Genomic DNA, 273,322 nt, shown 5'->3' on the forward strand with positions numbered 1-273,322 from the left:
TACTTGAAAGACATTTTCAGAAGAAAAGAGATTTTATATCCACTGGTTTACCTCCTGATAGCCACAATGAATGGGGCTTGATCAGACCATAGCCAGAAGCTTGGAGCTCCATCTGCTTGGGACTATCTGCTTTTCCTAGGAACAAGAGTAGGGAGCTTGATTGCAAATGGAGTAACCTTGACTCAAACCAGTCCTCATGGTGAATGCCATTGTCACAGGTGTCAGGTGTAACCCTGCGCCACAATGCCAGTCCCCTTAGTTTACGTAAGAATTAAATAATGAGGGCCAACATTGTGACATCGTAGATGCAGCTTCTGACTGATGCCAGAATTCTGTTTGGCATTAACTTGAGTCCTGGCAGTTCCTCTTTCCTTCCAGTTTTCTGCTAATGTCTTGGGAAAAAGCAGTGAAAGATAGCCCAAATAATGGCACCTGCCACCCCTGTAGGATACTCAAATGAAATGTGCGATTCTTGCTTAGCCTGGCCTTGCCCCTTGAAGTTGAGGCCAACTGGGGAGCGAACAGGAGGGTGGAAGATACTTATCTCTGAACTCTTTTAAATAAGTAAATAGATCTTTTAAAATGAAAAGAATTAAAGGTCACTGAGTATATGTTCATATGCTGTCACATGCATGTAGAGCATTTGCATTACATTTGTCATCCATTTGATGCTCTAATAGTTCTGTGAAGTAGATGCTATTTTTTCCCATTTTAATTATGAGGAGACTGAGACTAAGTAATTTGCTCAAGTCACAGGAAGCAGTAGAGTTGAGATTCAGTGGGAGTCTAGAATATGTATTTTTAACCTCTTTAGGGAACTGTCGACCATGTTGTTTACTTCTTTTTCAAGCTTTAATCCTTTGCATTTTTAGAATCTGCACTTGTTTTCACTCTGTTTTTACTGCTTATCTGCCTGCCTTTCTGTCTCTTTTTTCCTTTTTTTAAAAAAGATTAATTATTAATAAAGATTTATTTATTTATTGTAAAGTCAGATATACAGAGAGGAGGAGAGACAGAGAGGAAGATCTTTCGTCCGATGATTCACTCCCCAAATGACTGCAACAGCCGATGCTATGCTGATCCAAAGCCAGGATCCAGGAACTTCTTCTGGGTATCCCACTTCGGTGCAGGGTCCCAAAGCTTTGGGCCGTCCTCAACTGCTTTCCCAGGCCACAGGCAGGGAGCTGGAAGGGAAGTGGAGCTGCCAGGATTAGAACCGGTGCCCATATGGGATCCTGGGGCGTTCAAGGTGAGGACCTTAGCCGCCAGGCCACACTGCCGGGCCCTCTTTTTTTCCCTTTTTCAGTAAACAGGCATAGTACTGATAAGGGTAAATGAAGCTGATAGTGTGCGGATGCCTGAGGACATTTTAATTTTAGGTCTTGAAAGAAAAAAACTATTTATTATGTCAATTATCTGTTATTCAGATGAGGAATTTTTTCTTTTTGCCTGCTAATGAGACTTGACTGGCATTAGACAAAGAACAAAAATAATTTGAAAAATTTTTGTATACATAACAACTGTGAAGTTAAAGAGAAATATTTGGATATTCCTAAAAACATTCCAAAGCAACTACAAAGCAGGAAAACAAACAAAGCTAAGCTTTACATCACCAACTGTTTGTAAGTTCCAACTTTCCCGCTTTCCTTTTGAAGATGAATATTTTAAAGGATGCATGTCATACATTGGCATCGTACTAGATTATTGGAACACTGTATTAGTAATCTCTGTGTATACATTCATTTTTACTCCCCAGAAGGCCACAACAGCTAGGGCTGGTCAGGTCAGTCAAATTTAGCAGCTAGTAGCTTCATCTATGTCTCCCATGTGGGTGCAGAGGTGGGCCATCCTCCAGTGCTTTTCCAGGCACATTAAGAGGGAGCTGGGTCAGAAGTGAAGCAGGGGTCCAGCATGACAGCCTACAGCTAAAGTGCTCACCTTGAATGCACCAGGATCCCATATGGGCGCTGGTTCTCATCCTGATGGCCCTGCTTTCCATTCATGGGAAAGCAGTTGAGGACGGCCCAAAGCCTTGGGACCCTGTACCTGCGTGGGAGACCCAGAAGTAGCTCAAGGCTTAAGATTGACTCAAGCTCCAGCCGTTGCGGCCGCTTGGGGAATGAACCATTGGACTGAAGATCTTCCTCTCTGTCTCTCCTCCTCTCTGTATATCTGACTTTGTAATAAAAATAAATACATCTTAAAAAAAAAAAAAGAAATGAAGTATGTGGGACTCAGACTGGCCCCCAAGTGGGATGGCACTAGATTAATGTGCTGTGCCGCAGTTCTGGCAGCAATGTATTTTTTGTAAGGATTTATTTATTTTTACTTGAACAGATATGCAGATAGGAGAGACAGAAGATGATTTCCATCTACTGGTTCACTCCTCAAATGACCATGATAACTTGAGCTGAACTAATCTGAAGCCAGGAGCCAGGAGTCTTCTCATGGGTCTTCTTCGTGGGTAAAGAACCCAAGGACCAGGGTCATTCTCCATTACTTTCCCAGGCCATAAGCAGGGAGCTTGATTGAAGTGTTAAAAGGGCCAGGGAGCTAACTGGCACCCATTTAGGATGCCTGCACTTGGAGCTGGAGAATTGCCTGGTGAGCCACTGTGCCAGCTCTGTGGCAGTATAATTTTAACTGTCAGGCACATTCAGGAAAGTTTGAGACATACTTAATGTTTTATACGAAATGATTAAATGTTTTGAGTTCTATGTAAATTCTTTATCTTGTATGTACATATCGATTCTTCACATGTGTTGGTAAGCTTCAAGTGTCTTTTTGTGTTAATGTTCTCCAGAGTTTTCTATCTATGTTCTATTTTCTCACTCAGCTTCCATGGTTCTTCAACTTCGTGGGGTCATCGACCCCTTTGAATATTTATAAAATTTGTGGACCCTCCCTAGAAAATTGTACCTATATATAATGCACAAATATCTGCTTGCAATTTTCAGAGTTTCATCGCACACCTTCCCTCAGGCTCACTTGTAGATCCCGATCAGAGCACCCTCACCCAACTCTGTATGTGTGCGACCTGAATTCACTTTCGTTATTCCTGATGGATTGCTGAGCTCCCAGATTATGTGTTTGCTATGGGACTCCCTCTAGAGCAGTGGTAACATATGTATCTGGACGTACTGTTACACTACTCTGTGATTTTTAGTTAGTTTTCATATTTCTTAGTCTAATGACCTTATGTTTTTAGAAAATAATTTAAAAATATATTTAAAAAGAAATATTTCTTGCTAGAGTGAAGCCTGAATCCAATAATTCAATGAAGATCTCTGATGTGGGTTGCCGGGAGCCAACCACTGAGTTGTCACTTGCTATGCAGTAACCAGAAATGAAATTTGAGAACAGAAGCTGAGTCTCAAACCACATACCTCCCATGTGGGGTGGAGGTGACCCAAGTGATGGCAATACCATTAAGCCAAACACCTGGCCTCTTTTTTTTTTTTTTAAGATTTGTTTATTGATTTTTTTTTTTAAGAGAGGAGAAACAGATCATCTACTACTGGTTCACTCCCCAAATGACTACAGCTATTAGAGTTTGGCTGGTCAGAAGCTGGGTGCCAGAAGCTTCTTCTGGTTTCCCAAGTAAGCACATGGACCTAGGCCATCTTCTGCTGCTTTCCTGGGTACATTAGCAGGGAACTGGATCATAACTAGAGCAGCTAGGACTTGAACCTACACACATATGGGATGCCACCCCTACAGGCTGAGGTTTAGTGTTATACATGATGGTGCCAGCCCACCCTCCAAATGTTTTAAATTGAGTACATCTAAGTATCAGTACTATAATAGAAGCTGAAGATACAATGTACAGTTTGAAAACAGTAGTATAATTCCTAATTTACAGTCTGTTGTATGGAGGTGGGAGGAAGGGAAGAAACAAGACAATTATACGCATAAACCAAAAAAACTAGATGTGTGGTAAGTTCAAGGAGTACAGATTTATGGTCCTTGGAGAACATGCCCTGCCTAGAGTGGCCATAGATAGATTTGATGATTAAATGACATAGAGGGAAGTGAAAGAAGGTGAAGATGTTGAGAATAACTTGGATTTCTGATACAACCAACTGGTTTTAGATGGTTATGTGGGAAAGCCTTACTTGCTTATAATTTTATCATCCTAACTGGTGAGAAGTAATTTTTCACTTTCTCTGGTAATTTTTTAAAAAGATTTACTTTATTTTTATTGCAAAGTCAGATATACAGAGAGGAGGAGAGACAGAGAGGAAGATCTTCTGTCTGATGATTCATTCCCCAAGTGGCTGCAATGGCCAGTGCTGTGCCGATCTGAAGCCAGGATTCTTCCAGGTCTCCCACATGAGTGCAGGGTCCCAAGGCTTTGGGCCATTCTTGACTTTCCCAGGCCACAAGCAGGAGCTGGATGGGAAGTGGAGGTGCTGGGACACAAACCAGCATCCATATGGGATCCTGGCGCGTTCAAGGTGAGGACTTTAGCCGCTAGGCCACTGCATTGGGCCCTCTCTGTTAATTTTTTTGATGACCCTTATAATTTAGCTGCCTCTTCTTTGTGTTTGTACACCAGACAGAGTCAGTAGGTTCTTTATTATTTGCTGTTATCAGTAATTATTGGTTGTCTGATAGTGAGTTGTCTCATCGATTTCAAGTTACTGAGGGTGGGAATCCTATTTTATTTTCCAAGATGTGTAAATGGTAAATACTCAATAAATGATTGATTTGATGAATTGTTGAATACTGTATTTTTACATCATGCTTTTGTACATTCTATATCTTTTGCTTAAAATGACCTTCCCTCCGTTCTTTTGGGGTTGTCAACTTCTAGACATTCTTTAATGGTAAGGTTTAGTTAACACCTTAAAGAGAGTTCCTCCTTCGAGTGTTCTGCTTTTATTTTTAATTTTTTTTTCCCCATTCTGAGTCCGATTTTTTTTTTTTTCTATTTTTGACAATCTTTCCATAGTTAGTTAGGGTAAGAAGGTTCAGGAGCTATAGGGAAGTGGGTAAGACTATTATTTCCATATTATTTCCTTCATGTATCTGAGGTAATGCTTTTATTTTTAATTTATATGTTTTTATTGAGAATGCAGATATACAGAGAAAAGGAAATACAGAGAGAAAAATCTTCCATCCTCTGGTTCATTACCCAAATGTCAACAATGGCCAGAGCTGGGCTGATCCAAAGCCAGGAGCCAGGAACCTCTTCCAGGTCTCTCATGCGGGTGCAGGGTCTCAAGGTTTTCAGTCATCCTCTGCTGCTTTCCCGGGCCACAAGCAGGGAGCTGGATGGGAAGCAGGGCTGCTGGATTAGAACCAGTGCCCATATGGGATCCTGGTGCATGCAAGGCAAGGGCTCTAACACTAGGCTACTGCACTGTGCCCCCATTGTGCTTTTTTACAGTTTTTCTTTCCTTTGTTTTTAAAAAATTCTTTCCTTTGGTAATCTTTACATAGTTGATTTTTAAAATTCTTTCTTTTGGTAATCTTTACATAGTTGATTAGGGCACAAAGGGTTAAGGGCTACAGGAAAGTGGGTAAGACCATTGTTTCCACATTAATATTATTTTTTTTTTCTGTATCTGGAGTAAGGAAAGAGATAAATGGAAGATTTCCACCCAGTCTCCCATCAATCCCAGGTCTCCGATGTGGGGTATGTTCTGAGGGTAATGCTCATACAGTTTTGATAGTTCAATAGTTTTGAATTGCTGCCAATCTCACTTCTCCAAGCATGATGAAATCTCTTCAGAATTCACTGGCTGACATAGTCTCTTCATGGTTGGGGTTCTAAGATCAGCAGTTCAGTTGGAGGGATCACCAGAGAAATTTTGTTTGAGGTGATCCCAGACCTGATTCTTGTGTGTGCTTGCCAGTATAGGGTCTGGCACAGTCCGTTGCCCCAGTCAGCTTATGCACATGCTGATGGTTGCAATTGCTGGGTCAGTTCTGTTTCTAGCCCTGTCTTCCAAATGAACCAATGGGTGTTGCAGTCCAGCCTGATTCTGCTCAGCACACACTCCACCCTCACATAAACCAGTGGGAGCTATAGCCTAGTTGGAGCGACCCATAATAACCCCCACCAGGCCTGCCCCCTACCCTGATTCCCATGCTTGCCAGTATGTGTAGCAGACTAGTCCAGTCTGTCCCACATCCCATTCAGCTCTCATACATGTCAGTGGGCACTGAAGCCTAGTTCAACCCAACCAGCCCCACTATCCAGCCCACACACATACTGGTGGGTGCTGTTCTGTCTAGCCATCCCTGCCCCTGTCCTGGTTTTCATGCTCTCCAATGGGAGTGATAACTCAAGAGGGAGGTATCCACTATTTCCCTACTGGGCCACTCCCACTCCTGGATCATGGCACTTTCCAGGTGGTTCTGCAGTTTAAGTTGACAGAATTAGCCACCAGTGCCAGCCTCTGCCAGTTGATACTGTAGCAAAGCTCAACCAACCTGCACTCACTCTAATTTATGCTTGCACCAGTAGGAGGAACAGTCAGCCTAGCCTGGCTCTTCCCTGATCTGGCTCACATGAGGCCCACAGGTGTTGTAGCCTTGCCTGGTCTGGTCTGCCCCCATCCCAACTCAAGCTCTCCAGTGGGAGTGGCTGTCCAGCAGGGGAGCCCTCCATGTTCCCCCTAACAGCTTTACTACTTCCCTCCCTGGTTCTCACATGTGCCCCTTTGGGCGCTGCGGCCCAATCTGATATGGCCCACTTCATTCACCCTGGCATTTGCCAGTGGGTGTTGTAGCCTGGCTCAGCCCTGCCCTCCCCCAATTCCAGCTGATGCTGGTGAGTGTTATATCCTGGCCCAGCCCAGTGCAGTAGGCATCCAATCCCAGCCATAATGTGCACTAGTATGTGTTGGGACCATACCTGGCCCAACCCACACTCTGTTCTGGTGCTTGGATTCACCAGTGGGTGATGTGAACTGATTCAGCCTGGTCTGCCCCAACCTATGCCAAATGTATGCTGGTGGGTAGCTTTCCTTGGCCTAGTCTGGGCTGCTCTCTATCATGGCTCTTGCACTCACCTGTAGGTACTGTGTCTTGCTAGAGGAGTTGCCCAGGCTCCTCCATCAGAACCTCTCCCATTCCCAGATCTTGTGCATAACGGTGGGTCCATAAGTCAGCCCTACTTAGTCCACTTCCTGTGGCCTTTCCTGATTGGCTATCATTCCATTCTGGTTCTTTCTATTGGATGTTTCAGCTCATTCATACCCATGTTTCAAGGCTCGTTCATACCCAGACACGGCCCACACATGGCTCAGTAGGGGAAGAGACCTAGCCCAGAGACCTAGACCAGGGCTGCTGGGTTTAGAACCGATGTCCATATGGTATCCTGGCACATGAAGGCAAGGGCTATAACCACTAGGCTACTGGGCTGGGCCCCATTGTGCTTTTTATAGTTTTTCTTTTCTTTATCTTTTATAAAGATTTGATGGTAAAGACTAATGGTTTAAATGAATGAGTGAATGTATGTCTTGAGTATTATAGACTTGTATAGTAAGTGAATATTTCCCTATTATCCAAGCCCATTTCATAGGGAAGCTAGGTTACTTCCCAATGAAATAACCTGTTGCCCTTGATGTTGTGTTCATCTTTAATTTCACAATGGCAGCATTGTGTGCAAAATTCTTCAAATATTAAAATTATTCAGTTTACTGACTGAATAGCCACTGCCCACAGTATCCAACTCCTCTTATTTTTTTTTTTTAAGATTTATTTATTTTGGGCCCGGTGCGATGGTGCAGTGGTTAAGGTCCTCACCTTGCACGCCCGGGATCCCATATGGGTGCCGGTTCTAATACGGCAGTCCAGCTTCCCATCCAGCTCCCTGCTTGTGGCCTGGGAAAGCAGTAAAGGATGGCCCAAAATTTTGGGACCCTGCACCCATGTGGGAGACCCAGAAGAGGCTCCTGGCTTCGGATCGGCTCAGCTCCAGCCGTTGCGGCCGCCTGGGGAGTGAATCATTGGACAGAAAAAAAAGACATATGGGGAGGAGGAGAGACAGAGGAAGGAGGAAGAGCTTCCATTCTATGGTTCTTTCCCCAGGTGGCTACAATGGGTGTATCTCAGCCAATCTGAAGCCAGGAGCTTCCTCTAGGTGTCCCATGTGTGTACAGGGTCCCAAGGCTTTGGGCCGTCCTTTACTGCTTTTCCAGGCCACAAGCAGGGAACTGGATGGGAAGTGGGGCTGCCAAGATTAGAACTGGTGCCCATGTGGGATCCCGGTGTGTTTGAGGCAAGAACTTTAGCTGCTATGCTATCGCGTTGGCCCTTTCTATCTTATTTTTATTGCTGTCTTTCAGTCCTTTCTTTTTATAACCTTTCTAGATCTCCTAGGTACAGTGTAGTCCTATAGTGTTCCTAGAGGTTTCTTCCACATTGCTCACTATGGTTTTGCTGTAGACTTGTCCTGTCTTTTCATCTAGAACTTGAGCTCCATGAAAGCATGCATTTGTTTATTGGTTCCTGGTTTAGTGCCTAGCACAATGTTGGTGTTTAAGGATGCAACCAGTTAGCTATTTGTTATTTATTTTAGTTAATAAGGATAATTTAGAGGATATTGACAGATTATGATGAAAAATATTTGACCTGTATGATCTCTACAATTTAGACTGTATATGCAGTAATTTGCATTATGCGCTGCATTCAGATTGCTTGAATGATGTTTTTTTTATTAATAAAATTTATTTTGACATTCTTTACATAGTTAGTTAGAGTAAGAAGGTTCAAGGGCTACAGGAAAGTGGATAATACTAGTATGTTTTCCATAGTTACCTTCATGTTTAAAGGGGGGTATTAAGGGAGAAGGCCCACCCAATTTCCCACCCTCCCCAGGTCCCGGATGTAGGGCATGCTCTGAGGTTCTTGCTCAAGTGGTTTTGATATTGCCACAGTTATGAATCGCTGTCAATCTTGCCACTCCAAGCACTATGAGGTCTTTGAAAAATCCACTGATTGACATAGTCCATCATAGCTGAGATGGTTGGTTGACCCGTTCTGTCTTCTCTCTTTTCTTCGTTAGGGTTCTGAGTCCAGCATTTAGATTAGGAAGATCTCCAAAGAAACTTCTTGTATGTGCTAACAAGTACAGGGCCTGGCACCGTCCATCGCTCCAATCAGCTGGTGGTTGCAATTGCTGGGTTGGTTCTGTTTTCACTCCCGATTTCCACTGGAACCAATGGGTGTTGCAGTCCAGCCTGATTCTGCCCAGCACACATACTTGGCCTTCACACAAACCAGTGGGAGCTGCAGCCTAGTCAGAGTGACCCACAATAACCCCCACCAGGCCCGCCCCCTACCCTGGTTAGCCAGTATGTGTAGCAGTAATCCAGTCTGTCCCATTCCACCCCAGTTGCTGTCCTAGTTTTATGCCTTCCCGTGGAAGTGGTAACCCAAGAAGGATGAGCCCACTATTTCCTTCCCAGGCCTCTCCCACTCCCAGATTATGCACACTCCAGACAGTTCTGTGGTTTGACTTGACAGAACTAGCCCCCAGTGCCTGCTTCTGCCAGCTGATGCTGTGGCTAAGCCCAAACAACCCTCACCCAATCTAATTTTGTTTGCACCAGTAGGAATAATCAGCCCAGCCAGGCTTTTCCCTGATCTAGTCCACATGAGGCGCACAGGTGTTGTAGCCTTCCTAGTCTGGTCTGCTCCCATCCCAGCCCACACTCTCCTGTGGGAGTAGCTGTCCAGTAAAGGAACCCTCCCTTATTACCCTGCCGGCTCTGCCCCCTCCCTTCCTGGTCCTCACTCTTACTGGTTGGGCACTGCGGCCCCTTCCGGTATTGGCAACCTCACCTTGGCATTCTGTATTGTGCACTAGTCTTTGTTGTGACCAAACCTGGCTTGACCCACACTGTTCTGGTGCTTGGATTTGCCAGTGGATGATGTGGACAGATTCAGCCTGGTCTTCCCCCGACCCCTGCCAATTGTATGCCAGTGGGTAACTTTCCATGGCCTGCTCTGGACTGTTTCCTATCATATTTCTTGCGCTTACCTGCTGGGTCTGTATCCTGCCAGAGGAGTTGCCCAGGCTCTCCATCAGAACCTCTCCCAATGCCAGATTTTGCGCATACCAGTGGGTCCATGAGCCAGCCCTACTCAGTCCACCTCCTGTCCTAGCAGGAACAGTGGCTTTTCCTGACTGGCCTTCAACCCAAACTGGTTCTTGCTGTTGGATGTTTCAGCCCAGCCATGGTTTGTCCATACCCACATATGGCTCACACATGGCTCAGTAGGGGTTTGAGACCTAGCCTAGTCCATCGCACATCTATCCACGTCCTCCAGGACACCAGAGGGTGTTGGGGTCTGGCCCGGTTCGGTGCATCCAATCCCAGTCCACACTTGTGCCAAGGAAGACTACAACTGCGTCCCGTTCAGAACACAGCCCCTATTCCAGGTCACCTTCCCACTTGGTGGGAACCTCAACCCAGCTAGGGTTGTCCACTTAGCTCCCAACCGGGCCTGTTCCCAACCATAGATCATGTACATGCCAGTGGTTGCTCTGACTCAGCTTGGCACAGCCCCTCACCTGTCCTGACCTCTGCCTTAGACACTGTGGCTTAGTGTTCCTGGCTCACACAGACCAGTAGGTACAAGAGCCTAGCTTGGCATGACCTGTGCTCCGTCCTGGTCTCTAGTTTTGCTTGTGGGCTAAGGTTTGCTCAGTCCTGCCTGATCTACCCTGTTCCATTACCAATTGACACATTTGCCAGCTGTTGGAGCTACTTTTCCCAGCTTGTCCGACCCCAGGTCTGGACCACGTGTTCATCAGCGGGAGCTGTGACTCACCAGGGGGTTTCCCAAGTTCTTCCACTTAATCCACTCCCAGACCCAGTTCTCATACATGCCATTGGGTTTAGGCCAGTGCCCGGCGCAGTCTGGCCTTCCATTTGGCCTTGTATGAGCTGGTGAACGTTGCAGCCCGGCCCACCCCACACCCTAATCAGGATGCACAATCGGGTGCTGCTGCCCTGACCAGTCCAGAGTATTGGGGGTTCCTTTACCTGTGATTGATGGCAGGCTCCTTGGTCACACCTAGCTTAGTCCATCACCACCCCAACTCTTGAGATAACCAGTGGGGCTAGAATTTTCACAGGATGTGGCCCACACATCCCTCACAGAATTTACCCCCGGTTATGATTCTTGAGTGCTAGTTAATGTAATGGCTTGCTTAATGTGACCCTTCTCCTGATCCATCATCATGTCAGGTAACATGATATAATTCTGCAGGACAAGCCCCAAGCCATAGCTTTTGCATGGACTGGTATTTGGTGGTCAGCATTGTTCAGTGATTACAAGTTTTACAAAGGAAGAGTTACTGCCAATGGGAATCTTTACGAATGCTTCACGTCCTAGAAGCACAGTGGGTTCAACCTGGAGCTAACTAAGCAGCGACTCAAAGAACCAAAACCCCAGAGTTCCCAGCTGGGTGGCCAGCAGGCGGAGCCTGGCACCAAATGGTGCACTGGCTGCCCCGGGACAGCTCACCACATGCACATGGTGGCTGTCGTCTGGGATCCAGGCATGAGACGCCCCGTCCTGAGACCCACCAGCAGCCAGGAGGCTGCTGGAAGTTTAAACTCCCAGGCCCAAGGTCGTGCCCCTCCCCAATCCCATTCACTGCCCAATGAGGGCGGCGGGTGGGTCCCAGACCTGCCCAGTCACAGAGACCTCCCCCCTTGGTGTACTCACCCTGAAGGGAGCAGCCCCCAGAGCCCAGGCAGGCCCGGGGACAGCTCACCACATGCACATGGTGGCTGTCGTCTGGGATCCAGGCATGAGATGCCCTGTCCTGAGACTCACCTGGAATTTTAATTTTTAAGAGAGGTATTTTTTTTCTTTTATTCTTTTAAGATAGTTATATCTTCACAGAAATTAAAATGTGAAATTGGGATCTTAATGGATTGGATAGATTACATATTTTGGTAGATTCTATTATGACAGCTCTTTGGGGTTCTATTATAGATATCTGAACTATGATTTACTTCAATATTTTCCCTGAACTATGATTTACTTCAATATTTTCCCTGTCATCCCTGTCATTGAGTGCATAGGATGCACTCAAATATTTGTTGAGGCTCCGCCCTGCTGCTAAGATCTGGCGGCTGGGTGAGTTTGGGAGGGGTTTGGGCCTTGGGGCTGGGGGCAACTGCCGCTCCCTGCAGTGTGGCGACTGTGGGGGTGCCCCTGCCGGGTTGGACCCAATGCTGGGGACTCACGCCAAAGACACTGCCGCAAGGCAGTGAACGAGTCCTCAGCCTTGGGCGGCCAGTACACCAAATGGTGCCAGGGTTTGCTTGCTGGCCACCCGGCAGGGCGAACTCTGGGGTTTTCAAGATATGTAGTTGCTGCCTGGGGTCACTCATGACTAAGACTAGTTTGAGTGTAGGTGAGAAGTGAATTTTCGGGTATTCTCAGTGACAGGGTCATGAAAGATTTAAGCATGTGTGGGGACCAAGACCTGGTGGTTTGGAGGGAAGTATCCAGAAGATAATTTGAGTTAGACAGATGCAACAGCTCAATTATGAATACAGAGATGGGATATTAGTATAGAACATCACTGATCGCCACACACTAGCCCACACCAAAGCTATGGATGGGGGCCTCTTTGGCAGTGTTAGGTACCATTACCCGACTGAGTGGTGGAGTTGTGGAGTGGTCACATTTGGCAGGATCAAGACACTATCCAGCACGCAAGAGAACTTGGTCTGGGGGTAGACTCTGTGGGGTTGTGTGGGCCCAACCCTTTGGAATACAAGTCCCCCTGGTTAGCTCGCAAGCTGGGGTTGCAATGGTCTAAGCTAGGTGTGACCATGCCACCTGCCATCACTCATGGGTAAAGGAACCCACAACAGTCAGGGTAGGTCAAGGCAGCAGCACCCAAATGTGCATCTTTAAACAGGATGTGGGGTGGGCCGGGCTGCCACTGGAAGGGGGCAGAATGGGCAGGGCTGAACAAACCTTAACTCACAAGAAACAACAGAAATCAGGTTGGAGCACAGCTCATGCCATGTAGGTCCTTGCACATACTGATCTGCATGAGGCAGAGGCACTAAGCCACAGCATCCAAGGGGCCAGGACAAGTGAGGGGCTCTGCCAAGCGGAGACAGAACAACCACTGGCCTGCACCTGATCTATGGCTGGGAATAGGCCCGGTTGGGGAAATAATGGGACACCCTAGCTGGGTTGAGTTTCCCACCAAGGAGTGCATGGGCTGGAACTGAGGCTGCATTCTGATCAGGATACGATTGTAATCTCACTTGGCACAAGTGTGGACTGGGACTGGAAGCACCAAGCCAGGCCAGATTCCAACACCATCTGGTGCTCTGGAGGACCGGGGAGAGATGTGTGACAGACTAGGCTAGGTCTCAGCCCTTACTGAACCATGTGTGAGCTGTGTGGGGGTATGGAAGAGCCGTGGCTGGGTTGAAATATCCAACAACAAGAACCAGCTTGGGTCGAAGGCCAGTCAGGAAAAGCCACTGTTCCTCCTAGGACAGGAGGTGAACTGAGTAGTGCTGGCTCATGGACCCACTGGTATGCGCAAAATCTGGCATTGGGAGAGGTTCTGATAGAGGAGCCTGGGCAACTCCTCTGGCAGGACACAGTCCCCTGCAGGTAAGCACAAGAAGCACAATAGGGAACAACCCAGAACAGGCAATGGAAATTATCCCACTGGCATACACATGGCATGAGTTGGGGGCAGACCAGGCTGAACCTGTTCACATTACCTTCTGGTGAATCCGAGCACCAGAACAGAGTGTGGGTCGAGCCAGGTTCAGTTGCAACACATACCAGTACACAACAAGTAATGCCAAGGTGAGATGAGCCGTACCAGATGTGGTTGCAGCACACAACAGCACATGTGACAATCGGGGAGGAGGCAAAGCCGACAGGGGAACGTGGGCTCCCCTGCTGGATAACTACTTCCATTGGAAAGCGTGAATTGGGATGGGGGCAGTTCAGACTAGGCAGGGCTATAGCACCTGTGGGCCTCACGGTGAGCTGACTGTTCCGACTGGTGCAAGTAAAAATTAGAGTGGGTTGAGGGGTGTTTGGGCTTAGCCACAGCATTAGCTGGCAGAGGCTGGTACTGGGAGCTAATTCTGTCAAGTCAAATGCCAGAACCACCTGGAGACTGCATAATCTGGGAGTGGGTGTGGCCTAGTAGGGAAATAGTGGGCACCTCCCTCAGGGTTACCACCCTCACTGGACAGCACGAAAACCAGGATAGGGGCAGGGGTGGCTAGACAGAAAGGCACCTGCCAGTAGGTGTATGGGCTGGATAATAGGTTGGTTGGGTTGAACTAGGCTTCAATGTCCATTGACGTGTGCGAGAGCTAAATGGGATGCGAGAGCTAAATGGGATGCGAGAGCTAAATGGGATGCAAGAGCTAAATGGGATGTGGGACAGATTAGACAAGCCTGCGGTACATACTGGCAAGCATGGGAACCAGGGTAGGGGACAGAACTGGTAGGGGTTTTGGGGAGTCGCCCCAACTAGGCTGCAGCTCCAACTGGTTTGCATGAAGACCGAGTATGAAGTGGGTAGGATCGAGCTGGACTACAACACCCGTTGGTTCACGAGGAAGACGGGGCTGGAAACAGAATTGACCCAGCAATCACAACAACCAGCATGTGCATAAGCTGATTGGTGTGATGGATGGTGTTGGAGTCTGTACTAGCAAACTCACGCAAGAATCAGATCTGGGATCATCTCAGATGAAGTTTCTTTGGATATCCCTCCAACTGAACTGCTGATTTTGGAACCCCAACCATCAAGAGACTGTCAGCCAGTGGACTCTGAATAGGTTTCATTGCGGTTGGGACGGTGAGATTGGCAGCAATCCAGAACTGATGAACTATCAAAACTGTTTGAGCAGGACCCTTGGAGCGTGCCTCATGTTGGGGATCGGGGATGGGTGGGAGGTTGGGTGGGGCTTTTCCCTTTGTTACTCCCCTAACCCCAGATACAGGGAAAAAATGATTATATTAGTGTGGAAACAATGATATTACCCACTTTCACCCTGTAGCCCTTGACCCTTTGACCCAACTAAGATTCTTAAAATTAAAAAACAAACAAACAACCAAATATTTGTTGAATAGAAAAAAAGGCATGTAAGTGGTACAGTGCCTTTTTATAGAATGTCTAAGATCAAATTTTTATACATTGCATGTCAGATTGCTTGTACGTCTCACTGATGGCTTTTTCCTTCCCTTTGTTATGTGATAAAAATCTTCCTGAAAGTTCAAGGAAAATGAGGGTGAAGATTCTTGATGAGGGGGCAGTGTGTTGGTTCAACTGGCTCAATGCTCTACTTCCAAATTCATGCATTCCATATGGGCACCAGATCCTGTGCCCCCTACTCCACCTCCCTTCCAGCTCCCTGCTTATGTCCTGGGAAAGCAGTAGAGGACATCCCAAAAGCTTGGGACCCTGCGCCCGCATAGAATACTTGGAGGGAGCTCTTGGCTTGGGATTGGCTCAGCTCTGTCTGATGAAGCCATTTGGGGAGTGAGCCATTGGATTGAAGATATTTCTGTCTCTGCTTCTGTCAGTCTTCCTAATGAAAATTAAAAAAAAAAAAAAAAGATCTTTGTTAGGTTGGACTACCAATTAAATGTAATTCCAGTAGTAAGGTTAAATTTAGCCATTGCAGTTACTGTGGTAGTTTTTAAACCTTGATTTATATGAGCATGCATTTTTCTTGCATATTCAAAAAATACAAACAGGATTTCATTTTGAAAACTATTGTACCCATTAAAAGAATAATTAGTTACTTGAAAAAGTAAACAAAATTTAAAAAATGGTTAGTTGATACCAGCATGATAAAACTGGATCAATGAAATGTTTGCAGTGGTTTTTCTTTTTTTTAAAGATTTATTTTTATTGGAAAGTCAGATATACAGAGAGGAGAAGAGACAGAGAGGAAGATCTTCTGTGTGATGTTTCACTCCGCAAGTGGCCACAATGGCTGCAGTTGAGCCAGTCCAAAGCCAGGAGCCAGGAGCTTCCTTCAGGTCTCCCACGCTGGTGCAGGGTCCCAAAGCTGGGCTGTCCTCGACTGCTTTCCCAGGCCACAGGCAGTGAGCTGGATAGGAAGTGGGGCCACTGGGATTAGAACCAGCGCCCATATGGGATCTCAGCACATTCAAGGCGAGGACTTTAACAGCTATGCTATAGTGCCAGGCCCTGTAGTATTTTTAGATTGTCACATAAAAGCAATGCAAGTTCTCAGATGACCCTCAGAGAATACAGCCTTTTCAAGTTAGGCAAATTCTGCTTTGAGAAGTTTTTCCTACCAGATCTGGTGCTGAATGTTGAAATAAGCTTAGTGTTGCATTTCCTGTTTGCCTGGAGGGTGGGGGGTGCAGTGGGGAGAGGGCCAATAAGGAGTCTTAATAAGGAATCTTCTACCCTTTCATCCTCCTCAAAATTCTCAGAGATAGCACGCGGTTTAAATGGGCTCATTTGCGATGCATAATGGTAAACACTCATTCATACCTACGGTCTCATGTTTTAATGATAAATCAGCACAAATTAGAGTTCTGCAATGGAAAATTTTGTGTGAGGAAATCCCTAGAACCTTGACAAGAAAGCATTCTTGTTTGAGGTGGCATATTCTGAACAGGGCAGCTTCTAGGAAACAAGTTCTTGGGGTCGAGGAAGAGAAGAAAGGTGCTAAAGAAATTTGTCAGCTTTGCCTAGGATCATGAGTGTTCTTCCTGACAGTATGTGACCCAGAGGAATTTCAGAATCATTTGCAAGTCTATAAGTTTAATTTTAGCTTCACATTTTCTAGTCCAGATTATTCCAAGTTCTTTCCACTTTACAGCATATGTCCCTAGGAAGAGCTGAACGAGAAGAGAATCCTTGCTATGTGGAAGGCAGGTCTAATGTGCTGTTGGATAGCCTGCCCACTGCTTCTTCCCAGTCTCCTCATTCTCTCATTCTCCATCACTGTTTTTTTTTTTTTTTTTTATTAAGTCACTTGACGCCTAGTAGGTTCTCAGTATTTGCTACTTCTTCCAAGGGAGTGAACGAGAACAATTGTGGAATATTTAGCCACAATTTCTGCTTTCCTGGCCCCCACCCCACCCCGACATCGAAGCAGCATAAAAGAAGAGTTGGAAAGGAGAAAAATAGCAAGATTTTGATATCTGGTTTTCAGACATATTGTCCGTTGACTTGGTTCAGCAACTGCCGGACACATGGTAGATATTCTAGAATATTTTCTCTGTACATCAGATAAGTCTCTTGTAGAGACAAAAACTGAATAAACAGGATCAAGGCATTAAAGCTCAGATAATACTCTGGCGATCTTGTTACTCTTATCAAGACATCTCTGGTCTTTACGTCAGCTCTTGTTCGTCTGCAGTTCCGCAGGGAGGCTTTTGGTCTCCCTGTCTTCGTCGTGTCTGTGTCAAGCTCGAGCACGCATTCTCTGAAGCAAGGTCTCTGCTTCAAGGTTTCCTGAGGCTCAGGTGCCTTCTGGGGGAGGACGAGCTGGCTTCATCCGACGGGCTGTTTGTGCAGCGAGGGGGTCTGCGGGGCTGGCGGGGGTGGGGCCGGGCGCGGCCGGGGCGGGGCGGCGAGGACACTGCGGAGCAGGGCCCGGCGGGCAGCGCTGCCACGGTTTGCACGAAGGCTTCGAGGGCGAAGCTGAGGAAGCGGGGTCCCTCGCTCCCGCTCCGTCGTCCTCGGTTCTGGAAGCTTCCGCAGGCTGTCGTGCGTGGCGGGCCCCGGGAGGCCGGCCGCCTCGGCGCGGGGGCGGGTCCCAAGGGTCTCGCCGCGGCCGCCCGGCCGAGCGGCCTGCGGAGCGGGGGAGGGGCGAGGGAGGCGCCGCTCGCGCCTGCTTTTGCGCCTGCGCGGCGGGCTGCAAGCGGGTGGCAGCGCGTGCGCGGTGACGTGGACGTCCGGTGCGCGCGCAGGCTCTTCAGCTGGAGCGGACACACGGTGTGCGAACCGAACGGAATAACCCGCCCCCCGTTGGATGTGAAGGACTCGGGGTGAGGCCCGCCACGCCCCGCAAGGTAACGCAAGGGCCTGGGTGGAGGGCGTCGCTTTGGGGCCGGCCCGATTGGAGTTTTCCGAGTTGGAAGCTCGTGTTTGTGAGCCGCGTGAGCCGCGTTCCGCGCAGCGAGCTTCGCACGCCGGGCCGGGCCGGGCCTGGTGTTGGGCCGCCCCGGGCGCGCGCCCGCGGCCCCGAGCGAGGCCGCGCATGTCACCGGGCGCGCGCCCGCGGCCATGCGCCTGGCCACCTCGCGGCGAGCATCGACGCCGGCACGGACGGCCACGAGGCGGGCGGGCGACAAGCGCGGCCCTCGCGTGCGTGGGGCACCGCACCGCGTGCCCGCGGGACGCGCGGCCAGCCAGCGCCGGGCCCGGCTCCCAGCTACTGCCTGGAGGGCGCGCTTCGCATTTCAGAGCTTCGGTCTCGGGGTTTCAAAACTCCGAGGGAAGTGGTGCGGCGTCGCTTCTCTGAGGAGTCGGCTGCCGCGTTTTGACACCTGTACCCGCGTCTCTTTTTGCATGCAATTTCCAGTCTAACTGGGGCGGGCCCGCCAGCTTGGTGAAGCAGGGCTGGAGAGGGAGCTGATGGGAACTTTGTAAACAAAGGACCTGTGATCCTGAAGTGCTGAAGCGGGGCGGGGTAAACAGGTGGGAAGAACAGGTGTTATTTTTTCCCCTTTGTGAAGCAGCTTTTGGCTAATTCCCTGTTTATGAGGCTTCTTGTTTCTGTTGAATTGTGAAGGAACTTAAGCCTGCGACTTTAATGAGCACCAATACCCGAAGTTGAGTGTTTGTGCGCAGGTAGAAGTTAGGGTTTATTCCAGACTGGGTCCAGAGTGGAAAATGTAGTGTCCTGATTGGCGATTTTTTTTTTTTTTTGCCTTGCCTCTGGAACCCTGGTAACGGTGTTAAGAGCAAGCGGTGGAAGAGGTTAGAAGGGAGGGGCTACTGATGGCACAATCAGAGAAACCAAAGTGCGATCCCGCGCAAAGACCGCTGCTGGGACTCGCGTCTCCGGAGCGGACACGTGGATCGCGAATCGTCTCGAGCCCACCCGCGCGCTTCCGTGCGTGTTCTAGAATCTCCGCGGCCGGCTCTGTTCCTCCGGGGTGCGACGCCGTGGGCGCCTCGGGCAGAGTGCCGGCTGCCGGGAGGGACTGGAGGCCAGAGGGCCAGGGGGCCGGGCGGGGAGGGCAGGGAGGCCGGGCGGGGAGGGCAGGGAGGCGGGGAGGGCAGGGAGGCCGGCGGCTCCGCAGCCTCCATGGTGATCGCAGCGGCCGGGCGCACGTGACCTGTCCCCGGAAGAGCTTCCCTCGCGGCGTTTTTTCACGTGGTGTTGGCTAGCGGGCCTTCGCAGTCCAAAAGCCTCTGGCGTCGGCCCTTGGTTTTCGACGGCGATTGCTCTTCCCCGCGGTGAGCTGGGGATGCTTTCACTCCTAGCCTGTCATATCCCCAGATTCGTGAGCTCCCCTGCCCCAAGGGTTATAATTCCAGAGGTTGTGTGGTTTAGTGGATTGGAGTCCGCTTAAAAAAAAAGCCAAAGGCTTGAGTAAATTCAGTGCTTTGGTTATTTTGGCGAACTTACTACACATTTTAGTTTTCACACTCTACTTATGTAACTGTTAAAAGACGCTGCAACTTGCTTGCCCAGAGTTGTAGCTATCGGCTCATTTCTAGAAACAGGAAATGCCAGCAATAAAGACGCATGATATCTGCGAAGAGAGGAACAGTAGGCAAGTGCACTTCGGTGCTTGAAACCTGAAATGTTTCAGAAATTTTTAAATTTATTCTAACTTGGGACTAGGATGTTGACTGAAAAAAATGCTTGTTAAAATTTGCAAGTGTCATTCATTTACTTAACAGATTGAATAAGAAGGTTAATAGCTATTTTACTCTGCCACCATTTGTGTATTATTTTCTGATTGTTTATTTCCACTTTGTATTGTAGAATTTTAAATTTCTAGACTGTATATATTTGTAAAGACTGATATTCGAGATAACTTACTCTTTCAATATTCGAGTTCAAAATGTAATTTCTTGTAGTGAGGAAAACGTCGTTGTGACAATGCAGCACTATTTATCGTATGAGTTTATATTATATATGTTTGTAGTTATTTTTAGCAAATTGAGAAACAGTATGTTGACCAGCATTTGGATATTTGTGTTTTTAAAGTAGTGATGTTGATTTTGAGTTTTGATTTAGCACAGCTGATCCTTTTTTTTTTTACTGTTACAGTTTGTAGTTTATTTTGTGAGTTGGCTTAAGATCATCAATTTAGTTAGATTTCTGGAAAAGGAAGTCACTGGAGAAAACAATTGCAGTAGGGACTATGAAATTTAAACTGTGGGTCTTGACATGTTATTTGCTTTAAGATATTTTTCTGTGTCTGTTGTGATGTAACAATCACACATTTCCCAACTTTCCCTTTCGTAAACGTATTATCTCTGCTATTTATTATATTTTACTTAGAAAAATACTTGGTGTTATAAAGCTGGACTGAAATTTTTCAATGCTCACTTAAATATGTGCCAAACTGTGTTCCTCATTGAAGCTTTTAGACAGCCACACAGTATTTTTAGACTATTGCTGGAAGGAGATATATTTGAGACTACCCTTAATTTAAGTATATTTGCTTTTTCCTGTTGACTTAAAGTTATCTTAGATTTATAATGGTCTTTGTCTAAAATAGCTAAATAGTCTCAGTTAATTACTCTGAGTGTGAAGTCCAATGTAGAAACTCCAGAGCACAGGCATATGCTTCAAGTGAAGTGGAATCTGTGTTTGGATTGATGTGGAGTTAGAACAATTCCTTGTTCCTAACATTAGTAGCAATTGGGCCCGGCGCGGTGGCGCAGTGGTGTTAAGGTCCTCGCCTTGCATGCCTGGGATCCCATATGGGCGCCAGTTCTAATCCCGGTGGCCCCACTTTCCATCCAGCTCCCTGCCTGTGGCCTGGGAAAGCAATCCAGGACAGCCCAAAGCTTTGGGACCCTGCACCAGCGTGGGAGACCCAGAAGAAGGCTCCCGGCTTCGGATCAGCATAGCATCGGCCGTTGCACTCACTTGGGGAGTGAAGCATCGGACGGAAGATCTTCCTCTCTGTCTCTCCTCTCTGTATATCCGCCTTTCCAATAAAAATAAAATAAATCTTTAAGAAAAAAAGCAAAAAACAAGATTTTAATATTATAGGACATGGTGCTTTAAAATTACAAGTCTTTTCATATATTTTGTAGGTTTGGAAAAGCTAAAAGATATTTTCATGTAAAAGTTGATCACGATGAGGCCTGGCGCGATAGCCTAGTGCCTAAATCCTCGCCTTGCAATCACCAGGATCCCATATGGGCTCCAGTTTGTGTCCTGGCTGCTTCACTTCTAATCTGTCTCCCTGCTTGTGGGCTAGAAAAGCAGTAAAGGATGGCCCCATGGCTCATGGCCTTGGGACCCTTGGGACGTGTGTGGGATTCCTGGAGGAAACTCCTGGTTTGGGATGGGCCCAGCTCTGGACATCGTAGCCACTTGAGGAGTGAACCAGTGGATGGAAGATCTTCCTCTCAGCCTATGCTTTTCTGTGTAAACCTGCCTTTCCAATTAAAATAAAGAAGTCTTTTTATTTTTTTCAAAAAAAAGTTGCTTAATTGCTCTTAATTCAGTCTTAGTTATATTTAAGTGCCCTTAACAAGTGTTCTCTGTACTAGCTTTCAATAATAGATGGGGTTTTTAAAAAATATTTATTTCCTTCAAAGGTTGAGTGACAGCATCCATCTTCAGGTGCACTCCCCCAGTGGCTGCAGCAGCGAGGGCTGTGACATGCTGAAGACAGAAACCTGGAACTTTATCTAGATCTTTCACACTTGTGGGTAGCAGGGGTCTAAATATTCTGGTCATCGTCTGTTTCCTTCACAGGCTGTTAGCAGGGAGTTGGTTTGGAAGTGGAACAGCTGGAACTTGAACTTGTGTTCATTAGGAACATTGGCATTGCAGGCTTAGCCTACTGAGCCACAATGTTGGCCCTTAGTGGTGATTTGTAGCAAAACTTTGAACCTTAACTGAAAATTTTTGTCCTATTAAGTCACCTTATGTGTGACTTCTGAGTTTTTTCTTTAAGATTTATTTATTTATTGGAAAGTCAGATATACAGAGAGGAGGAGAGACAGAGAGAAAGATCTTCCGTCCAATGATTCACTCCCCAAGTGAGTGCAACGGCCGATGCTATGCCGATCCGAAGCCAGGAGCCAGGAACTTCTTCCGGGTATCCCACAGGTGCAGGTGCAGGGTCCCAAAGCTTTGGGCCGTCCTCGACTACTTTCCCAGGCCACAAGCGGGGAGCTGGATGGGAAGTAGATCTACTGGGATTAGAACCAGCACCCATATTGTATCCCGGCATGTTCAAGGCGAGGATTTTTAGCCACTAGACCACACCGCCGGGCCCAACTTCAGAGTTTTTACTTTGTCATTTTAACTTTGTTTTGTCAATCTCTGATACTTATTGCTTAAGGAAGTTTATTTTAGAAAATCAGTTAACTATATTGATAATTTTTGGAGGTAGCTTTGCAAACCATCACCTTGCATCTTACCTATCTCTTAAAAAGTCAACTCTAGATCAGAGATTTTTTTCTTTAATTTTTCTGGATACTAAGCCTAAAGTTAGGTTATTTATTTATTTTAAAAGTTTTATTTTTATTGGAAACATATTTTCAGAGAGAGGGTGAGACAAAATCTTGCATTTCCCCAGAGCTGAGCCCATCTGAAGCCAGGAGCCTCCTTCAGGTCTCCTACAAGGATACAGTGTCACAAAGCTCTGGGTCATCCTCCACTGCTTTTCCAGGTCATAAGTAGAGAGCTGGATTTCAAGTAAGTAGGTAAGACATGAGCTGGTGTCCATGTGGGATCCCAGTGCTTGCAAGGTGTGGATTTAGTTACTGAGCATTGTGCTAGGCTCAATTATGGCGTTTTTTACTCTTACCACTGGATTAGATGAAATCGTGGTTGACTTATACTCTGTTCATCATCTGTTAAGCTTTGGATTTCATCAGCCAAAATTTAAAAAATAGATTATTCCTGACTCATTTGTAAAAATTTTTTATTTATTAAATGGAAAGACACAGAGAGAAGGCATCTTCCCATCTGCTGGTTCACTTTGCAAATTCTGAGAATAACCAAGGCCGGGCAGGGCTGAAGCTGGGAGCTGGGAAATCAATCAACGTCTCCCATGTGGATGGCAGAGGCCTAAATATTTACACTATTACCCCTTACCCTCTTAGGGTCCTCATTGGCAATGTAGCTTGGACTTGAAGTCAGGTGCACCACTGTGCCAAACTTTGTAGGCTGGTTTTAAATTACATTTCTCTGGTTGTGAGATTGTGTTTGTTTTGACAATGATTTACTCTTTTTATGCTCTGCCTTTTTTTTCTGTTGATTTTTTTTAAACATTTATTTTTATCAGAGACACAGATATATGGAGAGGAGAGACAGAGAGGAAGATCTTCCATCTGCTGATTCACTCCTCAAGCGGCCACAACAGCTGGAACTGTTGAGCTGATCTGAAGGCAGGAGCCCAGAGTCTCTTTGGGTCTCCCACACAGGTGCAGGGTCCCAAAGTTTTGGGTCGTGCTCGACTGTTTTTCCAGGCCACAAGCAGGTAGCTGAATAGGAAGCGGGGCCATCAGGATTAGAACTGGTACCCATATGGGAGTCCCGTGCATGCAAGGCAAAGATTTCAGCGGCTAGGCTAATCCCTCTGCTGGTTATTTGACATTCACTTTTTCATAGGAACCCCTTCCAGGATATGCAAAGAGTCCTTTATGATATAAGTTGGGAGATTTTTCTGCTAGTTATTTGCTCTTTGGTTTTACTTGGTGTGTGTGTGTGTGTGTGTGTGTGTGTGTGTAAGATTTAAAAAATTTGCATGATATTGAATTTATCAAAAATTGTTGCTATCTTAACTGATCCAAAGTTTTGTGTTGTACCAAGCAACTTTTGTTTGGATATGCAGAGAAGGAGATACAGAGAAAAGGCTCTTCCAAGGGACTGCAGTGTCTGGAGCTGAGCCAATCTGAAGCCCGGAGCCAGGCGCTTCTTCCTAATCTCCCTGATGGGTGTAGGGTTCTGAGGCTGTGGGCCATCCTTTACTGCTTTCCCAGGCCACAAGCAAGGAACTGGAAGGGAAGTGGAGCAGCTACAGCATGAACCAGCACCTATATGGGATCCTGGTGGTTATAATGTGAGGATTTGGCCACTAGGTTGCTGTGCTTGGGCCCCCAGGATAGTTTTAAGAGTTAAGTGTATTAGATTTGGGACTGGTGCTGTGTTATCATAAATTAGACCTTCTGTGACACTGGATGCAGGATTATGTGTCAGATGCTTGCCTTCTGATCCAGCTCCCTGCTTATGGCTCAAGTCCTTAGGCTCCTGCACCAATGTGGGCGACCCAGAAGAAACTCTGGTTTCAGGCCACCCCAGCTCTGGCTGGTTTGGTAATTTGAGGAGTGAACCAGCAGATGGAAGATGTTTCTCTGCTCTTCTTCTCTGTGCTTTTCATATAAAAACAGTCTTTTGTTGTTGTTTTGTAAGATTTCTTTATTTTTATTCGAAATGCAGAATTACAGAGAGAGGGAGAGAAAGATCTTCCATCTGCTGATTCACTTCTCAGTGGCTGCAAAGGATAGAGCTGGACTGATCTGACGCCAGGAGCTTCCTCTAGGTTTCATACGTGGGTACGTGGGTGTAAGGTCCCAAGGCTTTGGGGGCATCTGTTGCTGTTTTCTCAGGCCACAAGCAGAGAGCTGTATATTAAGTGACACAGCTGGGGGACAAACTGGTGTCCACATGGGATGCCAGGACTTAAAGGGGGAAGATTAGGCAGTTTGAGTTATAGTGCCGACTCCAAAAGCAAATCTTAGAAAGAAAAGATTTGTCTTGAAAATACAAAATCTTTTTTTTCATTATGTTATAATGGGACAAATTTATACATATATACGTAATATATATATGTATATGCTTTGCTTATTTGTAAAACCATATAAATAGTTAATGTTTTACAGTCTCTGTTTGTAATAGCAATGAAAATTTAATATTTTCCATTTCAGAAGAATTTGCTTTAATTTGATAAATCAGTTTCTAAGGTGCTAGAATCCTTTTAAAATACAGTGTTACAATGTATTCCCTTAAGTCTTAGCATAATATATTTTTTAAGATTTATTTATTTTTATTGGAAAGGCAGATATACAGAGAGGAAGAGAGACAGAAAGGAAGATCCTTGTCCGATGGTTCACTCCCCAAGTGACCACAATGGCTGGAGCTGAGCCAATCTGAAGCCAGGAGCCAGGAGCCTCTTCCGGGTCTCCCACACAGGTGCAGGGTCCCAAGGTTTTGGGCCATCCTCGACTGCTTTCCCAGGCTGCAAATAGGGAGCGGGATGAGAAGTGGGGCTGCCGGGATTCGAACCAGCGACCATATGGGATCCTGGCACATGCAAGGCGAGGACTTAAACCCCTACACTATTGCACTGGGCCCAGTATACTTTTTTTTAAAGTTTTATTTATTTACATTGGGAACGGGGTGGACTGGGCAGGACTGAGCAAACCTTAGCCCACAAGCAAAATTAGAAATCAGGATGGAGCACAGGTCATGCCAAGCTAGGCTCTTGTACCTACTGGTCTGCGTGAGCCAGGGACACTAAGCCACAGTATGTAAGGCAAGGGCTGGGACAGGTGAGGGGCTGTGCCAAGCTGAGTCAGAGCAACCACTGGCATGTGCATGATCTGTGGCTGGGAACAGGCCTGATTGGGGAGCTAAGGGGACACCCTAGCTGGGTTGAGGTTCCCACCAAGGAGCACGGGGCTGGAATGGGGGCTGCGTTCTGATCAGGATACAGTTGTAGTCTTCCTTGGCACAAGTGTGGACTGGGACTGGATGCACCAAGCTGGGCTAGACTCCTCTGGTGCTCTGGAGGACCAGGATAGATGTGCAGTGGACTAGGCTAGGTCTCAGCCCCTACTGAGTCATGTGTGAGCCATATGTGGGTATGGACAAACCATGGCTGGGCTGAAACATCCAACAGCAAGAACCAGTTTGGGTTGAAGGCCAGTCAGGAAAAGCCACTGTTCCTGCTAGGACAGGAGGTGGACTGAATAGGGCTGGCTCATGGACCCACTGGTATGCGCAAAATCTGGCATTGGGAGAGGTTCTGATGGAAGAGCCTGGGCCACTCCTCTGGCAGGATACAGACACTGCAAGTATGCACAAGAAGCATGAAAGGAAACAGTCCAGAGCAGGCCATGGAAAGTTTCCCACTGGCATACAATTGGCATGGGTTGGGGGAAGACCAGGCTGAATCAGTTCACATCATCCACTGGCAAATCCAAGCACCAGAACAGAGTGTGGGTCGAGCCAGGTTCAGTCGCGACATAAAACCAGTGCACATTATGGAATGCCAAGGTGAGGTTGCCTGTACCGGATGTGACCACAGTGCCCAACCAGCACACATGAGAACCAGGAAGGGAGGGGCAGAGCTGACAGGGGGATTACGGGGGTGCTCCCTTGCTAGACAGCTACTCCCACTGGAGAGCTTGAGTTGGGATGGGTGCAGACAAGACTAGGCAGGGCTACAATATGTGTTGGCCTCATTTCAGCTATATCAAGGAAAAGCCAGGCTCGGCTGACTCTTCCTACTGGTGCAAACTTAAATCAGTGTGGGTGAGGGTTGTTTGGGCTTAGCCACAATATCACTGGCAGAGATTGGCACTGGTGGCTAATCCTGTCAACTTAAACTGCAGAACCACCTGGAGAGTGCATGATCCAGGAGTGGGAGCAGCCCAGTAGGGAAATAGTGGATACCTCCCTCTTGGGTTTCCACCCCCACTGGAGAGCATAAAAACCAGGACAGGGGCAGGGGTGGCTAGACAGAACGGCATCCAACAGCATGTGTGTGGGCTGGATAGTGGGACTGGTTGGGTTAAACTAGGCTTCAGTGTCCACTGACATGTATGAGAGCTGAATGTGATGTGGGACAGACTGGACTAGTCTGCTACACATACTGGCGAACCAGAATTGGGACAGGTCTGGTGGGGGTTTTTGTGGGTCGCTCTGACTAGGCTGCAGCTCCCATTGGTTTATGTGAAGGCCAAGTGTGTGTGCTGGGCAGAATCAGGCTGGACTGCAACACCCATTGATTTGTGTGGAAGACGGCGCTGGAACCAGGGCCAACCCAGCAATTGCGACCTCCCAGCTGATGGGGCGATGGACTGTGCCAGGTCCTGTACTTGCTAGTACATACAAGAATCTGGTCTGGGAACACCTCAAACAAGGTTTCTTTGGGAATCTCCCCAATCGAACTGCCAGACTCAGAACCCCAACCATGAAAAGACAGAGGATAGAACAGGTCAATCAACCACCTCAGCCATATGTTGGCAGTGAAAAACTGGGCAAATGGAGACTCTATGATGGGCTATGTCAATCAGTGGATTCTTCAATGACCTCATCATGCTTGGAGTGACGAGACTGGCAGCAGTTCATAACTGTTGAAATATCAAAACCACTTGAGCAGGACCCTTGGAGCCTGCTCCGCATCAGGGACCTGGGGTGGGTGGGAGACTGGGTGTGGCTTCTCCATTAAAATCCCCATTTACCTCAGATATATGAAGGAAACAATGTGGAAATAGTGGTCTTGCCCACTTTCCCGTAGTCCTTGAACCTTTTTACCCCGATTAACTATTTTCAAAAATATAGTAAAAAAAAAGAGGGGGGGGAAAGCAAATTAAAAAATAATTTTTATTTATTTGTATTAGAAAGTCAGATACACAGAGAGGAACATCTTCCATCTGTTGATTCACTCCCCAAGCAGCAGCAACAGTTGGAGCTATACTGATCTGAAGCCAGGTGCCTGGAGTGTCTTCCAGGTCTCCGACGTGGGTGCAGGGTCCCAAGGCTTTGGGCCGTCCTCAACTGCCTTCTCAGGCCACAAGCAAGGAGCTGGATGGGAAGTGGGCTGCAGGGATTAAAATTGATACCCATATGGGATCGCGGTGTGTGCAAGGAAGGACTTTAGTCGCAAGGCTACCGTGCTGGACTCAGCTTTAATAGACTTTCGTCTGCTTTTTTGAAGAGAATACTTTTTGTTTCTTTTGAGCAAGATATTTGGGTTTGTAGTGATTTTTTGCAATGTTTTGGCATGAATAATTCCAGCTAATTAAAATTAAATTAACATTTAAAAAAAACGATACTCCAGAGTTAATAGCTTTAAAGTGGTGAAAGGAAAGAGATAAGCAAATAAACAGTCTTAGAATAATTAAGTGATAATTTAGGGTTGACACAATCTTATTTCTTTACAAAATACTCATCTGATATAAATTTTGCTTGCTTGTTTTTTTAGGATGGCAAGGCCATTGTGACTGTGTTGACTGCAGTTACCTCACTACTGAGTTTCTCACTGGAGTCATGGAGGAGAAACAGCAGATCATATTGGCTAATCAAGATGGTGGGACAGTAGCAGGAACAGCACCTACCTTTTTCGTTATCCTGAAACAGCCAGGAAATGGCAGGACTGATCAAGGAATTCTGGTTACTAATCGGGATGCCTGTGCTTTGGCTAATAGGGTGTCACCACCAGGAAAATCTAAAGGAAAGATTTGCCTCCCGGCTGATTGTACTGTGGGAAAAATCACTGTTACGCTTGATAACAATACTATGTGGAATGAATTTCATCATCGAAGCACAGAGATGATTCTGACCAAGCAGGGAAGACGCATGTTTCCTTACTGTCGTTACTGGATTACAGGATTAGATTCAAATTTGAAGTATATTCTTGTCATGGATATATCTCCTGTGGATAATCATCGTTACAAATGGAATGGTCGTTGGTGGGAACCTAGTGGGAAGGCTGAACCCCACGTTTTGGGGAGGGTTTTTATTCACCCAGAATCTCCCTCTACAGGTCATTATTGGATGCATCAACCTGTATCTTTTTATAAATTGAAACTTACCAACAATACACTGGACCAAGAAGGGCATATTATCTTGCACTCTATGCATCGCTACTTGCCAAGACTTCACTTGGTGCCTGCAGAAAAGGCCACAGAGGTGATACAGTTAAATGGTCCTGGTGTCCACACATTCAGCTTCCCACAGACGGAATTCTTTGCGGTAACAGCTTATCAGAACATTCAGATTACCCAGTTGAAAATAGATTACAACCCATTTGCCAAAGGCTTTCGAGATGATGGGCTGAATAGTAAACCCCAAAGAGATGGGAAACAGAAGACCAGTTCTGACCAGGAGAGCAATAGTGTTTCCAGTTCTCCCGCTCCTCAAGTCTGTCTTACAGAAGGGGAGGGGCCAGAGATACAGCCCGGTGACTTGGATCCTTTATCAGGCAAGAGTTTGGAAAAGACTTCTCCTAATATAAAACAGGACTTGTTTGGTTTCATGGAAACTGATTCAGCACTTGAAGTTTCTCAATTGAAGCAAGAGGCTTCTGAAAGGTGGGGTAATGGTTTTTCTATTCTGAGGTATGAAGGGAAGATTGAGATGGACTGAGTTTGGCTTTAACACATTTGTTCTTTGGAGTGCTACACATACTGTAAATTTAAAAAATATTATTTAAAAACTTTTTAAAAAATTTAAATGAGACTTTCCATTTGCTGGTTCACACTGTAAATGCCTGCACAAGCTAGGTGTGGGCCAGGTTGAAGGTAGAAGCCTAGAACTCATTGTGAGTGTCAGGGACCCAAGTACTTAAGCCACGATTTTTTGCCTGGAAGATACATCAGAATTGGAACTGAGACTCAGACCCTGGTGCTCTGGAATAGGATGTGGGTGTCTGAGGTGGCATTCTAACAACTGCACCAGATGCCTGCCCCCTAGATTAGAGAGGTAGAGTGGAGTGTGGGGATGGGGGAAAGAGTGCACCCCCATTCATTGCTTCACAACCCACATTGCTATATAGTAGGTGGGATTAAAGCCTCAAAGCTGTGAACAGTCTGGGTCTCCCATGTAACTTGAGTCATTGACTGCTGCCTCCAGGGTTTGTGTTGGCAGTGAGGTAGGATTAGGACTTGGTGCTGCAGTTCACCAGATACTTCAGGGTGGGACCTGAGTGTTTCAGCTGCTGGGCTGAATACCTGCCATATGAGGATGCTTTATTTATATTTAAAATGTTTCTTGGTAACTTATATTGATCACTTGTGATTGATAGGGAAAGAGGAAAAAAAATCTCATAGTTGAAACAAAACTTACCCAAATGAGCCACAGATGGATTCAGAATAAACTTACACTCTTTAAGGGCCTGGTGCAATAGTTTAGTGGTTAAGTCCTTGCCTTGCATGCATCAGCATCCCATATGGGCACTGGTTTATGTCCCAGCTGCTCCACTAACCTTCCACCTCCCTGCTTGTGGCCTGGGAAAGCAGTAGGGGATGGCCCAAAGCCTCCGGACCGTGCACACCTGCGTGTGAGGCCTGAAAGAAGCTCCTGGCTCCTGGCTTCAGATCAGTTTAGCTCTGTCAGTTGCAACTATTTGGGGAGTGAACCAGCGGAAGGAAGATCATTCTCTCTGATTCTCTTCTCTGTAGGTCTGCCTTTCCAATGAAAATAAATAAATCTTTTTTTAAAAGTTTACTATTTGTGAAGTTACTACCCAGTTGGAAAAAAAGCTGAAGATTATTACATTTTTAAGAAGATTTATTTTTATTTAAAAGAGTTACAGAGAATAGAGAGACCGAGATTTTGCATCTGTTAGTTCACTCCCTGAATGGCTGAAATGTCCAGAGCTGGGTCTTTCTGGATCTAGGAGCTTCTTCTGAGTCTCCCACATGGATACAGGGTCCCATAGCTTTGGGCAGCCCTCTGCTGCCTTCTGAGGTCACAAGCAGGGAGACAGATAGGCCAGAACAGGATCTGCTGCCTGTATTGGATGCTGGCACTGGCAGACAGAGAATTAACATGTTGAGCCAACTCCAGTTTTTGTTTTGTTTTTTGCTTTTAAAGATTTTTTTTATTTGAGAGGCAGATTTTTACAGAGTGATCAGGAGATAAAGAAGGATCTTCATCCTCTGGTTTACTGCTTGAGTGACCACAATGGCCAGAGCTCAGTTGATCTGAAGCTGGGATCCAAGAGATTTCTTAGGTCTCCTACCTGGGTACAGGGTCCCAAGACCTTGGGTCATCCTCGCTGCTTTCCCAGGCTACAGCCAGGGAGCTGGATGGGAAGTGAAGTTGCCAAAGATTAGAGCCAGGCCTCATATGGAAACCCAGTATGTGCAAGGTGAGGACTTTAGCCATTTGGCTATCATGCTGGGCCCACTGGAGACTGTTTTTAAAGCTTAGTTTTGTCTGTTTTTGTAGTTCCAGATTCCTGGATCAAATTGATTCCTGGAGGTGTACCTAGTGTTTTTTTCCAACAGAATTTTTTATTACTTTAGATTTACTCCTCTGTATTAGCTGTCAGTCCTTTGAATTGCAATCTTCTACAGTTATTCTGGTTCTCTACAAATTCATTATTATCTCCTATTGATGTACATTTAAATTGTTGATTTTGATGATGACTAGTAGAACATTTTTTTAAAAAATTAAAATGTTTATTTGGAAAGTAGAATTACAGAAAGAGGGAGCAAGATGGAGAGATGTTCCATCCACTGGTTCATTCCCTAGTTGACTGTGATGGCTAGGATCTGGGTCTCCCACGTGGGTGTCAGAGTTGGTTCAAGTATGTGAACCATCATCATCTCCTTTTCTGGGCACTTTAGTAGGAAATGAGGATTGCAGTCAGGACTGAAGCCAGTGCTCATATATGGGATGCTGCTGTTTAGATGGTGGCTTAACTCTCTTTGATGCCACAACAGCAAACCCCAAATCAAGGTGTTACAAGTGTTCCTACACAGAATTTTTGGTTTGCATATGCAGTAATTTCTTTTTGTTAGATATCTGGTAGAATTACTCCATCATAGGGTACACATACTTTTAACTCAAAATTATACCATTTTATGCTTTCACAAACAGTATGATCATTTCTTTTGCTCCCACATTTTTGTCAACATCCATATTGACTTGTTTTTAACTGCTTTGGTATTATCTTTTGAGACAGTTCATTCTGTTGTATGATGATTTTATTTCTTGAAATTGAAAGTTTGTTATCTTAGCCTTCATTTTGTATATTTAACCTCCTTTTAAAATTTATTTTTCTTTTGAAAAAGTTTTGTGTGTGTGTTATTGAAAAAGGGTTCTTATCATTGATTTCCTCTAAACCCTACAGGGGCCAAGGCTCAGGTGATCTGGGTTGAGCTAAGACTGATCTAAATCTGTTACTAAATCTATTACTTCATATGGGGCTGTGGTAGTCAACCTAATTCTTTAGACCTATCATGTTCTGAAGGGGGTACCTCAGAACAGTTCTTATATTTTTTTGTGACTAGGGTAGTGTTGTTTGATAAATTATACACAGTCCATATGAGTCGTGTAACAACCGTACCCTTTTAATTTTGTGTTGTTGATTCTTTACATTGAAAATATGTGTTTCAACTTTAAAGTTGAAAAATCATCTGGCACCAGCTTTGTGAATATACTAAAAATTATTCAGTTGTATACTTTAAAATGAATAATACGTTACATTTTATGTAAGTTTTTATCTCAAACACACAAAAAAATTTGGCAGCTTGAAAGCAGTTTCTGATGCTTATTTTTCATTCCTCATTGTGATGGACATGTGTTTAATGCATTGGTAATTGTTAATCTTCCTGTAAAATTTTAGAGTATTTTAGGTCAGTACTGGCTGCCTTGCAAAACTGAGTTTATTTGAAAAATACTGAAATAGTGCATTTTGATTGAATGGTAAGAGGAACCTTTACTCTGTATTTTGTGTACTTTTAGATGAAAATTAACAAAATAAGAAACTGGTACTAATGAATTGCTTTTGAGAATCTTGCTAGATTATGTAGAATGTTTTTGAGAAATGATTTTTGAGTTTTGATGTGTTACTTGGTTTTAGAAAAACAGTTTTTCCCATCTTTATGTCTCATTTATGAATAGTTTTGTACTTTTTATCTTTCCCTTCCCATCTCTTCAGTCTTATTGCCAACAGTTTTGATGATGGCTCCCATGCTGCCTCACCGGTAGATCCAAATGGAAACTTCAATGTTGTCGTTAAAGAGGAGCCTCTAGATGATTATGACTATGAACTTGGGCAGTGCCCAGAAGGGGTCACTGTGAAACAGGAAGAGACAGATGAAGAAACAGATGTCTACTCAAACAGTGACGATGACCCAATACTAGAGAAACAGCTGAAGAGGCACAATAAAGTTGGTGACTTGGGAGCTGACCATTCCTCTTATAAATGGCTACCAAGTAGCCCATCAGGTGTTGCAAAAGCTAAAATGTTCAACTTAGATGCAGGGAAGATGCCAGTAGTCTATCTGGAGCCATGTGCTGTCACCAAAAACACAGTGAAGGTTTCTGAGCTGCCAGATAACATGCTTTCCATGTCTCGAAAGGATAAATCAGAATTAGATTATTTGCCTGCATACATTGAAAATTCTGGTGGTACTGGCTTCTGTTTAAGCAAGGAATCAGAAAATGATGTGCAACATTCACCAGATCCCAGATTGGTGCAAAAATATCCCTTACTTAAAGAGCCCAAGTGGGATTACCCTGATGTATTTGACAACATCAACACAGAAGTAGTATTGGAGAATTCAAAGGAATCAGCTCAGAACTTATTTTCAGTGAAAGGGGACTTGGGCAGAAAGAGAACAGCTATGCTTAAAATTACAACCAATCCAAAGGCTGTAAGTGCTCCTCAGAATGTCTCTCCAAATATCCCTGGAAAAAGAGGAAGGCCACGGAAATTGAAACTCTCTAAGACAGGGAAAACACCCAAAAACACAGGAAGGTCTTTAGGTTCTACAAAGAATATCCCAGTAGGCTCTGGAAATTCCTTTCCAGATGTAAAGCCTGATTTGGAAGATGTGGATGGTGTTCTGTTTGTTTCCTTTGAATCAAAGGTAAGATCTTAGTTCTTAGCAGTCTTTCTAAAAGTTGATGAGTCAATCTTAAATTGTATACTGAAAATAACTAGTTTAGAATATTGTCTCCAAGAGAGTTTGATTTGGTTGATAGTGACCATTTGAGATCGTTGTTTGAACATCATAAGAAATTATGTCTGTTTAGATCTCAGTTCCTGTTTGTACCTTACTTAGCTATGTGACTAAGTTTTTTTAAAAAGATTTATTTTATTTGAAAGGCAAATAAACAGAAGTAGAAACAGAAATAAGAGATCTGCTATCTACTGCTTCACTCCCCAAATGGCTCAACAGGTGAAGCTGAGCAGATCTGAAGCCAGGAGCCAGGAGTCTGTCTGTTCCAGGTCTCCCACGTGGGTGCAGGGTCCCAAGTACTTGGGCCATGCTCCACTGCTTTCCCAGGCCACAAGCAGGAGTTGAATGGGAAGTGGAGCAGCTGAAATATGAACCAACACCCATGTGGATGTTGGTACTGCAAGTTGGCAGATTAGCTTTTTGAGCAGCCGTATTGGCCCCTGAATCTCTTTTTATTTGAGGTAGTGAGACAGCTCCTATTAGTTGATTCATTCCCCAAGTGGCTAACGTGGCTGGAAGATGGAAATCTTGTCCAGCTGTCTCTCGTGGATGCCAGGAACCTGATTACTAGTCATTACTACTGCCCCTCAAGGTCTGCAATATCAGGAAAGTCGGAGCCAAGGCTGATAATGGAACCCAGGCATTCCTGTGTGTGGACATCCCAGTTAGAAGCTTAACTGTGAAGTCACATGCCCATTCATTTAGCTGTTTGATACCTTCCCTTTTTTTTTTTTTTTAAAGATTTTATTTTTATTTGAAAGGCAGAGTTAACAAAGACAAGACAGAAAAAGATATTCCACCTGCTGGGTTCACTCTCCAAATGGCTGCAGTGGCCAGAGCTTACCTCAACTGAAGCTAGGAGCCAGGAGTTTCTTCTGGGTCTCCTACATGGGTGCAGGGGCTCATGGACTTGAGCCATTCTGTGCTGTTTTCGCAGGCCATAAGCACAGAGCTGGATGGGAGGTGGAATAGCTGGGCACAAACTAGCCACCCATATAGGATGGCAGTGTCGTAGGTGGAAGCTTAGCCTACTATGCCATGGTGCCAGCTCCTACTTGGTTTTGTTTTTTAACTTTTGAGTCTTACTGGAAATTTCATCATAACAGGCTTTAAAAAGGAATAAAGATAGTTGGAAATTTACTAATTTTTGAGATACAGCAACCCTCATTCCCCGTGGTTTGAATCAGTAGTAGCAGCAGCTCTTTTCTCTCACATACTAATATAATTGCTTTGATTATCCTCTGTGGACTCTTCAGCTAATTTTTTTTTTCTTTCAGACTATTATGTTCTTAAATTGGCTACACAGATACAGGATGTTCTTTATTCTAAAGTGTTATTTTTTTCCTGCCTGTTCTTCAAAATTTTTCTTGGTTGCTCAGTAACTTATCTTTATGTAGGCTTTGAGAAATCTGCATGCAAACTGATATTAGTCTAGTTTGAGGTCTGTTAACTGAGTATGATATTATTTACTTTTGCTCTTTTTTCCTTTGTGATTATTACATTAATGCAAATATAGAACATTTAGAAAATAGAAAAAGTAAGACGCATTGCTCCTGTTGGTTGAATTTGCAGCCATCATTGTGAACATGGTGGTATTTTTCCTTCTGTTTTTTTTTAAACCCATTTTACATATAAAGTGATATGTGCTACACTCTTTCTTTAAAATATGTAGGAAGCACTAGACATTCACGCTGTTGATGGGACAGCAGAAGAACCCTGTAGTCTACAGGCATCAAGCACAAGTGACCCAGGTATTATGCCATTTAAAATGAGATGTATTTGAGGCTTGGCCTCTATTAGTAAAATATTTAGTGTTTGATGTTCTGTAGAATGTAATATCTTAATCATTGTCTGTCTGTGACTAGGTTGCAGAGCACGGATTTCTCAGTTAGAAAAGGATTTAATCGAAGATTTGAAGTCATTGAGGCACAAACAAGTGATACATCCTGGTCTTCAAGAGGGTAATTTTCTCTAAAAGAAACAAGCCAAGATTTTATTTCATTTTCTTCTCTCTCTCTCTCCTCTTCCTTAGCTTTTCCAGTTTTTCCTCCAACCTTCCCACCCTTGATTTATTTCCTTCAATATGTCTCCCTGCATTTTTCTTTTATAATTCCTTTAACTGAAAAATATGTTTAGATCTTTTCTTTTTAAGATTTATTTTTATTGAAAGGCGGATATACAGAGAGGAGGAGAGACAGAGAGGAAGATCTTCCGTCCAGTGGTTCACTCCCCAAGTGACTGCAATGGCTGGAGCTGAGCCAATCCAAAGCCAGGAGCCAGGAGCTCCTCCGGGTCTCCCACATGGGTGCAGGGTCCCAAGGCCTTGGGCCATACTCAACTGCTTTCCCAGGCCACAAGCAGGAAGCTGGATGGGGAAGTGGGGCTGCCAGGATTAGATTCAGCGACCATATGGGATCCTGGCATGCAAGGCAAGAACTTTAACCATTATGCTATTGCGCGGGGCCCTAGATATTTTTTTATCTTGATATCTTAAATATGGAAAAAATATTATTCAGAAAGTAGTGTTTTTTCTCTGTTGAGTCTCATAGCCCAGAATCACTCTTTTGCATTCTTAATTTTTTAAAAATCTTTTCATGTCTATCTTTTAGAATTTATTTAGCTTGAAAGAGTTACAGAGAGAGAGAAACACAGAGAATTCTATCTGATGGTTCATTCCCCAAATGGTTGCAGTGGATGAAACTGTCCTGATCCAAAGCTAGGAGCCAGGAGCTTCTTTTGGGTCTCTAATGTGGGCATAGTGGTCCAAAATCTCGGCCATTTTCCTCTGCTTTCCCAGACCAGGGAGCTGGATCAGAAGTGGAGCAGTTGGGCTGTCAAATTCGGATTCATTTGGGATGCCAGCACCAGGGTCAAAATACTGGCTTTCTGTACCACCACACTGGCCCCTCTTTCCCATGTTTTTACCTTTGGATTCTGTTGTGTGTTTTTAAGAACTTAAAAATGTACTTAGTATAGTTTTATGTGTAAATATATGTGTATTTCTTGTGTGGCTGAAGTAATGTACTTTATTTTACATATTCGATGTCCTGCCATGGATTTAGTTAAAATTTTTCATTTTAAAAAAAGTTATCTATTTTATTTATTTGAAATAGGATAAACAGAGGTCTTCCATTCATTGGTTAAGTCCCCAAGTGGCTGCAGTGGGTGGATCAGGGCCAGATTGAAGGCAAGAGCTGGGAACTTCTTCCAGGTCTCTTACATGCATTCAGGATTTCTCAAGAATTTGGATGATCACCTGCTGCTTTCCCAGACACATTAGCAATGAGTTGGATCAGAATTGGAGTAGCTAGGACTCATACTGGGGATTCCAGTGTTGCAGGCAGTTGCTTAACTTGCTGTGCCACAATGCTGCCCACTGTTTATTTTTCTTTCATTATAATGTATTAGCCTTTATTATGTTATTTATTGTCTTTCTTTCCTTTTTTTTGCAATAATAATATCTATAGCTATTACCATGAAAATAAATAATAAAATTCCTGTTTGTGTGTAAGATTGTGTTCTATAATTTTTAAAAGCTTTAATTTTTATTGTGCTCTGTGGAGTAATTTATAGAATTTTTAAGTCTAATGCAGGTTTCTTTTCAAAGAATTCTATAGCTTGCTTATTACAAAGCAGATAATTTAAGAGTTGAGAAATTGCAAGATATCAAACAGAAGTTTACTTTATAAAAAGTTTTTTTTTAAGTGTTTTCTTTGAAAGACGGTTGTCTCCCATCAGTTGTTTTATCCTCACAAAGCTTGAGACTTGGGAGTTGCCCAGGCCAGAGCCAGAGCTGAGAACCCAGTCTGAGTTTTCCATGTAGGTGGCAGAGAGCCAACCACTTGAGCAAATACCTGTTCCCAGGGTGGATAGTACCAGGAAGCTGGAACTGGGAATGAAGCTAGGATTCAAAACCAGGATCTCTAGTTTGGAGATACATGTCCCAAAACATGTCCCAGGCTTAACTGCTACATCAAATACCTGCCCCCAGTTTCATTTTGCTTGTGTTTTCCTTCCCTCCCCTCCCCATATTCTCCCCTTTTCTTCCCTTTCTTTCCTTTATCTTAAAGGTTATTTTATTTCTTTAAAAGGCAGAGATGCAGGGAGGGCAAAGGAGATGTCTTCTATCTGTCAGTTCATTCTGCAGATGGCTGTAATGGTCCCAGCTGAGCCAGGCCAGAGCCAGAAGCCTTTTCTGGGTCTCCCACATGGATGTACAGAACCAGGGCCACCCTCTCCTGCTTGTATAGGTCTGTTAGGCAGCTGGATTCCAAGTGGAGCAGCTGGGACTTCAACTAATGCCTATAATGGCATTGCAGGTGGTGGTTTTACCATTTAAGATGCTGCTGCTTCTTTCCCTCCCCCACGCCATTTTATAAAGTAAATGGTTTGATTGAACAACTTTTGACTTAATGAGATAGCCTTGTGTGAGCGAATGGTCTTCAAGTATATGGATCCCGGTCTTAGTCCAAGTGATATAGACTGGTTAATGTGAACTTTTAAAAAAGATTTATTTATTTGTATTTGAAAGTCAGATTTACAGAGAGAAGGGGATACCAAAAGAAAGATCTTCCCTCTACTGGTTCACTCCCCAAGTGGCTGCAACAGCTTGAGCTGAGCTAATCTGAAGCCAGGACCCAGGAGCTTTTTCTGAGTCTCCTATGTTGGCACAGTATCCCAAGTATTTGGGCTGTCCTCACAGCTTTCCCAGGCCACTAACAGGGAGCTAGAAGGGAAGTGGAGCTGCCAGTACACTAACTAGTGTCCATGTGGGATCCCAGTGCTTACAAAGGGAGAATTAGCCATTTGAGCCATTATACTGGGCCCAGAGAGACACCTCTTCTAAAAAGACAGTGAGTTGTTGTCAAATAAGGAAATAGGTCTGATGTTTTTAGGTCTTCCCATTTTCCTTTGAAGCTGGAGTTAGTTATGTGATATTTCCGTTGTCAAGTGATAGCAGTAAATACTAGGTTTGTGGGCTACGAACAGCTTTGAAACAAAGTCAAGAGCACAGGTTAACTCAGTGTTTAAGATGTCCGTGTGTGGTGTCAGATTGCCTTGATAGGATGTCCACCTCTTAGACACATGACTCCAGCTTTCAGCTAGTGCAGACCCTGAGTGTGGGCTCGGTGATTGAGTTCCACTGTAATTACTGGTAGGTGGCTTGCGTTACGTTTTTGGCTCCTGGCTTTAGCCTGGCCTAGTTCCAGCTTTTGTGAATATTTAGTGAGTGAAGTAGTGGATGCGTAAGAAGTTTATTAAAATAAACCCAAAGCTGTTTGTGAGCCATCACTTATTAAGATTGTAGTCAATCCAGGGGCCAGTATCATGGCTCAGTAGGCTAATCTGCCTGCAGCACTGGTGTCCCATAAAGGTTCTGGTTCACGTCCTGGTCACACTATTTCTTGTCCAGCTCATTGTTGGTGGTGCAGGAAAGTGGTAGAGGACGGCCCAAAATCTTGGAATCCTGCACACATGTGGCAGACCCACAGGAAGCTCCTAGCTCCCGGTTTCAGATAAGCTCAGCTCCATCCATTATAGCCATTTGGGGAATGATCCAGTGGATGGAGGATCTTTCTCATTGTTAATCTGCCTCTCCAGTAAAAATAAATAAATCTTTTTTAAAAAGGAGATTTCTGTCAAATTAATAATTCTCTTACAGTTCACAGGCATGTAGTTATTAAGATTGTAGTCACAGTCAGGGAGCTGTGTAGCCGGTTTTCTTAATGTAATTAATACTAAAATTGTTAAGGTATATTTATTTTTCATTTTTTTAAAGATTGGACTCAGCACAGTAGCCTAGTGGCTAAAGTTCTTGCCTTGCGCATGCTGGGATCCTGTATTGGCGCTGGTTTATGCACTGACTGCTCCGCTTCCCATCCAGCTCCCTGCCTGTGTGGCCTGGGAAAGCAGTTGCGATGACCCTTGAGACCTTGCCACCCACGTGGGTGACCTGGAGGAGGTTCCGTGCTCCTGGCTTTGGATTGGCTCAGCTCCAGCCATTGCGGCCACTTGGGGAGTGAACCATCAGATGGAAGATTTTCCTTTCTTTCTCCTCCTCTCTGTATATCTGACTTTCCAATAAGAGTAAATAAATCTTTTAAAAAAGATTGATTAGGGCCTGACGCGATGGCCTAGCTGCTGAAGTCCTCGCCTTGAATGCACCAGGATCGCATATGGGCATCGGTTCTAATCCAGGCAGCTCCACTTCCCATTCTTCTTCCTGCTTGTGGCCTGGGAGAGCAGTCAAGGACAGCCCAAATCCTTGGGACCCTGCAGCCACATGGGAGACCTGGAGGAAGTTCCTGGCTCCTGGCTTCGGATCAGCTTAGCACTGGCTGTTGCGGTCACTTGGGGAGTGAATCATCGGATGGAAGATCTTCCTCTCTGTCTCTCCTCCTCTGTATATGTCTGACTTTGCAATAAAAATAAATAAATCTTTTTAAATAAAAGATTGATTAAACCTGAAATGTTTTTGTTAGTGGTTTGGGGCTGCCCCGGGTTTTTCTGTTTTGTTTTGTTTTTAATGATTAATTTATTTTTTTCAGTTGAAAGAAAGTGTTAACAGTGGAGAGAGAAAAGGCTGAAGCCAGGAGCTTCTTCTGGGTTTCCCCTGTGATTGCAGGGACCCAAGGAGTTAGACTGCCTTCCACTGCTATCCCAGGCCATCAGTAGGGAGCTGGATCAGAAGTGGAGCTGCTAAGTCTTCAGCCTGTGCCGTAATACTTTGCTGGTGCCACTACACCATGATGCCACCCCCAAGCTGCTTGCTTTGCTTGCTTGTTTAAAGTTTGAACAGCAGAGAGAAAACTTTACCAGGCTTATTTATTCTTCAGATGTCCACAGCATTGGTCAGGCAAAGCCAAGAGCCAAAGGCTCTATTGGTGACAGGGACAAAAGAATTTAAGCCCTTGCTTGTTGTCTCCCAGGATGTGCTGTGCGTAAGCAGGAAACTGGGTTAGAAGTGAAGCTAGGTTAGAAGTGGGTTAGTAGTGATAGGTAAGGTATGGGGTGATAATTTCCCAAGTGGCAACTAAGCTGCTCTGTCTAAATGCTCACTCTGCTTACTTTTTCTGAATACCCTGCCAGAGATTAATAACATGAAAAGAGAGATCATTTGATTTGTGTTCCTTTTTTCTTATAGTGGGCTTAAAATTGAATTCAGTGGATCCAACAATGAGCATTGATCTTAAATACTTGGGAGTACAGCTGCCTTTGGCTCCAGCTACTAGCTTTCCATTTTGGAATCATACAGGAACCAACCCTGCCTCTCCTGGTGAGTGGATAGCATTTTTAAAGTCAACCATTGTTTATCTTATTTAAAGCTTGGGTTAATTTTTGTATAAATAAAAAAACTACCTTTGTTGAATAAATTTAGAATATTTTAAGGTAAATGTTCTGTCTACTGATGTAGTACTCATAAGTGATTTTTACATTTGCTTGGTAGAATTTTGGTCATTGATTTTATTTTTTCTTTGTAGATACTGGGTTTCCCTTTGTTTCTAGGACAGGGAAGACCAATGACTTTACCAAGATCAAAGGATGGCGAGGAAAGCTTCATAGTGCTTCGGCATCTAGGAGTGAAGGTAACTTATTTTCTAAAATTGTAGCTATCTTCTGAAAAATTTCACTACATTTTGGTTAAGAGTAAGTTTTCTCCATGGTTTAAAATGAACTAGAAATCATTGCCTTGCTGAGTTTTACTTGTTTCCTATTTTCTAATTTCAGGTATTTTGACTGTGTATGCTTTTGGACTCTTATTGCTTACTCTTCCTTCTCATTGCTTATTTAATGAGGCTCTTTTTTTTCATTAACATTGAATCTTTGTACAGTGTTATAACAGTGTGATGCTCATCTCTACCAATATTTGGTAGTAGCTTTCAAGTAAATGGAAATGGGCTTGGCATGGTGGCCTAGCGGCTAAAGTCCTCTCCTTGAAAGTGCCAGGATCCCATATGGGTGCTGGTTCTAATCCCGGTGGCCCCACTGCCCATCCAGCTCTCTGTCTGTGGCCTGGGAAGGCAGTCAAGGACAGCCCAAAGCCTTTGGACCCTGCACTCATGTGGGACACCTAGAAGAGGCTCCTGGCTCCTGGCTTCGGATTGGCTAAGCTCCGGCTGTTGCGGCTGCTTGGGGAGTGAATCATTGGATGGAAGATCTTCCTTTCTGTCTCTCTTCCTCTCTGACTCTCCAATAAAATAATTAAATCTTTTTTTTTTAAAAGATTAATTAAAACCAAGTAAATGGAAATAGGAGTTTGGCTAAGTATGAAGAATTGCTATACTGTATCAGAGTACATGGACTACATGCCTGGGTTTGGCTTCTGAATTTTTAACTGGCTGCTGCCACACACCCTGGGAGGCAGTGGTAATGGCTCAGGTCACTGGAATTCTGCCAGTTGTGTGGGAGAGTGGAACTGAATTCCCAGCTTTGACCCCTTGGTTTTTTTTTTTTTTTTTTTTATTGTTGTTTACATTGTATTATGTGGTACAGTTTTATAGGCGCTGGGGATTCCCCCCACCCCTCCCATACCCCTCCCCCCATGGTGGATTCCTCCACCTTGTTGCATAACCATAGTTCAAGTTCAGTTGAGATTCATTCCTTGCAAACACATGCCTAGCATGAAGTTCAGCGTGACCCCTTGGTTTTTGCAGATTTTGAGAGTGAGGCAATAAATGGGAGCTCTCTTTATCCGCCTCTGAAATAAGCAGGAAAAACAAACAGAAAGATCCTAGATGTTTACAGCAGGTGCTTAGCTTAGCAGTTTAGAACCCTGTTAAGTAATATAGTGGAGCATTTGGAATATGTTTCTGGATCCAGCTCCTGATTCTAACTGGATTTTTTTCCCGGTTCCCAGCTTTGGCCCATTGCTGTTATGGGCATTTGGGGAATGAACCAACAGATGAGAACTCTGTATCTGTGTGTCTGCCTTTTTGGCTTTATCTTGTTCCTAACATTTTATTTGAATTCTAGATCAGTTAGACTCTTAAATAATCCTTCCATGTTCTGTTGAGGTATTTTGATTTAATTCTGCTTTTTACAATTATAGTTTTACTTATTTGTGGTTTCTGTAGTTAAAAACTGTCAAAGGTTGATGTCTTATGTTAATGTTAGCTTCTTACAAAAGTCAAATTCAATAATTCATAATTATAGACTAATTTTAGAGGCTAAATTTTATTTATGAGATTCAAGTCATTTTACTTGATTTTATGTTTTCCCTTCTGTTTTGGTGAAGGGCTTTTTGAAAGGTTCAATAGCTTATACTTTAATCCTCCTGTCTTTTTTTGGTGTACTTTTCCAAAGACTTATAAACATGTATCCTGTATTGTTAGTATCTTGTGTCTCTTTTCTAGGTGGGAGTTCAGAAGGTTCACTGAAGAACCGTTCTGCTTTCTGCAGTGATAAGCTAGATGAATACTTAGAAAATGAAGGCAAACTGATGGAAACAAGCATGGGTTTCTCTTCCAATGCTCCCACATCTCCTGTAGTATACCAGCTTCCCACCAAGAGTACTTCTTATGTGCGAACACTTGACAGTGTGCTAAAGAAACAATCTACCATTTCCCCTTCTACCTCTTACTCTTTGAAACCTCATTCTGCTCCCCCTGCCTCTCGAAAGGCAAAATCTCAAAACAAACAGTCAGGATTCGGTGGCCGAACGAAGTCGTCTTACAAATCCATTTTACCATACCCTGTTTCACCAAGGCAGAAACACTCTCATGTGATTCCAGGAGATAAGATTGCCAAGAATTCTTCAAGCACTGTTTCAGAAAATCAGGTGAATAACTTTGTTGTGCCAACTTTAGATGAAAATATATTTCCAAAGCAAATTAGTTTGCGGCATGCACAACAACAGCAACAGCCACAGGGAACTCGTCCTACAGGCTTGTCTAAATCTCAGGTGAAGCTAATGGACCTGGAAGACTGTGCACTATGGGAAGGAAAACCAAGGACTTATATCACTGAAGAGCGAGCAGATGTGTCTCTAACAACTCTGCTTACTGCTCAAGTAAGTATCTGCTGTGTTTTTGTAAGCATATTTATGAGTACTTAGCTAAAATAAGGTTGATGCAGGTGAAGGAGAATGGGTTGACAGGGAGATTCTAAGCAGTTAATTAGCACACAGCTGAAGAGCTGTCTTCCCATTTGTTGTTCTTTATACCTAGACAGACACACAAATGTGGATTCCTCCTGTTAGCCAAGGGAGATACAACTTTCCTGTGTAAAGGCAGCTAGCCAGTGTAAAAATCCCAACATGTATATAAGTGCATTTGCTGATCTTGCTAAACAGCTTTGAAAATTCTGCTTAAAAGATACAAAATCTAAGAGGATCCAAGATTTTACAGTTACTTTTTTTTTTTTTTGATTAGTTAGTGCTGCGCCTGTCTTCGCAGCCTTTGTATGTGAAGTGATGGAAATGCATGTTGGTAATGAATTTCTGCGCCTTTCATTTTTAAATCTGGGACTGTATTCTAGAGCCAAAGGTCATCAAATGGACTACATGTGGATTATAGATAATAATATTATTATTTAAAGATTTATTTGTTTTAATGGTGGAATTAGAGAGAGGGGGAGATAGAGTTTTTGTCTGCTGATTTACTCCCTAAATGACCACAATGGCCATTGCTGGCCAGGCTGAAATTAGTAGCCTGAAATTCCATCCACATCTCCCACAAGGATGACTTGATCCATCTTTTGCTGCTCTCTCAGTTGCATTAACAGGGAGCTGAATGGGTAGTAGAGCAGCTGGGACACAAAAAGTGCTCATATGGGATGGCTACTTTGTAAATGAATGATCCAGGCTGTATACCAGTGATATTTTGTGAAACAGACTAGGTCTCACCCATGTTCCTGTCACATAGCATTAGATATAATTTTTATTGATAATGCATCTATTTTTTATCTTTTTGTTTATAATTAGTGAGAATTTTTGTTCTTTTGTTTGTGTTGAGCACTGAAATGGAGTTGTCCAGAGCCCTGGTTACATTCATGGTCTATGAATCTGTATTAATTTGTGGAATAGTACTCAAAGTCAGAAAAGAAGGTGGACTAATATGTTGTAAGCTTGTAGTGGTGGAGGGCGATGGTTAGTGGAATTGTAACGTTATGCTTTAACTTTAGGCGTCTCTCAAAACTAAGCCCATCCACACAATCATAAAGAAACGAGCTCCCCCGTGCAACAATGACTTCTGTCGACTGGGTTGTGTGTGTTCCAGTCTAGCTCTGGAGAAGCGCCAGCCTGCTCATTGCCGTCGACCAGACTGTATGTTTGGCTGTACTTGTTTGAAAAGAAAAGTTGTGCTTGTTAAAGGGGGATCCAAAACTAAATCTTTCCAAAGGAAAGCTACTCACCGAGATCCAGTATTTTATGATACTGTAGGAGAGGACATAAAGGAAGAAGAAGAAGGATTGAGGGAAGAGGAAGAGCCATTAAAAGAGAAAAAGAAAAGGAAGAAGCTTGAATACAGTGAGTATTGAGAATTAAAACAAGTATAGTCTTTCTTGTGGCTTAGCCTTGGTTGTAGATATATGGATGGATGATCTCTTGTTCTGTCTGTCAAAATAAAAGTAAATTAAAATGTGAAAGAAGTTTTTAGTAAAAATCTTTGCTTGTGGTTGAAGCCATTCACCAAGTAGTTTGAGATTTGGGGACAAAATAGGGGAAAACCAGAGCTGAGCATCTTTTTTTTTAAGATTTGCTTACTATTTTTACTGGAAAGTCAGATTTACAGAGAGAAAGACAGAGAGCAAGTTTTTCCATCCACTGATTTACTCCTCAAGTGGCTGCAATGACCAGAGCTGAACTGATCTGAAGCCAGGAGCCAGGAACTTCTTCCAAGTCTCTCATGCGGGTGCAGGGTCCCAAGGCTTTGGGCCATTCTCTGCTGCTTTCCCAGGCTATAGACAGGGAGCTGGATGGGTGATGGAGCAGCCAGGGTTAGGACTGGTGCCCATGTGGGGTCCTAGCATGTGCAAGACGAGGACATTAACCACTAGACCCCTGTGGCATTTTTTTTTTTTTAAAGATTCATGTATTTATTTGAAAGGAAAAATCAGAGAAAGGGAGAGACATCCAGAGAGAGATCTTTCATCAGCTGGTTGACAGTTGACATCCCAAATGGACACAATGACTGGAGGTTGGCCAGTCTAAATGAAGGACCAGACCTTCCTCCAGGTCTCCCACAGGGGGGGTGCAAGGGCCCACGTACATTTTTCTGTTCTGAAAAGCTTATTTTCTTTTTGGATAAAATATGACATAGATATAGACCCATGTTATATATTACTTCATCCTTTTGCTTTGTGTTTTATCTTTATATCTCATTCAGAGAGGCTGATTATGATTTCATTATGTAGAATATCTTTTTGTTTATAAGATAATTCCTTTTTTGGGGGCATGTCTGTTTATATGTCCTGTTGCTTACCATGAACTGAGGAGTTTTTGTGACTGTATTTTAAAGACTGATTTATTTATTTGAAAGACAAAATGGCAAAGAATGGAAGAAGACTAAAGAGGGGGAGGAAGAGAGTGTTTTCCGATCATTGGTTCCTTCCCACATTCTGAAACCAGGAATCAGAAATGCCACCTGAGTCCACCATGTGGGTAACAGGGACCCAAATAACATGGATCATCATCTGCTTCCTCCTAAAGCTGTTAGCACAAAGACAGCGTATGTGTATTTGTAAAGTGGTGAATTTGAACAATGTAGTTTTTCTTGTGTTTTAGAGTCTCTACATGCTATTTTCACTGTAGAACATCGCAGCTTCCCATTTGAAAAAATGTAGTTTAATGTGCAATACAGACTTGTGTGTAATTCCTCTTATGTGCACCACCTGTTTTACTTTCAGCCTTGTTTTGTCTTGTTCCAAAACAAAGTATTATTTAAAAGGCAGAGCAATGGAGAAGAAGGGGATGCATTCTTTCCACTGGGAATTCATTCCTCATTTGCCTGAAATAGCCCAGCATGCTCCAGGTCCATTTTAGTCTTCCACATGGGTTGCAGGGGCCCAAACTTTCAGACCCTCTTGCATTGCTTTTTCAGGCAAGGAGTTGAATCAGAAGCAAAGCAGCTGGGATTTAAACCACTGCTCTGTTATGGGATGCTAGCTTTGCAAACAATGGCTTAACCCACTGTACATTGCTGTTTTAATGAGTTCTTACCTGTTGTGAATGGCAGCGTACCAGTGCTAACTCTGAGTTACTGGAAGCACCTAAAAATCTATCCTCCTTTTTGTGAAGCTATATGTGAAACAGAGCCTGAACAGCCTGTTCGACATTACCCATTGTGGGTGAAAGTAGAAGGTGAAGTAGATCCAGAGCCGGTCTATATTCCCACGCCTTCTGTTATCGAACCTGTGAAACCATTGTTGTTGCCTCAGCCGGAAGTTTTACCTCCTGTGAAGGGCAAGCTGCTCACTGGAATTAAACCTGCACGGACATATACTCCCAAACCCAATCCTGTGGTAAGCCTGGCGTTTCATCTTTAAATGCAAGTTGAAAAAATTTATTGTAAAGATGATGAGCTTCAGGCACATTTTTGGTTGTTATTCTGTTAGATCATTCTGCCTTCAACAATATGTCTTTAAGAAATTAGCTTTCTTTCTGGTTTAATCAGTGTATTTGAAGGAAGTTTAAAAATGTTATTAAAGAAGAGGTGAATAGTATTGATTCTTAAAATAACCGAATCACTTTCAGAATGATAGAAAGGTGTTTTTACATGTAAAAAATTTATTAAGGATACTGTTATTTTCATGGTGTTAACATATTGAGTAATTAAAATGCTCAAGTGATTAACAGTGAAGCATTATTAAAATATTTTTTAAAACTTTTAATATAAAGTAGTAGCATTAAAGTTCAAAGTTTGAAATAACTTACTGTAAGACTTTGAAAACCGATAAGTGAAAGTAAAGCAATTCTGGTGATTGAATTCATTGCGCTTTTACTTGCTATTCCATTAACTTGAAGAATATTTTATGATAATGCAGCACAGTAGTCTGTAACATGCTGATTTAGAATTTTTTGTTTTTGATCTGTATTGAAAATGTAGAAAATGAGAAAAAAAATTTCTGCAGCAAAGTGATTAGCGTAATCTTGAGCTTCACTGTTATGTATTTTGTTTTTCTAGTTACTTAGTGTATTTTATCAGAGTATCAATCTGTGATGGACTGGTAATTCTGTTACCAGATGGATTTAAGAAGCATTGCTCTGATATGATCTGAAATTTCCTGTCAGAGAATCAGATGCTTTCTAGCTGCTCCAAGATTAATTTACTTGTGGACCATACATAGGAATTATCAGCAAAATTATCAACAAAAACTAAGCAAGATTTTCTTTCCTGTTTAGAAGACTTTTTATTCCCATTGTATGGAATGTTATATTGTATGAAATTTACAGATTCGGGAAGAGGACAAAGATCCAGTCTACTTGTACTTCGAAAGTATGATGACTTGTGCCCGAGTTCGAGTTTATGAGCGCAAAAAAGAGCAGAGACAGCCATCTCTGTCCCCATCCCCAACTCCATCGTTTCCTCAGCAGAGTTCGAGTCATGCTAGTCCTGAAAACCACAATGCAAAGGTGAACTGTTTGTTGTGTAATTTCTTTTTAACTTGCAGTTTTCTGTTGCTGATGTTAGCAGTTGTATATTATTATATTAGAACAGTATCCTCTACTTGTACGATAGAGATGGATTAAATAACATAAAATTAGTACAAAAATATCCATTTAATTCTGTTAGTACCTGTTCAGATGAGCTTTACATTATGATGATTGAAAATTTTACTCTGTATGACTCTGGAGCAATTTCTTAAATAATGTAAACACCCCTGTTTTGATTAAGTTGTTATCTGCAGTTACTGAAATTTGCATCTTTCTATGTTAGTTATTTAATTAGCTGAAATTTATCTTATAGATATTATATATTTTTCCTTTTTTTAATAGAATAAGGTTCTTTCTCTTTGTATTTGTATATGTGTGTATTTTTTTTTTTATGATTCAGTCATTATCATGGAGTGTTTTTGCCTAGAGTTGTGTATTGGAATAGCATACCTGAGTGTACAGATATGAAGTTACTGGTATTTTAAATCCTTGTGTTGATATCACTTCTGTGACAAACCTAATGTTTAATGTCCTGGTCTCTGTAGACAGTATTTTATGTCAAGTTGAAGTATTTGTGTGTTGTTCCCTTCTTTAGGAACCTGATTATGAACAGCAGAACTTAAAACAACTTTCTTGTGACATGGAAGAGGATTCTGATAAATCACAAGGTTAGAATGAGAATTCCTTCTTGTAATTTGATAGTAATTATAGAGGTCTGGATTACAGTAATTATGGAGGAGTACCCAAACCAGCAATGAAGACATGTCTGCCTGTCCTGTTTCTAACTTCTGCTAAAAAGAGAGACAAAAAGTTATTCTATACCCACTTGATGTATTTAACACTCCTATTCTTATTTTATCCTATTGCATATTGTTACTGGAGACATTTAGTGATATTTTCATTAACTTTTTAAAAGCTCAGCAATATTTTTAAGGATTTTTATTTATTTGTTTGAAAGGCAGAGTGATAGAGAGGAGGTGAGAAAAAGAGAGGGATCTTTCATCCACTCATTCTCTCTTCAAGAAAATGCAATAGCCAGGGTTGGACCAGGCATATTACCGGAAACTTCTTCCAGAACTCCCAAATGGATAGCAGGGACCCAAACACTTGGACCATCTTCTGATGTTCTTCCCAGGTATATTAGCAGAGCACTGGATTGGAAGTGGAGCTACCAGGACTTGAACTGACACCCATGTGTGATGCTAGTGTTGTAGGTGGTAGCATTACCCACTGCCCCACAATATAAGCCCTACCTGTAAGATCCTTTATAGTTATTATCATGGGGGAAATGCAAAGGGAGGAAGGAGGAACTACTACCAGGTTTTCTAGTAGTGGCTACCACTGTATTACTGTGTTGAGAGTTAGCAACTAGTGAGTTACTTACTGTTGTTGGTTCTTAAACATTTGACACGAAACATTGCTTTTTTAAATGTTGTGATACTCATAAAAATGATAATTTTATAGTGTATTGAGGTGAGTAAGGGAGGCTGCTTGCATAGAGAACTTGCCTGAGAGCATGAGTACCCTACCTCACCAGGACCTGCATCCTTGACATACATGTAATTATAACACATTGACTGTTGACTTATGCCATTGAATCCTGGGTGTCTAGTGAATTATACATTTAATCAACATGTTACCATAGATAGAAATACATTACAATACACTGGGAAGTTGCTCAGTCTGCACAGAGGAATCACATGAAAGCTCAGAAATAATTCAAAACTATTGCAGTAGAAACTAGAGACAGGTAGAATGCACTTTGTTGTTGTTAAAACCAGAATATTGTCTTCTTTACTATTCTTTAGCACTAACTTTCACAAGTTCGAAAGCATCTACATCTTGCTTACATAGATATGTCAGATAAGCTTCACTTTGATTGTAGGTAATGCTTTACAAGGGAACACTTTCTTACCTAATAGTTCCAGGTTTTTCAGAATAGAGCTTGGTCGTCAGGACAGTGAAAACTTTCCTGTAGTCAGACTCATTGGAATCTTTATTCTTTCTGGAAAATTCTTGAACTGTAAATTTTACATTCACAACCTAGATATTAAGTTAACACTAGGAGACACATAGGAGTGGGAGTGAGAAACACTGGCATTTCTTTCAAAATTCAGTGTAGAATGCTGTGATGCAGAAGTGTTCTTTTTCTTCTTCTCCTTTTTAATCAGAAAAGAGCTGGAAGTCTTCCTCCAATGAAGGGGAATCCTGTTCTACCTCTTATGTGCATCAGAGTTCACCTGGTGGGCCCACCAAATTGATAGAAATCATCTCAGATTGCAACTGGGAAGAGGATCGGAACAAGATTTTGAGCATCTTGTCCCAACACATCAATAGCAACATGCCACAGTCACTTAAGGTGGGCAGCTTCATCATTGAGTTGGCTTCTCAGCGAAAGAGCCGGGGTGAGAAGAACCCTCCTGTTTATTCTTCCCGTGTGAAAATCTCTATGCCATCATGTCAAGACCAAGATGATATGGCTGACAAATCTGGATCAGAGACTCCTGATGGTCCATTGTCCCCTGGGAAAATGGATGATCTCTCTTCTGTGCAGACAGATGCTCTGGATTCAGTGAGGGAGAGATTACATGGAGGCAAAGGCCTGCCTTTTTATGCAGGGCTTTCGCCTGCGGGGAAGCTTGTGGCTTATAAACGTAAACCCAGTTCAAGCACATCTGGGCTTATCCAGGTGAGAATTACCTTTAATCTGGGTACAGCACCTTTTATACTTAGGAGACATCCTGAATTTTCAGAGCCCTTAAGGCAACCCTTAATGTCATTGTCTTTACATTTCCTAGGATCTGGGATAAAGTATTACCCATTTTTGTAATAGGCCTCAGTTAAATAGATGCAAACCTAGAGTGTATTTTTGAAACACATGATTAAAAATGTAGAGGTTTGTATTAGCTTATAACTTGGTTCCTGGTCTTTCCATAAAGTTGCTTCTTTTGAACTATGTTGTCTAGATGGAGTGATAACTTTGACATACAAGGAGACGTAGTCAGGAAATCACTGTACCTCTGGGAATTTAATATTAGCAAGCAATTTTCAAAGCAAAACTGTGTTGGAAATGTTAGGGATAGTAAGAAGTTGAAATTGGCTTTGAGGTGAAAAGTATAATAATGTGCATTTTCTGCAAACTTATTGAAAACTCCTTGTCTGTGTTTAGAATCTTTAAAAAGTTTAATTTAGTAAGATGTTATTCAAATATGTAACATTTTTAAATTGAAGCTTTATTTTTTAATTCTTTAGAATTTTTGTCAATGTAATGATCATTGTTGGACAATACAAGTTTTATTGGTTAAAGTTATACTGACATACAAAAAGTGCTTTGGAAAGAGAAATTCTCAAGTGTACTTTATAGTCAAGGAGATATGATCTCCTTGCTAAGTGACATTAAATACACTTTTGAGTCAGTGTCAGAGCAGCAAATGTGTAGAGATGTGCAACATTACTGCCAGGTTACTTGATTTTTACTAGACTGACTACGTTCCTGGGTTAAGGACTTTTGCATTAATGATATGACAGATACTCTTAGTTAAAAGACTTCATTGCAGTTTTTTCTTGTTAGTGCTTTGTAATTGCTTCTATTGGTATTTCTTATATTTTTGAAAGATTTACTCATTTATCTGAAAAGTTAAGTCTCAGAATGGGAGAGACAGATATCTTTCATGAACTGATTTCATTCCCTAAATGGCCATAATGGTCAAGGGCTGTGCCAGGCTGAAGTTAGGAGCCAGTAGCCTGATTTTGTCGTTTGGGTCTCCAACATGGATGCAGGGGCCCGAGTGTTTGGGCCATCTTCTGCTGTCAGAGACACATTTACCAGGAAGCTGAGTCAGAATTGGAGCAGCCAGGAATCAAACTGACACCTACATGGGACGTCAGTTCTATTAACTAAAATTGTTTACTGAGATTGCTGGGTGTGTCTAATCAAAAAACTGAAATGCTTTACAATTTGAAACTCATATGAGCACTGACATGACAACTGAAAAATTCTGTACCTGGCCCTATTTAAGTATACCTAGGTGTGTTCTAAAGATATTATATAAAATTACCTGTAGATTCTTTATAAGGTATACTTAATATGTAATAATTTTTGTGTTAAGGCTTGGATTCTATCCCCCATATTTTGTCATTTAAATGCAGAGATTCTGAGCTCAAGGATTTCAGATCAGAGATATTCACCCTGCCATATTCTTAGGAGAAGCTACTGAGTAGTCGTTGAAGCCTCTCCCAAAAGAACAGGTGTGGGTAGCTCTGCGTGACTTTTTATGTAACTTTATATAACCAAAAATATATAGTAAGTTTATTTTTAGAGATCTCTGGGAATAATCATCATTTTACTTAAGTAGCAAAGAGTAATTTTGTTTTGTGTCTTTAAAGTGGAGTGTCTTGCTATAGCTATTCTCCTCACCAATTTGTTGTTAACTTAGAGAATAGAATACAGCTTTAATTCTTGAACAAGATTATCTGTTTGAGTCACCCAGCATATGACCTAGAGAAAGAACATGGGTAGAAACATGGTAGGGTTTTGTTTTATCAAAACCAAACCAGAAAGGAGCTAGTGTCCCAGAAGGGCAGTCTAATCAACCGAGACAGCATAGATATTTACTTCATTTGTTGGCTCACTTTTTCTGACATTTGAGTGACTGAAATTGTAGTGAGTTTTTTACTAGCAAAATTATGCCTGTATTCAAGATAAGGAGATAATAGTATTGAAGTTGAGTTTATTGAAAACTGAAAACTAATGAATTTGTGACTTTAACAATGTACAGTAGATTCACCATGTGTTTTTCAAACATGAAGGATGCTAAAAAGACCCCAGTTTCATTGTGCTGCCCCTCTGGTCTTGCTAATGGTTGTTAATAAGTTAACCAGAATTGCTTAATGACAATTGTATGATTGTTTAGACTTGACTATGTATTTTATATATAAATACATGAATGATGAATTTCTAAGATTGCTTCCAGACTACAAAATGAGGGGTATGAGGTTAGTTGAGAACATAAAATCAGAGCATTTTTTTTCGTGTTCTGATTACTTATTTTACCTTGAATAAAGTCCATCACTTTTTCCCCCTCCTAAATTTGAATAAATAGACTTTTAAAACCTTGTAAAAATAAAACCCCTGACAAGGGAGAGGAGTTAGCAAGAGAATTTTATCTTTACAAAATTTCTCTTTGCCACTTGTTTCAGGTTAATGGTAAGAGTTACCCGCAGGCTAAGTTGCTATTGGGACAGATGGGGGCATTGCATCCAGCCAATAGGCTAGCTGCTTATATCACAGGCAGGTTGCGACCCTCAGTCCTGGACCTCTCAACCCTCAGTACTGTCATCTCCAAGGTAGCATCCAATGCCAAGGTGGCTGCATCCAGGAAACCACGCACCCTGCTGCCTTCCACATCCAATTCCAAAATGACATCTTCTACCAGCACCACAACAAATCGCCCTGCGAAGAATCCAAAGGCATTTGTCCCAGCAAAAAGGCCAATTGGTAAGTTGGAGTTTACATAAAAATTTTGAGAGAGCCTGTGACTTGTCAGTTAATTTAGATACAGTGCTAAGTGAGTTAATTTAGATACAGAGTTTATAAAAATGAGAGAATCCCAGAATTTGGCATTATTCTGTTAAGTCTGTCATTTAAATGTTTTAGTTTTTGCAAGGAAGAGTCCTCTTGTAATGTGTTAAACAATAAGTTGAACTTTAGCTTTTTGAGGCTTTTAAACTTGTGGTATTAGTACAGAAAAAAAAACAGAGTTTAATTTTGTTTTTTGAGAAGGAAGAACATTTTAAAGTGTTAATTATTTTTTCCACAAAGACTGATGTTTTTGATAACAGTCATTATGTGTGTGCGTTGAGTTTAGGAAACTAAGAATCCAGCAAAAGCTGGCAGGGTGTATTAATATATAGGCTTAAAATAGAAGGCTCTTGTAAAACACGATTTTGAAAACATTGCATTATTCTATTCATCGCTGTTCTATGAATGACAAACTCTTTCTGTTGCCTAACATTTCAATGTTAGTATTTACCTTTGAAGCATTTCTGTTTTAGCTTTCAGTGTATCTACAAGTTGTTTAATGAATTCTTCTTTTTGTTGTTTCCAGTCTACTTAGGAATGTTAAGTGAACGTGTCAATTGTTATTCTTATTTCTCTAACAGGAATCTAAAATCTCTAGCTAAAGGCTGGAATTGTGTGAAGATAGAGGATGGGCATTATATGCATTAAAAAGAACCTATTTTACCGCTTTTAAAAAGCAGCTTTCATATGATTTTCCAAAAACAATCTCGTTCTGCTCTTTTTTTGAATAGTGTTTTGATGTATTTTACAAATACGTGATACTTGATTGCTTCATAAGAGGACAGCCATAAGGAGGTATAGGTGCTTGGATGGGGAAATGATGGAATCCAGTTTTAAAATTAGTGTTGAGGGAAGAATTCTATTTTTAAGAAATATTACTTATTTGTAAGGCAGAGAGAAAGAGAGGTAGTCCATCCAATAGTTAATTCCCCAAATGCCTGCAACAGCCACTCCTGGGCAGGGCCAGAGCCAGGAAAAGGAACTCCATGTTGGCCTCCCATGTGGTGGCAGGAACTCAAATATTTGAACAACTGCTCATTGCTTCCCAAGTGCATTAGCAGGGTTCGGGATCAGAAATGAAGTAGCTGGGACTCAAATCAGTACTCAGATAATGGATGTGTACTTCGCAAGGGGCAGTTTAATTAGTGCTATACTGTGACACCCACCCTTGTCTGGCCTTATTATCCATTTAGTTGAAATTGTTTAAAACTGCATTATCTCCTAAGTGGCTTGACATTTTGAATATGTTGCACAGCCAAAAAGAACTTTTGTAGGAACACTCAACTTTGTTCTTGTTAAAGTTATAAAGGCTTGATTTTTTGAGGGAAGTGTTTGATTTCTGTGGATGGACATTGGCATATGTAATGCAGGTAGGTAGTACCTATAGGAAATTGACTCACTGGTGCCCAGTAAATATTGAAAGCACGTCACTATGAAGATAAAATAAGAACTGAAGATTTTTGACCTGCAGATTTTTATTTGCAGCGGCTCGACCCTCTCCTGGTGGTGTGTTCACACAGTTTGTGATGAGTAAAGTTGGAGCCTTGCAGCAGAAGATACCTGGAGTTAGCACACCCCAACCCCTGACAGGCCCACAGAAGTTCAGTATCAGACCTTCTCCAGTAATGGTCGTCACACCTGTGGTTTCTTCTGAGGCAGCTCAGGTGTGCAGCCCCGTGACTGCTGCTGTCACTACTACCCCTCAAGTGTTTTTAGAAAACGTTACTGCTGTGACACCTATGACTGCTGTTTCTGACGTGGGAACTAAAGAAACAACTTACTCTTCTGGTGCCACCACTCCAGGGGTTGTTGAGGTCTCTGAAACTAATACCAACACCCCTGTAACATCTACCCTGTCTACAGCCACTGTGAACCTTACCAAAACTACTGGGATAACTACCCCTGTGGCTTCAGTTGCTTTTCCTAACTCTTTGGTTGCATCTCCTCCAACCATAACTCTTCCTGTTGCTTCCACTGCCTCCACCTCCATAGTCATGGTGACCACAGCTGCATCTTCCTCCATGGTGACCACACCAACTTCATCTCTGGGCTCTGTTCCTATTTTACTCTCGGGAATTAATGGGAGTCCACCAGTGAGCCAGAGACCAGGTAAGGCCTGCCTGTTACTAGTTGCTTTGCTCTATAGCTCTTTCCATAACTATAGTTGTGAGAATTATAAATATCTTAGGTATGGTAGATGTTTTCTGCCATCAAGTGGTGTGTATAAATCCTGAAAAATTTGGCATTCTGCACAACTAAACGTTGAAAGCAATAGAGCCTGTGGTCTATTTAATATGAGTTTAGGACACATCACTGAAAATCTATTTAAATTTGTAATAAGAACCCTAATAAAATAATCGACACCCTGGAAGGTAACTTTAACAGCTTTGACAGATAATTAGTGGTTGGAAATTATCTCAGGACATGCAAAAGATACTGTAACACAAATAGAAGTGCACCTGAGCAACAAGAGCTTTGAAAGGCAGAGGAAAAGGTTTTCCATCTGCCAATTCACTCCCCAACCACTTGCAGCTTCCAAGCTAGTAGTCTGTAGCCTAGTCTGGCTTTTTCATGTGGTAGCAGGCCTGATCATTTGAGCCATAACCTGGTGTCTCTCAGAGTTCACTTTAGCAGAAAGCCAGAATGGGAAGTAAAGAGGAGTTACACCTAGCCACTACTGTATGGGAAATGGAACATTCACAGGTAGTGTCTTTCCCTGTGTGTACAGCTTTGTAAGGGAAGATAACGAGACAGCAGAGAAGTCTACTTTATGCCTATGCTGCAGACAAGCTGAGGGCTCTTATTTTTTTAAAAATTTTATTTATGGGCCTGACACGGGTAGTTTAGTGGCTAAAGTCCTCGCCTTGTAAATGCTGAGATCCCATAGGGGTGCTGAATCTAATCCCAACAGCCCTGCTTCCCATCCAGCTCCCTGCTTGTGGACTGGGAAAGCAGTCAAAGACTGCCCAAAGCCTTGGGACCCTGCACCCACGTGGGAGACCTGGAGGAGGCTCCTGGCTTCGGATTGGCTCTGCTCCAGTCATTGAAGTCACTTAGAGTGAATCGTCGGACGGAAGATCTTCCTCTCTGTCTCTCCTCCTCTGTGTATCTGACTTTCCAATAAAAAAAATCTTTTTTTCTATCTTTTAAAAATGTATGTTTTATTTATTTATTTTTATTGGAATGTTAGATATACAGAAAGGAGAAGAGACAGAGAGGAAGATTTTCCATCTGTTGATTCACTCCCCAAGGGGCCGTGATGGCCGGAGTTGAGTTGATCCGAAGCCAGGAGCTAAGATCCTCTTCCAGGTCTCTCACGTGGGTGCAGGGTCCCTAGGCTTTGTGCCGTCCTTGACTGCTTTCCCAGGCCACAAGTAGGGAGCTGGATGGAAATGGGGCTGCAGGCATTAGAACCAGCACCCATATGGGATTCTGGCCCATGCTAGGCTGCCGCTCTGAGCCCTTTTTATGTTTTGTACTGAAGGTTAATATTTACTCCTGCTGTTCTAGTTCCTCTTGCCTCATAAAAATAATTTATAAATCAGCACTCATTTAGTTATTATGCATAAGCTAACAGACTTTTTCTTAGTTTCTAATTTTCATATTTATCAGTTAAAAAATTTTTTTTGTTTTGTAACTTAGAAACATCCTATACTTCCATAGTATTTTTGAGATTTGTTTATTTATTTGAAAGATACAGTTGGGGAGGGCGAAGGAGAGATAGAAACAGATTAATTGATCTTCCCAGCCCATGTTTCTATTGGCTTACTCCCCTGATGGCTGCAATAGCCAGGGCTTAAACCAGTCTGAAGGCAGGAGGCGGAGCTTCCATGTGGGAACTATTTTCTGCTACTTTCTCAGGCCTTGACTAGGGAACTGGATCAAAAGTAAAGAAGCCAGGACAGAAACTGATACCGTTATAGGAAACTGGCATTACAGGTAGCAGCTTTATCTACTGTGCCACAGTGATAATGACCCTGATACTTGGGTAACTTTAATATTCAGCTCTAACTAGTTGAAATAAGTGGGGTTTTTAAAGTATGCTTTGAGTACAAAGAAGAATTATTGTGCAAAAGTGAATTTGCAGGGCTTTAGAGAAAATAAATAGCCTCCAACAGTTCTTTGTTACTGATATTTTCTGATTAGTAATATTTGCAATTAGTTTGTGATTTGTAGTTTTATTAAAAGAATAATGGTGTTGAATTTGTCTTGTGTTTCTCCCCATCCAAAAAAACCCCCAAAAACCTGCAAGATAATGGTTAGTTTAACATATATGTAGTTTTGTGGGGAGGTAACTGATGGTGGTACTGTTTTCTACTGAATCTTAAGGTTCATGTTGTATATTTTAATATGTTTCTTTTTTTAAGTTTTTTTGTTTTTTGTTTTTGTTTTTGTTTGTTTGTTTTTTTAATTGGAAAATCAGATATAGAGAGAGGAGGAGAGAGAGAGAAAATCTTCCATTCACTGATTCACTTAGTGGTCCTAGTGACCGGAGCTGAGTCGATCCAAAGTCAGGAGCCAGGAGTTTCTTCCAGATCTCCCGCACAAGTGCTGGGTCCCAAGTTTTTGGGCTGTCCTTGGCTGCTTTTCCAGACCACAAGCAGGGAGCTGGATGGGAAGCGAGGCTGCTGGGATTAGAACTGGTGCCCATATGGGATTCTGACGTATTCAAGGAGAGGACTCTTAACTGCAAGGTTACCACGCTGGGCCCACATCATGCCTTCGAAATCATTGAGGAGTCCAGGCTTCTCTTTACTTTTAATGTCGTTAGACTGTTAAAAAGTTTAGTTTTTAGTTCCATTGTTTCTCAGACTTAAATTATTTAAGAAATATATCATTTTACTCCAAATCCTGTCAGTTACTGTAGTGTCATTTACTTTTTTTTTAATTAACATCAACTTTTTAAAAATTTAAATGCGTTTTAAAAACAATATTGGTTAGAAGCCTAAATTACTTGCTACACTACGGGTTTAACCACATATACTGGAAACAATAGTAATTGTATTAAATTCCATTTAGCCACATTCTTCACATGTGGCATGCTTTCTATTAATGAAAAACCGGGGAAAATGCTGGAATAATAATATGTAGCATCAAAGATTGATATTCTCTTTTCTATATAGTCAATAATTTGAAATTTGAAGGGAGGTTACCTTTCTGTGATATGATAGGATTTTATTCTATCTGTCACCTAAAATGTCATCCATAATACCTCCTAAAGGTATTTGAATGTTACTGGTTTTCTTATCTTTCTTTTGTAAGCAGAGTTCACTCAGATAAATACCACTTCTAGGGCCAGTGCATATGTTAGTTCTCAGTTCATAAAAACTTAGCAATTTGTGACTTTCCATTTGACTTTTTCCTGTTCCCACTTGCATATTGAAATAGACGTATTTAAGGCATTTGTTAAGATTGTTTTTATTCTCTGAATTGCTGAAATTTAGAATTTGAATCATTTTCTAAAATTTAAACAGAATTGAATAAGAATTTGTCAACCTTTGTTAGTCCGTCTAAGGTACATGTTTTTTGTTTAAATGGCACATTATTTTTATGAATAATTTGGTTTGTGTCATTTTATAAGAAGTCTTAAAGCTAGCTTATATGCATGTAATTATCATTGAAATATTATGGAATAATTGTGGCAGGTGTGTTGCGTTCTTGTCTAATAGAAAATTGCATTGTTAAGGTGAAATTTTTGATTTTTTATTCTTTTCCTGTTTAGTAGCAAAGCTATTAAAGTTTTATTTATTCATAATGTTAATAACTTTATCAAATTGGATGATAATGGTAGACGAGGTTCTTTTATATTCGTTGCTGTTCTTACCTTTTTATCCCTATCACCCAAAAAAATTTTCAATGGGTGATATTCATTATTTTTCCCTATCTTCAATATTTCTAAGTATCTTTCCTAAACTTTACAGTGCATCTTTAGTAGTAATGTTTTGAAATCTTTTAATTTAAATTTTCTGCATTAAATTTCTGTTTTTCTGTTTGTTTAAAACTGTGTTTTGCCTTTTTCTAACCAGGCTTTATTTCCCTGCTTCTTTGATGTCTCTTAATTTCATTCCATTTTGGGGGGGTATGTATTTTTTTTCCTTTTGAAAGAATTTTCACAAATTCTTCTGCTTTGTTTATTTGTTAGTGGATTTTAAGCCAAAAAAAGCTTTTTATATACCTTGTGGTTTTAGTTGTTGACTTACCTTCCTTGAGTATAAGCTGTGAAATGAAATCATAAGTATACTTTTACCAGCCTTCCTTTTTTTTTTTTTTTTAAGATTTATTTTTATTTGAAAGAATTAGAGAAGGAGAGACAGAGAGGTCTTTGCCAAAATGGCTGCAAATGGCCACAGCTAGGCCAATTTGACAAGAAGACCCAGGAGCTTCCTCCTAGTTTCTCAAATGAGTACGGGGGCTCAAGCTCTTGAGCCGTCCTCCACTGCTTTCCAGGCCATGAGCAGGGAGCTCGATGGGAAGTGGCACAACCAGGACTCCAACTGGTGCCCATATAGGATGGCAGTGCCATGGGTGGAGGCCTAGCCTATAACACCAGCTCCAGTCTGCTTTCATTGGAAAAGTTGAAGAGTTTTATCAGAAAGTATCTGGCTCTCATGAGAATCAAGCTTCAGAGGCCTGCTCATGTTTTTCATCACATAAAGGCATCACCTCTTTAGATACACATCTTGGTAATTGATGCTTTTTAGAACTATTTTAAATATGAATATGCACAGAGTGCAAAGCAATTTGTTCTTAGCATAAATAGATATTATAAAGACTGGGTTTTGCCAATTTTTATGATTCACATTAAAGTCATTTGTAGTATCATCTGATCCTATGTCATAGTAGATTTTTTTCCTATGGTTGTTAAAGGGAAATTCTGATACTAGGATTCCATTTCCTGTTTTTCAGAAAATACCCCTCAGATTCAAGTGACTAATCCACACGTGTCTCCTAACACAGTGAAACGAACTGGACCTCGACTCTTGCTGATTCCGGTGCAGCAGGGTTCTCCTCCTGTGAGACCTGCTGTTCCTAACACACAGCTTCAGGGACAGCGGATGGTCCTACAACCAGTTAGGAGTCCAAGTGGAATGAATCTTTTCAGGCACCCTAATGGGCAGATTGTCCAGCTCCTACCTTTACATCAGCTTCGGGGATCTAACATCCAGCCCAACTTGCAGCCTGTCATGTTTCGGAACCCAGGTACAAAGTTGAAATCTTTCTGATGAGATTTTCTTTGTAAAAATCAATTGGTCATATGCCATGTTAATACCCCTTGGTGATTATTCTTAGTGTCTTGGAGTAACCTTTTCAAAAAGAAAAGCATACCTTTGAAGTTTAGATGTGGGTAATAGTGATTTCAAATTTTCTTTTTTCTTACCAGGATCGGTGATGGGAATCCGATTACCTGCTCCTTCCAAACCTTCGGAGACTCCACCATCTTCTGCTTCATCCTCTACTTTCTCTGTTGTGAATCCTGTTATTCAGGCTGTTGGATCTTCCCCAGCAGTAAATGTTATCACTCAGGCACCATCAGTGCTTTCCTCTGGACCTAATTTTGTATCTCAGGCTGGCACATTGACCCTGAGAATTTCCCCTCCTGAACCACAAAGCTTTACAAATAAAACAGGATCAGAAACCAAAATAACCTATAGTTCAGGAGGGCAGCCTGTTGGTACAGCCAGTCTCATTCCTCTCCAGTCTGGTAGTTTTGCCTTGTTGCAGCTTCCAGGACAAAAGTCTGTTCCTAGTTCCATTCTTCAACATGTGGCTTCCCTTCAGATGAAGAAGGAACCCATGAATGCTGACCAAAAAGATGAAACACATTCTGTAAAAAGAGAGCCCGAAACTAAGAACATTCTACAGTATGAAGGAGAGGCTGTAGACTTTGAGGCTAATGAAATTAAGCAAAACTTAGGAGCTGCTGCTGCCTCAGAAGACACCCTGAATGACTCCTTGGAAGAAGGAGGTGCTCAAGTGGATGATGAAGTGTTAACGGAAGAAGGTCCTGCAACTATGAAGTCTTCTGAGTACTCGTGTAACACTGGGTCACACACAGAAGACTCTGAAGATATTACTGAATGTGGGACTAGGAATCATAGCAATTCCAAAGAAAAATCAAATCTTACGAGGCAGTTTCAAAAGCTTGGAGATGTGAAGGTGGAGCAGCAGAAAGAATTTAACAATTTGGAGGGAAAATTGGAAGAATTTCCAGTTGTCTCTAAGGAAGAAATTAAACGTGAATTATCAGGGAGCAGAGTTGTGGAACAAAGGTGTAATACACAGCCTGAGGCCAGTGAGAAGGGGTGTGGAAACTCTGTAGAGAAGGACAATAGTAAGGAGAGATGGAGGAGACACCCAAAGGGCTCCTTTATCTGGAAGAATGCTGAAACATCACAAGAATGTAAGAAAGAGGCAGAGGAACAGTTAATTGAAGCAAAGACGTGTCAAGAAAATTCAGATGTGTTTCAACAAGCAGAAGGCAACTCTGACTTACTTGCAAGAAATGCAACTGCTGAGAATGCCAGAGGTTTAAAAACTGAAGATGATTCTTGGACTAAGATTTCTAAGGCTGCAGCCTTCTCCATTGTTCCTCGGAGAGCTGCAAAAGGGAGCAGAGGGAATGGACGTGTCCAGGGTCACCCACAACTACGAGGAAAGCAAATACAACCAAAGCAAGCGAAGAAGGGTGGGAGAAGCAGTGCTGACTACCCTGTTTTGGATTTGCAAGAGGATGAGGAAGATGAAAATGAGAAAACCGATGATTCTATTGATGAAATTGTGGATGTTGTTTCTGGCTACCAGAGTGAGGAGGTTGATGATGTAGAAAAGGTGGTGAGCTTATTTTTGTTGTGACTGAAACCTCAAGGATTTAACTGGCTTGTTAGGGATAGTAGCTTTTTCAGAAGATCTTTAAGAGGCTCAATGCAATAGTGCAGTGGTTAAATCCTTGCCTTGCATCCACTGGGATCCCATATGGACGCCAATTTATATCCTGGCTCGTCCACTTCTTATCCAGCTCCCTGCTTACATCCCGGGAAAGCCTTGGACCTGTGTGGGAGACCTGGAGGAAGCTCCTGGTTCCTGACTTTTGGCTCAGCTCTAGCTGTTGTAGCCACTTGGGGAGTGAACCAACAGATGGAAGATCTTTCTATCTCTCCATCTCTCTGTAAATCTGCCTTTCCAAAAAGAAAAAATAAATCTTTAAAAAATAAGAAAGGAAAATAAAAAGACCTCTAGGACTTAATATATTCAGTTGGAGTGTGTAGTTAGGTTGTGATTAACATTTTAGTTTTAGGACTCTGTTTATCAGAAAGCATTTACTAAGCTTATGTTGCTCGCTGAGGCTTGTGTACCAGTTAAGGGAAGCCAAGATTGAGTCCTTACGGAATAAGTGTTGGAGAGTTTCTACCGTGTTGGATTTTTAAAAATCACCAACCCATTATTCCCATTTTATTTGTAAGTTCCTGTGACTTTCTACATGAATTGATTGTGGCTGACCTAATGGAATAAGAAACAGAGTGAAATAAGAAACAGAGATATGGAAAGCTCATCTGCCTGCATTTAGAGAAGTGTTTTTATTTCTGGAGAAAAACTAGGAAATTCTATGTATCTGACATTTTAACACAATATTGCCTTAAATTGATTTTTAAAATTATCATTGAATATGCATGTAGCATTTACATATGGGTACTTGGAAAGGTTTATAGAAAAATGAAATTTAAAAAAAGTTCACTTTGCAAAGAAGAACACCCAAAAAACTCATACATAGTTTTTGGATTTATTTTTACTTATTTGAAAGGCAGTTAGGGAGGTGATCTTCCATCCCTTAGTTTCTCTCTGAATGGCTGCAGTGGCTATAGGTGGGTCATGCTGAATCTGGAAGCTTCTTCCATGTCTGCCGCATGGTGCAGGGCCCAAGCACTGGAGCCACCATTTTCCGCTGTTTTTTTCCAGGCCTTTTGCAGGGAACTGGATTCGAAGTAGAGCAGTTGAAACACAAACCGGCACCCATGTAGGAGGTGAACATTGTAGGTAGCAGCTTTATCTGTTACAACAAATGCTGTCCCTGTTGTCTACATTTTAGAATCTTAATATTACAGAAGACCTTAGAAGATCTCTCTAGTGTTCTATCCTTCAAGTCTTTCTTTACTTCTGGGAGATAAATAATTAAGTCTTTGCTTGATCCTCTCTAGTAATGGGAAGGTTCACCACCAGTTATTATAAACAACAGATTTGTGCTTGCAACTTGATCCAAGTTTCCCATGCAGGTGGCAGGAGCCCAAGCACTTAGATCTTCATCTGCTGCTTTCCCAGACACATTAGTAAGGAGCTGGATCAGAAGTAGACCAGCAGGAACTTGACCTGGCCCTCATATCAGATGCCAAGACTGCAGGTGGTGTCTTAATCCACTATTCCACAGCATGGGTGCCCTCCATGAACTTTAGCAAGATGTCCCATCTGTGTAGACTTTGGGCATTATTCTGTGTAATATAATCTTTTGAATTTTTTCAATTTCTCCTTAAGTATTTCTTGCGGGATTTATAATTAAGATTGAATTGAATTAAGCGGCTGCATATTGTGAGAGCCAGTTAGAGAAACTTTTTCTGCAAAGGGCCAAATAATATTTTAGACTACATAGACTAGATGATTCAGTTACTCATAAGTGAATGAACATTGTTGAGTTCTAGAACAATTTGATTCATACAAAGTAATGCAGCCTGTTGTTTGTTGACCCATATTATATGTAAGATGTAACACATAAGGTGATCGCAGCCAGCTGATGGCCACATGGTGTCCCACTCCTTGAGTTGCGGTAGCAGTTGTGTGCATTGTGATGCAGCTGATCACTTTAGAATGTCAGTTCCTTAGGTTTCATTCAGCCTCTGTGTTAGCTGGTTATACAGATAAAAATGAAAAAATGAATATGTTCAAGCTTTGTTTATTTTTTTAAGATCTATTAATTTTTATTGGAAAGGCAGATATACAGAGAGGAGAGACACCGAGAAAGATCTTTCATCTGCTGGTTCACTCCCCCAAATGGCACAACAACTGGAGCTGAACTAGTCCAAAGCTAGAAGCCCTGTCCAAGTCCCCATCTGGCTTTCCCAGGCCACAGGCAGGGAGCTGGATAAGAAGAGGGGCAGTTGGGACACAAACCAGCACCTATATGGGCTGCCAGCACTTGCAGGCAAGAGATTAGCCAATTGAGCTATCCTGCTAGCCTCTGTTAGTTACCTCTATTTCAGTTGCTTGTAAGGATCTAGCTCTAAAAGTTAAATGATTCCATGTGTGTTTGCTTCATATACTCTGAGTAATGTCTTTCATGGACCAATATCTATAGGTAGCTAAGGAATCTAAATGAGCATGAGTATGGTAGTTAAATATTGAGAATTATTGTGTTCTTTGCAGAATCTCCCATTGTAAGTCAACCCAGAGAAATGTCAGTCAAAAGTAGCAATCCACTTTTAAAGCCAGTGAAGACTGCTTCTATGTAGAACGGACTTAATAAAACTTTAGAGTGTGGCATTGCTTATATTAAATTATTTCTAAAATTTAAATTCTACATTGCATTTGTGCACATTGACCCATACTCATGTTACAGAAAGTTGTGACTGGCTGTTTCAATGTGAATTTTGCATTGTGAAGGTTGTGTGATCTAATTTGTGAGGGTGCACTAGGCAGACCCTCATCAGTTGGTATTGTAGAGCATGAACTTACGTTATTGATTCTTTGGGTTCTTTTTTGTGGCTCCACATTGATTTTACTTTCCTAGAGTTAATTTTAATGTGTGCTTTAAACTTAATATACCTTGTTTAAAATATGCTTAAATTATAAGGGTGTGGAAACTAAATGTTAGTCTGTGTTTAGTGTCTGTTGGCCTTGTGGAGCCTATAATTTGGAGGTAAATAATTTTTCCAACAAATTTAAACATAGAGTTAGTAAGATGTTTGGGATTCTTTGTTTTTAGTTATGCCTCTTTGTGCTGTGCATACGGTGCAGTTATAGAAGATAGAACTCTAGTTTAGTTCTATCTGTAAAATTCTCTTGCTACATAAGTCAGCAGTTTTGAGTTTCTCAGAAGCTCTCATTCTGTGAGGCTGAAGGACTATCAAAGCCAACATAGAGACTGTTTTTATTTTTTCCTTGTGTATGTTTAATATGTGTATTCATTTCTAGGAATCCAAAACAGTGTTAGTCATGAAGCCCCCTTAAAACAGAGCCTGAATTTTTCCCTTTTGCCTTCTCCCTCACTGAATTTTTATTTACAGTCATGTGATCTTGAGGCTGTAAAGCTTTAGTACATTCAGTACCTATGTTTTGTGCTCTAAAAAACACTGAAGCAACCTTGCAGTGGGGCACTCTGTTTAATCTAATGATGAGTAATGTCTGTTTAAAGCATACCTAGGACTTAAGTGTTTTTGTAGATTGTTGCTACTAATTGTGTGTTGTCTTTCTAATTCCTTTTTAAATGAATAATAAGCATAGGATTTTGTCAGTACTGCTGGTGCTCAATGATTGGCACTACTTGTCTTTTATAAGGGGAACATGTAGTTGAACAGTTCAGGTATGCTCACCTCCCAGTTAATTACTTACTATTGCAATGATGTGTTTCAGAGTAACTCTGTAGAATGCATTGAGGAAGATGAGGAACAGGTGGACATTGAGACCATAGAAGAGCTTCCACAGGAAGTTACTGTTGTCCACAAGAAGACCACAGTTGCTCATCCACAGTCATCCAAACAGCCGTAAGTTTTACTGCTTTTAGAATTGTTTTTTGTTGCTTTGTAATCAGAAACAAAACTGTTCTGTTTAGGAGCTTGGGGTAACTGACTTAGTTCTTCTGTTAGTCTTTTTTTCTTGGCATGATCGTTCTCTTAGGCAGCATGTGAATATGAATAATATTCTGGAACCTGATACATTTATGTTAAATGGTGGATTTACTAGTTTGTAGATGTTTAACCTTGAGACGTTTTTACTCTGCATCTCTGATTCTTTACTGATGAAATAAGGAAAATATCTCCTTTGAAAATGTTCGATGATAAATCCAGCTTGCATAATTGACAGTCCAGTGATAAATCTAACTAGCATAACTGACATACTCTACTCAATAAAGGTTAATTCCTTTATCTTTTTCAAGTTTTTTATTTTCTTAAAGTTTTATTTGTTGTTTGTCTAAAGACTTATTTATCTTAATTGGAAAGGCAGACATAAAGAGATAAACAGAGGGATAGATGTTCTGTCTGCTGGTCCCCTCACCAAGTGGTCACAACAGTCAGGTCTGGGTTGGAACTGAGCAGGAGTCAGGAGCTGCTTCTGGGTCTCCCATGTTAGTACAGGGTCCTAACGCCTTGGACCACTATCCTCTGCTGCTTTCCTAGGCCACAAAGCAGGGAGCTGAAATGGGAAGTGGAGCAGATAGGACATGAATCAGCACCCATATAGGATCCCAGTGTTTGCAAGGCGAGAATTTAGCCACTGAACCATTGTACCAGGCCCCAGGTCAATCTTTTAAAAAGAGAAAGAAAGCTACTCGCAGCATCAGCTGGCAGATGCTGGCACTGGGGGCTGATTCTGTCAACTTAAGCTGCAAAACCACCTGGAGAGTGCCTAATCCGGGAGTGGGAATGACCTGGGAGAGAAATAGTGGGCTCCTCCCTCTTCGGTTACCACTCCCACGAGAGGGCACAAAAACTAGGGCAGGGGATGGAGTGGCTAGACAGAAAGGTACCCAACAACATCCATGAGGACTGGATAGTTGGGCTGGTTAGATGGAACTAGGCTTTAATACCCATTGACATGTATGAAAGCTGAATGGGATGTGGGACAGACTGGACTAGTCTGCTGCACATACTGGCAAACCAGGATAGGGGCGGGCCTGGTGGGGGTTATTGTGGGTCGCTCTGACTAGGCTGCAGCTCCCACTGGTTTATGTGAAGGCCAAGTGTGTGCTGGGCAGAATCAGGCTGGACTGCAACACCCATTGATTTGTGTGGAAGACAGGGCTGGAGACAGAACCAACCCAGCAATTGCAACCACCAGCTGATGGGGCGATGGACTGTGCCAGGTCCTGTACTTGCTAGTACATACAAGAATCTGGTCTGGGAACTCCTCAGACAAGGTTTCTCTGGGGATCACCGCAGTCAAGCTACTGGACTCAGAACCCTAACCATGAAAAGACAGAAGACAGAACAGGTCAATCAACCACCTCAGCTATATGTTGGCAGTGAAATACTGGGCAAATGGAGACACTATGATGGGCTATGTCAATCAGTGGATTCTTCAGCAACCTTATCGTGCTTAGAATGGCAAGATTGGCAGCAGTTTATGGCTGATGAACTATCAAAACCACTTGAGCAGGACCCTTGAAGCCTGCCCTACAACAGGGGCCTGGGGTGGGAGACTGGGTGGGGCTTCTCTGTTAAAATCCCCCTTTACCTCAGATATATGAAGGAAACAATATGGAACTAATAGTCTTACCCATTTTCCTGTAGCCCTTGAACCTTTTTACCCTAATTAACTATGTAAGGATTGTCAAAAATATAATTTTTTTAAAAAAGGGAAAAAAAATGGCTGTTCACTTCTGATTCAGCTTTCTGCTAATTAGCCTGATAAGACAGAGGAGACAATCCAAGTTCTTTAGGGCTGCCACACATGTGGGACATCAGGATAGAGTTCGTGACTTATGGCTTCTTCCTGGCTGAGCCCTGGCTGTTGTGGCCATTTGGGGAATGAACCAGCAGATAGAGAATTGCTTCTGTCTCCCCACCCTTTCTGTCTTTCAGATCTTTTTAAAGATAATTTATTTAAGTCTTTAGTTGCAATGTGTTCCTTTTATGATTTGTATTCTTTGTGTTTGCTTATTTCTATCAATGTGGCATTTTCTCCATTTATTGATTTCTCAGTCATTCAATACAGTTTTGTAAAGGATTTATTTTATTTCAGTTGCCAAGTTAGAGAGAGAGATCTTCCATTTGCTGGATCACTCCCCATATTGTCACAATGGCTAGAGCTGAACCGATCTGAAGCCAGAAACCAAGAGCTTCTTCCTGGCCTCCGATGTGGGAGCAGGTTCCTAAATACTTAGTCCAACCTCTGCTGCTTTCCCAGGCCACAGTCAGGGAACAGGATTGGAAGTGGAACACCTGGGTTTTGAACCAGTGCCCACGTGGGATGCCAGTGCTATAGGCAGAGGATTAGCACGCCATGCTACTATACTGGCCCCTCAGTACAATTTTATGAGAGCTGCAAAGCTTTCATTACACATATACCAGAGAGCTTTTTTTCCTGTTACTGTTATAAATGATGTTTCATATTACATTTTTTGTTTGTTGCTAAAGAACTCAGTTTTAGTAGACAAAACCCAATAAGTTCAGTAGTATTGCTGATGCCAATTCTGATTTGTTTCAGGGCTTTAAGTTCATCTAAGCTTAACTCGTAGGTAACCCAAGTAGCCTAAACATAATTTTGGACTGAAGAAAATGAATAGTCCTGCTCAGCAGCGATAATGATGCTTTCTCAGCTTTTGTTACTATTCTACTTCAGAGTTAATGAGGTAAAAGGGAAAGTACAATGTCTGTCACAAAAGAGGCAGTGTCTCCCTTTTCCTCAATGATACCAAGTCCTAAATAAATACAAGATTTACCAAAACAAGAAACATAAGCTTTGCCAAGTCTTCATGCCCTGCATCTTTTCGTTTTATGACAGGAAAATCTTTCCACCTGTACTTTGCTCAATTAGTAAACAGATAAAATTTAGAATACCTTACTCTTAAAGAAATTGGGACTGGTACCATGTAGTAGGCTAAATCTCCAAATGGAAGGCCAGCGTTCCATATTGATACTGATTCAAGTCTTGTCTGCTCTACTTCTGATCCAGCTTTTTGCCCATGTACCTGGAAAAGAAGCCAGAAGCCAGGAACTTCTTTTGGATCTTCCATGTGTATGCATAGTCCCAAGGCTTTGGGCCGTCGTCCACTGCTTCCCCAGTCCACAAGCAGGGAGCTGAATGGGAAGTGGAGCAGCCAGGACACAAAGCAGCACCCATATAGGATCCTGGTGCTTGCACGGCGATGATCTAACCATTAGGCTGTTGTACCAGGCCCAGCATATATTACTTACCAGTCTGTGTAGTACATACCCAGGTGTTCATAATATTTTTTTATGTCATTTTATACTTCTGAAATAGTTCCTAATTTGAAAAATACAGTTTAACAATTTTGATACTTTTCTTAGAGGAAGGAAGTACTGTTTTGAATAAATTATGGCTATATATTAAACCCAGATGATAAAGAATCTCATTATATACACATTTTCAAATATGTTCAAAGATAACTGAATTTCAGTAAGTTATTAAAAAGTACTGTGTTTATCTAGGTGCCGTACCACTATCTCTGCAGATGACAAACCTGGTGAACGGAGTCGAAAGGTATTTAGAATATATTTCATAATTATCCATTTAATAAACTTGAAAACATCTGTTGTAGGGTTAAAACAACATTGGGTGTATCAACATTCTCTACCCACGCAGTCTTCCTACCCCCCAATTCAGTGGTTTTTTTGTTTGTTTTCTCAATGAGTTAATGTAATCAACTGTTACCTTTTAGGAGATTATGCCTTAATGTGGTTTTTATCTTTTTTTTTTTTTTTAAAGATTTTAACTTATTTAAAAGACAGGTTTGCAGAGAGGAGAGACTTATTTTCTGTCTGCTGGTTCACTCCCCAAATGGCCACAGTGGCCAGAGCTGAGAAAATCAGAAGCCAGGAGCCAGGTATTCCTTTAGCTCTCCTACAAGGGTGCAGATCCCCAAAGCTTTGGTCCATATTTCTGCTACCTTTTAGGGTGTACATTGGCAGGAAACTGGAATTGGGAGCAAAGCAGGGACTTAAAACCGGTAATTCCCAATGTGGAATGCTGGTGTGGCTAGTGATATCTTAACCAATTGACCAAATTCCTGTCCTGTCTATGTACAGAAATTATTAACTTGCAGATGCTTGTGATGTTTTGCTGTATTTAAACTTCATACTGATTTTCTGTCCATTTTTTTTTTCATTCTGTCACTGTTATTGTACACAGCTTTTGAAAGATCAAGGCTTTATGTGAGAGTTTTTACATAGTATTAGGGTCATAATAAAGACAAAGACTGTCCAAAAAGTGACAATTGGAAATACAAGAGGAAAAAAAAATCACAAAACCAGTTTTAAAAGTTAGAAAAATTATTATTACTTTGTGTCATTAATTTTCAGAATGCATTATTGTATAACTACTATTAATGATTTTTAATAGCCTATGAATAAAATATAGATGAGTTAAATCTTTTTTTTTAAAGATTTATTTTTATTATTTTTTCATTGGAAAGGCGGATATACAGAGAGGAGAGACAGAGAGGAAGATCTTCCGTCCGATGATTCACTCCCCAAGTGAGTGCAACGGGCTGATACTATGCCGATCCGAAGCCAGGAGCCTCTTCCGGGTCTCCCACGCGGGTGCAGGATCCCAAAGCCTTGGGCCGTCCTCGACTGCTTTCCCAGGCCACAGGCAGGGAGCTGGAAGGGAAGCGGGTCTGCCGGGATTAGAACCGGCGCCCACATGGGATCCCGGGCGTGCAAGGCGAGGACCTTTAACCACTGAGCCACCGCGCCGGGCCCAGATGACTTAAATCTTGCAAAATGAGTAAATGCAAATGACAAAAGGTGAGAAGAAAGAATAAGTGATGCCTATGTTGACATCCTCATTTTGCAAATTTAAAAAGCCAGGTAAGGGCCCGGCGCAGTGGCTTAGTGGCTAAAGTCTTTGCCTTGAATGCGCTAGGATCCCGTATGGTCGCTAGTTCTGGTCCCAGCAGCCCTACTTCCCGTCCAGCTCCCTGCTTGTGGTCTGGGAAAAGCAGTCAAGGACGGCGCAATGGCTTGGGTTCCAGCATCCGTGTGGGAGACCCGGAGGAAGTTCCTGGCTCCTGGTTTTGGATCTGCTCAGCACCAGCCGTTGGGACCACTTGGGGAATGAATAATTGGACGGAAGATCTTCCCTCTGTCTCTCCTTATCTCTGTATATCTGACTTTATAATAAAAAATAAATCTTTTTTAAAAGGCAAGGTAAAATGTTAATGGAATGACCAATTAAGATAAAATGATATTCAGATTGCTAAGAGATAGTAGAACTAAATTGTTATTAGGTAGATGTGAACAATATACATTCTCCTCATAGCAAGAAGTCAATAGATAACTTTGAAATTGGAAAAGAATTAAAGAATTGGCTTACATTAGCACTTTTTATTTGTGTTATAGATTTAAGACCTGAAAGATAGTACTGAAAGAATCAAAAAGTGGTTGTTTCTGGGGTCTGGTTATAGGTTCAGGGTGTAGTTGGATTTCCTAAAACTCTTTGTATATTTTAAACTGTCAGCTGTGCATGTTTGGGGAAGCCTAAGGCATTTAAGAATAAGTTTCCTGGAAAAGTACAGAGTTTTAACTGCTTAGTCATAAATGCTATGGAGGATTGTGTAGAAGGAAAAAAGAGTAATTCAGATATAGGCAAAAACCTGTGTGTATTGTCAGGACGGTGTGGGGTTGCACAGTGTGTTTGGGAATTTCTGGCAGTTAGGAATGACTGAAAAGAGGAATGGTGTACAAAAATGTCGACCCTTTTCCGTAATTTGAGAGTGTTAACAGTATTGAAATTTTTCTTTATGATGTATGTGTTCCACTAAATAAGATTTTTTTTTCATGTAGTCTGTGTTGTGGAAACAAATTGTAGTAATAATAAATTATATGATAAGCTTTTCTAGATCTCCTAATACACCTTTTCTAGGTGCTCCTCTTCATAATCTTTCCCTCCTCCTTCTGTTGAAAACCACAAAATGTGATTTGGGAAATAATTTCAGTATATCAGCATGTATTGAGATTTCAAAGTTGGTATTATTGATATTTGGAGGAAGGATAGACTAGTAGTAAAATGACCATTGAGAGGCTCTTAAAACAGTCCAGAAGATGATGTGTGCCTGAGTTACAGGCAGTGGAGAAAGAGGATGGTTTATCTGAAATATATTTAGAAATCAATCTTTCTTGGACAGGCTCCATCAGCTCCTCTCAAACCGAAAGCTGATTACTGGAGTGAAAAACTACAGAAAGAAGCTGAAGCTTTTGCTTATTACCGCCGGACACACACTGCCAACGAGCGGCGGCGACGTGGAGAGATGAGGGAGCTCTTTGAGAAACTGAAGATGACATTAGGATTACTTCATTCTTCAAAGGTTTCGAAAAGTCTCATACTTACTCGGGTAAGTGTTTTATATAAGCTACTTTTCTAGTTTTCAGAGAATCTGACAGATACAGTAAGAAAAGAAATTGGTTGCCATAGAAAGGAGATGGGACTAGAGCTACGTGGACGTATAACAATTAAATGTGGAGTAGTGAATGCCTATTAATTGTCTCAGGAAAAATGACTGTGATGAGTCAGAGTAGCGTTTTGTTGAAAATCACATTGTTAGTAAAGATGATCTTCCTTCAAGTTGTCAGAATTCTCTTTAGCAGTGTGTACTATATCTCTGCATTTAAAAAGCAAAAAAAAGAGATTTATTTATTTATTTGAAAGTCAGAATCCACTGGTTCACTTTCCCAAGGACCTCAACAACCAAGGCTGGCCAGGCTGAAGCCAGGAGTCTGGAAACCCATCTCGGTCTCCCACATGGTTGGCAGAAACCCAAATGCCGGGCCCGGCGCGGTGGCGCAAGTGGTTAAAGGTCCTCGCCTTACACGCCCGGGATCCCATATGGGCGCCGGTTCTATCCCGGCTGCCCTGCTTCCCTTCCAGCTCCCTGCCTGTGGTCCGGGAAGGCAGTCGAGGACGGCCCAAAGCTTTGGGAACCTGCACCCGCGTGGGAGACCCGGAAGAGGCTCCTGGCTTCGGATCGGCATAGTATCGGCCCGTTGCGCTCACTTGAGGAGTGAATCATCGGACGGAAGATCTTCCTCTCTCTCTCTCCTCTGTGTATATCCGCCTTTCCAATTAAAAAATAATAAAAATAAATCTTTAAAAAAAAAAAAAAGAAACCCAAATGCCTGAGATGTCTTCTGCTTTCCTAGATATATTAGGAATTTGGATCCATAGTGACACAGTATGGATTTGTTTGATCTTTGTAAATGGGATGCTGGCATTGCACACTATGATACGTTGTTATTGTAAGCACTTAAAATAATTTATCACTATTCCTTTTTAAGATTTGTTTTTATTGGAAAGGCAGATTTACAGAGAAAGAAAGATCTTCCATTTGCTGCTTCATTCCCAAGATGGCCACAACGGCTGGAGTTGAGCCTATTTGAATTCAGGAGCCAGTAGTCTCCTCTGGGTCTCCAGTGTTGGTGCAGGTGTCCAATGACTTGGTCCATCCTCCACTGCTTTCCCAGGCCATTATCTGAAAGCTGGATCTGAGTAGAGTAGCCAGGACATGAACTGATGCCTGTATGGATGTTGGCACTTGTAGGAGGATTAGCCTGTTCTGCTGCCACATCACATCAGTCTCAGTTTATCACATTGTATAACAGAGCATGAGTGGTATTTTAACTTACTTGATAGTTGACAGGTTTTATTGTTATTAAGATTTGTTTATTTAAAAGAGAAGGAAAGTTAGAGTCCTTTCATCATTGACTCTTGCCCAGATGCCTGCAACAGCTAGATATAGACCTGACTAAAGCCAGAAGCTAGGACTTCCCTCCCAGTCTCCTATCTACGAAGTAGGGTTCTAAGTACTTGACTCTGTCTGCCTTTCATGGACATTAGCTGGATGCTGGAATGGAAGCAGTGTATTTAGCACTCTGCCCTGGGGTTCTGATGACAACTATCCATGGGACCAAAATAACAATTTCAATTGACAGTTATTACAAAAGAAGATCTGAGATACTCAGGCTGGCGAAGTTCTAACTGTATGCCTAAGTTCTTAGGGTAGTTTTATTTGAATTGCTTTTATTTAAGTAGGAGTTGGAGAAGCTTGGGTAAACATTCGTATCCCTTTAGAGCAAAGTTATGTCAACCAGATTTTACTTATACTAAGAGATGATTTTAAAGTTGCTTAAAATAAAACCTGTGTTTGAGTTTTGTAGCAAAAGTAATTTCTGAAACGTCAATATTGTTTTGAATAGTATTATGAAATTTTCTAAAAAAGTATTCCTTTTATTAAAGAAATCATGTAGACTTTTCCTATTTTTAGGAAAGAATACATTAATTGGACCTCATATTATTTCTGTTCTAGGCCTTCAGTGAAATTCAGGGACTAACCGATCAGGCAGACAAATTAATAGGACAGAAAAACCTCCTTACCCGAAAACGGAATATTCTGATACGGAAAGTATCGTCACTTTCAGGTGAGATATGTAAATTATCTATGCAAAAGAGCTTAATAGTTTTAGCCAGCAAAACTTCTAAGTAGTTACAGTTAGGATAAGACTGGAAATCCCAGAGTTTTCAGCAGTTACCTTTTGACTGGATGGGACATTTCCTTTAGACTATAATCACTCGTGCCTTCCATAGTTTTGGGAAATATAGTTAAGTCAACTGGACTTGAGTTGACTCTTATTTCTCATTGTTATGTGGAGTCATGCAAAGAGTGATCATTAATTTCTTATCTACCTGTAGGTAAGACAGAGGAAGTGGTCCTGAAGAAGCTAGAGTATATTTATGCAAAACAACAAGCACTAGAGACACAAAAGAGAAAAAAGAAGATGGGATCAGATGAGTTTGATGTGTCTCCCAGAATTAACAATCAGCAGGAAGGATCTTCTACATCTGTAGAACTTGGACAGATGTTTATAAATAACAAGAGGGGAAAACCTTTGATTCTTTCCAGAAAAAGAGACCAGGCCACAGGTAGGAGGGACATTCTTTGCTTTTCTTGATACAGGCAAACATCAGTTTAGTTTAGTGGATTGAACATCTCTTGGCCATAATTTTAGTTCTGATTAAATCAGAGATAAGTTGTAAGAAAACAATTTAACTATATATTGGTTTATTGCTATATACACTCAAGCAAATCCTGAGACATTACTAATCATGGTAACATATAAGTCCTATTTCTGATAGCATCCTAGGTCACATTTTTAGTATTTATTTAAGCTGCCATTTTTATTGCTTTGTATGTTTGATTTCCACATGCTTCTGCTGATTGAGGAAGTATGGGTGTAGCTAAGGCAAATAAATTGGAAATTTTAAAGAATAAGTAGTTTTGTTGAGTTAGGCTCTTCTTCATCAGATCACCTGTTGATATGTTTTTAAGGAGGCTATGTAATTTTATGTGACTTGCTTGTATTAGAGAAGCACATACCTGGTTTTTACTCTGTCTAGTGTATAAGTTTAAAAATCTGGTTTGTTATATGAAATTAAGATAAAGATGGGTACTAAAACATGAGTTAGTTTAAGATTTCAAAAAGCAAATTTTATTATTAACTAGTTAAATAGCCATCTGTTCTTTCAGCTCATTTCACAGGTGAGACCCCTGAAGCCTAGCAACTTAATTTGCTAGAGGTATGTAGATAGGAAAGGAAGCCTAGGGATAGAGTTCTGTATATGTCCATCTTCATTCACTAACAAGACTTCTAAAGGCTCTGTTGCTTGAAAAGTTAATTATCTTCCTTAGGAGAATCTGTACCTGGGTAACCATTACTTATTGAAACATTATTCAGACAAGTGAATTTTGTTCCCCTACTGAACTTGAAATTTACTTTTTTTCCTTTTTAAGTAAGAATGTGGTACTATGTACATTCCTGGACTGTTGGGTTCGACTCGGTTTTTATCTTTCTTTTAGAAAATGCCTCACCTTCTAACTCCCCACACTCCTCTGCAAACCTCGTGATGACTCCTCAAGGACAACTGCTCACATTGAAAGGCCCCATGTTCCCGGGACCAGTGGTAACTGTCTCTCCTGCTCTCTTGGAAGCTGAGCTAAAGCCTCAGCTTCCCAACAGTGGTATAGCTCAGTCAGGTATGTTGTGAAGTGTGGTCTTGGAGTCTCCCTGTGACAGAGAAGGCCTTTAAATCTGAGCTGTGACGATCCAGAGCTGCTAGGTTGGCATTTGCTTTGCAACAAATGAGCTGTTGTCTGGATTGGGATGTTTTACTTGGGATGGGAAACTGTTAGATCCTATTGTTCTTAATCTTGAGAAGAATCAAAAACAATGTCAAAATGAAAGGAAGATGTTGAGGAATCATTGGTTTATTTCTTGGTGTTGATAAATACTTACCAGTTCTCTGTTGTACTCTGAAATGGTAAACTCCACAGTTACCAGGATTCACTTTGAGTGAATCATTGTTTTGGGGGGGTAAAGTATAAAGTTAAAAAGGAAGTCTTTTTAGTGATTTAGATCCAGACCCCTAATTCTCTGTTAAGATGAAAAGAGTGTCCTTACTAATGTTAAGTCCCCCTTACTTTGTTGCTAGCCAAATAGTTCTTTGTCTTTGCTTGGTACTAGACCCTCGTTGGAGGACTTCTCTCTGGCCATTGACCTTTTATTTTCCACTCAGTGGGACACTGAATGGAGTAAAGAGAGTCAAGATGCATTTCTGCCTCAGCACAAGAATTAATTTAGGGAGAAGTAAAATGAGTTTAATATGGTGGAATAGCAAAGAATTTTGGTTGAATTTTTCTTAAGTATTGGTATTTTTTTCATCTTGATGAAAGTAGACTGGTGAAGATAGTCATTTGGTATGGTTATATAAAAATATATATATATACACACATATATATAAAGGTTCGGGTGTCCACCAATATGTATCTTAAGTGAGATTTTTCTGTAATTTTTATTTTTCAGAAAATGATGACTTATTTATGATGCCACGAATTGTTAATGTGACATCATTGGCCACAGAAGGAGATTTGGTAGATATGAATGGCTCTAAATGTCACCGTGAAGTTGCTGATAGCAAGCCACTCAACCACCTGAAAGATTCTGTCAGGAATGAAGATAACTCTTTAGATGATTTGAGTAGAATCTCTTCCAAAGGAAATCATAGAGATGGCAGAATGGTATTGAGTCCAACGCAGGTTTTTCTGACAAGTAAAGATTCTGGTTTTCCTCAAATAGTTGACATTTCCAGTGCGCAGGAAGTTCAGGAGTACTTACCTAAAAAGAATTCCAGTGACATAAGAGGAATTCACTGTAAGTGGAAAGAGAATGAATCAAGAGGAGAGAGACTAAAGTCAAAGGATTCTCCATTTCATAAGCTAAAGGTGAAAGAGCTAAAGGACTCCAACATAGAGATGGAGCTGAGGAAAGTAGCATCAGCCATAGAGGAGGCAGAACTGGATTCTGGTGAACTGCTCACAAACCTGGAAGATGAGGATGATACTGATGAGACGCTGACATCACTGCTCAATGAGATTGCCTACCTTAATCAGCAACTAAATGATGACTCTGTTGCTATGGCTGAATTGCCCAGCTCTGTGGATACGGAGTTCTCAGGGGATGCTCGGCGGGCTTTTGTCAGTAAATTTCCTGCAAACAGAGCAACTTTCCAGGTTGGCCACTTCGGACCTAGTTTGAAAGAGTTACCTGATGTACAAGGAGAGAGCGACTCCATAAGTCCTCTCCTCTTGCATTTGGAAGAGGATGACTTTTCTGAGAGTGAAAAACAACTTGCAGAACCAGCTTCTGAGCCAGATGTCCTGAAGATTGTTATTGACTCTGAAATAAAGGAATCCCTCCTTTCTCACAGGAAGGCCAGTGATGGAGGAAAGAATACTTCTGGCCTTGCTGCAGAGTCTGAGAGTATATCCTCACCCCCAATCCTGCATATGAAGGCCGGCCCGGAGAACAGCAGCAGTACAGACACTTTGTGGAGGCCTATGCCAAAGTTGGCCCCTTTAGGTTTAAAAGTAGCTAATCCTTCTAATGATGCAGATGGTCAAAGTCCAAAGGTGATGCCTTGTTTGGCACCTGTAGCTGCCAAAGTTGGGTCAGTTGCAAATAAAATGAACCTAACAGGGAGTGACCAGGAAGGCCGGGAGAGCAAGGTGATGCCAACATTGGCACCTGTTGTGACTAAATTGGGCAACTCTGGAGCCTCTCCAGCTTCTGCAGGGAAATGAGAGTGCTTATCTTCAAGCAGAAGCCAGGTTGTAAGGGAAAACTGAGTTTCACCTTTCTCTGCAGGCATCTGTTTGTCATAGAATAGTGATTCTTTCGTGATGCAGTGAATGACAGAGAGGGTAGGGTGCTGACCCTGGTATAAGAAATAAGAAGAAATTCAGATCGTATTGTTTGTGTTACCTCACTTGTGGTGCTGGGTCCCCTCATCCCAAGATCCATTATTGAGCTTGAGGTGCCCACTTGTCCAAGGAAGTCCTAACAAGATTCTGGCTCCATAGTGATTCCTATGATACCTGCTCCCCGGCCTTTCCCCTCTGCCCCGCCCCGCCCCGCCCCGCCCAAGGAAAAAAGCTGCTTGAGACTTTATTATTATGGGCTGAACTGTAGCTGATAGCTGTCATGTCAAGTCTGAAATCTAAGGAATGTAATGCACTTGTGTAAAAGGATCCAGAAGAGACCATTTTCAGGTGTTTCTCAAAAAGGCAAGAAAAAAAAATAGGACAAGAGAGGGTGATTATAATGGAATACCAAAGTGAAGAACTTTGTATCATTCAGCAAAAATTTTTCCTTTCATCTCTCAAGTAGCTTCCATTCCCTTACTTTTTCTATCAGAATTGTAAATTCAAGCTTTCTGATAAAGTAGGATTACTTTTAACTTTTATTACTAACTTTGGGATGTTAAAACAACATTCTCCCTGCTTTCTTGATGTAGGTTGAAAAGGTCATTTACCATACCAGGAATCTGTGCTGGATAATATGTATTTTGGAAGTAGGCATAGGAGGGGCCCTCTCTGCCTTTCACAAATCATGTTATTCAACAGACAGCTAAAATTAAAAAGTCTTTTCTCCCCAGACCAGACAGTGGCCAAAACAAACAAAAAAATTGTGGGGCTGGATTTTTCTTGAGTCAAACCAGTCTCCTGGTGCTTGAAGGTTTCATTCACTATTACCTGCACAGGATGCAAAGAAAAGTCACAGTCAGCACTCTTTACCAGGGAAATAAGGCAGTATTTGAATCACAAGATATATTTTTTATCTGCAACCATGGATTCAGTGAAATACAGAGATTTTTCATTCATTAGCTGTCACAGTGTGAAGGACTGACAGCCTGTAAAGATAAAAGATATTTATATTTTTGTATAGTTGTTTTCATAGATTTCTCAAAGGCTGACGTTTTCAACCTAGAAGATGAGATTTGTACTGAGTATAGAAATGTTTCCTATCTAGTTTGTAAATAATCATGGTGCACTTGAGGGGTCTCTTGGAAACTCCTAGGGACAAGAATCACTATTCTGAAAAATGTATGGACTGGGAGTTAGTTGCTGCATTTTGCCTTTCTTAAATAATTATATTTTGGAATGTAATCTCTGTTCTGTCTTCATTGACAGGATTTGCTTGTGTTGTAAAACACTAACACAAGAGCTTCCAGTGCCTGGGCTGTGCCTAGGTGATTGTGTTTCTTCTACATCCCTTGACTATATCCCAAATCCCACTCAACGTATCTTCAGACCTGGGTTGTGAGAGCACCTGAGAAGTGGATCTAACCAGTAAATTGTTATTTCCATGTTTGGTTTCCCTTCTGCTAACTGTGGTAATCAGCAGACTGTGAGGGTGTATGACATGTGCTAGTTACACATGAGTGAATTCTTCCCTTTCTAGACTCACTCTCAGTGCTTAACCTTTCCTCCACTGAAAGTCACTCAAGAAGCTTGGAGTAGGTGAAGAGTGCTCCTCAGCCTCTCGTCCCTTTTGTTCTTTACCCAGCAGATTGCTTTCAATGCCTTAGCCAAGGAATCTAGCACCTGTCTCCCTACTAATACTTGTCCTGGAGACGCTAGTACTTTAACCCAGGTAATCGCTGTTTTCCCACTGTTTTTCTTGCTTGTCTCTTCCCCACATTGTCTCCTGACTTCCCAAGGCTCCTGATGGCTTTTGAAGGTCAGCCAAAGAACAGGCAAGTAAATAATCCTCAGGAAAAGGACCATTTTGGCTTCTGAGCTTTCCTTTTTATAGAAGAAAATAAGAAAATCGATGATAATCTTGATGGGAGGGTGTTTGACTCTGTGTATGAACGGTGTGCAAACATGGAAATTGGGTTGAATCTGTGTTCAGGGAAGAATGCAGATGTCATATTGCAGATTCCCAAGGTAAAGTGCTCTCAAGACTTGTTAGAATTGCCAGAGCTAATTGGAGGAGGGCTTAGTCTTCAGAAAAATTTTGTAGGCTTGACAGAAATCTGTAATCTCCAAAAACTTTAATGTAACCCAGGAGAAACTGGTCAATGAAAATTACACATTTGGTTCTGAAAGATGAAGTTGAGTGAGAAGCGTTGAGGAACCGGAAAGACAGTGAGCTTTCACTCTCTTTTAAGAAGCATGATCTCACTAGATAAATAATTTGCCTTTTTATACACATCTGTAAATAAATGGAATGTTTTTAAGAATATAATTATGCCAGATTTAGCATTTCCTTTTATATATTAAATATATATATATATATATCTTTGCTTTTCTGCTTTTGAAAAGTGACTATTTTTTTAGAAATTGAACAGAATAAGTTTGGTGACTGAAAGGCAGAATTTAAATCTGAAGTAAATTAGCTGTACTAATTTAAAGCAAGACTTGGTGTTGGGAGATCTGTGCTGAGTTGGAAATAGAGAATTCTAATCCCCTGAGGTGTATTTGAGAGAGGTGCCACCTTATTTTATCACAGGAATTCCTTTCTGTTCTCAGAAGCTTCTGACATGCCATTTGGGGGAAGTTGTTGAAGTTTTGATCCTATAAGACTTTGGAATTTTGTACAGCTCAGTTACAGGTATTTGTTTCAGAAGTCATCCTACAGTAAAGAAAGGCTGATGTCATGGCACCAGCATGTGCAAGGCTGTTGTTATCTGTTACCTCGAAGAATGAGACATAAACAATCTTAGTGGCTAAGGACAGTAGATGTTCTTAAGATAATGTGAGGGCACTCCAAATAGTTTGTGGAAAATTAAATGAAGAGATGTTTATTTTGGTGCAGAAAAAGTTTGAAATGTATAGTTTTTTCATAATCTACATTTTTCCATGAACTTTTTTGGAGGACCCCCCCATATGTTTAACTATTTTCATAATTTACAAAGAGGTTTTATTAAAGCAGTCCTTTAGACATTGAGCTACTCTTTAATCTATTTAAGGTCACTAACAGATCAAGCCCAGTTATGTAAGTTTCATACAAATTGTACACTTTGTGTAATTTTATAGTTCATGAAGCTTTCTCAGAATTATGAATGAAATACCTGATATTAGGCTTTTCTGTAGCAAAGTTTGAAAGTGTTTTGAACACGGAAGAAAAGGAAACAATCCTTATGTTATTTTGGGCAGGGTTTAGCCATATACATTTTTTTTTCCAGCTGTACTGGTTAAGATGCTTGAATGGGGTGAAGTAAAATGAGAAACAAATGTAATTTGAAGACCGATGTAGAAAATAGTGATAATTCATGGTCCTCACTACCAGAAACCTTAGAAATGAACAAAAGCCAAAAATCATGTAGGCAGCACATTTCCAGGTATTAGTAGAGATGACTGATAACCAAGAATCAGAATATGTCTCTTGCGCATTGGTTTTTGAAGCAAGAGTTGTAAAGGTGTCAATACTTTGATGTCATTGTATTCTTGTTATTGAAGTTTTATAAGTAGCTGAGTGCTGAGAAAAAGCTGAAGAATTCAAACTCACTGCCTGCCAGGTGGGGGGGGAAAAGCAGTTAAAATGCATTTTTGGAGTGGAAGTAATTGACATGTACAACTTTTTAAACTGAGGTGTAACTGTAGAATATTAAATGTGAACTGCTCTACAAAAGCATCTAAGTGTTGAGTGATAGTGGTGGAGGTGTGTTGGAGGATGGGGAGGCTACACATGAGAACCTGAAAGAACAAATCTAGACTGTTAAATTCTATTGTAAACTCTGCTGGTAGGAGAGATTGTTAAATGGGAAAGCAGCCTTGGGAGTATTGTTTTAGACCCATCCTGTTTCCAGTTCCATTCACTGATCTCTGCTGTCTCACAGTGCCTTGCATGAAAAGGTGCTCAATAAATATTTGAATTGATGAGCAAATGTTTACCCTAGCCTATTAGCATCCAGGATCTTATAATTGCCTCTATTTGCATGTTAACCCTAGAGTGAATTTAAGAATTTGACTAAACAAACAACTGTATACCATCTTATTTTTCCCCCATCCCCTGACATCTGGAATTTCACAACCTGGCAAACACCATGTATGTATGTTTAGGACACACAAAGCAGAATAAAAAGTGAAATAGTATATGAATGATGACATACTTAGTTCAACTGCATTTGGAGGGTGGGATGGCAAGTATTTACTTTTAGTGGAGAAAAAAGGAGTTAATGCTTAGCCTATTCACATTGGACTCAGAACTTCTGTTCTCTGCTGAATTCATGAAGCATGAGAGCAGCATGTTCGATTGGCATCTCAAAGGCAGTGTAATAAACAAAAAGGTCTGACTGTAGTATGACCCTAGTTGCGAAGTATACATATTCCAGACCTAAAACCCCATATTACAGTGTTCTTAGCTGTTCATCTAGAAGGTAATAGACAAGGAAAGTGAGAGCTGGGACTTGCCTGTGCTTGGGGAATATTTTGGTTTTTTTAAATACACTTTTCAAAATATTTTTATTAGAAAGATATACAGAGAGGAGGAGACAGAGGAAGATCTGTCCGGTGATTCACTGCCCAAGTGACCTCAACGGCCGGAGCTGAGCTGATCCAAAGCCAGGAGCCAAGAATTTTTTCCAGGTCTCCCACACAGGTGCAGGGTCCCAAGGCCTTAGGCTGTCCTCAACTGCTTTCCCAGGCCACAGGAAGGGACTGGATGAGAAGCTGGGATGCCGGGATTAGAACCAGCGCCCATATGGGATCCCGGCCCGTTCCAGGCAAGGACTTTAGCGCTTGCTAGGCCGCTGGACCCGGGGAATATTTCTCAGGGACTAAACCAGAGTAATTTGGGATAGGAAATGTCCAGTGATACTTAGTAAACTTATTTGCCTTAGTGGTTAGGAAATAAACTAGATGAAGAAACTGTTACTGCACACACAAAATGACCTGGAGTACATTAAGGAGAATGGCGTGGACATCTTTGTTTTGTAGGTGGGATGGCAATCACTAGGGTGTGCAGCACACTGGTCACCAGGGGGCAGCATTTATTAGCATTCGGTTCTCCCAAGGTTCGTCAAATCTCCAGGAGTTGAAGGAAGCCATCTCTCATGCAGTTGTTCCTGTAGATTGACCTCGTGTCAAGGTTTGAGAAATAAATCTGAGAATCCTGTTTTTTGTTGTTGCATTACATCTGTAATGCGTGGTTGAAGCGGGAAGGAAGACTTGTTCCCTGGGTAGCAATTGCCAGTTGGTCTAGGGAACGACTCCCGTCATCTCTGTACCAAATCGTGAGCTTTTCAAATCTCCCATTTCACGAGTGGCTGCCATACACTACAAGTACATGCCTGCATTGTCATCTGACTGTACCAGGCCCGTCTACCGCAAAGTTAACTCTAGCCAACATGTCATCTTGGGATCCCAAAGGTTTGTGTAAGGGGACAGACTACTATGGTCTGAATGTCTCAGGTCCGAGTCTTCCAGGTTAGACTAATTTCTGATAAGATTTAGTTTCTTTAATAACTTTTGAGAGTCCAGGGGTTCCTAGAAAATAAATTGCAAAGTGGCAGTAAGATACCACTCCTCGCACAAGGTTGGGAAAACAATTTAGCGCCAGCAAGCTTGAGGGTGGCTTAAATAACAGTCCCAGGGTGAAGAATTCACAAATTTTGACGTAAGCGAGGAAGGCATCTGGAGTAACAAATCCTGTTTGACCGGATATGAGAACATGTGGAGGGATGCTGGTTGTCGACGAAACCGTGAAGCAAATAGATAGCGTAGGTGTGTTGGCTGTCTTTCCTGCAACTTGACGAGCACACCCCCACACCCCAGCCATTCCTTGTATTGGATGGATCAGGTAGCGAGTGCAAAACGCTGTTCCTCGCGTTTGGAGTGAGTGGGTCGACGGCGCGCTGAAAATATTGCAGATCTTGGAAGTACTCAAACGGTGCAGGGACGAGGGCAGAGCTTTTTGCCTCACCGCGACTTTATGTAATCCAACCAGAACTTAAGTTTGATCTGCGGTCCTCCGCGGCTGTGAAATGCCAACCTTGGCTCCCGGGAGGCGTGGCTAGCGTCCTGGGGCTTCGGGAGGCGCAGTTCCCTGGGACAACAGTCCTGGCAATACCATAAAAGGCTTGATTGCCTTATCCTGGAGCCAAGCTCCGTGGGCCACAATTCCTACAGACCATAATTGTGTGGAATCCTTGGTTCCCGAGTCCTAAGTCCTCTGCTTCCTTGCCTGTCCGATGACTCCGCCCTCCGATAGCCTGGCCTGTCCACCCTGGTAACGCCCACCTGGCTGTGGGCCGCCCCGTCTCGTGGGCTCCGCCCACCCAGCCCCTAGCTCGGCCCAGCCGGCAGTTCGCGTTTTGAGCCGCTCGTGCCACCATAGCTGCGGCTGCCGCTATCGCGGAGGAGGCGAAATCGCTGAGCGCGATGCCTGAGGGCGCAGTGAGCGGGGAGCCCCTCGCGCTCCGGGGCTGGTGAGGCTGGGCGCGAGCGGGGCTCTGGGAGTGCGCGGGGCGGCGGCCTTGTGAGTCGGGCGAGAGAGAAAGTCGAGGGCCGTCCTGGAGCGAGGGGGTGGAGGAGCGAGCGAGCTCCCGAGGGTCGGGGGTGGGGGAGGAGGCTCCCGGGGTTGGATCGGTTGTCGGGCCACTTGGAGACCCCGCGGCCGCCGGCACAGGTGCCCGGGCCCCCTACGAGACGCGCCGGGGGTCCTGGGCGGCTTCCTGGCTTGGCTCCCCAGTTGCCATGGGAACAGTTGGGCTTTAACGGGGAGCAGACCTGCACTGGCCCTGCTCGGGCCCATCCCATCTCTAATGTTAAACGCCTCTGGAGGGTGTGGGCCTGGCAGTTCTTTGGGGCTCAGGATTCCCCCGCCCCCCTTTTCATGGGGTTTCCTTTCCGGGCGTTGTGAGAAACCACTCAGGGCGTGAAGGTAGGGATAAAGGGGGAAAAAACGTGGAGGTCTGAGCCGTAAGTCGCCTCATGCGATGCTTAGGCGGCATCTGTCTCCTCAGGCAAGGGCTTATTGGAAGGTCCTGTGGAGTGAGAGGGCAGTGCCAATGTTGAGACACGACCAGAGGGCTCCTCACCGTGATGGCTGTGGAAGGATCGACCATTACCAGCCGGATCAAGAACCTGCTGCGCTCTCCCTCCATCAAACTGCGCAGGAGTAAGGCAGGAAACCGGCGGGAGGACCTCGGCTCCAAGGTGAGTCCTCGTCGCCGGGGCCGCTGCTTCCCAACCCTTGCCTCTCCTCAGGGTTCCTCTTTCTTGGGAAGCCCCTGTTGGCTCCAAACGATCAAACGTGCCCAGAGAACAGGCAGGGATCTGGCTTTAGTAAGGTTGAGGGGAAAAGCAGCAGGGGTGGGCGGACATGCTGAGGTTGGTTTGTGAAATGGTAAGTAAGAGGAAGGTAACACAGCTTCATTTGTGACCTCACTCTAAGTGTGGGCTTGGGGAAGCTGGTTGATATGCCGTGACTCAGTTTCCCTTCTTGGAAGCTGCTAGTGGAGCCGTATACCCTGTGAAAGACTGAAGTCATGACTAATGGAGCTACAGATGTAACTAAAACAGCTTGAGTTATATAAGATTGTAGTAGCAGAAAGAAAGACGCAAACACTTTGATGACTTGACTTGGTAATTGGTCTTGTGCGGATTCAAACAGATTTATTAGTGTGTTTAAGAGACCTAGGTTAAGTGGAACTTCCTGGTTTGTAACTTGCAAAGAGCCAGTATCTGATTTGCCCCTGAATGTTGCTTATCTGATGTACTGTATGCTGAGAGCCACATCCATCCTGGTTACGGAAATTCCTTGGAGGCAGAAACCCTTTTCATTTCCTTCACTTTGTCTAGGTTGGGGTCCTTATCCTTTGTCCAGTTCAGTTGAGTTGCAAAACTTGGGGAATGCAAAAATAGATAAACTAAATGTATTTAATCCCTTGAGGGAATCCAGGGCTTTGTTCGCACAGGATCCGATTAGATTTTGTGTCCTTCTAGGTGACCTATAAATACGGTAGCTGTGCTTGGTCCAGGCTGGCTTGCCACAGGCAGAGTCATTTCAGACAACAGCATTTTATTGCCTTGCCTGGGTCACTTCAGAGATGAGTAAACCCAGTGAGGAATGATTTAGAATGTTAACGTATAACATGGCAGGGTTCTGGGAGGACTTGGTTCAGATCCCTGTTCCTTAGAGGAACCTTAACTGAATTTGGCAAGAGGGTAAATAGCTTTCCTGTGAATCTAAATCTGCCACATGGTGCCATGGTAGTGGAGATAAGGACCCTTCCAAGGCCCCTTGTTCACCCTCCATGGCTCCCATGCCCTGCGAGCTGGAGCGTGAGTCTGACTGGGGGAAAACGTCTCTACTCCTTTCTTCTGCAAGTGCTCTTCACAAGTTCACGGAAAATGAGTATCATGAGCAAAATGTGCACGACTGTGCGATTTGTGTGTGTGCCAAAATAAACATGCCTTGATTCCGTTTTTCCATAAATGTCTTGAAGTGCCCTTGTATTCTTTTTTTTTTAAGTCAGATATACATAAAGGAGGAGAGACAGAGAGGAAGATCTTCTGTCTGTTGATTTACTCCCCAAGTGGCTGCAATGGCTAGGGCTGAGCTGACACAAAGCCAGGAGCCCGGAGTCTCATGCAAGCCTCCCACACGGGTGTAGGGTTCCAAGACTTTGGTACGTCCTTTCCCAGGCCACAAGCAGGGAGCTGGATGGAAAGTAGGGCTGCCAGGATTAAAACTGATGCCCATATGGGATCCCAGCATGTTCAAAGGCGAGGACTTTAGCCACTAGGCTATTGTGCAGGGCTCGCCCTTGTATTCCTAACAGGTGATTTGGTGCTGACGAGCATGTGAAAGCAGTCTCATCATCTTTGGCCCCTGTGTGTGTGTGTGTGTGTGTGTGTGTGTGTGTGTGTTTGTATGTGTGTGTGTGTGGCCAAGAACGGTATGTGCAATAGGAACATATAATGGAAGGTTAGTTTAAATTGTTGATACTCCCTGAAATTTTGGTCTGGGATCCACAGGATAGTCATTCAACACTAACACATTCAACAGATGTTTGTTGAATGTCTATTAGGTGTGGAATCAGTGATGAATAAAACATCATTCTTGCCATCAAGGAGCTTGTGGCTAGTCAGACATGTAAACAGATAATTACCAGTGTTATGGCGAGTGCTGGCTTGTAGGTGGTTCTTGGAAGCGTGCGGGGGGTGGGGAGGGCTCTCAGTCAGCTTAGGGGAAATTAGGAAAGACTTCACAGCCGAGGAGGCAAAGGGAGAAGAACTCTCCAGACAAACAGCGGAGGGGGTAATGGGTGTTCCTGGCATTGCCACCAAACCCCATTGTTTCCAATAGGAGTTCAGTGTTTCTATTAGCTGCCAGTGGCTTCATCCATCCCAAAGCTGGGTCGGAAGGGAACAAGCACTCAGCTGAATATAGTCTTACATAGTCTGTGGAGCCAGAGCAGTGAGGTAGACGTTTAGCCCCCAGTGTAGAAGCTGTCTGTGTGCGCAGGAACTTTGCTGGGGCCCATCTCCTTTTGTGACACTGAGTATCTGCCTGGTAGGAACAACCCGTGGGACCTGCACCACGGCTGTGGGCAGCCACTTTCAGGGAGCTTGTTTTTTTCCTTTATATCACACTGTTTAGAAACGTGTAGACAGCAGGTACTAAAGGAATACATGAGTTAGAACAGTTTCTTTACCTAAATCTTGTTGAGATAAACTTGGAAGTGCAGAAGAGCACAAAATGCTTAGAAGGATTCTGTGATTTTTTAGAAGAAAAATCAAAACTAGAAATAATAAAATGGAGAAAAAAGAGTTGAGATGTTTATCTGTGAAAGCCCTAAGAAGAGGTACACAGATGCAGAGTGATGCACATTAAGGACATTTAATACAGGAGAGATGTGGGTAAAAATATGATCAAGGGCCCAGCACAATAGCCTAGCTGCTAAAGTCCTCTCCTCACATGTGCCGGGATCCTCTATGGGCTCCAGTTCTAATCCTGGCAGCTTCACTTTCCATCCAGCTCCCTGCTTGAGGCCTGAGAAAGCAGTCAAGGATGGCCCAAAGCCTTGGGACTCTGCATGGGAGATCTGGAGGAGGTTCCTGGCTCCTGGCTTCAGATTGGTACAACTCCGGCCTTTGTGGCCACTTGGGGAGTAAATCAGTGGACGGAAGACTTTCCTCTCTGTCTCTGCTTTCTGTATATCTGACTTTCCAATTAAATAAATCTTTAAAACCATATATATATGTTTGAGGGGCCAGTGCCTGGCTCAACAAGTTAATTCTCCACCTTCAAACACCAGCGTGCCATAAGGGCACCAGCTCATGTCCCAGATGTTCCACTTCTCATCTAGCTCCCTGCTTTTGGCATGAGAAAGCAGTAGAGGATGGTCCAAAACCTTGGGACATTGTACCCATGTAGGAGACCCAGAAGAAGCTCCTGGCTTTGGATTGGCTAAGCTTCAGCCATTGTAGCCATTTGGGGAGAGAACCTCTCTCTGTGTGTCTCTCGTTTTCTGTGTGTAAAACAAGACTTTGAAATAAGTAAATTTTTATATGAATATATACATATGTATATGGTGAAAATAGACTTGGAAGCTGAAGTAAGAAAGCCAGAAGAGGTGGGAATTTATTAAACAATAAATGAGAATTGGGATCTTTGTTTTTTCAAAAGGAGAGGAGTGTCTACTGGAAGGAATAGAAAAAACAGCAACATTTTATGCCATATCTGCTGAGTCTTGTTGAAACCTAATTGTAAGTTTTCAGTTGTACATTTGTCAGTTTCTGCAGTTAGAGCTGTGTTTTCTTTAAGAAGCAAATGTGTATGTTCTTCTTAGCTCAATTTCCCTGTCCTAAAGTTTCTAAAAGATTTTTTTAACGATTTTTTTTAAATTATAGAGTCAGATATACAGAGAGGAGGAGAGACAGAGAGGAAGATCTTCCATCTATTAATTCACTCCCCAAGTGGCTGCAACTGGAGCTGAGTTGATCCAAAGCCGAGGCTAGGAGCTTCTTCCAGGTCTCCCACGTGGTTGCAGGATCCCAAGGCTTTGGGCCGTCCTTGACTGCTTTCCTAGGCCACAAGCAGAGAGGTGGATGGGAAGTGGGGCCACCGGGATTAGAACTAACGACCCTATGGAATCCTGGCACGTGCAAGGTGAGACCTTTAGCCATGATGCTACCGTGCTAGGCTCTCTCAAAGATTTTTATGAGGAAAGGAACTAGGTCACTTTTAACACAGGGCAGAAATGGACCAATGTGAGCAGGCAAGATTCAAATTAGAGATACAAAGGATTTCCTGTGCTAAAATTCTTAAATTGTGAAAAAGTTGGACTGGTACTGTGGCACAGTGGATTCCCATATGTGTGCTGGTTTGTGTCCCAGATATTTTACTTCCAATCCAGCTTCCTGCTGCTAATGCTCCTAGGAGGGCAGCAGAAGGTGGCCAGCTGCCGGGGTCCTTCCCACTCGTACACAAGGCTTGAAAGAAGCTTCTGGCTTCTGGGTAAGGCTTGGCCCAGCTGTGGGCATTGCAGCCATTTGGGAAATAAACCAGCAGATAGAAGATATCTTTTTCTCTCTTTCTCGCTGTTTTTCTCACTTTCCTGTCTCTCTCTCTATCTCTGCCTTTCAAATAAAAAATAAGTCTTAGCAGAATGTGGAAAAGTAAGTGAAAGTGGTTTTTGAAATCATCTCCCTCAGTATCTTTTCACCCAGTCTGGTTGTGTTATCCCTTCTGGAAACAATAAAGTCTGCTTTCAGTTGTTTTTTTTATTTTTATTTTTATTTTTATTTTTATTTTTTATTGGAAAGTCAGATATACAGAGAGGAGGAGAGGCAGAGAGGAAGATCTTCTATCTGCTGACTCACTCCCCAAGTGGCTGCAGTGGCCAGAGCTGAGCCAATCCAAAGCCAGAAGCCAGGAACCTCCTCTGGGCCCCTCTCACAGACACAAATTCCTAAGGCTTTGAGCCGTCCTCTACTGCTTTCCCAGGCCACAGCAGGGAGCTGGATGGGAAGTGGAGCAGCTGGGACACAAACCAGTGCTCATATTGGATTCTGACAGATGCAGGGCAAGGGTTTTAGCCATGTAGGCTACCATGCCGGGCCCAGTGGTTTGTTGTTGTGTTTTTTTTTTTTAATGATTGCTGATGTAATACTTGTCTTCCCCCAGGTTTCTTGTATGATTATATGGTGGCCTATTGAGCCTTTTAATATGCGACTCCAATAAGAGTTTGTGTAGGTGGGTTTCATGAAGGAAAGAACACTGGCACTAATGTAATTTCAGCTTTTTCTCAGTGTTTGAGCCAGATATCATTATTGGAAGTCTTTACTGTGTATATTTGGTAATAGAAAACACTTTTAAAAAACATACATATATATATATATTTTTTTTTTTTGAAAGGGAGAGTTGTGGAAAGATGGGGGGAGAGAGAGATAGATCTTCCATCTGCTGCTTCACTCCCCAATGGCCACAACAACTAGGCCTGGGCCAAGCCAAAGCCAGGAACCAGGAGCTTATTCAGGGTCTCCCATATGAATTCAGGGGCCCAGGGACTTGGGCTCGCTTCCACTACTTTCTCATGCATATTAGTAGAGAGTCGGAGCAGAAGTGGAGCACTTGGACTCCAACCCACATAGATGCACATATGTGATGCTGGCTCTGCAAGCTGTGACTTAGCTGGCTATGCCACATCACTGGCCCCAGAAATATGCATACACACACACGCACACAACTTATGGACCATTAGCTCCAAATTGATGTCTCTTCACATGGGAGATAGACTAGGATGACAATGAGGTATCAGAATAACTATACAACACTTTAAAAATACACTTTCCTGGTCCCCATTCTGTTAGAACCATTAGGGTTAGAGTTTGGTAGCAAGATATTTGTTGAGTTGTACCAGAAGCCTGCTGCATCAAGGTACAAAACCCTGGTCTTTGTAGAAAGAGCCTGAAGCTTGTTGGCCTCATGCCAAGGCTTCACTGAGGTTTCCTGGAAGGACTAACATCTCCAGCCTGGGAAGTGTATTTTCTTTCTCTCTTTTTAAGATTTTTTTTTTTACTTATTTGAAAGGCAGATTTATATAGAGAGAAAGAGAGATCTTCACCAGTAGTTCTCTACCCCAGTATCCACAATGGCCAGAGCTGATTGTTCTCAAGCCAGGATCCTCCCATTCACGCACACGGGTGCAGGGTCCCAACTACTTCGGCCATCCTTTGGTGCTTTCCCAGGTACAGAAGCAGAGGGCTGGAAATAGAGCATCTAGAATATGAACCAGTGCCCACTTCGAATGCCAGCTTTGCAGGCAGTAGCTTTACCCACTATGTCAATAGTGCTAGATCTGTAAAGTGTACTTTTCCCCTTGAGTAGATTTTATCTCCTCTGTATCTTCTATCCTCTGTAAAATGTCAGGGATAGTGAGAGAACTACACTGTTAGAGGTTAGATCTGCTGATTATTGCCTTGCTGAGGAATTTCCCTTGTGGGCAGAAATAAGAAACTTGGTGATAATATCCCTGAGTCCAAGCCAGTCTTTTATGTCACTGTTCCACTACCCGATTCCCTGTGGACTCATTGAAACCATCGTATTTTAGTGTTTGGTACGCACTGTCTGGGCTCCCTGCCTAGAACAGATGATGGAGGGTAGAAATCCGTATGACATTAACTCTGCCCCTCATTGGTGTTTGTGTGAGTGAGCAATCTCGGTCTAGTTTGCATTGAGTTGTTCAACTCTCACATGTTCTTGAATTAAGGCATGTGAAGTGTCTTGAGCTCCTCAGAACAGGTGCTCTTCTGGTTTTGCTTCTTTGATCTCCATTTCATTTCTTCCGGTGCCTGCAGCTGCCCTCAGCCTTCAAAGTGACTCTCCCAGGACACCCTTGAACCCAACAACACCTCTTCCTTTACTGCCTAAAAATAGCCCAACCTCCTCAGACTCAGTTGTCTTGGGAAGCCTTCCCTCCCCGCCTTGGTTTCAGGGCTCACAGTGCTACTGCTTTCCAAGGTTTTCTTCCCTCAGCCAATTCCCCCTTGAGGGATCAATTGGAGTGACTATCTTATTCCCTATCAGTATTTTGAATGTCTTTGGGCCACTGGTATTTCTCCGACTTCACTATCTTCTACTGGTCACCTGTGTGTTGTTTCTTGATTAATGAAAAATCTCAAGTTGGAGTGTGCCTTCAGTCTGCCCCCCACACACTCCCGGAGCCTGCCAGCCACCCTTGTCCACGCCCTGGGTCTGAAGTTGGGCTTGTGGGTGTTCTCACTGCCCCTTTGTTTGGAGAAGAGTTCAAGGCTTTAAATTTGGAACTTTGTTTATCCAAACTAAGCTTCTGGAAGAACAGTGGTCTGTTCCACTGTTCTCATAGTAACTTGGTTTTATTCATGTTCAGGCTTCAGTGTTAACAAGGGGGGGGAAATGCTCAGTGTTTTCAGGATTTGTTGCATTATACATCACATTCCCTCTGCCTCTCTGGGATCAATTGTTGAACATGGGACAAGACCAAGTTTTCTGTCAGTTTCCTTTTTGTGGCAATTCTCAGCAGACTGGAATGAGAGTTGCTCACCTTCTTGGGTGTTTATGACCCCATTTATGAATTTTATTGTAACTTCTTAAAAAGGCGGGGAGGGATAGGGCAGAGATCAGCAGAAGTGGGCCAGGGTTGGGGGTTGAGAAATAAATGTCTGGCTGCCAGATTGAGCAGTTTAGGCTTTTTGGGTAGCTACTGGATATTCAGATTTTCCAACTCTTTGCTTCCTTGGGATAGTTCCAGCAGCAAGTCCATAGTCTTTCTTAGTGGACCACTGTGTTTGTTTCTGCTTTTGAAGGACGCTTGGAGAGGAGTGAGTTCACAGAGTGTACAGGTCCTCTTGGTCTTCTAGGGAGTGAATTCCGCCCTCCCATTGTATCATTTTATCACAGAGAATGTTTGCAATGCTTTTTGTTGTTTCCTTAGTTCATAAAACAATGTTGTTTAGAGTGGGTTCCCAAGTTTACACACTTTGTCTCTCCCCCTATAACTGAAATCAGACTAAAGAGGCCGATGTCTTTTCTTTCCTGCCCCTTCGTTCATACTTGAGATTTAAATTCACTTGAAGATCTTGGAACAACCCTTTCTGAAGCCATATGGTTGAGTTTTTTTTCCTCATTACTCTGTCAGATGCTCTTTTGGAGGGATCCTGAGCAGGGAGTTGATTCAATCCTCAGGATTTAAACATTGCTTCTTTTTCCTGCTGAGCTCACCACATTCTCTAACTTCTCATTACAAGTCTCATCTGGTTTTGAATTCTGTCTTCCCGTAGTGGTACTTCTCGTTGGTCATTTATTCAGAAGTTCAGCTCACACCATTTTAATGCTGGTACTTAGTGGAACAAAAAAATGAAATAAAAAAGGTTTATTTGTATGTGTGTATGTATGTATTTATTTATTGCAGAGAAGGAAAGACAGAGAAATTCTTCCATCTGCTGGTTCACTCCCCAGATGGCTACAGTGGCCAGAGCTGAGCTGATCTGAAGTGGAAAGCTAGGAGCCTCCTCCTGGCCTACCACATGGGTACAGGGCACAAGGCTGTCCTTCCCTACTTTCTTAAGCCTCAAGCAGAGAGCTGGATGGAAAGTGGAGCAGCCGAGACACCAATCAGCTCCCATATGGGATGCCTGTGGGAGAATTGTCATGCTGGCCCCAACAGAACAAATTTTTATAGTACACAGGAAAATTGATGAAGTATAATGCTGTCCTGTGAATAATTACGCAATCATTCGCTTACACAACTACAGCACAAATAAAAAATTAGATTAATGCCAAGGTGTTGGCTGTTTCCACAGTATGATGCCAATAATATCAGTAGGGCGTGAGGGTAGAGATGAGGTTTTTATCTTGTATAATCAAGTTTTTGTTTGTTTTAAAGACTTAATTATTTATGTGAAAGACCTACAGAGAGATCAGTCTTGTGTCCACTGGTTTACTCTGCAGATGACTGCAATGGCCAGGGCTGGACCAGGCTAAAGCCAGGAGCCAGAAGATTCCTCTGGGTCTTCCATACAAATGCAAGGATCCTAATAACTGGAACATTTTCCACTACTTTCCCGAGGCCATGACCAGGGAGCTGGTTCTGAAGCAGAACAGCCAGGAATTGGACTGCTGCCGGTTTGGGACACTCTTGCTGCAGATAGTGGTTTAACTTACTACACCATGATGCCAGCCCCAAGTTGTTTTTGTTTTTTTCTGTTTTGTCTTGTTTTTTTGTTCTGTTTTGTTTTTTTTAATTAAAATATCTTAGGACTAACTCTTGACCTTTTCCCAGCTCTTACAGATTTGTGTCTTTTAGCATATTTAGGCAGTATGCTTACCAGAACCATCGCTGTGCAGCCTTTGTTGGCAAGGGGCAGTGGTTCTTGACTTCACTGCACTCTCTGAACAATTATTAAAAAAAATGATAGTCTTCCTAGTAGTAATAATAAGCTTTATTGAATTTTTGCTGTGTCTCAGGCACAGTGCTAAGCATTTTACATATATTGTCTTGTTTAAGCTCTGTACAGCTCTGTTCTAAATACTGTTACTGTCCTCATTTTGTAGATCAGGAAATTGATATGTGAGGTTAGGTGAGTAGGTGGTGGTAACACAGCCAGTAAGTGGCTGAGCTGGAATCCAAAAGCAGGCTAATCCCAGTGCCCACCCCTCATCTTTCTTCTGTCCTCCTACGAGGGGATTTTACTGGGTAGCACAAGACGTTGAGCATGAAGTATGGCTAGTGTTGCTCTAACCAGTCATACCCCGCTTTAAGGTTGGGAAAAGGTAGTTTTGTAAAAAATTGCTCTGATTCCCTCTGTGGGTCTACATAATAAATGTCTCAAACTGTTATTTCAGATCTATCATTTAGTAACCTCGTCTCTCCACATCCTTGCTCCTCTTCTGCCCGCTCTCCAACTCCAGATTGCCTAAACTGTCATTCCCACCTCCACCCTGTGCCATTGCTAGGAGCTGTGCCACTGGTGGTTCTGTGGAGAATTTGAAGGTTTAATTGGCAAAAATGCAGCTGCATGGTTCCAGATGGCCCTAATCCACAAGTAGTTGCTGCATCTTCCTTGGGATTGGAGGAGGCACAAAGTGGAGACTGACAGATGCTGTGGTTGTTTTTGTGTGTGGGTATCCTGGGGCTTCAAACTGTTGTGCTCTTGCTTGACAGACTGATGGTGTGGTTTATGCTCTTTGTTAATTCCGAGTGCTACCCCACATCCCTTCCTCTGAACTTCAGTAGGGTAGTCTACAACTGACTTGTTTTTGAAGCTGTGTAGAATAGCTGGGTCAAAATGCCCTTTTCTGTGGTGTGTGTGGGAGCGGGGAACCCTGAATCTAGCTGCCCTGTGCCAAGGATGGCCTGGATGGTGACAGGATTTAGTAAATTTGAACATGGGCAGAAATGAGATCTCTTGTTCACTTGACTCCATTTGGCTGTGTGGGCACCAAGGTTGCTAAGTTTCTTGAACAAGTTTCTTGATCTCTTTTGTATTATTTTAGTTTCTTTTCCCACATAATCAACTTTGCTACATTCTAGGTGCAAAAGTGTATTGGCTGAAGGTCTGCTGCCCTGCACCTCCCCAGACTGTCTTCAGCAAAGGGAGCAGTAAGTCAGAGGAACTGGATGGAAGGCAGCGCTCAGTTTGCCCTGGCTGGGGAGGAGGCGGGAGCTGCAGCTCTTAGATCCTGACCTTTGCCTCCTCTCAGCCCCTCCTTGGTAAAGAGAAAGCAGCTGCTTGTCAGGACTGAACTTGCAACTGGCCAGCCTGCCTGTGTTACCCTGACGCTCATTGGCTGCTTCTCTCAGATTCTGGACTTTATGATTATTTTCCTATGACGTAATAACCTGCTGCTGACTCTTCTAAACACGTCCTTTCTGCTTATGATGCCCTTTCTTCTCCAGGCAGGTTTGATCTCCTTTTGCTCATAACAGACCCAGAACTGACTAGTCAGCAGGACGTCTCAACGTTAATTTGTAGATCGCTAGAACAGGATTGGAAAGAGGGCAGAAGACTTTTTAAAATTCAGAATCAGGGCCACCCTGAGACTTTGCTTGTCTACCAAGCTCCCAAGCATGGCCACTGCTCTTGGTTGAGTCACACACCAGGCTGTGTGTGTGTGATGGGGAAGGGGCTGTGGGTACCTGGGTACCTTCCTCACATCTGAGGGAACTGGATTCTGACTATAAAGTTGAAATCCCAATGCTTGCTTTCTGGGGTTGCTGTCAGGCTTAAGTGAGATTAAATGTGAAAGCATTTAATTTTAAGATCTAGCTAATATTATCAGGGTCTTTCTAGAATCCCAAAGAATTTCATTCTAATTTTCTGGCAAGATTTTATTTCTTCAGGTTTCTATTTATGAGAAGTGTCTTTCATGTGTCCAGGCCCATCTGTTCCAACATTTAATAGCCTCTGCATGGTTTTCACTGGAATTTATCTTCAGTACCTTTGTCTTGCCAATATTGTAACTTGTATCCACAATACAGACAAAAAGGAGGACTTAGCAAATGTTCTTTTTTGATACTAGCTACTGTGTAATTTATCTCAGACTATGTCTTTGATTTTGGTGGGGAATTTTCTAAAAAATCAAATCAGTGAAATCCAGGAATAAGAGAGTTCCAATTTTCCGTGTCTGATTAGAAACCGTTTGAATGATTAACATGCTTTTTAACGACAGTAATTTCTTTTCTAGGCAAAGACATTTCTTTTTCTTCTTTTGGGACCAATTAATTTATATTGAGAAATAATTGGAGAAGTGTATGATTAGTCTAGTAGCGTCCTTTTAAACTAAGAATTTACAGGAAGAGTGAAAATGTGTTAATTTTATAACTTACTGTTTTACGTTTCCAGTGTTGTGACCCAAGTAAAATATTTTGTCTCAACCATTTTTGCCTATATATGTACACACACACACACACGCACATACACATGGGCTCTAGGTGCGGTGGTGCCCTGGTACTGCTAGTGAAAGTGTGCGTGAGTTCAGCCTTGGATTGCAAGTTGGTAATACCCATTTGAAAAAAAATTTGTGTATCCTTACGTTTGGATCTAACCATTAAAGTGCTGGCGTCTTAGCCTATATAAACACACAGGCTGCACAAAGATATACATAACAGAACATTTTTTGGTGTTATTCATAATAGTGAAATCTTTGAGATAACCCAAGTAGCTATGAATACATTTTATTGTACGTGCATAAAAGGAAATTCCTTGTGCTTGCTGCAGAGAATGAGGTCAGTCTAAATGTGCCGACAGGGAAGGATATGCATGTGACAGGTGGAGCAGAATAGCAAATTGTGTAACAATGTTTTTGTGTTAATAATTATTTGTTTTTTGTTAAACTTGTGGGTGTGTTCATACATGCATATAAAAAAGCGAGGCTATAAATACCAAACTGCTGTCAGCTGTTCTCAGGGAGGGATAGTGGATCATGGTGGCCTTGGACATTTGATGTTATGTATTTCTGTAATGCTTGAATTTTTCACAGTGGGCCTGTATTATTTTTTTAACTAGGAAAAAAAAAATAAAGGTGAGAGTCTCTCCAGTTTAAATATGTGTATTTGGTATTTAAATCTAAGATATTTAAATTTAAGATTGGTATGTTCATTAAGGCAGTTATGCACAAATGTCATTGAAAAATATATCTGGTATAATAAGCTCACTTGTTTTTGATGTTTCTTTTTGTACCCAGTGGACATAGAAATATCTTCCTGGAAAATCCATAATTAGCTTCTTGCTTTTGAAATAATTGATTTCTGAAATCTTCAAAAATATTTTCTTGGTTAGCTTTGATCCATATGCTTTCTAAAAAGATATTATAAAGGGCCTGGTGCAGTAGCCTAGCGGCTAAAGTCCTCGCCTTGAACGCACTGGGATCCCCTATGGTTGCCAGTTCTAATCCAGACGGTCCCACTTCCCATCCAGTTTCCTGCTTGTGGCCTGGAAAGGCAGTCGAGGATGGCCCAAAGCCTTGCAACCCTGCATCTGCTCCTGGCTCCTGGCTCCTAGCTTCGGATCAGCGCAGTACTGGCTGTTGTACTCACTTGGGGAGTGAATCATCGGACGGAAGATCTTTCTGTCTGTCTCTCCTTCTCTCTGTATATCTGACTTTGCAATAAAAATAAACAAATCTTTAAAAAAAAAAAGATATTAAACAAAGAAGTATTGTGAAGAAAATGTCCCATCCACAGTTTCAATGTCCAAAGATAACACTGTGAATATTCTTATAATTACATCTATTTCTGTTTGTAATACATTCTTAAAGATTTTTTACAGCAACAACACTGTCATTTTTGTCATTGATAATAATCCCAGTTGAATTCATGAAAGCTGTGCCATGCATGGTTTTCCCCAGGTCAATGTTTGTGATCATTTAAGACACATGTATTACTCCATCTACTCCTGCCTCCATCTTTTCAAAATGTATTAAAACCTTGCTTCTAGGGCAGGCCGTGATAAATAGTAAATTCTTTTACTTCCTAGTGAATTATCCAACTAATATTAACAAAAGTGTACTTATACTTTTTTTTAGGTTATATATTTATTTGGAAGGAAGAGTTGAACAAGACATGAGAGAGAGAGGTCTTCTATCCATTAATTCATTTCCAAAATACTTGAAACAGATGGGCCTCCTGAAGGCGGAAGATCTGAATCCCATCTGGATCTCCCAAATGGGTGGCAAGGACTCAGTGACTTGAGCCATAACCCAGGGTGCACATTAACAGGAAATGACATCAGAAGTGAAGCAGTGACTCAAATCTTGGCATTCAAATATGGGATGTGGGTGTTTTAGCTGCTGCACCAAATGAACTATCCCTATTTTTGAAGATTTTTTGAGTCCATGAATGAGTAGTAAACAGAGTGCCCTGTGCTTTAGAATTATACTGTACATGGCTCTTGCCCTCTAGCAGATTATAAACTTAACAGGAGAGATAAGACAAATTATGAAAAGACACTGTAGAAATTCCTCATAAGGTACTAAGTAGAACACCCAAATGTGTGCTGTGTAGAGATCCTACAAGGGAAAGATGTCTCAGAGAGGATCAGAGGCTGTGTGACATTTGAGCTGGTCCTTGAAGGAAAGGTAGGATTTCAGTGTGGGTTGGTGAAAGCAGAGGCCACACCAGGTAGAGGAGTACTAAAACCCTGAGGCTCCTTCCCAAAATAATGACTAATCCAGATTGACAGGTGCATATGATTCAGTGAGTAGGAGAAAGGCAGGGCATGTGGGTGCCTGACTGACATTTGGGCATTAGTTGACAGTCAAGAGTCCTTGAAAATTCTTGAGTAAGGGAACAGATATATGGCCAAAGCTATGCCCTGAAAAGATTATGCTGGTGGGTTGGGAAGGAGACAGCATCTACCAATAAACCATCAATTGGGGCTGGTGATGTGGTTTAGTAGGTTAAGCCACTGCCTGTAACTGCAGCATCTTGTATGGGCACTGATTAGAGTCCCAGCTGCTCCACTTCTGATCCAGCTCCCTGCTAGTGCATGCGGGAAAAGCAGCAGAAGATGGCCCAAGTGCTTCATTCTTTGCCACCCACATAGGAGACCTGGAAGATGCTCTGGGCTCCTGATTTCAGCCTGATCCGTCCCTGGTCAGTACAGTGCGTATGGGAATGAACCAGCAGACAGAAAATCTGTTTAATTCTGACTATCAAAAAATTAATTAAAACAAGCAAAAAAGTAGTGATTATACCCAGCAATGTGGTATAATCCCAACACCTGAACTAGAGTGTTGGGATTGAGAATGGAAGAGAAGGGAGCATTTTATAGAGAGTAATAAATGAAATCTTTCCAGTTGACGTGATCCTGGGGCACTAAGAGCCTCTCCACTGCCAATTTTGTCCCTGGACAGCCAGTCACTTTGTACACTTAGTCCAGATAAGGAATAATGTTCTCTGTGGTTACAAAGTTGGAAACAGAGATTATGTAGAATTAGTGGATGAAGAGTAATTAACATCTTTGATGATCAAACTCTGAGCTCAGAAAGCTCAGTGGTTCTGGTCTTGCTGTAGAGAGGACCGAATTCTCCCTGCATACCATCCCATGCCACCCACCCCTGTGCTGTTTGTTAAATCCTATCCTTTGTTTAACTGTGGAAAGAAAGAGTATATAGAATTATCTCTTGTTCCAGGAATGTGCTTTTTTTGTTTTGTACCATTTTTCCTTTAAAGATTTGTTTGAAAGGCAGAGTTATAGAGATGGGGAGAGACAGAGATCTCTGTTGGTTCACACCCTAAATGGCTGCAGCGACTGGGACTGGGCCCAGCCAAAGCCATGACTTCTGGGTCTCCCACATGGGTGATAGGAGCCCAAGCACATAGGCCTTTTTGTGCTGCTTTTCCAGGCACATTAGCAAGGAGCTGGATCAGAAGTGAAGCAGATGGATTTCAAATCGGTGCCAATTTTTAATGCCGACATTGTAGGGAGAAGCTTAACTTGCCGTACCACAATGCCAGTCCCAGGCATGTGCTCTTCTTGTTTTGCTTTTAAGTTGTATTTTTTTTTTCTTAAAAGTTAGAGAGAGGTCTTCCATTCATTATTTCATTCTGTAAATGGCTGCACTGTCCAAAGCTGAACTGATAATGAAGCTAGGAGTCGGGACCTCCTTCCAAGCCTCCCATGTGGGAACAGGGGCTCAGGGGCTTAAACCATCTTCTGCTGCTACCCAGGCAGAGAGCTGGGTCAGAAGTGGAGCAGCTGGGACTAGAATCAAACCCCTGTGGAATGCTGTTGTCACAGGCAGAAGATTAGCCTATATGCCACCATGCCAGCCTCCAGGCCTGTGCTCTTCAAGTTGCTTTCTGAACTTGGACACGTGCTGATGACTGTACACTAAGTGAACCCTTTACCTAGAGTTCCTCATTCCTCTCTTTCTGGGCTGACGCCTTACTTGTCTCTTTCTCAGTTTGCATACAGAATTAGATTCTCTTGCTTCTGACACTGCAGTTCTGGTTGCCCTGGAAACAGGCTGTTAGCTGTCTTTTTGATTGTAAGCTGTAGCACAGCCTGGACATGGCTTAGTGCTAACCACATAGGATATTCTGTCTCCTTTTTCTCTGTAAGTGTCTCAGTGAACAGAAATCAGAACCATTTTAGAGACCTATTTCAGCTACTGATAAACTTTAAGTTGGTTTTGTTTTGTTTTGTTTTAGAAAATATTAAAGCTGAAGCCAGCAATGGTTAGGATGCTACCTGCAACGCCATATGGGCACTAGTTCATCCCCAGCTGCTCCACTGTTAGTGCAGCTCCCTGCTCATGTACCTGGGAAAGCAGCAGAGAATGGCCCACGTGCTTGGGTCCATACACCTTTGTGGAAGAACTCTTAGCTCCTGGTTTTGGCTTGGGTCAGCCCTGGTTGTTATAGCCATTTGGGGGGTTAATCAGAGAATGGAAGCTTCCCCCCATCTTCTTTCAGCCCCTCCCCCACTTCTCTCTCTAACTCTGCCTTTCAAGTAAGAAAAATGAATATATATTAAATATTTATTTTTTATGGGAAAGACAGATTTTTACACAGAGAAGGAGAGAGAGAAAGATCTTCCATCTGCCAGTTCATTTCCCATTTGTAGCCATTGTGGCCAGATGACTGGAGCTGAGTGTATCAGAAGCCAGGAACTTCTTTTGGGTCTCCCACACGTGTGCAGGGGCCAAGTGCTTTGGGCTGTCCTCCACTTCTTTCCCAGGCCACAAACAGGGAGCTGGAAGGGAAGTGGAGCAGCTGGGGCACAAACTCGCATCCTTGTGGGATCCAGGCACTTGCAAGGATGAGGACTAGCCAATTGAGCCATTGCACTGGGCTCTAAAATAAATATTTTAAAGAAAAGAAAAGGGCCTGGCGGCATGACCTAGCGGCTAAAGTCCTTGCCTTGAACGCGCCAGGATCCCATATGGGCGCCAGTTCTAATCCCGGCAGCCCCACTTCCCATCCAGCTCCCTGCTTGTGGCCTGGGAAAGCAGTCGAGGATGGCCCAGAGCTTTGGGACCCTGCACCTGCGTGGGAGACCTGGAAGAAGTTCCTGGCTCCTGGCTTCGGACCGGCATAGCATTGGCCATTGCGCTCACCCGGGGAGTGGATTATCGGACGGAAGATCTTCCTCTCTGTCTCTGCTCCTCTCTGTATATCTGACTTTCCAATAAATAAATAAATCTTTAAAAAAGAAAAAGAAGAAGAAAAGAAAAGAAAAAGGGGATCATTACAGCTAGCATGAGAGAGGTACTTGTTCTGCTCCATCCTGCTGCCCTCTGCCTTCTGTCTTGGTTCCAGGCCTGTCCCCAAGGCCTGTGTAAAGGTGTGGTGAGTTTCAGAAACTGACCCTCTGGTGATGTTAGAGACCCTGAACAGCCCTCAGCTTAATTCTTGGTTCCTCCACTTACTACTTGCCTTGTAAAGTGGAGATGCTATTAATAGTCTTTCATGAAATTGTTAAGAGTGAGATAATCAGCATGAAGTGCTTAAAACAGTTCTTACAGAGTTCACATTCAGTTAAAGGGAGCTTCTGTTCCTCTCTTCACAAAACTCATCCTGGGCTTTCTTAAATACTTGAAACATTGTTTCCTTCTCTTATTCCCACAAAGGGCTAAGGTTGGGCAATAAAATGCATTAGTCTAATAGTTCCCAGCCAGATTAATCATTAGAACCACCTGGGGAACTTTTACTAAGCAGCTTCTTAAATCCTGCTCTGTATCTTCTGGTTGAGAATCTTTCAGGAATGTGGGCTAGAGTGGGAACTGCTATATGAAAAAAACCCTGAAATCATTTGCATAATTCTGTTGATCCGCCAGGTTTGAAAGCTTGTTCTACTTTCCTCGTCTCCAAGGGCTTCTGGCTGGAGGATCTCGAAGGTCACCCCCTTGCAGACAGTGGCGGGTTTACCTCCTTAGAAGCTGAGCACGGGAGAATGGGCTGAACTCTCTCATTCTGCAGTGCGAAGCAGGAGAACCTGGTGTTTCTGTCCTGTTGCCTCTGGGAGGTTGTGGTATAGAGGGCAGAAGTACATGTCAGTCACACTGGGTAGAGCAGGAGAAGCAGGGGCAGAGAAGCAGGGTCTGTTCCCCCATCTTGGGGTGGCCAGTGCTGCCTCACCTACCTCCTGCCAGGTGGCACTTGAACTGTGCAGGGGTAGAAGTGAATGAGCATGGCATGGTGACATGGTCCAGTCACTGGGTCCCTGCCCAGCTGCTGGAGTCTGTGCAAAGCCTCTTGGCCTTGGACTTCCTCTTTGGGTTTTGCATAAGTGGCAATTTTCAGAATCTCATAGAGATTCTGAATCTCATACTTTGTGAGATTAGAGTGCAGTGTGTGGGCAAGAGACAGTTATTCTTAACCTGCAGGAAGGGAGGGTAAAGCAGAGTGCTCTGTCTTGGACAGATCTCCGACAAGCTTGTTTATAGAAATAGCAAGTTGGTGGTTTGGCTGGAATGTTTTACAACTCAGAGATCGAGGAGTGGGGGAAGGTAGTAAGAAGAAAAAGGAAGCTAGTGGCAACAAAACGTGGCAAGGAAAACAGATCAGTTTTCTCCCGGTTGCTGGAGTTTCCTTACCAGTTTGAAGTCAGCCAAATCCGAGGTGACCCTGGCCTTTTGTGACTCTGCCCCTTCGTTCTCTGTCTCAAGGGAGCAGCCACTCCCCTGCCAGCGCAGACTCCCTGTATACCGAGAAGGGGAAAGCACAGCCTACTAACAAAAGCTGTGGGGGCAAGCAAAAAACCATCCCCCGGCAGTGGCTCCACGGATGGTCTCTTTGTGGACTGGTGCCTCTACTCTAATTGGGAACTTACTGGGACACTGGACTTGAGAGAGAGACTGGAATTAGAAAAGTTTAGATGCTCCTGCTCACAGAGTTCCAGGGTATTTTAGGGTTGAGGACTATTTGGGACACTGCGCTATGCCATCTGTGTTGCTTTTGGCTCTGGACTCTGAAGAGTCCTTTCTTCTGTTTTCCTTCTTTTTCTTAATACTTATTTTATTTTTTATTGGAAAGCCAGATATACAGAGAGGAGGAGAGACAGAGAGGAAGACCTTCCATCTGTTTATCTACTTCCCAAGTGGCCACAATGGCTGGAGCTGAGCCAATCTGAAGCCAGGAGTTTCTTTCAGGTCTCCTGCGCAGGTGCAAGGTCCCAAGGCTTTGGGCCGTCCTCTGCTGCTTTCCCAGACCTCAGGCGCGTGCAAGGCAAGAACTTTAGCTGTTAGGTTACTGTGTTGGATGCCTTTTTTTTTTTAAGGATTTATTTATGTATTTGAAAAGCAAAGCTCAGAGAGAGAGAGATCTGCCCTCTGTTAGTTTACTCCCTAAATGGCCACAATTGTCAGAACTAAGCAAGTGTGCAGCCAGGAGCCAGTTTTTCCAGGTCTCCCACGTGGGTGCAAGGGCCCACGGACTTGGGTCATCTCCTGCTGCTTTCCCAGGCACTAGACACCTTGGTAGGGAGGTGGATGTGAAGTGGCGTGCCCTTCTGATAACAGGTTGCCTATACCACAGGCCCCTGCAGCAGCAGCTCCTAGAGTCCTTTCCTGCCTCCTTCATTTACAGCATTTACATCCATTGTTTCTCCCTTCTGGAAATTTTCTCCTTTACTCACTTCCTGGTTCTCTTCCTTTCTAACATTTCGGGCACCTCATCTTCACTGTTTTCTTTTTTTTTTTAAGATTTTATTTATTTGTTGGAAAGTCAGATATACAGAGAGGAGCAGAGACAGAGAGGAAGATCTTCCGTCCAATGATTCACTCCCCAAGTGAGTGCAACGGCCAATGCCACGCCGATCCGAAGCCAGGAGCCTCTTCCGGTGATCCCACACAGGTGCAGGGTCCCAAAGCTTTGGGCTGTCCTCGACTGCTTTCCCAGGCCACAAGCAGGGAGCTGGGTGGGAAGTGGAGCTGCCGGGATTAGAACCGGCATCCATATGGGATCCTGGTGCATTTAAGGCGAGGACTTTAGCCTCTAGGCCACGCCACCGGGCCCATCTTCTCTGTTTTCTAAAAGTAGATATTCCCCGATGTTTTCTCCTCTTCTCCTTCTGCCTTTTCCTTCCCTGCTTATGTATATCTTAACATACCTCATCACCAAAACATAGTTTTCATCATGCCTCAGCTTGAAATCTTCCTATGACTTCCTAGAATCTACAGTTGAGCCTGTAAAAGTCCCAGTAAAAGTACTCCTCTAAACCATCTTTGCTTTTACCATTACTCCACTCTGCTGCAGTTTCCTGCTGCTAAACTTTAGCTCATATAGCTTCCTCAAGGGAGAATTGCTTTTGAATTTCTACCTGTCAGGTCCTTTTACAATTTGAGGCACAGTGCCTTATACCATCTTACCTTCCAAGAAAACTTTCTTGGTCCTGTCTTTGATCCTGTTCAGAAATCATCTTTCTTCTCTTTGAGCACTTCACAGCTTTTTTTATAACCCTTGTCACATACTGGATTGCTTAGTTGTAAATCTTCTGTTTTCCCTGATGGATGTTGACGATGGGGATAGAGTTTGTTTATCCTTCATCCCAGGATCCTGGATTGCATCCCAGTAGCTTTCAAATGTTTTGGAGGACAACCTACAGCGAGAAATGCGTTTTGTGTTTTGACTGAGGACACACATATGCCCCTGACCCCAAAGTTTCAGAATGAATGCTTAGCCCTGCTACATGCCGTGTGGTTCATTTCTTCTACTTATTCATTACCAACTAATCGGATGTCAGGTTTCATTAATAGGTTGTAATCTGCAGGTTAGAAAATAACTCTTGTCTGGTATGAATGAGTAGTCCTGTCTCGCCTCTGAACCACCTGCTTTTTCCATCTTACTTAATGAGAGCCAGAAGAGCACTTAAACACATGGCTTTATTCTTTCCTTCTCCCTTGGGAACTGGCCATTATGAAGTTGCCCTTTATCTCATTGAAGTGGGGGTAATTTGCCTGAGTCCTTTCCCTCAGGATTCTGTACTCCTGCCCTGCCCAGTTCCTCGGGGAGCCTTCCCTCAGTCTGCCTGTAGTAACCCTCCCTCCTGCAGCTGCACTTCAGGGGAAAGATGACACCTCACTGGGGTTCACATAGACTTTCCCTGGCTAGTATTCTTCACCTGCCAAAACAAAAGCACGGCCACTACTTGGGTGTCTTCCCGCTGCCTGGCTGCGTTTTGGATGTGGAGACTCTGCAGAATACAGAATGAGCGCCCTATGTTCTCTGTTTTCCTTGGCGTCAGAGGCAGTGTCCCCAGAGCTGTGGGTGTGTGCCAGCTGCCTGTAGCTGTTGTGCCTCCACCCACTGCCTGGGCTGATGTCTCCTTGTGGGTCTGATGGGTTTGAAGTGAAGTTCTTATCAGAACTTGAGAACCATCCAGACACTGAGCGTGGCTGTTTTCTCAGAGGGTCCCTTCCCTGCCTCCATGAGCTCGCTTCCTCAGGTGGAAAGATGCCATGGTGTTTTTGAGAGACTGGGTCATTGGTTCTCACATGGTCTAAGAACATGTGGAATCCACAAAATGTTCTTAGGGGACCTGGGACATCTGCCCTTTCCCTACTGGATATCCAAATGAGGCCTGATTTTCTTCCTATACTTAGAATAACATCATAGAATATAGAAAGCAGGTGCAGATAGGAGAATTTTGTTCTATTAAGTCAGGCATGAAAAAAGTTTACAAGAAAACCAGTGCCACTTTTCTCAATAATTTTTTGGGAAACAGTTATCTTTAATAAAAATGTTAAAGTATAATTTGCTTATTTAATGATGCTTTAAAATAAATTAATAAATACTTAACAGATATTTTCCATTGTAACTTCAAGTATAATGAATATAGGTAAGTATAATCTATATAAACAAAAGCTCTTGGGGGTCCTTGACATTTCATATTTAATTCTGCATTTTAAATAAGCAAATCTTTTTTCTTAAATTATTTTTTTATTTTTATTTTGAAAAGCAGAATTAGAGAGCGAGAGACAGAGAGATGTCTTGTGTCCACTATTCACTCCCCAAATGGCCACAATGGCTGGAATTGAGCTAGGCCAGAACCAGGCCAAAGCCAGGAGCCAGGAGCTTCTTCTGGGCCTCCTAGATGAGTGCAGGGGCCCGGGGACTAGGGTCATCCCCTGTTGCTTTCACAAGCAGGAAGTTAGATGGGAAGTAGAGCCGCCAGTGCTCATTTGGGATGCTGATGAGGCAGACAGAGGCACCTACTGTACCATAGCACCGGTTCCCAAATAAATAAATCTTAAAAAAAAACAATAGAAAAGAATCACTATGACATGACATACAAGGCAGGGAGCAGGGAGGACACTTGGCACTCAGAGTCATCACCACATTGAGAGGGGAAAATGACTGGAGCCCTGTGGTGCCCGGCTGGAGGTTTACAGACTGGGCGGGGAAGAGAAGCTAGGACTTGTGAACCTGTGCTCCTTCCTCTGTGTCTTAGCTTCTACCCCTGTGCTGCTTTCCAGGCTGCCTTGTGCTGGTCCTGGACACATAAAGCAATGCGCAGTTGGCGTTCCTGAGCTGCTCTGAAGCAGCAGCAGCACAGCACAAATGGCACATGGACACCTTCAGCCTGTGCTGTTTTCTCAGGGTCTCCAGGGTTGGCTCCATTTTCTAGGGCAAGTGGAAGCTTTGCCTTGTGTTTGGAAAGAGAGGGTCCAGGAAGAAAGATATCTGAGGGAGAGAGTCCATTTCTAACATCTATTGTTCTGGAATTTTGCAAAATAAAAGCCTAGATATTGGAGGCCTGCAGGAGCTCCTGACTCTTGGCTCCTTGGAAAGTGGAGCTCTGCCCCAAACCTCCCTGCAAACAGGAAGCTGGGTCGAGTTAAGAACATAAAATAAAAACCAGCTGATGCCCCTGAATGTTTTCCCTGCTCCTCCCCTTCCACAGAGCCAAAAGAAACTGCTCCCCTCCCCCCCTTTGGATAGCTGCTTAGAAAGCCAGAAAAGGCCAAAAAACATAAATCCTTTGAGAAGAAGCCAAGCTTTGAACCCAGGCAAACTCCTGCCCATGGGTTTTCCGGGTCCGGAAGTGTGTTCTGCTGTGTGGAGTTCCCGGAGGAGAGTGACAGGAACACAGTAGCGCCAGTGAGCCGGTGTGGGTTTCCCGAACTTGAGCTCCCAGCCCATTAGTAGCTCATGAGATTGATAAAGTGGGCCCTGTCCTGTGCAACTGTTTTAATGAAATTAAATAAATAAATAGAGCATGTCACATGCAATATTGTTTTTGTAAAGCTTTTGCTTGCTTTATACACAGATACGCATACATGTGTATGTGTGCATTGGGTGATAATGTCAACTGTGTTTCTCACTGTGGATGTGGTCCAAACAGTGAGAAACACTGGACTAAAGTACCCCTCTGAGTACCCTGAGTCTCCTTGCTGCTTTGAGCTGCCATTGAAAAAATGTCAGCTAGTTTCAGAATCAGTTCCCTGTAGAAGCACATCATCTGCCCACAGGACACCCACTCCCCACATTCCTGGGCAGCTGAGACCCAGCACACTTGGTCTGATTCTTCCGGAGCAACATTGAAGGATGGGGAGGGAAGCGGTGGGAGCAAATGTGATTCCAAAGAATCTGACTGAAGGGTCAGTTTGGGGGTTGAGCAGCGTTTTGATGCACTGCACTGGCTTTGTGACCTCTCCTATCTGTGGGGTGCGGGTGGCCTTAGGCTCCTTCCTCTGCTCTCCTCAGTAGGTAGTGAGGGCAACAGGAGCACCCATCCCCCTGGGTAGCCACAGGCACCCTGCAGGGAGCTGGGCATAGTGACCTGAACTTTCAGTCAGTGTCAGGTGATGGGTGTGGGGGCGTCATGAATCCAGGAGAAAGTGGAAGGAGGCCTGAGTTCAGGCAAACTACCAAGAATGTATAAGGTAGGCTGAAGGCAGCACATTCCATGTCAGGGTTAGTGTCTCATAGACATCAGGGCGCTTGCCAGGGCTGCGTGTTGATGCCCTCTACCTACGTCACTTCTGTGACTGAGTAGACACTTGCTGGCGTCCACATCTCAAGAAGGGTAGAAGCTTCTTGACGACCTACTTGTATCTAATCCTAGACTTATTCTTGTCTTTAGCCACCACAGGGCATTTCTTCCAACCTCATTTAAACTAAAATGGTCCTCAGAGATGAACATTTAAATAGGCCCTTTAGGAGTACTTTCAGTTCTCCCAATGGGATAGTGAGAGAAGAGAGATCCTAAAGCTGTCTTAATTGATCCCTGACTTACTGCCTCTAGACACTTAACCTGGTGGAGAGGTAGACCACCGAGCACCTCTGAGGTGTTTCTGGTTCCTGTCACCCTCTTGGGACCTCCAAGGTTCTCCTCAGGGGCAGGGTTTTCTAGCAGAGTGTGTACCATTAGTACACATTTCCTAGCCTGTGTACACAGCTGTTCTGCCTCTAGAAGCCCAGGTAGGGCATGGGCATCCCTGAGCAAAGCAGGTGCAAAGAGTGCAGATGATTCTAGGGGAGGCTGACCTGAACAGAGGCCACAGGGCAGTGCCTCTCACATGGCATCATTTAGCAGAAAAGATTAGGGTGCTGATTGAAAGTTAGTCCTTTTCAGTCCCAGGGTCTGCAGACAGCATGAGACAGATAACACTGAGGATGAGAGAGATGGATGCCTGCTGTGACCTGTCCTCTAGCACTTGACACAAGTTTCCCTTTCATCTCTATGAGAGTTGTGGTTTAATAATAGTCATTAGCATACACTGCATCTGTACTTCGCTAAACACAGCATCAAGCTGTGCTTCTGCCTCCTTGGTTTGTCATCTGTATGAATCGGTACACATCTGGGAGGTGGAGCCGTTTGGTGGTGAGCAGGGTTTGATGGGATGTGATGGTCAGGGACACTGAATTACCTAATTTATACCTAACATTGGCTCTTACTGGGTTGGAATGCCTTTTTTTTTTTTTTTTTGGTAAGATTTGTAATGGAAGTGCAGACTTACTGCGAGGACAGAAAGATGTTCCATCCACTGGTTCATTTCCCAAATCCTCCGCTGCTTTTCTAGAACATAAGCAGGGAGCTGGATGAGAAGTAGAGCAGTAGGAACATGAACCGGTGCCCATGTGGAATGTTGACACTCGCAGGTGAAGGATTAAGCAGTTGAGCCACCACACTGCCCTCCCTCCACCCTCAAAAAGGTTTTTTCTTCATCCCTGTGGCATGAAAAACAGTGACCACTAAGTCTCTCAAATCCAAGAGCTCAGGCTGAGGACCCAAGGACTTAGCTTGTAAATGATGCCTTGCTGGATTGGGAGAGTGCTTGTTCCTTTGTAGCAGGGCTGTGCTTGAAGTAGTTGACATTCTGCCCTGAGGTACCAGCTCACTGGACCTTGCTCAGTGCAGATGATGCCCATTGGCTCTTTCCCATAGGATTGAGAGTCTACATCCAGAACCAAGCCTGGAGAGATCATAGCTATGTTCTCCTGAAGACGGGGCCAGCAGGAAAGCAGTCAGCACTGTAGGATAATCGAGGTGCCTTTAGCACCTCCTGTCCACAGTTACTCTGTCTATGACATGTTACTTCTCTGTCTTGCTCAACAGGTGACCTTGGAGAAGGTTCTGGGAATAACAGTGTCTGGAGGCCAAGGACTTGCCTGTGACCCCCGATCAGGTTTAGTTGCCTATCCAGCTGGGTAAGTGCCTTGGGAGAGATCTCGGAGTGTGAGAGTTTATAGCCATGCTGGCTCATTGCAGTGGGCAGGTGGTTCTGGTGTTCTGGGAGAGGTGCTTACGTTGACCTGGTATCAATGTTTTAAAGGACACGTATGGGCCAGATAGATGTTCACTGCTGTGAGTTGCCCATGTATACATATGTGTTGACACTTTCTTTGCCACGTCGCTCCTAGCACCATCTGTAATGGCTACCTTCTAACCACTTTTATGAACAGCTGTGTTGAGGTGTGATACCACACATTTAAAAAACATCCAATTTAGTGTTTTTTTATGTATCTGCTAAGGGGTGCAGCCATCAGCACAACCAATTTTAGAATATTGCATCACCCACAACCAAACTCTACACCCCCATCAACAGCCATTTGTCCAACTCCTTGCTGCCCCCCAATTCCTCATCCCTGGAGGCAGCCACTTTCTGTCTTCACAACTGAGCTCATTTGGACACTCCATATAAATGGGATCATGCTACACTTGTTCTCTGTAAAGAGCTTAGCCCCATGCTTCCAGAGCTCCTCTGGGTCAGCATGTGTCGGTGCTTGTCTTCCTTTTTTATGGCTGAATAACAGTCCATGAGTCCATGTTATGTGGTATGTGTGGATACACCCTGTTTTGCCTGCATCTTCACACACACACACACACACACACACACTGTGCTCCTGCAAATGAGAAACTCTCATCCACAGTTTCTGAGGCTACATGTTTCCTTTTCGTATGAATTTTTTTAAAAGATATATTTGACAGGCTAAATTACAACAGAGAGAGGAAGGAGAGAGAGAGAGAGAGAGAGAGAGAGAGAGAGAGAACTTCCATCCTCTGCTTCATTCCCCAAAAGGTTGCAACTGCTAGAGCTTGGCTGATCCAAAACTAGGACTATCAGGAGCTTCTTCTTGGTCTCTCACGTAGGTAGAGGGGCGCAAGGAATTGAGCTATCCTCTGCTGCTTTCCCAGACCATAAGCAGGGAGCTGGATTGGAACTGAAACAGCTAGGACTTGAACTGCACCTCATGTGGGATACTCATACCACAGGAGAAGGCTGACGTGCTAAGCCACAGCTCTGGCCCTGGAAGAATTTCTTTTGAGGAAGCTTAGGGCCCTTTCCACTCCATTTGTCTGTCAACCTCAGTTTCTTGGTTGTCCAGGAATACAAAAATGAGAAGAGTGGCTTCTCTGCTTTTCTACCCTACTATGCTTTCAAGAATGTGTAGTTTCCCAATATGGTTTCCATAGCAACCTTTGGTTTTTGTCCATGGTTACATGATTTGCTCAGCTTAGTCCTCACAGGAGGGGGGAAAAAAAGCTGTCTTCAGCAAATGCTTCTGTGCCAGGCGCTTTTAAAAGTCTTTGCACATAGCATTTCTCAGAACAAGCCTCTGAAGTTGGTACTATCACCCCTCTATTTTAGTGGGGGAAACAGATCTCTAAGGAGGTTATGGAATGTGCTCCAGGACACAGAGAGCTGGTGTCGCTTCAGACTTCCAGTTCAGGTAGTCAGACAGAGGAGCTCTGACTCTTAAAACATAATATAATGTAAGCAACAATAAAAAAAAAAAAATGGCCTCAGAGGGAGACCACAGGGCTGGTTGCTTATTTTTAAAGCTGCAAACCTGCCATTTGAATGAGAGCCCTGTCTGGGGGCAGCTCAGCCTGTGCTTGGGAGACATTGGCGCCTGGGTTCTGGGGTCAGTGTCTCTCCTGAGTGGCCTTGCTGGGGTAGTGCTGCTGGATGGCCCGGTGCAGCCTGCCTCAGGGGAATTCCACTGGGCTCTTGCCTTTGCCTGGGAAAGCCAGGTTCCTTCTTGTTGGAGGTGGGGCAGGGCGGGGGCTTGATGCAGGATAGGCAAGACAGGCCTGGGGTGCTGCTCAGTGCATGCTGAGCCCTGTGTCCCTGCCCTGGGGAGGGTGCAGCCCTGTCTCCCACCCTTTCCCACCTCCACCCCAGGCCTGGCACCATGCAGGGTGTGTGCTGGTATTTATGGGTAGGCCCCAGCCCAGCCCACGTGCCCAGAGTCCTTCCAGGTAATGAATGGAAGCTTTCCTGCTACCACCCCTAGTCAGTTTTCGTGAAGGTACTTGGTTCAGACTGCTCTGGGCCCTGCCCTTAGTCTGTTTTGTAACCTCTTGACTTCTTAGAATTTTTAAGTTTTCTCTTTGCAAATGGCTCCCTTCTGGGTATTTTAGTTTTTTTCTGTGCTGAAGCCCCTGATGTTGTTTTGAGGTGTCTGGAGGCCAGCAAAGTTTGTAGGAGTCTAAATAGGTTTGTTCCCTCCCTTGCCTGCCTTTTCTTGCTATCTGGTAATTCTAACACCACTCAGCCCCCGCTTGCTCTCTAGTTCCTATTGCGCCTGTTGCTCTAGGAGCCAGCTCAGGTATCCTAGAAACAAGAAGAGAAACAAAACTCCGAAAATGCTCCCAGAGGCCTAGAGGCAAGTATCAAACCAAAACAAAGTTTTCTGAAAGGAAATGAAACAGCACAGGGAAGGGGGTGGCAGTGTGGGTTGGGCCGAGGTGGTTGGCTGAAGAGGGCTGAGTCTTTGGGCAGAGGCTCTTTTGTTTGGCTGGCTCCTGCTTCTCTCCTCCAAAGTCTCCTTCTGCCATCATTTTCCCCTCAGGAAGTCGCCTCTCACCTGTCACACTGAAAGCCCTCTGCTGTAGGGTGCCAGGCTGGTTGCCAGTCAGCTCTTGGGAGGGACTTAGCTGGGTTGAACAGCCTAACTAGATTCAGAGCCCCTGATGTCAGTGTGGAACAAGGAGTCCTGAGAGTGGGCTTCTGCACGCCCGCATGGCCAGAGTGGCTGCATGAGTGCTGCTCCTGGCCTGTTGGACGTGTCCTGGCAAGGGGACCAAGTCTGCGCAGTGGCTAAGCAGAGGCCTTTTGGTTGGCTTCTGTGGGGAGGAGGACAGGGAAAGCTGGTACGCGTGAGAAGCCTCCTGTCTGCTCAGCCCAGGCTGCACATGGAGCAGAGCTGCACAGCACTGGGAAGGCTGGGCAGGACCTGCTCATCTGTGCTCACCTGAGCTCTGCGGTGAAGCCCCCACTGTGTGGGACGGTGGAGAGATGGAATGGCCTGAGGGAGGGAGTTAGGTCTCCTGCTTGGGTGGTAGGAGAATCTGCTGTGTTTACTTGGTTTGTAAGTGTTAACAGCTCACGGAGATTCACCACTTTTTTGAGAAAGGTGATTGAGTCCTAAGGGCAGGAAGCAGCTTACTGATAACTGGCCACCAGTTTAAGAAACAAAACAAAACATGTATTTGTTTTTGTTGGAAAGTCAGATATACATACAGGAGGAGAGACAGAAGAAGATCTTCTGTCCCTTGATTTACTCCCCAAGTGGCCCCAACTGGCAGAGCTAAACCGATCTGAAGCCAGGAACCAGGAGCCTCTTCCAGGTCTCCCACACGGGTACAGGGTCCCAAGGCTTTGGGCTGTCCTCGACTGCTTTCCCAGGCCACAAGCAGGAAGCTAGATGGAAAGTGAGGCCGCTGGGATTAGAACTGGCACCCATATGGGATCCTGGCGCATGCAAGGCAAGGACTTTAGCCATAGGCTACCATGCTGGGCCCTGACCATGTTGTTAACACCCTGTCTTATGCCTTTGACTAGGTGTTTTGTAGAGTAATAGAAGCAGAAATGTCAGTGGGTCTCAGGGCCTTGGCCAGATTGCAGTCATTGCATTCCAATCATAGAGAGGGCCACAACCAAGGATACCCTAAGAAACATCCTAGAATGAGTGTCTTTTGGAGTATATAAAGCTGTAAGATTTCCCCTTTGGAATTGAAACTAATTCCAAACCTGGGTAAGAATCCTAACCTATGTCTCCAGCAGGTCCTGCATGGAGTACATGGTGGGACTTCCCTGCTGCAACTGCTGCCCCTTGTTATTGATGTACATGGATCCCCTTCAGGAAGTTGACTGAGAGAACCATGCAGATTGCTTAGTATAATACCACTTTCAGTTCACACATCCTGTAAAGTACACACTGTGTGTGTGTGTGTGTGTGTTAAGATTTATTTGTTTGGAGCCTGGCACGGTGGTGCAATGGTTAAAGTCCTCGCCTTGCACGCCCAGGATCCCATATGGGCGCTGGTTCTAATCCCGGCAACCCCGCTTCCCATCCAGCTCTCTGCTTGTGGCCTGGGAAAGCAGTCGAGGATGACCCAAAACCTTGGGACCCTGGCGCCCAAGTGAGAGATCCAGAAGTGCTCCTGGCTCCTCAGTGCTTGTTCTTTTTTAAAATTTTATTTATTTATTTATTTGGAAGGCAGAGTAACAGAGAAATAAAAAGACACAGAAAGAGATCTTCCATCCTCTGGTTCACTCCCAAAATGATTGCAATGGGCTGGGCCAGGCCTATGCTCGGAGTCAGGAACTCTGTCTGGGTCTCCCACCTGGGTGGCAGGGGCCCGTGTAATTGAGTCATCATCCTCTGCTTTCCAGTTACAAGCAGGAAGCTGGATCCAAAGCACAGAGTAGCCAAGACTCAAACTTGTCTGCTGACCCTGGGTGTGGATGCTGCAAATTGCGCCTTGACCAGGCTGCACCACAACAACTGCCCTGTCGTTGGTTATTTTGTGAACAAGCCAGGCACACAGGGGATCTTGGGTGTTTTGCAAAAAATATCAGTTGAAGGATCTGCCTCTGTGTTTTCTCCCCCTTACCTAGCTTTTCTATGCCCCATCTGAGGATTTCCCAGGTAAGCTTAAGCACTGGGGATGTTAGAAAAGGAAGGGATTGGGCCCAGCGGCGTGGCCTAGCGGCTAAAGTCCTTGCCTTGAATGCGCCAGAATCCCATATGGGTGCCGGTTCTAATCCCGGCAGCTCCACTTCCCATCCAGCTCCCTGCTTGTGGCCTGGGAAAGCAGTCAAGGACGGCCCAAAGCCTTGGGACCCTGCACCCGTGTGGGATACCTGGAAAAAGTTCCTGGATCCTGGCTTCGGATCGGCATGGCATCGGCCATTGCGCTCACTTGGGGAGTGAATCATCAGACAGAAGAGCTTCCTCTCTGTCTCTCCTCCTGTATGTATATCTGACTTTCCAATAAGTAAATCTTAAAAAAAAAAAAAAAAAAGTAAAGGAAGGGGTTACTTCATCTGGCTGTGGCCCCAGTCAACCTTCTATCCATGCTGGATAATTACACACACACACACACACACACACACACACACACACACCTACCTTAATGCAGTCTGATACACCAAACTTAAAGGTTGATCTATTTAAGGCAAACCTGTAAGCTTACCATGGAGTCCTCAGCATGCACTTTTTCCAGATTTAAAATATGGTTTGCTGTGTTATGCATCGAGTCAACTCAATTGGGTTGTCTGGTTCTGAGCCCCTTTGTTGTGGTCTGTCAGGAACAGGAATAAAGTTAGGGCACTGGGACTAGGTGGGCTGGAAAGCTTTTGCTGAAGAGATGAGCCTGTACAGAGGGACTCCCCAGCAGGCCAACATAGCTTACAAGGTGCTAGAGAGCTTGCTGGGCTCTGGATTCATGATGGTGGCAGGTCTATGGCTATTATTTCTGACTGGATCAAGTATTTAAGTGTCTGTTGTTTTTGAGCTTTGAGTTATAGTTGACCTGATTTAGTGTAAATTCAGGAGTAGTGGGGCACAGAATTCTAAATCCATCTTGTTTTTGTCATATTTCTTAAGACCCTCTTAACCTTGGCATTCTAGAAGGAATAAGGAAAAGAGAACCAAACATGCATAGGATCTGGGGAGGGGAGAAAGGGATGGTGGGAACTGAGTGTGCTAGGTCTGTTGCGCAGTATGGCAACTCTGGGCCAGCTGGTCACAGCCAAGGTCCCAGTGTCTCCAGATAAGATTATCTGGGGTTGGACCCGGTATGGTAGCCTAGCACCTAAAGTCCTTGCCTTGCACGTGCCAGGACCTCATATGGGCGCTGGTTTGTGTCCTCGTGGCCCCGCTTCCCATCCAACTCCCTAGCTGAGGTCTGGGAAAGCAGTCAAGGACGCCCCAAAGCCTTGGGACCCTGCACCCGTGTGGGAGACCCAGAAGAGCTCCTGGCTCCTGGCTTTGGATTGGCTCAGCTCTAACTGTTGTGGCCACTTGGGGAGTGAATCATTGGATGGAAGATCTTCCTCTCCGTCTCTCCTCCTCTCTGTAAATCTGATTTTCCAATTAAAAAAAAAAAAAAGATTACCTGGGGAATTTATATATTGGAGGGATTTTTTTTTTAAACTGGAAAGGCAGATTTGCAGAGAGGAGAAACAGAGAGAGAAAAATCTTCCATCCAATGGTTTACTCCTTAAGCGGCTGCACACAGGTGCAGGGTCCCAAGGCTCTGGGCTGTCCTCGACTGCTTTCCCAGGCCACAAGCAGGGAGCTGGATAGGAAGTGGAGCTGCCAGGACACAAACTGGCACTCATATGGGATCCTGGTGCTTGCAGGGCAGAGGATTAAGCCAATTGGGCCTTTGCCCTGGGCCCTGGAGGGATTTCTTGAGCCTCAGATACCAAACACTCCCTAGTAACTGGTTACTGCCACCCCACTTCAAGTTTCCAGGCAGCAGTGGGGTTCAGATGGAAGGTGGCAGCAGGCTCTACTACAGAAGGTTAGGTGGAGGAGGTTCTGGTCTGCTCACACCCCTCTCCTCCCTGTTCCTGGTTGGCTCTGGTCAGCCAGTTCTGGTGCTGATGAAGAGGCAAGGCCAAGAGGCATTAGGCCCAGGCCTCTCACAGCAATGGAGCTGGTGAGCCTGTTGGCCTCCAGTGTCTTGCCTCCAGCATGTTGCCTGGGGCTCTTGCTGCCTGGCTTTCCTCCTGGAGCCTCATATGGAAATTCAGTCTGGACCTGAATGCATCCGATGCGCTGAGCGGAGACCTTGTTGCCAGCCTTCTTTGCAAGGTGCCTAGAGTCTCTGAACGTCTCCTTTTGTGTCAGGAAGGCCCTTCTCTGTTTACCTGGGCTAGAGTGTCTCTGAGCTGGGACCTGCAGTTTTGTGGCCCTGTTAACTCCTAGACTTTCTCCCTAACCCTGTGTTTGTTTGAACCTCCCTGCACTTGGGTCCCTCTCTGGCCTCTTGCTACCTGTCTCATCCAGCAAGGGGGGCTGAGTGGTGGCCCTGCCAGGTACACACACTGGTGCACATGTGAGCAGCCTCAGCCCTGTTTGGAATGCAGTGCTTGGCATATGCGTGGCCCCAAACCTGCTGTCAAGCTGTGCCCCTGAGATCTACTTTGTTCAAATGATGTTTATGCTCCCCTCCTGTACCCTCCTCAGGTGTATGCATGCAAGGACCGTCATAAAGCCTGTGCCCCTGTGCCCTTTGTAACTGTCTAGAGGTACTTAGGGTCCTGATGTGGATAGACTTTGAAGGGTCCCTCTCACTCTCATGAGACTCCGGAGATTCGAGTAGGGAAGGGGGCAGGAGCAGGTTTCCAGGAGGAAGCTGCCTGCTGGGTGTCTGGAAGTCTGGGTGACCAGTAAATCCTAAGGGAACCATGGCCTATTGCTGAGCCTGTTGCCTCACTCCCTTCCCCAGATGTGTGGTCGTGTTATTCAATCCCCGGAAACACAAGCAGCACCACATCCTTAACAGTTCCAGGTAAGCAGGCCTGAGTTCTCAGGGGCTATGAACCGGGCACTGTCCAGGACAAGGGTGGGGAACATCCAACCCAAGACTGTTTAAGGCCCACAGAAACGCTTGGTTTAGCTCTGCCAAGGCAACCATACACCTACCGCAGGATAATTTTTAAGTTGATAGTTTTGTATGACCTGTGGGTAATGTTATAAATATCCAAATGCCCTCTGGCAGGAAAAAGTTCCCCACTCATGAATTGTGGTCTTGATCAGGGCCAGATGAGGAAGTACTGCAGGTGCCATCGGTGTTGGCTGGCCTTCCCTCTGAGAGGCTGTTGGGGGCCAGACTTAGGCCAGCCTGCCAGTGCCCCTCTGAGCGTGTCCATCCATCTCTTGCAGGAAAACCATCACAGCCCTTGCCTTCTCCCCTGATGGCAAGTACTTGGTCACTGGTGAGGTGAGTTGGGAAGAGCAGCAGCACTGTGCCAAGGGACGGCGGCCTGGCCTTAGCTGATGTCACAATCCTTCCTGAACAGAGGCCAAGTCCTGGTGTTGCCATCGCTTAGAACAGTTCTTAAGTTCAGGGTGCATCTGAGTCACTTCCAAGGCTTGTTAAAGCCTGTTCCCCGCACTGCCTGCCAAGTTCTTCTAAACCCCAAATGGGGACCCCTCAAATTCATATTTCTGCCCAGTTCCCAAGGTAATACTGATGGTTAGGGAAGCAACTTGGAAAAGCAACTATCTTACAGTACTCCTGGTCCCTGGAGGCCACCTGCTGGGCACATGAGGAACACCTCTGCCCTCCCCGCCTCTTGGCAGGAGGCAGTCAGGGAAGGAACACAGAAAGGCAGGGGTTCTTAGCCCTGTCTGCCTGGAAGCTCTGTGTGTACCCTAAGGTGAAGCCCCTGCCCCAAGGTCTGAATATGCTCTTGGGTTGCTTTCCTCCTGAGGGCAAGTGCCATCCTTGGGGCGTTTATTTTATTCCCTATGTACCTGCTCTTTGCTTTTGGCAGGGCTCGTTAGAGGCCGTGCCCAGTAGCTGAGGAGGCAGGGCCCCTTGCCATGGAAGGTGAGGGAGGCTGCATGTCCTCAGTCCTCATGTACAGTTCTTGCCTCCTTTCAGAGTGGGCACATGCCCGCCGTGCGGGTGTGGGACGTGGCCGAGCACAGCCAGGTGGCAGAGCTGCAGGAGCACAAGTATGGGGTGGCTTGTGTGGCTTTCTCCCCGAGCGCCAAGTACATTGTCTCTGTAGGCTACCAGCATGACATGATCGTCAACGTCTGGGCCTGGAAGGTGAGCAGGCTGGTAGCAGCTGGGGCGTCAGGAAGCTTCCCGTCTGAGCTGTTTCCTCTACCTCTGGAGCAGCTGGGTGGCCGAGTATGTTGCGGGAAAGTGCTAGCTCTCTGCCGGAGGGGCTGAAGCTTTTTCAACTACTCAAAGGGGGTCTACCCCACCTCTTTTTCTGACCAGTAAATCCCCTAAAGGAAACACATTTTGAAGCACAGACTCTTCCTAATGCCCCTTCATTCTCTGAGCCTCTTTCTTCTCAGCCCCAGAGCCTTGATTCTTTCTCTTCCCTTCTCTCCAGAAAAACATTGTGGTGGCATCTAACAAGGTATCCAGTCGGGTGACAGCAGTGTCCTTCTCTGAAGACTGTAGCTACTTTGTCACTGCAGGCAACCGGCACATCAAATTCTGGTACCTGGATGACAGCAAGACCTCAAAGGTGAGATACTAGGGCTGAAAGTCGCCTGAGGCCCTGCTCCTACTCGGCACAGCTGCCCCAAGACCATTCCAGTCTTGGCTTAGCGGTCTTGCAGGAGTTTCAGGGGAGCCAGACACAGCCCAAGCTTGAGAGTGTTCCAGGGGTGGGGCGAGGGGGCAGTGGGACTCTGCTGCTTCCCCTCTCCTTTTCCCTTAGACCCTGTTCTGGGGCAGGCTTGGGGGCTGGAAAACAGCGATTTATCTCCACAGGTTAATGCCACCGTGCCCCTGCTGGGCCGCTCGGGGCTGCTGGGGGAGCTCCGGAACAACCTGTTCACTGACGTGGCCTGTGGCCGAGGGAAGAAGGCAGACAGCACCTTCTGCATTACATCTTCAGGGCTGCTGTGCGAATTCAGTGACCGCAGGCTTTTGGACAAATGGGTGGAGCTGAGAGTAAGTCCCTCTCTCTTTAGTGGGTAGGGACTTCCTAGGTCCCTGCTTAGGGGCGAGCTGGTTCTGGGACTTCCAGGCCGTGTGTGCCGGAGGAGGCTGCAGGAGAAGGCAGCTTGGGGGTCTTGAGCTAAGCCCAGCTCCCACTCCCTGGTGATCCGTGTAACTGCCTCCTCTCTGCTCTCTCCCTCTCTGTCTCTCTTTCCCCTGCTTTCCTCTTGAGCTCAGAACACAGACAGCTTCACAGTAAGTGCTGCCTGCGTCTTCCTCTCTTGCTCATGCTTCTGCTTTCTCTTTGTGGGCTTTTCTTCTTTTGTCCTCTTGACCAGTGCCTGGGAAGGGTCCCCAGTTCCCATCCCCCAGCTGCACAGCACTGGAGTCCACTGGCCACCTGCTGCTGGAGGGAGGGCAGCAGATGATAGCAGGGGGCTCAGAACAGAGCAGCGGGGCTGCTTTCCCCTCGCCCCACCTTGGCCCCACTGTCCTCCTGGTCAGTGACTGTTGATGGAGGCAGAGTGGGCAGGTGGCTGCTACTAAGCTGATCCCCTCTGCCTGTAGACCACGGTGGCCCACTGCATCTCTGTGAGCCAAGACTACATCTTCTGTGGCTGCGCCGATGGCACCATACGGCTCTTCAACCCTTCCAACCTACACTTCCTCAGCACCCTGCCCCGACCGCATGCCCTGGGCACAGACATTGCCAGCGTCACTGAGGCCAGGTGAGCTCTGTGGGCCCCCTGTCTCCATTCAGAGCCTCCCTTGATGCCCAGCTTCTTGGCAGCACTTTGTCCAGGAACACCTCTGCAGGCAAAGGTAGGTCTTGCAGTACCTTGTATAACCAGCGAGACCATACAGGATGGAGGAAGTGGGAGTGTCTCGAGAAGCGTGTGTCAGAAGGGGCTTGCAGGATTTGGACTTACAGTAGGTGATGTTTAGGAATGGTTCAAAGGGCCCAAAGTTGTGTTCTGCTCGGATGCTGTCAGGAAGTGGACATATTTCCCCATCAGTCATGTTGGGCAGGGAGGGGCGTTGTTGGCCCTTTCTGTGGTTTGTAGGGTGAGGTTGTGTTTATCTTCATGCAGTTGTCTTGAGAACAGTCTTGTTTTGCCCCATCCTAGCTACAGAATCACCTTGTGTGCCGCTGGTATTCATGAGTGTTCTTACTCATCATGAGAACACTTGGCCCCACGGCCTGTGCTCAGCCAGCACCCGGCTCCTGGGACGCTGGTCTCCTTCCTCAGGCAGCTGTGTCCAAAGCTGCAGCTCTGGCCAGGGCTCCAACACTCTGTCTGCCTTTCTCTGGCTTGGTTTCTCTTCTCGTTCTCTTGAGTCTCACTGGTTTGTTCTGTCCTTTCCCCCACAGTCGCCTCTTCTCTGGTGTGGCCAATGCCAGGTATCCAGACACCATCGCCTTGACCTTTGATCCAACCAATCAATGGCTGTCCTGTGTGTACAACGACCACAGCATTTATGTTTGGGATGTAAAGGACCCCAAGAAAGTGGGCAAGGTGTACTCAGCCTTGTACCATTCCTCCTGCGTCTGGAGTGTGGAGGTATGTGAACTGGGCTGGCTGGCTGGGTGAGACTGAGCGGCTCCACAGATATCACTGTTACAGGGCAGAAAGCGCATTTTACCAGATGCCACCTCCCTTTTCACCATCAGTGTCTCTGTTTTGGGGCCTGCGGGTTGAGCTGGAATGTTAATGCTTCCTCATCTCTGACATTAGTTAAGCCTTGTCTGGGATTGGTGATCTCGCTAAAGTCATTAAAGCTGGCTGAGTCCCAGTTTCTTCAACTGTGAAATGATGTATCTGATCTACCTAACTGTTCTAAGAATAAAGTAAAATGAAGACCGTGGGATGCATGGCAGAATGCCTGGTCCATAATCGGTGCTAGGTCAGTGTACTTTCCCTTAGATACTCATGGCACGACCATTGTGACTGGCACCAGGCTGGGTCTTGGCCAGAATTCTCTTTAGTTCCCTTCTTCACTCCGCCCCACGTGGCCGTCTAACCGTGTACTCTGTGCCCCTGCAGGTCTACCCTGAGGTGAAGGACAGTAACCAGGCCTGCCTGCCCCCTAGTTCCTTTATTACCTGTTCCTCTGACAACACCATCCGCTTGTGGAACATGGAGAGCTCCGGTGTGCACGGCTCCACCCTGCACCGAAACATCCTCAGCAACGTGAGCACCGATGCTGTGGAACCCCACTCTGTACTTGCTACCCTCGGCCCCTCATAGCTTTTGTCTCTCAGTTGCAGGCCCCAGATCCCTAAACTTGATCTCCCAGTTCTTGTTCAGCTGGGTGTTATGAGCCAAACGCTGCATATTGTGCCCAGCATTTGCCTCCCCCTGCAGCTATGCTGTGTGGAGTCTGTCTTATCCACCTCTTCTGACCTGTCCCACTAGGACCTCATTAAGATCATCTACGTGGACGGGAACACGCAGGCCCTGCTGGACACTGAGCTGCCTGGAGGAGACAAAGCCGATGGGTCCCTGATGGATCCCCGAGTGGGCATCCGCTCTGTGTGCATCAGCCCCAATGGACAGCATCTGGCTTCAGGGGACCGGATGGGTACCCTCAGGTAATTCCAGGCCCAAAGTGGGTGTACCTGCCTCCCAGGTGCAGGTTGGGCTGGTCAGGGCCTCAGGTACCGAGTTTTATGGAAATTTTCTCACAAAGGCCAGGAACAACATATTTTTACCTTCACTTTGCTGTGAAGAACCCCAGCAGGAAGTAGTTTGACCAAGTGACCAAGGTTCACACTCTTGTATCAGCACTATGAAACCATTCTATGAAGTTTGTAATATTGTTTCTGTGGTGTCCTTTCCAAATATGTATCAAGTCAACACAGTCATGAGAAAGCACCAGCAAACTTGCATTGAGGTGCCTGCAACCCAGAGTAGCTGGTCTTCAGAACTGTCTAGGTCATGAGGGGGAAGGCAAAGCAGAAGAACTGCTACAGATGGTAGGAGACTAAGAAGAAATAGCAACTAAATGCAGTTTGGACCCTGGGTAGGATCCTGGATCCTGAAGGAAAGAAAATGGGTGACCTGTGAATCACAAGGTCCTTGAGGAATCATCTTGTACTGGTGTACATTTCCTGGCCCTGATATGCTATGAAAGGTGTTAACATTAGGCAAAGCTTGGGAAGGGGAGTATAGAAATCATACTCATCTGCATTTTTTCTGTGATCTGTAAAGTTCAAGTACAACTAACAGAGGAAGGGGTGAACCCCTCCTGCTGTGGCCTGGTGGTGACCCCCTCTCACCTCCTCTTTGCAGGGTGCATGAGCTTCAGTCCTTGAGTGAGATGCTGAAGGTGGAGGCCCATGACTCAGAGATTCTGTGCCTCGAGTATTCTAAGCCCGACACAGGTGAGGGGGTGCCCCGTGCCTGGGCTGGCATGGCACAGCGTTCCTCCAGTCCCACCAGGGCCACCTACCTCCGTCCTGGTTTGTCGGTGCCTTTGTAGGTTTAGTGGAGGACAGTGCCATCTCTGCTCTGTGGTTCATGTAACTCAGGGACATGAGGCTCTGTTCCCTTGGAACCTGCAGGTGGGTTCAGCTAAGGACCCACTCGGGGCTGACAGAATTGCTCTTTCAACCTCAGGTCTGAAGCTGCTGGCGTCGGCGAGCCGGGACCGGCTGATCCACGTGCTGGACGCTGGGCGGGAGTACAGCCTACAGCAGACGCTGGACGAGCACTCCTCCTCCATCACCGCTGTCAAGTTTGCAGGTGGGGGGTTGGGCAGATGAGACACGTCCCACCGCTACTGCCACTTGTCCTCCCTCTGAGAGAGAGCTCCGTCATCTGTAGGGGAGTATTGAACAGCAGCTGAAAGGTCTGGGTTTGGGTGGGAAGACAGGTGTAGACTCAGGCTAGGGACCCTGAGCCAGCCAGTCTGGGAGAAAAACAAAAACCCAGGGCTAGAGAGAAGCATTTTGATTGGATTGGTTGTATCTGCTGTGCTCAAGAGCACAACTGGGGGGACTTAGGGTGGGGAGGCAGGGAAAAGGCTGCCCCCATGTGGTGACAGTGACAGTGGTGTCACCTCCTCCTCAGCCAGCGATGGGCAAGTCCGCATGATCAGCTGTGGAGCAGACAAGAGCATCTACTTCCGCACTGCACAGAAGGTGCGTGTCCTGGGCTTCCCAGCAAGGGGCAGGAACGGGGTGGAGGGGTCTCTGCCAGTCCCCTGTCTGGGGTTCTGAGTGGTGAAAGGAAGTGAAAGCAGAGCTCGGTGGGCCTGCTGGGGTGTCTGGGTGTGAGCCTGCCTATATGCTGCTCCCTGCAGTCTGGAGATGGTGTGCAGTTTACACGGACGCACCACGTGGTGCGGAAGACGACCCTCTATGACATGGATGTGGAGCCCAGCTGGAAGTACACGGCCATTGGCTGCCAGGATCGAAACATTCGGTGGGACTCCCCTTCTCAGGCCTTCCTGCCCTCGTGTCTTTTTGTCCAGGCCTTTTACTCCCTTGCCTCCCCTAAGAGATGGTAGGCCCTTTGGCCCCTTCAGTGTTGGAGCACAGAGAGAAGGTGCTGGCTGTGGTTGCCGGTATGTGGCATCCTCGGTGAATGGCAGTGTGTTTCTTTGCAGGATCTTTAACATCAGCAGTGGGAAGCAAAAGAAATTGTTTAAAGGGTCCCAGGGTGAGGATGGCACCCTTATTAAGGTAAGGGGGCCTGGTAGGGTAGGCACTGGGGGCACTGGGTGGAGAGGGACTGGTACCTCCTGTGTTCTTCAGCTGTGTGGCCCACTCCGCAGGTGCAGACAGACCCCTCGGGGATCTACATTGCCACCAGCTGTTCTGACAAGAACCTTTCCATTTTTGACTTCTCTTCAGGCGAGTGTGTAGCCACTATGTTTGGCCACTCAGGTGAGTATAGCCCTGGAACCTTCCTCTCTTCCCTGAGCTTCTCAGGCCTCAGCAGCACTGCCTGCCCCACCCTCCAGCCCCCATCTCCATTGCTGGGACAGAAAGGAAGTCACTGGGCACTCCGGGCGGCTCACAGACCACAGTCTTTGTTCTTCACAGAGATTGTCACGGGCATGAAGTTTAGTAATGACTGCAAACACCTCATCTCCGTGTCAGGGGATAGGTGAGCTCTCTCTGTGCCAGCGGCACATCTTGCCTCCTCCCCTCTCTCCATCTCACTGATGTCTCTGGGAAGTGGGACTAAGCAAGGGTATTTCTTGGGTGGGCCTGGCCTGGGAGGAGGAGGAGGAGACCTGTGGCCCCCTTTTTCAGCTCACAGAGAAGGGGAATGGAGCTACAGGGTTGCCACCTGCAGGGTCCTCCCCTGCCCCTTCTCACCCAGCCCTGTGCTCCCCTAGCTGCATATTTGTCTGGCGCCTGAGCTCTGAAATGACCATCAGCATGAGGCAGCGTCTGGCCGAGCTACGCCAGCGCCAGCGAGGGGGCAAGCAGCCGGGCCCCTCTTCTCCCCAGAGGGCTTCTGGATCTAAGCGGTGAGGACAGATACTGTGGACACGTGTTGGGCGTAATCAGATGACTGGCTGGGATCCCATTGCTCTTCCCCCGCCCCAACACTCTGGACCTGCTCTTTTGTCACTGTGACTCTCCCAAGACCTTGCTTCTAACACAGAGACCCAGGTGAAGCCTCTTGTCCAATGACCTGCCTTGTTTTGGTCTCAGGTGTGAGGCCCCATCAATGCTTTCAACTGGACCAGCTCTCTCATCAGACAGCGACAAGGAGGGAGAGGATGAGGGTAATGAGGAAGAAGAACTCCCAGCTCTGCCCACACTTTCAAAGATGACCAAGAAGGAGCCAGGTCTGTGGTAGTCTGCCATGGGACCAGACAGGCACCTGTTGGCAAAATGGCTAGATGAACACCTTCCGGGACTTGGGAGTGAGTGATATGAGCTGAGGGGTCTGGGGTGCCACTGTGTGGGGACATGTGTGGTATAGGCCAGTGTGGGATGGGTGGGCAGGAGGTGCTCTCTCTGACTGCCTGTTTCTGTCTTAGCTGCAAGCCCCAGCGCAGCCCTGCCCCGAAGCCTGTCTCATTGGGAGATGAGTCGGGTGAGTTGGCATTGATGAATGTCCTTTGAGGTTACAGGAAGTGAAGGCAGGTGAAAGCGGAGCTATCTGGCCTGGGGAGGCATTTGGGTTTGGGGCCTGCCCATGTGCTTCAATCCTGTATGTGAGGAAGACCTTGTGGGGAAGGTCAGTAGCTGGCTGCTCTTGGGGTGGCAGGGCCGAGGGAAGCCCCAGTGTCTCCTCCCTGTGGGGCTGTGTGAGATCAGTCCTCACCAGGGGAAGTGCTCCACTGGCTCAGCGCTTGGGGCCTGGGAGGAAATGCCATCAGGGCACAACCTATAGAAAACCAAGGGTGCCAAGAGCAGAAATCTGGAAAAATTGTCATGTTAAGGCCCAGAACTTAGGAGATTAGCTCAGAACTTTTGGAACAGAGGGGAAGAGCTATTAGAAGACTGATAGTTGGGTGTGGCCAGAGCAAGCCCTAAGGCTGTGCAGCCCCTACCTGTGCCAGCCCCTTCCATTGTCAGCCCCAGTGTCATGGCAGAGCTGTGGTGTGTTGTCTTTCTGGCTCAGTTTGAGATGGCCTGCCTTCAGTCTTGGAATTCACCAGCAGGTACTGCAGCCTAGCCCAGCTTTGCCAACTCCCAGCCCCAGCCTTGGCCTTCATGTGAACTGGCAGGTGATGTGGTCCAAGTCAGCTTGGCCTGTATCCCATCATGGCTCTCACTCATGCAAAAGAATGGGACTTTTAGAGATGCCTAGCTCTCAGGTATCCATGGCACCAGATGGAGGTAGAACTTAGGGGTTCCTACATGAGAGAATGTGGGGTGCAGCTAAGTGCATGAACCCTGAAGCCAGCATAGTTTGTGAGCGCTTCATGCCCTGGGGGTCTTGGACAGCTCATTTCTCATCTATAAAATGGGATAGTAATAGTAGTCACTTCAGCAGGCAGCTATGAGTATGAAGTGAGTTACAATACAGGTGACATGCCTGGCACATGGTAAAGGATTATTTGTCTCCTCTGCCTCCTCACCCCCTTACCAGGTACAGGAGCCAGTGGAATTCCTGGATCCAGCTCCTGCAGCCAACCCAGGACCCAGGAGAAGGGGGCGCTGGGCTCAGCCAGGTGTGGAGCTGAGTGTCCACTCCATGTTGGACTTGCGGCAGCTGGAGACACTGGCCCCAAGCCCTCGGACCCCCAGCCAGGACTCGCTGGCCACAAGCCTTTCTGGTCCTGGGAAGAATGATCGAAGAGACTGTGAGACCTCACATGCCAGCCAGGTGAGCCGGCCTTCTCTTAGCTGCAGAGCTCTCCAAGGAACCCTCGCTAGCCTTACAGCAACAGCTAAGGCCTCAGCACCATGCTGGGTCTGGCTGCTCTGCCCCTCGGGTACAGGGTCAGAGTGAGACTGGCTAGGCTGGGTGGCAGGATTAAGGTGGACAGTGAAGGGGTTGAACTAGAGAAGGAAAGATGGCCATTGCCCTGGACTTGGTTCCTTAGAGCACACTTGATACCAGGTGGTGACTGGTGTTTGGCAGCCCAGAGTGTTAATATAGTTCATGCAGAAACACATAGAGTCAGTTGGGACCCAGCCTGGCTTCTTGGCATCTTTCTGTCTTCAGAGCTGGACTTTTAGCTTCCCCAGAATTGGCACACACTGAATCCTTTCCCACATTTGTTTGTTCTCCACGGCCCTTTTCTCCTATCAGCAACCCCAGTGATGCCCCTTTGTGTGTTCCAGAGTGAAAAGACCGCTCGGTCACAGGTTTCCCAACCCTGTTCCTGCCCCCACATTATCCGATTGTTGTCACAAGAGGAAGGGGTCTTTGCCCAAGATCTGGAACCTGCACCCATTGAAGATGGTGTTGTCTACCCAGAGCCGAGTGATGGCCCCACCATGGATACCAGGCAAGGGTTCTGCCTTGGCCCGAGCTCAGCGGCCTGCAACCCCAGTCTTCCCTTCTCTCGCAATGTTTTTTAACTTGGGGGAGGTCTGACCTCCAGGAAGTTCTGAGCCCGGCCGCCACCTCATCCCTGTCTTGTCCCTGGCCCTCTGATGCTGCTCACGGTGCTGAGGCTCAGGCCTGCTCACTGCCTTTTCTTCCCTCTCCTGGCAGTGAGTTCCAGGTGCAAGCTCCAGCCCGAGGAACCCTGGGAAGAGTGTACTTGGGCAGCAGGGGCTCAGAGAAGCACAGTCCCGACAGCGCCTGTTCAATGGATTACAGCGGCAGCCGCCTCTCCAGCCCCGAGCACCCCAATGAAGGTGAGGCTACAGTCCTGGGCTGGGGGCAAGGGTGCAGCAGTGGAGGCCCTGGCAACAGACAGGTGTGGCATGATGCCTCTCCCCGTTCCCCCACATCCAGACTCCGAGAGCACGGAGCCCCTGAGTGTGGATGGCATCTCCTCAGACCTTGAAGAGCCAGCTGAGGGTGATGAAGAGGAGGAGGAAGAGGAGGGCGGCACGGGCCTGTACGGGTTGCAGGAAGGCAGCCCCCATACACCGGACCAGGAGCAGTTTCTGAAACAACACTTTGAAACTCTGGCAAATGGGGCTGCTCCAGGTGTGGTCAGAGGGCCAGCCTCGGGTTCCCACAGCCTGCCTACCTTTCTCCCTCCTTGCCTAGCTGAGAGGGAGGGGGCAGGGCAGGCAAAGCCTTGGAGTGGCCTTGCAGGGGAGGCAGAATGCAGGCTGAAGGCTTGGCTCCTGCCTTCATCCATGACATCCACCACCCTGGCAGGGGCCCCAGTTCGGGTGCCAGAGAGGACAGAGTCTCGGAGCATCTCTTCTCGATTCCTGTCGCAGGTGCAGAGTCCTCCACTCAGGTATAGAGCCCTCGCCCCACGGCAGCGCCAGCTCTCCTGGCCTCACGGTGCTCCTGCTGGAGCAGCAAGCACCCACTACTAACGCCCCCAGGGGTCCCTCATTCCACACCCAAGGGTGTTTTGTACTGCTAGTCTTGGGAAATTGGCTTGCCCCAATTCTGTTTTGTGTCTGTTTTCTCCCAGTGCCTCTGTGGTGCTGAGAGCTGCTCACCATCTTGGCAGGGAGAAACATGGAGCCTTCTCTGGGTCTTCTTGCACATTTCTTCCCTGTAGGGAACTATCCTCCTCCTCAAACCCAGCACTGACGTCAAGACCAGTCCAGGTGCCACAGGCATCAAGCAAGCAGCTGAGAGGCAGTGGGGCCAATCCCCCTGGAGCACCTCCAGATGTGGAGCCCTCCCCTGGCAACCCTCGCCCTGAGCAGGCCGTGCCTGTGCTGCTGCCACGACGCCGTCATAACCTTGACAGCAGCCGGGCCCCCAAGAGAGCAGCTGCAGCTGGCTCCTTACCTGGCCTCCAGAAAGCCCAGTCTGTGCACAGTCTGGTGCCACAGGGTGAGGAGCAGGGTGGGCCCAGCTCCAGGGTGTGGGGGCTAACAGGGTTGCTTAGTGGACACATGCTGGGGAAGAGCAACTACCAGGGCTGGAGCTTCACACCTGGGATGCCTCCCTCACTCAGAGATCTCCGTGTCTCTGTCTAATCCACAGATGAGGCCCCTTCTTCATCAGGTCCATTGCTGTCACGGGAGATCGAGACCCAAAATGGACTGGGCTCCCTGCCCCAGGCTGATGGCCGTCCATCTCGGCCCTGCTCCTACCAGAACCCTACCACCAGTTCCACAGCCAAGATAGCCCGCAGTGTCTCTGTCGGGGAGAACTTGGGCCTGGTGGCCGAACCTCAAGCCCCTGCCCCGAGCCGAGCTGCACCACTCAGCAAACTGGCCCTGCCCAGCCGGGCTCACCTGGTCCTGGACATCCCCAAACCGCTGCCGGACCGCCCTACCCTGGCTGCATTTTCTCCTGTAACCAAGGGCCGGGTCCGTGGTGAGACAGAGCCACTTGGTTCTTCAGCCGTTGTAGGGAAAGCTCACAGTGCATCTGAGAGGCGGGCCTGTTTGGGGGAGAGTGCTACTCCCAAGCCCAGGACAGAGTACCAGGCTCATTCTGGGCCCAACAGCCCCCGCGCCCAGCAACTGCCAGCCAGCATCCTCCTTCGAGGCCCCGAGAACTCGCAATCCCCAACCCCCGAAGAGACTCCCAGCCCCATGGAATACACCAGGCCAGGGGCAGCCCTAAGCCAGGACTCAGGTGTGCACAGCTCCCCGGTCCTCATGCTCACCTCATCCTCTCTCTCCGTCACTGTCGGCCACTCTCTGGCTCCATCCTATTTCTGTGTGTCCGGCCTGTGGTATTTGTCATCCTGTCTGCTCCTGTCTGGGTCCATAAGTCACACTCTGATGGTGAGGCATTCCTGCCAGCCTTCATGACCTCCTTGTGTTCCACTTCACCCTCCCGTGCCTTCTGTGCCCAGGGCAGGCCCTTGCCTCTGGACCCTGTTGTTTCCGTGGTGTCGGGGAGGGTACCAGAAGGAGGCAAGCGGGAGGGTCTGGGGGCCAGGGCAACTTGCTGGGCCTCTCTGAGCTCCAGCCGTCTCTCTCAGACCCCGTGCTGAGCCTGCAGCAGTGTGAGCAGCTTGTGGCAGAGCTCCGTGGCAGTGTGCGCCAGGCTGTGCGGCTCTACCACTTGGTGAGTGTTGGGCACCAACCAACCAGTGGGAACACAGAGTGTGCTAGGTTACTCATGTCCAGAGTGGTACTGATAAGGCTGTTCTTCCACCATGAGTATGGAGTCCTTAAGAACATCCCAGGAAGAGAACATCAGAGTTCGAGCCAGGCCTCTTGAACCAGGACCTTGTGGATCATTGCTGGCTAAAAGCTAGTGACTTCCTTGTGCAGGAGGAAGGGACAGAGAGACTCTCTGCTCTGGTTTGCTCAGGACAGTCCCAGTTTGTTCTGGACTGATGATCAGCAGTATCTTCTATTCATATCCAAAATGATTTGGCCATTCCTGATATAGAGGACAGTCCAGGGCCCAGGCTTTGACAGAGGAGTTGCTGATGAGATGTAGACTGTTTTGTAATCTGATGGGGTTCTCCAGGGCCCTCCCTGTGGGGTCTATCTGAATCCCATGCCCCCCAGTCCTACCTGCTGGCCTTAGAGCATGCAACTTGTGCCAGGCCGTTCTGGGGCAGGGATGACTCTGGAGAGCCCCTGCCCTCTCCCCTACTGCACTCCCTGGGTCCTCTTGTTGCAGGTGGCTGGTTGCAGGACGCCCTCGGCAGAGCAGAGCCGCATCGCCCAGCTCCTCCGAGACGCCTTCTCCTCTGTGCGGCAGGAACTAGAGGCCCTGGCTGGTGCCACGCTGCCTAGCCCCAGTGGGAGCCCCGGGGCCGTCGGGGCTGAACAAACGCAGGCCCTGCTGGAGCAGTACTCAGAGCTATTGCTCCGAGCCGTGGAGCGGCGCATGGAACGCAAGCTCTGAGTTCCAGAAGTCTGTCCCCTGTGAATGCTGCCCCTGCTCTGGACTGTGGCCCCTCCTCCACTCAACAGACGTGGGGATGTCTGAGTTGGTGGCACGAGGCAGTGCCTGGAGGCGAGGCGGCTCTCCCAGCCGTTCATGGTGCGGTGCCGTATTTATTAATTTATTTCCCTGACTGTTGCCTCACTTCCAAGGAGCTCCTGCCTCCACAGCCCACCCAGGGGCACATGGCAGGGGTTGATCTTGGGTCTTCGTCACCTTGGTGCTGTGAGGGCTGGGAGGGCAGCTTGCCCCATCTGGGCACACTGGGAAGGGCCACCCTCTCTTCTTAGAAGCCATTTGAAACTACTTCAGGGATCAGCAGACACAGGGTACTCCGTGGGGTAGAGGGGAGAGGGTGTGCAGTACCCTTTGGCCAACTGCATACCTTCACTTCTCTCTCCCCTTCCCCTCCCACACCAGCTGCACTCCCCGGGAGCAGGGGAGGTTTGCCCCACCTCCTCGCCCTCCAGGGTGACCCCAGCCATCAGGAGACTTGAGTTGGCATCAGGACCTGAGGCTCCACATTCCACTCCCTTTCTCCCTCGGACAGGACCTGTCTCCAGCCCTGTGCCCCAACCCCTTTCTTCTGGCCAGAACTTGGGGAGCCGGCTGTGGGACATTGCTGCAGGACAGTAAATCCCTCTGCTGGGCAAACCTGAAGCCCTGGCCTCCTTCGCTCAGTCCCTTGGTCTTCCCTAACCTCCGACCCTGGCCCACTGGCAGGCTGCTGGGGCCCCCCCAACACCGCCTTGCCCCTGCATCCTGAGTGATGCTGTCACAAACCTGTGTTGGAATTTCCCTCTTGGTTTCCTGAGCACCAGACCACCTTCTGAGGACCTTGGCCACCAATGCAGTCACACATGCACAGAGCTGGGTCTTTGTTGTCTGAGGCACCTGGCTGGCTGAAGTGTGCCCAGCTTCCTCTCACTCCTACCCCAGGCTCACCAGCCCCGTTCCTGTGGAAACGCCTCACACGGAACACAGGAAGTTACAGAACACATTAGTTCTGGATTTCGGGTGTCCCCAGCCCTGCTGATAAGAGATGGCTATAGGACAAAAGGTGCAGGCAGGAAGAGCCTCCTTGAAGGAGTGCTGGGCGCCCCCACGTGTGCTCGGAATGTGGAGGCTGGTGGGAGGGAGATGCAGTGGCCAAGAGACACACTAAACAGGCGGTGGGAGGGACAGGTAAGTGGCAGGCGTGAGAGGGTAGACTAGAACTACAGAAGCAGTTGTTAGGTGCAAGAGGAGGAGATGGAGCACAGCAGGTAGGAACAGTAGGACCAAGCAGGCAGTAATTGGAGTTGGGCAAAGCACCTGTGTCTCTGGGCCCTCCTGCCTCCCTCCACCCCCAGGTAAGTTGGGGCACCCTTACCACAGCTTCAGGCGAAGCTTGCTCCCCCACCGTGCTGGATCAGCTGGCAGGGATTGATGGTGGAATTGGGTTTTGAAGGGTTTCCAGCTGTGCTCCATCAGCCCCGTGCCCTGGGTAGAGCCCAACCTGCCCGCCCCACACTCCTCCATCACCTCCACCTGCACGCCGGACGGCGGTGAAACCCTGGGCCGGAAATGCGGCATCTGCGCATCCGGCCTCTGCTTCCCGCAGGGTCCGGGCCTGGCCCTCTGGTCCAGGTTCTCCGCCGTCCTCAGCCAGCCTGTCCTTCGCCAGGGGGACACTACATTCCTGCTAAGGTGCGTGAGAAGGTGGCCGCCTTTCCCTCCCCTCTGCCCCGCGTGCCGGCCGCAGGTCTGTGGCCGGGCCGGCGCTCCCTCCGGTTCTGCATGTCTGAGGCCACTGGCAGCCGCCGACCCCGTTTTGAAAGCCCCGTTATTTATAACTTTTATACTTTGTCCAGACCCCGGCTGCGCGGGGTGAGGCTGATTTTAACGTGTCTGTTTGTACTGATGTATGAACTTGTCAAATAAACACGGTCGTTTGTTAAGTCCAGCATGCTGGCCGGCGTGGCACCGGGCGACGGAGGGTGGGGGAGGGGAGGCGGCTCGGGCGGTGGGCGGGGCGGGGCCGCTGGGTGGGCGGGACCTGGGGTGTGGCCTGCGGTGGGCGTGGTCTGAGGCGAAGCTCCGAGGAGGGCAGAGTCTGTGGGGTGGCCTGCGGCTGGGTGGGCGGAGTCCGGGGGTGCGCCGGCGTGGGCGGAGCCTGTGGGAGTGGCCTGCGACGGGCGGGGCCTAGCAGTAAGGCCCGCGGGCAGGGCGGGCTGCCGGCGGCGTCATGGCGGAGGCGGCCCTGGACGCCGTGCGGAGCGAGTTACGAGAATTCTCGGCCGCGGCCCGTGGTGAGTGGGTTAGAGCGGAGCCTGAGTCCCTCCCGGGCTGCAGAACTCGGCGCGTGGCCGGCTGGTGCCCGGCTCGGTGCGGACGCGCAGGCGCTCGTGCTCCCCGGGGAGACCAGTCACGCCGCGGCCGGGGCGGAGCTGGTGTGCTGCGCCCAGTCGGCGCCGGGGCGGTCAGTTGTCCCTCGTGCGTTGCAGGTTTCGTGGTTTAGTTTTTTTTAAAAAGAAGGTTTCGTTTGAAAGGCCGGGAAAGAGGAAACATCTTCCCTTGTGGTTCCCTCCAAATGCGCACAGCAGCCGGGGCTGGGCCAGGCCGAAGCCGCGGATATGGAGGGTGGCAGGAACAAGGACTTGAACCATCACCTGCTGCTCCCCAGAGTGCGGGTTAGCTGGACTCGAACCTAGGGACTCATAGGAGTTGTAGGAATCTTAACCGCTGGTCTCTGAATATGAAAATGTATAAATATAGTTTCTTTTTAAAAAAAATTATTTGGGGCTCAGCACCATAGCCTAGCTTGACTAAAGTCCTCGCCTTGCATGCGTCGGGATCCCGTATGGGCGCCGGTTCTAATCCTGGCAGCTCCACTTCCCATCCAGCTCCCTGCTTGTGGCCTGGGAAACAGGTGGAGGACGGCCCAAAACCTTGGAACCCTGCACCTGCATGGGAGGCCTGGAAGAAGTTCCTGGCTCCTGGCTTCGGATCAGTTCTGGCCATTGCTGTCACTTGGAGAATGAGCCAGTGGATAGAAGATCTTTCTGTCTCTCCTTCTCTGTAAATCTGACTTTCCAATAAAAATAAATAATTCTTTTTTTTAAAAAAAAGATATTTCTTTGAAACTCTGGAGGGGAGAGAGAGAGATCCTTCCACTTTTTGCCGCTCCAAATGGTGATAATGGCCAGAACTGGGCCAGGCCAAACCAGGAGCTTCCACTTGTTCTCCACAGAGTTGCAGGGACCCAAGGAGTTGGGCTGTCCTCTGCTGCTTTCCCAGATGATTAGCAGCAAGCTAAATGGGAACTGGAGCACCTGGACAGCCGCGGCTGCAGCTGATATATTTTACTCGCTTGGCCGCTGCACCAGCCCCATGAAACCTTAGTCCTTCTTTTCTTTTTCTTTTTAAGATGTATTTTTATTTTGGGGGACCTGGCGCCATGGCCTAGTGGCTAAAATCCTCTCCTTGAATGCACCAGAATCCCATATGGGCGCTGGTTCTAATCCCGGCAGCTCCACTTCCCATCCAGCTCCCTGCTTGTGGCCTGGGAAAGCGGTCGAGGATGGCCCAAAGCCTTGGGACCCTGCACCCGTGTGGGAGACCCGGAGGAAGTTCTTGGCTCTTGGCTTCAGATCGGTGTAAAGCTGGCCATTGCGCTCACTTGAGGAGTGAATCATCGGACGGAAGATATTTCTGTCTATCCTCCTCTCTGTATATATTTGACTTTGGAATTAAAAAAAAAAATCTTTGAAAAAAGATGCATTTTATTTTTATTGGAAAGGCAGATTTACAGAGAGAAGGAGTGACAGGAAGATCCTCCGTCTGTTGGTTTGCTCCCCAAATGACCACAACTACTGGAGCTGAGCTGATCTGAAGCCAGGAGCTTCTTCCAGGTCTCCCACACGGTTGCAGGGTTCTGAGGTTTTGGGCCATCCTCGACTGCTTTCCCAGGCCACAAGCAGGGAGCTGGATGAGAGGTGGAGCAGCTGGGAGTGGAACCAGCGCCCATATGGGATGCCAGTGCCTTAGATGGAGGATGAGCCAACTATGCCACCGTATCCGCCCCCTGAAGCTTTATTCTTAATGTCAGACACATGGGGGTGGTGATGAGCCTCTTGGGCTTGTTCTCTGTGGGAAGGAAACAGCCTGCTCTGAGCTGGGTGTGTCCAAAGCTTGGGGAGAACAGTAGCTGACTGTCCAGGCTATCCTGCCTCTTCTGCCTGGGTTCTGTTCCTTTTTCCCCTCTCTCCTTCCTTGATTTCCCCCTCCGTCCATCCCTGCTTCGTTTTTCCATTCTGAAGTGGCTTACCACACAGATACTGACGTGCAGCTGGAGGGCATGTGATATGAAAGCAGTCCACTCTGGCCCTGGCCCTCTGAGCAGTGTCTATGTGTTCCCAGGCCCCTCACTTTAGATGTGGGGGCTCTGCTGCCCTGTGTGTGATGGAGACTGTCCCACAGCCCGTCCACCTGGGCGACCGTCACACCAGGTGCGGTAGGTAGTCGTTGGCGCACTCCAGAAAGCTGTGAGGGTCATTTCCTCGCTGTTTCAAATCACACAGCGGAGCCTTGTAAGGATTCATTTGGCCAGTATTTAGTAGCCATTCCATGCTGAGCTCAGGATCCATTGAGGAAGAACCCCGTTTCTGGGTTGGGGGGTAGGCAGCTGCAAACTCATCCCTTTAGCGAGTGACACTGAAGCAGGTGAGAAGACAGATGGGTGAGGGGAAGGGGGACAGGTGCCCCTCTGGGTTCCAAGGATGAAGTGTGTGTGCCTGCCCCCAGCGCAGGCAGGAAAGCATGCATCAGTCCCTCCTCGCAGACTCCTGTGCCCGCTGCGGGGGCCCATCTTGCCTCCAGTTGGGGAGGGAGCACACACAAGTACCAGTTCATTCGTTTGGGTATTCTGGTCATGCCCAGTAGCCTTCCCACTCAGTTTCTCGTCTAAAGATGTTGACCTTTTGACAGCCACATGGTGTGAAACACAGAGCCCCCTGGAGTGAAGGCCACCTTGGTGGTCCTTGGAGCAGTAACTGCCAAATGGGTCAAGGCTGAGGGTAACGAGGTGGAGCCCTCCACTGCTTGTGAATGGCGCCTCTGGGAGAGTGAGTGAGCAGCAGAAGGGCGTCCAGCCGAGACCTGGCAGGAAGGGCCGGACGCCGGGCAGTCCAACCAGAGCAGTAGCTCAGGCCCAATGTGGACAACCGGTGTGTGTGCGTGTGTGCTCTGGCAGATTGTGTCCGCGTCGCACCAGGGTGGGACTGAATCTTGAAATGGTTGGTTTTGAGAGGGAAGAACAGCCATTTGGCTGGGCTGTTGGGCTTTGGTTCAGTCACTCAGCAAACATTTTTATAGCACCTATTATGTGTTGGCTGCCCTTGTCCTGGGGTCAGGTTGGTGAGCAAGGCAAGCATATCTGTCCATGTAGGGTTCAGTGAGACATGCAGCACGTCATACATAGGTGCGTGCTAGGGAGAGAACGGCGGGGGGGGGGGGCAGGGATGGCTTGGATAGCCATGGTCTGGGCTGGAGTGTTGGGAGCACAGGTGTTTGGTGCAGTGTTTAAGTCTGCCTGTGGGACGCCCCACTTCCTTTCCCAGATTGCCTGGTTCAAGTCCCTGTCCTTCCATTTCTAGTCCAGCTTCTTGCTAATGCACATCCTGGGATGCTCCCTGCCACGCACGTGGGAGACCTGGCTGCATTGCAGGCTCCTGGCTCTGGCCTGGCCCACTCTGCCTGCTGTGGGCATTTGAGACAGGAAATCTTTGTCTCACCACCTGTCTCTCTGCCTTTCAAACTAAAGATGAGTAAATGAAAATGCCAACCCTGGACCCCATGGCATTTGAGTGAGGACCCACAGGAAGTAGCCTGAAAAGGGTAGAAGAGGGGGTAGGTCTGAGAGGTGGAGAGGTGGCAGCTGCAAGACTTGGGGCCACTGAGTGACAGGAGGAGGGAGACTGTTAAGGGAGCTGTGGGCCACTGTAGACACCTGAGTAGCCACCCCATGTGCATGGCCCTACAGTCTATAAAACCAACCTCCGTTCTCCAGGGGCTTCGTGTTGGAGCTGGTACCCTACGGAGGCTTTCGGCCTCCTGGGATGATCAGATCACCTGAGGTGCTCCATAATGCCACCCCAGGCTGAGGCCCTCCTAGCTCTGGAGCACCTCAATTTGGTGGCTTGCAGGATGGCGGGCCTCTCAGGGCGGGGACAGGCCTCCCAGGGACCCGCCCCGATGTATGTGCCTCAGCTTGCTCTGTTAGCTTTCTCCTCCTTCCTCATTCTATTCCTGGTTGGCCTGGGTCCCTGGGTCACCGGAGGCCTGGCTCAGTGACACACTGTGGCCCTCACAGGGAGGGTACCCTGATGCAGAAAAGCAGGGTGACACAGTTCTCACCCACCCTACCCCTGTTGCCCTTTCCTCTCAGAGCTCAGTGTGCCCACTGCTGTGCCCTACCTGGATGAACCCCCAACCCCACTCTGCTTCTACCGTGACTGGGTCTGCCCCAATAGACCCTGCATCATCCGCAACGCTCTGTGTCACTGGCCAGCCCTGCACAAATGGTCCCTCCCCTACCTGAGGTGGGTGCCCCTGGGGGAGGGGCAGGAGGGCCCCCCCCGGGATCTAGGCAGAAGCTGAGTGTCCCCTCCTACCCCCAGGGCCACAGTGGGTTCCACAGAGGTGAGCGTGGCTGTGACCCCAGATGGTTATGCGGACGCTGTCCGAGGGGACCGCTTTGTGATGCCAGCCGAGCGTCGCCTGCCCCTCAGCCAGGTGCTGGATGTGCTGGAAGGCCGGGCCTGGCACCCAGGAGTCCTCTATGTGCAGAAGCAGTGTTCTAACCTACCCACCGAGCTGCCCCAGCTGCTGCCCGACCTGGAGCCCCACGTGCCCTGGGCCTCCGAGGCCTTGGGTGAGTTGGGCCAGCCTACTTGCATATCCTCTCCCCTCAGTGGCCCTTGGTCCATACACTTGGCCCCTGGCTCAGGGGCTGCTTATTCAGCATCTAGATCCCCCAGCCAGCCATGACTTTGCGTGACCGCTATGCTTTAGTGGGCAGCTGCTCCACTCCCATCCCCGGACGGACAGGCTGCACCTCTGGCTCTCTGCTCCAGCTCTGAGCTGCAGCATCTGCATTGTGGCTGTTCACAGCCTGGCCCTCATCATCCAATCTCTGCCCCACAGGAAAGATGCCTGATGCTGTGAATTTCTGGCTGGGGGAGGCGGCTGCAGTGACCTCTTGTAGGTGCCTGGGGATGAGGGTTAGAGGGCAGGGGTGGAGACAGGACACAAAGATTGGGCCAATAGGGCACTCAGCAGTTTTTCTGAGGCTTCTCTTGGGGTTCGGGCCACTGTGCAGCCAAGGTTGGGTCAGGTACGCATGGCATTGGTGAGAAGGAGCAGGCTGCACTATATCTAGAAGGCCAGAGAGGGCAGAGGGTGAATTAGGGGCTTGTGGTTGCCTTCCACTCCCCTGCTAGAGATGAGCCCCAGGCCCAGAAGCATCTGGTAGGCCCCTGGGGCCAAGCACTGAATTGCGGCCACGTACCCTGACATCCCTGGAACTGCCAGGGGCAGGGTGCAGGGCAGGGCTGGGCAGGCTGGTCTGCCCTTCGACCCTACCCTCAGGACCTGCCTGGGCCAGCAGTGCACAAAGACCACTATGAAAACCTCTACTGCGTGCTGTCTGGGGAGAAGCACTTCTTGCTGCATCCGCCCAGCGATCGGCCCTTCATCCCCTATGGTAGGGATGGGGCCCCAGTCCCTTCTGTACCACAACCCCTAATCCTCTTTCCCCTCTACCTGAGAGGGTGGGCTGACTAGGGAGGGCAAGGGCCGTTCCACTCCCTCCAAGGTCTCCCACATCCCACTCTCTTGGGGCCTCAGAGCTGTACACGCCGGCTACTTACCAGCTAACTGAAGAGGGCACCTTCAACGTGGTGGATGAAGTGGCCATGGAGAAGGTGTGTGTCTTGTTCCTGGGCCTTGGTGCTGGAGAGAAGGGCAAGGATTGGGGTTTCCCTTCTGGGAGGAAGCAAAGAAGGCTTGGGGAGGTGGTGGTTCACGTGACAGCATCCAGGGCCTGAGGCCAAGCTGAGCAGCATCCCTGCTGTTCATCCTTTGAAGGTGCAGGCTGGAGGGCCTGCTCCCTGATGTGTCAGCTGTGTCTTCAGGTGCCCTGGATCCCACTGGACCCCTTGACCCCAGACCTGGCCCGGTTCCCCAGTTACAGCCAGGCACAGGCTCTTCGCTGCACGGTGCGGGCTGGCGAGATGCTTTACCTGCCGGCTCTGTGGTTCCACCATGTCCAGCAGTCCCACGGCTGTATTGCTGGTGAGGAGGGCCTGGGCTGGTGAGAGGCAGGGAACGGGGTGGACAGGCCCTGCCAGGGCTCTGGGGAGTGTTAAGGGAGCCGGGTGGATGCTGTAGCTCTCGCATGCCCTCCCTCTCTCCACAGTGAATTTCTGGTATGACATGGAATATGACATCAGGTACAGCTACTTCCAGCTGCTCGATGGCCTCACCAGGGCATCAGGCCTCAACTGAGGGCACGTGGTCCTACACTGCACCAGAACAACTAGAGGGACTGGAGGGATGATGTGGGGGTGAGGGGTGGGTAGGCCAAGCCCCTCTTGGGCAGGGTCAGCATCAGTGTCAAGACCTGGAGGTCGGGGCTGTGCCGGCTGTAGGCCCAGGGTCTACTGTGCTGAACTTGGGCTTGGAGGACTTGGGGTAGGGTCAGGAGGCTGGACGAGGATCTCCAGGAAGTCGGCACACAGCTAAGGAGGCGCCATGATGATCCGGATGAGTCAGGACCTATCGACTTCCCAGGCCCCGCCAGGGTGTATATGCAGCTAATGACGGTTGTGCCCCCAGGGCTGTTGCACTGAGGTGGCATCTGGGAGCCCTGCGTGGCGGCTCCAAGGAAGTATTCAATAAAAGCTGCCCTGATTCACACATTCCGATGCTCCGGTGGAGTGACCCTACTCAGGAATGGGGCCAGAGTTGGGGGAATAGATTCAGTCCTGGGGCCCACTGCCCAAACCCTCCTCAGGGCAGGCTGGCCCAGGCCTCAGTCTTACAGTTTTGCCGGCCATACCCACTGGCTCAGGACCATGGAGGCCGCTCCTGGCTCCAACTTTCCTTGGGCAGCTGGTTGGCTCTGACCTGAGTGACCACTCTACCCCCAGTTTCTCCCACAAGCATGTTCCCTATGCACAGAGGCTGGTCGCTCAATCAGGGACATAGTCAGATTCCTGCCTTGGCCCACCCAGCCCCTGGAGGCGAACAACCCCCACCCTCACCTTCGTGTGCTGACTTGTAAGCCTCATCACAGGCCACCCAGCACCATGAGTGGCAGCTGCACAGATATTGCTTGAAAGGGCTGTTTTATGGGCAGGGGCATATCCTTGCTAGGTGGTGATGGCACTGGAGTGGTGCCCTTGGATTGGCCAAGCCTTTCGGCATAGACCGGGCATTCCTGTCCTACTGGCACTGGGGGAGTTGCGAAAGGCCCAGCTCCAGGCTCTTTGGTCCATGGCTGCTCTGTGGCCTCCTATCCCTGGATCCCGTGCTCTGAATCAGGGCTGGGCGGGGCAGGCCTGTGCCCCTGACTGGACCAAGCAGGTCTTGCAGGGAGCCACTAGGATGTCAGTGGGTTGAGTGTAGGTTTCAAGTGCCTCACTTCCCTAACAGGTGGCTGGTTCAGGGGCAGGTGCAAGATTTGGGTGTGGTGGAGGCGGCAGTGGGAGGGACCAGGGAGGAGCCCAATGCCAACTGGGACACTCAGCTTGGGGTTAAAAAGTTGATAGCCGCGGCCCTGCGGCCACCACCTGTCATCGCTGCTCCTGAGGACTCGGCCTCATGGCTCTGGTAGGGCCCTGTGGGGCACTGGGCCCGGTCACTTGGTGTGGTAGAAAACCTGCAGAGGCCAGGGCAATGGGCAGAAGCCAGGGGACAGGCAGGGCCTGGTGGAAGGGACTGACTTGGCCTCTCTGTGCTCTGGGAATGAGGGCACAGAGCTCCCTGGCACTGGCTTTGGGTCCTAGAAACTCAGGCTCCCAGCTGCTGTTATGGTGCCAGGAGAGAGGGAGAAAGGCTGGTGGCTGCTTGGGGTAGGGATGCCCCAGAGCTGGTGCAGATGGCTGATCATCCCCAGCTCTGCCCCTAACCCTGGGAGCTCTATCCTAGAGGCAGAACCAGTGGCCTAGATCTCCCCTTCCCTGCCTAGCCCAGCCCAGCCAGCCACCCCACTGAGGCTTAGGACTGGAGAGAGCTGTGTGGGGGTCAGACCCAACCTAGCTCTAGGAGCCACAGAACTAACCAGTCTAGGGATAGTCAGAACTATCTGCTACCCCCTGCTGCAGCAGAGAGCCCACTTCTGGGCTGGCCTAACCAGCGGTGGGGAGGCCAGGGAGCTGCGCAGGAATCTGAGATGCCTCTCCTAAGGGGCTGCCCCTGTGGTGAGCCGTGACACAGCCTGTGATTGTAGGATGCCCCTCATTCAGGGAGAAGAATCAGGTAGGGCATCTTGGCACTCCCCTCCTTTGGGTACTGGATGGCTTAACTTCTGTGCCCCAGTTTCATCATGGGCTTGATTGCCATCAGTGCCTGGCGACTGATGTGACATATCTGGCCCAGAGTGTGTGTAAGTGGTGTCTGGTGGTCTGGTGGTGCCATAGCTCCCGTTGACAGCAGATTCTGCTGGGGTGGAGGGCAAGCTGGGCTGAGTGTGCCTGGCTCTTGTGGTTTGGATTTAGCCACCACGCTACCATCATAGTCCCTTTACCCCCACCCTGTGGCAGCCCCTGTTGGGTTTGCCCATGGCCGCCTATGGCAAACCCGCCCCTCTCCCTCTACAGGCCAAGGTGCCCGGGAGCTGTTTGCTCACTGTTCGTGTCCTACAGGCCCACGGGCTGCCTTCCAAAGACCTAGGTGAGCTGAGCTTCCCTTGGGCCCCATGCTGGTGGGGGCAGGGGAGGAGTAGGAGGAAGAAGGTACTGCTGCTAGGTTCCCAGGGGGCCAGAGCCAGAGGGAGTGAATGGAAACAGGTGGGACTGGCTGGAGGTTCTGGGAACAAGGGGACAGTAGGGACCCAGCCCTGTTGCACGCTGATCTTGGGGTTGTGGGAGGAAAAAGAGGGTGTTGCCAGGGCTGCAGGAGCTGGACAGACAGGGTTCTTGGTCACTGCTGAATACACCTTCCTCCTCCTGGCAGTGACCCCCTCTGACTATTATGTCACCCTCTGGCTGCCCACGGCCTGCAGCCACAGGCTCCAGACGCGTACAGTGAAGAACAGCAGAAGCCCTGTCTGGAATCAGAGCTTTCACTTCCGAATCCACAGCCAGCTAAAGGTGGGCCGGGCAGGGCCAGCGCTACCCCCAGCCCATACTTCCTGGCTACACCCAGCCCAGCTTCCCACCTGATCCCTCTTGGCCATGTGTTCTCCCCCTGCTTCTTTCCAGAACATTCTGGAACTGAGGGTCTTTGATCAGGACCTGTTGACCCAAGATGACGCCGTATTGTCAGTGCTGTTTGACGTGGGGACTCTGCGGCCTGGTGACTTCCGGCGGGAGAGCTTCTCACTGAGCCCCCAGGTAAAGCCTCATCGGGTTAGCCTGGCCGGGGGTAGGAGCACAGCCCTGCTCTCCAGCCATTGGTCTAGGTTTCCCAGCATGGCGGAGGCCTTGCCAGCCAGGACTATGATCTACCCAAAAGCAGTCCCTACCCTTGAACCAAAGGGCAGTTGTTCTGGGAGCAGCCCAAGGCACAGGAGCAGGGTGGTCTGGGCTGCACCATGGCCTCTCCCCATCAGCCCTCTCTGGTATCTGGGTCGGGGTTTACATGCCTGTGCACAGACACACAGGGTGGCATGCTTGCACCTTGCGCTCACACCTCAATTCCTTGCTTGCTTCCCTCTCCCCAGGGTGCACAGTGGCTGGAAGTAGAATTTCGGCTTCAGAATCTGTGAGTCAACTGTGGACAGAACTAGGGGGGAGTGTGTGGAGCACCTCGGGCGTTTGGGGGAGCCTGGACACCCGGGCTGATGCTGAGTGTGGGGGGCCTCTTCCAGGACAGACTGTGCCGAGCAGCTAACCAGCAACAGCATCCTGGTGGTGAGTCGGACCTCGGGCTCCACAGACAGGGTTGGGACCCCTCGCCACCTTGTCTTCTTGTCACCTTGGCCCTCACCATTTGCTTACTCTTCTCTCTCGGCCTGAAGCTTGGTCCCCCTGGGCTGGTTAAGTTTTGTGGTTAGGGTGCCCAGAATGTCTGGGGAGGGAGGGAACACAGTCTCAAGCAGGTGCTTAATGACTTGTGGCCAAAGCCATGAGGAGCAGGAAAGGGGGTGAGGGTGGATGCAGGTCCCAGGACAGGGCTGCTGGCATCTGAGGGCTCAACTGTTAACTCAGGCCCGGGAGCTGTCCTGCCTGCATGTGCGCCTGGAAGACATGGGGGACCAGACTGGTAAGTCCCCAACTAGTGCAGCAGCGCCTGGGCCCCTTGGCCTGTTTGCCCATCCCCTACTCTGAGCGGGCCCTGGTTGGGGGAATCTCGTACAAATGGCCCAGAGATGCCAACAGCAGGAGCGGGGAGTGGTGCACCTGCCTGGGTCTCCCCGAAGCCTTTCACAGAGGTGCTGTGGTGGGGGTGTCACCTCTAAGTTCCTCTGACAAAATGGGGTTTCCCTGAAAGCCCATTCCTGGCTTCAGCTCTGGTTTCTGTCCCCAGGCTTGGAAGGCAGAGTTCAGCTGATAGTCCCTGGAGCCTGTGAGAGTCCGCAGGTGGCCTCCGTGGGCTCTAGGCCCTTCTGCTTCCACTGCCCTGCCTACGGGGAGCAGGAGCTGAGCATTCATTTGCAGGTATGGGGCCTTGCTCCTTCCCCAACCCCAGTCCCAGCCCTGGCTCCCACTCCTCTCCTTGCCAACAGGAGGATCTGGAAGGAGATGGGCTGGTGTGTGCCAGCAGAGGGGCTACTTCCTCTGTCCTCTGCAGGGGACCCCCCAGGAGCAGCTGAAGGTACCCCTGAGGGCCCTGCCCTCTGGCCAAATGGTGCGGCTCGTCTTCCCCACGTCCCAGGTAGGCAGGGGGGCTGGGACCGTCCTGCTTCAGTGGCCCACCTTGCTGCATGAGCTTTGTTCTGGACAAGTGCCAGGGGGCAGGCCCCTGAGGTGGGGCTGAAGGAATACGGTGGGTGGAGTGGGAACAGCCTCTGTGACAGGGACATTTGTGGTTTCAGGAGCCCCTGATGAGGGTGGAGCTGAAGAAAGAGGCAGGGTAAGAAGCAGGGATTAATTGGACAACTAGGGTGGTGGCGGGGGAGAGGAGATTGACAGCAGCCACTGGGGGTGGTGCAGGTGTGGGGGAGGGAGCTCAGCGTGACCTGGTGGGCTTCCTAGAACTTGGTCCCCACTTGGCTTTGCAGGAGGGCTGTGTGCCCAGCCCTGGGTGGGGGAGCACTTAGTAAATAACTCTGCTAAGAAAAGCAAGTGGGAGGGGGCACCAGCGCTTGGAGGGAAGGCCGTGTTCTTGCTGAGGTGGGTCTCAGCTGGCTTCCATTGCCAAGTCACCTCACACAGGGTGGGGCCATTGCTTTCACATCCTTGTCCTTCTATAGTCTTTTCTGGAGTTGATGGCAGTGGGCCTTACAGTCAGGTCCTGCAGGCCCAAGTGCACCTGGTACCCACAAAGCCTCCCCTACCACGGTCTGCCATGGCCTCCCCTGCTGCCTTGGCCTTGCTGTGCTCCCTGCGCATCCTTGGGGTGTCTAAGCCCCACAGGTATCACACTAAAGGTCTCAAGACACACAGGGCAAGGGGAGAGGCAACAGGACCACGGGCCATTCAGGCCAGAGGGGCCTGGAGCTGCCTGGTGTTGTCTTTCTTGCTCAGCCCCAAGGAGCTGGCCGTGCGGCTGGGCTGCGGGCTGTGCACAGAGGAGCAGGCCTTCCTGAGCAGGCGGAAGCAGGTGGTGGCCAAGGCCCTGAAGGAGGTGCTGCAGCTGGACAGAGACCTGCAGGAGGACGAGGTCTGGGGGCTGTGCTGGGTCAGGGATTGGGGGTTATCCCAGACTTGCCCAGAATTGTAGCTGACACCTCTTGTGCTGTAATCAGGCCTGAACCAGCACTGACCCAGGCTTGCAGCTGCTTCCTGGCTGCCCAGCCCTGCTCTGCTTCCCTCTGTCCATGTAATCGGGAGCAAGGTGGGTGCTGAGCAAGGAGGTGTGGAGCTTGCAGATGGGGGTGCCAAGCCTGCCCAGGTTTTGAGACCAGCCCTGCCCTGAGTGATCGGTGTGATGGTCCCCTTGTCTGAGGCGGCGTGCTGGTCCTCGGAGTTCCAGCAAGTGGGAACGCTTTCAAGGTAGTTTCACGGCTTCCAGAAAGTGACCAGTAGCCTCACTGGGGCCAGGGCCCAGGAGATGAGGTCTGCTCCTGTGTGGGCTGCTTTCCTGCAGGTGTCACAATGCTGCATGCCCGACCACAAAGTCTGTGGCTGATCCTCCTAGGCTCAGCGGGCTCAGCACTGAGACCAGGCCTTTGGTCATTATTTATTCAAAAAGGCAGAAACATTCCATTCCCTAGCTCACTCTGCAAATGGCTATAGAGCCAAGATTCAGGCTGTATCCCCCGCACTGGGGGGCAGGACCCCAGCTCCCACTGCCTGCTGCCTCCCAGGGTGTACATTAGCGGGAAGCTGGGCCTCACATTCAGGCACTGTGGTGTGTGATGTGGACATCCCCGGGAGTGTCCCCCCTAGTTTACCAAGTGCCTGTCCCCAAGTGGACCTGGACTGGCCCCAGCTGTTGGGTGAGCTGAGTGAACTTGACCTGCTGCTTGTCCCTCTCCTTGGGCCTTTCCCCAACTCTAGGTCCCAGTGGTAGCTGTTATGGCCACTGGTGGTGGCATCCGGGCTATGACTTCCCTGTACGGTCAGCTGGCTGGCCTGCAAGAGCTGGGCCTCTTGGATTGTGTCTCCTACATCACAGGGGCCTCAGGCTCCACCTGGTAAGCTGCGGGTTGGAGTGTGGGATTGGGGGTTGGTGTCGGCTTGCAGACCTCTGAGTGGCTGCAGGCAGCGAGAGGGTGTGCAGCACGGGTCCTGGGAGGGTCAGCCAGGCTGCGGTTCTGGAAGACTCCCAAAGGGGCCTGCAGTGACAGCCTGCCTAGCCTGGGTTCTCCTTCCTCAGGGCCCTCGCCACCCTCTACGAGGACCCTGAGTGGTCCCAGAAGGACCTGGCGGGGCCCACAGACTTGCTGAAGAGCCGGGTGACCAAAAGCAAGTTGGGCGTGCTGGCACCCAGCCAGCTGCAACGGTACCGGCAGGAGCTGGCCGAGCGTGCCCACTCAGGCTACCCGTCCTGCTTCACCAACCTGTGGGCCCTCATCAATGAGGCGCTATTGCATGGCCAGGTGCCGGGGGCCGGGCTGGGGGGTGGCTGGGCCCCAGCTCCAGAAGCCAAGGGGCTCAGGGCTCCATCTTTCCCCAGCCCCGGGAACATAAGCTCTCGGACCAACGGGAGGCCCTGAGTCAGGGCCAGAACCCTCTGCCCATCTACTGTGCCCTCAACACCAAGGAGCAGAGCCTGACCACCTTTGAATTTGGGGGTGAGTGGGAGAGAACCACTCTTGGAGGGCAGGGGATTTGCAGGGGGGTTGGGCCCTGAGGCTAAGGGCATGGCCTCCCCACCTCCCCAGAGTGGTGTGAGTTCTCCCCCTACGAGGTCGGCTTCCCCAAGTACGGGGCCTTCATCCCCTCCGAACTCTTCGGCTCCGAGTTCTTCATGGGGCGGCTGATGAGGAGGCTCCCCGAGTCCCGCATCTGCTTCCTGGAAGGTGAGAGTTGGCTGGGCAGCAGGAGAGGGAGCTAGGGCAAGGGTGAGGCTCCCGAATGGGCCCTGACAGGATGGGCCTGCCCTCCTAGGGATCTGGAGCAACCTGTACGCTGCCAGCCTGCAGGACAGCTTGTACTGGGCCTCAGAGCCCAGCGAGTTCTGGGACCGGTGGGCCCAGCACCGCGCCAGCCTCGGTATGTGCTTGGGCTCCTGTGGGTCCTGACCAGTTCCCACAATGAGTCACCATGGAGGCCCAGGTAAAGGTGTGGGAGTCCCCCCCACCTCCCACTCTCTTGCTCTCCTGTATAGACAAGGAGCAGGTTCCCTTCCTGAAGATAGAGGAGCCACCCTCCACAGCTGGCCGTATTGCTGGGTTTTTCACCGACCTCCTGAGCAAGCGCCCCCTTGCCCAGGCCACCCATAATTTCCTGCGCGGCCTCCATTTCCATAAGGACTACTTCCAGCACCCTCACTTCTCTGCCTGGAAAGGTACCTGCTACTCACGCCAGGTCTGCCCATGGCGGCCCAAACCTTGGGTCTGTAGAACAGGCCCTTCCTGTCCCCTTCTGGGCTCTCTTCCTTTGACTGTGGGTCCTGGGGTGATGACTTGACAGGAAACAAGCAGGGGCCCGAGGCCATTGTGCCCATTTTTTGCTTAGGCAACTAATGCCCATCGCCCTGAACTTCTGCAGCCACGAAGCTGGACGGGCTTCCCAACCAGCTGACACCTGCAGAATCCCACCTTTGCCTGCTGGATGTCGGCTACCTTATCAATACCAGCTGCCCACCCCTCCTGAAGCCCACCCGGGACGTGGACCTCATCCTTTCGCTGGACTACAACCTTCAGGGTGCCTTTCAGGTGGGGCGACACCACGCAGGCCTCTGTGCCCTGGGGAGATGAGTTGAGAGGTCCAGGGGTGGTCCAGCTTCTCTCGGAACTGCCTTGGTGGCTCAACATACAGGGTGGGTCAGCTCCCCGCAGCCTGCCATGCCGAGCGGCTTTCGTCCTCGGGCTGCCTTTGCTGCACCTAAGGAGGGCCTGGCCTTTGTGAATTCTCACCCCATCCCCGTTCCACTCTCCCAAAGGCACAATAGCCTAGAACTCTCAGGGTTAGAGCCTTTATTCAAGGTCTGGCCTGACTCCCTGGAGGAGCCCTGGAGTCTGACCATGTTCATGGCCAGCCCTGGGGTGCATACTGACACCTCTGTGCACTTGCAGCAGCTGCAGCTCCTGGGCCGGTTCTGCCAGGAGCAGGGCATCCCGTTCCCACCCATCACGCCCAGCCCAGAGCAGGAGTGCCAGCCACAGGAGTGCCACCTCTTTGCTGCCCCCGACCAGCCTGAGGCCCCTGTAGTGCTACACTTCCCTCTGGTCAACAGCTCCTTCCGGGAGCACTCGGCCCCTGGTGAGTCCCAGCCCCTTGCTCTCCTCTGGAGGGGTGATGCGTTCGTCCCCTCCATGCCTGTCTGCGCTCTGTCCACAGGTGTCCGGCGGACACCCGAGGAAGCAGCTGCAGGTGAGGTGAACCTGTCCCCGTCTGACTCACCGTACCACTACACGCAAGTGACCTATAGCGAGGAGGATGCCGACAAGCTTCTGCGCCTCACACACTACAATGTGTGCAACAATCGTGAGCAGTTGCTGGACACCCTGCGCCAGGCCGTGCAGCGCAGGCAGCAGCGCAGACCCCAGTGAGGGCAGACCCAGGTCCAGCTCTGGGTTGGCACCAGCCAGGCCATGCACACACCGAGCCAACACCAGCTGCAGCCCTGGCTGAGTCCGAGTTGGAGACTGGCGGCAGAGGGACTGGCCTGGCCTGGCAGGACACTGAGCATGGGAGGGTTTCTGGCTTGGGTTCAGCCAGCACACAGAGTGGACTGCTGCTTGTGAGCTGTGGTATTTCTCCAGCCTCCCTACAGTGTGGAAGGGAAAACTTTGGACATTACACAGGCCTTCAAGGCTAAGGTGCTGCTCAGACTCGGTCATTGCTGCATGTCCTTCCAGGTACACATGGCCAGGGTTGGATTTAAAAAGCAAAATAAAATATCTCCCTAGAGATATTTTCCCGTAGAGGGCAGGTTGTCAGCATTCCCCAAAGAACAGGACACCTGTTCATGTCCCCATCTACCTGTGCTGGAGCCACACAGGCAGCCAGCCCAGCCGCCTCCGCCTGAGCACTTCTCCTCCAGGCAGGACTTCGGAGTGAGGCCAGACATGCAGTCCAAAGGCTCCTTCCTGCCTTGTGGTGGGTGTGGCCAGGACAGGACCAGAGGAACCAGACAGACAAGTGATGCCCACAGAGGGGCCCCTGGTCCAGCAGGGAACTTCAGCTGGAGACTGGGCCTGGGTACCTCTCCAAAGCTCTGTTCAGGTCCCTTCCTGCTGCACCATGAGGTGGGAGAAAGGCCCAGATCTGTTGAAAGAATAGGAGGCCAATTAACTTCAGGGGCTCGACCACCTTAGAAGCTTCCCCAGCCCACTGGCCACCCCCAAACCCCTGCTTCCTTCCAGCTTCAGTGTGAGGAGCAGTTGCAGTGACAGGCAGTAGGAGGTGACTGCTCTCACCTCTCCATCCCCACCCTCAACACACACAAAATCTCACTCCTTCTGTCAGCCCCAGCCAAGAGGCCAGAGTCACAGAGGCAAAGAAATGGCTGTCTGATTGCCTCAGAAGTCACTGTGTCCAAGACAGAGGCTGATCCCTAGTCACGTCATCTGTGGGGTGACACCTGAGTCCTGGCTGCACTTGAGGGCTCCCAGCCTCATGGCTGCGCCACTGTGCGATCAGGGCTCCATGGTGAAGGTGTCTGCAGCCAGTCCTGCTACATGCAGCCTCCCATGCCCCAGCTTAGGGCAGGGCAGTATGCAGCTGCCTATGGCCCTGACCTGTAGGGCCCCGCCAACTCCTGGGAGCAGGTATGAGCAAGGATCTGGCTGCCCTGTGAATGCTGCATCAGAGCAGAAAAGAGAGGGGAGCAGAAAGTGAGGAAGTGCAGCCAGCAGACACAGGGCAACCTGCCCTATACATGTGTGGAACCCAAGGCACAGGAGCCTCACCTCAGGGCCGGCAGGAGCCAGAAAGGCGTGCAGCACCTGGGGCAGTTTCCTCAGCAAGCCCTGACTCCTGTGGGGTCTCCTCCAGCGCAGAAGGGGCAGAAGGCAGGGTCAAGGCAGAGTGAGCCCCTGGCAGGAGACAGCTGCCCCACCTGGGAAAAGGGGAGCCTTGGGGTCTGGCCTCTCAGCCATCCCCGTGGGATGGAGCAGGGCTTGCACTCAGAGCAGGCATGCTTAAGGCCTGATGTATCTCTGCATCCCAGCAGTCCAAGTATCAACGCCCTGGGCAGAGGGCAGCAGTCTCTGCTAGACCGAGAAGCTCAAACCCCCACCTCCCTGCCATCCACCAGCATCCCACCTGAGCTGAACGCCCTTGCTGGGCCACACCTCCACAGCATGCTGTGATATCTGGTCTGTGACGCTGATGGGACTGGCTGTGAGGTGGGTGAGAGAACAGCATCAACATGTGCCCTGCCTCCTCTGGGGGGCTCCCCACAGTGTAAGCAGGCTTTCCCTAGGGCTCAGCTCATGAGGGGGGGACCCCTGAAGCTGGGAGAGTACCCTGGAGGTTCAGCCAGGATCTCAAGAGAGGGCCAGGGGCCCCAAGCATGCTGTCTACCCACAAAGAGAAGGTGGCCTATGTTTCTGGGAGGAGACCCCAGCCTGGCCACTGCTTGCAGGGCCCCTCTAGGGAGCAGTTATTTAGCTTAGAGCCATGTGGCTTCAGGCAAGTTACTTAATCCCTCTGAGCCTTACATTCCCTGGCTGAGACACTGGCTTCTTGGGGAGACAGGCAAATGTGCACCCCCAGGGATGCATGTGACACCAGCCCTACCAGGAACTTAGGGACCCAGGAGTGACACCCCTGCTCCAGCTTCCCCCTTCCCCGGGGCCCAGCCTACCTGCTGTGCTCCCCAGGGGCGGCCACAGGTGCTCCTTTTTGTCAGATGGCACTGCTACCAGGCTTTCTGCCTCACTGCCGGAACCAGCACACAAACATTGGGGGTCACATTCCACGTCTCTGCCAGGCCCCTACCTCCAGTCCCCCAGCAGGCCTGGATCCACACATGCCCACCCTCACCTCAAGGGCACAGAGAGGTTCCAGCCACCAGTGTCTCTCAGCTGCTCACCCTGGGCTTGGGGGCTCTGGGAAGCCACCCTCTGAAGAGAGACCAGGAACAGGACACAGTGGTGGTCTCTGACCTGCGGCCCCTCTCCTGTTCCCCTCAGGAGCCAGGGTTGCAGGCTGCTGCCAGGCCTCACTCCAGCCCCCCATGTGCATCCAGAGGCACCCAGGTCCCCATAAGTAGAGAGACTGGAGGGCTCAGGCAAGGAAACCAAGGGCAGGGCAGGAAGAGCCTCTTTTCCTGTGGCTCTGTTGGGAGGGTCTTAGGGCTGGAGCTGCTGCTGAGGCCCCATACCCCTCCCTGGCAGCCTGTGTCTCCTTCCTGGGGTTGTCAGGGGGGCCCTGGCTCCACACAGGCCCTTCTGGGAGGTGGGCCGAGCCTCACAGCTCCTGGCCTTGTCCCGGTCTGGTTACCCTTAGCTCCATGTGCAGTACCCCTGCTTCCCTGTGCCGCAGGACACAGGGGCTATCCCTTCATCCCCTGGGCTCCCTCTGTCCGCCTGTGGCTCCCAGGATAGACAGGCCAGGCTGCAGGGCCCTTTCCTCAGCCAGCTGTGCTCCCATACTCTCCACCTGCAGGGCCCACCCTGGAAGCTGCCCGCTCACCTGGGCTTCAATGCCTGTCCCCAGAGCAGCTGCTGCTGCTGCTGCTGTTCCATCTTGGGGAGGGGCAAAGTGAGCCAGGTTATAGGCCAGGCAGTGCCTGTGCTCCTTCAACAACACCTTCCCTGCCCTGTCAGGGAGGCCATCACTTTAATGCTTATCACCTGGTGTGGCCCCTGGGGACACCCCTCAGACACATGACACCCCTAGCTAGGGGTGACGGAGCTGCAGCTGGTAAATTTCTCGAAGGGCCCATTCCGGCAGGCCCTGGGGGAGTAGACTTGCAGGCTGAAACAAGGGGCCGTCCCTGCCCAATGCGCTCAGGGTCACACCTCTGCGGTCTCCTGCAGGTGGGTGAACCGCTCCTCCTGCACCGCCAGCAGCTTCTCCAAGTCCCCGTGTCTGTGGAGTAGCTGTTCTACCTCGGATGTGGAGTGCTGGGGAGAAGTAAGACCCAGCTCCTGGAAGTGCCCAAGACTCCCCTCTTCCCCCCAACACAGCATGGGCCACAGCCACCATACGCACCCCACAGTCGGGCTCCTGTAGGAGGCATTCCCAGGAGGCCAGCCATGTCTCGGCCTGCTCCAGCTCCTGGCGCTGCTGCTGCAGAGCGCAGCTCTCCTGGCAGCGCCGCCTGCACAGGGTCCAGGCCTCCTGGAGCTCGTGGAGCTGACTGTCCAGCTCCTGCAGCCTCTCAGTCACCTGGCAGGGAGGAGCTGCTGCAGGTGAGGACGCGGTCAAAGCTCCCACCCGAGGCAGGGCTGCAGAGGCAAGACTGTGACCCCTCCCCTCGACCTCTCTCCACACCTCTGCCCAGCTCTCTTGTCCTGGTTTTACTAACAACCAGAGGTGCAGAGGCCTTGGGTGGGTGGGCAGGCAGGCGCACCTGTGCTTGCACTTCTGGGGTTATCAAAGGACTGTGGGCCAGCAGCCATTGCCCGTCCTGCCACAAGGCCTGGGCATAAAAGCCATGCTCCTCGATTTCCTGTCCCAGTTCCTCGTGCCGCCTGGTGAGCTGCTCTGCCTCAGCCATATCCCGGGTCAGCTCCTCCAACAAGGACACCAGCACCTTCCGCTCTTGCACCCACGTCCTGCGGGGCAGGAGAGAGCTGCCATGGTCAGAGCTTGCAGGATAGCAAGGGAGCTACCCTGTCCCCTCCACCCTCCTACCCCCAGGGCAAATCCTGGCCTGGGGCCAAGGCAGAATGCCACTTACAGCAATTCCTGACAGTGCCCAAGGAAGGTGTGGCCCTGGGCAGCCTGTGCCAGCTGCTGGCCCTGCTCCTGGCCCATTGCCTTCAGGGTGGCCCAGGCCTCCTGCAGTGCAGCCAGCTCTTTGAACAGGCCCTCCTGAGCTGCAGGATGGTGCTGGCACAGGCGCTGGGCCTCCATCTGCATATGGGCCATGGCCTTCTCCATAGCTGCCAGCTCCCTCTGCAAGCGTGGGTGCAGATCTCAGGCTCCCAGCTCAGGAGCACCCAGGCTTCCTCAAGTTCCTATCACTTCTACTCTGTTCACTATGTTCCCTGACCTAGGCTACAGCTGGGTGCCCAGGGGGTGGGCTTAGGCCACAGCTGGGGATGGGGGGTTACCTGTTCCCTCTGGTGGGGAGGGGAAGCTGGAGACAGCTGAGCATCCCTGCCCTTCTTGTAGGGGCAACTGGCTTCCTGGGCAGGTCTGTGGGTGGGTGAGGGCCCTTACCTCCAGACGCCCATGCTGTCGCCGCAGCATCTGTACACAAGTCGGGTGGAGGCCATGTGATGCTCCCTGGGCCAGGGCAGTTTGCTCCTGCATCCTGCCCCGCAGCTCGGCTGCTGATTGCTCAAAGGTGCGAAGCTCCCGGGCTGCGGCCAGACTCTGGGAAGGCACAGGGGGAGGATAGGAGTGTTGGGACTGAATTATGTTCCCTGCCTCCACCTGGGCACACAGTTCCCAGGCCATGAACAAAGGACCAGGGGAACCCCTGGGTGCAGTCTGTGCTGGCACCCAGCCATGGCCTGCACAGGGCAGGCCATCCCATGCAGCCTTCAGTGTGCACCTAGCACCAGGGCCCTGGCTGGGGTGGATGGGGTCCAGCTGGGCCAGGAAAGGAGGAAACTAGGCTGTGGGGCCCAGGAAGCTGCTGTGACAGGAGCCAGGGGCCAGGCTTGGAGCTGAGGCTGGGGGAGAAGCCAGAGGACAGTCACCCAGAGTACAGGAGCAGGTGCCAGGGATGGGTTCAGGCCACAGTTGGGGATATATGGAGTACCATCACCTGTTGTGGGGACAGGAAGCTGGAAACAGTTGGGCTGGAGATGTGGAAAGGGGCAACAGCATGCTGAGGGCCCCTTGGAGTTTCTGTCCTGTCCCCCTGCTTGGCTACATGAGCTGTGTTTGGAGGTTCCCTTCCACCCCCAGATCGTCCCAGGCTGAAGCTCCAGGAGAGCCCTACCTCTTGGCGGACTTTTATGGCCTCATGCAGCCTCTCCCAAACAGCTTGGACACGGCTCTTGTGGGCTTGGATGTGGAGAGAGCAGCGGGGAGCTGCCTGCTCCAGGCTGACTGCGTGTTCCCTCAGGGCCTGTACCCGGGCCTGGCCCACGCTCTGCACTTCCTTGCTGAAGGCATCAAACTTCTCCTGCAGCACCTGCAGGTGGGAGTGGGGAGGATCACTCTGCTTCCTGCTTCCGGGCGCTCCTAAGAGGCTTGGTGGGATCTGGCACAGGGCCCTCCCGCAGCCCCAGCAGGGAAGATGTGGGGGTCCAGCAAGGTACATCACTCCAGCTCTCTTCTGCACACACCCCAGCTTTCATTTGGCACACACAGACTTTGCGGGCCTGCTCAGCCTCCACCTACTCCTCCCAACTAGCTGCCTCAGGGACTTGCCTCGATAGCCTCCAGGTCCTGCCCAAGCTCCTGGGACTGTGCGCTGGCCAGCTGGGTGCTGAGCCACGTGTCCAGGAGCAGGGCCTCTTGCTCCAGCAGATGCAGTTGCAGCTGCTCCTGCAGGCTTCGGGCCCTGCTCTCTGCCCTCTGCCACAGCTGTGTGTGGGCCTCCCTCACTGCCTGCAGCCGGGCTAGGACCTGGGGACTGGGACAGGAAACACAGCTTGGGCCAGGGCCTCCCCACCCCACTGAGGGGAACCCCAGCTGCCCTCTGCACCTCTCCCCTCACCTTTCTGGGCCCTGCCTGCCCTCCAGGAGTGCGGCGGTCTGCTGCAGCCGCTCCATGTGAACCCCAAAGCTCTGCAGGTCTCTCTGGGTGGCCTGCAGCTGCCGCAACAGTGCCCGCGTAGCCTCGGCACTCTGGCCTAGGTCCTCACTGTCCAGGAAACGGTCCCGCTTGGCCAGCCAGGATCCTGCCTCTAGGAGCTGGGGTGATAACAGCAGAGATCAGCCTCCCCACACAAGTCAGTGGGAGACAACGGCCTCCAGTGCTCCTGGCTGAGGTTGTGAGGCCTGGAGTCAGAGCTCGGGCTACTGGCCCGGTGGCCTTGGGAGGCACACGTGGGCTGGACACCTCCCTACCTAGGGGTTGCTGCAGCTGGGCCTGAGCGGAGGGTTCACCAGAGGCCTCAAATGATCCCTCTCTGCCTCCAGGAAAAACAAAGATGCCCCAGTCTTTGTTCCTCAGTGGCAATTCTGCTTGGTTTGCTTAACAAGCCCACATTTCAGCAAGCGCACCTCGCAGTGAGTTCCTCCCCTTTTGTTATTCCTCATGGTCTTGCTTCCTGGGCTGGCACCATGGCTCAACTGGCTAATCTTCCATCTGCAAGTGCTGGCATTTTATATGGGCACTGGTTCATGTTCCAGCTGCCTCAGTTCCCATCCACTTCCCTGCTTGTGGCCTTGGAAAGCAGCTGAGGACGGCCCAAAGACTTGGGACCATGCACCCATGTGGGAGATCCAGAAGAAGCTCCTGGCTCCTGGCTCAGCTCTCCTCTCTGTAAAAATACATTCCCTGCTGGAAGGTGCCCGACAGCAGGGAGAAGGTTCCAGTTGACACCGACAGTGCACTGGGGCAGAAGAGACAGAGAAGCAATCACTCCAAGGCCTCCTGGCTAGAGGAGTGAGGTCTTAGGGGCCTGGAGATCCAAGATGTAGAGCCGAGCTCCTCCAGGGGTCTGGCTCTGGGGAGCTTCACACAAAGAGTGAAGCCTTCTGTTCCTCCAGCACCCTCTCACCTTCATCAGAAACTCCTGGGCCTCCTGAGCCTGGCGTAGCAGCAGACGCCTCTGTGCCACCTCCGCCCGCAGGTGGTCCATGGCCGTCTCCAGCTCCTGCACCCGGGCAGCCACCTCGCTGGTGGCAAAGTGCCCAGCCTGCAACAGCTTATGCCCAGTGTCCAGCACCACCCGGGTCAGAGCCTCATGGCTGCTCAGCTCATTCTCCAAGCTCTGTGATGGAGGAGGAAGGGGACAGCAACTGGTAGTTGCTACAGGAACCTACCCTCACCTCAAGACACCCCCAAGACTTACTCGCCAGGGAGTCAGCCCTCAGAGGAGAATCCAGGGCAACCCCCAGGCTGAGGAGCCTCAGAACTTCTGAGCATGCCCCCCGCACCTGCTGCTGCTCCTGCAGCTGCTGCACAGCTTGCAGGCTCTCGCCGCAGTCCTGGGCCATGGCCAGGGGCAGCTTCTCCCTCACCCAGTCCATTTCCTCCTCCACATCCCTGAAGAACTGTGCGAGACAACTCTGGGCTTCCAGGGCTGCCCTGCGCTCCTGCAGGGGCACCCTTAGGCTCTCAAACCTGTAAGGGAGTGAGTGACCTGAGAGACAAGAAGGGGCACTGGGCCTCATCCCCAGGGAAAGCAGGGAAAGGCAGGTACCTCTGCAGCAGCTGCTGCGCCTGCTCCTCCAAGTCTGGGCCAAAGCACCGGCCTTCCCGCATGAAGGCTTGGATCTGGCCCAGCAGGGCCTGTGCCCGCCTGGCCCGCCTATCCACCGCTGCCTCTAGCTCCCCCTGCGCCCCCAGGAGCTCGTCCACTGCAGGCAGGTCCTGCCCTACTACGGGGCCTCTCAGCTCGGCCTCTACAGGCTCCAGCCAGCTGCCCAGCTCTTCCACACTGCGCTGGAGACTCAAGGCCTGTTGGAAAACATGTGGTGGGCAGCCAGGGAGCAGGCCCAGAGCCCTGGCCGGCAGCTCCAGGGTCCACACAGACTCACCTCACAGGCAGCTCGGAGCCTGATCACCTTCCTCTTACAGTTGGCCTGCACCTCATGCCACAGCTGTCCCAGTTCCTGCAGCCGCTCCTGGACCATGTCCGGGGCTGGGAGGACCGTCTGCAGCAGCCTCTGCCCTAGCTGCAGTCACAACATGGTGCACACGCCATGGGCACATGTGCTGGCTCTGAGCACCAGCCCCAAGGTGGCAGGGCCCATGTGCTGGCTACGGGACCTCTCTGGACTGTTTTTTCTTCATCCACACCACGCTGATCAGGAGGTTGTTTTGTTTACATGATGCAGTTTACACAGCACTTAGCAGGCCCCTTGCATCGAAGGGGCTGGGCAGGGGTCAGGACTACCTTTTTTCCCCCTTAAGATTTATTTATTTGAAACGCAGATTTACAGAGAGAAGGAGACAAGAGATATTGATCTTCTATCTGCTGGTTCACTCCCCAAATGGCCCCAGTGGCCAGAGTTGGCTAGCTCTCAAATCAGCAGGCAGGAGCTTCTTTCAGGTCTCTCATGTGGGTGAGACCTTGGGTTATCTTTTGCTGCTTTCCCAGGACACAAACAAGGAGTTGGACCAGATATGGAACAGCTGGGACTCATTGAACCAGTGACCATGCATTGCCAACACCACAAACAGGCTTAGCCCACTGTGCCATGTGGCACAGGCCCCTGCCAGGGCTTCTTTGTGAGTGGGAAAGGGAGCATTAAAACACACTGCTTTGATTGTTGGCTGGGTGCTCTGATGACGTCAGAATATGACCTTCAAGGCCAAAGCACCTGACTCAGTGGTTAAGATACTTCCCTTAAGATAGCCACATCCTGTGTCCCAGTGCTGCGTTAGAAGCCTAGCTTTGCTTGTGATTGCAGCTTCCTCCAGTGCCCACCCTGGGTGCAGCAGGTAATGGCCCAAGTGCTTGGATCTGTCAGCTCCTGGCTGCTGGCTTCAACCTAGCCTGGCCCCAGCTGACGCAGGCATTTGGGGAGTGAACCAGCAGAGGAAAAATCTGTTTGTATGCATTTCAAATCACGTTAATAAAGTTTTAAAATAACTGAAAAGGCCCTGTTTGGGGAGTGGAAGCAACTGTTTCTCCCTGCTTGATCACGATTAGCACAGCAGTGAATATACTAGGAAGCTGTCATCGAGTACTCAGGGCTGACCTAGCTGCCCCTTGACCCCTGTCCCCCCGACCCCCTGACCCCGGGCCTCACCGCCTGCAGTGCCTCGTGGTCCTGTGCACTGGCGTCCAGCTCTGCCTGCAGCTCCTGCTGCTGTCGTACCTGCGCCTGCAGCTCGCTGGGGGCCCACCTGCCTTCTCCCAGGGCCTCTGTGTTTTTCTCCCTCAGCCACACAACCACCTGGGCACACAGGGAGTGCCAGCTGGGCCCTGCTACCAGGGCTATGCCCTCCCTTTCCCCTCCTAGGGATCCCCAAGGAAGGCGTGGCCTTTAGCCCCACCCCTCACTGTAGCCAGCTAGGGAAGGCACCTCGTAGGAGTCCTGCAGGAATGCCTGTAGCTGCCCGAGCTCCTCCAGCTGATGGCGGCGGGCACCTGCTCTTTCCAAGAGTGCCTTCTTCCTGCCGGAGGAAACTCATGTGGGCCCAAAGTCCAGGTGGCCACAGGGATGCGTGTGTGTGCCCTTCCAGCCTAGGATGCCTTCCCATTCATCCTCACATCCTGAGTCTGGGGCTTCCTCTGACACAGAGGCATGCTGCACCCTTCTCCCCTGTGCGGTCGTCTGCTACAGGGCTGAATGAGGGTGGAGGCTCCTAGGGAAAGCCTCAGCCCCCAGAACTCAGGATGTGACCATTTGGGGAGTTGCGGTGTTTACAGAGGTCCTGACTCAATCGGACTGTGGTCCTTGTGGGGTGGGGAGGGGGCGTTGGCACCAGGCACAGAAGACACAGAGATGACATGCTACCAGCAAGCCCCAAGAAACCAGTGACACCCCAATGTGGGCTGTGACCTTCCCAGAATCGCAGCAAGCAAACCACTACTGTCTGTTCCCATTCCCGGCCTGTGCTATTGGTCACAGCAGCTTGAGCAGACCACGCTCTGCCACGAGAATGGCTAATGCACAGACAGTGACACCAGAGCAAAAACTAGTGGCAGTACTTCATAAGGGCCTGGGCACCCCAACCCCCCATCCTGCACATGTCTCATGATGCCTGAGGGCAGGGCAAGTACAGGACACAAAGAGGCCAGACTGCCTCTAGGCACCAGCACAGGAATCAGGACATGGGCAGGCACTCCGGAAGAGTGGCCCCTAGCAACCTGGGATCTGGCTTTGGTCCTAAAGACTGAGCAACTGTAAGGTGAAACCATGCCGGTGCAAGGCTTTGGGGGCTACCCAGGCTGTGCCTGTCAAGGCGTCATGCAGCTGACCTTGACTTAGTGAGCCTAAAAGACCTGCCAGTCTGCACATGAGGGCTGGGCCTGCATTCCTGGCCACAATCCCAAGGCCCGTGCTGTCAGCCCCTCTCACCATGCAAGACGGAGCCACCAGGACATCAGCCTCAGGGCCCAGCAGGAGAGGAGGCAGAAGAATTTGGGATTGTGTGGCCCTCACAAGCCCTCAGGGCCTGGCACTAGCCAGTTCACCAGATGCCTTCCCAAAGGGAACATCCTTGATCCCAAGGGAGTGTCCACTCCCCTTCCTCCCAGTGGGTGAAGTGGTTTGCCAGTGACCCTGGCATCTGATCTCAGCCTTGCAAAAGGCTGCTGAGCATGGGAAAGGACAGCAAGGGGAGGCTTGGGTGCCTGATGCTTACACGCCACCCTAGTGTGGTCCCCGCCATCCTGGCTTGCCACAAGTACCTCTGGAGCACAGCCCGACACCTGCCCAGGGCAGTCTGGGCCTCAGGGTGTCCACGCTGGAGCAGGACTTGGGCTGCAGCCTCCAGGGTGCCAATCCTCTCTGCTTGCGCCTCCAGGGCCTGTTCCAGCATCTTGTGCTTCCACAGGAGGTTCTCCGTGTGGTTAAGGGGGTCCTGGCAGGGTCAGGGAGGTCACCGTTGTCCATGGGGCCACCCCTCCTGGTCCATGCTCTCCTCCCTGGAACCATCCTACCATACCCCACTCCACAAAGTCACTGCCCTGTCCAGATGCCCCTTGACCCCCAGGGCTGCTTCGGACCTGGGACAGTGAGTCTCACCTAGGAGACAGAGGGGGACAGGAGTGGAAAGGGGTGAGGATCTGGATTACCCACCCAGCCCTCCCCCTTGCACTTCCACCAGCTCCTGGTGACTTCCCCAGGTCTCCTGTGGGAGATCAGGACAGTAGTGGGATGTGAGGAGGGTAGTGGGACAGAGCCAAGAGCCAGACAGGGCCGAAAAACCTTTAGGATTGACAGGGCAGTGACAGTTGTGCTGGGGGGAGGGGGAGGAGCACTTTGTGAGCTCCCCACCCCTGACCTCAGCTGGCCACAGCACTGCCCGGCACCTACCTCCAGACCCTCGTCGGTCAGGCAGGCCTCCTTGCTGCAGAGCCAACGTTCCACCTGCTCCACTGAGCTCAGAAATGCCTGGTGAGAAAGTACAAGGCTGGAGCAAGTGGGCAGAGGGGCCAGGCCCTGCAAGCGGAGGGACCCTGGCTTCACAGAATTAATCCCTGGCAGGCCAGGCTGCTGTGGGCAGGGAGCCAGGCTTTGGCTTGGGGCCATGGCTAAGTTGGACAGCCACACACCTGTAGCTCCAGGGCCTGCTGTAGCTGCTGCTGCCGCTCCTGCCAGGCCCCTTCCAGGCTATGCAGCTCCTGCTCCAAGGCAGCCAGGGCATGGTGAATGCCAGGGGTAGACTGATGCCCAGTGGCAAGCAGCTGCTGCCCGGTGGCCCGAGCCAGGTGGATGCTGTCTGCCCGTGAGTCCAGCTCAGCCTAGAATAGGGTTGGGTGCAGCCCAAAGGCAAGGAGGTGCAAGACAGTGAGGGGTGCATGGGAGAGGAAAAAGGACCCAGCAGCAGATGGGGCAACACGGGGCAGGGCTGTAATGAAGGGGGGCAGTGGGAGGCAATGGGGGGAGGAAGGCTTGAGGTGGGTGATGGAGCAAAGGGGGGAAGACAGTAGGGGAAAGGGGACAATGAGGGGGTAATAAGGACAATAGCAGTGGGGGAATCCCAGGATCTCCCTCCCTGCTTACCTTGCGTGCCCAATGCTCTCTCACCATGCGCTGGGCTTCAGTGCGGCTGCAGGGGTTGCTCAGTGCAGCCATCTCCTCCCGCAGCTTCTGGGCCCAGACCACCAGGTCCTGCAGTACTGCCTGGAGCCCCTGGGCTTGCTGCAGGATGTCCAGCGCCTCCCTCCTGCCCACAGGGCTTAGCAGCTAGACCTGGGGTCCCAGCCCCTCATCCCTCCCTTCCCACAACATGCCCTCTGGGAACCAATGGAGGTGACAACACTGAATCTTAGTGGAAAATAGCAGACCCAGGGGAAGCCCGGAGACATGATACTGGTGCTGCACAGGCCTGCAGGGAGGAGTGAGCACCACAAGCACCTACCGCTTCCGGGCAGAGTTCTGGAGCTGCTGCCAGCTCTCCATCATCACTTGCTGCTTGTGACTGAGGCTGCCGGCTGCCCACGAGCTGCTCCGGCAGAGGCAGTCCACTTTGTGCTCCAGAGTCTGTAGGGCAGCAGGGTGAGAGCCCCTGGCTTTGTGGCTCTCATGACAACCCCCACCGTGTGCATCAGCCAGGTCCCCACAGAGGCAGCCTCCACGCCCAGCTGCACACCTCCACCTGTGTCTGCACCAGGCCCACTTCCCGCTCCAGCATTGCGAGCCTCCACTGCAGCCTCTGCGTGTGATCCAGGCCTTGCCCGTTCTCATCTAGGGTCTGGACTAGGGCCCTCTGTGGGGAGAAAGGCCTTAGCTTCAGCTTGCTCACTGCAGTCATGCTGGACTGTCCCAGCAGCTGGTCCATCCTGTGGCTTCTGGGGCCTGGAGTGGCCACTTGTGTGGGGGGCAGGAGGGGGTGAAGGTCGACTGTGACCTGGAGATTCTCCTGAGATGAGAGCTTTGTTTCTGTAGTGCTGTCTCCTTGTCCTTCTCATGTCAGCCTTTTTGGGGAAGCTGAAGGCTAGGAGGGAGCTGGCAGGTGCAGAGGAGAGCCACTGCAGGACGTGCCAGGGCAGGCTCGCAGGCTACTCGCACTCTCCCACTGCCTCACTCTACCAGCAATTGGTTCAGAATCCTGTGACTGGTGATGCCCTCCTGGGGTGGCCTGTTGTGTGTCTTGGGCTTGCTCAGGAGCTGGAGCAAGCGGCATGGGATGCTCTGGTCTCTGGATCCCAGCAGGTCTGGGGAGAAAGGGCCTCAGAGCCTAAAATGGGGCTTCCATGTTCCCATTCTGTGTGTAGCCCAAGGACACAGAACCCATTGGATACCCTGGCACACGCTTAGTGGGGCCAGCCACCAGGTGTCCAGTGGAAGAAGGGTAGCTAAGGGGCAGGGTGCGTGCTTCGTTCCCTGCGTTCGCTCCCAGTGCACACCAGATCCTGCTCTCCACCACTCACCTTCTCCCCGATCCGCTCGATGATGACGTCCAGCTCATCAGACAAGGTGTGTACCTCCAGGGCCAACTCGAGCTGCTGCTGGTACCTGAGCAGGTTCCCATGGAAACTCGTCCACCTGGCAAGGGGTGATACGAAGTCAGCTGGGGAAGGATGAGGCCCTGCTCCTCTCCCCACCTGCTGGCATGGGACTGGCCTGCTGTGGAGCTGGCTCTGCCGTTGGCACACAGTCCTGACTTCCTCGGGGTCCTGGCTCCTGAACCTCAGCGACAAGGCATGGATGCTCCTGATGTGGGCATCCTCCACTGTGTCCTATGGGGAGAACAGGCAAGGACACATGGCTCCTGCCCTCTCAGGGTCCCTCTCCTGGCTCTGCAGTTGGCACTCCGGGGCCCGTCTGTGGGCTCTGAGGTACAGCTGTGTGGGGCATTGGAGGCAGCTACTGCCTCTCCTATGGCCCGAGTGTGAGCAGGTTCAGCTGGAGCCCGCAGCCCTGGGTTATGCTAAGGGTCAGGAAGTGCTCTCAGGTAAGGAAGTTGGGGCTTGGGCATGGCTTGTGAACAGAGGCTCTCTCAGTGGGAATGCTGCTTCTGGGATTGAGCCATTTTAGCCAGAGGACTTGCCTGGCTGGGGCTTAGGCCTGAGCAGAGTTTATAGGCAAGTGCCCAGGGAGGACAACAGAGCTGGCTTACACTGCCCACACGACCCCAGAGCAGCGCACACTGGGAGGCACGGATGGAGGTTCTGTTCCTCCTGGAGATGCCAGCACGAGCCAGAGGCAGTGGGGGCTGAGTGTGGCAGAGCTGGGACTGAAGCCCAGCTCAGTGAGGTCTAGGGCCTACCCACAGAGCCCCTGGCATGGTGCCTGTGATGGCACCATTCACACCAGCTACCATGGGATGGAGACTACAGCCTTTCCAGAAATGCCTCTACTTGTACCAGGAGGGGAAGGTCAGCCTTGTAGACTCTAACATCTGTTTAGGAGAGCACTTGCCCAGTTTCTTCCCTCCATCCTACCTAACTGAGACAGAGCTTTGAGGGAGTGTGGCAGGGCAGGGGGTGGGAGGTCAGTGGAGGCGCTGAAGGCAGACAGGGTACTGTCTCATTAGAAGTATACTGTCTCACTAAAAAGTTCTGTAATTACAGATGCACAGAAAATGCCACAATCAGCCCAGAATGGCTGGCGTCGCTCCTCATCAGGTGAAGACACCCCCTGCAATGCTGGCATCCCATTTGGATGCCAGCTCATGTCCCTGGCTGATCTACTTCTGTTCAAGTTCCCTGCTAATGTGTCTGGAAAAGCAGAAGATGACCCAAGAGTATGAGCCTGCCACGCATGTGGGAGACCCGGAGGAAGCTCCTGGCTTCAGCCTAGTCCAACCCTGGCCTTTGCAGCCACTTGGAAAGGGAGCCAATAATGGAAGATCTCTCCATGTTCCTCTATCTGTAACCTCTGCCTTTTGAATAAATAAATCTTAAAAAAAAAAAAAAAAAACAGGGCCCAACACGATAGCCTCATGGCTAGTCTCCGCCTTGCACATGCCAGGATCCCATATGGTCACCAGTTCTAATCCTGGTGACCCTGCTTCCCATCCAACTCCCTGCTTGCAGCCGGGAAAGCAGTCGAGGACAGCCCAGAGCCTTGGGACCCTGCACTCATGTGGGAGACCTGGAAGAGGTTCCCAGCTCCTGGCTTTGTATTGGCTCAGCTCCAGCCATTGCGGTCGCTTGAAGAGTAAATCATTGAATGGAAGATCTTCCTCTGTCTCTCCTCTTCTCTGTATATCTGACTTTCCAATGAAAATAAATAAATCTTAAACAAATAAACAAGCAAAAATAGAACAGCTTGAGAGGTGCCACGTTCCTGGCTCAGCACCTGGAATGGTGACGGCTCACATGGCATGACTACAGCCTTGAACTAGGAGGCGACATGGAAAATCTGTGCACTGTGAACACTCTCCAGAGCTCCTAGGGTCTGCTGCATGCATCTGGGTAGGGGTGGGTCCTGTCTCCCACGTAGGCCTTATTCTCATCTCAACCATGAGGAAGCCTGGGTTCGGTAACTCAAAGAGCCTCCCTATATGCACACGGTCAGCTTGGAGGCCACACCTGAGCCCCATGAGCCGTGTGTGTGCGTGTGTCTGTCTGTCTGGGCAGGGCCCCCTTACCCCAGCCGAGGCACCGAGGAGCCGGAGGAGCTGGCGGCGGAGCTGCAGACAGTGGTCACGGTCCTGGCCCAGGTCCCCAGTATTCACCATCGCCTCCTGCAGGGGCAGAGGCCAGGGAGGGTGGTCCCCTGAGCATCAACCTCAGGCACCCCGGCTCCCACAGCTGGGCAGTAGTAGGAGCAGTGTGTGTGTCGGGAGGTTTTGGAATTTACTGCTGGGCCCTGCCCGGAACCCCACTTCCCTCCCCTGCCTCAAGCCCCTCTCCTGGCCCCTCCAGACTCTACTCAGCCTAGCTGGGCCTACCTTTCCCTGGATCCAGGCCTCTGCCAGGTCTGCCCTCTGCAGGAACTCCAGGAAGCTCGTTTTGTCCTCCAGGATCTGACCCCGGAGGGCCACCGCCTGCCTCAGTTTCTCCCAGTGCTCCTCTAGTGCTTGCAGCTGCTGAGAGATCTCTTCTGCCCAGGGGTGGCTCTGTGCCAGCAGGTCCTGGCCCTCCTGAGGACAGAGGGGACCATGGGAACATTTACATACCGCTTGCCCAAGACCTTGCCCTTTCCTTTATCATCTGGCGGTCCCTCCGGAGCAGGCGAGGGGCTGAGGGGTTGCTGTTACCTTGGTGACAGAGCTCAGCAGCTCCTTGTGGGCCTGGACCTCGGTCTGGGAGGCCTGGTGTCTCTGCAGGTGCCTCAGTTGGTCTCTCAGGCCCCCAGGGGGAACAGGCTCCATCAGCTGTAGGGCCCGCTGCTGGATCCAGTCCTTGGCCTGTCAAGGACCCGGGGCATGAAGCCTATAGTCTCCACAGCCTTGCCTCCCACTGGACATGGTTCTAGGGCTTCATGGAGGAGCTGGGGTCCTCTTGCTCCAGGGCCCTGGGCCTCCACGCAGGCTTCCCTGCGTCCCATGGTCAGCATACAGGTGGGGCCAATGCATATCAGGACTCAGAATTAAAGTGCTGGGCTGCAGGTGGGCCTGGGGAGAGCTGCTGCCCTGTGCAAGCTGGCTTCTCTGGTATGGTACAGGTGGGGGCAGGCAGGGAGGGGCTCTGACCTGGGTGGCGGCCTCTGTGAAGCGAGCATACAGCAACGAGGTGTGCAGGGCCTGGCTACGACTCTCTGCCATGTCCTGCACTCGAGCCCGCCACACCAGCACTGTGCCAAGCCAGTGCTGCACCCTGCTGCCCCCACCGAGTCGGCTCAGCTGCTCCTGGAGTGCCGCTTCCTGCAAGGTTTGGGAAAACCTGCTCTTCCCCAACCCTGCAGACTACTACAGGTGCAGGCACTCTACTCCACCCTGGGGCACACAGTCCTTCCCTGCAGAGACCTGAAGTGTTTCCCTCAGTCCCAAAAGACAAATGCTGGTGTGCTCACCCAGCTTCAACCAGAACTATGCTGTTCCTTGGCAGCCAGATGAGGCAGATGGAGCCAGCTGCCCACTATGCTTCTGCAGTATGGCCCACTGCCGGGCCCTCTTCCTGAGCCGTATCGGTAGACTCTAGGTCTACCCCAGGCACCTACATGCCCTGACCCTTCAATTCCCCACCCAGCCCAGGACTCCCCTACCCCTTACCTTCATGTCCTGGGCAGTCAGCAGCTTCTGGAAGACCTCATGCTTGCGGATCAGTCGCTCTACTTCTTCCACGGAGCTCCCCAGCGCACTGGTCCTCAGAGAAGCCTGGATCCATCCAAGGCACAGTCAGAGGCCATGGAGGACTCCAGCCCCGCCAGTGCCTGTGTCCACAGTGGTCTGTGCTGGCCACTGAGGCCTGGGCAAAGCAAGGGCCCACCGATGGGGTAGGGACTTCCTAGGGCAGGAGCCCTGACATGAGAGCTGAGCAGGATACTTAGTGGGAAGCTGTGGGGAGCATAGGAACTGGGCTGGGGGCTTGCAGCTCCCCCAACCTCTGCATAAAGAAGAGCGGATACCCTGCCCCCCGCCTGGGATGGGGATGTTGGTGATGACCCTGGGAGTTTCGGTGCTGCAGGCCAGCTGGGAGGCCCTGGGTAGGACCACAGGACACAGCAGAGACCCAGCATGAAGGGGCTGAATAGGTAGAAGGCCAAGCAGGAGAGGAATGGAAGGCAGCTGTGTGTGGGTGCGGACAGGAGTGGGAGCACGTGCCTCCTGGGCTACGAGCACTTCCTCCAGGCGCCCACAGGCTCTGATGAAGAACTGCTCCACCTGCGTGGCCTGTAGCCACTCCTGCTTGCACGACCAGGCCTGGAACACCTGGTCCCGCTCCTTCTGCAGGACATGCAGCCCTTCCTGGACCTGCAGGCGGGCATAGGGGGAGCAGGGGCTGGAAAGGGCAGAGAGGAAGAGGCTCCAAAACGAGGCAGGGCAGGGCACCATCAGGTGGCCAGGGAGGCAAGGCCAGCTCAGGGCAAGTCTGGGCACATCAGGGAAGGGGCTCACCTCGTTGGCAGGCATCCCAGCAGTCAGCAGGGCCTGTTGACCCAGCCGGATGGCCTCTTGCCGTTGTTCTTCCCGGGTCTGCAGCTCTGCCCAGAGTTGCTGGTGGACAGTGAGCTGCAGGGGGCTGCTGCTGGGCTCCTGGGTGCTCTCCTCCATCCGCAGTTCCTGCTGCACACGGGCTGCCCAGGAGGTGTAGTCCTGAACCTGATGTGGGAGATAGGCCCATTAGAGCAGGGAAGGGCTCAGGGATGGAACCCCAGCCCTTCAGCTTCACTCACACATCATGTAACCTTGTCCTGGGTCGAGGGGCAAGCAGGGCCCTTGGTTCTCCAATTTCTTTGTTCTTTTAAACCTGATTTTCCCAGGTTTGGCCCATCTGTCCCAGCCCCTCCAATTCCCCACAGGGCCCATGTCAGCAGCAGCAGTGAACTTAGCCAAGCTGAGGGGGCAGGAGAGACTCAATGGTTCTTCAAGGGCCGAGGCTGCCCTGACCTCAGGAAGCCTGTCCTGTCCTTGCTTTTCACTGCTCTCCCTGTCCCCACTCATGTATCAGCACTTACTGGTGGCCTGATATGAATTGGTGCACAGTCACACAGTGTCCACATTGGCATTGTGCAGAGGGATGAGGTGACTGGCACCAGGTTTGGGAAAACACCTTACTCCAGGCCATTATGCTAAAGAGTGACAGGAAAGGTCCTTAACCTCAAGCCTTTTGGGACTAACATAGTTTGGGCCTCCTGGTTTACCAGACATGAGGATATGGGGATTGTCCACGGCCAGGACCTGATGTCCCTGCCTGATGCTCATCCGCCCAAGGCAGGTGGTCTTCAGGAAGGCAATGATTGCATCTTCCAGTTTCAAGACCCCCCCCACACACACTTTGTTCCACTCACAGCTCCTAGCAGATGTCACACAGATGTCGAGGACATCTGGGGTCTCCAGTTGGGGTTTTTTCTGGGCTGTTCCTATTGCCCAGCCCTGCCTAGGACCCCATGTGACTGCCTTGTTGCTCACCTGGACTGGCAACCCAAACCCAGGCAGTCACTGGCATGCTGTTTGCCCAGCCTCCTACCAGCCAGACTGACCACCAGCTGGGCACCTGCTCTAGCTCTCTGTGGCCCTGCTTGATTCTCCCTGTGGGGCCTCACAGCTGCGCATGCACACACACACCCCAGCTAGGGAAGGTGCTCTCACCGCCGTGTGGAAATGGGCCAGGATGCATGCACGCTCCAGCTGAGCCCTGCGCTGCTCCACGCACAGCCGCAAGACCTCCCTGGCCTGAGTCACAGCTTGCTGCCCCTGTTGCACGGCCTGAGCCCGAGGCCCTGGACACAGCCTCTGTACCTTATTTGAGGTCTCCAGCAGCTCCTGCAGCTGGGTCGGGGAGGAGATGAAGGGGTGAGGGGCAGGGTTGGGGGATCGGGAGGAAGGCTCACTCCCACTATAGAGACTGCAAGGCCAGCTCCCCCAGCCGCCAACTCCCACACTTGGGGACTTGTCCTGATGGCTCCAACCGGGAGCCCAGGGCCAGTGGGAAATTCAGGCCCAGTTCAGGGGTCTGAGTGGGGGTCCGCCAGGGGGCGTACTTGCTGCTCAGTTGCAGCCAGCTCACACTCTAGCCACTCATGCCTCCTTAGCTGCACCTCTACCCCATGCAGGTCCTGGACCACATCACTGGACAGGCTGGTGGCTCGCTCCTGAGGAGAGGGAACCCAGGGCTCAGGTGTGGACAGCAGTCAATGGAACTCAGCAGATCCCTTCCTCCGCCTGGGTGCTCACCTGGATTTGGGCAAGGGCTCCCAGCAGGTCTCTGTGCACTTGGAAGGCGGTGTTAGCATCTTGGAACAGGCGGCCCCGGGCCTGGGTCAGCTCCTGCAGCTCTGACCAGGAAGCCCTAACACCAGCACATGGAGGGCCAAGGGTTGGGCAGGCCATCTCAACTCAGGGTTGCACACAGGCCCCAAGTTCCACATGACCCTCCTCATCAGCAGCCTTTGGTGACCTTAGCCCTGCCCACAGCCCTCCCTGTAGGTTTCCTCTTGCTGTCACAGTGCTGGTCCCTCCACTCTGTGACAGCCAGGTGACAGAAGCCTCAACGGAGGAGGCCACAGCTTTCCTCATTTGTGCACCAAAACTCCTACTGAGCTGCTAAGCCCCCCCACCAGGCTGTGCCCTACTATGTCATTACAGACAAAATCTTGACTTTGCCCCAAGGTCCATGGAAGCAAGGTGGGCAACAGGGAAGGGGGCAAGGGCTGTGTCCAGTGTGGGAGCAAGGGAAGCTCCCAGGAGGCTGTGTCCCTGCCTGAGCAGCCTCTGCTCCAAGTTCCTCCTTTTTTAAGTCCCAGAAGAGGAACTATGGGCAGTATTGGAAAAGTACCCTGGGGACTTGGTGTGGGCAGGGCTCTGTGTCCACTCTGAGCAGGGCCATGAGGTGTTCCAGCTGCTACACTGTGTCTGCCTGCCTAACTTCCTCCCCCAGAAGCCGTCCTCTGGTCTGGCCACACTCACTGCAGATCCTGCTGCATCTGCCAGGCCCTGGGCACAGAGCTGGACCCATGCTGCAGCAGACTCTGGGCTTGCTGCTGGCAGGTGGCCATGCGCCGGCCAGCCATCTCCACCTGGTGCTGAAAGGCCGCAAACTTGGTGTAGAGGTGCTGCTAGGAAGAGTAGACTGGGTGAATGGTGCAGCCCCCAACTGTGGAGCAAGACACTCCAGGGGCCCACTGGGCCACACTGGGGAAGAGGGTGGTTGGGTATCCATAGAGCCTGCCCCTCTATGTGGGAGGGCACCCTCTACTGCCCCTCTATATGGGAGGCCCTACTGGGGCTCATGACTCCATGGCCACCTGCTCCACATAGCACATTCCTACCCTGGCCTCTTCTCACCAGGACCTGCTCCTCGTCCTCCGTCTCTCCAGGGCTTGTCTCTGCCAGGGCTGCCTGCTTCTGGGCGGCCAGCCAGCTGTGCAGGTCCTCAGCCTCCTGCATGTACTCTGCCAGCCTCAGGCCCTCCTCTAGCTCCCGGCCCCTGCAGTAAACCCAGAAGTTAGTTCACCAAACCCCCACAGGACAGCTGGGTCATCATAGGGGCTGCCTGAAGGGTGAGGGCATTGAGGTCTTTGCCCAGATGTCAGGAAGGTTCAAGGGAAGAGGAGGGCTGGGAGCTGGGGCCACCCCAAGGGATCCGTTCATAGAGGTGGGCCACACTTGGCAGCGCCAGCCCTTTCCTGGCCCTGCCTCATGGAACTGGCCAGGGCCATGGCTTCCTCCCTACTCAGGCCTGGGCTATGGCAACAGCTGTGGCCAAGCCCTGGGGCCTGCAGCATCCCTCACCGTGTGGCTGCCATCTCCTGCAGAGCCTGCAGCTGTTCCCGCAGCCGCTCCCGCAGCCCATGTAGCTGCTCCGGGGCTGCAGGGCCAGCAAGGGTCTGGGCCCTCTGGTCCAGTTCCTCCAGGGAGCGCCAGTGAAGAGAGAGGGTCTGCTGCAGCACCTGTCAGCACAGGGTCCTGTTAGGCTTGACCAGTGGGCTCCTTCACCCAGCATTCTCCAGTCTACCACCCCCAAGTCTTCATCTCCATTGTCCACTCACTCATCAGGTCACAATCCATCCATCTGCCTGACTCATCCACCTACCCGTGCACCCACCCATCCATGCATTCACTCATTATCTCATCCTCCACCATGACCTAAGTCCACACCAGGACTGGTACCTCGTTCTTCTTGATCAGCCTGGAGGTTGCAGCCTTGTCTGTACTGCAGTGCTCATTGTTCACCAGTGCCCGCTGCTCTTCCACCCATGCTTCCAGCCCTGACACGTCCCGGAAGTACTGCCACCAAAGAATGGGGCCGACTCACCCACAGGAAGCCATCTCCCACAGGAGCCCTCCCCTACAGAGACATCCTGTTGCTGCTCCCCACACTGGAGGCCTGTGGACCCTGTACTGCTGCCTTCTGCCTGCCCACCTGCTGGACAGCCTCAGCCTGCTGCAGCCTCTGGGCCTGTGCCACACATGCCTGCTGCAGTTCTGCCCAGCTGCCTTCCAGTTTGTGGCACTGCTCTGTGGCACGCTGGGCTTGGGGGTGCCCTGAGGCTGCCAGGCTCTGTCCGGAATCCAGCACCCACTGCACCTGTGCCTGGTGAGCTTCCAGCTCAGCTTGCAGCACCTGCAGAGAACAATGGGACAATTGCCCTGCCTGTCCCCTGGGGAGGAGGTCCCTGAACCATAGCAGAACTCTAGTAGCAGCTCCAGACCCCAACCTTAGCAAGACCCTCCAAGCCAAGAACACCTATTACAGAGGTTTGGAAACCAGGGCACCCAGAGGAGGGGTTAGAGGCCAGCACACCCAGAGACCAATGGCAGAGGACTTCCAGGATCTGGGAACAGGGCAGGTGTCAGAGATTCTGGGAGAGGAAGGGGCCACCACCTTGTGCCTGTGGCGAAGGCTCTGGACACTGGCCCAGCACTCAACAGGGCCGGAGCTGGGCATGTGCTCTGCCACCCACAAAAGCTCCAGGTTGCTCAGGTGGCAGAACCGGCACAGCTCCACCGAGGTCTGCAGATGCAGGCGCCGGGTGGCCAGGTGTCCCTGCAGGGACTCGAACCTGGGTGGGAGGAGAAGAGAAGTGGGGACCAGGAAGAACAGGGCCTGAGGGCCTGTGAGGCACATAGGGAGCCTTGGTTGGTGAGAGGGAGGCAGCTGCTGGCCCAACCCCTCCTCCCCTAGGACGCAGAGGGTACCAGGCCCTGCCTCAGGATCCCTGGGTGCCTTCTTGCTGGTCCCTGGCTTGCCCAGGAGGCACACATGGCAGGGTAAGAGAGAACAAAACTAGAACCCCACCTCTGCAGGCACCTCTGGATCTCATGCAGGACAGACTGGGAAGTGCCCAGGCCCAGAGCCTGGGAGCATAGGGCAGCCACTGTGCCAGCCAATGCTTGGCCCTCGGCTTTTAGCTGTTGGAGCTGTTTCTGCAGCTGCCGCTGTCTGGAGCCCTGGTCTTGCTCTGTCTCTGCTTCCTGCTGGGCCCCCTCTAGCTGCACCATCTTCTCCTTGACCTCCTGGGGAGGGAGAGAGGGGGCTACATTAAGCTCTCCTTGTCCTGGACCTGTAAGACCACAGAGTAGCAGCAGGTTTACTCACCACTGCCAAACCCAAGCTACACACCCAGACATTCTCAGATCCCCTCCTGTGAGGGGTCATGCTGACCATAGGCAAAGCACACAGGAGCCAGCCTAGGTTGGCCAACTGGTGAGCAGGGCTGTGCCTGATTTATGGCAGGCCAGGCAGGTCTCCAAAGGCTCCAGGAGGCTCTAGTAGCAGCATAGCCTCCGACTCTTGCCTGCTACTCTCCATCCTGCCCGCTCCCACCCTGTTGTGATTTGGCCTCTGTCTCCCTCCTGGGCCCAGTCCCCTCCCCAGGGCACCTGCAGCAGCCCCAGGAGCTGGTCCTGCCAGTGTGCCTGCCGGAGCTGGTTGCCACACTCTGCCACCTTGCAGTTCAGTTCTTTCCACTGGCTGTTCAGGCCCCAGAGCTCAGCCTGTATGTCTTCCTGAGCCTGCAGCCTGCTGTCCAACAGCTCTGTTCCAACCTGCAACACAAACGAGACCCCAGGGTCTGGCCAGGCTGTGAGGAGCATAAGTGGCCTCGACAGGCTGGCTCCAGAGACAGAGATGAGCAGCAACTCCAAGCTGGTTGTTGGCACCAACCCTGGGGGCAGCAGCAGGTGCACTTTTTGACGCCTGGAAGTAAGCATCTGGAGCTGGTCCCGGGGGTAGAGGGGCAGGCATGCTGCAGCATTCTGAGGAGCCTTGAAGCCGGGGCTGAGGAGGTAGCTGGGGTCCCTGACACGTGAGAACTGGAGTTGATTCTCCCCTCAGTTACTGTTCCATAGCAATATCTGGCACCGTGAGGGTTGGCAATGTGAAGATGAGGCCACCTCCCCTCCCCTCCACCCACCTGCTGCAGGTGCTCCACGTGCTGGCGGGTGACTTGCAGCTCACTCTCAGCCATGGCGAGCCGTCTGAGTTTCTGTAGGATGTTGTGGGAACCTGAGCAGGGCCCCTCTGCCACCAGCAGCTCCTTCTCTTGTATCCACAGCACCAGCCCCTCCACATCCTGCTTCCATTCCTGCCCGAACATAGCAGACAGTGGGTCTTCTGACCCTAGGGATCAGGTCTGGGGGGAGGACCTGCCTCCAGGGAGAGGAGTTGCTACAGGGACACCCTCCCCTGCCAACTATGAGAAAGAGGAGCTGGAGCTGATGGGGGGTGCACTAGGGGTGGGGTCTGAGTTCTCCTCAAGCCTGGAAGAGCACCAGGTACTCCTACCAGCTCCCTCACCCGCCCCCAAGGCGGGACCCTCACCTGGAGCTGGAGGGAAGCCAGTAGCTGCAGCCGCCTCTGCTCACTCCTCTCCTGGACCCTGGCCCACTGGGCCTGGACATTTTGCAGCTGTTCTCTGACCCTGCTTGGGAGGAGGGAAATGCAAAGGGGAAGGTGTCCCTCTGCCCCAAGGTCCAGTCCAGCCAGGGTAGCACCCCTTGCCCCTCCCCAAGCTGTTTCCTCTCTTATGGCAGCATTGATGCCAGCTGAGAAGGCCAGGGTTGCAGGGATGAACACGGGGGCCAGGTTCACCTGTGTGCAGCAGGCTGCAGGCTCTGACCCAGTTTCTTGCCACGGGCCTTCAGGGCCTCTGCCCGCAGGGCCAGGGTGTCCAGGAGCCACCCAAACTGCTGGTGCTGCTGCATGAGACTCTGAGCTGCCCTTAGGTCCTCCTGCAGGAATAGAGACCTGAGTCATGCCTGGCAGGATGGTGGTCAGCACCATCTCCCCCACCAGCCTGGCTCCCTACCCCGATGGTGTCCAGGTGCAGAAAGGCCTCATGATTGGCACAGGTGGCAGCAAAGCCATTCAGTTCTTGGCTGAACCTTTGTAGCTCCAGCCCTTCCTGCAGCCACTGCCATCTCTGCTCCCATGCAGCCTCCAGTTGCAGGCCATGTTGGCTCAGGAGTCTCAGGGTGCTGTCCACTTCCTGGGCCTCTGGAGAACCTGAAGCTGCCAGACCCTGGCCCCACACCTCCAGCCACTGCAGCCTGTCCAAGACCACAGGCAGAGGGTCAAACCCCACCAGGTTCCTCTCTTCTCCAGCTCTGATGTGAGGCAGGAGAGGTTGGTGACTAGATATCCTAGCTGGTTCCCTTGTTCTACAGGACCCTGAGAGGCAGTGTGTGAAAGGCCCAGCACAGTGCTTAGGACCCAAGAACAGCCAGGTTGCATTCTTGCTCCTTCTGGCCTTCTAGTAAATATACACTGGTCACTGTATGGGCAGATGGTGCAGCATGGTTTAGCATCACGTGAACCACAGATGCACCTGGCTGCAGCTCCCTTGGAACTCTCAGAAAAGGCATCCCCTTCAGCCACATGCCCCGTACGGCTACATCATTGTGTAAATGAGATGGAGCCTTCACTTCCTCCAAGCTACCAGAGCCCTGGGCCTGTTGCACTGAGAGGTGGTCACCTGAGCCATTGGATTCCGGAGACTATGGGTTCTGCATTAGCCAGAAGGGGGCAAGGATGGCTGGATGACCCTGCCGTGGCCAGAAGCAGTCATTGTGCTCAGCTAGGGGTGGGAGTAAGGATGGCCAGGCCTCCCCTGGGGAGTTGCCTGGCAGCTTAACATCCTGAGACTCCCACCAAGGTGTCCTGGACTGCCTGCTCCAGGCCCAGATCACAGCCCTCTTGTGTCCTGCCTTAAGCACTGAACAGGATACCCCAGTCTCTTAGAACCACTGCATTGCTTCCTGCCACCCTCTCTCTGGGTCCAGCCCTGAGCACACCCTGAGCACCCCCATGCCCCGACCTCTCCTGCTGCAGGCGGATCTCCTCCCGCAGGGCTCTGTGCTGCCTCAGCAGTCGCTGGGCTGAGGCCTCGTCTGCCAATTCCTCCTTGCAGCGTAGCTGAGCCTGCATGCTCTCCGCCCTCAGCAGCAGCTGTCGGCTCTCCTGCAGGAAGTTCTGTCGTGCGCCAACCTCAGCCTGGCCCCGGGCCTGTTGGGCCAGTTGCCCCTGCACTTGCTTCAGCAGCCTCTGCAGTACCTCCGTCACTTCCTGGTTCTCCTTCAGCCTGGGAGACAGGTCCCATGGCATGGTCAGTGGTCAGCCCAGGGCTGGGTCCCCAGGTGTATGTCTCTGCCAGGGGAAGGTGACGATGACCCCGAGGGCCACCCCTGTCCTTGAGCTAGGGGAATTCTGGACATGTGGTTCCTCTTTCCATGAGCATTTTCTCACTCTTCTGGTCTACCTCTGCCCAGGTCCTTGTCCACACATCCACCATTCTCAGTGTATCTTGGGTCTGCTCCCTTCCTCCCTGCATGACCTGCCCCAACCTCTGTCTTCACTGCTTCCTGGGGCACCAATACCAGGCTGCATGTGAGCCAGACCTGGTGGCCATGCTCTGCAAGTGGTGAACCCTCCTCTCCAGCCCTGGGAGCTCCTGCTGGGCCCGCTGCAGGGCATGACAGTTGTCCTCTGGGCTGCCAGCCTCCACTTGTAGCATCAAGCCTTGCAACTGGACTTGTAGAGGCCCGAGCTCCTGCAGGAAGCTGTGCACTTCCATGCCATGTGCCAATTCCCAGTCCTTCTCCTTCTTCAGGGACTCCAGCTGCTCCCACCTGGGCAGAGGGTACAGGGATTTCTTGGTGACAGGGGCCTCACAAAGGGAACAAAGCAGCTGGCCGGGCTCTCCCTGCTCCTTCCTCCATGGCTTGGTCATGTCCAGCCTCTCTTGGCTCTGCAGGCCAGCCAGACCCTCCCACTCATGCTCACCTCTGGCTCAGATCTTCCTGACGTTGCTGGATCTGAGTGGAGTTCTCAGGCCAGCTCTGCATCAGGCGTTGAGCCAAGCAGTTGAGCTCAGCACGGGGGCCCTTACCCACAGCCAGAACCGTGAGCAAGTTCTAGGGGACAGGAGAACCCAGGGCTCAGGGTGGGAGCGTCTTCCCTTCCTCCCACAGGCCCGCTGTTCCCAAGGTGCTTAGAGGCTTGCCTCTGCAAGACCCAGGAGGGCTAGGTGGCCTGGGGCTGAAGATGCCCTTGTGTCATATCATAGAACCTGTACTCCACACCCCAGCTCCAGCTCATTCCTCCAGCTCCTGCTATGGCGACCCTGGGAGGCAGGGGTGATATGCAAGTGACTGGTCCCTGCCACCTGCGTGGGAGACTCAGGTTGCATTCCTGTTTCAGTATGGCCCAGCACCAGCTGCTGCAGGCACATGGGGAGTGAACCGGCAGATGGAGCTCTCTTTCTCTCTCTCCCTCTCTCTCTCTTTCCTTCTGCCTCATACATAAAAAACCTTGAGGTCAGTCCCCTCCTGCCCGCCTCCCCCACATGGGGCCACAGTGTACCTTGTATTTGAGCTGTGTGGCTTCCCAGTTGTGGGCCTGGAGTTGTAGTGTGGACAACATGGCCACTTGCTTGTCCAGCCAGGCCTGGTGTTCCCCACACGAGCTGTAGAAGCTAAACAGGGCCACCGCCTCCTCCAGCCGGGCCCTGCGGCGCTGACGGGAGGCAGGAGGGGCTGGGTAAATGGCAGTGCCTCCCCCAGAGCGCTGAGAGCAGGTCCAACCAGGGCGCTCTTACCATTGCACCTCTTCCTACTCTCGTGCCATCCTCTTGGCACCCAGCAAAGAGCAGGCAAGAGTCTGTGCTTGCTTGGTCTTGCCAACCCCAGTGAAACACACGCTCTGGGGTTGGAGCTTGGCTTTGCCCAGCTGGGTCCCACCACCCCTGACCCCTATACTCCAGGCAGTGTGGCCTTTGATTCCTCCCCCAATCTCCCTCCTGTCCTAGCTTGGATTCTGGGGGCTCCAGGATTTGCATGCCCTCTGCTGTTTGCTCAAGTCTCAGCTTGAATTCTTGGGTCTTCCCTAACTCTGAGCCTGACCTGGGCTCCCCTCTCATGGGCTCATTTGCCTCACTTAACAGTTTGCCTGATATCTGCTGGCTGTGACAGAAGCTCCCCAAGGGCAGGGAGAAGGCCAGTCACTGGAGTTGAGTCCCAGGAGCCAGGGAGGTGCCTGTTGACCATTTCTCCAACAGACAGCGTTACCTCTGCCAGGGCCCTCAGGTCCTCATAGTCTTGGCTCAAGTGGTCCTGTGTCTGCAGTATGGTATTGGGGTCCAAGTGGAGGTCAGACTTGGCTGGGAGAGCTGTCTTCCAGGTAGCCCTGGGGTCAGGGTGGCAGGAAGCCTCCCCCAGCAGGTTCAGGGCAGGTGCCACCTGTGCAGACAAAGGACAGTGTGTCCACAGCTGCCCACCCCCTGGCAGTGGAAGCCTTGGCTGGGTGCTTTTGGCAGCTCTACCTGGGGCTCCTGCTCCATGACATAGCCGATGGGCACCTTGTCCTGGCAGCCTTCCTTGTTCCCCAGCATCCAGGTGTCCAGGGCCCGTCCCGGGAGCCAGGTGAAACATGTCCCTGTGGGAACATGGGCTCTGAACGCCACTCATCAGTGGGGACAGGAAGGGGGATCACATGGTGCCTCCCCAGGTCGAGCCCTGCACCAGCTAGAAGGACCAGGGCTGGGCCATCCCCCTGGGAGCTTCCGGTTCTCTGAGGACTACAGGCTCTGAGAGCCAGAGTAGGCAGGATGCTAACCAGAGATGTCCACAGACAAGCAGGTAAGTTGCAAAGCCAACAGAACAGGTGCCCAGGGCAAGGTGACCTGTGATTCTTGGAACAGTTACAAGGACAACATGGGGGCTCCAGGCTCCCTGCCAGAGGAGAAGCATTTGCAGAGGGATGGGGCAGGTGGCTATGGGTAGCTGAGAGAAGCTGAAAAGACAGGAGGCCTCTGGTGTAGGGGGCGGAGCCTCTGTCACTGGACAGAGGACAGAGGGCCGCTGCAGCTGAGGCTATTCAGGCACAGAAAAGAACCAGGAAGGAGAGTGTGGGTGAAGACCAGAGGCAGCAGCAGGATGAAGTGGGGAATTTCCTGCTGCACAAGGCCCAGCTGACTCTCTCCCCTATACTTTCGCCCCATGGCTGGAGCCTCTCCCCAGGACAGCCCAGTCTACGTCCGGGTAACACTAAGCTCCTCCTTCTACACAGCTCCCATTTGGGCTCCCCTGGAGATACACACAGAATACTTGGCTCCTTCGTTTGGCCCAGCTTGTTACAGCTGTCATTTGGGGTTCTGATCTTGCATCTCTATTGGCAAAGTGCCCTGAGACCTGAGGCATGAACGCTGGTTACCTGGCACTGTGATGGTTTTGGGGCTATCTTGGGGCATCCCGATCATATACCCAGCAACCCCTCTCCAGCCATCAGAGGTTTCTTCCTGCATGGGGAGAAGAGACCTTGTTGAGTTGACAAAGTGGCTCCCTATCCCCCAGCTAAGGGGAACCTCTGCACTCCACATCATGGCCAGTACCAGTTGGGGAGCAGAGGACAGAGGAGAAGGACATGGCACCTCAAATTCACTCTCTGAAAGCATAAGCTCCAACTGGAGAAGCAGGCTGCATAGGACACAAGCAGGGTCCAAGACACAGTGCTTCCTTAGGGGTGGGCAGAGCAGGGTCTAGGACACAGTGCTTCCTTAGGGATGCAGATTGGAGTTGGAGCAGTCAAGACTACAAGGGTTATCCACATGGGCTGTCAGCACTGTGAGCAGGGAATTAACTTGATGTGCCACCTGGCTGGCCCCATGCGAGCGCATTCCTAAACACTGGGAACTCAGGGATGGCGTGGTTCTGCAGGTTCAGTCTCCACTTGCCACATGTGCACTCCCATTACAGAGCGTGGTTTTAGTCCTGGCTACTTTACATTTCCCATCAAACTTCCTGGGCACATGAAGGCACAGGTGGTGGCCATGGGAGGCACCTGGGAGGCACAGGTGATGGTCATGTGCTTGGGTCTCTGCTATCCTTGTGGGAGACCTGGGTGGAGCGCCTAGCTCCTGGCTTCAGCCTGGCCTGTTGGAGAGGGGGCATTTGGGAGAGTGAACCAGCAGATAGAAAAACCTCTATCTCTCCTTCTATGACTCTGACTTTAAAAGTAATCAAATATTAAACACAATAAAATAAAAACCGGGGATCAAGGAACTGAGAGAGGGGCTTTTGACCCCACAGGGGATGAGCTGGAAATAAGCCCAAAGGAATAAGGAGAAGCATCACCCAGGCTTCGTGGGGCACTTGAGGGGGACTATGCTGCAGGAACCTGCTTAGCACTCCTCAACTGCGAGGCAGAGGGAGCCCAGGTGTTTCTGGAGGTTTTTGACTTGTGCGGGGACCCAAGAGCCAGGTGAGACGCGGCTGCATACTGAGAAAGCATGCAAACGTCCACGGGGAAGCCCCAGAGACCCTTCCACTTGTGCCCTCTCTGGGGCCTATTGGCGAGGCAGCTGGTACCCTCCCTGTCCCTGCTCCCACCGTGTGTGGCGCCCGGGCCGCGGCCGCCCGCGCCTGCTCTTCCAGCTGTTGCAGCTCGGCTGCGAAGGCGTGCACGGAGCGCTCCAGCTGCAGGTGGCGCCGCAGCAAGCCGTCGGCGGCCGCCTGGTCTTCCCCGCAGAATGCGCTCTCTACCGCCAACCGCTGCTCCCGGAGCCATGCCGCCGCCTCCACAGCGTCCGCCAAGTACTGCGGGGCGGGGAGGGACGAGGGCGGTGCTGAATGGGACCCGGGACATGGAGCCTCACCCGCAGCTTCCCTCCTCCCTACCTGAGCCGCCAGCAAGGCCGCCTGCAGCCGCGCGCCCTGCCGGGAGCACCGGGCCCGCAGCAGCTGCACCGAGCCCTGCACCGCCTCTGCTCGTTCCCGGGGGTCCAGCTGCATTGGAGGCCCGCGGGCAGCGAGGTCGCGTCCTCGCTGCACTAGATCCGAGCATATGGCTTGGTGGTGGCGGAGAGCGGCTTCCAGGGCCTGATGGAGGGGATGGAAAAGGGAAGCGACTGGGGCCGGAGAGCAGCGTGGCGTGCTGGAGGCAAGGATGGGGGAGCGCGAGGGGAGCAGGCAGGCACCTTGTGTTTCCGAATGGCACTTGCGATCCGGAGGGGATCCCGGCCCAGGGCCTCGATGTCCCCCTGCCGCCCGTGCTCCTCCAGCCAGACCTCCTCTTCCTCACAGTCGCGCAAGAACTGGGCTCGCTGCAGGGTCTGCTTCAGCAGTACCCGCCTGAGGGACAGATAGCGAGAGCCACTGAGGGTCCTGGGGCATGAAGTGTGGGGGAGGGCCAGCCACACCAGGGTCAGGCTTTCCCCTTAGTTCATTTCCCTGGTGAGATAGAGAGGCCTGGGGCTAACGGATGATTTGGGCAAGGGCTACCTGCTGGAGGAGGTAGGATTAGGGGTAACTTACCGGGCCCTGACAACAGACATGAGGCTCTCCTGGAGCTGTGCCAGTGCCCTGGCCTTGGCCTGTAAAGTTTCTACTCCGTCGCCCAGGGAGGGATCCAGCCTTGTGGTCCGGTACACCAGATGGCTCACTTGGGCTCCCAGTTCTTCCCCCTGGGCTTCTAGCAGTTCTTGCCTCTGCAGCAACTCCATGACCTCAGCCAGCTGCTGCCCGCAGGCCTGGGAGCTGGCTGACACCTAGGCAGAGTTGAGAGTCATTGTTGTCCTTGTGGGCACTGGCACTGGGGAAAGTGCCTGCTCCTCTATGTTCCCCGGAGGGCGGCTGCTCCAGCGCCCACCTGCAGCTCCTGCAGCTGGTCCAAGGTGGCCTCCACCTCCCGCAGCAGGCTCAGGACGGTCTGTGTGCCCACCACCTGCCTCCTCTGCCTGTGTACAGCCTGGACAAGGCCCTGCCAGCGCCGGGTGATCTCCTGTTGCCTGGAAGACACAGGATGCCGGAATTGCTTCAAGTTCCTCCCAGGGTGTGTCTGCCCCCTGTCTGGAGAGTGTGTGTGTGGTTGTGAACATCCTGGCAGAGTGATGTATCCTGCCCCCTGGGCCCTGGAAGGAAAGCCAGAAGGAGGGACTGGTAGGTTCAGGCTACCAGCCCCCCTCACCCTTCTTCCCAGTTCCCATCTGTCCTTCCAGAGACCCAGAGTAAAATCTTGGTACTGCAGTTGCTCACCCTGACATCTAATCTGTCTGCAAATCCTGCTGGCTACTTTCACAGTGTTACCTGGAATCCCTCCTCTTCCCTCCCTCCCGCTCCCCTCCCAGATTATTGCTGTGGCTTTGTTACTGATTGTTCTTCTGCCCCTGGATCTGTTCCCAAGAGGCAGCGAATGAGCATCACAAAACAGCAATCACATGCTGTCACTCCTCAAGCCCTCCCCGATTCTCCATTTTTCTGTGAGTAAACACCAAGTCTTGGTTCAGGGAGTTGGTCTGTTTGTAAGCCACAGGTTGGTTTGTCGGCATCGCAGGTTGAGCTCCCAAGGCATGTACCCTGGGAGGCAGCAGTGACGGCGCCAGGGACTAGGACCCTTCTACCACCTGGGAGACTGCCTAGCTTTGGCTTGGCTCATTTAGCTCCAATCTTGGCTTCTCTGTCGTTTTTCAAACTTGCCAGGCCTGTGCCCATTGTGGGGCATTATCCTCACCATGGCCCCAGCTAAGACCCTCTGCCCTCTGCAGCTGTATGGCTGGCCCCTCTCTTCTCTCCAGATTCGGTGCAAAAGTCAATTTTCCAGAGAGTCTCCTCTGTCATCTAGTCTTTACCTGCTCCTCTCCCTCATCTTGGCCTCTCATAGTCCCCATCCTGATTTATTACTTAAAGTGTTTGTTTCTTTTCATCTATTTGAAATGCAGTCACAAAGAAAGAAAAAGGAGAGAGAGAGACAGAGAGGGAGAGAGAGATCTTTCAGTTGCTGGTTTATTCCCCCAAATGCCCATAAATAGCCTGGGCTGGCCCAGGCTGAAGCCAGGAGCTCCAACCTGAACTTCAACACAGATGGCAGAGACCCAAGCCCCTGAGCCATCACCTGCCTCTTAGGTAGGGTAGCCTGGATTGTGTTTTTTCAGGCACCAAGCTAGATGGAATTAGAGCAGCCAGGACTTAACTGGCATTGGGATAGGAGATGCAGGCAAGCAGGGGCTATGGTGCCTACCTCTTCTCTTCTGTTTTTTTTTTTCCTCCTCACATGCTCTATTTTTCTTATTTCTCTTTTTTTCCAAGGAGTGGGTAAGCTTCATTAAGGAAATTTTGTGTACCCTCTTTCCTGCTAACTCTCCAGCACCAAGGACAAAGCATAGAACGTAACAGGAGCTCAATAAACATCTGTTTAGTGGGTGAATTATCAAGTGGGCTACCTACAAAGAACAATGCTTCATCCAGAAAGATGGTGGCAGCATCCTACGCTCCAGTGGGAGATAAAGAAAACCTTGAACCCATACACCACCCGTGTTTTCCATAGTCAGGACTGGGGGTGCAGGAGGAAGGCCTTGGCCTGTGGTGAGGATGGTTTCCAGGCCTTGGGCTCACCTGTGGACCACATCTGCCAAGGAGGAGTACTGCTCCTGCCGGAGGACATCTGTGAGCTCTGCCAGGGCCTGGAAGCGCCCTTCCTGGGCCAGGATGTCAGCCTCCAGCATACCCAACCTCTGGGTGGCCACCTCCACTGTGGCTGGGCTGGCCAGTGGCACTCCAGCCTGCTCCAGTGCCTGTTCCGCCTCCTGCAGAAAGCTCTCCCTCAGGGCCGCCTTGTGCTGGAAGTGCCGGGCCAGCATGTCCAGACGCTCCAGCCGCAGGAGCCTCTGCTGCAAGGCCTGGCTCCCAGCAGCCTCGGCCCTCTCTAGCCCAGCCCAGCGCCAGGCCAGATCTGCAGTGGCCAGGCCCTCAGGGGGCATGAAGGGTCTGCGGTTCTGGGCCCGAAGTGTTGTCTGCAGCTGGAAGAGTAGAGCCTCCAGGGCCCCTCGCTGCTGCAGCCGAGGTGGCTTCTCCTGGCTGCGGAAGGAGGCAAAGGTTGCCAGGTGCTGTCGCAGGGCAGGCAGCGAGTCTGGCAGCTCAGGTGCCTCCAGCTGTTCCTGCTGCTGGATGATCCAGCACAGCAGGTCAGTTGCCTGCTGCTCATACCGGATCTGCAATGCCTCTGTCTCCTGGAGCTGGAGCAGGACCTGGGTGGGGGAGGAAGGGGCACAGGGCGGACAGCAGCTCCAGGCAGGTCCTTTTGGTCACTGGGTGCCAGCTGGATTTGCCCTGATGGGCAGTATCCCTGTTCCTCAGAAAGGATGCACTAAAGGGGTGAGGGGTAGTCAGTCCCTAGAGAAGGAGATGTGCTTCCATTGCTCACTCAGACCCGGGAGTGTGGGGACCACTTGTCCCTGCCATCCTTCCTCTCAGGCTACCCCATTTGGCCTCACTCCTTTGCTCCCCGCCCTTGGCCAAGGCACTCACCCTGCCCATAGTCCTCCCAGGTCATAGCCTCTGCCATCATTCCCAAAGAGTAAGGGAGCCCCCCAGGAGCATGGAGCCTGCAGAGCCCCCCTCAGCAGTGCCTGTTGTAGGTGCCTGTTTTTGCAGTTCCTGGCCCTGTAAGCCTTTTCATCCCATTAGGAACTTAGCAACTTGCGAGCAAAGCAGTGAGGTGGGGGGCAGTGAGGAGGAGCCACTGCTAGGCATGGAGGCCAGTGCTGGGCCAGGCTCTGTAGTTATGCCCTCCTGGATACCTGTAGCATTGTCTCCTTCATATGCCAAGTGGAACACAGGGAAGCTAGGTCGTGTGGCTAGGAAGGGGCAGGTTCTACCTTGGACTGTCTGGCCTGGGAGCCCCTTTCTACTCCTGCCTGTCCCCAAGGCTGTACCACTTAGGGTTGGTTGGCCTTGCCTGGCCACTAACCTTGGTGAGCCTCCTGTAGACAGTGTGGCCACGTTGCAGGTGGGAGAAGTGATGGTGGTAGAGAGAGACATATGTCATGATGGAGCACTCATCTGGCTGTGGGCCTGCCACATCCTCAGGGTCCAGCAGCTGCGTGATGCCTAGTTCACACTCAGCCACATGAAACACCAGGGTGAGGTTGTGCAGTGGATGGTCTGGGCGCAATGAGTGGTAGTCCAGCAGGTCTGGCCTGGACAGACAGAGGGAAGACATGGGCTGAAGGTACGGCTTTGGGTGAAGTAAACTCCAGTTAGCACTTAGTAGACACCCTGGCTGAGGGGACAGGACCCTAGAGTGGGGGAGGGTTGAGAAAGAGAGCAGGATTAATCCTACACTGGGTTTGGGGTTGAGAAGACAGTTCCAAGAGCAAGTGCTTCTGGGGAGAAGAGTGAGAAAAAAACCAGGGCACAGATGGTGGGGAAGGGGTGGGCAAAGGCAGATGCTGCTGGCTGCATGGCATTTCCTAGGGAAGACTGTGGGGCTGATGTAGCCCAAGGGCTCTGTTCCACTCGCCCTCCTCCCCCAGGTTGCTCACAAGTGAGCGTGGATGAGGGCCCCAAAGGCCAGCCCATCATTCCAGCTGCGGGAGAAGTCAGTGATGTGCACGTTGGCGTAGGCAGCTGTCTTCCGTTGGCACCACAACAGCAGGGCTTCCTTAGCAGACAGCAGGGCTGCACTGGCTCCAAACTCCTCCTGGCAGGACGGGGCAGCAGGGTCAGTGTGTGGGGTCAGGGACTGAGGGTGGACAGCTGAGCCTGCAGGCTGGAGGTGCCTCATCCTCACGCACTGCAGCACGGCGATTCCCACATCCCACACCCTCCTCCACCCCAGTGCCTCTGATCTTAACCCCACTTCATCTGGCAAGGGTGAGGAAGGAGTAGACCCAGAGGAATCAGCCATGGGCCCAGGCCCTCTGCCCTTTGCCCAGCAGCTGGTGACCCTGACAGTAACAGTTGCTGACCCTGATCCCGCCCCATGGGCAAAGCACTGTTAATCAACCTCAGGCATCGTGGAACATGGGTGCCCTCCCTGCACCCCCTCTCTCCAGCCCTGCATTAGACCTGGCCACAGCCATGGCACTGCTAGGCAGGCACTGTCAGTATACCTGCCATAGGTTACGGAGCAGACGTAGGAAGAATAGGAAGACAATGAGCAGAGGGGCTGGCCTGGACCCAGCAACCTTGAACTCAGCCCCTGACCTTCCATGCTTCATGTCCAACCTCTGGGACTGCCTTGGGCTGAGAAATGACTCTGCCAGCTCTGGGTTCAGTCCCTGCCACCCTGCCCCATTCCCCAGGGAGGATTCTCCATCTCTCTTCCCCTTGCAGGCTTCCTTCCTTCCTCCGTGTTTCCAGGCTGTGTCCCTCCTGCTGTCCCCTCCGTCCCTCCCTGCAGACCATCAAAGTCAGCAAGGAGAACCTGCTGTTCCAAAGAATGAGGGCTGCAGGAGGCAGCTGGCACTGGCTCCTGGGCCTGGGAGCTGACAGCAGCCATTAGGAAGGGCTCAAGGCCAACTGGCAACTCATTCATTCTTTCTTTCCCTGAACAGCAGCCCTGGGGCACAGGCAGACACGGCCCTGCTCCTGGGACTCAGGTGACACTTTGAGTTTCAAGGGACCCCATTGCACTTGTGTCCTCGGGGCACAGGCAGACATGGCCCTGCTCCTGGGGCTCAGGTGACACCTTGAGTTTCAAGGAAGCCCATTGCACTTGTGTCCTCCTGGCTGTCCTAACATCCTGGGATGGGGTTTTAGGAGGCATCTGGGGAATATGAAAATCAGCCAATGTGTAGGCCTCGTGTTAACATGCTTTCGGATCCAGGTATGGGAAAAGACAGGGAACACAAGAGAACCCTATTTTGGTCTGCAGGGCCCTAGGGGCTCTGTCAGCTGCCTCCACCAGCAGGTTGTGGAGTGAACAAGGGAAGTGACATGAAGGGGTGAGAGTGAGCACTGGGCTGTCAGTCCCACCCCTCCCCTGGGCTCCAGCCAGGTCTGAGCCCCCATCCTGGTCCTGGCTTCCACACAGGACATTTCTCTGATGCCCATGGTGAGAACTGAACATGAATCTGTAGAAGGCCAGGCTCTGCTGCTCTGTCCCCAGGGGTCCCAGGTGAGGCCAGGGCTGTGGAGGGGTAGGGTGGAGGTGGGGTAGAGGAGACACACCCGGCCCAGGGAGATGTGGGCGATCTGGAAACGCAGGATGATGACCCAGAGGAGTCCCAGGACAAGAGTCTGATCTCCGTCCACGATGTTCTCCGGCCCGATGAGGGGTACCGACACCTGTGGGGACAACAGCCTGGGCTGGGTGTGGACCCTCATGCCAGAGAGGGTGCAGAGGGACTGGAAGGCCCAGGTAGAGAAATCCTGGTTGCAGGATTGGTGGGGGAGCAGTGGGAATCACACAAACAAGGCTCGGCTGGGGAGGAGCTGGTTTTCCTGGTTTTCCAGATGTGGTGGTGGCAGAGAACCTGGCCATGCTCAGCAGGCCAGCTGTGGCAGACAGAAATGCAGGGTCATGGCCGTCCTTAAGAGGCAGAAGATCATAAATACCCACCTCCAGCTCCCGGCACCTCAGGGGGAACTGGGCCCTGCTCCCCCCTGAATCTAGGTCTCCCCCAGATGCTCAGTGCTTCCTATATATCGACTCAAATGTTGCTCTCTCAATGAGGCCTCTGCCCAATCATCTTATTACAAGCAGAACCAGAGAGGTGGTGTTGTAGTGGGGTGTCCTGGCTGTTCCAATTTTGAGCCAGTTTCTTGGCAGATGGGAGGTCCAAGTGCTTGGGCTCCTGCCACTCATGTGGCTTTGGCTTCATACAGTCCTGGCCATAGCAGCCATTTGGATAATGAACCATAGGTGGAATTTTACTCTCTACCTCTCTATCTTACAAATAAATACAATCTTTAAAAAAAATGGGAACCCAAGGACTATGCCCCCCCCTTCTCTGCTGGGGACCTTGGTTTTATGCTTATCTTACAAAGTGTCTGGTCATGGCAGGTTAATATTGAGGAGATATTAAGGGATGGGGGAAGGGAGGAGGCTCCCATAGGACCTGTAGGGCATCCGGTTTGGGCTACCTGACAGCCCTGAGGGCAGCAGGGCAGCCAAAGGAGGCAAATCCCTCGGGGTACTTGCTGTTTCTCTGGGTGGTCTCAAAAGGGGTCCACCCTGTACATTCCTCCTCTCTCTCACATGGGGGTCCCTGCTGCCACCTCTGCAGTATGGAGACGGGCATCTGGGTGGTGTGGGGGAGGGAAACTTGAGTCTCCTAACATCCCTATATTATAGCATCACGATGGCGGCTTGAACTTGGCCATGAGGGGAGGGATACAGCTGTGGCTGTAAGCCAATTCTGCATATTAGAGCTGCTATTGCCCCTGGAGAGGTGGTTGTTAGAAGTGGCCAGCACAGTGCTGGACTGGGTTTAGCCATGCCTTCTGTGTAAGTCCCAGGCTGCCTGAGGTCAGGCTCAAGGCGCAACACTGGAGCAGAATGCCTGATGCATACTCAGCTCCCAGAACAAAGCTTCTGTCAGGGGTGGCTCAGCCTGGCCCCAGAACAGTCACCTCCAGGCTTCAGCACTGGAGGCCATGAGTCCCTGGTCTATACCACTCCTGTCCCCTTGGCACCAGTGATGGCTGCACTGCTTTCCAACCCTGGCCTTGAGACCTGGGAGTGCCCCACCTGCGTTCAGTGACCATCTCTTTGGCTTGCTGCCTCCTTCCCGGCTGCCTGGCTCAGGGTCCAGGCTAGGGCATTTCCTCCAGGCTTGGCTGGGAAAGGATTTTAGAAAGAAACAGGAGACACTGAGGTGTCTCCAGCCCAGAGTCCTGCGGTTCTTTCAATGGCACTGCCAATCCCCATCAATGGTGACCATTCTGGGATAGACCTACTGGGTGCTAAGTCAGGAGTGCCATGCAATGAGAGAGCCCTGCTTCCCACTGTCCTCCCAAATCCAAGTCCGGCCCCAGGTCCTGGGCTCTACCCAGGAGAGCCGCTGCTGCAGTCCAGCCTGTCCAGGCTGCCCAGCCCATGGCCTAGAGCCCACCTTAGCCCTGAGGAAGGCCAGAGCCCGGTTGTTGTTCTCCAGGTAGTGCACACGCAGGCGGCCCCGGCTTGGCGGCGGGAGGGCTTCCCCAGAAATGAGCTCCAGCAGCCTTAGGAGGTAGGTGCCAGTGGCCAGATCAGCATACAGGTTCTGGATCTGGATGCCCACCTGAGGTGGGATGGGAGGATAGGCAAGGTTCAGAGTCAGGCCAGGTTTGTCCCCCGCCCCCAACCTCCTTCCAAGTCCTAGGACCTGGGAGATGCAGGGAGGAAGGAGCCTGGTGTGGCAGCCCAACTCACCCGGGCATGCCGGAAGATGTTATTGATCCACTTGGTGAAGGTCTTCTCCTGCATCTGTGTGTGCCGTGCCTGCAGCTGGCGGACGAGGCCCATCTCATACTCGGAGGCCATGACCACATCTGCAGAGGCCAGGACCTGGAGCTCAGGGGCTGGACCTCCTGTAACAGGTGCCCTAAGACCCTGAGGAGTTGCATGGTGTCAGGGGCAGGAGGAAGTAGCCCTTTGTCCCCAAAGGGGATCCTAGAGATATTGGGAATACTGGTAACCCTTCTGCCTGGGGGCCCTGCTTGGCTTGTGACTTGAGACCTGCCTATCTAGGGCTAGTACACTGCACTTGAACTGCCCGGGGCACCTGTGCTCCACCCCTCCCCTGAATCATGTTTGTCATGAGCCCTGCTGCTAGACTCTCGCCACAGGGACTGGCTGCTGCTGCTTGGGCTTACCAGGGCAGATGGGATGGCTCACCTGGGTGACGGCAGGTCCTGGGGATGAGGCCCTGGTGGCTGAAGAGTAGACAGCAAGGGCTGGGCAAGGAATGATTCAGCAAGAGCGGCTGCGGCTGGCGCTGAGGCCACATCACAGCCCCCGGAGCCGCCGTTCTGGGGTGACTGCACACAAGCAGCATTGTCCTCCCACCTGCTGCTGGGCGTGGCCCAGACTGGGAGGAGGTGGCTCAGGAATGCTCAGGCCCTGCAGCTAGAAGGTTCTCTTCCTTCTCCCACCTTAGCCCACTGCTGTGACACCCGAGGGTCCTGCTGCGGGATGCAGAGGCCCCAGGATGGCCTTGTGGATTCTGGTGGGAGCATCATGGTGGAGCACAGTCTGGGTTGGGTGGGCTAGTCTGGGATGGCCTCTGCACCCCACAGGAAACTCTATGTGTGTGTCCTCAGGTTGGGGATGGGAGGAGGCGCTGGCAATGCTCTATACCCACCCTGGGAACAGTGTACACAGGCACTTGTCACACTCTGGGTGGGCTTGGTTTTCTGAGCCTTGGTAGTGCTGGCCTGATGAGCAAGGATGCCCTTGAGCCCATGAGGTGGCTGTTCCTAGGCAGGTGTGTGTGTGTGGGGGGGACCAGGGGTAGCCAAGACAGAAAGGTGTCACGTTGTGTTTCCAGGGTCCCAGGAAACTGGCTGTGGGCAATGCCTGGGTTTGGGTATGCACAGGGGACCAACGGGCTCTTGACCCTCCCTCCAAGGCCACCTGTGTGCCGGTGGGAAAGCTAGTCTAGAGGTATCACAGTAGTCTCTTGCTAGATTCAGGCCTGTAGGCTCTGGCGTGGGCTGTATGATATAAGTCACACATGGGGCAGCCTGGGTCTCTGCAAGCAGAGTCCACATTCCCTGGGGCTGTCACTGGTGGCCACAATGATGAGAGCTGGGCTGGGGGTGAATTGCACTTGGACTTCAGTTGGGGCCTGAGGCAGGGAGGGAGGGGTGGTGCTGAAGGGGGCAGGACCCCAGGGTGTGCCTAAGAGGAGCTCCCCCACCTAGCTCCACTGTCCGTCCACGAAGGTTCCCCCACCCCTGGCTGGCTTTCGGGCACTTCACATGACCGAGAGGTTTCCTCATCTACAGAACTGCATGCAGCCCTCCCCAGGGGCTGATGCCACGGTGCCTCCCAGCACTGCACCTGTCCTGCCTCCTACCACGGCTGTAGCGAGTCCATTGTCTATGTGGCCGGGGTACGACTAAGGGAGTTCTGTTTAATTCAGATCCAGGGAACTGGCTAGAAGTAGGCCTCACAGGAAGAAGGAATCTGACCACCAAGCCTAATTACCCAGGCCCTCCAGCTCACTAACCAGGCTCCCGGGACGGGGCTGGGAGCTGTACTCTTCCCTGTTTCCGTCATCCTCCCTTAAAACCCTGCTTTGGTCAGGAAATCCTTCCTGACCTCCTTCGCCCAGACAAAAGTGAGCCATATCCCTTGGCCCATGCACCTCATGCGACTCTTGAGCACCAGGGGCCAGCCAAGTTGCGTGGTGTTCCCCACACAGAGGTGGTTGCTCACACAGATGCTGGGTGGGGCTGGGCGACTGCCTTTTCTATTCCCTAACTCAGACACAATCAAAGCCTCTGCATGTTTGTTGTGGACCTGTCCCTCCCTGGCTGTGGCTCAACCAACCCCGAGATGAGAGCTCAGTCAAAGTAAGCTGCGCTGCAAGTAACTGCACCTGATAGTTGAACTGGTGTGAACACTAAAAAGGAAACATATTGGCTTGTGTTGACTAGAAAAAAAATAGTTTGGAAAAGAAAAACAAACATTTAGCAGTAATGGGACTTCAGGTGAAGTTTGCTCCAGCAGCCAAACCAGAGGGAGCCAGGCCTGGGTTCCCTCCTGCCCACAACAGCTCCTCTTTTAATGCCATTGACACTGATGCATCAAAACGTTCACTTTTTTGCACTCAATATGCCCCAGGAGTTGGAACAGACATCTGTGGGGCCTGGCTTCTAGTGCTAGAATTACCTACAGGTGTTTTTGAACCAATGCATGGTGGTGTGGGAGGGGGGGGATGCACTCGCTCTGAGAAGTGGGCTGAGGTCTGCTGTGGCTTAGAGGGTGGGATGAGAGGAGTACTCTCTAGCCAAATTCCAGGTCCAAATCCCTGACAGGGTAAGTAGGTGCTGGCAGGAAAGACCCAGGTGTCTACTCCACGTGATGGACACTGGCAAGGCCAGAAGCAGGTAACCAGGGCCCACCCTGGCACAACCGTGCTTGCAGCTGTAGGGTCCCACCTTTTGGCTGGGAAAAGGTCCAGGAGGCAGGCCCACACCCCCCAGTGCCTCCAGGCTTAGCGCCCTCCAGCAGCCCCTCCTGTCTTGGCTCTCAGCCATCACTACAGCCTATTCCATTCCTGGATTTTTTGCTGTCCCCCTTTCCCCCATGGGGTAGAACCAGCCTCCCTGATGGAGGTCAATCAGAAGCAGCAAGCTCTGATTCAGCCCCTCTGCTTCACTAGGAAATGCACGCCCAGGGCCCACAGACGACGGGACTCAATGCTTGAAAACCAGAGTCAACAGGAGGCAGGAGGGTGGGGATTTTCTTATAAGTTTATTGATCAGTTGCCTGTGGGATTTTTTCTTTGACACTTCTAAATAGGATTATAAAAAAGAAAAGAGTGGAAGCATGTGTGTTAATTGCACCGGTTAATTGCCACGCAACCCGACACTCTGCCATCAGGACCCGTGTCTGAGTGTTCAGTGGTTCTTGGTCCTGGAATTGTCCTTCTGCTCCAATCTAAATCTGGGGGGTGAGGGTGGGGCAGGCAACTGTAGCAGGCCCTCCCATCTGCATGGCAGCTTGTCTGTGTCCCTAGTGTCACTCTGGGCACCAAGGGATGCCTATGGAAAGGGGCTCGGCAGAGAACTGAGGCCAGCACTGGACACACCAAGTCCCAGGAAGTGAGCAGCTGTCCCCCCAAGGTTGTGGCTGGGTTGGTTGTGTCTGTGGCAGGGCGACACAGGAAATACCAGTCAATTGGAAGGACAGGTTTCTGTATAGATGGCTTCTGTATAGATGACCTTGCCAGCGGCCTCATAGCTGGCAGGATGACCCCAAAACAGTAAGGGCTGCACAGTGTAAACGGAGGTCCAGAGATGGTGGCGTCAAGGACAGAACTGGATATTTCTGGAGCCCAGGGGTCTTCCACTCTGTCTCCTGTAGGGCCACCCCTCCTGGGAGGGCAATCACAGGGCGAGTGACTTGATGATAGAGACCAGGATATGAAGTGGCCACGTCTGGGCTCTAATTTTCCCCCAGGAACATCCCTGGGTCCCAGCAGGGAATGCTGTTTGAGACAAGTCTTCCCAGGCAGAAGCAGCACATGGCAGGCCTGCTGGGCAGCCTGACGCTGGCCGTCTCTACCTGTGTACCCATGCATCACCTTAGCACACATACATCCATATGACACAGGCATGTGTGTCCACCTGCACTCCACTGGGACAGATGGACCAATGTAAAGAAGCAAGGTTATTCTGAACAGGAGGACAGAGGCAGGGCAGCCATGAGCTCTTGGACACAAGACTCCCAGCCTGCCCTTGCAGCCTAAAAATGGGCTTCATGCACTCCAGAAGTCCTGGACTTGCCTGGCAGGACAGGAATTGCAAACTGCTTCCCCCATGAGTCTACTGAAAAGTGCTAAGCCTGCAAACCACATGAGGCACTTGCTGTTCTCACAACACGGTTATGCAAGAAGGCAAGCTGGGGGAGCTAGGGGTGGGGGTGGCATTGGAGCAAGCACTTGCCTCAGACCATGTCTGGAATTGAGGTCACCAGAAAAGTAGTTATGAGGTTTGGGGAAGGCTCAGAGGAGTGGTGGTGTTTTCCAGGGCCAGTGAGCTCCTGGCACGTGCCACTCCCTGCTCCTCTGGCCCTCTCTCTTATTGCATAAATAATGTGGTAGGCACCTGTGGTCCCCTGAGGCAGGTGAGTGAAGGGGTGGTCCTGAGAGGTCTGTAGGGGGACTCAGCCATCACTCCACAGCCAGGCTGCAGGGATGAGGAGGGCACGAGTGGGACAGCCTGCAGCTGGGAGGCTTCATAATAAAGATTCCCTTTCATTTCTGTATAAAGGCTTTTATCTTGTAAGGAAAACAAACCACAAATCCCCCATATTTACTAAAAATGCGTTTTCTACCAGGACAGCAGGGAACTGCAGCAGAGCGATCCCTCCATCTCCAGCCACCTTGGTGTCCACAGGGCCGAGGACAGCAAGTGTACTCAGCCTGGGGACACCGAGTGTTGGGGGCCACCCTGCTGGATGACCAGGATTCCTCCTCCTGCTCTTGCTGCAGGGTGGGTCCTACTTCCTGCACTTGCCAGCCAGGCAAGCTGAGCCTCAGATCTCACTGGGATCCCAAGTGCAATCGAGAACTCTTGCCAAGGGCCAAGGGGAGAGTCCTCCCCAAACACAGCTCTGTAGGGAGAGCCTGGGAGGATGGGTGGGGGTAGGGGACAGTGGCAGAAGGTGGGCGGAGGTGCCCTGCTAGCATGGCCTAGGTGCCCTTCAGCCCAGGTGCAGCCTCTGGCCATGCCAGGGGCCTCTGCCACCTTCTCTTTGGTAGTCTGGAGATAGCAGGACTTCCCTGCTGTTTTTCTCACTACCCTGCCACATGGCAAACCCAATAAATATGATAGCTGAGGCCCCCCACCCCCTGCCAATGACGAGCTGTCCCTGAAGCCCCACAGGTGTGGCCAGCCCCAGCTCCCTCCCCGCCACTGGTCCCTGACTCCACGTTTCTCCAGGACTCTGGGTCGTCTTTGGGCAATTTTGCTTCCTTCTTTACCCTCCGGTCTCTGCTCCCTCTACTGAGTTCATGGCAAGTCAGGGAGTTTCAGAGGGGAGAGGATCTCTGCCTGGCTTCCTCATTCTACATGTGGGGAGACTAGAACACAGAGAGAAAGCATTGTGTGTCCCTGGGCAAAGTCAGTGGCAGAGCAGGCCTCACGCCTGGCAACCCTCACCCACCCATTCCCATCCCACACCGCCCTCCCCTGCTGTACACTCTCCCTCCTGTTCTTCAGTCGGCCTTGGGCAGGGACTTCCTGTGTGAGGGGGGCACAAGGTGTGGTGGCAGGATGCTGGGCAGCTCATAGCCGTCGAGTTTGATCTTGATGAGGTGCTTGGCCAGCGCGAACTCCTCCTCGTCCAGCATGCCATCACAGTCGCAGTCAGCCAGCTTCCAGATCTTGCCCAAGACGCTGTTGGGCAGCTTGGAGGTCACCATCTCCTTCTTGGCATTGACGCCTGTGATCTTGCCATTGATGGGCGACAGGGTGTAGAAGAGCTCATCATACACGGGTTTGTCCTTGGCCACCACCCATTCCTCCTCGTCAGCACCCTCCTTGGCACCTTCGCCATAGCCCTGGTTGAAGGGGCCCTCGGCGGTGCCGTCGAAAGCACCACCTTGCACCATCTGTGTGGGCGCGCTCGTCTCCTCCTGGCTGATGAGGCTCATCAGAGATGAGATCTTGTTGCTCAGCATGTTGTCCACTGCCTCAATCAGCTTGGGCTTCAGCGAGTGGAACTTGGTGAAGTCGTAGTTCTCCAGCTGTTCCTGTGGTGGGTGGAGGGGACAGACCACAGACTGGGTGACTTGGCACTCTCTCTTTGGGAAGAGGGGCTCCTGGGAGGTGGGGGTGGCTCTCCCAGCACCCCCAGTTACTCTGGCGGATGAGATGGATTTCTAATCTAAAGTAGTGATCTCTGCAGGTGGCCATGTGAGTGACAATGGCCCCTTGGCTGAGAAATGCCTCTTTTGCTCGGCTCCAGGAAATCAGTTTGAATTTTTGCAAGTCATTGTGACACACTTCAGTTGACTGATGCTTAACAATCCTAGGAGTGTGTGGGGGGCAGTCAGGGCAAGTGAGCCTGTTTATGAGAGCCACATCAAGACTGAGTCTGTATTTCCTGAGACTATGTTTTTATTTCATGTTAATTTTTTTTTAAAGATTTATTTTTATTGGAAAGGCAGATATACAGAGAGGAGAAGAGGAAGAGAGGAAGATCCGTCCGATGATTCACTCCCCAAGCGACCCCAACGGCTGGAGCTAAGCCAATCCGAAGCCAGGAGCCTATTCCAACTCTCCCATGTGGGTGCAGGGTCCCAAGGCTTTGGGCTGTCCTTGACAGCTCTCCCAGGCCACAAGCAGGGAGCTGGATGGGAAGCGGGCCACCGGGATTAGAACCAGTGCTCATATGGTATCCTGGTGGTTTCAAGCTGAGGACTTTAGCTGTTATGCTATCGCGGTGGGCCCTATTTCATGTTAATTCGGATTGACACATCAAGACACACGTTTCTGTGCTACAATGTGATGTTTTGCTTTAAGAATATATTTGCAATGATCAAATCAGAGAGATGGACCTGTCCATCACTTCAAACATTTAGCATTTCTTTGTGGCAGGGACATTGAAATCCTCTCTTCTAGTTGCTTTGAAATACACAACACATTATTGTGAACTGGGGTTGCCTAGCTGTGCAACGCAGCACCAGAACTCGCTCCACCTGTGGCTGGCACTGCAGACCCAGCCTTGCCTATCTCGGGTCTCTGGAGGTACTCATGCACACTGGGACCCTCCCTTCACCCATCCATCCATCGGTCCCTCCTTCATCCACTTGTCAATCCACTCCCACCCTGTCCATCCTTGGAATCATCCATCTATCCATCCATCCATCCATCCATCCATCCATCCATCCATCCATCCATCCATTGGTCTACCCACCCACCTGTGCATCTTCCCACCCAACATTTACTGGTCACTTGTCACGATCTGGACCCCGTTCTGAGACCAGGGGAGAGAAAACTGTGAATAAAAAACAGTCCAAGTCCCAGCTCTGAGCGAACGTGTGTGGTAAAGGTAGAACAACACTCCAGCTGTTGAGTTGCTGTCTGTTTTGAAAAGGATCAAAGTAGCAGACACATGCTGCTAGGAGGGATGTGCAGAGCAAGTGGGAGAGAGGAAGGCAGGTGTTCCTCGCAGCAGTTGGGGGAATATCCTCTGGGAGCTGGTTTGAGCTCCTCAGCCACCCGAGGACTCCCAGGGACCCTTGCCCATCCCTACACGGGGAGAGAGAGGACAAATTCACTGCTAGCCACAAACTCCCAGGTCCTGGGTGATGAGTCATGCAAAACTTTAAAGAGGCCTGGAGAAACATCACCCATAGGACTTTCACAAACAAAAGCAAAAAACGGTTAATGTGTGGCAGCTTTTGTGGGGCCTCTCAGTGAAGTACGTCTCTATAGGCAACTTTTTTTTCTTAAATCAGATATTCAGAGAGGAGGAAAGACAGAAAGGAATGTCTTCCATTCATTGATTTACTCCCTAAGTGGCCACAACAGCTGGAGCTGAGCCAATCTGATGCCAGGAGCCAGGAGCCAGGAGCCTCTTCTGGGTCTCCCACACAGGTGTAGGGTCCCAAGGCTCTGGGCTGTCCTCGACTGCTTTCCCAGGCCACAAGCAGGGAGCTGGATGAGAAGCAGGGCTACTGGGATTAGAACCAGTGCCCATATGGGATCCCAGCGCATTCAAGGCGAGGACTTTAGCCTCTAGGCTATTGTGCAGGGCTCTATGTGCAACTTCTGAAGGGCACAGAGAGGGCGTCTGTGTGCAATAGCCACACCTGACTATTTTGGGCAGAAGCAATATGACAACTACTAGAGGGAAAAAAGGCATGACCATACTTTTATTATAAGATAGCGAGGAAGAACTGATGAGCAAATACAAAAATATTAGATAGTTAATAACTCTCACCCATCAAGAATCATGCCTAACATGTTTAGGAGTGCATTTCTAGCCATTTTTACACACACAAACACTTGTGCATGTGAAGTAAAATAACATTATACTGTTCAACAGCCTGTTTTTAAGAGATAGATGTATCATATCTATATTAACTTTTATGATTTATTATTATTAAAATGTACAATTCATTGAATGTGTTTATTTGAAACAGAGCGAGGGAGAGAGATATTGAGCTTCTGACTACTGGTTCACTTTCCAAATGCTCACAACAGCTGGGGCCACAGCGGCCCCACGACGGGCAGTCTTCCAGGTCTCCCATGTGGGGGACATCACCTGCTGCCTCCCAGGGCTGCACACAGGCAGGAGGCTGGAGTGTGGAGTGAAGCCTGGACTTGAACCCAGGACTCCACTATGGGATGAAGGTGTCCCAGACAGTGTCTTCTCTGCTATACCAATCCCATGTCCTAGGACCTGGTTATTGATAGTAATACTGAACCTGATGACTTGGCCCAGTGGAGAATTATAATTACAACTTGTGGATGCAGGGCAGGCAACAGGTGCTGGCAGGGGACAGAGCTGACACTTCTCTGGGGTAGGGCTCTGACACCCTTCCCAGGAAGCAAACCTGGTGCCATCTGAGTGGGGTGGCACCCAGACATGGTCTCCGCATATACAGAGCAGTGAGGGCCCTAAATGGTGCCCCCATCCTCCCAGGCAGACGAATTAACCCCACCATGAGCACCACACAATGGTGCCAGCACCATGAGTTCCTGCTGCCAACCTCTGCCATGGGGACTGAAAGCATCTTATACCAAAATCCCGGTGCTGCCTGCAGTGTCCTGGGTGCATGGACATCTGCCCGAATGCCCCATGAGTGGGCCAGGGCCCTGGGTGTGCGCACACACACATAGCCTTGCAGTCTGGCTGAAGAGATGCAAAAAGGTTTAGCCTGCCCAGATCTTTTTCAGTCTGCCGTGGGGGCTCCCATGGCAAAGCTCCGGAAAACTGGGGATGGGAAAAGGCTACAAAGGGGGTGGACAGGAAGCAGCAACTCTTCCTGCCCCGAGGGGGGCATACAGAAAATAAACCCTGCACTCCTGTCACTGTGGGCCCCACAGACCTGGCTGGGGCGTCAGGCCCTCAGCAGCCCTGCCCATTGAGCAGGGTGCATCCCTACCAAATACTTCCTACTGAGATGAGTGCAGTGACACACTGCAGTAATGGGCAGACAGACTGGGTAACAGCAGCCATACAGCTGCTGCCAGAAAGGTGACCAGAAAGGCTTCCAGCCCCTTGAGCAAGCAGGGAAGGCTCTGGCGCCCCCTGCTGCTGGAAATGCCCACAGCAGCCACAGCCAGGACATTCCCCGGCCAGTGGGAGGACTCTGAGGGGACGCCGGAGCCCAGCATTCCTCCTGGTCTGGAGTGCTGAAACATCTGGGCTCAGCTGTATTGCTTGTTCCTACATGTGTGGCCTGGCCCCTGCCCTAGCACCAGAGAGGCACCTTCAAAATCCAATCGGGCTTTAGGCTACCCTGACAAGCTCAGTTACGGGAACAGGAAGCTCTCTTGTGATCCTGACATGGTCCAAGATGCAGTGATGTGAGGCTGAGTGCTCGTGTGGAACCCAACATGTTCCACTCAGTGTACTCAGGGACACCTGTTACCTGCATGACCCTGCAAAGCCCCCCGAGTGCTGGCAATGAGCTGCAAGTGTCCCGAGTCGGTACCCTTCTCTAGGAGGAGTCTCCTTCCAGCTTCCAGGCCATTGCTCCAAACACTCCAGGTCTAAGACCTCTGTGCAGGGACAGCCATTGTGGCACACTGAGCCAAGCTATTGCTTGCAGTGCCAGCATCCCACATGTAACACTGGTTTGAGCCCTGGCCACTCCACTTCTGGTCTAGCTCCCGGCTAACAGGCCTGGGAAAGCAATGGAAGATGGCCCAAGTGCTTGGAGCCCTGTCACTTATGTGCAAGACCCAGATGGAGCTCCAAGTTCCTGGCTTCAACACAGACCAGCCTGGGCTGTTGTAGTCATTTGGGAAATGAACCAGCAAATGGAAAATCTCTCTCCTTCTCTGTCGCTCTCACCTATTTATATAAATAAATAAATAGATGCCCTGTGCAATTAGGGAAGGGCTAGAACCTGCCAAACACCCATTCCTGGTGTCTGCTCTGGCACAGGCATACACAGACGGACGCATTTACCCCACATGCATTAAGTAAGCACCTGTTACATCCTAGATGCCGTGGATATGGCTGTGAACAGGACATGGGTCACTGACTGTGTGGAGCTACAGACTTGTGAGAGTGGGCTGAGAGAATCCAGACAGGACATAATTTGATGAGTCATGCTGCAGCAGCACAACATGCACGTGGGAGCCCCACAACAGCTGCCGCACCAGCTGCAGACCAGCCAGGGTAGTGCAGAGCCCTCACTCCCAGGTCCCCTGGTGTCAGTGGCAGACCGGGCCCCCAAGGGAGCTCAGCAAAGACTCCGACCCTGGCCATGTCCTTGGCACTGCTGTGATATGAACGTCTTCCTAACTTTCATTGAAGTCAGGATGCTGAGTTCCTTCCTGCCAAATCTGACAAGTGGAGACAGCTTGGTCCTGGGGTGCAGGGCATAGCCCAAGGGTGTGAATGGGGAACTGACTTAGGGGGCCCTCAATATGCCACCTGCTGATCTTCAAGTGTAGGGATTACCTGTTTCACTACTGGAAGTCAAGAGGTGCTTCTGTCTTCAGTTTCAGCAAACACCACGCATAGAGAGGCAGCAGTAGAAGCCACCCTGGGGTCAGCAATCTATCAAGGCGATGCCTCCCTTCCTAGCCAGCTGATCCCCCCTACCCCTGCATCCTCCCACTCCCTGCACCCCCACCCCTGGCCACCATCCTGCATCTGGCCATGCCTGCTCGGTTGCCCTTGCCAACCACACTCCAACTTCAGGGCTAAAAGTCGCTGTGGCCAGGGTAGTCAGCACACAGGTGGGTTCTATCTGGCCTCTGGAGTACTTTTTGAAGTTTTGAGCCCAAATCTGAAAATTGTGAGCTTTTTTTCCTCTTTTAAATTAAATAAGTTTATGTTTTAATTCATTTTGCATCACTTAAAAAAAAAACTTAAAAGGCTGCAAGATAGATAGTAACAGACAGGAATCTCTGGTTTACTCCCCAAGTGCCCTTAATAGCCAGAGCTGGGCCCAGTCAAGGTCAGGAGCCTGGAACTCAATCCAGGTCTCCCATGTGAGTGGCAGAAACTGGGTGCTTGAGCCATTATTTGCTGCCAACCTGGGGCACATTAGCAGGAAGCTGGAACTTGGAGTGGAGCCAGGCTCAAGGCCAGGTGGTTTGCACCTGGGATGCAGATGTTTCTTAGCATCATAACCCCAAGCCAGGTGCTTTACGCACAACCCCAGATGTTCAGCTTCTTGGTGTTTCCACAGAATAGTGGCCTGGACAGGACTGCTCTGAAGGTGGGGCATGTTCTCTTTCATCTCCTCCACTGTGGGCCTCCGACAAGTCCTCAGTCCACCCTTTTGTAGAGACATAGTTCCTGGAACTCACATCTCCATCCAATGTGGGAAATCAGAAGAAAGCCAGAGAAGCTCAGCCAGCTCTCCCTGACGCCTGGCCTCTTCCCTGGGGGTGGAGCTGGTGGGTGGCTGCAGACACAGACACTGCACTTAGTGTCACTGGCTTTGCAGAGCCATGCAGCTGACTACATGGGCACAGCTATGGGAGTGGGGCTGGGCCAGAGGCCACACAGGCAGGGGAATTGCACAGGAGGCCATGCCAGGCTGACGTCACCCTGGGGCGGCTGAGCGCAGCCCCCATTCAGGCCCAGACAGCTCCAGGAGCTCTCAGAGATAGAGGAAAGCCACCAATGCCAGCCTTGCTACAAACCCTGCCCGTGTCCAGTGAAGCTCAGCGTTGCCCGCAGAACTCTGTGTGCCTGATGGGCCCTCTCAGGCTTGCAGCAGGGACACAGCCTGAGCACTTAACCTCAAAGGCCGGGCAGGGTATGGAGAACCTGCCCAAGGTGACCTTCAAAGCCATTCCTGGCTCTGATTTCCTTAAGGTTCTGGGAATTCCAAAGACAGGAACTCCCTGGACAGCAGAGCTGCCACCCGAACACAGACTAAGAGGGTTGTTCATATGTGTTTTCCATGTGCTGTCTCCTGCTGCAGTGCCATTCCTGCCCCAGGTTAGGTATCTAAGAGCACGGATCAGCACTCGGGGGATAAATTTGTTGCATTCTCCTCTGTCCTAGGTCCCAAGACCCTCAAGTGTACCCGGGAGGCAGCCAGACCACATGGTGCTGCCCAAGACGCTGGAATGGGCTCCCCGTACCTGCATCACCTTGACCTCAGGGAAGTCCCCCGCGGAGATCTGGTATTCTCGCTGCAGCTGAATGTAGATTTCCGGCAGCCTGCTGATGAGCTCCCGTTTCTTGTTTTCCTTCCCAAAGACACTGGGCATCTCCTTCTTCAGGTAGCTGATGATGTAGGCATGCACCTGCAGGGGTACACTGCACGTGAGGGCATGCCATGCAGGTATCCACTAACAACTATGCTCAGAGGCAGAGGGAGGGTGAGGCACCCAGGGACCGAAGCAGAGAAAGCTGACCTCAATGATATATTTGAGTTGGGGGCAGGGCAGATCTACAAAGTGGATGAGCCCCTCACTTCCCTGGGAGAGTAAGTGGAGAGAACCCCATTGCTGAAGGCCAGGCAGACGAGCAGGATCCAGAAAAAGGCATGGGGAAGTGGAATGTGACAGAGCAAGGGGAAGAGGGGGCACTTGAGTGGTGAGAGGAATGAGTGCCAGGGTGGGTAGAGAGAGTATGAGGGAGGGTGGTGGTAACAGTGGGACCAGTGTCTGTGGGGTCACGGCACATGAGGTGGGTGGGAGGTGTGGGCAGCATTTAGCCTCTGCTCAGGAGGTACTGGGAGCTGTTGGAGGATATAGAGGGAGGTTCTGCCAGCGCAATGTCTGAGCAGATGATGGTTCTGGAAGGGGGGGCACACTAATGCTGTGAGCTCTCCTATTTGCCAGGTGTGCTGAGACCATGGGGGCAAGGTGGGGCTGCCCTGAAGACAGCCACGAGGAAGATTGGCTAACGAGGGGGAAATATCATGGCCATGGCTGAGTGGGGTCTCCAGGGGACAGAAAGTGAGCAGATGGCCAACAGCTGAGCCTGGTGACTGACCAGCAGACCTTAGATAACCATTTCACCTACTGCTTAGAAGCACCAGGAAGTGAAACTAGAGGTGACGTACATGGCTGATCTACCCAGAGATGGTGCCTCATGAGCAGTGAGATCAGAATCCAGCACTTCCGCAGGGAAGGTGAGGCACTGAGGTCCGTGCAGACTCAGCACCCAAATCATTTCTTTCTTTTTAAAAAAGATTTATTTATTCGAAAGGCATCTTCAATTTGCCGATTCACCCTCTAAATGCGTGCAGCAGTGGGTTAGGGCTAAGCCAAAGCCAGGAGCTGGGGACTCCACTGGATCTTCCACATGGATGGTCCAAGCATTTATGCTATCATCAGCTGCCTTCCCAGGTGCAGTGAGAAGGAGCTGGATCAGAAGCAGAGTTGCTGAACTTTTAAAAAACAGACTTATTTTGTTTATTTGAAAGGTAGAATTATAGTGAGAAAGAGGAAGAGAGGGATCTTTCACTCTCTTTCACTCCCCAAATGACCAGTGACCAGGGCTGGACCAGGCTGAAGCCAGGAGTTTCTTGTGGGTCTCCTCTTCACGTGAGTACAGGGGCTCAAGCACTTGAGCCATCTTCTACTAGTTTCCCAGGCACAATATCAGGGACCTGGGTAGGAAGCAGAGCAGCTAAAATTTGAAGCAGCACCCATATGCGATGCAGGCACCGTTGGCAGCAGCTTAACTTGCTATAACACAGCGCCAGACCCAGGACTTTGCCATGGGATACAGACATTGAAGTCATTTTTACAGGAGGCCAGCTGCCTGGGCCCAGCTGGCAGGAAGATGCTCTCTGGTATAGGATGTCTGGAGGCCCAAGGATGAAGCCCCAGAAACCTGGATCACAATGCTTGCTGGTGGTTGGAGTGGGACATCCCATTGGGAGAGCTCTGTGGCCCCTTCTTCAGCATTTCCCCTCCCCCTTGCGCTAGGCCCACTTGGGAACAGTAACCCATGCTCATTACAAAAGCTCCTTTTGTGTGGCCTGAATTCTCCAGACAATTTAGAAGTCAAGCAAGTAACTAAAATAAGTGCGGATGGAAAACAGAAGAGTGATTACAAAAAGCAAACGACAACACAGTTATGGAAAATCCTATTAAAGAGAACAGACTCCTACTGTAATCTTGGGGCAGAATGGAAACTGAATACCAGGGTAGACAGAGACATTCCACAGCTCGCCTGATGCAGGCTGGCAGGCCCAGTGCTAGGACGGGCTAGGACAGCTATGCGGGGGTTATGTGCCCAGAGCACACACTGCTGCCACCTCCCAGGAGACAAATTTGGAAAGCTGACTCTAACTCTATCACCGGCAAACTGGTTCACTTCCTTGGTGTTCGGATGAAAGCAAATGAACAGCCAATGCTTCGAGAGACCTAAGCAAATAAAAGTTTGGGAGCCCTTGATTTCTGATTCTGGCCTTCAACTGTGTGCCTGAGGACATGATGCTGACTAAGCTGTAACACCAGAGAACTCTGCCTTCGGACGTGAACACCTGGTGTGCAGTATGGGCGGACCTGGGGTGGGGTCCCCCAAGGACTTGTTGGTATTGTCACATTCTGCAGCCCCTCTCATCACTGCCGTGGCCTCAGCCGTCCTGGAAACCTTGGAACCGGAGCCAGTCCCGGAGCAGGAAATGGCTCAGCTTCCCATCCATAAGGTCTTCTCACTTAGATGCCCCCTCCCAGAGCCTGCCAGGTGGGCATCTCTGAGCCGCCAACCCCTGACCAGGCAAGGCTTAGTCCCTGCTCCCATACCCATGCACCTGCCATACCTCTCCACCCACTGACTGGCCCCAGCTCTGTCATCTTAGATCCTGTGATGTTTACTGGCCGATGACTGTTATTACACAATGCGTGCACGGCTTCCAGTGCCCTGATCTCATGCCAGGTCTCAGCTCCCTCCTCCTCCCACTTGCCTCATATTACCTGTGTCATGACCCTCAGGTGACCTGCTCATGTGACAGGTTGCTCTCAGGCCCATCCCCTACTTCTAGAAAGTTCCACTGGTCTACTCTGTCACAGCCTCTGCATGGCTGCCCCACTCTTTTGTCTTTCCTGGAGTGTCCCAGGCAATAACCCAGGATCAGAGCTCCCACAGGGGGCAGGCACGTGCTGACGTGAAGTTTGTCAAGTTCCATGGCAAATGGTGATTCTGGGAAACATGAAGACTGAATCTGGAAGGGATCTCTGCACTGACGTTATCTTTCGATTCCAGGAAATTCAAATGATGTGTTCAAGGTCATACAGCTCGCCAGAAGATGGCAGAGCTGGCACTGTACACTATGACCTCACTCCTGTCCTGCTGGAATTAATTAGTCCTGCGGCTATGAACTAAAACCTCCCTGACACTGCTAAAAATCTGGAATTCCAAACAAGGTGTGACCTATGGAATAAGTGTATGGAAGCTGTGGCTGCAGGCATGATGTCTGATCAGCCCCAGGGCTCTGGAAAGTTCTGGAGGTCACCAGTGTACCAGAAAACAGCTATGTCACTGCACACCGCCTGGAACACCCAGGCAGGAAAAGCCCGCACCTGCCAGATGTGTTTGAGGGGCTCAAGGCCACAGCCAATTCCAAAGGCTGGCTCGTGCCCTAAAGGGTAAAAGATCCCAGCAAAAAAGGACCAGAGGGCCAGCCCTGGCCACGGAAGCAAGTGGAAATAGTATGAGGGTTTCTTTTCTTCAGGATGAAGCAGAGGAGGAGTAGCAAAGAGGAAGGAAGGGAGGAAGGGGTAGGCTCTGGCCCTGGTCCTTGCCGGGTGAGCTGCTGCGGGGAGCAGGCATCACCCACATATCTAAGTATACCTTGCCCATGAGAAGAGGAGTGTAAGTGTCCGCTGCTACTAACTGACGGATGAGGACTAGCTGGAGTCACAGGGACTGTGGAGGAGGCTGTTTGACCTTCACTGAACCATGAAGGAATTCCTCAGATATGAGGGCTAACAGGAGGAGTGTGTAATTCATGGGGATAAGGCACTGCTTCAGTTTTGCCTTTCCCTTCTTTCAAACAGGAAAAGCCCCAAGTCAGCTACCGAGGATGACTGGGGGTCAAATCATACAGAGCCAAATGACAAAGTGTCCAAAGTGTCAGTTTCTCTCTGGGAATAATGACTTGCTGAACGGAGAAGGATCTCCTTCCTCTGAAATGCACCTGTATTCACATGCTGTTCTCACCCTAGAGAGGCTGCCACAAGTCCCATTAATGTGTTCTGCAATGTGTGTGTGTGTGTGTGTCCCCAGCAGTGAGATGCTTGGACTTGAGTGCCATTGCTTATATTCACCCTAGGCATGGAGAACAGCCCAGGCAGCTGGGATTGGGAGCTACCAGTGTGCACGGCAGGACAGCACCATTTGTGGAATTAACCGCTGGGCAGTAGCTAGAGCAAGGCCATCTGGCCAAACCCAGCCCCACTCGTTATAAACACTCCCACCCACCTGAAAGCCTGTGTGGCGAAAGCCTGCATGGTGGTAAGCTCAGCCAGAAAGGCAGAGAGCATGTAGTAACAGGCAATCAGCACATTTTAAAGGTGGGTTCACAACAACATGTCAATCTCCTGTGAACAAACCAGAGCCCCAGAAGTGAGCCCACAGGGGTGGTGAGAGTGTGAGATGGGGAGGATGGCAGAGAAAAGCTCCGTTATTCTGTTCAGATCAAAAGGCACTCCAAGAGCATATGGTCAGAGGGGGACTTGAGGGGCCCCCACAGTCACCTGAGGTCAGTCTTCTGAGAGAGGCATCCTTATAAGGGCTCTAGCGCTGCCATCCACAACAGCTCTGGGCTGCCTGCTGTGCTATTTTTAAAGACCTGCCTGGGACCAAGCATTAAAGCAATCTCATCAGCTGCTGACAGAGATTTACCCTTGAGCCTACATCCAGCTGGGGCGCTAACAACATCTGATTTTTGCATGGGACAGCTGGGAAAGCCGGGAAAGTTGGGCTCTGCCTGCAATCTGTGCAAGATTAAGCAGAGAACCCATTTAGAAAACCAACTGAATCCCACAGAGCAATAACAGGGAGCCCTAGGAAATTGCTGAGTGTCTCTCTTGGGTCTCAGTTTTATGGGTTCCTTCCTCAAATATTGCCTCAGTTTTTTGTTGAGCAAAGATTTCCAAATGGGTGGGACCCTTTCCTGTTCTTGGGCAATGCATTCATGAAGGGTGAGGTCTGGCAGTGAACAGGAAAGCATTGGACTGCCATGCGCAGGTCCCTGAAGCACTGCTGTAAAATCTGTAAGCTCTTTCATGTGGCTACTTTAATTACAGCTAGAGAATATGAAGCTATATTTTCCAAACCCTTGTTGGGGTTCTCACAGGATAGCTTGGTTTAAAGAATCCTTCCGTTACCCTGAAGGGCATCTCAAAGTGTGAACAGCCTTAGGAGGTTGTCCCGATCACACAAAATGTGATCTTGAGGTTAACCAAAAACCCACTCCAACAGGCTCCTGTTTCCTTAAAATGGAGAGTTGTGAAAAACAAACAACAACAAAAACCACGTCTAAGAAGAAAGAAGTAGGGTGATGCTGGGAATTCACAAGAGCTTTTCATGCTAGCATAAAGCCACGACACTTGGAGTTTGATTAAACCAAGAAGGCACCTTCTGGATCGGATGGGAATATGCTGTTCCAGGAACAGACACCCCACCCCGCGCTCTGCCCCAGAGTGGACACTTCTTAGGTTACCCCTTAAATTGTGGGTTTCTGTGCATGGAGTATTCTGTGGAAGAAACAGAATGACAGCTAATTGCAAAAAGCAAGGACACAGGGAAGGAGCTAACATAGATGCTGTCCATTCTGGCTTGTGGGCGGACCTTCCTGAACCAGCAGTCAGTGTGCCCAAGGTTGGAATCTCTATCTTGCACCCTGCAGACTATGATGGCTCAGGGAATTAGTTCATCTTTCCCAGCCTTGGTTTCCTCATGTGTGAAATGAGGATAACAAAGCCAAACCACATGCAATGAAAGACAGGATCTGATCAAATGACATAAGTGGTGCACAACGTGCAGCTTCTGGAACCCATTTAAGAAAAACTGAGGGAGGGGCTACTATTGTGGCCCAGTGGGTCAAGTTGCCACCTGCGACACCAGCATCTCAAATCGGAGTGCCCGTCTGAGTCCTTGACTGCTTTCGATTCAGTTGCCTGTGAACATGTCTGGAAAGGTGTCGGAAGATAGCCTGAGTACTTGGTTTCCTGTCACCCAGGTGGGAGACCAGGATGAAGCTTTTTACTTGCTAGCTTTGGTCTGGACTAGACCGAGCTGTTAAAGTCTAGATGGAAGATCTCTTTCTGTTTCTCCTCTAAATAAATAGATACATACTTAAACAGAAACTGGACGAGGTGGGCAACTGGCACAGTGGTTAAGATGACACCTACACATCACCGTGCCTGAGTCTGAGTTTCGGCTCATTTCCAGTTCCAGTTTCCTGCTAATGTGCACCCAGTGACAGCTGAAGCCCTTGGGTCTCTGCCACCCATACAAGAGATCAATGAGGTCCCAGTTCTTGACTTCAGCTTGGCTCAGCCCTGGCTATTGTGGGAATCTGAGGGGTGGACCAGCAGACAAAACTGGTTAAGAAAAGGATGAACCTGCCCAATTAAAATCACTTTTAGGAAAAATAAGCCCTTCCAGAGTGAAGCATTCAGACGACTCCATGTGCACATAAGTAATGACTAGTGCAGGGACACGGCCTGCCAGTGTGACAGTGTGCCCCCCAGGCTGTCCCTTAGTGCTGAGCTTGGCTTCTAGCACAGCCAGGAACATTTCCTGTCCCCACTCTCGGTGTGGCACTGTGCTGTGAGCAGCTGGCACTGCAAAGCTCTGACTGCAAATATCTGCACTTCAAACATTTTCCTTTGTAAAGAGGAACAAGCCAGATACTATTCTTAGGAAGGAAAAAAAAAAAAAAGCTTTCTTCCCTCCAGAAAGCTCAGCAAGCTTGGCCACCCACCCGCCGTGCAGCACAGGGCCTGTATTCTCTGCAGCACATGAACACAGAGCTACCCTCTGTCTTCAAACCCAGGCTGGGCCAGCTCCTGCAGAAGGGCCTAGCACCCAAGGACAGCAGGCAGCTCTCCACAGCCACCGGAGCTCAGCACTTCCAGCTAGCGCTTGCTCCTCACTGACCTAGAAACTGGAACATGGCTGCGGATGCCCAGCCCTAAGCAGGACCTGGGGTGGGCATTCAGCCCTGTGCTCAGGATGCCAATGCCCATATTAGAAATGCCTAGGTCTACCTCTTGGTGTCCACTGATGAATTCCAGCTTCTCATCAGTGCAATGCTGGGAAGTGGCAATGAACATTCAAATACTTACGTTCCTGTCACCCACGTGGGAGACCTGGATCCAGTTTCTAGTTCCTCTGCTTTGGCCCACACTCAGCTGTATCTGTTGCAGGCATTTGGAAATGAACTAGCAGATACGAGCTCTATCTGTCTGTCTCTCAACTCAGAAGGGGAGAGATTACAACTCCAAACCAGCCTCCTGTACAGGTTAGCTTGGAGCCAGCATGCTCCCTGGGACTGGTGAGAGGCTCAGTAGTTCTATCCACACTGTCTGACTACATTCACTACCTGTGCCCAGTGTCATGCTGAGCATTGTAGCACTGACAAACGGTCACACTGAAGTGTCCTGAGACCCTCAGCTTCAACCACCTGCCCAAGGCCATTGGAGGCTGAGACTAGAATGTGAGCAGGGTGCCTTGGGCTTGGGGCTTCATTGCTAACCCACCACATGCTCTAGCCCTCATGCTTATTGGAGTGGAGTACCCTGTCCCTCTCCATTGTGACATTCATGGCGTCTTCTGGCTTACCTTGGCCAGCCTTGCTCGCTTGATGAGGTCATTGAGCTTGCGTACGGCCGCCTTCTGTGGAAGGCTCTGGATGTCCCTGAAGAGGTCCTGAGCCTCGGCCTCGAAGAGCCGGCGGTTGTCTGTGTTCTGCAGAGGCTGGGCCCAGAAGGAGCCGATGTACACACGCAGTACCTCAGGTGTGTTGATGACCTTGCCCAGGGACCACATGAGAGCCCCGTACACCCGCATCAGCTGCTGTGTGTCCACTTGGTCAGCCTTGTTCAGCACCACACGGATCTTGTCATCCTGACCCCGGAAGGCCTTGATGGCTTCTGAGAACTCATCTGAGATATCCAACTTGTGGGCATCGAAGAGCAGGATGATCCTGTCGACCCGCTCGGCAAACCACTGCAGAACCTGGCAGAAGTCATACCCTGGTGGGGAGACAAGGGCATGTTGTTGTTGAAGGATGAGGCACTTGGAAAAGCGTGAGGGTTGCCTGTGGAAAGCCCTGTGTGTCAGAGGGAAAATCGCTTCACTTGGGGTCCTGGACTGGCTATACTTGGTTATTGCAAGGCTCTGGGCTGGCATGGGTTGAGTTTTGCCACCTTCTGTGCTTGCAAGCCCATGTAGTTCCCATGCATGTCTTATTTCACCTGGAATCAGGAGCTCTGAGCCACCACAGACGATGGGTCAAAGGCTCATAGTTCTGTCTAGTCTCACATCCCTGGGAGCACCCAAGAAGCAGGGCAGAAAGCTTGGAGTCTGTGCAGAGTACACAGCAAGCATGGCGGGGGTGGGGGTGACCCTCTGTGAATTCAAGCTTGTAGGGTGTGAAGAGGTCAGAGGTCAGCCAGGGCATGACTGTTTATCATTCAGACTATTCATAGCTTAAGTGGTTCACAAACACACATATTTTTAAAAATAATGTCTCTCAGCCATTCTGTGAAGTAGCCTCTTGCCAATTTCTTTTTTTAAATGGCCAGGTCCACGACATAGTCTGTTCAGCTCACTTTGGCCACCGACCAATTCAATCCAAATCATGCAGCTAAATAAACACTCTTCGGCCCGAGGTCAAGACTCTCAGGCATGTCCTTAGGGAGGCAGATTCCCACGAGAAGCAAACAAGAGGAGGCCAAGCCCACCAGAGCTATTTTTAATCTCAAGGGGATGGGTGGCATAAGTGGAGCCTCCATCTGGCTTGGTCAGCCCCCACGTGCCACCTGCTCTGACTCCCATTCCCCTAGCCAACTGTTCCTTTCTGACTTTGGAAAGTCTCAAATATTGGAGAGTCCTGCCAAGAGTATGGGGGAACACAGCAATAAAAGGAAGGCTTATTCCAATGCAGAAAATTTTGGAACCATCCATAGCTTTATCTCACTATGCATTTTCCATGAGGATCATATGTCGGAATCCAGAGTGTGACAACTGGCACACTACTTCCAATATATTTTGACCCTCTGCCTTACTTGCCTCAATTTTTTTTTCTTAAAGATTTATTTTTATTTATGTGAAAGGCACTGTGAGATAGAGACTGACACAAAGAGATCTTTTACCCACTGGTTCACTTCCCAAATGGTCATGGCAGCCAGACTTGGGCCAGGCTGAAGCTTGTAGCCTAGAACACCCACATGGGTGGCAATGACTCAGACATAAGAATTTGTACCACCTTCTGCTAGATTTCCCAGGTACATTAGCAGGAAACTGGAATGGAAGGAGAGCATCTGGGCTTGCATTGGTGTACCAATATGGGATGACAGCATTGCAGGTAAAGGCTTAATCTACTATATCACCATGCTGGTTTCTTAGATATATATATATATATATATATATTTCAAGTTTGATTTATTTATTTGAAAGGCAGTGAGAGAGAGAGAGAGAGAAAGAGATTTTTCATCTATCAATTCACTTTTCAGAGGGCCACAGTGGCTAGAGCTGTTGATCTGAAGCCAGGAGCTAAGAGATCCTTCCAGGTTTCCCACATGGATGCAGGGGTCCAAGCACTTAGGCCATCCTTTGCTGTTTTCCAAGGACATCAGCAGAGAGCTAGATTAGAAGCAGAATAGCTGGGACCCATATCGGATGCTGGTACTGTAGACGGCAGTTTTACCTGCTATGCTGCAGTCTCCACTTTAGATACTTTTTAAAAGGGGTGGGTGTTGTGATGCCTGTGTCCCATAATAAGAATGTCAGAATTCAACAGCCACCTCTGGCTCCTGACTCCAGTTTCCTGTTAAGGCAGACCTTGGGAGGCAGTGGTGATGGCTCAAGGAATTGGGTTCCTGCCACTCACATGGGAGACCTGGATAGAATTCCTGGTTCTCAGGTTCACTCTCTTCCAGCGCCTGTCATTGCAGCTATTTGGAAAGTGATTTGTGGATGGGAGGAATTCTTTCTCTTTTCCAAGTTTAGTTCACTTCTATAACAAAATGCTACACAGCAAGGAAGACAGATTTATTGTCACAACTTCACTTGTCAATACAGGTAATCTCCTCCCCCGCCACCCCCCCCAAATGCCAAGTAAAAAAAATCTATTCCAAAGGGTAACCACACCAAGATGTCACTCACACAATGTTAAAACACCAAGCCAAGCTTCACAGTCGCTAGTTAAGTACTGCAGCACAACTGTGAAACATGAGCTAGAGTTAAGGATGTGGGCAGTCTCTGGGGATGGGGGAGTGTGGGATTCAGGGCAGATAGACAGTGTCTGGAGGGGAATGACGCATTCATCAAAAGAAGAGGGGTCGGTGGACAGAAGTTTCCATGCACTTGAACCCACGTAAAAGGGAACAGTTGAACAAGTAGCTTTAAAAAAAAATAAAAACACAACAATCAGAAACACTCTCAGCCTCCCTCTGCCCCTGAGTACCCCTTACCAGAGGAAGCCACTGCCTGGAGGGTGGGGTCTGTGATAAGTGCACATCTGGCCTGCATAGGGCACACTGTCACTTGCCACTCTGCAGCCCTGCTGGGGGATGAGGAAGACAAAAAGGCAGCGCCTGGAAAATGGGCTGAGTCTGCCTTGCACTCCTTCAGCAGCCAGCTTAGCCCAGAGGGAAGCCCAAGACTCCTTGAACAGATTCTACAGATATATGCAGATTTTGAGTCAAGATCTCACCTCGAGTCCTGTTCCTGTAAGGCCATGACAGTAAGCCTCCCAAGAAAACCCAAGAGACTGTCGTGGGCCCAGGCCGTAGGTGGGAGACTCCCAGCAGAGGAACTGATGCTTAGGAACCACTCCGGGAGGGTGACCAGCTCAGCAGAGCCACGGCAGGAGGTCCTATGGGTGGCTGACCGGCTTGGCCTTTCACCCAGACACACTTTCTCTGTCTCCCTGGGGATCTGAATTAGGGTCTCTGAAGGTTCAGAAACAGAGGAAAGGAAACGCTGCGTCCAGGTTCATGTTGGAGTGGCCATGAGCTGGCTGTTTGCTGGATGCCTTCTGTCTGGTGGGGGGTGACTTTTGTGGGCCACAGAAGCTGAAGGTGTGATGCTGTCCCTTGCCCTGTTCCTTAGCAACTGGGGGGAGGGGGGAGTGATCTACAATCAGACATCCATCTCCGTCCACCAGAGTGGAGCGCTGAACCTGAGGGAGTGGTGCAAAGTCCTGGGAGAGAACACATACATTCATAGGACAGATGGTTGGCTCAGTGTAGCGGTTACAATTCCTCCCAGGACGTCTGCATTCCATGTTTGAACACCTGGGTTTCAGTCCCTGTTCTGTTCCTTCTTCCAGTTGTATGCTCAGTGTGCACCCTGGGAGGCAGCAGGTGGTGGTTCAACTAGGTCTCTTCCACGCCACATGGCATGGGTTCTGGGTTCCTGGCTTTACATGGTCCAGTTCTGGCTGTTGCAGGCATTTAGGGGGTGAATCAGTATAGGGGAGATTTCTTTAGCTGCCTTTCAAATAAACAACTGAAAACTAAAACAAATAGCAGTGGTGGCTGAGTTGAGTCCAATGGTGGAGGTTTCTTATCCCTTTCCTGAGCCTAGTTCTTCCACCTTCCCATTAAATTTGTGAGTTATCTGATCCTACAAAAATAACTGGGTTCCTGCCACCCACCTGGGAGAGCTAAGTCAAGTTCTGGTTTCTGGCTTTTTTTTCTCTACTAAAAAAAAGTTTGTAAGAAAAAAAAGACCCGCCTTATTGCATTAGAATTCTTTTCTAAGATTTATAGGGAAAGAGAGGGGAAATCTTCCCTCCAAACAGCTACAACAGCTAGGGCTGGTTAGGCCTAAGCCAGGAGCTGCTTCTGGTCTCCCAAGTACTTGGGCCATCCTCCATTGTTTTCCTCTGTGCCCTACTTTCTCCTCTGCGAAGTGGGGCTAATAATGGTGCCCACAGACCTCACAGAGCTGCCAAATTAAGATCAGGGAAGCATAGAATCTGCTGGGTACCCACAGAGCTATCAAAAAATGTTATCTGCTGTCTATTTTTAAGACTTTTCTCTCCAGTGTCTGGTGCAGAGTAGAGGTGGGAGGAAGTGGTGTGTATGCAACAAACGTTTGCTAAAGGACATCAGTCAGGGGGAAGCAGAGTATGCAGCCAGCAGGTAAAGGGAACAGTGTAATGACACTTATGCCAAAGGAGAGAGGCAGTGCATGGAAAACAGATACAAGGACTCAAACGAGGAAAAACCACTCCTATTTTGTAAGCAGAGCAATGGGCTTGGGAAGGCCTTGTGGCCTTCCTTTTCTTGCTTGGAGAAGGGATGGCATCCTACCTGTTGCTTTTAAAGAGGCAATAAACCTGGGATTGTGGTCACGGACACTGGCCAGCTCCAGGAAGCTGCCTGGGTACTAACCTGGCTGAGACTACTTGAGGCACACATGTGCCTGGCAAGATGGCATCAAGGAGTATTCTCAACATTCTGTTACAGAGGATGCTAGCTTCCTATCAGAACCATAGTCCTGTGAAAGGCTTAGCCACCAAAAGCTGATGAAGAGCCATTGGTCACCCTCAGACTGCATGTGGCCCTGGGCTGCTGTTTGGTTTGATCTTCACAGGGTTGTTGTAAAGATTCATTTATTGAACTGAAACTCACATTAGCAATAGCCAGAGCTGGGTCATGCTGAGGTAAAGAGCCAGCCTCTTGATCCAGTTCTCCTGTGGGGGTAGCCAGGGACTCAACTACCCAAGCCATCCCTTGTTCCCTCTCAGGGAGTACATTAGCAGGAAATTGGAATCAAAAGCAAGGCTAGAATGTGAACTCAGGCACTCCAATACAAGAGCTGGGCATCCAAAGCAGTGTCTTCATCTTAATTTGCCTGCCCAGGAAAGTTTTTATAATCTCGATGATGGTGGTGGTTATACAAGTACATGCACTTACTTATGACAAACCCTAGAATTCTCCAATTATTACACAAGTATGTTATTCCAGGCACTTAGGAAAGCTTGTAGAAAGATGAAATTAAAAGTTAATTTCAGTGCAAAGACTTTTAAGAATCTATACAGTGTTTTTGCAAAATACCTTTTCCATGAATTTTTTGAAGACCTCTCTGTGCAGTGTTTACTTTTTCTTCCTAACAAAATAAACATCTGTGAACCTGCCACAACTTTGTGAAATGCCCTTCTACCTTGATAAAATTGGCTTATAAAGTAAAAATAAATATGGAAGAAAAAACCGCAAGGTTGCTAAACTTGTTTAACGAGACCCATTTCCACAACCTGTTGAACAGCCCAGGGAGGGGGGATGTGTATTTGTACAGGGGCTGGGGTAAATTACCTGGCCATATGTGAAGGCAAAGGCAGTGAAGGGAAAGGCCCATCCTTTAGAAGTGGTTCAGTCTTAGCAGCCATTCAAGAGCCCTAATGTAAAATCAGGCTCCTGACTAGAGTCCTAGGGTGCCCTACCTTCTGGTCAAGGCAGTAAGGTAGGCAGGCTCTCATGGTGACAGGAGAAGGGCAAGAAGGCTCAGAGTTTCACATGGCCTGGATAGTAGATTTGTGTGTATGCTTGTGAACATGCATGTGGGAAATCCTGTGTGTGTGTGTACGCCCATGCAGAAATACACCCAATATCAGAACCTTCCCATGCTACTCACCATATTTTCAATATTTACTCATTCAACTATGGGAAAGCAAATTCCTTAAGAATTTCAAGTAGATGTTGTGGAAGAAAACAGAGGTGCAATCAGGCCACCTGTTTAAAAATACCTTGGCAATAGAACCCAAAAGCTTTGGGAGCTGAAAAAAGAAACTTTGTCCTGCAGAAGGTGGCAGCCTGGCATTCCTGGCTGTACATTCTGGGAACAAAGGGAGGGGGCAGGAAGGAAGAGGCCGCTGCCACCCAGCCAGGCGCTTCCTTTCAAAAGGAAAGGTCCTTCGTCCCACCAGGAAACGGCACCTGAGGAGGGAGCAGGTAAGCTCAGGCGGGACTCCCCGAGGCGTCACGGGGGCTGTCTATTTTTAATAGAACAAGAGGAGGAAGAAATGGTCTCAAGTTCTTCCTGGAGCCAAGCTCTTAATTATACAAGTTCTGAACAAGATGTATGTCCATAAAAGGATGCAGGATAATGGATGAAGCCGGAACTGTGGCCAAGTTCTCCCTGCCCACATAACTCCCTGTACCCTTGGGGTGGGCAGCTGCTTGCCTAACTGAAAACAGCCAAGCTGCTTCTCAACTCTCCTCTTATCCCAGATCACCCTGACCTTCTGGGAGTCAGCAGACACTGATTCAGGCTAAGTCTCATATGTACATGTATCAGGGGGATATGACGAGTGGCTCTCCTGGAGGGCCCTGCGGGGACATTGGTCCATGACTCTACTTACCACTTCCTGGGCTCATCTGCTGACATGACCCCACGGTGCCAGGCTTTTCATTGACCTTGTTGTCCCTCTACACCTGGTCAAGCCAGTGCCCAACAAAGATAGACACAGAGAGCTGATGGTCTACCTGCCCCGTCCCACCCTGCCTTGTCCCCAGCTCTGTCTTCTCCAATCCAGTCTTCAAACAACTCTCTTCCCTTACTACACAAAGCTGATATCCAAAACTGTTTTATAGAACACATTTTTCCATGGCTAGCTTTGGTCTTTTCTCATAGTATTTCTTTTAAAAAAAGATTTATTCATGTATTCATTTATTTGAATGGTGGAACAACAGAGAGACAAGGAAAGATGAAATGAGCTCCTCCATCCTCTGGTTCACTCTCCAAATGGCAGGAACAGCGCAGACATGGTCAGGCCAAAGCCAGGAGCTGAGAACTCCATCTGGGTGTCCCACGTGGGTGCAGGGGACCAAGCACTTGGGCCATTCTCTGTTGCTTTACCAGGATAGGTATCAGCAGGGAGCTGGATCAGAAGTGGACCAACTAGGACTCAAACCAGCACATCAGGGGATGCAGGCTATCAACTGCACCACCACGTCAGCCCCTCTGATAGCCTCTTAGCAGGTCTCACTCTGGCCACTCTTCCCCCAATACCCTGCACTTCCCCGTCTCCACATCTTTGCCCATTCAGTATGCCTGAAATGCCCCCTCTCTCCTCCACCTATTGTCACCACCCCAGGAATGGTGACTCCTTCAGGCTGCTCTCTGCCAAGCACTCTTGGGAGCAGAGTCAGGCCTTCTCCACATGTGCCACCCCACAGGACAGGCTCTGTCACATCCACATGGGTTCCCCCATGCAAATTCTCACAGAGCTCCCCACTCTGTAACGGTGGGTTCCCTTGATATTTTAAGGTAGAAGTTCTGTGAAAGCAGAGATTCCAGCCTCTGTAGTTCCTCAGGACTCAGTGTGGGTGCTCAATAAGCTGGGCTTACCCCTCCAAAAGTCTAGAGAGAGCTGCCATGTGCCCTGGAGCCAGCTACCAGGCTCTGGTATTCACTCTAAAAGACTGCAATCAGGGGTTCCATGAGACACCCATTCCTCCATGATCTAGCAGATGGGAGTTCTTTCTCCCGTCCTTTCTCAAATAAATACAAAATTTTTCTTACATGAAAAATAAAAATTTATTAACAGGATAGACCTCAGGTGTTTTAAAAAAAATAATTTGGGGCTAGTGCTGTTGTGCAGTAGGCTAAGCCTCTCCCTGTGGCATCAGCATCCCCTACAGGCACTGGCTCATGTTCCAGCTGCTCTACTTCCCATTCAGCTCCCTGCTTGCAGCCTGGGAAAGCAGCAGAGGATGGCCCAAAGCCTTGAGACTCTGTACCCATGTGGGAGACCCAAAAAAAGCTCCTGGATCCCGGCTTCAGACTGGCTCAACTCCAGTCATTGCAGCCATTTAGGCAGTGAACCAACAGATGGAAGATTTCTGTCACTCCTCTCTGTAACTCTTCCTTTCAAACAAAAAAATAAAATAAATTTTAATACAATTTATTTGAAAGGCAGAGCATGAGCAAGAGAGACTGAAAAAAAGGGAGAGTGGGACATGGGGACACACACACATCTTCCTTCTGCTGGTTTGCTCCCTTTAAGTGTGTGCAAGAAGGTCACAGAAATACATTCTACATTTTTCCCAGGCTGAGTTTACTTAGCAACCATAAAAAGCTGTCTGAAAACATGACTTGCTGAGTGCAAAGAGATAGCTCAAAATAACCAGTAAATAGTCTTGTCCACTGCACTCCTGCCTGTTCCGACAGCTTTGTATCAACATAGGGAAACAGTCCAGGGTGAGCCTTGTGACATGCCCATGAGGCAAGTGCCATTTCGTAGCCCCCTTTACAGAAAACCCAAGAAGTGAAATAAATGAGGGTGTGGAGCCAGGCTCAGGAACTCGGATCCCAGAGGCTACATCTGTATCTACTGCACTGCACCCATGACTATATAGCCAAGAGTGGAATTTTTATTTTCTTCTTTTCGGTTTGTGGCTTTTGAAGCACTCCACAATGAACATGTATTTATAATAAAAATGAGCATGATGTAATGTATTTGAGCTAACATCTTCTATGATGGGGCTTTCAGGTGGCAGGCATTTGGTCTAGTGGTTAAGATGTCCTCATCCCAGATCCAAGTGCTGGGGTGCCAGCTCCAGCTCCTGGTTCCAGCTTCCTGCTAACACGGACCCTGGGAGACAGCAGGGGATGGCTCATGTAGTTGGGTCCCTGCCACCCTCATGGGAGATCTGGATGGATTTCTGGACTCCCAGTGTTGGCCTGGCCCAGCTCTGGCTGTTGTAGGCATCTGGGGATGGGACTGAGCCAGAACCAGTGTTCCCAGTGGTGGAGTTGCCTCTGGTTGTGCTAAGGGTGTCATCACCTCTCACCTAGGGTGAAGCAGTTTCTGTCCTTGCATCTTGGCTCTTCTCCTGGGGAAGAGGTGGCCTATAATCAGCAGCCATTTCCAGAACAACAGGAACAAGTGAATGAGAACACACACAACGGTAAGCGTTGTTTTTTCTGCCTTCTATGCGCCCTTGCTCTGGAGCTGGAATCCACCTTCCCCCTCAGCTGGCAGGACATGGCGCTCTCAGCAAGGGGAGGCTACAGTCACCCCCAAGTGGGGAGATCCAGAAAGTCTGTTTGGGGGACAGAGGATGTTTCCTGCTTCTAGGTTTCTATTTGGGAGTGGCCACCCCTAGGAGAATGACACTGGCTACAGTGAAACACAAGGTTGCTGGAGCTCCAAGTCTTAGGGTTTAGCCCCTGAACACACTGAGATTTCAATAAAGCCAAGTGCCAGATGCCCCTAGCAAGTGGGCTTTATTTGTTTTGTTTTGAAAATAGATTTCTGCTTCATTCCTCAGAAAGCCCCAACAGTCAGGTATGGGCCACGTCAAGGGCAGGAGCCTAGAATTCCATCCATGTCCCCCATGTAGATTGCACTTGGGCCAACTTTGGTTGCTTTCCCAGGCACATTAGCACAGGCTGGATCAGAATTGGGGCAGCGAGATGCAAACCAGCACTCTTGACATGGGATGCCAGTGTCACAAGTGGTGCCTTAACCCACTGTGCCATGAGCTGGCCTGACAACAGGCTTCCTGTGCACTTCCTCAACTATCCTTTTCCCATCCCTCCCCCCAGGGAGTTTAGAACAAGACTCTGTAAATTCATTTCTCTGTGCCTATTTCCTCATAGAATAAACAAAGCAGCCTCCCAGCCCGTCCTTCCTTTCCTCTGGGGGATGTTGCTTGTGACTATGACACATGGCAGATACACGGGCCGGTGTCCCTGCAGGGTCCTCCAGGAGAGCCGCCCGTCACAGGAGCCTGACACATGTGGACGTGAGACAGCCTGGTGAGGTCGGCTCGTGTGGTCACATGACCAAGTGACTGCTGGGCTTTGCATCTCAGATTGGGGATGAGGTTGAGAACCAGGCCCTGGGTAGAGATAGCAATCCTGGCTGGAGGGCGAGACTGACACAAACTATGAAGAGAAACCTCCAAGTCCCAGAGCCAAGCCTGACTGCTTCATCCCACTGGGCCTTGGTCTGTGCATCTACAAGATGCATCAGATGACTGATATGACATTGTCCAGGCCTTAAAGTACAGCTACAGGTGATGGTGCTGCATAGGAAACTTCTGGAACAAAAAGCCAATTTCTCAGAAAGATCAGTTCAACTAAGTGCCCATTTAGTGCAGAGACTGACCAATCACCATGCCTGTGGAAAAACGGAAAACCTTCCAGGGTAAAGTGTTAGGTGCAAAACGTAAGGTGTCACTTGGTATTGTCCATATGCCTTATGGGAGTGTCTGGGTTCAAGTTCCTGCTCCACTCCTGATTCTAGCTTCCTACTAATATGCACCCTGAAAGGCAGCAGGTGAATCTGCCACCCATGGGGGATACCTGGATGGAGTTCCTGGTGAATGGCTTCAGCCTGGCCCAGCACCAGATGTTGTGGGCATTTGGGGAAGTGAACCAGTGAATGGAAGCTCTTTCAATAAGATTGTTTATCTTATTGAAAGAAATGCCTATCAATAAGATAAACAATTATTTCCAGAAGCACAGGAAGGGTATGGCAGTACACTGGCGCCTGCAGAGGATACTTGGTACCATAACAGAAGACAGAACAAATTGATCAACTACCCCAGCAAAGAGTTGGCAGTGAATACCTGGGCAAGTGGAGACTCTAAGGTGGACTATGTCAGCCAGTGGAGTCTGGAGAGATTTCATCACAATTGGAGTGGAAAGATCAGCAACAATACAGAACTGTTGAACTGTCAAAGCCACTTGAGCAGGACCCTTGGAGCATGCCCCACATTGGGGACCCTGGGATGGTTGGGAGGCTGGGTATGGCTTCTCCCCTTATCTTTCCCTTCCCCACAAAATACAGGAAGGAAAAAACAAAATGTCAAAGCAATGATGTCACCCACTTTCCTCTAGTCCTTGACCCTTCCCACCCTAATCAAATATGTAAAAATTATCAAAAATAAATAGTCCACCTTAGTGTTTCCACTTGCCCAGATTTTCACTGCCAACACTTGGCTGGGGTAGTTGATCAATTTGTTCTGTCCTCTGTTCTGGTACCAGGTGTCCTATGCAGGCTCCAATGTACTACCATATCCTCCATGTGCACCATGTTCACTGCTCTGTCTAAGCCACTGAGGAGGTTCAGCTTTGATACATGCATCTTCCTGGTTGGGGTTCTGAGTCCAGCAGTTCGATTAGGGTGATCCTATGTGAGCCACTGGATTCTGAAGATTTAATTGTTCTTGAAATGGCAAGATTGGCAGCAATTCAGAACAGCTGAACTATCAAAACCACTTGAGCAGTGCCCTTGGAGCATGCCCCACATTGGGGACCCTGGGATGGTTGGGAGGGTGGGTGTGGCTTCTCCCTTTGTCTCTCCCCTTCCCCCAGATACAGGAAGGAAAAAAGAGAATGTGGAAACAATGGTCTTACCCACTTTCCTGTAGCCCTTGACCCTTTGAGCCCTAATCAACTATGTAAAGATCATCAAAACTAAAAAAAAAAAAAAAAAAATCTTAAAAAATAAATAAAATTTATACAATTAAAAAAATAAATAAAATGTAAAAACCTTCAGATGGCTACAGAAATACAAATGATTAGCTCCAAATGATAAAATTTCAAGTAGCAGGTTTTATTATATTCTGTCCCCTGGATTCATATGCTACATAGCATTTAAATTTTTTTTTATTTAAAATTTTGAATTTTATGGTACAATTCTGTATAGTCTGGAATTCCCCTCCCCTCAATTCCCACCCTCCGACTGATTTTCCCCATATTGTCACAACAGTACATTCCTTCATAAGGAGTTACAATTCCATCAGTCTGCTATTTAAGTGTGCTCGAACATTGCTGGTACAGACAATGTCAAATAGTCCATCGCTACATAGCATTTGGGCCAATTCCAAAGATTTTGGGTTGTTTTTACAAGGGTGATTAGTTGCTTTGAAAACTTAATTTTCTTCTCATTTAATTCCAAAAGACTCTATAATTGCAAGAAACTATCAGAGGAAAAACCATAGATCTTAAGACTCTCAAAGATGCTGCCGAAGACATCCAATTTAACCTCCTCTAATATTTTAAGTGGAATCCAGGAATTCATGTCCTGTACATGGAAAATGCCCATTCCCCCTTTTTCCAGGGGGCTTCATGTACGTCAGGGAAGAAAGTCACACACAATACACCCATAAATCAGGCAGAGTGAGTCTGGCCAAATGTCACGGGGCCTACAGCGGCTGGAGGCAAGCTGCCAGTGACAAACAGACTCCACCCAAGCCTGAGAAGGCCAAGCGGGGCTTCGACCTTGGCAACACATCTGGTCATTCTGTGGTTCAGAAGTGCAGAAAGTTACTGTTTCTTCAAGCCACTTTCCCCAGGAGAGATGGGTCAACTGGAGTAACAACCATGGGACCAGCAACTGCTGACCTTGCCCTGTCCCTCCTCTTCAACAGCCCAGCCTCGCTTGAAGATGCTGTGGCTTGTGGACAGCAACTGGTCACAAAGTCAGTGCCAGCAGCTAAATGTACAGCTCAGTGACTCCTGTGGCCAGACTCTTACTCAGACTTGGTCACTCTTTGTATCACAGATGGACAGACAGATCCAGTCAGCTGGGAAGCCACATGTGTTCTCAAGGCCTCTCATAAAAAGATGACTCAATGGTATTTTCAAAATGCTCCAGCAACTTGGGGCAGGCGATTCTTTTAAAAGGCTGTGAGCCTTTAAGAGGCCCATTCACATCAAGAGTGAAAGATAAAAATCTGAACGGCAAGATGTCCCCTATTAGATAGTGAAGGGAAAACAAACAGTTGGCAATGCCCTGGGAACAGGTGCACTGCACACACCACTGTGCCCCTTCCAGGGCGCATTCCAGCACCAGCAAATACACACAGTCCCTAGCTCCTTTCCATGCAGCAATTCCAGTTCTAGAACAGAGACATAGACAGCGCCATCTGCCAGATTGCTTCCCAAATGCCCACAACTGCAGAGGCTGGGGCCAGACCAAAAAGCCAGGAGCCTGGATCTTAATCCTGGTCTCCCACATGAGTGGCAGCAATTCAAGCACTTGAGCCATCACTGCTGCCTCCTGGAGCATACACGAGCGGGAAGCTGGAATTGGAAGCAGTGCTCTGACAAGAACCTAGACAGTCCGGGCCCGGCACCAAGGCCTAGTGACTAAAGTTCTTGCCTTGAACGCGCCAGCATCCCATGTGGATGTCGGTTCTAATCCTGGAGGCTCCGCTTCCCATCATGCTCCCTGCTTGCGGCCTGGGAAAGCAGTCGAGGACGGCCCAAAGCCTTGGGACCCGGCACTCGCGTGGAAGACCTGCAAGAGGCTCTGGACTCCTGGCTTTGGACTGGCTGAGATCTAGTCATTGCGGCCATTTGGGGAGTGAATCATTGGATGGAAGATCTTCCTCTCTGTCTCTTCTCCTCTCTGTACATCTGACTTTCCAATAAAAATAAATAAATCTTAAAAAAAAAAAAGAAGAAGAACCTAGACATTCCAATAATGGATGTAGGCATTCCAGGTTGTGTCTTGATCTCAAACATTGGGCCCAAGACCTGCCCTTACATTTGCATATTTTTCTCCTTACTAGTCCCCATTTATCTATTTTTTTGAATTATGAAAATAAAGCCTGCATATACTGTTTTGAAATATATATGTACTGTAGAACACCTAAGCTAAACTAATTCATATGTGCGTGACTGCATGTATATACATTTTTAACAAGGAGAATACTTGTTTATTCTCAGGGTTAGATGTTTAGCCTGGTGCTTAAGAAGTTAGTTACCGCCCAAATCTTGGGCCCTACCACCCATATAGGACACTCAAATGGAGTTCCTGGCTTCTGACTTCACCCTGACCTCAGCCATGGCTGTTGTGGCCATTTGGGGAGTGAACCAGAGGGAAGATCTCTGTCAGGCCCAGTGCAATGGCTCAATTGATTAATCCTCTCCCTTCCAAGCACTGGGATCCCATACAGGTGCCAGTTTGGGTTCCAACTGCCTTACTTCCCATCCAGTTCCCTGGTTGTGGCCTGGGAAAGTAGTAGAGGACGTCCCAAGTCCTTGGGACCCTGCACCTGTTTGTGAGACTGGAAAGAAGCTTCTGGCTTTGGATCAGATCAGCTCTGGCTATTGCAGCCACTTGGGAAGTGAACCAGCAGGTGGAAGATCTGTCTCTGTAAAATCTGCTTTTCCAATAAAAATAAATAAATCTAAAAAAAAAAAAAACCTGTCTCTCTCTCTATATATATATAGCTAGTGAAGACATTCATTTTCTACATTCCCAGCCCCACTCTGACTCCAGCTTCCTGCTGGTGCTGAGCCTGGGAGGTAGCAGTGACAGCTCAAGGAATTGGGTTCCTACCTTCATGAGGGAAGACCTGGATCGAGTTCCTTGCTCCTGGCATCAGCCCCACTTGGGTACTTGTTGAGGGCATTTGGGAAATGAACCAGGGAATAAGAGCACTCATTTTCTCTGTGGCTCAAATAAGTAAGTAATTTTTAACAACTCTCCTCTAAGCAATTTCCAGGTATACTGGCATATCATTGTGCAAACTGTATTTACCTGCACTAAAGTTGCAAAACTGACTATTCACTGTGGCACTGTCTGTGCTGGTAGATTAGGAGCAGCTGGAATTTCATGCATCAGAAGCACATCACTCTGGCACTGCTGTAGGATGAGGATAAGAGGGAGGCTGTTCCCAAGCAGTCACCTGGCCAAGCTCCAAGATTCACTGCAAACAGAAAACCATGGTGTGGGGCAGTGCAGTCCCCCACAGCCGCAGGTGTGTGTGCATGTAGCTGCACTCACAAATAGCCCAAGAGGAGGTGCAGAGACAGCTGATGGGGTTTATGCGAGCATAGGAACCGGGGCATGTGGACAGGACAGGTGTTCATGACTAGTTGGCCTTTTGTAAGTTGACCTTTTTTGTCCTGTACACTCACATACCACATAGTCCAGGGTCAGGACTGAAGAACACATCAGAAAGGAAGGGAACATGCTGAATTTCATGTGTGTCCTATGCTTTGCAACATGGTGTGTATTCCAACAGGAGGTGGTTTTGAGGAGCAGACTGAAAGAGCCCAGGAGAAGTGGGGCTGGGGGAGTTTCTTAAGGAAACTGCATCATGTTATATCCCTCAACTACAAGGGGGAGGTAGATGGTGCAAAGAATCAACAAAGTGTCAAGAGCAGGTCCTTTGCCACAGGGCACACCTCTACTGGCCACTAAGTTTCCCCAACTCCAGCCTTGCCTGTACTCTCATGGCTTTCCATGGTTCTAGGTCAAGTCCAGGCACTTCATTTCTACCTCTGCCATCCTTCTGGTGCCCAGAAGAGTAAGCCCTGGACTGCCTGGGTCTCGGGACTCTGCCCCTGTCTCCTGTCCTACAGGACATGCCAGAGCTGGCCCCACGATCTTGGTTACTCCATCCTGGGACTACCCAAGTTCTAGATTACAAGTAGCTGCCATCTTCACAATTATGAATCATAACCTGCACTGGATGGTCTGCACATGTCCCCTGTCAAGGCAGCATTGGATGACTCCCCCGTTCCTTCACAGAAGTACAACTGGAGATCTATAGGGCCTCTCCTTCACCATCTTTCTCTCTGTGTTCAGGACTTGCAGAAATCCCTGCCATTCCCAGTATCCCCACAACCACGGGTCCATGTCAGGTATACAAAACCTAAATTACATCCCCATTGTGGATTTCACAACCAATACCTGCAGAACACCTGGACTGGCGGACCATTCACAAAATCCAACCTTGTAAGGCAAAGTCCTTTCCTATCCATTTTATGGAGGGGGAGACAGTAACTTGATTGGCCACCTGGCTAGTGCAAAGTGGGAGAACCTGGGAAATGCAAAAATGTCCTCAGCCTGCAGTTCTCTGCCTGTGCTGCTCCTCCCTGGCCAGAATTCCGTGTGGGCATCCCTGTGCTGTGGCCTGTATAACTGCCAGCAGTAGAGGGGTTTCCCACACACAATAAAGGGAATGAGGTTGAGAAAATGAAATGGAGGCTGCTAAACACTATAGGTACACATAAGAAACTTTAAACACAACTCGTTCTTATTTGCGCTACAGGGTCTGAAAATTGCTTCCCTAGAGGTCTAGGCTGGGGTGAGGCTGCAGGCAGAGGACAGTAGCCAAACCATGGCTCCCTCCCCTACAAAGGCCTCTGACATCAGTGGGCACTGGGGACACCTGTGGGGCAGTCACTTCTGCTTCCACTGAGGCTCCCCCCTAGTGCCAGTGGGGAGAGCCACAACTGCTGTCCCCATCCCTCTCACTGGCTCCTCCCCTGGGAAACAGGCTGGATGCAGCTCAAGTTTGCTGTGCTGAGTTTCTGAGTTTGTCATCACCTTTCTGTTCACTTGGTCTAGGGTGGTGGAAGGGAAAGCTGGGAGCAGAGGCTCAGTATGACCCAGATTTCTCTAGGGTCTGGTCCCTGCAGTAGGACCCTGGATAGGCGGTGTTGGGGCCTGGCCTGGTGCCCAAAACCAGAGGTCAGGAGGCAGCTTCTTTCGCCCATATGGGATCCCGGTGTGTTCAAGGCGAGAACTTTAGCCCCTAGGCCACGCCGCTGGGCCCAGGAGGCAGCTTCTTAACAAGTTCCCCTGCAGAGCTCCTACTTAAGGCCTGCACACATGGTTCACAGTCCTGTGGACTCAGGGGCAGAGGGAGAGGGGACCACACAAAAAGACATGGATACGGTAGTCCCATACCAAGAGAGAAGAAAACCAAGCTGACAGAATAATAGAGCACTGTGGTCCCAGGGCAGTCTTGCTCTAGCTCAGTTCAAGACCCCCAGAGGTTCTCACAGTGATAATACTGGGTAACCAGAAGGTTCACAACGATTAGCCTTCGAGGGCTTCTTGTTCCTCTCAGGACACAACCGGCATGCTGCCCCAAGACCCCTAGCTTTGCCTGCAGGCCCAGACTGCAGCACCTTTTGCACCCCAAATCTTCCAGGTCTGATGCACCCTGGCATTGGTTGTGAGCTCCTTCTCCAGGGGGGATGCCTTTCCCAGCTCTCTGCCAACCCGAGCATCATCTCCTCAGAGGTCCTCCCGAGTGGAGGAGCAGCTGCTGCTGTGGGACCAGCCACCATACTGCTTGCTGTGGGATATGGTCACCATGCTGTAGCTTGTGCTTGCTCTTTAGGCTCCGTGAGGGCAAACTCGGGGGTGATCTTGCTGTTTGTCACCCTTCAACACCTGGTCCCTGTCACCGAGTGCTTAAGAAGTTGACCGTCAACCCCCAGCTGACGTTGAACCCAAGAGCACCTCCTCACCTCTCTGCTGTCCTTGAATGCAAAGTGGTGCAGTGTCTTTCCTGAATTTCACACCTTCAATGACTTCTAAGCAGATGTCCCTCTCCTCCTCCCTGACTTCAGTTTTGCTTGTTTTTGCTTTCTGTTTTTTATTAAAAAGTCTAAGTTTTAAGTGTATCTTTCTCCTGATCCATTACATAGTTAAAATATTAACAGAAGCTAAAAATAGCTGCCGGGGCCTGGCCAACACCATCTGCGAGGACCTCCTTGCCTTAGACGAGGCACAGCTTCACCCATGGTGTGGAATTTCCCGTGGCACTGGCGGAAAAGGAGTCCGGGATGTGTTTGTCAGCAAACTTCCCTGAGACAAAAAGCAGCCAGGATTTCCTGCTAGCAGCTCAAGCAGCTAGTGGGGTCCAACACCTCTCAACCTGGCCTCAGCTTAGCCTTAGCACTGGCTAGGGAATATGGTTGGTCAACACTTCACCAGGGGCAGTCCCGGATCCTCAGTAGTGGGCAGTGGGGGAATGGAATATCAACTCTGAACCACGCATGGTGGCAATCACTGGCTAACATCTCCATATGAAAACAGCTTTGGGGCCTCAGCTCTCCTCTACAGCATCCACTACCGCACCCCTTGGTAACCCATGCAATCCTGATGAAACCCAGTCTCCTGTCTTGTGCCTCTCACCATGTACCCGCATTTCAGCCACCTGGACCTAAAGCGCCCCAAGCGCCCATCCTTCTTGGTTCTTGCATGCACTCTAATGTCTACAGGAGGGAACAGCCGTGGTAATCTCTTCTGAGACTAGGTGCCAGGTCAACACTGATTAAGAGTGTCATATCATCATCTTCCTCAGCCATAAGTCAGAATGAAGTATTGATAAGACAATATAGACAACTCTTTGAGGAACTTCATCTCTCTTGTGTCTGACTTCTTTCATAACACATCTTTTAAAAGCTAATCAGCTATAGAAATGACATACGCAGAAAAAAGGCAGAAACAATTATACAAAAACAGCAGGTTCAACTCCTGAATAGGAAACTATTTTAACTAACTTGACTGAGGAGAGAAATGAATGCAAGCAGAATACAAAACTCAACCCCCAGGAACTCTGACCTCCAACAGTATTACAATAATGCTGATGGTAGTAACAGCTAAGGTTTACTGAGCACTTATTTTGTGCTAATCTGGGTACTATTTTATACTTATTTATTTGAAGGGTGGAATATTCAAGATAAGAGAGAAAAACAGGGCCTGACAAGAGAGAGCTTAATGGCTAAAGTCCTCACTTCGCAGGTGTCAGGATCCCATATGGGTGCCAGTTCTAATCCCGGCGGCCCTGCTTCCCATCCTGCTCCCTGCTTGTGGCCTGAGAAAGCAGTCAAGGAGGGCCCAAAGCCTTGGGACCCTGCACCTGTGTGGGAGACCTGGAGGAGGCTCTGGGCTCCTGGCTTCAGATCGGCACAGCTTTGGCCATTGTGGCCATTTGGGGAGTGAGTCATTGGACGGAAGATCTTCCTTTCTGTGTCTTCTCCTCTCTGTATATCTGACTTTCCAATAAAAATAAATAAATCTTTTTAAAAAGAGAGAGAGAAAGAGAAAGAGAAAGAGAGAAAATGAGATTTTCCCTCTGCTGGTTCATTTCCCTAATGTTTGCAACAGCCTGGTTTGGGTCAGGCAGAAGCCAGGAGCTGTGAACTCCCTTTGGGTCTCTGATAGGGGTTCAGGGGCACAAGCACTTGGGCCATCTTCTGCTGCTTTTCCAAGCCATTAGCAGTGAACTGGATCAGAAGCGGAGCTCCTGGATCCCAAACAATGCTCTTGTATAGCTGACATGCTGGCACTGCAGCCATAGCTTGCCTCACTACATCCCAACACCAGCTCCCATTTTCTAAGTATTAACTTATTTATCACAAACCCTCTTCAGTAGGTACTATTATTGGTCCTCTCCCTGTTACAGCCAGAATTACAACACTGCAAGGCCACAAGATTTGTAAAAAGTTGAGCTGAACTTGAACCCAGCCCATCTATTCCACTCCATGTCTTTCCATTGATGACACAGTATGGTCTCCCAGGGCTTCAATCCCTGACTGGGCCAAGAGTGATTTGTTCATACAGAGTAGTAAAGATTGTAGAAATGACCTCAGAGGTACAGATTGGCAGGAATTCAAGTCCACAGGTGCACATTTGATTCTTGAGAAGTGTTTAAGTGTCATTAGAAACATCAGGTAAGGGCCTGGTGTGGTAGCTTAGTGGCTAAAGTCCTCACCTTGCATGTGTCAGGATCCTATATGGGCACCAGTTCTAATCCCAGCTGCTCCACTTAGAAAAGCAGTAGAAAAGCAGTAGAGGATGGCTCAAAGCTCTGGGACCTCTTACCTACATAGGAGACCTGAACGAGGCTCCAGGCTTCAGATTGGCTCAGCTCCAGTCATTGTGGCCACTTAGGGAGTGAACCAGCGGATAGAAGATTTTTCTCTCTGCCTCTCCTCTCTATGTAAATCTTTTTAATAAATAAATAAATAAATCTTTAAAGGAAAAAAATAAAAATGGTAAGCCCTTGACCTGGGCTTGTTCCACAAAGCCTAGCTCCTTCACCTGTAGGGTCTCAGCTGAAAGGTCACCTCCACAGGCCAGCTCGCTTTTCCAGCGGGTGGCAAGCCATGTCATGGGCTCCTCGTCAAATTCAGCATCATATCTGCTTCCTCTCTGGTATTCACCATGTGCGATGAGGAAAATCACATACTTGCTTCCCCCCACCCCCCACCGGCTTTTCCCTTTGCTAAGGGAAGTGGCTTCGTATGTTTGGTTGGCTTGTTGAGTCCCTGCTCAAGGAACCCATCTGTGTTCAGGTGACAGCATTCCCAGGCAACACATGGTGCAGCAAGTCCAGGACAGTGAAGGCCCCTTGCTCCCCTGCACATTCCCAGCTCCTACCTGGAGGCCTGGCTCCCAGGAGCTCATTCCCTATTGACTGAACTTGTCCATGGCTGCAAACAACCTGGATGGAAGTTTGTAGCTCCTACTGCTGTGTCTCAAGGCTCAGCTTTGGGTCCTACCTGCTCCACTGCTGCATCCTAAGGAGAAGATACAAGAGTATGGTGATGAAGTCCCTGGAGACCTACAGCTGGGAAGCGGCAATGGACTGAGAGAGGAGGTATGAGGGCTTTAAACTGCTATCAGGTCAAAAGACCAAGAAATGAAGTGAACTGCTGGGAATGGCGAGTCAGTGTTAGGAGCAGCACCTTGGAGAAAGGCTGTGGGTCCAACATGATGCAGTGACCACAGAGTGCAGTGCTGTGGATAAGCTGGCCTAGTTGTGGGAAGTACCTGTAATGGCATGGTGACCAGAATGGGAGTATGGCCAGTGCTGCTTTATAATTTGCCCTACTCTTTAATTTTATTATTATCTCCTATTTTTTTTGGTAATACTGTCAGGGCAAATCCTTGGTGTATTTGTACCCAGCGGCACGAAAGAGGCCCCTCTTGAGAAAATTGAGAGATTCAGTGCTGATGCCCACAACCTCTGGTTGCATGTTGGCCTCCAGCTCCTGGCCTGCCCCAGGACCTGTCAACCACCCATGGCTCTGCATAGGCTTCCTCCAGGGTCTCTGTGGGCCAGAACCTGCTAATGAAGCACTCCAGGTCTCTTCTGTCCAGTAGGAGAAAACCCACATTGTGTATGTGTGACTGAGTGTTTTCCTCGAGTCCTTCTTGCGGCTAAGGCCCGAGAGGGGAAGTCATTCTTATCTAGACATCTCTCTCTGTTCTCTCTCCTTTCCTGGGTAGCCTTTAAAATCCGGTCTTTTGTCTCTAAAGTTCATACAACTTGTCAAGTAGCTGTGGCTGCACTTCCCTGATTACAGGCTGTTTTCGTCTTTCCTATCTTTTCCTGCACCCTTATTTATCACAGCTTGCTTCCCTACTCAGTCGGTTCTTTTGTGATGTTATGTTTGGGTGCCTCGGCCGTGCTGTGCCAGTGGGTTTCATCACAGCCTGCATATCCTGAGCTGGCAGGAATCACACATCTTTCCTATTCTTGAGGGCTTTATTTAACATGGCCAAGTCTAGGAGGCCTTAAAGATGCTTGCATGTGGCTGCTGAAAGGTCAATCAATGACTGAAGCTTCTGTCGTGGTCTGTTACTTGCTAGACCCTCCCTGTTTAGTATCCTCTTGCTTATTGCTTTTGTTTGGTTCTTTCATCATCACTGTCTTGTCAGTTCCATGCTCCAACTTAGAATGAATGGGCTGGGACAAGGACTTAGACATCAGGAAAACACATCCTCAGATTTCCACCTGATAAACTGTCAATGCAGGGAGAATATGCGGATGCAGTGAGAAGTGGACACCTACGGCCTCTTTCTTCTAGAGCTACTCAAAATTTAAGAGGAAAAAAATGTTTCCGATACCACAGTCAAGTCTACTGAGAGCTACACAAAATCTCCTACTCTCAGCTAACTGCAGAAATAATTAGTTTTGGCTAACACAGCCCCTCCAGAATGCTACCACGCCAGGTAGATGGACAGGTCCATCTGCTATTACACCAGAATTTTTAAAAGCATTTTCTTCCTTGGGTGGGGACTTTTGTGATGGCAGCCACATCCCAGAGACGTGTCCCAGATAGCTGAGAACACAGAGATGCTTACACCAAGTCCTAAGATAAATCCCAGGTTTCATCTACATCCAGTGTGGCATAAGCAATAGTTCTAGAAGCAAATGGTTCAGGGGCTGGAACAGGAGGTAGGAAATGAAAATAAGGATGTGTGAGGAGACGAATGATGTTCTCTTTTCTCACCACGTGTCAAAACCCTGGCCGCCGTTATCAATGCAGCACAAAGAGCCCTCCAAGGAATGGCTCAGCTGAGGTTTCACCTGCCTGCTTCAGCAAGACAAGTTAGAAAAAATCACAAGTAAAACGTCCTTCTATTGGCCAATAAGACACAAGAAAAAGATCTAGAGGCATTTGTAGGACTTGCAGCTAGCCATTCCTTGATTAGAATATTATTACAAACTCATCAGAACATTTGCATTCCTGCCTGATGGGAAGTCAACATTTTATATTGCCGAATAATGAAACTGACATCTTTTTTTTTTTCTGTTCATTATAATAAATTTGAAGGAGCACTTGAAGGATAACAGGTGTCCATGTGTAGCGTGGAGCATACTAAAAATCACTCCCAAACCAACTCACACATGTGGCTCCTGATGTGGACCCTCAGCTGACAGGGCCTTCCCTAGAATGCTGATGCAGCACTCGCTGAAGCCCTCAGTGCTCCAACGCAAGGAAAGGGGGCAGGGAATGCAGCCCTGACCACACAGTTGCTCTCAGAGTCTGCTGACGGGGCAGGCTGAGCTAAGGCACAGTATATCTGCCACAGGTCACTCCAAATACCCACGTGGGTTGGCCATGGAGTGCTTCTAACAGCATAGACTGTAAATGTCGGGTGGTTCCTGTGGTCCCTGAGTGACTAGCTCCTGGATCCAGGCTTTGCCTATCTCCACTGGATCCTCAGTGAGGAAGCACAGCATGGAACTGCTCACCCATTACTGGTCTGGCCTCAAGCTGATGGGAGAACTCTGTTTCATGGGGTGCGAGGGTCTCCCTGGGGTGCTCAGCAGTCACCTCACACCCTCTTCCTTCCCACCCGCCTCTTTAGTGACACCACCTACCCTGCTTGGTCTATATGGTCGCCATAGAGACTAGAGGTTTGGGCCATCAGGAGTAGTGGGACGTTTTCACAGTTCTCACCAGGCCCTGCTTTTCTGGAGATGTGTTAGAGACTGGGAGACCCAGGCCTGGCTTTTGGAGGCCCATGATAGTTCAGGTTTAAGTGGGATAATAAATGTTAAACAATTAGCACAGCATAGACACAGAGCAGGGACACTCAGTACTTGAGACTATTACACTACTATCAATCCACATCTCTGCGTGAAAGGGGAACCGGGGTGGGGTTAATCCATCAGCTGCACTGTGGCCAAGACAGAGGCAGGAGGATGGTAAAGTCCTCAGGGGACATCTTAGATGTCTATGGGGCCACCTAGTCTCTCATGCAGGGTTGATGCTGATTCCTGGCGAGGCGGAGCAGGAGAGAAGCACTGAGGAGAGCAACAGCAACAAGAGAGCAGGTGGTACTGCAGGCAGCAGTTTAAGGTGGAGTAGCTTTCAATTATGGTGTATTTGTTGCAGTAGAGTGTCAGCTGACTCTAGCCACCAGCTTTGTGTTTAATGTCATGTGGCTGCCAGCCTGGGGAAGCTGCTGTGGCCTACAGAGCTGCCACACTGCAGCTTTCAGTGCCTCGCTGGCAGTTGTTTTGTCCCTCGGAGCAGTAGGGACTGGCAGACTGACTGGAACTATACGTGCTATTTCTGTGCATAGGATGTGAGCAAGTACATGCCACAGTAAGTCACGCCAGGATATGAGTCAGAATCTACTATAGAGCACTAGGACGAACCAATCTTCAAAGCATGCTGAAGGCATTATGTCATACTGCAACCCGATTCAACAGGAGCTATGACTGATACAAATACTAAGCAAAAGAAAAGGCCAAAGAATGTGGCCAATTAGGATTAGCCTGACGAAAAGAAATAGATACTGTGGGATCCAAACTCCAGAGGTCTTAAAATTAAAGATAAAAAGAGGCCTGGATGGTAGCCTAGTGGCTAAAGTCCTTGCCTTACATGTGCCTGGATCCCATATGGACATCATTTTGTACCCTGGCTGTTCCACTTCCCATCCAGCTCCCCGGCTTGTGGCATGGAAAAACAGTAGAGGATGGCCCAAAGCCTTGGGACCCTGTATCCACACGGGAGACCTGGAGGAGGTTCCTGGCTCTGGATTGGCTCAGCTGTTGCAGCCACTTGGGGAATGAACCCTGAAGATAGAAGTTCTTTCTCTCTCCTTCTCTGTAAATCTGCCTCTCCAATAAAAATAAATAAATCTTTAAAAAAAGAGAGAGAGATAAAAAGAACATTCATCAGAACCGTATCATTTTCTAGCACACTTAAAGATAAAAGGAGTGAAATAATATGGACAACTCAGAAAAGCTGTACAATATGACTAGTTTCAGACCAGTCAGCTTTGGCCATGCGACCATTTGAGAAATGAACCAGTAGATGAAAGATCTCTCTATTCTCCCTCTCCTTTTTCTCTGTAATTCTGCCTTTCCAATTAGAAAATATATATATATATCTTCTTTCCAATTAAAATATAAATATATATACATCTTCTAAAGAGAAAAAAAAGTCTGTAAGGAGCCAGAAAAACCCATTCAGTGTGTTTGATGCAGTGAGACTTTCTTAGGCTTTCATTCATCTTTGAATCCTTTAAAACAAACATCCTTTGCTTTTGTAGCAGAGGATAAGACCAACAAAGATATCTATGACAGAATTAGCCTGGTTGTTTTCTATATAGCCTCCTTATATACCTATGGGTACTGCATCTGCAGATTCAACCAACCAAGGAGAGAAAATATTTGGGCAAAACCACTGTGCATATCAAACATGTCCAGAATTGCCTTCCTGCCATTATTCCTTAAACCATGTAAATGGGTGTCAGAGGGCATTGTACCAGATGCTGCACATTGTACTGGTTGCTGTAAGCCAGGGATGATTCAGGGTGTACAGTTGGATGTGTGCACATTAGACTCATGTACATTACTGGGCAGGAGAGCTGTGAGCATCTGTGGATTCTGGTACCTGACCAGGGTCTTGGAGATCCAACTTGGCCTGATGGCAAAGTCCCTCAGGGAAGCAGCGGAGTTCCCCCTCAGGATAGCCTCATGTGGTTAGTAGAGCAGGCACCTCTGCAGTGCCTTGAGAAAGCTGAGCTCATAGCACGAGAAGCCCTTCCTTCACCCTTGCCCCTGGACTCCTGCCTGGCTGTAACAATGCTCCTGCTTTCTGAGCTGAAGGCCAGGCCATTGGCACATGGTGGCCGTAACCATGATGATCCCAAACAGGTGCTGTGTGACCTTGGCAGGCCTGTACATCTCAGCAGGCCATGGCTTTGCCATTCAGGGACTGAAGGAGTGACAGCAGCCATCCATGTGCCCCACTGCCTCCTTCCCACCAAAGTCTTCCAGAACCCCCTCTGCATGTCAAGTACCAGGAGCCAGGGAGAACTGCTTGCCCTGCCTTGTGGTTGCAGGGCTCAATCCTCACTCCCCAGGAGCCAGACATTTCCTCTCTGTTAGAAAGCTGTGTCCAGGCCCTTGCCCTGCGGTCCCTGTCTCCAGCAGAACAGGGGAGATGATAGGTGCAGCTCTAGGATCACGCCTCAAGCCCCTGCCCTCTAGAGGCTGAAGCAACCCTTCAGCCCTGACCTTGTGGCTCAAGCACTTTTCCCTCTTCACAGGTCACTTGGGAGAGTTGCCCAGGTCCTCTTCCCCAGCCAGATCATCCCTTAGGTAATTCCTACTCTCCCCCCTGGTTCTTTCAGGGAGCTTCCCCAGCACCTCCAAGCAGACCAGGGCCCCAATCCCTGCACCTTGCTCTAGGGCCCACGTCTCTTAGAATCTATTCCAGCTCATCACCTGTTTTTCTGTGTGGTCACTGGGCCACTGCCTGCTTTCTTTACCAGAGTAGAGGTTTCTCCCTGGCAGGAGCTGCCTCCAGACAGATGCCCATTGAAGCCTTGCTGTGTGGGAAGGAGCTGCAGGTGCTCAGGGTTGGATGTGTGTGGGGACAAGGAAACCCAGGCTGTGGGAAGAGGCCTCTCTCTCTCCCTCTGAGCCCCTACCTCCTGTGTTTCTGTGGATCCTGGTGGCAGACAACAGAGTTGAAAGGCATTCAGAGGATGTGGCTAAGATCCAGAAAGTTTCACAGTTGAAAGAGCAGAGATTTTGATGTGCCGACCTCCAGTTTGCTCCAAGGCAGGGTGCCTGCAGCTGCCCAGGGACATGGGAAGACAGGATGGCAGGCTTTGCCAGAGATGACAGGGTTAACAGGGTGGGGTGGGCACTGACCTCGGCTGATGCGCTGCTTCTCCCCAGACAGGATGCCAGGGCTGTCGATAATGCTGATGCTCTTCAGGACCTGGTTGGGCAGCTGGGAACACATGAACCTGGAAGACACAGGTCAAGGTGAGGTCAGAAGCCAGGCCTGGCAGAGGCCTCTAACAGAGGACCCTTCCCAATGCCTCCCACATAGCAGGGACTTAGAGAAAGCTGACAGCAACCTCAGTGGAGCCACAGAGAATAGCCAGGCCGTGAGACAGGGATGGAGTGCACGCTGGCATCTGCATCTACCTACCGCCTGGCTCTGTACTATTAGTTTTTACCTGAGCTAACATTACTTGGATACTTAAGTATTGCATGAACATCACCTCCTGTAAGAGGGTACGTGTCAAACCAACAAGGAAGAAATCACCATCACCCTGACAGAGGTTAGGTAACTTGCTAGAGTCACTCTAGTTTGCTAAAATCTAGGTCGGAAAGCCCATGAGCCTCCCCTCCCCTATGCCAGGCACCTGCGTCTTTCTGCATTCAGACATCTTACATGCTGTCAGGGCTCACGGTGGCACTGGAACTCTGTCTAGGCCTTGCCCTCTTGCCAGCCTGAATGCTGAAGGAGGTACCAGGCTGTTTCCATGCCCTAGGGAATCAACAAGCAGCCTCAGGCCCAAGGAGAAGCTGGCAGCTGTGGGCCACACCCCTGGTCTTCCAGGTACATAGGGGCCCTAAGAGAGCCAGATAAGAGGCTAGGATGGAAAAGAGCCTAGCTGAGCATCTCCAAGTGTCCAACCCACCTGGTACTATCCCTTCTGACCCCCATCCTGCCTGCTACAGTCCCAGTCAGCTGCCTCTGGCCCACAGAAGTATGGTAGGGTGGGAGGAAAACTCAGAACTGGAGAGCAGAAGACCTGAGCTTGAGTTCTCCTTGGCTTTGCCCAGGCACTGTCTAAGGGCTCCTAGGCTAGGGCCTGCTGATCCTCGTGTGTAAAGGAGATGTCTGGACAGGCACTGATGACGTCTTCTGTTGACTCTCACTGTGTAATTCTAAGCACAAGGAGGAAGTTCCCTCCCCTCCCCTGCAAAGGTCCCTGAAGACAGGCACCGTGTGCCGTAAATGGCTGCTTGCATACTCTGTACAAGCAGAAAGTTCAGAAATGCTTGGCACTAGCTCAGTTCTTCCCTTCAGTGCAAGTGGTAGGAACAGTCAGAAGGCAAGCGTGCCAGTAATTTGGGGTGGGGAGGCTGCCAACCTACAGAATGCACATGGCAGGGCACAGCTCAGGGGCACTCTCTGGTGGGCTGGGATGGCAGGCCTGAGCCCAAGATGCTATTATCCACACTTCCAGACAACTTTCTCTGAAGGTGCTCAGGACAAATTTTCACACATTATGTCTGGTAGTGTCAAAGACACAGGGAGAAGAGATATCCCAACCCTTGGGTCAGGAGGAAATGCAGAACAGAAAGCACTTGTGACATCTGGAGGCTATGCCTGACTGCATGGCTGGCTGAGGCCTGAGATCCAAATGACACTCAATATCTACAATGAAAAACTCCTAATGCTGGCAACAAGGAGTCAGGGATCATGTTGTGTTACAGGGGGTGAAGCCACTGCTTGTGATACTAACATTCCATATGAGTGCTGGTTTGAGTCCAAGCTCATCCACTTTTGATCCAGCTCTCTGCTAATGCACCTGGAAAGGCATAGAGCACCACCCGAGTCTCCCACATGGGTGGCAGGGGCCCAAGTACTTGGGCCGTCTTCTGATGCTTTCTCTGGTACATTGGCAGGGAGCTGGATTGACCCAAATCAGGCTTGTATGTGATACTGGTGCCACAGGCAGTGGTTTAACTTGGCTGTGCCACAGTGCCAGTCCCAGTGATTGACATTTTAAAAATCAGACTTTTAAAAGCCTCAGAAAGCACTCACAGTAGGCTTGGTGGTAAAAACAGGCACAAGCATTTGCTGACCTCTCACAGTATCAGACTTGCTGCATACATTTTCCATGTGTGTTCATTTTATCTTGACCTCCACCTTACAGGACGGAGATAAGGCAAGGCTCACTGAGTCCCACGCTGACCTAGCTGGCAGTTCCAGGTATAGGTTCCTAACTGCTATGCTGCTCCCAGTGTTGCCACAAACACTGCCAGGATCAGGAATGGGTGTAGGACAGCTCCCCGTGGCCCAGGAGCACACATAGCCCTGGAGCTCCTCACTGAGGCACCTGGGGCAGCTGGTTCCCTTCCATAGTGATGCATAGTAGACAGATATGGACTGGAGCCTGTCTCCCTTGTCACTGGCCCTGTGACACTGCACAGTCTCTGAGTGACCCTACCAGCTCCCAGGACTCCCAGGTTGATGCCAAGGTTCAGGTAAATCCAAGTTCACCACAGAGGGAACCCAGGGCCATTTCATAGCACCTTGCTGGACTCCAGCCCATATTACGATGGGAGTACACCCAGAGGACTGATGCATAATTTCCTAAACAGGAAAGCAAATAGACAAAAAATCTACCAAGATTCTGACAACTAAATCATAATAATTACTATGACCAGGCCTGATATGGTAGCCTAGCAGCTCAATTCCTCACCTTGAATGCTCTGGGATTCCAAATGGGCGCCGGGTCTAATCTCAACAGCCCTGTTTCCCATCCAGCTCCCTGCTTGTGGCTTGGGAAAGCAGTCAAGGACAGCCCAAAGCCTTGGGACCCTGCACTTGTGTGGGAGACCCGGAAGAGGCTCCTGGCTCCTGACTTCAGATTGGCTCAGCACCGGCCATTGTGTCTGCTTGGGGAGTGAATCAGTGGATGGAAGATCTTCCTCTCTGTATATCCAACTACACAATAAAAATAAATAAATCTTAAAAAAAAAAAAAAAAGAATTTCTATGACTAGCAGCCTAACATCCTGTGCCCAGAAAGAAGTCATTGCACATCCAGATGATGCAAAAGTCCCTGGCTGGGGCCAGTGTTGTGATATATAGGTAAAGCAGTCACTTGAAACATTGGCACCACATATGGGTTCAAATCTGCTCCACTTCTGACCCAGCTCCCTGCTAATGTGCCTAGGAAAACAACAGAAAATGGTCCAAATACTTGGGCCCCTGCACCCATGTGAGAGACCCAGAAGCACCTGGCTCCTGGCTTGGGACAGGCCCAGCTCTAGCAGTATGACCACTTGGGGAGTGAACCAGTCAATGGAAGATCTAACTCTGCCTTTCAAATAAATTTTTAAAAAAATGAAAATTTTTGTAGCTACCTCTCCTATTAAGCTGTACAAAATGACCCCTTTTAGGGGTAAAATATGGTCTAAGATTGGCAATGCTTCAATCTACATCTGTATCTTTGTGAATCTTCCCTAATGGATATGGGACAAACCTTGTGCAATGTGCCAGCTGGGAAGGGACATCAAGCAACAGCCTGGGGAGGAAAGCTGGTTTTCTAGAACGTCAGGACCAGCAATGCACAGGCAGCTGCCAATCAAGAACAATGTTTTAACCACTGGAGCCACCATAATCCTGAGGTGAAAGATTGCTGGGAAAAGCTTCTGCAAGTTTACTTTGGATACATAAACCACAAAAAACATCCAGATCTTTGCTTGGATTGAAATGAAACAATTCTACTGGGGAATCAAAATCAATTCCTGCCATGAGTTCACTTTCCTTCATCAAAGCAGCCAAATTAGCTGGCCTGCCAGCAAGTGCCAGATTGATGCTACGTATCTGTAATGAGGCTGTTTGTTCTTTTCAAAGATGGATTTTCTATTTGATTGAAAAAGTTACAGAGAGAGAAGAGACAAGAGAGTTTGGGGTCTTCCATCTACTAGCTCACTCTCCAAATGGCTGTAGGTTGAAGCCAGGAGCCAGGAGCTGCTTCCGGGTCTCCCACATGAGTGAGCAGCCATTCACTGCTCCTTTCCCAGGCACATTAGCAGGGAGCTGGATCAGAAGTAGAGCATCCGGGATTTGAACTAGCATCCACATGGGAGGTTGGTGTCACAAGTGGAGGCTTAACTAGCTATATCACAACATTGGCCCTATGAGTCTATTTTAGAAAAGCTCCCCATGATAGGTATGTGTTATACAAAATTCAAGAACTACCACTGATTGCAACCTCAGAGAGTAATACATGGAATGCAAATCAAGAGCTATGCCTGTATATTCTCCAATGGCTAAACCCTGGCACTGGCTCTCTGGCACCATCATCAGGGTTTGCTCCTCCAGCAGAGATCTGGATGCACTGTCTACACTCCTCCAGTTCAGGAACAAACTTTGTAAGGTCAAGTCCTAGGACAAGGGCCTCAAGTGATTTTCCAATGGGAAACAGAGGCAAGGGAGAAATGAAATATCAAGCTTCTTGCATAGAAGACTGAAACCTACAACTGTACTTGATTGCAAAACAAAAAGTAAGCAGTTATCCTAGGTCGTAAAACTAAATGCATATATACACACACCATTTCAGCAAAGTAGACTGAAGGAGAAACATCACATCCACCTCTGAAGCAGACAGCAGGGGTCAGTCCCCAGTCCTCGGAACCTCTCAAAGTGAACTGGGCTCTCAGGTCTCGCCCAGGCCCCACAGGTCATGCCCACCTGCTGCTCTATGACAGGAAACTGCTTCCCAATAACAAACTCTGAGTGTCACCCACACTCAGGAGCTCCTGGATCATGCAAATCTGTCTGGTGGAGGCCAGGATGTGCCATTCAAGCTGTTGCCTTGGAACTCTTTCCATTCTGACTCCTGTAGAATTGTAGTCAGTCAACGCTGAGCTCTGGCATCTTGCCTCCATTTCCTTCTGATGGACACCCTCAAGCACTGGCCCAGAGAATTCAAATGTCAAAACTTCCTCTTTTGGTGAAAGAATATGAAACGTTTGCGCAGTGTCACTTTGGGGGAGGGGGGCGGGAAGGGTGGGGAAGGAGGAACCTGTCTCCATTTCTCAAAAAAAAAAAAAAGCCTGGGTTGCTATCTTTGGGAGCAGGACGCAGGTGTTAGCTTGCAGGTGTCACTGGCTATGACCTGGGCATGTACTTAAAAGGCTGTCTGAGACGTCCTGGGAGGGGCAGAGGGTCCATCCAATGCCCTGTGGCCCTGTCCCAGTGAGATTCTGTGGGGGAGACGGGGTGGGGTGGGGAAGGGTTCCCAGAACACACCCTAGCTGCCTTCCTCCTTGGAGTTGGATTTTGACCCAGTTCTCAGGAAGTATGCTATGGGAGAGGAGGTTGGGGCCTTCAGTGCTAGCCTGAGGACATACACACCCTCAAGGATGCTGTGGTTACAGCCACGCCCCTGAGCACCCAGCAAGGATCCTCTCCAGCAACTTTTATGTGCCAAGCACTGCTCAGTCAGGCTGTTACCAACTGGGCACACAGCCACCCCGGCCCTCATACAGTTTCCAGGACAGAGGGGAGGCACAGACTCCTTGGCAGGTGCCCCACAAAGGTGCAGGAAGGCAGACAAGGGGTAAGGGGACTGGAAGTCTAGTCCTAGTCCTCAGCAAGTCACCTCTTTGCTTTCAGTCTTGGCAACCCCCAAAGTCAATGTGCCTGAAATTACCTAAGCCCTACCCAAGGTCGCAGTCCCCGCCATCTTCACCATCTCTGCTATAAGATCACATAAGGAACACCCTCAAAAAGAACAAGAGGCCACGAACAGAGATTCTCAGCCCACATACCACACCCCCTGGCAGGTCGGTGTAGTGGTCACCAGCAGGCCCGGGCTCTGATCCTTGCATGGCCACTTAAATTAACTGCTCTACCCCTCAGCCCTCCTCTCTTCCCTGGGAACCTTATAGCAACTCCAGCATGCAGTTTCTGCAAAGAATTTAAAGCTAACGTATGGGTTAAGCTCAAAGCAGTTCTTAGCATGCAGGAAATATTCTATCACTATTTGCTCATTTTCTGTGCATTACTTGGAATTCCACTAACCCTGGATGACATGCTGTGTGGATTATTTTTTGGCAAGTTTCAAACTCTGAGATAATGTGCCTTCCCATGCAAAATAGCTCCTGAATACTTTTCTGTCTTTGTCTGCTATGTGTTTGGGTTTTGAAAGAAAAAAATTGCTAGGAAAGCAAGTTATGTGTCCAAATCAATGATTCTACTAACTACTCTTCCCCAGGCCACCCCCTGTGAATGGGACTCTGAAAAATTTGACAGCTTACTTCTGTTGATGCCTTTGTCTGGGTAGGGTGGGGTCATGGAGGGTAACGGCCCTTGGGATTTCAGAGCAGCCTGCCGCACACCCTGCGTCCTGTGTTTTCCGAAGCCTCCGGAACCTTCCAGGGCCAGCCCTGGGACAGGAAGTCTGCCTCTTGCCTGCCCTACTGAAGGAGCTCCTCCACCCACCACCTCTGCACTTTGGTTCCAGCCTAAGGGATGCAGGGAGCTGGCTGGGCTTCACGTTCCCCGCAAGCAGCAGCTGAATTCTCATAGTCTGGGCTAACATGAATGCCTCCCTTCCCTACCTAAAGCTGCAGAGCAAACTTGCCCTGGGAAGTGAATCCTACAGGTTGGATATAAGCTTCCAAGCAGTGGTCTGCAAATGACCGTGAGCCATGTGGTACAACCAGTCCTGCCCATACCTTGCTTGATACCTTTATAGGGGGTCCCAGCCTCCCTGAAAGAAAAGCTCCTCAGGAGAATCCTCTGTGCTCAGCACCAGACAGTTTACCCAGCCTGACAATGCTGGCCCTTAAGCCAGCGTCCCTAGGGGAAGCCTGCTGGGCTTCCTGCTTTCACAGCACTGAGGAGTAAAACCTTGTGGGGAATTTTACCCATGTCACACCCAGCAGACCCTTTCTCTAGGAGACAAGAGACGAGGGATGGAGAAAAGCAGGAAGAACTGGACTCCGCTCCCTTAGAAGCCCCAGTCTGAGCACAGACTGCAGACTCGGCTCTTGGCTCTTTTCCTGAGCCACCTGCCTGGCCTACCTTTGTGTTCTCTCCATTAAACCACGTAGCCTTGTTCTCCTCAGTGTGAATGCCATGGCACCCTCTCAGATTCTGTCCGGAGAGGTGCCCATCTGTTCTGACAGATGCCTTATCCCATTCTACCTGCTCCCTTGCTCACCAGTGCTCTCTGTCTCGCATTCCAATTCCTTCCTGTATCAAGACAAGGGCCCATCCCACCCTTTTCTGTGAGCAGTGCCTTGCCCTGGGGGGAGGACCAGTCCTTGCTTTTGAAAACATCTGGAAGGGAGAAGTGCAGCCCAAGGCGCCTGCCCGTCAGCACTCCTGTTACTTCCTCTCCCTGCATGTGCTTCCTCCACTGCTCCCTGCCTCTGCCCCTTCACAACCCCCTCACCCAACACCACTCTAAAGAAGCAGGTGGGGCCCGGTTGGTATCCTGGTTGTTCCACTTCCCATCTAGCTCCCTGCTTGTGGCCTGGGAAAGCAATTGAGGATGGCCCAAGGTCTTGGGACCCTGCATCTGTGTGGGAGACCCAGAAGAAGCTCCTGGCTCCTGGCTTTGGATTCACTCAGCTCCAGCCAATGCAGTTACTTGAGGAGTGAACCAGTGGATGGAAGATCTGGAATCTTTCCAATAAAAATAAACAAATATTAACAACAACAACAAAAAAGAAGAAGAAGAAGAAGCAGGTAGCAGGAAAGAAGGAATAGGAAAGGATGCCAGAAACAAGCAAAGAAGGGCCAGGAGTAGCAGGGAGGATGAGGAGAGGCAATGAGGCAGCTGCACTGCAGCCTGTTAAGGGGCAGTAGACTGTTCCCACTCCCATACAGATAAGAGTCCCTGGGAACTCTGAGAAACGTTACACACCCGACACAAGTAAAACAGGCCCCCAACTAAGCCACAACCTCAGCAAGCCCACAACTCCCTGCTGAGAGAAAATGGCCTCATCCTAACCTGATAAGCTTTCTGGATTAGGACTTCTATTCCCACTGCTCTGCACTAATGAAGAAGGAAGCAGCTCAAGGTGTAGCAGTGAGAAGCAAAAGGGATGGCCAGGGAGGTGAGGTGGCCTGACCTGGAGTCAACAGGCTAACCTCGGGGATCCCCTAAGCTGAGTTCTCAACTGCAGGTAGGCCCAGCATGCCTTGCCAGAGCTATGGCCATATGGCCACCACCTCACACTGCTGTCAAATTAGGTGGGAGGGTTGGTCTTGCTGTGGGAGACACAGGCTAAAGAACAAAACTGGGAAATGCATGCAGTTGATGAGGGACAAAACATGGACGCCAGCCTGGAGGCCACCTATAATCCACATGTGAAGTCCTGTCCTAACCTTGGCCCCAAACCTTGTCCCCCTTGCCAGGGCACCTCAGGGAATCCTGCCAGCCCTGTATCCAATAATACTGTACTGACAAAGCCCTGGGTTGGAAATTTCACAAGCTCTACATTCAGAGAAGCCAGCAAGATCCCAACAGAAGAGGGAGTAGCAAGGAGACATGGCGGCCAATATCCATATAGGAACTCCAATCTGAGTGCTGGGCCTTGGCTGAGATGCCCACCTGGCCCACCAGGGGCATCCTCACCATCACATCCCACTAACATGCTGGCTGTCAATCAGTCTCACATCCTAGGTTCTGGTCATGAACGCAAGATGAGAACAGTGTGCAGTTGTCTGTAGTAATGGTGGCATGGAGCTCCCTCCCTCCCAAGGTGACCTGTTCTATGGGTATGTGGCTCAGATATGAGAGATTGGCTCCTCTATCTGTGCAGCCTCATCTCCTCATCAGGCATCTGGGCCTGGGCCCCAGCTCTGCTCTGCTACAGAGCAGGTGTACCAATCGCCTCCTGTGACACTCTCCTCTCTTCCGGAGCAGATGCTCTTAGCCGAACCCATTCAAACGACTGGCAGCCATCCAAAGAGAGGACCTAAACACCATGACCAAGGAGTGGAGGACACCATGTTGTGGGCCTTACCGATTCAGGAAAGCATTTCCAAAACGACTGAGCTTCCGAAATGGCTTTTTGGGGTCCACGACCAAGGCATTTCCAGGGGTGTTGCCCTCAGTGTCCCCATACATCACAGCGATGAAGGAGTCGGTGGTAGGCTCCGGACCGATCCTCATGCCTGGGAAATCCTGTTCCAGTAAATATCTGCAAGGAGGGAAACAAGACAACAGAACTTAGCACTCGTCAGAGAGGTCAGAGAGCCGCTGGGGTTGCCCATTTGCACACAATCACAGACACATAATCATCAAGAATGAGAAAGCATCTTGGGGGCAGTGGTGGGGTTGTGGGGGAGAGGCAGGTTGCTTGATCTCTAGCTAACAAAGAGCAATCAAAGTTTGAAATCTATAAATTTACTTGCCCTGGTGAGAGGTGGTCCAGTGAGGGGGCCTCCACAAAGCATGGCTATTCTCATAATGCTTTCATTGAAAAGCAAACACCATGATGCCCCGCCCTTCCTGGATGCCCTGCTGAAGTTCCCCTCCTTAACCCTCCTTAGAGAAGTTGCCCCAACATCTGTTCTGTGTTCCCCAAGCACCCTAAGCCTGCGACCCTTTCCTGGGGCCCTTACCTGTCTGTGGGTCCTGCCAGGTGTCAGATGCCCCAACCCTCCCATGGGGATGAATGACACTTCAACGGAAGGCACCTGCATGAGTCTGACTCCCTACTTATACTGCTCACTGTCCAGCCCATCCTAATCCACTCTATACTTCTAATCAAATGTAGGTCCAGAACCTGTGACTCTACTTCCAGAGATGAAGGAAAAGAACTGAGCCAGCAAAGGTGAAATGCAATTTTTAATTCTATTCGAGATGCCACAGAGATTTATTTATCTATTTTGAAAATTAGAGTTACAAGGGGGAGGGAGGAAGCAGAGAGAGATCTCCATCCACTGGTTCGCATGCCACATAAGTGCAACAGTCAGAGCTGTATCATGCTGAAGTCATCAGCCAGAATTTTCATCTGGGTCTCCCACACTGGTGGCAGGGACCCAAACACTTGAGTCATTTTCTGCTACATTTCCCAGGCTCATTAGCAGAGAGCTGGATCAGAAGTGGAGCAGTGGGCCGGCTTGGTGGCCTAGTGGCTAAAGTCCTCGCCTTGCATGCGCCAGGATCCCATATGGGCGCCAGTTCTAATCCTGGCAGCTCCACTTTCTATCCAGCTCCCTGATTGTGGACTGGGAAAGCAGTCGAGGATGGCCCAGAGCATTAGGGGGACTCTCCATGGGGCTGGGGGGGGAGGGGTTAACAACAATGGCAGACTGAGACAGCCTAAGGACGGCCTTATTGATCAGGAAGGCAGATGAAAAACAACTGTTGGTGGGATATAAACTAGTACAACCACTAGGGAAGACAGTATGGAGAGTCCTCAGAGATTTGAAAACATGTTCACACATGATCCAGCCATTTTACTCCAAAGCATATTCCCAAAGAAGGTGAAATCAGCATATGAGAGTTATCTGTACCCCCATGTTTATAGAAGCTCAGCTGATACGGAACAACTCAGATTTCCAAAAACTGAGGATTGGATAAAACAAGTGTGGCATATATACATGACAGAATTTCACTGAGCCATAAAAAAATGAAAATTTTCCTGTGTTTTGCAACAAAATGGATGCAATTGGAGACCATTATGTTTAGCAAAATAAGCCAGTCCCAAAAAGACAAATACTATCTATATGTTCTCTGATTTGCAGCAGCTAATATCTAGAGTACAAAATAAGCAGTGTATACAAGTGAAACTGGTATCTAGATATGTGATTATTCTTATAGCCCTTGTCTACACTCCTACGGAACAACACTTTTTATGTGTTGGATTCCTTATTTGTTATAGGATTAAGCTCATGATTATAAAGTTGAAAGTACGTCATCCCAAATTTAAAACAAAAAGGTAGGGAAGGAGGTAATGTTATTCAAACTATATGTATGAAATACATGAAACCAGTTCTCTTTATATAAATGAATAAATAAACTCATTAAAAAAAAAAAAAAGGTAGATGAACCCAGTAAGAATCCTCTTACCACCTTCAGGGGGAGGAACTGGGGATGGAGGCCCACCCTGGGGAGCTGGTTGCAGTGTGGCCCCTTCGCTGCACCTTGAGCAGGCCCAGGTCCAGGTCCTGGGGATGTGAGTGGCTCTCAGGCAGGGTAGAAGGGCCATGTGGGTGCTGTAGTCACCCTGAGTCCCCCACCAGCTGACCACTCACTTGCAGTGGGTGTTCAGTTGGCTGAGAGCTGCTCTGAATGCTGGATTACCTTCTGATAATCCATGTCTGTAAAAGCACAGCAAATCCCAGTAACTCAGAAATAATTGGGTTTTGCAAAATATCATAAATCATAAGATTGCTCGATGAGCAGGTGTTTCCTACTTCTAAGCTGATACCGTCATCAGAAGCAAGAATTTCCTAAGTAGCAACTGTGCCAGAGAGAATGTCTAACAACTAGTTATTTTAGAAATCTTCTGCAAATGTGAAACAATTTGAAGTAAAAGGTGCTTCTGCAACTTCAACCCCAGGGAATCATCCAGGCTCTGGGCCCTAGACACAGAGGAAGAAGGGAGAAGTAATATACTATGAAGCTTGCTTGTATTGTTAATTTGTTTAGCAGCACTTTCTCCCATAGATAATAAAAAAAAAGTCAAATATCGATGTTCAATTTTATTTTCCAAATCATGCCAAGTGCAGACATGGCACACGAGCCCATCCCACTCAGTGCTGGAGGAGAATGAACCACTGCAACCTTGTGGCAGAGCTATGTGTTTCTCTGTGTCACAAACCTCCCAGGAGGAACTATGCTACAGCCTGTGTCCTCTCGCCAACACTGGGGTCATTCATCCACCTGTTTTCTAATTTCCTGACGACTGGTGGTGCGTGCAAGGCTTGGTCTACCCACTTAGAACTTCAGAGCTCCAAAATCTCTAAGCCATGAGCCAGGGAGGGCCCCATAACCCAGGGCCTTCACTTCTACAGCAGGCTTCATCCCACAGACTTGGGCTCCAGGCCACCTCCAGCTCACCAGTATTCTTAGCAGGAACCGTCATACACATGATTTAATACACAACACATTCTGAGGTGTCCCAAAGACTTCCTACATGGGGAACTGCATAAACTCGGACACACCAGTCCTCACGCTTCTAATGCATGACCACTGAGGCCTGAAAACAGTAAACGGGGGATTCTAGAAATGCTTGCTAAGTTTTAAGTAAGGTTTTGACATTGTTATAGTTTCAATGTGATTACTGCTTATTGTTGTCAACCTCTCACAGTGTCTAATTTATCAGCGGTACTTTATAGTAGATATGAGCATATAGGAAAGAACATAGCAGACACAGTGACCTCATGGGCACCACCTATGGTTTCAAGCACCTACTGGTACCTGGAATGCATTCCCTCTAGACAGGCAAATGAACGGACATTTATTTCACACTGCTGGGTGGGCAAGCACGTGGCAAGGCTGAAGAACTAACAGCATCCAGGACACTGAGTGTTTAATGTGAAAAAAGGGAGAGGAACATGATGAGGCTCAAAAAATGACAGCCTGGGAGAGATGAGTGTGAGAGGATGCACCTGGTAGATTAACTGCACAGCCGCCATCTGAGGCTGGCCAACTGGGGGAAACTTGCTGCAAAAATCAATGCATTCCAGGGAGTCTCCGGGGGCTCTCTGCAAGAAAAGGAGTCCAAGGGTAAGGACAGAAAGTCAGCGGCCAAGATGCTGGCTCTGCAGGCATCCTGTACTAAGTGACAGACGGGAATGTCTGTCCTTGGCTCCCTCTGGCTCCCTCTTCCTGTGTTCTGAGAGGCCTGCCAACTCTAGCAGTGAGCACGCCAAGGTCCTTGGGTCAAGCCATTAACAGAAAAAGGTACAGACATTTGGACTCCAAGCAGCTGGGTGGAGGGGGTGGCAAGGTGGGCAGAACCTGGGCACAGCCAACACCTGGCATAAGCTCAAGGAGCTGCTTTAACAGAAGGGTATACGTGGATGTACCTTCCTTTCTTTACTGCTTTGAAGAGAAAACATCGCCATAAACTTCATAATACTAGGTCTTTAGCATACATGTGGGCTGGGCCTAGGAGTAGGTTAGGCTGAGCTAAGCTGAAGTATCATGAGGTGTGGGAAAGACTGGATTAGGCTGCAGCACATGCTAGCACACAGAAAAAAATGGGGCTGAGGGTAGGCCTGGTGGGATTATTGGGATAGCACCTGCTGGGAGGCATGAGGACCAGATCTATGGTGGGCTGGCTGAGCTAGGCCAGAGCACCTGTCAGTTCACGTGAGCAATGGGGCTGGGGGCAGAACTGACCAGGCAGCTGCATTCACCAATGTGTGTGTTGGCAAGTACAACACAACAGACTAAACCTGACCCTATACTGGCTGGTGCACACAAGAGTCAAGTCTGAGGTCACTCCAGGCAAGGTTTCTTGGGGGACTCCTCAACTAGACGACTGGACTCAAACCCGTCACAGGGAAAATCACAAGATATATGGTCTGACTTGAAAGTGCAAGTGTCGAGACTATGCCTCCTCAGTTACTAATGCCTGTACAGTGGACAGTATGTGCATGGGGGACATGACAGCCAGTTCATCTAAGCTAGCAGAGAACGTCGAGAGCCTTATCAGAAGATGAAAAGCAGAAAAGGTTGGACAATTCTCCTGACAGGTTCCTGGACCTGTGGATACTCTAAGGTGGACTTTGTCAACCTTGGAAAGATTTTCTCAGTCCTGGTGCAACAAAGTCAATAATGTCTCAGAATTATCAAAACTATCCAAGTAACACCCTCAGAACACTCTTCCCCATGTTGGGGTCTCTAAGGCATCATCAGATGACCACCCCCTCATTCCTGGGTGCTGATGTGGTTTGACAGCAAGGAATTGCCTCCCTCCCTTTCCCTCATTGCAGACACAGGAGAAAAAATAATTCAAACGTTTGTTCCACCCACCTTCCTCCATGCCTCAACCCTTCCCATCCTAATGAGAGGCCCACATAATCATATATCCCTCTCAACTATGTAAACAATATTAAAAATAAAATAACATCTGACTTTTAAAGGAAAAAAATTGGGTCTTATCACAAGCAAGGAAAAGGGAAAACCCTCCAGACCAAGAAAAGTCCCCTCAATATACCACAGATAGGATTAAGAATGACTAACAGAGATCACACGTGTACGTGCAACAGAAGGTGCTAATGTTTCTTGTACTGCCCCAGACACCTGAGGACCTGCTCCTTGTGAGAGGAGATGAAAAAAAAATCTCATTTTGACCTAACTACTGTGAGGGTAGGCCCTACTGCATCCCCATTTTACTGACAAGGAAGCTAAGGCTCAATCAGGCTAAGCGTCACACAAGCAGTTGGGTTTCTTATGGGTCCCATGAGAAAAGAATTTTTAATAGGTACTCAATAATTAAGTAGTCTGAAGTTATAATGTGATATACATGTTTGAGCATTGTTTTTAGATTCTTAAAGCAAAGTCTAGAGAAACTGCCTGTATAATACAAATGGGACTTTTGTTCTTTTTAAAAAAATTTATTTTAATTATTTTTTATTTTTACTGATTTTTACATAGTTGATTAGGATGCAAAAAGGTTCAGAGTCTACAGGAAGGTGGGTGAGACCATTATTTCAACATCCTCTTTTTTTCCCCTTCTTGTATCTGGGCAAAGGGGAAGATAGGGGGAGAAGCCACACCCAGCCTCCCAACTACCTCTGTACCCTGGGATGGTGGACAGTCACCCGACGCCACTCCAGGGTAGTCAATATGGCACAAGCTCCGAGGGTCCTGCTCAAGAGGTTTTTATAATTCAACAGTTCTGTATTGCTGCTATCTCACTACTCCAAGCACAATCAAGTAGAGAATGAAGCAGAATCCACTGGTTGACACAGTCCACCTTAGAGTCTCCGTTTGCCCAGATATTTACTGCCAACACTTAGCTGTGGTAGTTGATCAATTTGTTCTGTCCTCCATTCTGTTACGGTACCAGGTGTCCTCTGCAGGGTCCAATGTACTGCCATATCCTCCATGTGCACCTGGATATATTATCCACTGCTCCGTCTCAGCCACTGAAGAGGCCCAGCTCTGACATGCACTCCATGGTCAGACCATGGAACCTGCAATTCTCTCCATGGTTGGGGTTCTGATTCAGTAGGGAAGATCCCCCAACAAACTTCATCTAATATGATCCAGATCTAATTCTTGTGTGTGCTTGCCAATACAGAATCCGGTACAGTCTGTCACCCCAATCAGCTTATGCATATGCTGGTGGTTGCAATTGTTGGGTCAGTTCTGTCTCCAGCCCTGTCTTTTACACAAACCAATGGGTATTGCAGCCCAGCCTGATCCTGCCCACCACACACCTGGCTCTCACACAAACCAATGGGAGCTGCAGCCTCATAGGAGCACCCTGCAATAACCCCCACCAGGCCCACCCCATGCCTTGGTTCCCATGTTTAACAGTATGTACAACAGACTGGTCCAGTCTGTCCCATATCCCATTCAGTTCTCACACATGTCAATGGGCATTGAAGCCTAGTTCTTTCCACTATCCAGCCCGCACACATGCCAGCGTGAGTCACTCTCTGTCCAGCCATGCCGGCCCCAGTCCTGGTTCTCATGCTCACCAGCGGGAGTGGTAACCCAAGAGGGAGTTGCCCACTGTTTCCCTACTGGACCCATTCCCACTCCTGGATCTTGCATTCTGCAGTTTAACTTGGCAAAATTTAGTCCCTGTGTCAGCATCTGCCAGCTGATGCTGCAGCAAAGTCCAACCAATCCACACCTACTCTGACTTACATATGCACCGGTAGGAATAGTCAACCCAGTCTGGCTTTCCCGATTCAGCCCACCTGAAGCCAACAGGTATTGTAGCCCAGCCCAGCCCAGTTTGTCCCCATCCCAGCTCTCACGCTTACCAGTATAAGTGGTGGTCAAGCAGGGGAGCCCCTCTACAACACCCCTACCAGGTTCGCCCCCTCCCTTCTAGGTCTCACATGTGCTGGTTGGGCACTGCAGCCCATTCTGGCAAGGCCAGCCTCACCTCAGCATTTGCCAGAGGGTGCTAAAGCCTGGATGCGCTGAGCCTAGCCCAGCTCAGCTAGCCCCTAATCTCAGCCCTCATACAGACTGGCTTGTGCTGAGGCCTGACCTGGCCTGTCCCATATTCCATTCTGGTGCTTGGATTCACCAGAGGGTGATACGAACTGGCCCAGCCTGGGTTACCCCCCAACCTGAACTAAATGTACACAAATGGGATTTTTTAAATGTCTGTGCATACAATGTCCCTGCAGATGGAAAGTTTGGTTCAGTGCTTTTCCCTAAAACAGTTGTTTTGGTTTGTTTTAGAGCATTAAATCAACCCCAATAATCATCTTATCTCTTTGAGTCTTACTAAGGTTTTAAACCACATACACAGGGCATAAACATCATTGGAAGTATAACTTACAGGTTTAGGAGAGAAATATTTATTTTGAAATCAGGTCTACAAGTTTAAAGTCTTATTTTTAAGTACATGCATCTTTCATCTATTTTTGTTGTTGTTTTTATTACTGATAATACTTGCTCCATGATCTTTCAAGTACAGGAAATTAAAACAAAGGGTTTATAGCCTTTCATTCTGATTTGACTTGAGGTTTTAAGAACAGTTTCCACTGTTTAATCTATCCTGGTGTTCAACAGCAAGAAATGGAAATGGAATAATTGAACATTATTCTTTAAAAAATTCTTAGAGGGGTTGGCGTTGTGACAAAGCGCATTAAGCTTCCATCTGCAGTACCAGCATCCCTTATGGGCACTAGTTCTAGTCCCAGCTGCTCCACTTCTGATCCAGCTCCCTGCTAATGGCCTAGGAAAAGCAGCAGAAAATGGTCCACTCCTGCATTCATGTGGGAAGAAGTTCCTGCATTCTGGCTTTGGATTGGCCCAGCTCTAGCTGTTGCGACCATTTGGGGGGTGAACCAGCAAATAGAAGCTCCCTTTTACTCTGTGTAAACCCCTGTCTTACAACTAAAAACTAATAAATCCTTTTTAAAATGTCTTAGACAACGGTCCAGGATATGTAACTGTTTCCCAGCACTACTACTGTCTCCATCACCATTACTTCTAGATGTCACCAAAGAACGAAAACCATCTGGGACACTTTATCGCACATTTATCTCATTTCATTCTGCCAGTGGAGCAGGTATTTTTATCCCTGGCTCACAAGGGAGGAAAATGCACTAGACAAGTTAAGTAGCTTACCTGTGGTCACACTGCTAAGGGGAGGAGAACCTCTTTTCTTGCCAGGGCCATTTGGGTAATTACATCACCATTTAAGTGCCACACACAATTACCAATTTAAAAACTGGCCTGCTGCAGATTGACTGAATTCCCAGTTCCACTTTCAGCTGCTTCGACAGGGCCAGACCAGACCAGATGCTCTCTGGGTCTTAGCTAGCCATCCCCCAGGGAAGGGTAATATTTTAAACTGAATATCCAGTTATTTTTCTGTGAAACTCTTTGCAAAAATTGGATTCAGTGCATTTAAACAACTTTTGCATCTAGATTTTTTTCTTTATGCCATTAAAAATTCTTCAAAAACATAAAAGTTGCATACTATCTCTGATGAATATTACTGAGCTGGCCATTTCTTGTTGGTTACTTAAATAGCTTCTGTTTTTCACTGTTTTAAATAATGCTGAGATAAACACCTTAAGTGTTTTTAAAATGCTATCTTTGGGGGCCAGTGTTGTGTCACAGCACATAAAGCCAGCCGGCAACTCTGGCACCCCATAAGGATGCTGGTATCCTGCATGCTCTATTTCGGTTTCAGCTCCCTACTAATGGACTGGGAAAGCAGCAGAGGATGGGCCAAGTGGGAGACCTGGATGAAGCTCCTGGCTTCAGTTGGCCCAGCCTGGCCACTGTGGCCATCTGGGTAGTGAACTAGTGGAAGGAAGATCTTTCTGTCTTCCCCTCCCTCTCTGTAACTTTTTCAAATACTTCTTAAAAAAAAAAAAAAAAACAAACTATCCTTGATTTACTAAAAAAAAAATTTTTTTTAAGTATATCTTCATATGCATAATTTTGTCCTCCTTAAGCGTGATGCTGAAGTTTTCCTATCCTGAAGTCCCTGGCTGCTTGTTCGGTGGTCCCTGAAGCCACTTTTCTGATGCAGGGAGGAGACAGGACCTGTTGGGCTTTTCCCTCCCTGACTCTTGTGGCAACATTGAGTAGAGTATCAACTGCTCAGGGCTGACCTGCGCTTAATGGCCACTAGTGTCCAGTTTTTTTTGCCACTGCCTAGGGCTGCTCCAGCTTCCAGGCTTCTCGGGAAGAAGGGCAGAGAAAGGGAGAGGGGGTCTCCCTTACATTGTCCTGTCTCTTCCTTATCCATGCAATGATTATTTATTGTCCTCAACATGACAACTTGTAACTGGTGCTTGGGACACAGCTGTGGGTGTAGTGCTGCAACCTGGAAGCACTGCTGCTTGGCTTTGGAACACTCCTCCTTTCCCTTGGAATATTTATTGATAAACAGTCTACAGAGTACAGGTCAAAGCAAAAGGAGAGAAGCCATTTATCGAACAGCTGTAGTCATTGCAGCCATTTGAAGAGTGAACCAGTAGACAGAAGTTTCTCTGTGTCTCTCCTCTCTGCCTTTTAAGTAAAACAAGTAAAATGAACAAAGAAAGGAAGGAAAAGAGGAAGGAAGGGAGGAAGGAAGGGAGGGAGGGAGGGAGGGAGGGAGGGAGGAAGGAAGGGAGGTAGCGAGGAGAAAGAAAAAAAAGGAAGGGAAAGAAGGAAGAAAGAAAAGTCTGAGGCAAAGCAATGCTGAATTCCCCTTGGGAAGAGCCAATGTAAAAATGTAATTTACAGTGGGTTGGCACAGTGGCTCAACAGCTTAATCCTCCACTGCCAAGCACCAGAATCCTATATGAATCATGTTCTGGCTGCTCCACTTCTGATCCAGCTCCCAGCTTACAGTCTGGAAAGGTAGTGGAAGATGGCTTAAGTCCTTGGGATTCTAAACCCACGTGGGAGACCCAGAAGAAGCTCCTGTCTCCTGGCTCTGGATCGACTCAGCTCCAGCTGCTGCAGCCATTTGAGGAGTAAATAAGTGGATTTTTCTCTATCTCTCCTTCTCTGTGTAAATCTGCCTTTCCAATAAAAAAAAAAAAAACAAACAAACAAGTCTTTATAAAAATGTAAATTAGAAACAATATGATTCATACATAAGCATCTCTCACTGGTAGAGTTTCTGGACAAGCTCATGTCTGTCATCCCATTAACTCAACCTTCATCTATCAGTGGCTCACAGATGCTTCCTGGGGGAAGCTACCTGAAATTCCCTCTCTTGCGCCTGGCTCTGCCAACTGCCATTCACTACTCTCTCCAGACGCCAAACCAATGGAGTTCATCGATCCTGGAACTGAATCTACAGAACCAAAGCTATCCACATGCCTGTAGTTACTATCACCCACCTAACACAGACTCAAGACCAAGCAAGAAGGAGTTGGCCACCTGCTGCTACGGTTCACTTAGGTTTCTGGTAGCAAGGACAGGGAAATGGATAGTGTGTCCCACAGCAAAGGTTCCTGGGGCTGCCTAGGAAACAGGAAGTGGACGTGGAAGAGGAAGAGCAGACATTTGAGGAGAAAAAGGAAATAGGGCAGAAGAAAACTCCCAGAAGCTGAAAGCTGAAAGGGGATGGGGACCCTGGCCACCAGGGAAACCAAGAGATCTGGCACCAAGCAGTCAGCTACTCTTGTGCCTGAGGTCACAGTCATCTTTCTGATTCTCTTCCTGTTGAAACATCTGCATTTCTGGCTATAAAATCATTACCACACACACAGCTGGTTTGCAGCCTTGTTTCAGGGCCTGCTGCACATACAAGAGTAAACTTTTGTAAAAGCAAAACAAAAAGAAATCAGGTCTATTTAAAAAACGGCAAAAAACAACAGATCCAGAGCAGATGCTGACTGAGGAGGTCCTAGAGATCTGCAAGCAGCTTGGGCACAGCCAGACCCAGGGAGCACGGCTCTCCAAGTCACAACATCTTAGAACTTGGAAAGCACATTGACTTCTTTTTGAGACTATGTCAGCTACAAGAAAGGAGTTGAAGAAAGACATCTACCACTAAAACAACCAAAGCAGCCCATTTCCCCACCTTTCTCCTAACATTTCAGCTCCACTATTGGGGATCAGACAGATGATGTCACAAACTGACAAGCAGCAGACCAGTGGGTCTCCCTGTTCTGATAGCTGCCACCCTTTCCCATCCCCCAGAGTTACCACTCTTCTCTGGACCTTTGCTCCAGGTTCTGAAAACACCAGCCACTCCCTCTCTAGAGCACCCTCTCCCAACCACTTCCAGCGCCTGCAAGGTCATGCTTATCTTTAACTACTCCCGTAATCCGCCTGTGACCAGGACACAGCTCTCCTCCTTTGGTGCCCAGTGGCTGAGAGCTTTCTCCATTTGATGCCTCACCTCCCACTCATTCCTCAACGCAGAGCCATCTGGCTTCCATCACCACCACTTAGTGGTGTGGCTCCTGCCAAGGTCACCCTGACTCCTGACAGTTAATCCTCAGCTTCTGTTCCCCTGCTTTTCCCAGTCACAGCTGATGCCACTGACTGGTACCCAGGCTTTGGTAGGAGTCACCGCTTCAGCTGAATGGCAGCCTCCTGGGAGCCCCCTCAGCTCCCCAGAGAACCCAGGCTTTGGGATGAGAAGGCTGCTGCAGCATGTCAGTCCCCCACTTCCAGAACTGGCTTGGGGACCGGCTTGTAGTCAAAGTGGAACCAAGGTGACTCAAACCCAAAACCTGTACTGAAACCACTGAGGAAGAGGCTCTGTTCCTCTCCTTGGGCTGCGAAGTCTGCGGAATGTGTGTCTGGAACTAGAGAAGGCTGCATGCACACCCCACAAGAGAGAGCTGCCTGAGAAAGGGAGCTGGTTCCGGGCAGCAACAGAAACAGCATCCTGGGCATTGACTGAAGGCAGCCAGGTTTAGCAGTCATCTGGAAGTTGTCTTTTTTTCTTTCTTCCTTTTTTTTTTTTTAAAGATACATCTGTTTATGTGAAAGAATGACAGAAAAGGGAGAGACGAGATCTTCTATTTGCTGGTTCATTCCCCAAATGGCTGCAATAGCCAGGCTAGCCCAGGCTGAAGCCAGAAACCACCTGGGGCTGGAACTCCACCTGGGTCTCTCACATGGATGACAAGATCTCAAACTCTTGGATCATCATCACACACCTTCCCGGGAGCTGGGGTAGAGCTAAGCAGCTGGGACTCTGGTATAGGATGTTGGTGTCAGCAGCAGCTTAACATGCGGTACCACAACGCCAGCCCAGAATCTCAGCACTAGGTGTAGGATGTTTTTAGCTAGGTATCTGTCACCTGCAGCCCAAAGGGCTTCAGCAGCTCTGTGCCACTGTTGCGGCTGGCACTGTCCATTTGTCTGGTGACCTCCCCGACTCAAGGTCTTCACAAGCCTCTTTCAAACACTGGTGCTCCTTGGAATCCCATCCAGAGTCTCTATTCATCAGATGCTGTCTACAGGAGGTTGATCCTCAATCCACGTGCCCACACCCCACTGAGCTCCACTGAGACCTATACTCATAATTAAACACCATGCTTCCTCTTCTAGTGTCCCCATCTCAGAAAACAGCTCCACTATTTGCAAACGGCTCCTGACCATTCAAAATTCCCCGCCTCCCTCCTGGCCCTCTTGGGGCAAATTCCAGCTCATCTTCAAGGCCTAGGCTGCTTGTTCAGAGAGGCCTTTTTGAGGTCTCCCCTATGCTTCTGAAGCTACAGCCCCAGTCACCCACAGCCACAGTGACTGTGGCTTCTCTCCTATTCCTGGGCCATCCCTGAAACCAATCTTCTTTGAGTAAGTGACTCCCAGGGTCTCAGGTGTGCCCTTGTGTTGTATTTTATCCAGTCCATTCTTCCATACAGGTTAGTGTCTCACAGCAGACCATGACTTTCAGGACCTGTGACATTTGAGTGAATGTGAGAACCACCACCCTGGGCCCAGTACTTTCACTGTTGGCCTTCTTTAAAAACATCCATCTAGCTATTTGGCTATCTGTCTCAGAAACAAGTTATTTGAAAAGCAAACAGAATCAGACATCTCTCAAGTGCCAATTAATTCCCCAAATGCACATAACAGCTAGGGCTGAGCCAAGTCTAAACCAAGAGCTGGCAACTCCATCTGGGTTTCCAGCACAGGGAGCAAGGACACAAGGATTTTTGCCATCACTTGGTGTCTTGCAAGCAGTGTTATCAGCAGGAAGCAGAAACTGAGAGCTGAGCTGGGACCGGGCACACTAGTACAGACTGTGGGACTCCCTGCTGATGTCTTAACTGCTAAGCCATCCTGGGTGTCTTTATTTTTTCAGCCTTGGCTGGCCCCCTCTAAAACCACCAAGTCTAAAAGCTGATGGAGACAAACTAACAGGACTTCATCCCTATTCATAACCCATTTCCTAGCTGTTCTGCAAACTAGGACATCTGCCCGCTTTCAATTTTCTGATACTTTGCACAATTTCTTTACTAATTTGAAAGAGCCACCTGGCTCTTCGAGCTGCAGGTTCTCTCTCTGTATTCCTCCCACCCAAGTGCTTCCCAGATCTGGGAACCTCCTCCTCATTGCCTGGCTTTGAGTCCCTCTGGGACACAACTGGGCTCCTCTCTGCCATCTCTGGGTCATTTTCTTTGAGTAGTTCTGCTTTCTTAAGATTGTAGCAAGGCCCCAACAGGAAGGCTGTCACTTCCTGGTTCTCTTTTTCTTGTCCTCGTCATGCCTGAAAGAGCATCATGACTGTCCCAGGCACCTGGGCCCTCACAGTCCCCTCTAGCTCCCTGATCCTCCACATTGCCCATAAGCCTTACCCCTACCTGGGGTCCTTTGTCCTTCCTCCGTGCTAAACACTGTAGCCACATGGTAATACTGTCTGCCTATTTTATTACAAAATCAGACAGATATACAGACAGAGAAAGGAGGGATAGAGAGAGAGTCAGCTGGAGGGTGGATCTTCCTTCCCCTGGCTCCTTTCCCCTCCTGTTCATGCCCTAGTTCCTTGCCCCTATTCTTCCTTCAGCTTTTTCGACTTTGTTTCCTTTCTGGCATCCACTTTTCTTGTTCCTTACTGCATATAGTTGCCAATAGCTGATACTCACTGGCAGAACTCTAGAAAGTAAATCATAGGATGCTTTGTAGTGGAAGCTTGGATTCCTTATTTCTTATTGAGATATTATAATGTAAGTGTTAGAATAATCTGGGATAATCTGGATTTTCAGCACATGCACAATCTGCATCAACACCACTATCTAATTTCAGATTTTTACCACTTCAGAAACAAAACAGACGAAACAGTTTTGTAGCATAGAAGGTAAAGCCTCCATCCAAGGGAGACCTAGAGGAGGCTCCTGGTTTCAGTCTGGCTCAGCTCTGGCCACTGGAGTCATCTGGAGAGTGAACCAGCAGATGGAAGATCTCTGTCTCTCTCCTCTCTATAACTCTGCCTCTCAAATCAATAAAATAAATCTTTGAATTAAAAAAGAAATCATGCCATCTGTTAACAGTTTTCCTTACTTGCCTAATTTCCACTGGTTCACTGTCCAAGTGGTTGCAACAGCCGGAGCTGAGCCAATCCAAAACCAGGAATCAGGAGCTTTTTCCAGATTTCCCCTATGGTTGCATGGGGGAAATTTTCTGGAGGAATCTGGAATCTATTTCCCTCACATTTTGCATACAAGCCTGGCAGAAGTCCACATGCACCCTTCCTTAGCTGTTGCAGTCTAAACGATGCGGTCACATTTTCCTCAGCAGCCCCTCTTCCCTTCCTGGGCCGATTCTTCCATGCAGGTAGGAGGGGTTAGAGCCAACAGCTCCTCCCATCACAGCCTGTCTTTTAAAAAGACTACCAGTGGCCAGTGTGGTAGCATAGCACCTCCAGCCATCACTTACAAGGTTGACATCCCACATTAGAGTGCAGGTTCAAGTTCCACCTGACCCACTCGCAATCTAGCTCCTTGCTAAGCCTGGGAAAACATAAGTTGGAATACCTGGGTGGAATCCTGGCTCCTGGCTAGTCTGGCCTAGATTTGGTTGTTGTGAACATTTGAGAAGTGAACCAACGGATGAAAGACTGATCTCTCTTTTTCTCTGTGTTTGTCCCTCTTTGCCTTTCAAATAAATAAATAAATCTAAATAATAGAAAGACTGTCAGTAAGACAACAGGTTCACCAGCTGTGCTGCTGTCAACGACAGAACCTTGGACACCCATCTCCAGCCATCACAACTGGGGTCATCTTAAGGACAAGTCTGGGAATAGTAGCAAAATCACCAGCTCCCACTTCCATGCCACCCTTGTCCTTGCACTCAGGCCCCTTGTGGCAGTCTACATGCAGGAGTGAGCTTATTTTTGTCATATTCCAGGCTTTGCATCACCCCCATGTAGCAGACCTTTTCATGTGAATAAGGCACACTTCCCTTTGAATGCCCAGCTTACCTTCTGCCACCATGGGGCAGAAGGAAGAAAGAGCATGGTGTCATGAATGATGCAACATGCACACCAAGCACTCTGCTGAATGAAAAGAGAAGTTCCCCCACACTTCCCCACGCCAGAAGTTCTGTGACACCAATTCTCAGGATATGCAGGAAGCTAGGTGTGACACCAGGGCAGACCTCTGGTACAGGCATTAAGACACTGTAAGGAAGTGCCAGGTTCAAGTCCCAGCTCCACTCATAATTCCAGTTTCTTGCTAATGTGCATCCTGGGGCTCAGCAAGTGGCAGTCCTGTATCTACAGGGGAGACACAGACTGAGCTTATAGCTCCTGGCTTTGGCCTGGTCCAGCCCTGGCTGTCATAGGCATTTGGGGAGTGAACAGCAGACAGGTTAGCTCCAGTTCTTTCTGTCTCTGTCTTTCAAACAGAAGTCAAAAGGAATCTGTGACTAAACAGATGGCTTCTCTCCTTCCCCCAATACAACTAAGCAGGACCTCTAGTGCGGAATGTCTAGAAGCAAATAACTCAAGACTCTTAAGCAGGATCTGATGCAGGCAGGATCTAGGATGGGGAGTGGCCTGGCCCAGCCCTTTTGCTCATCGTTTCAAGTGTGCCAGCCTCCAGGGCAACTGCCCTTCTGCTTGTCCTCCTTCCAGAAGCTAAACAACTTCCTCCCAACTCATCTCGGAAATTCAAGTTCCCAGGGCCTCACCAAGCCTTCTGTCTACACTGTTTTGCTTCTGACCTCACAGGTTCACCTTGTGCCAAGCGCAAAGCCACGCAGCTCCGGGAAGGCTCAAGAGCAAGCCCTTCCTGTTCAGGTGATCTCCCCTCCCTCCCCACCCTTGGCTTACTCACAGCCCCAGCACCTGCTGAGAAGTGGCTGTCTGAGGTCACCAGGACCAGTTCTGGAACCCTTCATAAGAACTACGCTTAGTATTCCATACAGCCTTCCCTAAGTAGTGAAACCAATAGAAGAAAGTACTTTGAAATAGTGATCTGCAGGAAAGAAGAGAAAGAAAAAGAAAATGGTTGCTACCAGTCTGGCATCACCCAAGCCAAGTTTCTTGGGGGACTCCCCAACTAGACTGCTGGACTCAGGCTCTGGCCACAAGGAAAATCACAGGATGTAGTCCAACCTTGCAGTGCATGTATCAGGACTGGGCCTCCTCAGTTGCTGGTGCCTGTACAGTGGAAAACATGTCCAGATGCACATGGGGGACATGACAGTCAGACAGGCCAGAGGGGGGCGTCAAACACCTAGTGAGCATGGAAAGCAGAAAGGGTTGGACAATTCTGAGCAAGCTTTGCAGCATGTTCCTGGGTCTGTGGATACACTAAGATGGACTCTATGAACTAGCAGATCTTGGAAAGATTTTCTCAACCCTTGGAGCAATAAAATTGACATGTCTCAGAGCCATCAAAAACACTCAAATAACACCCTCGGAACACTCTTTCCCACATCAGGGTCCCTAAGGCATCATCAAATGGTGCCCCCCCATCCCTAGGTGCTGATATACTTGACTGCAGAGAGCAGCCCTCTCCCACTCATTCCTTCCCTGCAACATAGGAAGAAGAAAAAAAAAGCTGAAACATGTGCCCCATCCACCTTTCTCCATAACTGACATGAATCACTCAATTATGTAAGCAATACTAAAAATAAAATTTTAAAAAGAAAAATGATTGTTACTCCTGTGAGTTGGGTTCTCCTGCTTCAGGACTGCTTATTATCGAGGCTCCAGGAGCAGACCAAGTGCCACCTCATCTCCAGGTTGGTACAGCACCAAGGTGGGGCTCCCTAATTACACAGGGTATAATAAAGCCCTCATGTCAAAGACAAGCACAAAGAAATGCCTGGGGTAATAGGAACATGCTACCAGTAAGTCACAACAATGCTGTGTCTCAGAAGAAAGCTCCACCCCCTCTCTTACATCACTGGATTATAGAACTTTATCACCCCAGAGTGCCTGAAAACTTGTATCACCTCCAAGGCACCAACTACCTTAACACACCATGGTTCCCATTGAGCCTCTGAGATAACATAGATAATACTATTTTGGGCGCTGGAAACAAACATTAAATGAAGCAATTTAAAAGCTCTTCAGTCTTCCTCCAGGATTGGTTTATAGTCTAGAACTACTTCTCAATTACATAGTGTCCTTGCCTGGTTGAACTCATTTACAGCATATTTGCAAGTCTGGATCTAACATGATGTCAACTACTCCACTTGCAGGAACTATCCAGGCTATTGCGGCAGAGAAAAAGAGGTCACTACTTCACAGAACCGGCATGTATCCAAATATAGACACAGTGTTCCTAACACCTGTTGACCATCCATGAGGAAGGCACTGTTAACAATTTCCAAACACCGGATCGAAAGTTTGTAAATTATCACTTTAACTGCAACCCAGAAAAACGAGTCTGCTTTCCCAAAGAAACAGCCCAAACCACAGACTGCTTTGGAAGTAGCCCGGCCGGTTAAGGCAGCAGAGGGCTTCCCGGGAAACTACAGCTGGGCCGGTCACTTCTGGAGGAAGCTCTAGAATGGAACCACTGTTCAGGCCTGCGGAGGGCCTGCTTCCCGAGGAGACACGGCGAGTACCACAAATATTTTCAGTTGTCAAGGGTGAGGGAGGAGGGGAGGGCCCACGAAGAAACAGAAACTAACAAACTGTAAGGCGACACCCGCGCGGTTCCCCGGCCGGCGCACAGGTGCGCACGCAGGGCCACGTCCCGTGCACGGGCGAGGCTGGGCCACTGCAAGCCCAGGGCGGCCTCCCGGCCCCCTCCCCAACGCCGAGGTGCGGCTCAGAACCTCGCAGAGGACGTGGCCACCACCCTCCAGGGCTGCCATTCATTCAACCAAGGACTCCACCTCGCGTCCAGCCCCTTCTCCCAGGACACGAAGCTGTCCCCCAGTGCCCCACCCGAAGTTTCACCCCCTCCTTCCCTCTCTCTGATTCTTCCCTCCCCCCGCCCCCCGTCCCCAGGGCAGAGCAGGACGTGGCTAACAGGAGGGACTCGCTCCTTCCCCACAGCAAGGAGTGGGACCCCCAAGAACGCAGGTGAACGGGTTCGAGGACATCCCTCCCCCCAGCCCGTGTGGGCGAGAACCAAGCGGGACTCGGGGATGGGGGAACCACTCGGACACTGGAGGGGGAAGCAGCGTGGCGCGTCGGTCCCCAAGGCGGGTATGAGGAGGGGTCGGCGGCCCTCAGGCGCACACGTGAGGAACGGCCGCGCCTCCGAGGGGCTGGGGGGCGAGGCGGGGAGAGGGCGGCACCTGTACCTGATGAACGTGGTCTTGCCGGTGCTGTACTGGCCCACGAGCAGGATCATGGGCTTGTTCTCGAAGTCGGCGTCCTCCAGCGCCGGCGAGTGGAACTCGTGGAAGCGGTACGCCTCCTCCAGCGGCAGCACCTTGCGCAGGTAGAGCGAGCGCAGGCCGCCCGTCACCGTCTGCACCGCGTCCGCGCCGCCCGTGCGCTCGCGCCCGCCCGCTTGCCGCCCCATCCAGCTGAACATCCTGCCGCGCTCGCTCGCCCGCGCTCCCCGCTCGGACCCTGCTCAGGCTCGACCCTCCCCTGCGCTGGCGCTCCTCAGCTCCGTGCCCCGCTGGTCGCCGCCGCCCGGACCCGCCTCGCGCTGCCGCAGCCAATTCCCAGACGCCACGTCATGGAACCTCGTTCACTATTCAGAAGGGCTCTCTCCGATCCTTCCTTATTGGACCTCTGCGGGCGAGGGGTGGAGGCGTCAACCAATGGGGAGGAGGCTCTTCATGAATTATCGATGACGGCGTGCTTCTAGAAGGCAGGGCGGGGAGCAGTGATCTCCTCGGCAGGGTGCCATAGCCCAGGCGCCCCCGGGCGCCCCCTCTGGCCAGGTGGCAAAGCCGGGCTGACAGGACCGCGCCTCCCGGAACGTGGAGTCTCCAGGTGCACAGACTTGAGAAAAACTTAAGACAACAGGCATTGCTTTTCCTCAGTGGCGGATTATGAATGCCCAAAGAGAGCTGGACTCGCAGACCTAAGTGACAAAATCCCTTCATTCCGTCTCCACTCAGTTCTGTATCAGTGGTCGCCCTTTCCCCTTATGTTTTGATTTTCGGTGCAACTGAAAGTTTAGTCATGTCCTTATGACAATCTTATCCTAATCATCAAGTCGAGTTTCCTGCTATTCCCTGTCTCTGTCTCATTCTCTCTCTCTCTCTCTCTCTCTCTCTCTCTCTCTCTCTCTCTCTCTCTCTCACACACACACACACACACACACACACACACACACACACACACAGAGCGGAGGGGGGAAGGTAGGACTATTGAAAAGAGGTGGGGGCATGGGAGGAGTGCGTGTCGACCTAGCCAGGTGTGGCCAATGCTCCTGGCCATGCTCCACACATGATGAGTACCACTTGTGAGGTGTAGAGTGCTCAGGGCTGGACATCAAAAGATGTGAGCGTGGATCCTGATTAGGTAAATGAATGGTTGTGTGGCTTTAAATGCAATGAATCCTCTCCTCTCCTCAGTTCCCTAACTTGTAAAATGGAACTGCTTGGGAGTTATTGTAAGGATCAGATCTTTAAAGGGAGCTATATGGAACTAGGGAAATGAAAAGAAAGCCAGGGGGGAAATGAAGTTTGATGTCTGATGTTAAAATACAACCAAGACTGAAATGTTAGAGTCAAATGAAAGCAGAAGGCTACTAGAAGAAGCTACAAGTGAAGACTTGAAAAGATTGGGGGCAGGAAAAGTGTCTACTCAACACAAAAGATAGCAGTTATAGAAGCAAAGACCAATGAATTTAACACTGAAAAAGCAAAAACTTTCTCTGTGTGTGTGTGTGTGTGTTTAAGTCAAACAACCCCATATAAATACACTCTTAGATATGGCACAGAGGTCAGTTTCCTGGTGTTTACTGAAATGAACATGGACATCTGTATGTCCACCTACATACAGATATCAGAAGCAGCTTTATGGGTAATGGAAGCAACTAAGTGTCCTCCAGTATGTGAATGGATCAGAACATATCTAGACAACAAGAAATGATTCTGTGAGAAGATAAGATGCAACAAAACCCTAAATGCATATTACTAAAGTGAAAGAGGTCACTTTGGGAAGGCTGTAGGATTTCAACATTGTTTGACTCTGGGATGGCAAAATTATGGAGGCAATGAAAAACAAGATAGCAGTTGCCAAAGGTTTGGCAGGGATGGTGATGATGGCGAGTGATGAGTGGGCAGAGAACAGAGGCTTTTTACAGCAGTGACACAACTATGTATGACAATACAATGATGGACACATGTCATTTCCCAAAACAACAGAATGTGCAGCACCAATGGTGAACCTGAATGCAAACTGTGGACTTTGGGTGACCAGGATGTGTCACTGCAGGGTGAGCTCAATAACTCTAACAAAGATACCACTGGTGTAGGATGCTGGTACTGGGGAAAGCCTGTGTGGAGGGCAGGATGAGGCATGCTATGGGGACTCTGCCTGATGGCCCATTTTTCTGTGAACCTAAGGCTGCTCTGCAGAAAAAGAAAGCATATTTTTTTTAAAGATTTATTTTTATTATTTTTTCATTGGAAAGGCGGATATACAGAGAGGAGAGACAGAGAGGAAGATCTTCCGTCCGATGATTCACTCCCCAAGTGAGCGCAACGGGCCGATACTATGCTGATCCAAAGCCAGGAGCCTCTTCCGGGTCTCCCACACGGGCGCAGGTTCCCAAAGCTTTGGGCCGTCCTCGACTGCTTTCCCAGGCCACAGGCAGGGAGCTGGAAGGGAAGCAGGGCTGCCGGGATTAGAACCGGCGCCCATATGGGATCCCGGGCGTGCAAGGTGAGGACCTTTAACCACTTGCGCCACCGCGCCGGGCCCAAGAAAGCATATTTTTAAAATAGCGTATAAAAAACCCAAAATAAATTGTGAAAAATTATTGCCAGTCTTATATAATAAAGATTTTAAAATATTATGCTTTTACAAAAGTATTAAGAAAGAGATAAATAGTCCATTAGAGAAATGAACAGAGGGCAATAAAAGAAATACATTTGGCTAAAAACACACTAAATAGGGACCAGTGGCTCAATGGGTTAAGCTACATCTGTACTACCCACATCAAATACAGGTGCTGGTTCCCTGCTAATGTACCTGAAAAACATCACAGGATGGCCCAAGTGCTTAGGACTCTGTACCTGACTCCTAGCTTTGTCCTTGTCCAGCCCTGGCCTTTGCAATCATTTGCAAATGGAAGATATCTGTATGTCTCTCCCTCTGATTTTTACTTTCAAACAAACAAATAAAAAAATCTTATGGGGAAAAATAACAGTCACAAAAAAATGTGCTAGGGGTTGGTGTCATTCTACTTCCCATCCAGCACTCTGCTTGTGGCCTGGGAGGGGGGCAGTCGAGGATGATCCAAAGCCTTGGGATCCTGCACCTTGGGAGACCCACAAAAGGCTCCTGGTTCCTGGTTTCAAATAGACTCAGCTCCAGCCATTGTAGTCATTTGGGGAGGAACCAATGGATAGAGGATCTTTCTTTTTTGCCTCTCCTTTTCTCTGTGAATCTTCCTTTCCAATAAAAATTTTAAAATCTTTAAAACAAAAAATAAAAAGTGCAAGTTCTATGTACTGAGAACCACAACGCATTTCTTTGTTTAAAATTATTTATTTGAGAAGCAGAATAAGAGAGAAATAGGGAGTTCCCATCCCCCTAGTCCACTCCCTAAATGCCACATTGGCCCAGAAGCTAGGAACTCAGTCCAGGTCAACCACATGGGAGGCAGGAGCCCAACTACTTGAGCCATCACTTGCTGTCTTCCAGAGTGCCCACTGGCAGGAAGCTGGAATTGAGAGTGGAGTCAGAACTTGAACCCTGCCCTCCAATATGGGGTGTATAACTCACAATTAGTATTTAACTGGGCCTGGCATGATGGCTCCATGGCCAAATCCTCACCTTGCAAGCACTGGGACCCCATATGAGCATCAGTTCGTGTCCTGACTGTTCTACTTCCCACCTAGCTCCCTACTTGTGGCCTGGGAAAGCAGTCAAGGATAGACCAAAACCCTGGGACTCTGCATTCTTGTGGAAGAGCTGGAAGAAGCTCCTGGCTCCTAGCTTCAGGTTGGTTCAACTCTAAACATTGTGGCCACTTGGGGAATAAACCAGCAGATGGAAGATCTTTCTCTCTCTCCTCTTTGTAAATCTATCTTTCCAATGCAGAAAAATAAATCTTAAAAAAGTCTTTAGCAGCCTGTCTAAATATCCAATCCTAGAAGACCTAAATAGATATTATTTATACCATGCCCATGGATCAAAGACTAAATAGTGTGAAGATGTCAACCTTTCTCAAATTGGGATATACATGTTCACAGAAATATGACCTTTGATCTATATTGCTTCTCTGTGCAGAATAAAATAGATTCTAGAAGTAAACATAAAGCTTAAAATTATAAAAAATCTAGGAAACATAGAGCAAAATTTCTATGACCTGAGAATAGAGTCGGTGTGTTTTTAAATATTTATTTATTTATTACTAGAAAGGCAGATTTACAGAGAGGAGAGACAGAGATCTTTCATCTGCTGATTCACTCCCCAAGTGGCTGCAACAGCCAGAGCTGAGCCAATCCAAAGCTGACCCAGAAGCTTGTTTCAAGTCTCCCGCATGGCTGCACGGTCCTTGAATGCCTTTCCCAGGCCGTAAGTAGGGAGCTAGTTGGGAAGTGGAGCAGCCGGGAAATGAATTGACACCCATATGGAATTTCAGCGCATGCAAGAGGAGGACTTTATCCAATAAGTTACTGTGCTGGGCTCTAGGTTGTTTTTTTGTTTGTGTTTGTGTTTTCTTTTTTTTTTTTAAATAATATCAAAAGCATGATCCATAAAAGAAAAAAAATGATGAACTGGAATTTATGGAGCTTAACAATATCTGAACTTTGAAAGTACTGTCAAGAGAATGAAAAGAAAAGGCACAGATTTGGGAAATACAGTTGTAAATCACATTTGAGAAAGCACTTGGTCCAGAATACATATAAAGGCCTTCTAAATTTAAAGTATGAGAAAACAACTCAATTTTAATAAGTGGGAAAAGGACCTGAATAGATGATTCACAAAAGGTGATGTATGGATAGAAAATAAATATGTGAAAAGATATTGAATATCATAAGTTCTTAAGAAAACACAGGTTAAAACAAGAAAAGATGCTGTAACTGCATTCTTTCAGAATGTCTAACATTAAGAGAAGTGACACATTAGCCAGCTTTTTGTTATTATGATTACCTAAGACAAACTACTTAGGAAGGGAGGAGTTATTTTGGCAGCCGGTTTTAGCGATTTCACTGCCGTAATAGGGCAGATCCATTGATCTGGTGTAGGATGAGCGTGGGGGACAGCAGAAGGTGAGCAAAGGAAGAGTAACATGTCAAACAGGAAGCACAAAGACTGGCTTGGTCTGACTCAGTCTCTAGGACCAACCCTTTCACAAGGACTACTTATCCAGGGCAAGACCCCAGGGACCTACGAACCCTTCCCGCTAGTCCTACCTCCAATATACTATTATTGGAATCAAGTCTCCAACTTCCAGTGCCACTAATTCATGAGCCAGTGCAGGAGCTGGAACATCAAATCATCTTCAGACAATAGTAACCAACCTCTCAAAGCTGGTAGTGAAGACATGGAGTCACCAGAACTCTGGCACTTTGTTGGCAGAATATAAAATGGCATCACTGATCTGGAAAACACTTGGACAGTTTCTTCAAAACTCATATACTACATGGGCCAGCAGGGGCAGAGAAGGAAAGATTACAAGACCTAAAAAAGACTTTAGCTGATGTTGGATCAGGTCACTATCTTGATGGTGGTAATGATTTCATAGTTGTAGACACATGTCAAATTCCTCAAACTATGTAATTTACATATGTGCAGTTTATTGTATTAATTCTTAAAAATTTTTATACCTTTTGATCAAGAAGTATCATCCTGATAAAATAATGAATGTTAAAACTTTATCTAATAGGCTATTTATCAGCATATCATTTATGATTTTGAAAAGCTTAACCAGGTGTCTCCCCATGGAGGACTAGTTCAGTAAATGGTGGATTCCTACATAGTCACCAAAAATTGTGACATTTGAGCCTATGAATGATCTGCAAAAATAGGTTCAGGATATATTTTTAACCAGAAAGATATTATAGTACTAAAGTAAATATATATGCATTGAGATGGAAAATAGCATCATGATTCATCCAAAAATTAAAGATAAAATTAACATACACTTCACTAATTTCACTTCTGAATAAATATCCAAAAGAACGACAACATAGTCTCAAAGAAGTGTTGGCACCCATGTCGACAGGCACTATTGACCACCGTGAAGAGGAGGAAGCAAACGCCTGGCAAGGGCTGGACAAATGAGCAAATGTCATATTAGAGTGTGAACAAAATCCAGCTGGGAAAGGAAGGAGACCCTGGCACATGCACCAACATGGGTGAACTTTGAGAAACTCATGCTAAGTGAGCTAAGTCAGTTATAAAAGGGTGTACACTGCATGATTTTACTTTCTAAAGCAGTAAAGTTGGAAGAAACAGAAAGCAGAAAGGTGGCTATCAAGAAGTGTGGGGAGGAAGAAGTACAGAGCTGTTGTCCCATGGGTACAGAGTTTGTTTTGCAAAACGAGAAAGCTGTGAATTTCTCTTTCAGTCTGGAATAAAAACTATGGCTGCACCTTTGTCAATGGGCCTGGCCTCCAGAGGTGGGATTGCTGACCTATGTTCTGGACTATTCCAACCAGTTACCATGGAGGTGGAGCTAGGGATGGGGAACAGCTGAGGCCCAGCTGGAAGGGCCACACTGCTGCCTCTATGTAACACCCTCCCAGGCTTGCCATGCTGGGAGGCCCCAGGAATTTGCTCTAATTGGCAGGCCTCCACCCTCCCAGAGCTCCTGCCCAGCCCTTAAGTACAGGAGTCATTGGCCCTGGCAGTGCAGGGCATGCATGGGAGCTGCAGCACACAAAGAGGGGAAGGCTGTCCTTGCTATGCTCAATTCAAACTCCTCACCCACAAGGGGTTAATCAATCCACAGCTATTTCATGCCATTTATCCATTAAGGTATGTTGTTGCCCAGTGAGACATCTGGAAGGGCTAGTGATCCTTTTAAAGAAAGAATCCTCTTTTGTTGAAAAGCAGTCCAGAATAGTCCAGGGATGGTTTGGTGAAATCATTGCCAGCCGAAACCCAGATCCCTTTATTCTTCCTGCTACTTGGAATGTGGATATGACGGCTATAGTTCCAGCAGCAATGCTGGACCACAACAGTCTGAACTTCTGATAAGAAAGCCCCTATAATTTTGGAACTTCAGGGTCCATCATGAAAACAAAGCTAAGCATCGAAGAGTTTGACAGACATAGTAGCTGAAGTCCTGGGTAGCGATAAACTTACTAAAGAGAACATAAAATGAGGAGAGGGGAAAGGAATGCCAGCAGTTAATTAGAGAGAGGACACCCCAAGAGGGGCTCTCTCACATTTTGGTGGAAGAAATGTAGGAAGAAGGTATGACTGAACAAGCCCCTCCCCTATGTGGCTGGACTGGCAGCTTCGCCTGTGTGGCCCTGGTGGTGTACCAACAGGAAGCTCTTGTACACCACAAGGCTCAGTCTCCATGTGGGCCCAGAAGGAAGCTTCTTGAAGGGTGCAGCCCCTGCTGGGTCCTGTAGCATAGACCTGCACAGTGGGCAGGCAGCACGTGTTTGCAAGCTGAACTCAAGTGAACTGTTGTTGGCCAGGGCTCCATGGGAAGGGAGGGTGTCAGGAAGCGGGGAGTGGTCCATGGTGCCAAATGCTGGGAACAATCAAGTCTGATAAGACTGGGAAAGCTACTGGCAGCCTTTGGCTATGTGCACCTGGAGGCTAGGGCATGGTGACCTCAGGGAGAGGCATTTTCCTGGGGAGGTAGAGGTAGGGGGTGGCAGGGCAGGGCAGGACAGCAGTGGCACTGGGTGTGGGCTGCTCTCTAGGGAAGGAGAGGGGGAGCCCAAGAGTGAGGGAACTAGGGGGGTTACCTTTCCTATTTGGTCAGGCTGATAGCAGAGAGCAGGGCCCTGGGAGAGTGCCATGGCTCGCTCATCTGGATTGATGCCACTTGGCCATTTCAGTAACCAGGCTTCCTACTTCCCTCTTCTGGCATGCACCAGGCTCTTTCCGGCTGCCCCAATCAGCAATAGAAGTTTCTGGGAAGCAGAGACTGTTGATTGCCTTTTGGCCTCAAGCATATGCTCCGTGGATGCACATTGCCTCCCCTTCCTCCCAGTCCACGTTTCCTGAAAAACAGGCAAGCATGGCCCAGCAGGAACCCAGATGGGGCTGGGGTACCACTATGACATGGTGTAGCTTCCTGGAAACAGAGGCAGCCTCACCACGGAGGGAGAGAAGGGATGGAGGCAGGTGGACAGCAGGAAGCCCCTGGTGGGGGTGGGGGAGCATAAACAAGGACAAGGCTGCATGGGGAGGCAGCAGCAGTCAGGCGTGTTTTGCAACTTCAGATCATGAAGGCAGATGAGTCAACAGTGGTTACCCATGTGGCCATTTTATTCCGCGCTCCAAGATTACACTGTCTTTATACATTGAAATTTTGCAAGACCGAGGGACTCCAGGTCCTGCTGCTGGGCTCTCTGGGATAATTGTGTGGCAGGTGGAAAGATGGAAATTAGGCAGGGGAGAAGACAGGCAGCGTTCCAGGTTCGCGCTACCTGATAGGGTCTGGTTTTGCGAGTCAAGAAGCCCAGTTCTTCCGTGGCTCA

At 49.2% G+C, this 273,322-nt stretch overlaps 6 protein-coding genes across 7 annotated transcripts; 4 read left to right on the forward strand and 2 right to left on the reverse strand.

Moving 5' to 3' along the window:
- The first annotated feature begins 17,838 nt into the window (after positions 1 to 17,838).
- LOC121168203 (MAX gene-associated protein-like) lies at positions 17,839 to 83,409 on the forward strand. Its single transcript, XM_040998091.1, has 24 exons — positions 17,839 to 18,036; positions 28,387 to 29,494; positions 33,073 to 34,006; positions 35,772 to 35,850; positions 35,965 to 36,060; positions 41,244 to 41,375; positions 41,581 to 41,685; positions 43,453 to 44,108; positions 45,221 to 45,566; positions 47,337 to 47,560; positions 48,492 to 48,671; positions 49,288 to 49,360; positions 50,864 to 51,381; positions 54,039 to 54,189; positions 55,759 to 56,382; positions 61,180 to 61,473; positions 61,655 to 63,102; positions 66,889 to 67,019; positions 70,647 to 70,698; positions 73,343 to 73,549; positions 75,518 to 75,629; positions 75,901 to 76,131; positions 77,066 to 77,242; positions 78,069 to 83,409. The coding sequence occupies exons 2-24, from the start codon at positions 28,452 to 28,454 to the stop codon at positions 79,343 to 79,345; spliced, it is 9,090 nt and encodes a 3,029-aa protein (XP_040854025.1). The 5' UTR covers positions 17,839 to 18,036; positions 28,387 to 28,451; the 3' UTR covers positions 79,346 to 83,409.
- An 848-nt stretch (positions 83,410 to 84,257) lies between these two features.
- Positions 84,258 to 135,175, forward strand: LOC121168192 (mitogen-activated protein kinase-binding protein 1). The gene is made up of 32 exons (XM_040998076.1): positions 84,258 to 85,977; positions 86,515 to 86,707; positions 112,046 to 112,137; positions 119,681 to 119,743; positions 120,118 to 120,175; positions 120,842 to 121,012; positions 121,308 to 121,445; positions 121,694 to 121,876; positions 122,102 to 122,119; positions 122,432 to 122,592; positions 123,237 to 123,426; positions 123,910 to 124,056; positions 124,282 to 124,457; positions 125,158 to 125,249; positions 125,485 to 125,610; positions 125,938 to 126,008; positions 126,170 to 126,291; positions 126,476 to 126,551; positions 126,644 to 126,755; positions 126,915 to 126,978; positions 127,214 to 127,348; positions 127,536 to 127,672; positions 127,868 to 127,923; positions 128,926 to 129,162; positions 129,624 to 129,790; positions 130,000 to 130,145; positions 130,246 to 130,443; positions 130,621 to 130,705; positions 130,979 to 131,259; positions 131,413 to 132,012; positions 132,365 to 132,450; positions 133,018 to 135,175. Exons 2-32 carry the CDS (start codon positions 86,594 to 86,596, stop codon positions 133,243 to 133,245), a joined length of 4,530 nt encoding a protein of 1,509 aa, XP_040854010.1. The 5' UTR covers positions 84,258 to 85,977; positions 86,515 to 86,593; the 3' UTR covers positions 133,246 to 135,175.
- Positions 135,176 to 135,491: 316 nt separating this feature from the next.
- LOC121168190 (bifunctional peptidase and (3S)-lysyl hydroxylase JMJD7) lies at positions 135,492 to 143,018 on the forward strand. The gene is made up of 8 exons (XM_040998074.1): positions 135,492 to 135,575; positions 139,712 to 139,865; positions 139,944 to 140,197; positions 140,470 to 140,526; positions 140,933 to 141,028; positions 141,172 to 141,248; positions 141,459 to 141,618; positions 141,743 to 143,018. The coding sequence occupies exons 1-8, from the start codon at positions 135,512 to 135,514 to the stop codon at positions 141,829 to 141,831; spliced, it is 951 nt and encodes a 316-aa protein (XP_040854008.1). The 5' UTR covers positions 135,492 to 135,511; the 3' UTR covers positions 141,832 to 143,018.
- Positions 143,019 to 143,148: 130 nt separating this feature from the next.
- Positions 143,149 to 151,091, forward strand: LOC121168189 (cytosolic phospholipase A2 beta-like). 2 transcript variants are annotated; one of them, XM_040998073.1, is made up of 20 exons: positions 143,149 to 143,157; positions 144,147 to 144,219; positions 144,502 to 144,638; positions 144,750 to 144,881; positions 145,211 to 145,251; positions 145,358 to 145,400; positions 145,698 to 145,752; positions 146,017 to 146,147; positions 146,281 to 146,364; positions 146,525 to 146,562; positions 147,177 to 147,312; positions 148,152 to 148,288; positions 148,471 to 148,693; positions 148,771 to 148,888; positions 148,979 to 149,116; positions 149,205 to 149,309; positions 149,425 to 149,604; positions 149,808 to 149,974; positions 150,335 to 150,521; positions 150,600 to 151,091. In XM_040998073.1, exons 1-20 carry the CDS (start codon positions 143,149 to 143,151, stop codon positions 150,809 to 150,811), a joined length of 2,346 nt encoding a protein of 781 aa, XP_040854007.1. In that variant the 3' UTR covers positions 150,812 to 151,091. The 2 variants fall into 2 exon arrangements, with proteins under 2 accessions (XP_040854007.1, XP_040854006.1); XM_040998072.1 differs by lacking the exon at positions 143,149 to 143,157 and having other exon boundaries at positions 143,846 to 144,219.
- Positions 151,092 to 151,167: 76 nt separating this feature from the next.
- On the reverse strand, positions 151,168 to 190,453 carry LOC121168199 (spectrin beta chain, non-erythrocytic 5-like). Its single transcript, XM_040998085.1, has 63 exons — positions 190,307 to 190,453; positions 190,008 to 190,175; positions 188,122 to 188,238; positions 186,492 to 186,649; positions 185,918 to 186,146; positions 184,564 to 185,195; positions 182,822 to 182,960; positions 182,488 to 182,720; positions 182,151 to 182,304; positions 181,852 to 182,052; positions 181,564 to 181,770; positions 179,245 to 179,664; positions 178,541 to 178,693; positions 177,962 to 178,092; positions 177,577 to 177,807; positions 176,997 to 177,260; positions 175,989 to 176,229; positions 175,772 to 175,911; positions 175,502 to 175,601; positions 175,095 to 175,265; positions 174,562 to 174,726; positions 173,978 to 174,195; positions 173,564 to 173,741; positions 173,102 to 173,302; positions 172,849 to 172,965; positions 172,471 to 172,628; positions 172,024 to 172,165; positions 171,646 to 171,791; positions 170,914 to 171,028; positions 170,721 to 170,831; positions 170,329 to 170,508; positions 169,135 to 169,338; positions 168,841 to 168,990; positions 168,289 to 168,393; positions 167,770 to 167,940; positions 167,335 to 167,484; positions 167,026 to 167,217; positions 166,723 to 166,818; positions 164,751 to 164,866; positions 164,558 to 164,672; positions 163,777 to 163,893; positions 163,546 to 163,667; positions 163,188 to 163,350; positions 162,737 to 162,925; positions 162,498 to 162,575; positions 161,870 to 162,042; positions 160,539 to 160,629; positions 160,263 to 160,409; positions 159,045 to 159,182; positions 158,708 to 158,964; positions 158,442 to 158,628; positions 158,063 to 158,275; positions 157,054 to 157,250; positions 156,765 to 156,969; positions 156,331 to 156,525; positions 155,601 to 155,756; positions 155,116 to 155,333; positions 154,798 to 154,990; positions 154,425 to 154,601; positions 154,232 to 154,336; positions 153,252 to 153,331; positions 153,073 to 153,146; positions 151,168 to 151,529 (listed from the first exon to the last, which is right to left on the reverse strand). The coding sequence occupies exons 1-63, from the start codon at positions 190,415 to 190,417 to the stop codon at positions 151,168 to 151,170; spliced, it is 11,067 nt and encodes a 3,688-aa protein (XP_040854019.1). The 5' UTR covers positions 190,418 to 190,453.
- Positions 190,454 to 193,338: 2,885 nt separating this feature from the next.
- Positions 193,339 to 265,116, reverse strand: LOC121168204 (EH domain-containing protein 4). The gene is made up of 6 exons (XM_040998092.1): positions 264,818 to 265,116; positions 246,006 to 246,182; positions 237,139 to 237,236; positions 210,566 to 210,978; positions 202,897 to 203,061; positions 193,339 to 196,361 (listed from the first exon to the last, which is right to left on the reverse strand). Exons 1-6 carry the CDS (start codon positions 265,051 to 265,053, stop codon positions 195,825 to 195,827), a joined length of 1,626 nt encoding a protein of 541 aa, XP_040854026.1. The 5' UTR covers positions 265,054 to 265,116; the 3' UTR covers positions 193,339 to 195,824.
- Positions 265,117 to 273,322: the final 8,206 nt, after the last annotated feature.

Source organism: Ochotona curzoniae, unplaced genomic scaffold, assembly GCF_017591425.1.
Source record: "Ochotona curzoniae isolate NIBS_2020 unplaced genomic scaffold, NIBS_Ocur_1.0 patch75, whole genome shotgun sequence".
NCBI lineage: Eukaryota > Metazoa > Chordata > Mammalia > Lagomorpha > Ochotonidae > Ochotona > Ochotona curzoniae.

Coding starts and splice junctions, on each gene's coding strand:
- LOC121168190 (XM_040998074.1), top strand. CDS start 135,512: ATGGCGGAGGCGGCCCTGGACGCCGTGCGGAGCGAGTTACGAGAATTC. Junction 141,029..141,171: donor TCGGCCCTTCATCCCCTATG/GTAGGGATGGGG, acceptor TTGGGGCCTCAG/AGCTGTACACGCCGGCTACT. Junction 141,619..141,742: donor GTCCCACGGCTGTATTGCTG/GTGAGGAGGGCC, acceptor CTCTCTCCACAG/TGAATTTCTGGTATGACATG.
- LOC121168192 (XM_040998076.1), top strand. CDS start 86,594: ATGGCTGTGGAAGGATCGACCATTACCAGCCGGATCAAGAACCTGCTG. Junction 125,250..125,484: donor GTATTCTAAGCCCGACACAG/GTGAGGGGGTGC, acceptor TTTCAACCTCAG/GTCTGAAGCTGCTGGCGTCG. Junction 132,013..132,364: donor AGCCCTAAGCCAGGACTCAG/GTGTGCACAGCT, acceptor CGTCTCTCTCAG/ACCCCGTGCTGAGCCTGCAG.
- LOC121168189 (XM_040998072.1), top strand. CDS start 144,108: ATGGCCGCCTATGGCAAACCCGCCCCTCTCCCTCTACAGGCCAAGGTG. Junction 144,220..144,501: donor GCTGCCTTCCAAAGACCTAG/GTGAGCTGAGCT, acceptor TCCTCCTGGCAG/TGACCCCCTCTGACTATTAT. Junction 148,889..148,978: donor GACCACCTTTGAATTTGGGG/GTGAGTGGGAGA, acceptor CCACCTCCCCAG/AGTGGTGTGAGTTCTCCCCC.
- LOC121168204 (XM_040998092.1), bottom strand. CDS start 265,053: ATGTTCAGCTGGATGGGGCGGCAAGCGGGCGGGCGCGAGCGCACGGGC. Junction 237,237..246,005: donor GGAAATGCTTTCCTGAATCG/GTAAGGCCCACA, acceptor TGTGTCTTCCAG/GTTCATGTGTTCCCAGCTGC. Junction 203,062..210,565: donor AGCGAGCAAGGCTGGCCAAG/GTAAGCCAGAAG, acceptor GTACCCCTGCAG/GTGCATGCCTACATCATCAG.
- LOC121168203 (XM_040998091.1), top strand. CDS start 28,452: ATGGAGGAGAAACAGCAGATCATATTGGCTAATCAAGATGGTGGGACA. Junction 51,382..54,038: donor GCACATCTGGGCTTATCCAG/GTGAGAATTACC, acceptor GTCATCTCCAAG/GTAGCATCCAATGCCAAGGT. Junction 54,190..55,758: donor CCCAGCAAAAAGGCCAATTG/GTAAGTTGGAGT, acceptor TTTTATTTGCAG/CGGCTCGACCCTCTCCTGGT.
- LOC121168199 (XM_040998085.1), bottom strand. CDS start 190,417: ATGGCCTCCGAGTATGAGATGGGCCTCGTCCGCCAGCTGCAGGCACGG. Junction 185,196..185,917: donor TCTACAGGAGGCTCACCAAG/GTTAGTGGCCAG, acceptor TCCCCCACCCAG/GTCCTGCTCCAGCTCCAGGA. Junction 156,526..156,764: donor AGGACCTGGAGGCTATCGAG/GCAAGTCCCTGA, acceptor TCCCACCTGCAG/GTGCTGCAGGAGAAGTTTGA.